Raw genomic sequence first — 250,787 nt, 5'->3', positions numbered from 1 at the left:
TAGGCGTGCACTGCTTCTAGGCGGCGTTCCCTCGACGCGATGCGAGCTCACAGCGTTGCTCGCACTGAAACACGCGCCACAATTACGCGCTGAAGTTTTTGCTACCTCCTCGTTGCTCGCCTTTTTACGAACGCGTTTGGCAAACGAACCTCGGAACGCGTTTACGTTCACTCCTCTAGGCTGGTCGGTTCCAGACTTCGGTTCAGCCACAGGCGACACCGGAACCTTAACTAGCTCAGCTAATGTTGGCCTATCGACGGGAGCATCAGCTGGGAGTGAAACGGGCATGACGAGCTCTTTAGACACCTTGTAGTTCCCTACAGTCACTACCTCGTCGCCACTCGCGCTTTCAGCGACAACCTCGGTACGCGAAGACCGAAGCGTGTTTCCGTTTTCCTTCCTCACTGCCAAAACTACACTACATCCAAGCTGCCCTGTCTCAACAGACGGCTCAGTTGCCCGCGAACTGCGCGCGTTCGGGTCGACAGCCGTTTTCAAGGGTTCCCGTGATCTAGCACACTTCGAACATGTCTATGAAACATCTCCGCTCAGCGTAGGGGCCTTACACACAGTGTACTTACGCTGCCCTCCGCCGTGAGTCTCCAGAAATGCCGCATCATCGCTTTCCGTCTGAGTTTCGCCATTCCTCACAGAGGTGGCGACCCTATCGTTACTCGAGCTCTTCGCAGCGAGCTCAGCTGGTTCTTTCCTCGGCAGTTTCTCAAAATGGTACCCCTTTTCCCTTAACAGCTGATCCGACCTGTTCGAGAATAGGCACTTGTACTCCGGAAGTAGTTGTGGGGATACTGCTGCGTGCGTCACAAGTTCACCAAACGGACCTCCGATTCTGACCTTAGCAATCGGCAGACGAACGTTTCGTGCACCCACGGCTGGCTTCACCCAAACACACTGCCCAGTTAGCTGGCCGGTTCAACGTACGAAGGGTGGACCATGTCGACCGTCGCCGCGGAGTCACGAAGAACTCGGCACGGTTTACCATTGACGACTAGCTCCCGTACGTACGGCTCTAGAAACTGTCTGCTGTCCTCACTCTGATCTAGTACGTGAAATACTAGTTTTCCTTTCTTACAACTGGCAGCAAAATGTCCCGTCTCGCCGCAGTTGTAACATGCAGCCTGTCGGCGCGCCTCGAAAGCTTTCTTTCTGCGCTGGTCCTCAGCGTCTGCTGCTCTCTCTTTGTTATCGTGGCCAGTTTCTCTATCCACGAGAACGACTTCGCTTGCCCCACCGTCTTCCCGGGGAGCTCTGCCTTTCGGCCCTGGCTTATCAGGCCTCGGCCTGAACTCTTTTTGGCCGTCTTTCGGGCCCTGCGCACCTCGACGTGCGACGAACTCGTCGGCTAGTTGAGCTGCCTGATCCACAGTTTTTACCCCTGGCCTATCTTGCACCCAGAGTCTCAGGTTCTCCGGTAGTCGGCGGTAAAACTGCTCAAGACCGAAGCACTCAACTACTTTGTCGTGCTCTCCGAAAGCTTCTGCCTCTTTGAGCCACTCTTCCATATTGGCCTTAAGCTTGTAGGCGAACTCCGAGTACGACTCGCCTCTAGCTTTCTCGGCTTCCCGGAACTTCTGGCGAAACGCCTCTGCTGACAGCCTGTACTTACGCAGGAGGCTCGACTTGACTTTTTGGTAGTCTTCCGCCTCCTCCTTTGGCAAGCGGGCCATCACGTCGGATGCCTCACCTGGCAAAAGCGTAAGCAGCTTTTGCGGCCATGAGTCTCGGCTAAACTGGGCCCTCTCACACGTACGCTCGAAGTTGACCAAAAAAAGACCGATGTCTTCTCCTACCTTGTAGGGTCGCATTAGGTCACACATTCGCAACGTAGGTCGGTCAGTCGCCGCAGACTGCACGCTGCTGCCACTCTGACGTCTAGTTCGAGACGCCTCGACGTCTAGACGCTTCATTTCTAGCTCATGCTGTCGCTTTCTTTCCTCCTGCTCGAGTAGGAGTCTCTCATGCTCTCGTCTCTTTTCCTCCTGTTGTTCCTGTTTCTGCCTCTCGAGCTCCTGTTCTCGCTTTTTTTCCTCGCGTTCCTGTTCACGCTTTCTTTTCTCGCGTTCCTGTTGGCGCTTTTTTTCCTCACGTTCCTCACGCTGGCGCTCAGCGTCTGCAGCCTGACGTTTAGCGGTCTCCCTGTCATTGATCAGCTCAATGCACTCGGACAGCTCGTCATCGTCAGCCCCAACAGCGAGTATAGCCTCTATCAGCTCTGGCTTTCTCAGCGCGTCCGTAACATCCAAGCGCAACTCTTTTGCAAGCTCCAACAACTGCGGTTTTTTCAATGCTTTCAAATTCATGGCCGGTCTAGAGTACTGCTTTCCCACTGTTCCAAAAAATGTTTTGCGCGAATAACCCACGCGACAAAACAGACGCCCTACCAGCTATCCTCAGAAGCCTGGTAAAACTTAGTGAAGAAAAGTCCCGCACTCACCCTTGACCGCCGTGAATTCTGCGAAGTCCGAAGCCGCCTTGACGTCCGTGGTGTTGGGTCTCCCACTGCTGGCTCCAGGTGTCATGAAGTTGTCATCCGACCGCTGCCAACCAGTTGTTGCGACCGTGAAGGACGACTGCAGCCGGGAAGACGTCCAGAGCTGATAAGCGAACGTAACTGTTTACTTCATAGCGAGAGGTGAGCCGAAGCCAAAAAAAAAAAACATACAATGCCCCGACGGGCGAAGTTACAATACAGGACAGGAGCAGAGCGACCGCATGGATTCGCTGCTCAGACAGGAATGAATATCAGCGTTTGTGCTGCTTCTTTTATACCCAAAAAACGCCCCCAAGAGTAACACGCCACGAAATCACAGACACACACACGCACAGTCTTTCCAAGATCGCGAGTCATCTTCGCCCCTTGTGGCGTCCGAGAGAGGGGGGAGAGTGTCCTTGAAAGGTGCCGGGGTCGCGCTATCAACTCTGATCGCGCTGATAGCGAAACGGCTAAGCCGGGAAGGTCAAGCAGGTGCCTGAAGGGTGTGGCGCTGGCAGCTGCCGGAAGCAAGTTGCAAAGCGAGGTGATTGACCCGGCATGTCGAGACACGAAAGTATGATTCACCAACACGTGGGCGCACATGGTCGATTCCCACGTGGTCGCTGATGCGGGAAAACACGTGTTGCTGGCCGATTCGTAACACTGCGTATTCCAGAAAGATCCTCTCCGGCGTTTCTAAGCAGCGGGTTCTGCTGTCAATGCAGTCCGTTTGTTTGAAGGTATTCCTCCCTCTCATGGTCATTTGGTTCTCGTTTTCATGTATGTGTAAGTCCGTCTTTTTTCCACGTGCTTGCCTTCAAGATTTTTGTTGTCGGTATCGGTGATTGTCGCAAAAGCATCCTTGTCTGTAGCAAGTGTATCCTTATGATCGTCATGCTTTTCATCTTTCGTTCGAGCGTTTGACGCTACCTCGCCGCTGGCTTCGACCTCATCATATAAATAGCCGAAACGATGTCCTAATCCTCAATGGATTCTTCATAAACGGTTGCGGAGCAGTTTCCGAAGATGTTGTTCTCGGTTGTCTTTTTGCCTTCTGGTCGGCACAAGATTCTCTTCCTGGGGTAGTTCTCGTTACCCGTCGCGGTAAGCGGAATGTGGTCTTTCACCGGCACCTTGGAGTTGTTGCAGGGCTCCATCAGAATTCCAAGGCTCACGTTATCTTGGTTCAAGGATGCGGTTGTCGTGATGTCCGAAAAGTGGGGATCCGGACAGTTTATCGAACGCCGTTTTATCGAACGCCGTTTGTTCGAAGCCGTTTTATCGAACGCCGTTTTATCGAATGCCCTTTTATCGACGGACGTTTTATCGAAAGTGTTTTTCCCGGCATTGTTGTGTAACAAAACTTGCAGTACATTTTTAGTTTCCTCTTCGCTATGTAATTTGCAAATCTTTCCACCGCGAGTCTATGTAACTGAATTTGTAGTCTTTTATTTCCTTCCTTTGTGATGCGCGAAATTTGTCTCCACAAATTTTGTTCTGTTCATTGCGCTGGTAATACTATACCATAAGGAATCCTCTTGTATCTCTATTTCACCCTCTGATCCGAAGCATATCACGGCATTGTGGCGTATGGACTAGGATGCCTCGATATCCTTCGTACTGTTTTGTACACGCCGCTTTTGTATCTAATCTAATGTAATTATTTCGCCGCGTATGTTCTACATAATTAAGGCACTTCTTGGTGCTTGTGAGTCCAATGTCAAAAACCTAACTGGAACGCTAGCAAAAGTCTCTCCTGATTTCTACATTCCTAATTATTAATGGGCACTGAGTTCAGTTACTAAGAGGTTTCCAAGCCATGTCCTACTGCTCTCGAAGCCTTGGTCAGAACTGACGAAAAAAAAGTTAGTTACAAAATTAGTCACTATACTACAGATTGGTTTGTTTTGATCTCTCCCCCCTCACCCCCCCCCCCCCCGTTACACCCAGCATGTATGAGGTTTTTAGCCGGAACTGTTTTACCTATTTATCAACATAAAAAACACCAACATGAAGGTAGTAAACACCAAAAATAAAGAAATCGTGGAGGTCTACTCAATACAGCGCCGTCGACCGATTACCTCGAAAGCAAAATGCGAAATTGAAAAAAAAAAGGGGGAACGAGCAAACAAAATCTGATATGCCCTGTGCGATTAGCTGAACAATGCACACAAAAAAAAATACGCTGTCTGGTCTGGCGTGTTCCTCCAAAGCCACCAAAGAACCTCAAGGTTGGTGAATTGTAGGAGCGGCGTGAGAGTGTTGACGCATAAGTAGGGAATTGTACGAAATCCTGTATATCTTGTTTGTTTGAGCATGATTAAGGAAAAGCGTAAATTGTGATTGGATGGGCGATCGTCCAGTTGTCCTAGGTTGCCCATGACGTACGACGACATGTCATGTCCATGGTCCATGGTTGTCCAGTTGTCCATGATGTATGATGACATGTCATACGTGACGAGTTCACCTATGGCGAGTTGGCTGTGACGGGTTCACTTGTGATGAGTTCTGCTAGACTACACCACCTCTGTTGGGGCCTCACTTTCACTGTCGAAACCCCCCTCCCTGTTCCATTCATATAGCCCTAGTCTTTCCCAAGTTCTGGGCACGATATTTCTCCAGATGCAAACAATGTGACCACATGGTAGAAGCGGGGGTCACCAGCAAACCCACGTGACTGGAAAAATTGGGGGAGGACAAGACTATGGATCACGTAACGATGAACCATGGCGCAAAGGATATACTTGGCAACACTAGTCTAAATACACCGATCTAAGGAATACTGCGCACGGGGTTAGGGTTGCTTCTATAGTGGCAGATTCTGTAATATAAACAAGGGGGACGTAGATGCTTAAGTGAAATCAATGAAGACTTAAAAGAACTGCTAATGAAACAAACGTAATCGAAAACACGTGAAAGACGCGTCAACAGTATAGGCAGGTTTTTGAATGTAATGCGCGGCAGAGACAATGTAGAATTAAGCTATCTGCAGATTAGGTTAGTGCTATAGCCAGTTAAACAAAATATACTCCGCAAATTACAACGAGAACCGCAAAACCACACTTTCGATAAAACGGACGTAGGGGGTTCGATAAAACGGCATTCGATAAAATGGCGTTCGATAAAACGGACATTTTTTCGATAAAACGGCGTTCGATAAAACGGCGTTCGATATACTGTCTGGGAACCCGAAAAGTGGTAGGAACCGTCCTCACACTTCGTTGTCTGGGCGGGGTAGGTGCGAGCGCCACCACATGTGGCTGCTGCTCTGCCAGACCTCTGGATTGCAACCGGGAGGGCGAAGAACGGTGCTCCTCACAGTCATCTTGGTTCAAGGATGCGGTTGTCGTGATGTCCGAAAAGTGGTAGGAACCGTCCTCACACTTCGTTGTCTGGGCGGGGTAGGTGCGAGCGCCACCACATGTGGCTGCTGCTCTGCCAGACCTCTGGATTGCAACCGGGAGGGCGAAGAACGGTGCTCCTCACAGTCATGTCGAGCTGGTGAGCCGTGCTTTAATGGCTCCGGAAGGACCTCGTCACCAACGCAGCTGTTGAACGACGGGGGACGCTGGCATTCTGAACAACAACAACAACAACAACTTAGCTGTCTGGCGTAGCTGTCTTACTGTGGGCTTGTTGAAAGACAGCAGCCGCCTTCGCGCCACCCTGCGGCTGGCACTGCGGCGTAGCTGTCTTACTGTGGGCTTGTTGAAAGACAGCAGCCGCCTTCGCGCCACCCTGCGGCTGGCACTGCGGCGTAGCTGTCTTACTGTGGGCTTGTTGAAAGACAGCAGCCGCCTTCGCGCCACCCTGCGGCTGGCACTGCGGCGTAGCTGTCTTACTGTGGGCTTGTTGAAAGACAGCAGCCGCCTTCGCGCCACCCTGCGGCTGGCACTGCGGCGTAGCTGTCTTACTGTGGGCTTGTTGAAAGACAGCAGCCGCCTTCGCGCCACCCTGCGGCTGGCACTGCGGCGTAGCTGTCTTACTGTGGGCTTGTTGAAATACAGCAGCCGCCTTCGCGCCACCCTGCGGCTGGCACTGCGGCGTAGCTGTCTTACTGTGGGCTTGTTGAAAGACAGCAGCCGCCTTCGCGCCACCCTGCGGCTGGCACTGCGGCGTAGCTGTCTTACTGTGGGCTTGTTGAAAGACAGCAGCCGCCTTCGCGCCACCCTGCGGCTGGCACTGCGGCGTAGCTGTCTTACTGTGGGCTTGTTGAAAGACAGCAGCCGCCTTCGCGCCACCCTGCGGCTGGCACTGCGGCGTAGCTGTCTTTCAACAAGCCCACAGTAAGACAGCAACCGCCTTCGCGCCACCCTGCGGCTGGCACTGCGGCGTAGCTGTCTTTCAACAAGCCCACAGTAAGACAGCAGCCGCCTTCGTGCCATCCTGCGGCTGGCACTGCGGCGTAGCTGTCTTACTGTGGGCTTGTTGAAAGACAGCAGCCGCCTTCGCGCCACCCTGCGGCTGGCACTGCGGCGTAGCTGTCTTTCAACAAGCCCACAGTAAGACAGCAGCCGCCTTCGTGCCATCCTGCGGCTGGCACTGCGGCGTAGCTGTCTTTCAACAAGCCCACAGTAAGACAGCAGCCGCCTTCGTGCCATCCTGCGGCTGGCACTGCGGCGTAGCTGTCTTACTGTGGGCTTGTTGAAAGACAGCAGCCGCCTTCGTGCCATCCTGCGGCTGGCACTGCGGCGTAGCTGTCTTACTGTGGGCTTGTTGAAAGACAGCAGCCGCCTTCGCGCCATCCTGCGGCTGGCACTGCGGCGTAGCTGTCTTACTGTGGGCTTGTTGAAAGACAGCAGCCGCCTTCGCGCCACCCTGCGGCTGGCACTGCGGCGTAGCTGTCTTACTGTGGGCTTGTTGAAAGACAGCAGCCGCCTTCGCGCCACCCTGCGGCTGGCACTGCGGCGTAGCTGTCTTACTGTGGGCTTGTTGAAAGACAGCAGCCGCCTTCGCGCCACCCTGCGGCTGGCACTGCGGCGTAGCTGTCTTTCAACAAGCCCACAGTAAGACAGCAACCGCCTTCGCGCCACCCTGCGGCTGGCACTGCGGCGTAGCTGTCTTTCAACAAGCCCACAGTAAGACAGCAGCCGCCTTCGCGCCATCCTGCGGCTGGCACTGCGGCGTAGCTGTCTTACTGTGGGCTTGTTGAAAGACAGCAGCCGCCTTCGCGCCACCCTGCGGCTGGCACTGCGGCGTAGCTGTCTTACTGTGGGCTTGTTGAAAGACAGCAGCCGCCTTCGCGCCACCCTGCGGCTGGCACTGCGGCGTAGCTGTCTTACTGTGGGCTTGTTGAAAGACAGCAGCCGCCTTCGCGCCACCCTGCGGCTGGCACTGCGGCGTAGCTGTCTTTCAACAAGCCCACAGTAAGACAGCAACCGCCTTCGCGCCACCCTGCGGCTGGCACTGCGGCGTAGCTGTCTTTCAACAAGCCCACAGTAAGACAGCAGCCGCCTTCGCGCCACCCTGCGGCTGGCACTGCGGCGTTGCTGTCTTACTGTGGGCTTGTTGAAAGACAGCAGCCGCCTTCGCGCCACCCTGCGGCTGGCACTGCGGTGTAGCTGTCTTACTGTGGGCTTGTTGAAAGACAGCAGCCGCCTTCGCGCCACCCTGCGGCTGGCACTGCGGCGTAGCTGTCTTTCAACAAGCCCACAGTAAGACAGCAGCCGCCTTCGCGCCACCCTGCGGCTGGCACTGCGGCGTAGCTGTCTTTCAACAAGCCCACAGTAAGACAGCAGCCGCCTTCGCGCCACCCTGCGGCTGGCACTGCGGCGTAGCTGTCTTACTGTGAGCTTGTTGAAAGACAGCAGCCGCCTTCGCGCCACCCTGCGGCTGGCACTGCGGCGTAGCTGTCTTACTGTGGGCTTGTTGAAAGACAGCAGCCGCCTTCGCGCCGCCCTGCGGCTGGCACTGCGGCGTGGCTGTCTTTCAACAAGCCCACAGTAAGACAGCAGCCGCCTTCGCGCCACCCTGCGGCTGGCACTGCGGCGTAGCGGTCTTACTGTGGGCTTGTTGAAAGACAGCAGCCGCCTTCGCGCCACCCTGCGGCTGGCACTGCGGCGTAGCTGTCTTACTGTGGGCTTGTTGAAAGACAGCAGCCGCCTTCGCGCCACCCTGCGGCTGGCACTGCGGCGTAGCTGTCTTACTGTGGGCTTGTTGAAAGACAGCAGCCGCCTTCGCGCCACCCTGCGGCTGGCACTGCGGCGTAGCTGTCTTACTGTGGGCTTGTTGAAAGACAGCAGCCGCCTTCGCGCCACCCTGCGGCTGGCACTGCGGCGTAGCTGTCTTTCAACAAGCCCACAGTAAGACAGCAGCCGCCTTCGCGCCACCCTGCGGCTGGCACTGCGGCGTAGCTGTCTTTCAACAAGCCCACAGTAAGACAGCAGCCGCCTTCGCGCCACCCTGCGGCTGGCACTGCGGCGTAGCTGCCTTTCAACAAGCCCACAGTAAGACAGCAGCCGCCTTTGCGCCACCCTGCGGCTGGCACTGCGGCGTAGCTGTCTTTCAACAAGCCCACAGTAAGACAGCAGCCGCCTTCGCGCCACCCTGCGGCTGGCACTGCGGCGTAGCTGCCTTTCAACAAGCCCACAGTAAGACAGCAGCCGCCTTCGCGCCACCCTGCGGCTGGCACTGCGGCGTAGCTGTCTTTCAACAAGCCCACAGTAAGACAGCTGCCGCCTTCGCGCCACCCTGCGGCTGGCACTGCGGCGTAGCTGTCTTACTGTGGGCTTGTTGAAAGACAGCTGCCGCCTTCGCGCCATCCTGCGGCTGGCACTGCGGCGTAGCTGTCTTTCAACAAGCCCACAGTAAGACAGCTGCCGCCTTCGCGCCATCCTGCGGCTGGCACTGCGGCGTAGCTGTCTTACTGTGGGCTTGTTGAAAGACAGCAGCCGCCTTCGCGCCATCCTGCGGCTGGCACTGCGGCGTAGCTGTCTTACTGTGGGCTTGTTGAAAGACAGCAGCCGCCTTCGCGCCATCCTGCGGCTGGCACTGCGGCGTAGCTGTCTTTCAACAAGCCCACAGTAAGACAGCAGCCGCCTTCGTGCCATCCTGCGGCTGGCACTGCGGCGTAGCTGTCTTTCAACAAGCCCACAGTAAGACAGCTGCCGCCTTCGTGCCATCCTGCGGCTGGCACTGCGGCGTACCCAAGCAGCATTGGCCGATAGCCAATCATTGGACGCCCCTTGGCTTCCCCATGGCTTCCCTTTGGCTTCCGATAGCTTGGCCAGACGCCGGCCTGTACGCAAAAGCCATTCGTGGACAACGAGCGCTATACGACCGGCCTTGAGGACACGCATTGGCCGGTGCGCAAAAAATCACACTGGACAGCCGATAGCTTGGCCAGACGCCGGCCTGTACGCAAAAGCCATTCGTGGACAACGAGCGCTATACGACCGGCCTTGAGGACACGCATTGGCCGGTGCGCAAAAAATCACACTGGACAGCGCGCTCATTCAGACGTAATTTTTGATCATAAAATTTTATGAAGAGCAGTAGCCTATATGTGACGCAGGTATTTATGAGTGCCTTTGCGCACGTCTTGGCATGTTCTTGTTAGTTGAATGACCACTCAAGTTCACTCAAAATATTACTGAAGTTTGCGTGTTTTTGAATTTCCTTTCACGCGCAGCGCACAACAAAAAAAAAGTAGTTCCAAATCATTTTCAAGCTTGTGTCAAGTAGCACATTTATATAAAAAGTATTGGCAGGTGTAAATGCCGACAGCCTTGCCTGTTGTTGCATATTGTTGCATGAAGTCTCACTGTAGAGCACTCGTGTGCGTTATTTTGCGTGTGTACATGCGCACCCGACGCGCAAGCAGCACCACTCGAGGGCAGCACTGCGGTCGTTGCCCGCGGCGGTTAGAGCGCGGTGAACAGGCCAAAACCGCCAAAACGCAGCAAAAAGTAGTTACCTAAAGAACCACAGCACCGTGCCACGATACAAAGCGTACTTAAACTAAAGTGCAGCTTATTCAAAACAGCGTGAGAGAGAGTGTTAAACGTTCAGTAGGAATTGGTCATTTGTGTGTCCTAACGCAACGACGCAACGGTGAACGTCGAACTACTTCAGCGTTGTGCCTTTGCGCGTTCTTTGAACCCGCGGCGGGGCCCGTGGACGGGCGCGTTGCACCGACGGCTCCGTCTCTTTTGTGGCATTGAAACTGCGGTACTACTCCTGTACGTGTCTGTGAGGTGCGTTTTGGTGTCGGTGGCTGTGTGAAGTATACCTGACTGGTGTAATAACATCGTTTGCCTGCTACGGCCGCCGCTGAAAACGTAAGTCGCCATTTCATTTTTTCGCGGTGCGGGAGTGCTCGCACTCGTTCCCGCCAAAACTTCAGCTGTCGTTTATAACTGGCGCTCGCGAGTGCTGCTTAGTGTTGTTGGTTCTTGCGAAGAAAAAAGTGGTCACATACATGTGCTTCCAATTGTGTGACGCCAGTTCTAGCTATCCTTTTTCCGGCTTTGTGTTTTCCGAACAAGCAGCCGTGCTCCCACTGCAGGTTCACGACGTTCAGCAAGCGTTGAAGCAAGACTCTTGTGCAATATAAGAGTTGCGGATGTATTAAGCTGGCTTAATTAAACTCTAGCTATTAATGAAGATTTCGTTTCATTATTTTCTTGAGCAACGTAAAGGTATTGTCGAGCGACAAAGTAATTACACTACCGCTGGGCTTCTCCGTCGGTTCCGTTCGCGTCTTGCGCGTCTGACGGGGCAGAAGTGAGCGAAGGCACAACAAAATTTCACGGAACCGCTGGCGTGTTGCTTTGTCTACTGGACTTTTTATATTACCTTGCGCGACTGCAATACGAGTGAAGCCCATTTTCGGTGAAATTCTGGACTGTTGTCTCAAGAACGAGCCAAGTAACTGCTCCCGTAAAACGCAGTATTGAAAAATGAAGTGCAGAACGTTTTATGTTTCATGGCGAGTGTTAACAAGCTAGAACTTTAGGCTGAATATTTTCACACGGACATGTGGTAAGGCATGTATAGGTGCTGTATTTAGTAATCAGCGTGAATTGACCATTATAGTGAACTATTTTTTTTTTATTACAGGCGCTACGACGCACAGGTGTTTCCCGTGGACAAGTGGCGGATGCAGCAGTGACAAGCTTTCCAAACTGGGCTATTCTACAATAGTGCTGTTCAACAACATATTGTGATCTTGGCACGTCGGCGAATTACCGGGAATGAGCGTCCTGTTTTCATTTACCTGAATGCTTCTGTTTTGTAGGCATCTCAAGCAGTTAAACGAATGATAATCGGTTCGCGCTTCATGAGCAGCGCTTTTTAAAATTTTTTCTCGACTGTTGTGTTTGTGTTCGTATTCTTGCCATTGTTAAGCCAGGTTTCTCGTATATTTGATGTGCATAATAAAAAAGCTACACAGAGAGACCCGGTGTGTTGTGTTGCTGAATTGTTTTTGGCAAGTCACGTATGTATAATTGCTTCGCAAAGTTGATGCAGTTCGCTTATTGTGCCTCGCGGTCCCATTTCTGTTTTATACATGCCATTGTACAGGAAATTATTTAACGAGTGCGCATTATTTATTTATTGCGCACTCGTTAAATAATTTCCTGTATAATGGCATGTATAAAGCAGAAATCGGGCCGCGAGGCAACTCATAAAATAAGCATTGGCCATAAGGACTGGCCACAAAGCCAAAAATGTGCATGAAAATAGCGTGGGGTCCACCCATTGGCATTATCGTGGCAAGATACTTTGCCAAGCGTTGTCCAATATTGGCCTTCCAGGGCTTGGCCAATTGTTGGCTTGTCACCTTTCCCAAACACCAGCCAATATTGGCGGCCGAGGTATTGCCAAGCTCGGACACATTGGTCACTGATGATTTGCCATGCTTGGGCTTGGCAATTTCTGCTGCTTGGGTAGCTGTCTTTCAACAAGCCCACAGTAAGACAGCTGCCGCCTTCGTGCCATCCTGTGGCTGGCACTGCGGCGTAGCTGTCTTTCAACAAGCCCACAGTAAGACAGCTGCCGCCTTCGTGCCATCCTGCGGCTGGCACTGCGGCGTAGCTGTCTTTCAACAAGCCCACAGTAAGACAGCTGCCGCCTTCGTGCCATCCTGCGGCTGGCACTGCGGCGTAGCTGTCTTTCAACAAGCCCACAGTAAGACAGCTGCCGCCTTCGTGCCATCCTGCGGCTGGCACTGCGGCGTAGCTGTCTTTCAACAAGCCCACAGTAAGACAGCTGCCGCCTTCGTGCCATCCTGCGGCTGGCACTGCGGCGTAGCTGTCTTTCAACAAGCCCACAGTAAGACAGCTGCCGCCTTCGTGCCATCCTGCGGCTGGCACTGCGGCGTAGCTGTCTTACTGTGGGCTTGTTGAAAGACAGCTGCCGCCTTCGCAGCTGTCATCCGCATGGTCATGCCAGCCATGCATGGTCATGCCAGCCGCAGTGCCATCCTGCGGCTGGCACTGCGCTTTTTTTTAATTTTTTCTCGACTATTGTGTTTCTGTTTGCTATCGTGTTCGTGTTCATATTCTCTCCACTGTTAAGCCAGGTTTCCCGTTGTAAATTTGATGTGCATAATAAAAAAAAACTACACAGAGGGACCCGGTGAGTTGTTTCTCAATTGTTTTGCAAGTCCCGTAATTGCTTCGCAAAGTTGATGCAGTTTGTTTATTGTGCCTCGCGGTCCGATTTCTGTTTTATAGATGCCATTTACAGGAAATTATTTAACGAGTGCGCTTTAAATAAATAAGTAACGTTAAATTAATTTATAATGGCATGTATAAAGCAGAAATCGAGCAGCGAGGCATCCCATAACATACGCATTGGACATAAAGACTGGCCACAAAGCCAAAAATGTGCATGAGAATTCACGGGGTGCACCCATAGGCATTATCATGGCAACATACTTTGCAAGCGTTGTCCAATATTGGCCTTGCAGAGGTTGGCCAATTCTTGGCTTGTCACCTTTCCCAAGCGCCAGCCAATAATGGCGGCCGAGGTATTGCCAAGCTCGGACACATTGGCCACTGATGACTTTGCTTGGGCTTGGCAATTTCTGCTGCTTGGGAACGTCTTGTACAAATTGAGGTTCATGTGTCTTCTAGTCATCTTAGTAAAGATGACTTATCAACATCTCACGGAGCTCAAGACGTCGGAGAACTTGCACAGGTTTCCTGTAGATATCTCTCTTAAGACATCTTTGAGACATAAAAAATAGACGCCTTATAGCTAACTCTCATAGCGCAAGATGTTTTAGACCTTGCAAGACCGTGGTAGACATCAATAAGACGTTTTGTGTTAAGTGGGCATGTTAGTCACAGCTTCTAAATTGCGGTGGTCTATGATCAAAAGCCAATTTTTGTGATGTCTGAAATAGTCAGTGTTCGCCATGAAGAAAAAAAAAGCAATGGATATAAGTGCACGCTTCCTGACCTTGAAGAAGTATTTCTAAACTTTTGGGCAAGCATTTTTCCACTTCATTTCTGTTCACTAATCTGAAATACCAACTCGTTCACTCGTTCACAGCATTGTCAATCGCAGCTTGAAATGCAGCGATCTACGGATAAAAGGGCAAACTGGCCAATCTCTGAAATGGTAAGTATTCGCCAATTGAGAAAAAAGCACCGCTGGTTGCTTCTTAATTGCCTTAAGGGAATATTCCTAATCTCCTTGGAAAATTGTTGTTTTTATCGCGTCATTTTTGTTTTGTAATCTGAAATACCCACTCACTTTGTGCTCATTCCTACTGGTGCACAGAGGGTAAGGTGGTAGTAGCTTTAGTGGATCATTCGACCTCCAACATATCTGCGCACGAGTGTCAGCTGCATATTTTGGGCACAATATTCTTCCAACTCATCTTCAAAGGCCAAGGGAAAGAGCAAACAGCTTTTTCAATACTCCAAAATATCCGTCGTCTTTTAACAGCAGAGCTGTTTAAGCTTGTAGCTCCACCGTCGAACGTTAGAAGAAAACTCACCTCGAGCGCACGCGAGCGTGATGCTCGAGGAGAGTCCGGCGTCGTCCAGGCTTTCCCGTCGGCTTGCGTCTCGTGGGAAGCCCCCGCCGTCGGCCATCTCGACCTTCAAGAACACTCTCCCCAAAGTTTGCGGCCTGATCTCTCGCGTGCTCTTCTCCTCGCCAGTTCACGAGCGTTTGCCGCCTGAAGTTGGGAGCACAGACGCCGAGTTAGCGAAGACGGTTGTCGCGGGTTCTAGCGCGTGCCCCACGCGGTCCACGTTGGGAGAGATGTAAAAGGCTGCGGACAAAACGATCCGTGTCAGCCAGTCATGGAGAACTTTCAGCGGCACTTTCGGAAATCCATGTGAGTTGTAACAGCAGGGTCTCCGAGGAAGGAAGAGGGGCCGCCAGCTCTGCTGTTTCTACAGCCTCGCACCACTAGAACAATTAAGCTGTTCGTTGACAGTATATAGGCAACTTAGGAGATCTATTAGTGATGTCACATGTGCGTGGGTATAATTCAAAATATCCCCCCCCCCCCCCCCCGTCCCGCCGGTGAAACCAGTCGCGCGCTGTCTCCCTCAGCATAGCCTCAGCGATGGTCGCCTGCCGCTAAAGTAGAGTGTACTAGAAGTTGCTAAAGCGTGCCGCAAACGGCCGGTGAACGACAAGAAAGACACAGTGTTTCGGTTTCGCTTTTAAGATGCACTAAACAGAACCTTTGGACTTAATTCTGAGAATTTTAACAGCTGCTTAATGCTGGTATAATGGTTACTTTTATTAAAAACTTCATGATTAATGACGTGAGGGGGTTTTGACGTGTGGCACAAGGGTAGGGCGCGCTTTTAAACCACACAGAACCCATCGTCATCGCCAACAGAAAAAAAGCATGGACGCGATGGGTAGACGCAGTTTTACTTTCGGAATCTGTACCCATGTTGTGCTTTCATTTCTCGCATACTACACGGAATGCTCCACGCACTGGGTCGTCACTGAGGATGGCAAAATACAACCGCAGGTGTGGGAAAGGTTTCCGTGCATTACACCTTAATGCTAGTTGTTCCGCCGGAAGCACGCTTTGGGGGTCACAACAGTGCATGCATGGTCCTTTTTGGAGCTGCGCTATTCATGAACCTTGTTTGTCTGACAGAGTTGTCAAAGCGGCGTAGGTGCTTCGTAGTCAGCTTGATTGATTATGCAGTGCAGCAGTGATGGCATTGAGGGAGCAGTCGTATCAGTCTGAGTTGATAGACGTAGAGCGTGGGCTGTCTCTCCCACGCGTGTGTGCTAGCGGCTACTGTGTTCCTCTTTAGAGAATCAAGCGTATCTTTTTGTGAGTGAAATGTATTGACGTCATATTTCATTACAAAGTGAAAATTTGCGTTTAACATTTGCAACCGTTTTTTCGTGCCTGGAATAAGACGCACACAGGAAGTGAAGCTAACCTCCAGTCCACGTATCGGCACAGAAGTTGATAACCCAAATGCGGCGAACTGTACACTGTTTTGATGATGTGTACACAAGGGTAGGTTTTACTCGAAAGGATTTTTAATAAATTTGGCGCCTGCTACTTTGCATTAATCGTCTGCTCGCGAAATGTACGTAGGAGCGGCGCTTCTAACTACGTTAAAGCAGGTGCGATTTGTAAAAACTAATAGATATAACAGATACTAGAGTGCGAGAAAAAATATTTGTTGAACTGATTGAAAGCACACTGAAGGGCGCTCCACCAAATTGTAACAAATTGTGCGGACTAGGAATTTTCTGAATGTGGGTTATGGCAACTTAATTGATCAGTTAAAAAGATGCATTACTTTAGGGGCAGTATAAAAGGAGTGTGGCTAAAATTTTCTGCGCCTAAATACGGTAATAGGAAAAGAAGTAACAAAACAGAAACATCTGGAACATAACTGCTTCCTCTCTGCAATATTTGACATGCCCCATTCAAGTTGTGTCTTGAGGTGCTTACCACAACGTACTTTCAGGAGCAGGCAAACTATCTGAAAATCTGGTTGGCCTGGAATTGTTTCCGAATCTAGCCCGGTCAAAAAAACTTGGCAAAAAGCAATTAAGGAAATATGAGTTGGCTGGTCACTATGCATGATTGACCCAAACTGAATACAGGAGCTTCACACCGGTGCAAGACCGAGTGCTCTGTAACAGGGTAAGTTAGTGTGAGACGATTAGTGAAGGCAGGGAAAACTGCTCTGTCGAGTGAAAAATGTGCTTCACATTGGACAGTGGAGCTCATCGTACCCCACAAGTGTAGCACGAAAGATGCACCGCTAACCTTTTTGAAATAACTTTTTCGCATGTTTAAGTGTTTTGTGAGAGTTATCACTGACTATATTATTCAGTTTTCGTCCTAGATTCAAATTATCCTTTTATCTGGTTCGTGTCATACTCTGTTTCACATACTTCGCTTAGAGCCAGAGAAGCTACAGTGGTCGTCGCCCAACATGATGAGATTGAATTCAGTGAAATCAGCCAGTAAAGACAGCAAATGCGCAAATTTTTTGTCCCTAGCCTGCACATATAAGAGGGAAGCAGACGGCACACCTTGGGAGGACTGTAACCTAACAAGGGACGCTTAGTGTGAAGAAGACGTGGATGGTGGTGAGGCAAGATAGGTTCTACTACCCACCTGACTCGTCCAATAGGAGTGACAGTAGCGTCTATCCTATGGCGGCACAAGACAAGTGCTGCTATAGGATAGATGCTACTGTCACTACCACTGCATGAGGCAGGTGTGCTTGTTTTATGTTGTCATCATCCATGTCTTCTTTGCGCTAAGCCTTCCTTGTCAGGATGAACCAACTAGCCTAACAACACGTCTTACTGGAGGGCTGCATTCTTCTGCACAGTGTTATTGGCAGCACCTCTTCATACCCTACAGCCTCTACAGTGCTGCATGGAATTGCTGAAGTAGCTCATAACTCAACCTGCAACATGGTCTTGACTTGCGTGCATGTTAGCAAGCCAGCACATTTCAGCTAGCATCGCCGCTTTCCATTAAATTTATTCTCTCCTTCCCCCCCCCCCACCCCCCTTCCCCCCCCCCCAGATCGACAGTGTGTTCTCCCTGCGGCGCCCTTATGACCTGCTCGGCCTCCTGGCACAAGAGGAGCGTGCTGTACAGGTGGAGGAGTTCAAGCAGCAGCTGCTGCAGCGCAAGCAAGAGATCGACTGGTGCGAGGACCAGGCCTCCGACGTGGAGCAGCGGCTCTACTCCACTGACAAGGACTGCCTTGTGGCGGGACAGCCCCTGACCGACTTTGACCTCTACGTCAGCACCGTGGTGCCCTTCGACCACAAGATACAGAGGTGGGGGGAATACCAGAGAAATGGCCACTGTCGCCTCTGCTTCTTATTTTTTTCCCCCCAACCTTTCCTTTGTACTTTTAAGTACGCTAATACCGAGGTGGGACACCGCAGGGTTGGCCACTGTTGCCTCTGCTGTTTCTTTTCGACCTTTCTTTTGTATTTTGAACATGGTAGCATTTGTAGGGGTAAGAGTTCTTGAGAGTTTGCGAATGTGTGGGTGTTTACGCATCCTTAAACGAGACGGCTGGTGCAGGGCGAAAGAGGTAGTATCTTTTGCCTGATACTTTTATCTGCTGCTAGTGCTTCACTATGCCTTTAAATACTGTTGCATCAAGCCGTATAACCAAGGCATGCCTGACTCATTTAAGGTGCTAGTCCTGTTGCCACATGTTTTTTCAGAGATTTTGGCCTTCTTGGATTATGCTATAATATTTAGCATGAAAATCCCGAAATCTGGCACTTTTGATTTCTTATAAGAAATGGTTTGTGATTACTGCAAGACAAGAAAAATCTGAATCTATCCAAAGGGTTCTAGAAAAAATTGTGATGATTGAGTATCAAAGTGTACACAAAAAGGGGGGAGTGGTGTTGGCACAAGTTCATCGTGATCTAAATTTTATTGAGAAGTTTTGCCCTTTCAATAGATCAATGCTGTGAAGTGTGAACGTCTTTTGCTGATGCCTCTCTAGCTCAGAACGTGAAGTTACACGCTAACAAGTGGCAAAGAAGGGACATAAGGGACATTTTCGTAACTTCATTTTCTTACTAAGAGTTAGAAACAGCCATTGTCATCTTATTGATTTGATTGATTGATTGTGGGGTTTAACGTGCTGACGCTACGCAGGCAGTGAATTGTGCCGTAGTGGGGGGCTCCGGATTAATTTTGACCACCTGGGGATCCTTAACATGCGCCGAAATCTTGAACGCACGTGCGTTTTCGCTTTTCGCCTCTGTCAGAAAAGTGGCCGCGGTGGCTTAGAGTTAAGCCCGCGTTCTTGGGCTCAGCAGCACAACGACATAGCCACTGAGCCATCGCGGCGGGTCCATTGTCATCTTGCAATGCAGTTTTTTATCTAAATGCTAGAAAACTGCATCTTAAGGAAATTGTATCCTCTTTGCCATGTGGCCAGTTGAAGTTGCATTTTATTTTTGCCTTTTTGTTTCACCCCGCAAGCCACTGGGAAAAGATAGACCAGCGAGCTGCCCGCGGAGACTTGCCGAAGCCCAATTGCTCCCGTGCCTTGGACTTGGACTTCAGCATGCACGCCTTTGAGCACCTGACGGTAAGTTGTGCACACTGCTCCATGCTCTGAACGTGCTAGTTTCCTTTCTGTGCATACATAAGGATGTCAATGTTGGCTCATTGAGGAAACTTGTCTGTCTGTCTGTAATGCCTGATATGCTACACTCTTGCTGTGTAGAAAAATGCCATAAAAAAAAAGGCACTGGTACGTTTATACTTCGTGAAAAGGATTTGTATTGCCCCTGACTTAAAGTTTTCTTGACAATGCACTGGAGTATAATAGTGAACCTGAGATTGCAAGGTATCGTTGTGTGGCACTTTGTATGGGCCTTTGGGTTGTATGGTATTATTTCATAAAAAGCCCAGGTTCCGGGAAAATGCTTTCCCAGAAATCAATTTGTATATCACAGTGAAGCCTACTTTAATGATGCTCAGTGTAAAGCATTCCGTAAGAATACATGCGGTCTTATGGAGGTATTTAGTAGAAGTGCCTAAGGCTTTCTTCCACTAAAATTGCTTCTAAATCTGTCTTCCCCGCAACGCGTTCGCGTATAGTAGCGAAGCCGACTTTAAACACTTTGTGTGTAGTTGCACGATGTATTTGTCATGGTGTAATTGTTGTCACAATTCTGGTTCACCGACAGAATCTAAAGTGCAAAGGCACCTTATTTAAAAAGCCACATATAGTCTGCCTCGTGTTGTCAATGGGAATGACAAGTAGAGATTGGCAGCAAAAGATGAGGGGAGCAGCAGTGTATGCTCACAGCAGATCCTCTGGTGCACTTTACTTAATCTTGCCGAACACCAAAGGAATGAATTTCGTGGCTGTTTTCCGATAGGAAATAAAACAACAGAGAAGGCTGCTACATGCTCCTCAAGATTAACTGCAGTGCAGTAACTTAATTGGCTGAGGAGTATTGCTAACACACTGGGAATCCTTTATGACAAATAAAGATTTGGAACCTGAGCGTTCCTGAGCAGTCTCTTTTTTTTTTTCACCTGTTTAAGTGTCGGATTATTCTCCACCTGGAGATGGTAATGACAGTGACGACGTCCTGTTTGCCATTGATGCTGGAAACCACATTGTCCTTTTTTTTATGGTAGTAATGAGCATGAACGTGGATTACTTACATTGGAATGTGTGATATTATGTTTTGCTTTTTCTGTTTACCAGAGATGACGACTCAGCCCCGCATTCTTTGCCGTAAGCTCTCCTTTTTTCACGCCAGTATCACTTACCATTACACTGACGCACTTCTTCATGCGATGCGAAACGTAGGCTGCTCGCTGTGAAGTGCTGCTTATAACAATTTCCTGGTGCTTGAAAGTTCAAAATAGCGTACAAAGACATGATGTGTTTCCAAGTGTGTAGTTTCTGTTGCAGGCCCACGAAGTTAAGGTCACAAGTAAGTATTGCTATGCTTTAATTACTGTGCGCAGGATGTGATATCTGGTTTGAGCATGCTGTTGAACGTGACATGGTTTTCTTTTTAAAGACGATAGTCTCTCTTGGGCTACTTAAACGCAGAAATTTTGGTCTGTCTATATGCCTGTCTGTCTGTCTATCTGTGACTCGATTCTGCCACCTGGCCAAAGCGAAACAAAAGCTGCGCAATAGTCTTATATACCCACAGCCAAATCTAAACTTCCAAGTCCGGTGTCCGTGTTCATACTTGTCAACATTGTTGAACAAAAACAAAACATTACGCAAATTTGAGGCAGAAAATCAATACATAAGTGATATTTGCAGCGTTCCTTTGTTAAAAAATTCACAGATGCTTGGTTTTTGCAATAGCAAATGAAATACTAGATCAACTGCTGAAAACCGTTGCCTGCTGTTGCCCGTGATCCTGGCGGCAGTTAAGAAATAAAACGGCAACAGCAACGAAAAATTCCACTAGATAGGTTCCACGTTCCTCTTGGAACGCTCGTGGAGTAGGGCAACATGGTTCTATAAATGTTGTAGTAGGGTGCCACGATTCACGCGCATCTCCGCTGTATGGCAGCGCTGGCATCCAGGCACCCGACTTGGAGCACTGGAAATCGGTAAATTTAAATTGACTTGAGCAAACCTCTAGCGTGTTCTCTTGGGAGGAACGAGACAGGAAAGGAACAGCATGACAGGTGAGCGGAAAAGAGAAGGGAGGCATTTACTTGCCAGGGGCGCCAGTCGACTATCGTCTTTCGTTGCCCTTTGCAACGAAAGGAGCAGATATGCGGCCAATTTTTTTGTTACGATGTTGACTCCTTTGGGGTGTTGTGTCATGCAGGGTGTTCGAGAGCGCAAGAACCTGACCATGACACCCGAGGCCGGGCTGCACCGTGCGGTGTCGGCAATCGAAGGCACCGAACAGTTTGGATACGAGGTGTACAAGGCAATGGCAAAGGTTAGCTGCTTGGGTCTCTGGTCATCTACGTGTATTTTGAAAGGGACTAAGGATATTTAATAAGTGAATAGCACAATAAAATGATGATTCTTCAATGAAATTAAGGGGGGACACTGCTCCTAAAACAGCTTCCTTTAATTTTCAAGTAAACTCTGTGAAACTGGTGTTTTGTGCTTTTTCCTGCTGATTTAAAATATGGCATTATTTTTTGAGTCCGTCAATTAGTTACCAAAATAAGTAGAGATAATTAGTCATTTTTGGAGGAACAATAGACAAAACAGTGTTGGTCATAGAACTGTAATATTCATATTTTTTAATACCATGAACCCTGGTGAGTGCAATAAGAGACTCAGTTTTTCAATGCACCGCTTGGAACAAATTTTACAGCTCGTTAAACTTTGGTGGCACCAGTGGCAAGTGACCATTTCGAGTGGCCGTTTCAAAAATAAAAGTTCAATGATCAGTAGAATTAGTTTCAAGCAGTGACTGATTAGTGGCACGCAGTGACAAACAGTGACTGATTAGTGACAAACAGTGACTGACTCCAAAAATGACTGATTATCTCTAATTATCTTGGGAACTAATTGACTGACTCAAAAATAATGGCATATTCGAAATCAGTGGGGAAAAAAGCAGCAAGACTGACAGTTTCGCAGAGTTTACTTGAAAATTAAAAGAAGTTGTTTCAGGGAGCCATGAAGAGAAAATACAACTTCGTTTAATTTGAACGAACTAGGATTCAGTATTAAATGCAGAGCATTTCTTTAACTCACATGTAGCGTCCGCAGTCCGTCCGCAACAGCCGTTCCAGGTGTGCCCTCTCCCCCACTCCTCCTCTCCCGCATCACGCTACCCTCTTTGCTCTCAACAGGTCCGCACCCCTCCCCCTACACTATATAAAAAAATAATACTTATCGGCGCCTGGTTTCGATCCCACGACCCTGTGGGCGGAACGCGAGGTACATGGTGCTCTTCCCACTGCGCCACAAAAGCGACACAAAATCAAAGGGTACGAACGCGCCTTATATCCTTGACTCATTCAAACTATGTCAAGAAGCTGCTGATACACAGCAGCAGTTGCATCGATCTCGTCTTCACCAGTTGCTGCAACGCACGACCACTGCTTAAAGACCCCTCAACAGTACACTTTAGCGACCACGAAGCCGTCGTTCTCAGCGTCCAATACAACGACAACAGCAACAAATAAATAAATAACGACTTACAACAACCTACTCCTTGCCTTCACTTCTTGTGTCACAAAAAAAAAAACATCCCTCCACGAGGGGGACTCGAGTCGCAAAATCACGAAAGTAATAATTAATATATGAAAAAAATAATAATAATTAATAGTAATAAGCAATAATAGTTAACACATTCACTACCAGCCCACCACCCCCCCCCCAAACACTAACGTTAACGCAATACACCCACCCCCTACGCGACGCATTTACTCGAGTCCCCCCTCGTGGGGAGATGGGCCCAATTTTTTCTCACTCAGCTCCATTACAGCCACAAAAGATGTTTTTTTAACGAAAAAAAAGTAAGAAGTATTTAAAAACTTTCAAATTTTGCGCCACAGTGACGTGTTATGAGCAAGAATGACGTCATACGGTCCAACAATAAAACATAGTTTTCAGTACGTTAACTGCACGTTAGCATTCAAGTGATGCGGTCAAATGGAACTAGAGGCCCCATTACAGACGTCCAGTCATGTGTCGTCGCGACAGGTCAGTTAGGCGGCCGCCAATCGCCCAAACAAGGTTCCGTGTCGTCATAGAAAAGTTGCGGGAAATTGGCTAGGGGGTGGTGACTGCTTCACATGTTTTCTTTCATATCTCGGTTATTTGTTCAAAGATTGCGATGATATTGGTATCATTGTTATCGGGACTAAGCCCTCTTTCTAACAAACCCAACTTGTATTTTGTCTCCATGGCTCCTTTCAAGACCAGTGTCCCCCCCTAAAACAGCTTCCTTTAATTTTAAGTAAACTCTGTGAAACTTGTCAGTCTTGCTGCTTTTTTTCCGACCGGTTTCAAATATGCCATTATTTTTTTAACTGGTCAATTAGTTCCCAAGATAAGTAGAGGTAGTTAGCCATTTTTTGGTCAAACAATGGACAAACCAGTGTTGGTCACAAAACTGTAATTTTTATATTTTCCAATACTATGAACCCTGGTAAGTGCAATAATTGAAAGAGTTTTTTATACATCGCCTAGAACTAATTTTACAGCTCGTTGAACTTTGGTGGCACCAGAGGCGAGGAACCATTTTGAGTGCCCATTTCAAACATTGAAGTTTAATGAGCTGTAAAATTAGTTCCAAGCGGTGCAGCAAAAAACTGCTTGTCCCCTACGTCCCTATGTCCCCCTGTCATGTGCAGCCTTAAGCAACTGCTGTTGCTGAAGCCTGTCAACTGCATAGCTATCCAGATTCCCAGGTGAAAATATGTGTTTTTGTGTAGCTGGATTATTGAACCAGAAATTTCTTCTGGTGAGAAATATTCTAGCTAGAAATAGGCAGAATTTCTAGCTAGAAATTCAGTTTCTAGTTCATCTCTAGCTGGATTGAGATTTACTTCCAGCTAGCATTTGTCAGTCCAGCTAGAAGAAAAAAAAAAAACCGCAAGCTGGAAATAATCGTCTCTAGCTAGACAGAAAATTTTTCTAGTTAGAAGCTGTCGATTCCAGCTAGAATCTAATAATCTAGTGTGAAATGAAGCTGGAAATCATGATTTCTTGCTAGAAATGCTCGTTCCATTTTCGTGCCAGTCAAGTAGTGTGTAGGTCGCTTTCAGTGTGAAACATTTTGAGCATGTGGGTGATGTGGTGAATGGCCCCCCTTGGCAGAACAACACCTCGTGGGTGATCTTCAACCTGGCCGCCTACTACTGGAGGGAGCAGGGTGACGCTGCCAGTGCCATCGAATGCGTGCGGAGGGCACTGCATTTCTCTCCGAGGTGGGCAAGACACTGTCATTTTGGCTCCCCCAGTTCGGGCATCCTGTTTTTGAAATCAGGCCTATTGTGATAAGCGGAGCGCAATTTTAAACGAGCTCCACGAGTGACTGTGAACAGTGTCTGCTGCCCCTGTCACACGGCAAATCTAATGTCATTCAAAGTGTTAATTAGCTGTGAATGACATTCTGTATGGCCGTGCGGGTCCACACGGCGAAACAGATGCCATTTGATAGTAAATAGCAGTGACAGTTAGCGGGCTCGCAAAACCGCAGAATTATATTTCAAATGTATCTAGAATGTTTTCATACACGTATTTTTTTAAAACATAATAAAGGATTATTTTTTAAGACTAACAATGAGAAAATCACCAGTTTAGGTGACATCAGTAAGCATCACAAGCTGAGACAAGTCTGCAAAAAATCTGTATTAGGGTAGCGTGCGTATTGGGGACGATATTTCATTTTTTTGTTAGTACGTTTTTGTCTTTTTTTATTTGAAAAACGACATGAAGTGGAAATATAAGTTTACACTAGTTTTTAGGAACAGTATTCTTTGTTCATTACTGAAGTTTCTTGTGTAGTGGCGTGCCAGTGCTGTCGAGGCTACTCATTTGGCTACTGAATGAGCTCCCGAACCTCAGTTAGTTGCTAAATGTCATTTTCCTCAAATGTCATTCGGTATTCTCAAGTAGCACCTAATTAATGACATTTAGAGCGAACGACGTTTGCTCTAAATGTCATTAGATCTGCCGCGTGACAGGGGTATGAGTGTCCTATTACCAAATTTGCAATGAATTGTTGTGTCGGTGCAGTTCTACCAAATCTTACTATGGCAGTAAGTACTACTTGCTTGATATTCACCAAACTGTTATCAGTCTTTAGTTTCGCTGTGCTTTTGCCAATCACTTTCTAGTGACATGCTCTTGTTCACAAAAATAAATAAACGAAGTTACCACAGTTTCAGTTGAAGTGGTTGGTTAAAGCAAGGTGATTCAAAAAGCACAAGCTGAATTTCACCGAAGTGTGTCATCAGCATGGCTTTTGTGGAGGCATAATTTTCAAGCACCAGGCCACAAATTGTGCAGTACGCATCCCATGTCACCGTGCCTAGCTTCCTAGCTGCCAAATCGATACCCGAGGGGATATTGAACGGGCTAGGCAAAATCAGCTTCAAAAACCAGCTCAATTTAAAGGGACCCTGCAGCACTTACCGCCAACTTGTCGGAATGTATTTTGGGGTAAAGTCTATTGTGCCAGCAATCTCCTCCTGCAAGAATTATGAAAATCCGTTCACCATCACCGAAACCACGCACAATGAGAAATCGCTCATAATTGTTCCCTCTAACTCGACCGCAGACAATGCGACGAAAGCTGCGAGCTCTCTCCCGTGGAGGGGGGGGATGGCTCGAGGCGCTCTCTCCGGCAGCCTTTGATATATCACAGGCCGGGAAGTTTTCTCCTTTTCTCCGCAATTGGGAGGGGTCTATTTCCAGTCTGGTGCCACGAAAAAAGCAGGCAGGGCTGCCTGCTCGCAAATGTGGGCTCAGCTTGGTAGGGTGTTTTTGCAGTAATAAACATTTGTTTTCGAGTGGTCTCGTTGAAAGGGGAGTATTGAGTTTGTCACTCAAACTCCACGCACACTCAAAACACAAAAGAAATGCCCAAACTGTGCATACAGGTTCAGGCACAGCCCCGACGATGGCGGTTTGCCTCAGGAAATGCGAGAAATACGCTGTGAAGTTGACCGGTGACAGCCAATGGGACAGTCGTAGCCCCAGTGACGTCGTTTAGGAAATGCTAGGGGTGCGTAATGAGGAAAATTGAAGAGAGCGCGGTTGGTTTTTCCACGTCTTTCACAGCGATTTGCGTGCTCACTGCTTCACGTGCACGTTTAATCTTTGGCTCACGTATTCCTGGCAGTGTTGAGCAGGTTTAAACGTCGAGCAGGTTTACTTGCACTGCTCAAAGAGTGTTGCAGGGTCCCTTTAAGTCTTGACTCTCCTCCGACTCGGTGAAACAAATATATACAACGTCATGCAGTTTTGTGCAGGTTTGACACGCCTTTGTCGTTTGTGGATGCCACGTCAGTGAAGTGGATGTCTGACAAATCGTAGCTCCCATGGCGTAAAGTGTAAAAGTCTGTAAGGTCCTTTGTAAGGGGATTTAACAGCATCCTACTCTGGGGACATTGTCAACTGAGGAGGTCTGTCCTAAGGCACAGAGCAGCTCTCTTGGAGACAGGGTGAGACTGGCCCCCTCTGTCCAGGGAGCACAAGGACGTGGCCCTGATCAGCCTGGGCAACGTGCTTCACCGGGCCCACCTGTCCGAGGAGGCTGCCATCGTGGTGCACGCGGCCGTGGACACCGCCCCGGACAATGCCATCTGCCACTTCACCCTGGGCAACGTCTACGCGGTGAGCAAAGGGAGCCACGTGTGCAGAGCATGGCTGTGTGGTTTGAGCCAGCTTCGACCGAGGGAACATGTTGTCTGCAACACCGAAAGGTGTCATTTCTTTCCTACTGAAGCTCCGTTAACTGCTTGGAGCATTGGGCAGCCATGTTTCGCTGAGGGGGTGATAGGCGCGCTTAAATGCGTCATTACAGATGGTGTGGGTGTTAGAAGCACTGCTTGAAATTGCTTGGAAATAATGCGTCATTACAGATGGTGTGGGTGTTAGAAGCACTGCTTGAAATTGCTTGGAAATAATTCCAAGTAATTTTTGCGAGTAATGCTCCCGCACCAAACGATGCTCCAATTTGGAAGCCGTGCATTGAAGATAAACTCTGCCTGAGGTGTTTTTTTTTTGTTGTTGTTACTCATTGTAGGATTTTTGGCATTTGGCAAAGCACCTACCAATGCTCCACGTCCCCACAGTTATAGACTTGAATGAAGCCAAGGCTGAAAAGTTGTTATTTATTATTTCAAGGTTGAGGAGAGAAAACATAAAAGAAGATTTTGTTGTAAGCTTGATGACCACAAAAAGGGGTAAAACACTCCAGGCTCAGCTTCACAGATTCACTGCCACACCTCCCCTTGTAACATATAATTTAGTTTAGTTGCCTGACACCATCTGAAACTTCTTCTTGTGCTTAGTGTCCCTTAGGTAGTAGTACTTCCAACTGGCTTGCAGTTCCCTCAATGGCTACACTTCTCTGTATTACCGTACAACCTGCCGGTTTCGTTGTCATCATCTGCCTGTCTACTTCCACTGCAGGGCAAAGGCCTCTCCCATAGATCTTCAATTATCCCGGTCCTGTGCTAACTGCGACCAATTAATCCCCTAACACTTCTTGGTCTCATCTGCCCACCTAACTTTCTGCCGCCCCCTGCCACGCTTGCCTTCTCTGGGGTTACACTCTGTTGCCCTTAATGACCAACAGTTATCTTGCCTTCGTATTACATACCCTGTCCACGCCCGTTTCTTCTTCTTAATTTCTACTAAGGTGTCCTTAACACGCGTTTGTTCCCTGACCCACTCCACTCTCTTCGTGTCCCTTAATGTTACACCTATCATTTTCCACTCCATTGCCCTCTGAGTCGTCCCCAATTTAAGTTGAACCCTTTTATTTAGCCTCCAAGTTTCTGCCTCGTAGGTGAGTACCGGTAAGATGCAGCTGTCATACACTTTCCGCTTCAGGGACAATGGGAGGCTGCCATCGTATTGCTCTGTGAATGATTAAGCATATGCCCTCTCTCCTCCTCTCTTCCCCTGGTCCCTGGCAACTTAATCAGGTGCTGGCGGACTACAACAAGAGCGTGGTGTGCTTTGAGAACACACTGAAGGTGCAGCCCGACTTCCAGAACGCCCGGCAGCGCCTGCACGCCGTCCACTGCCACAGCAAACTGGAGGCCGCACTGGAGGCTCAGCACAGGCAAGCACTGATGCATGGCGGGACATCCTCCCTACTCTATCTCTCTTTCGAGGCGTGACGGCGGTTTTGCTTATATCGACATCGTGCTAGGGATCACAAAGATACACCGTGCAGACTAAATACAGGTTTGTTTTATTCGAAAGATTTCGTGTTCTACAGTGCCCCCAGCGCTTGACCGGCCGGAAACGATGCCGTATTCATTAAGAAATTAATCAATTTAGGCTAAAATTTTGATTCTCCAGCTAAATCGTGTGTTTGCATGATGTCTGCCATGAAGTCGTAAATGCGCGTATTCAAGCCAACTTCCGCTGCGCCATTCGGCTCTGCAGCCTTGCTTGCTGTTAGTCCTTCAAGATGGCGCTACCGTACTCGGCCACGGACCGTTGTCCGGTGTTGCTTTGTTTTCAACCATATTTGCATCTGGCTTGTCTTTGTTATGTAGAAAGTAACCGTTTCGTGAAACATGGGGTATCCTCGACAAACAGGGTTACGTAAGACAATTTTGCTTACGCCAAGTGGCCAGTGTGGTGTAAGACAACTTCAAAGCAGCGGACTGCTGTGCAGCTAAAACAAGCACAGTGCGCCCAGTACCAGCAGCAGTTTGCATCGGTACTTCTATGCTTACGTGTATTTCCGTAGCTGTCATTGTTTACCCAACCATTCTTGCTGCTGTAAACTGAATATGCATTGCATTTAAGTGCAAATAGCTCATTCGGCCAGCTTATAAGCAGTGCCTATTTTGCGTTTGCGTTTTCCAGCCTCAGCCAATAGCACAGCTGCCACGTATGACACCATAGGTTCTGTTGCAAGAAATGAGCTGGTGGGTCGCATGGCCATTCCCTTTTTTCCTAATGATATAGCTTATTTCAGCGAAGTGTGCATTAAAAGTGGTGCCAGTATAATTCTAACGAGGCAGTCTTTCGAACGAACTAAACTTGTGTTTTCCCTGCATGGCCCCTCTAAGTCTGGTCTGTGTGATCTACCCAGGCTGCTGAAAGGATCAATGTCGGTGGGCTAGTGAAGGGAGAGAAGGCTAGCATTGTGATTGCTTATCAGTGAGCTCTGTGGCTATGTTGCACACAACTGCCACCGTGCCTTCATTTTCCCAGCTGTCGGACACAACGACGCAAGCAGTAGAACTTTCCGGCAGACCTGTAGCGTTACCTGCTTCTCTGGCAGTACTAGCCGCGATTCACAAGCTTGCCCATATTTGCTCCTGGAAAAACTGCTCATTACCTTTTGAGGTTTGATTTGAGATGTTCGTTTTGTCTTCTTTCAACTAAGAGCCCATTGAGTCCCTTTTGTTTTAGCAATTGTTTCCCAAACTGGCCCACTGCACCCCCTCCCCTTACCAGGGCTTCTCCTTTTGGTCTAGATGCTAGGACGTGGCAGGCTTATGCAATTACTCAGTGTCCTCACTTCTCCCCACAGTTGTGGTGCCACGTCTGGCTACACTGAGCTCGCCAGTGTATAAAACAAACGTATACAAAAAAACTTCTTCTGGGAACTCATTGAGATTTGCGACCCAGCTATGGGAAAGCTGAAAACAGCGGTGTTCTTGCAGGGGGCCATTCCAAAGTAACAGATGAAAGGGGACAGGCAGCCAGAACACCAGTTTGGTTCACACGAAAGATATTGCTTCGTTAGAATCATACTGACACCACTGTTAACATAAACTTCGCTCAAATAAGCTACGTAATTATGAAAAAAGGGAATGGCCGTGCGACCCACTAGCTCATTTCCCGCAACAGAACCTATGACATCATATGTGCCCAGCTGTGCGATTGGCTGAGGCAGGAAAAAAAAAACGCAAATTAGGCATGGCTTATAAGCTTGCTGAAGGAGCTATTTTCGCTTAAATGTAATGCATATTCACTTTATAGCAGCAAGAAAGGTAGGGTAAACAATGTAAGTTACAAAAGTACACGTAAACATAAAAGCCCCAGTGTGTACTGCTGTTGGTACTGCATGCACTATGCTTGTGATAGCTGCACAGCAGTCCGGTGCTTTGGGGTTGTCCCTGACAACACTGGCCCATTGGCGTAGGCGGCATTCTCTTACGTGACCCTGTTTGTTGAGCATACCCCATGTTTCACAAAACGATTTCTTCCAACCACAACAAATACAGTGTAGACCGCTTATAACGTATGTCGCGGGAGCCACAAAAATCCGCACTATAAGCGGTACCGCACTATAACCAAAACATGCGCGAATTCAACCACATCGCCTCTTATCTCTCAAGTCAACCTATATTTATCATCACTCAAACGCACAGCACTTAAAAACGAAGGCACGGTCTATATTTCGTATTTTTAACATCAGCAGCTGCTGCAGGGCAAAAGCGCAGTCTCACAAACGGCGAGCGCGGCTTTAACTTCCGTTGTGTTTTTTTTTGAGACCATGGCTGCGTTTTTAGCGTCTATGAGCAGATGTCGCAAGACGTCATAAGAACGCCAGCGGGTTTTTTTTTTTTTTTTTTTTTACCCCACTTTTTGTTCACGATGCCGAAGGCGGCTGCTTATCAGCGCAACGTACTGGTGGTGGAAATCTTCGGAAAGGGAAAGAGCGGTGGCTTATCTGCAACAACGTTCTAAAGCGTGAACCGCGTGGTAGATTTGGTATCGCGAAAACGTGCAGTGCACGCCAGCGCTGATACAACTGGCGTGGTGTGGGCGGCGCGGTAAAAGGCGGCAACATGGCGTCGGCACTGGCCGTGAAGCGGTGCAGGCAGTTCCAGTAAGTTCCAGCGACCGCGTCTAACCGCTCGCTGAAATGCCGCACGGGGCGCAAGCGAAGATGCTCATGCAAGAAAAGAGCTAATAATGTGGGCGAAAAGTGGAATATAAACTGCCATCTACGCTGCTTGTGAAAGCGCCCATCAAAAAATACCGCGGTGGTAAGCCTAAACATCTCTGGCGCGGCTAGCCGGCTCGGAGCGCTTCGAATCTCCCGCCATTAGGTACGCGTCTCCCCATTGGTGCAAGTCGTCAGGCTCCTCCCACTGCCACGCGAAGAAGCCACCGCGAGTGCGGAATCATCGACACGAGCACGAAAAAAACAAAACAAAAAAACTTGCGCGCAACGCCGATGTGCACGATTCGTGCACGAAAACGGGCCATGCGGTTCACGATTAATAAAATCAACTTGCCGCGCGCGGATGGGGAGACTGTCGCTATCTTCCGAGATGCATCAAGCAAGGTCAGTTGTGGTTACAGGTACGCACGAACTAAAGGGTGCCTATTTTTTTTCTTTGGGTGTCTACGTTAGAGGAGGGCAAGGGGTGTACGCTGCGTCAGATGGCCGATTTCATCCTTTCTTTTTTCTTTTGCTACCCTAAAACGACGCCTCAGCTGCGCCGGTCGATCAGCAGACCCGCCGAAAAACCGCACTATAAACGGTATTGTGCTTCGGCCAACCGCATCTTAAGCGGTATGCTTATGCATTGAGTTCTATGGGAGGCAAACCGGTGGTCGCAAAAACCCGCGTTATATCCGGTCCCGCACTATAAGCGGTTACGTTATAAATGGTCTACACTGTACAAGCTAGGTGCAGATACAGTCAGAAACAAATTTAAGCGAGGGTGGACAGTGTTCCTGCACAGTCGGATGGTGCCATCTAGGAAGACTGATGGTGAACAAGTTATTCGGCAGTCCACTGCAAGCTGATCAGCGCACTGACGTTTGCTTGAAAACCTGTCCTGGTTACACCATCGCAAGACATCACGAAACAGGTGATTTGGCGGGAGAACCAAAATTTTAACTTAAACTCATTAATTTCTCGGTGAACAAAGCATCGCTTGCTGCTGCCGGACAAGCGCTGGGGGCGCTATAAAACACCGAATCTTTCGAATAAAACAAACTTGTATTTGGTCTGCCTGGCCCCTTTAATGAGCTCCGGGACGAAATACTGTCCGACAAACCTTCACATGTTTTTGGAGGACGGACAAGCCCCTGTAGACCCCCACCCCCCCTCCACTGCAGCTCCCTGCAGCGCACCCTGGCCCAGCTGCGGGAATACCAGGAGCAGCGCGAGCGGTGGCTGTACCAGAACGCCAAGCTGCTGAGCGAGCAGGCGCCCCCCGAGATGCGCCTCGAGCAGCACCTCGAGTATGAGGAGCACAAGATCCGGCACAGCCACGACGGCAAGGGTAACGCCGCCAGACACCTTGTGCAGTTGCTGCTCTTAGAGGGGGGCCATGCAAGCCAAATGCAAGCTTGGTTCGCTAAAAACACAGTGATGCCCAGTCTCTCTGGCTGGCGGCTTCTATGGCGTGACAAAATGCAAGCTACGGAGCACTTCAAGTGACGGATTTCTTTCTCTTCCCTGGACATTTCATCCCAAATGTCCAGCACCATTTTGTTGCCAAAATACTGGTACAGTTATATTAGTGGGACCTTACTGATGCTTGCTTGTGTTGATTACTACTACTCTCAGGCCCATCCTTAAATTTCAGACTTCGTACATGTGAGCAGCTTTTTTTTTTTTCTTTTCTTTTCAATTTTCACCAAGGCAAACAACATTAATATCAAGCAGTTGATTTAGGCACACATTGTTTACAAGAGAAAACAGGATGTGCAGATAACATAACTATCACGATGAAGCAGCACACATTGTTAGGGAGTCTTGCGTGATTGCATTTGTACCCTTTCCACTTATCTCTTTTTTTTTTTCATGAACACATACATTGGCTGAAGTGAGAATTTGTTTTCATTGTGATGTCACACACCAAACTTCAGAGAATGAGCACCTCCCCAAGGATGAGTAGTGCCACATTCAGTGCAAAAAGCCATGAACACCTTTTCTTCCCTCCTTTCTGTCATCCGGATGAATATAATTCGGACGAAGACCCATTGCAACTATTCACGGCCTTTAGTGCCAGCACTTGAGAGCAGCTACAAATGAAAACATGCATGTTCGTTTTGCAATGACTGCATGTGGGGATTCGAGATAGAGGCCCCATGATAATTTCATTGCAGTTGGTGATAGGGCAGTCTTTTGGTACAGGGCTGTTGTAAAAACTGTGCGCATACGCTCTTCGTTTAGCGATACATTAGTTGATTGACATGTACTAGCTAATTATTGCAATAGGTTGGTTCAAAACTACTACTGCCCTAAAGCATGAAAGAGTCAAGTTCTGTGGCAATTAGGAGGATGAAAGGATGAAAGTGTGCGTGATAATGATCATTTCTATGGCTAGACTGTGTTGTTGTTAGGCGATGTCAAATGGCTGCAGAGTTACCGCATTTTTATTGTTCAACATTTCATTTTCTGGGAAGATGAGTGTGTGGGGGGAGGTGCAGCAGTGGTAATTACTAATTTGTATAACCAGACACCAGCTACTTAGTGGTTACTTTTTTTTTGTCACTGCTGGGGCTGTAAGAAAAGTCACCTAGCTTTAAAGTCTGCATGCACCTAGAAGGTATTGTTTGGCAAGGAGTTTTAGCTATAGGCAGCCATCTTGAAATAAAATTTAATATCTGCCCTGAAAAGAGTGACCCTGTGGAAGCTTCAAGCAGTAAGCGGAGCTGAAATGCTTCGCAACGCTGTATGGCCAGCTTATTTTGCTTGAAAGACTTCAAGCCTACACTGTGGAGTACGTAAACCGTCCCCCGTGAGAAGACAGGTAGAGACTCAAGGTTGGGACCGTTCCTGCCAAGGTCTCTCAAGGAGGAGGTCCCACAATCTGGGTCTCGTCTCCTTCCCGACCCGATGTGCAGGCCACGACTGCTTCCAGTTCGAGCAGAACGGGCACATGGTGCTGAGTTGCAACATGCGGCGGGACCCTTACCAGCTCAACAGCCTGCTTGACCTCAGCCTCAACGTGCAGTTCGTGCAGGCGGTCGAGTCGCGTGTCTCCCAGCTCAGCCAGAAGACGGGGGGGCGCCCCAACGCGGTCCCCTCCAAGTCCCCCTCCACTTCCCCTCCCTCTCCTGCACCTGTCGTGCCCGAAGAAGAGTGCCAGAACGTGTAGGCAGCACGGCAGCGGCCAACCAAAGATCCGGTCAGTGAGCCACTCCCCACCGGTCATCGGAATTCGTTGCCCATTCATTTTTTTTTTCCCTTTTTAGATGCGACGGCATCTCATTCACTTGCCTTGTCCCTCCATACGGCGTTGCCGTTGTCCGTCCACACCCCTCCCCCATTCTCCTCTCCGCGCGAGCTGCGCTCTCCGCCGCTCACCCCCTCTCCTCTCTGATAGCAAACACTCTCTCGCGAGGGGCATTGGATTGGATTCGATTGGATTGGCTTGGCTTGGATTAAAGTGGATTGTGTTGCGTCATAGCCGCGTAAGGGGGTTCACGGCACGTTTCACGCGATGGGAGAATCAACCTAACGGAAACAACAACGGAACCCCCTATGCGTCGCATCTACACAGGGGTTCCTGCGAGGGGAGGTGGGAGTAATTTTTGCTGAATCTGTTTCAAGAGCACCAGGCCAAATTTCCCATATTTTTTGAACAAATATCCATTATTTGGACTATGTACCTCCGATTTTGCCAAATATCCCCAATTTAGTCATTCTATGCACCTGTGCAGACCTCTCTTCCGATCTTTTGCTATAACATTGCCTCACCAAGTCTGTGCCCCCTACATCCCAGGGCAGAATGACCCTTTGCCAGTTGTCTTAGCCCTACCTCCCCCTGCAGAACTATTCACCCCCTTATCATCATCATAACTTTGCTGCGACTTCACCGCTCAGAAATGTGGAACCTGATGGTGTTGGTAAACATCAAGCGCAAACATTTTATTTCCAGATACAGCTCAACAGCACTGACAGCAATGATACCGATTTTATTGGGCTGTGGCTCACTGTATCCAACACAAGCTTCAGAAACGTGTGCGGAGAATAGTTGGGACAGTGAAATATTCTTAATTGCCAGTCTTTCATTCGGAAATAATATCGAATAGAGATTAGACTGTTCCGTAAATTATTTGAAGTAACATGTTCAGCTATCCCTAACAATCACAGCCAAAAACTTGCTTGCAGAATTTGTCATTTGCCCAGTAGTAGAAATTTGGCAATGGAAACGCGTTGTTGCTTGGGTTATTGTCACACGATTTCAATGTGAAATGCTTACTGCCACCTACTTTAAAATGTGCCAAGCTGCGTGTGTAATGCAGGCTTATGGTGCCACGGAGGCGATTATCATCCAACATGTTTGGTTTTTGTCTTGTTGCAGGTAACACCAAGGTGTCTGCAAGTCAAGAACAAATATTTAACACAAGCACCTTCGATGTGTTCACCCGCACCCACCTTCGCACAAGAAGTCTAGTCCCTCTCCGAATATTGCCACTCATTGAAGACAACTCGTTTGCTTTTGCAGAGACTATTAAGTAATAGTTATTCTTTTTTAATTTATCGTGTGAAGCCTACAGTGCAAAAGCTCAATTGATGACCAGGGGGAGATGGTCTGGAAGCATTACTTAAAACTTTGGCTTTCATCACACACAGCAGAAGTATACGCTCGCTTACGGCTATTTACTGTCAATGGCGTTTTTGTTTGTACATTGTGGCTTGGATGCGCACAGTGTTTCTGCCAATAAAAATACGCACAGTTTTGAGTCCCTATGGAGTCGCTAAGTGTGTGTTGCTTGCAACATTATTAACCCAGAATCTAGGTATGCCTAGTTAAAGAAATCCTGGAGAAATGCCGCTGCATCGGTGGTGGATCATCACCGATATTTTGAAAGATTCTCAAGGTCAATCATTTGTTTTTGTTGAGTTTGCCTCGTTGCCTTTAATGCTTAGGTCTTGTTCTGAGAGAATATATCCGGGTAAATGAAGTCTAGTTAGATGTGTTCTACTAACAGCTATGGAAACTCTGCTGCACTGACAGCTATGGAAACTTGTCAAGTGCTTCTAAGCCGATTCATTTACGTTGTGTTGGTTCCTATCAACAGTTTCCCCACCAGCACGAATGACGCAACACCTTGACATGGTTCGTTCAAAGAGAGAGGGATGTACGCATGCATTTGATTACCGTACTGTGTGGTCATGGAAACACTTTGGCAGTTTAAATTTTTGTTCTGTAGCAGGGAGCTTTGTGTCTTTTGTTTCCAGTAGTGACGCCATGGGAGCCTGGGAGCAGAGGCCCCACCCCTGCATCTCTCCGTCACATTTTACCGAGAATGAAAGGATTTCAACATGCAAATGCACTTCTCACACTTTGTACAAGAAATGGCTGTACCGATGAACTGCCAAGTGCATGAAAAATTTAACAGCAGTGCGATAACAAACGTCAACCTGCTCTTTTTAATGCGTAAAAATCCTTTGTCGAGTACCTCAGTTCTAATCGCGCACCCTTAAGCTATTGAATCGCTATAATAGCGTAAGCGTGAACGACACCGTTTCCACTTTTTCAACAACGAATGCGAGCACTGCAGCCTGCTTGAATCGGCCGTCCGTGCTGGCTTTGCAGGTTTATTTCGCCGCTCAATGATGTTCCTCAACATGCTAAACTGCACGCATACAATACTATGCCATGCAAGCTTTGCTGTGTGCATTGAATCGGTTACACAGAAAAATGGATTTGCGTTTCCAGCTTCACATTGTAGCCTGGCACACTGGGCATCGCCTGCACGCCTACTGCACTGCAGCTTGCTCACACTGAATATGCACGTAGGCTGCCCCTTTTCTCAACATTTTTTGACCTGAAAAAACCACTTGCAATTCAGGCGTTGCAAGCCATATCGTAGAACAAGAGGCAGGGTACCGCTAGCCACCAACGGCTGCGCCGCTCCGCATTTCACTGACAAGTGTTTTGCCACACGCAGCACTGTTTATTGAAGCAATGGTGGCGCCCTACAGTGGGCGCCTGGTCCTCATACATTTTGTAAACAAAATGTGTGAATCACAGAGGCACTAGCAAATTAACGCAACCAATATGATACATTTTTGCTGCAAGGTCTAGCAGTTTCTGATGCGGTAGAACATATACAGGGTGTTTTACCTAAATTTAGGCAGAGTTTAAAAATATGTCGATGCACTCTATGACGACACAACCAAAAGCATGGGGCTCGCTTTTGTATGTAGCTTCTCCCACTATTTTTTGTGTTTCGCTTAATATGATAATTACTCAACTCTAATTAGCCAGCTTTCGAACCAACGAAGCTAGGCAAGATATCCCAATTAAAAAGTTGCAGAGCGGTTTTCAAAACGTCTGAATAAACAGTTACTGTCTTTCTATCCATTATGTATTCGTGTTTTTCAGCTTATTGAAGATGCCCACGAAATACAAAAAAACACCACGCGGCGTGCCGGTTTGCGCGTCGTGATTGCAGTGCTCCCAAACGTTCCGCGCACAAACTGCCATTTGCGTGCTGCCGCTTAAAAAGGTGACAGGGCAGTAATGTAGGTGTTTGATGTGCCATTTACGCCAGCAATGTGCTTCTCTCGCAACAGATTGGCAATAGCATATCCATGCACATCCATTTTACAGCAGTAAGAATGGTGGGGTAAACAACAAAAGTTGCGAAAATACACGTAAACATAGAAGTACCGATGTGCACTGCTGTTGGCACTGGGCGCACTATGCTGTTTTAGCTGCACAGCAGTCCGGCACTTTGGAGTTGTCTTATACGACGCTGGCCGATTGGCGTAAGCAAGGTTGCCTTACGTGACCCTGTTTGTCGAGCATACCCCATGTTTCACGAAGCGATTACTTTCCACCGTAACAAAAACAAGCCAGGTGTAAATACGGTCAAAAACAAAGCAACGGCGGAGGGCTGGGTATGCTAGCGCCATCTGGGAGATTTGACGGCAGCAACGCTGCAGAGCCAAATGGCGCAGTGGAAGTTCGTTTGTATAAGCGCCGTTATGACTTCACTGCAGACGTCACCAAAACACACGATTTGGCGGCAGAATCAATATTTTAACCTAAATTGATTGATTTCTCAGTGAATGCGGCATCATTTGCTGTCGCTCAAGCACTGGGGACACTGTAAAACACGAAACCTTTCGATTAAAACAAACTTGCATTTTGTCTTCATGGCTCCTTTAAACAAAATACAAAAAAATAGTGGGAGAAACTACATACAAAAGTGAGCAAAATGCTCTTGGTTGCGTCGTCTTAGAGTGCATCGACATATTTTTAAACTCTGGCTAAAGTTAGGTGAAACACTGTGTATTGGTTCTAAATAGGCACGGAAAGTCAAAGGAAATTTGTAGGAACTATTTTGTTCTGTGTGCTGTTGCGCTGTGCTGAGAAAAGTTAAAAAGTGATTCGCTGTCTTTGGCTCCCCATTAGAGAGTACAGTTTAAAAAAAGCTGCCTCCCATGCCAAGCTATCTCTGCCTCCTGCTGTTCAAAAAATCATTTTTTTTATTTATTCCCATGCAGACACCCTCAACAATGCCACATGGTGTCACTATGCACTCAACAGCAGCAAGAATAAGAGTACAGAATAAGAAAAAACCTGTTCAATACAAATTACACTACTAATGTATATATGAGGTTAAAATCCAGGACAAAAAGACAACAGAGACATTTTGGAGCATTTGAAAAATAGTTTGCTCTTTCCCTAGGCCATTGAAGACGAGTTGGTAGAATACTGTGCCCAAAACACATAGCTGAGATTCACGAGTGGACATGTTTGTTGGTCAACTAAAGCTGCTACCACCTGTCCCTTTGTGAACTAAACCATCAACTCACAAAGAGGAACATAAAAGTAGGAATGAACAACAAGACGAGTTGGTATTTTGACAAGTGAAAAAAAAGAAATTGCACTAAAGTTTAGGAATTCTCCCTTTCAAGGTCAGGAAGCATGCCCACATCTTCATTGTTTTTTCTTTTTGGTGAACGCTGACCATTCAAGAGACTGATCAACTTGGCCTGTGACCCGTAGGTCACTGCAATTTAGGAGCTCCGACTAAATGCTGTGGATGAGTGATGTGCACGTTTGTTCCCAGCAAAATGAAATACAAACTACACTTTGTTTTCTGTGTTCCTCGCTCAAAAGCATGAGAATGTGCAATGCAAAATTTGTTCGCACTTTTAAGTAGACCGTACTCCGTGCCCAAAAGGTGAAACGCTACAAAAATGAAAGTCGTGATACTTGGGGGGGATAAATGTGATAGCTGCTCAAGTGATCTGCACAGCAGTTCCACATTGCCGTCTAGAAGCCTGCACCTTCTTAAAACCAGATAGCCTGGGGAAGCTCGCAACAAAGCTCATAGTGAATGACAACAAAGCCACTGCTTTTTGAGCAGCTTTGTCAAAGGAAGGCTCAAACCTACCGTATTTGCACGAATATAACGCAAATTTTTTCCCCGCGATTTGTGCCTCCAAAATGCCCCCCTGCGTTATATTCGGGCTTGCACGTGAGGCTGGTGGGCCTCACGACATCTTCGCATTACATCATGTTATAGTCGTAATATATATATTTTTTCATTTTTGAAAGGGCCAAAAGTGCCCCCCTCACTTTATATTCAAGGTCGTGCTATATACGTGCAAATACGGTAGTTTGCCTGTCACAAATCTTCAGCAGCCATATTCAACTTTGTCACACTGTTGCTACAAGTGCTGAGGACGCGCCGACACAGCACATTTTGCCTGGGATGCAAAAAGAAAGGGAGTGAAGGCACGAGGCCGCTATAGGACCTCCTCCCTAATGAGTAAAGTGTCAGTGGCAACTCACAATACCGCTGTTTTCAGACTGGCATTACCAAAGCTGAACATCTGGCCAAAATGTGCTTGAAACTAAGAAGTATTTAGCCGTCACCACTGCTATGCATATAACATGGCACACACAAAGGACATATGCGCACATCTCTGTGCAGATGTCCTCTTGTGTTTCAGTAGGAAAACAGTGAAAATTCCCTAAGGATTGTTCCCTTCTATGCTTTTGCTGTGACTGACTTGAGAATTGTGAATGGAGCCACTTTCACACCGGGCATCAAGGTCTGGCACAACCGAAATGCTTGCCGACATGGATAGAATGTAAGAATGTCACACCGGTAGAACTTAGTTCCCCAGGCAAGCAGAACGCCCGGGAGACAGGTCGAGCGAGCACACTGGGGTAACCCTAGGGCTAAGCGAGGTGATTCGAGTGGTTCTGCTGGATGTGCCGATGGAGTCCGTACTTGTTGGAAAACCTTCGCGGGCACACGGGGCACTGGACTCCGGGCTCCGCCGAGTGGCGCCGCATGTGCAGCTTGAGGTTCCCCTTCTGGCAGAATCCCCGGGAGCACACCTCGCACCGGAAGGGGCGTTCTCCCGTGTGCGTGCGCTGGTGCGCCACCAGGTTTGTACGGTGCTCAGTCCGGTACGGGCAGTACTGGCAGGCCAAGTTGCCGTGGTAGGTGCGGTACTGACGACGACGTTGATACTGGGAAGCCGGCTCCAGCTGGACGGGAAGAGGTCTGGTCGGTGGCGGCGCGGCCATGGCTGCACAAGAGGAGGACACAGGTGGTCTCTTAAATAAAGGAGCGACAATGACAATGGACAACTTTGTTCCGTTTGAAAGAACCAGCCTTCTGTGACTTGCTCAGAGTCATTCCCGTCATGAATAGTGTTTTGTAACAGAAAAAAGAAATGCAAGAAACATCAAATAACTTTGAAATTTTGTGCTACACTGACCTAATATGGGTATGCACGACATGATACAGGCCAGCACTGAATACATTTTTATGAATTGCCAAAAAACTGTTATGGGCAGGCAAGTGAGAAAGACCAAGGGTCGGGAAATTCTGCCGAAAGGGAAATGGATCGACGCTTTTTGCATACACTGAATACATCGCGTCAAGTACCAGAGGGAAACCAGACCTTTCGACTCACATGGGACAGAAAAAAATTTCTAATTTATCCACATGCCCAAGAAAATAAAGAGGTAATACATAAAAGACTTGAAATAACTTGAAACGTTGAATTATTTGAAGCCACAAATTAATCGAGGTTCGACAAATGAGATTTGACCGACCAGTGGGAAGAGATTTATTTTTACACCATGACCATGCTTGGATCAGCTTTCAGATGTCCTCCAGATATTTTGAGACAATGAGTGAAGCATGTAAAAGTGAGTAGTAGAAGTATGGAGCAGCCTTTGTGACAAAGTCTTGTATACTGCATGTGTCGTCGCTCATTTTTAATTTAAACTGGAGATTGCACGGCAACTATACATGTTAACTTGGGAACAGGGGCTATAAGTGCTGTTTCTACCATTTCGGACAAATTTTTCAAGCTACATCTGCACCAGTTTATACTAGAGTAAACTTGTTGGTTTTCTATTTACCGATAAAAGTGCAACTAACCAAGGCTCAGAAATGAACCCGCCAATACAATGCACACACTTTAATACACGGAATCATAGCTTACCCCCTGTGGAAAGTTAACCCACGCCCAATAGAAGGTTGCTATAATTTATGCTAAGGCTTTTAAAAATCCAGCGAAGAGAAAATCCAGTTATATTAGCACAGATAACAAAAGCCCCGACAATAAAGCGTGAGTCTTCTTCCTTTTTGTAAGACAGCTCTTCAATCCTAGCTGGTCATCATTGTAGAAGCTTGCTGTTTCTTTTGTGAATCCATAAGTTATTCATCAAACATGGCTAAGAGGCAGTATTAAACAAACAATTTGTACATTTCATTTTGATCTGCTCAGCACAAGCATTCTAAGCAGATTTTCAAAAACAAACTGCTAATAGCACTTTCTAGTGATTACAGCAACTCACAGATAACAATCAACCTTCGGCATGTACATGCAAAAAAAGCATGCAATGCTGAGACCAGTGCACACTGATCGTTCCCAAACAATTCTCAATGCTAGGAGGGGGTAGGCAGATATTACGTACAGAATGGCCATCGCACGGCTTAGCCCATTGCAGCACATTTATAAGGCTGGCTTCGGTGTTCCTGACTACTACTGTTTAACCATGAACTGTGGCTTATCTGGGTACTGCTGTAAGCATACACCTTATTCCTACTTTGGGTGATTATTTTTTCAGGCAGTAGAGACAGAAAATAACGGAGCTTTTTCCTACAAACTTGCATGCCATTCCAACACAACAAAGACAGCCCGGGGAAACTATCTTTAAACCGTTCAAACTCGCACAGTGAAAGCAGCATTTGAGACAGCCTGCAGTGTCACGGCAAAGGCCAAACAGTAGACTGGTACTACAACAAAACGCGCGACTATGCTTACAGAATCCAGTTAACGCACGCAAACAAGGATAAATTCTACAAGCAGATGCTGGGGCTTTTTTTGTTGTTGTTTTCCGCCTTGCGGGCGGTTATCCAGTTTTACTCCTTATCTGTAATCAACTCGTTCCGTTGTTGAGCTTATGCAACCAGCGAGAAGCTTAGGAATGATGAGGTGAAACCGAAAGTACTTCACAGGCCGCACAGCACCCATTCAAGAACAATTCACCGCGTGTAGCGAGAAAGTCGTCATCACCACGCACAAACCGTCAGCTGACAACCGGCACAACAGCTTTTCCGTACAAATAACACAGTCCCGCAAGACGAAAGCTGGATGTCGCAGGTAAAGACACTTCTGGCGAATATTCGTGGTTCAACCTGAAAACGCAAGAAAAGGTCATAACTGACAGACACCTGCTGCGCAGTCCAAAACAGAGAGAGGGAGTTAGGGGGGAAAAAAAAGTCGTTCGATGCAAACACGGTTCCACTCTAGCTACCGGTAACATTCACGGAACTGCATGACACATCACAAAACAGGGGTCAAACGGCACGACCCTTGGAGGAACGCGAGCTTGGACTAATTAAACTGTTCCAACTTCAGCATGAACGGCACAGCGGAGTTCGCATTTAGCCGAAACTGCGTTGACATGTGCACCTGTGTGCACCAGTGCACTACCGAGTGTAGGCTAGCCGGAAATTCCCGATACAAGTGACAACACAAGCTCCAAACAACATAAAAAGCTTGTTCGACATGGTGTTCGAGATTTCTTGAGCTAGTTACCGCGGTTAAAGCATCAACGCGCACAATAGCACGGAAGTTCTCGCCAGTTTCATACAATTAAAACCAACTAAGAACAGCCGTTCGCGATTGGCTCTGCCATTCGTCAGCAGCCAATCACGGAGGACTAGTTTCAATTTACGTCAAATTACCTAACCAATGACCTAACCTTACGCTATGCAAACTAACTAGATACTCCCAGATTGCTGTGCGCTTCAAAAATACTTAAGTACCTAGATTGTCTTCATGTCGGAAGTAATTTCAAAAAAGGTTAAAAGGCAACTTTTAAAATTTTGAATACAGGCTTACAAAACAGCGGCATCGTCATCGCGATAATTGTATTTTCTTTTTTTAAGTTTAAAAGCCAAAGATGGCGTTTTTTCCTCCATGCGTGAACCTCAGAAAAAAGCGTGGAAGCTCACAGCTCACAGCATGCATTTCACGTGTTACCGCTGTCTGCTGGCTCTCAATTAACAAAAGTGGCTTAAAGAACAGGGGCGCAAAACTCGAATGTGCTTGATGCTTGCCTCTCGACAGTGAACCGTCTGGGAATATGTTCAAATCCTGTTCTTCGTTTGTTATGATTGGCGCTGTTAGATGCGCACTTATTTCGTGACGTGTATCCTGGTCGTATGGTTCAAGCGTGGCACGTTGTTTGTAAAATAATTTAGTCCCATTCAGCGACTCATTTAATTTTCTTGTTTTTCAGGTTGCACCGGGTACCACGACGAGTAGCGAGATTTGCATAGCCGCTACATCCAGCCCATGCCCTTTTCGGACTATTTTGTGTTTTTTGTGGGGAAGTTGTCGGTAACTACATTTTCAAATGAAATTGCTTCTGCTGGTTGACAGCTGCCTGCTTGGTTGTGGAGGAGTTGGTGCTCAATTGTAAAAACTGCGCTGCTGCTGGTAAAGTTTTCAAGGCAGGATGGACGGAAGAGTTGGTCGAAAACGCGCACCTAAGCACTTAAACCAGTCGCGGCATTGCTTATAAACGCGCTGAACTTGAATTGCAGCAGTGAAGCCCGAACAAAATTCATTTAGCCTGCGCTTAAATTGAGTTGAAATATGCGGCAGGTAAATATGACTGTATGCCATTGGCAGTGGATTGAACACAACGTCTAAGTCCTTGAACATTTCAGTAGTCGCTGTAGCAAACTAAACAACTGAAGAAATTTGCAAAACGTGTGTCTGATTACGTTTTATGTTTCTTTGGCCTTGGTGTGCATATTAGACCAACTCGTAGGCGTGGCAAAACTATGAGGAAAGAAACTGAAGAGCAAAGGATGAAGGACAAGAAATGTTTTAGTTTTCTTGTTAAGCACAGCTTTTTCCCGGAAAGTTTATCGAATTGCCATAGCTGTCATACTAGTCACTTTACTGCTTTTCATGTCATCGAATTGCCATCGCTCTTATACCAGTCACTTACTCTATTGTTCCTCCAAGCCTTTGTGCAGTGGGGATCTAATGACCATCAATTCTACCGTCGTTCAAGTCTTCAGCAGTTGCTCAACCCTGAATAGTCTGTCAATGATCTGTTCAGTGGTCATTGAGATGGCCCATTGGTTCACGTGCCAATTTTTTTGTTTCATACACTCCTCCAAAATGCAGACAGAGTTGCATACAAAGCTACTTGTGAATAGCGTGAAGTTTTTCTCGGGCAGTTTTTTCAACGTATTGCCGTGCAGAAATGCTGTGCGCAAGTTTGTAAAAGTGACTTGCTGGAGAATGTCTGTCCCAGGGCCGTACCCAGAGGGGGGGTTTGGGGGTTCGAACCCCTCCCGAAATCTTTTCCAGGCAGCACGTAAACAATACTTACTGTTGCTTTAAGCCAAATTACCCCCTTCCCAAAATTCATAACACCCCCCGAAAAAAATTTCTGGGTACGGCCCTGGTCTGTCCCAAATCCAAATGGCTCTCCGTGTCTACGAACTGTATGGTGACCTTTGAATTTAGTGTTGTGCTACTGTTCTCTGATGTTGCATGCCTTCCGTGCCTGTTCCGGCGGCCTACTGTCGTTTATGAAGTACTGTAATGGCGAGCAACTTTGAGATTCAGGAGGAGAGAAGGAAGCATTAAGGGTATACACGTATTGTCTTGGAGGTGATGTTGATCCGCCACGTGTAACTTTACATTGACTGCCGCACCAGCAAGGAAAAGCTGAGTTATGGCGGCAGTGCTAATGGTCAGTTGAAATAAGCTCTTTTTAATTAAGGACAATTCCTGTGGTCTACTTCTGCGGTTTTGCCTTCAACACAAATTTTTTTTAGTCTCAATATTTGATATTCTTACGACAGCAGTGCGAAGCTTGTTCTGTTAGTGCATCCTTAGAAGGGTATGCACTTCTGAAAATATTAGTGAGATACAAGGTGGATGGAACATGAAAACTGTCCTGCTGGCATTGTTACTCGTTAATTGTGTAATTTTACAGTTCAGATTCTCCATCAAAATAACTGTTCAGAAGTCCAGTGTACTGGGAAAACTGTCTATCAGGGCTAAGGTAAATCTTTAAAAAGGTTTTATGCAATATCCTAACTCAAGACAAACTCCCCCTCACTATAAAAAAAAAATGGTTGGATGCTGGAAGAAAAAGCTTACAAACTGTTTCTAAAGATTGTTTACTAGATTGGTGATTTCGGGTGTTCTGAAGTTGTTGCAGCCAAAGCCAACCAATCGAAAGAATGCAGTCAGCATGGCTTTGCGGTGGAGGCCATAGGGAGGTCATCTTTTTGGGACACTTTTCTGTGCTCTGCTTGAAGTTTCAAAGCAAGCCTTACCCAATATTGGTCATGTCGCACGTGAAATATACCTCAACCTCATTTCCAAGTAAATCCTCATTTATTGAACCTCGATTACTCTGTTGCTTTAGGTCATTCAATCTGTCTGTGGTTATCAGAGGTATTGTATTGTCCCATCAATCGTTTTGATGGCATAAATTTTAATTTTTTGCCTGTCTAGTCTCTTGCTTTGAAAAAAAAAATGTGGCTGAAGTAGTGCGGATAAAATTAACGTGCCAGTGTTTAAAGTCATAGCTTGTCTTGCAGATAGATACCTGACCTCTCTTCCAAGCAGGTTACTTGATATAATGTGTATTCATCCTGAAATCTTCCAGCTACCCAATGCAGTTTATATTGTATGCTTATTGGTGTAGTGGTTGAGGTGATTTCCTATGCACAAGGCATTTGGTTCAATTCCAGTTCAGGTAGGCCATGTCATTAATGACAAGGATACGCAAAGATAAAAAATGGCATACTTAAGTTCTGGTAGGTTCCAAGAGCTGTTTCCCTCTACTTCATCTTGGTATAGTGCACTTTAGGTCTGCCGGTGGCGCCTTACTAAACAACTAGAAAGCAAACTTGGGTCGGCTCAATGGGCCAAAGAATGAATAATGATTGAAGTAACACTTACAGACAGGAAACGAGTTTTCTGGATCAGGGAACAAACTCGAGCAGATGCTATCGTAGTTCAAGTAAAGAAAAAGAAATGAACTTGGGCTGGCCATGTAGTGAGACGAACCGGCAACCAGTGGACAATTAGGGTAACAGAGTGGATACCAAGAGATGGGTCTGGAAGAAGGGGAAGGCCAATAACACGATGGAGGGATGAAGTTGGGAAATTTGGTGGCCAACAGTGGACTCGACCAGCACAGGACAAGCGCAGTTGGAAGTCTATGGGAGAGGCCTTCACCCTGCAGTGGGCCTGAGTAGGCTGCTGTTGATGATGATGACGATCATTTTCGGGGCCAACCATTTTAAAATGTGTCCCTATACTGTGCAGCAGTGACCGCCCCGCTGCCTGCTTCCGCTCCGGATCCCTCTGCCCCAGTGGTGCCGGTGTCGCCTCCGGTACAGCTGCAGCAGCCTCGGCGGCGCCGGGAGTACCGTAACCACTACGGCCGCCTGGCCTGCCAGTACTGCCCATACCGCACCGAGCACCGGTCCAACCTGGTGGCGCACCAGCGCACGCACACGGGCGAGCGCCCCTTCCGCTGCGAGGTCTGCTCCATGAGCTTCTGCCAGAAGGGGAACCTCAAGCTGCACATGCGGCGCCACACGGCGGAACCCGAAGTCCAGTGCCCTGTGTGCCCGCGGAGGTTTGCCCAGAAGTACGGACTGTACCGGCACATCCAGCAGAATCACCCTCATCACCCTCTCCGGCCTTAGGTCGACCCCAGTGTGCCCATTTCACCCGTCCCTGAGGCATTCTACTTGCCTGGGGAACTTGGTCTAAGTTCTGCCGATGTCATGTTCTTCCATTTCGTCTGCATCAGCGAATGTTTTGAGCTGCGCTTATCCTTGTAGACCCGGTGCACAAAGTGGCTCTGCTTGCTTTCCTCAAGCCAGTTAGAACAAAAAGCATGGAAGGGAACAATCTATGGAATTCCACCTAGTTCTCATACCGGCACTTGGGAACATGTGCATATCCAAGGGACATCAATGTCTCTGCAAGTGTCCTGTTGTATATATCACAGTCCGGTGAATCCTTGAGTGATAGCATTGGGGCCAGAAGTGAGCCTTGGGGAACACCACGTAAAAAACTGGTATTGCTCTTCACTGCTAGCGCTTTGACCATTTGCAGGAAAGACTTCTGTTACTTAAAGACTTCTGTTACTTTTATTAACACCTTTAAGTGTCCCAAAGGGAAACTTCTTATTTTCGTAGGCATGCGAGGGATTTGTGTGTGCGTGCCCTGACGCCTGCAGGGACATTATGAGATATCAGAAATGGCTTCTTAAAGTACATTGCAGGTGAATGCGGTTCCAGCCTACCTTCCGCAAAGCTGGTCAGAGAGCGGTGGCTTCATTATCTTTGACAGTTTGGTCATTAGCAGGTAAGAGTTTTGTTATCAGCTTATCTGTTAGGCCACTCAAAGAGGGAATCCAGAAGTTAGAACAAATGAATTCGTCTTTTGTAGAACTGAATTGCTCCCAAGTACCTTAATTTTCATCTTTTTGGCCTTTGGGTCCACAGAACTTTCTACTTAAGTATGAACAAATTTTACTATGCAACTTGCTATGACACGCAGTGTGTGGAGTAAATGCATTGCCGCTGTAGGTGCAGTGTTTCCAGGCCCACCTCTTTCACTGTTGTTTTGTTTGACCTATAAGCACAGCTCCCACATACCACAGCATGTTGGTTATTTTATTATTTAGGCTGATTGTACAAGGTTAAGGTCTCGCAGTGCAGTGCCATATTGTGAATAGCAGGGCAGCAGGCAGTCTTTGTGGCATAACATGTGCTGTATCTAAGCTCTCATGTGCCACATTTGTTACAATTTTAGCTGCCTTCATATACGCTTGCTAGTTTAAAAAAAAAAACACACAAAGGTTGTGCCATAGCTTTTTGCTCTTTTTTTTTTTTTGGTTGTTCAGCACCATGTGACTGCATCTGTTAAGTCCGTGTAACAGTCCATGCATGTGTACAAAGAGTCTTGGTGGTAGGGGTTACAGAGCAGCACCCAGTTTACCTATTAGATCGCCCCCGTTCATTTCTTTTTCTGAGTGTGATTCAATTGTTGTCAAATACCCGGTGAACTTCTTGACTAGGGGCTCAGCTGTTTTGTGAGAAAACTACTCGTACTTCTGCCAACAGCCGGAAAATGTGATAAAAGGAGCGTTTGCAAAAGGGGTAGCGGTGTCGGCTGAATACAAAAATGGTGAAAGTGAACCGGTGTCTCTCTGGGCGGCTAAGAAGGCCTTAATGAAATGGTTGATGTTTTTCCTGGCTGATATTGATTTTCTTGTTAAATTTCCTTCTTATTTTCTTTTTTTTTTTTTTTTGTGCAACTAGTGGCCGAAGTTTGTAAAAGCCTATTGCACACATTGAATTTTATTGGATAATGGGAAGGCTGCAAGAGCGAACTGATGGGGAAAAGTGCAGTGAACACAATTTTTTGAAGATTTCTTTTTTTCCCTCCCCCCCCCAAGTTGTGTTTTGGGGTGGAGGAAGGGGAGAAGTGTGCTTAGGAAGCTGTAATCAAAAACGGTCTAATGACGTTAACCTACTTTTTTTTACCAAGCCTTTGGTAATCCATTCTCATGTTTTAGTGGGATATGTTTAGGCCAAGTGTAGCGGGCACGCTGCCCGCAAACTAGGGATGCTTTCTGTGCCATGAACAAGTCTCACTTGTTGAACTGTTTTCCCACAAACTTGTAGACAGCCGTTTACCGGCACACCTAAGAGTGGTTTAGACAAGCAACAACTGAGCTTTTTTGTTGTTTTGGTTTTGTGCTGCTGTTATGGCTCCTAGGTGGCATAGTAGGTCCACAAAAAACAAGATTTCTGCTGCGAGATTGTATAATTAAAGTAAGTGCACTCACCCATCAGGCTGTCAACAAAGATATTCTTTAGCACCGTATTCTGAATGAGAGAGGTTTGCCCTGGATGAAAGAGCAAAAAACAAGGGAAAATTTGGAAGGTTTTGACTGTTCTTCCCCCCCCCCCTTCCCCCCCCCCCCCAAAAAAAAAAAAAGATCTAAAATGGTTGGTAATAATGGGCAGTGTTTACCTGGCACAACTTTCTGGGCTGTGTAATACAACATTTACAAGTTGCACTGTTGAACCTATTTTTGTGCAATACCTGAGCACCCTTTGTTGGTTTGCACATTTTGGTGTGAGCAAATTCCTCTACTTACATCAAAGCCCTTTCTAGCCTGTACTTGTTACTCACTGGTGGTGTGGAAAAAAAAAAAAGAAGAAAACATTGCGTATGGGGGTGGTGCACTTATCCAAGTTATCACATGTAGTTATTGCATGTAAAGCTCACGTGAGGCTTGGTTCTACAAGACCTCTAGCTTACAATGCTCTCTGCTTGTCCTGTTTACAGTGTTGTGCTGCTGTTGTATGCAAATGTGGAACATTTGTAGGATGCCCAAGCATCCAGTGCAGCTACTTGTAAGTGTCAGAAATATACAGTAAATGTCCCGAACGGTAGAAGTCTGTCTGCTGTGTGCTTGAAAACATATAGTTGAGCCCGAAGGCTGTTGTCGACATAACCTGGGGACTAGGGGATTTGGAATTTGGGCTGTAAGCATTTTTTGATTAGTTGCTACATTCATTTTTTTTGGTGACAAGATGGGAGACATGGACCAACGAGAGCAAGTGACATATTTTAATTAAAACTCAACCACGATTTCAAATGGTCGTAAAAATGTTCGCAGCAGAGTACTATATATGTCGAACAGCTGCTTGAATTGGCCGATTTGGCGAATAGGTCTATTACACAGGAGTTACGTTTACTGTAGTACTTTCCCTAGACTGTTCACATCTGCTGGAGTGCATACTTGCCTTCTGCCCTAGTTGTATGTCAACCTATTTTTTTTGTTGCAAACACACGTGTAGTCTTACAAAGATTTTTTTTTTTTAAGTTAGTTCCCATTGCCTTCAGTGAACTCGTCTTTTCTCATTTTTACTTTTTCTCTCGACTATTTCAGAACCTTCACTAGAAAGTAAATAAAACTCCCGCTCAAACGGGCTTTATTTTTCGAAGAGTATGGTACTAGGAGCTTCTTTGAAGGCGCTAAAACTTTCAAACCAACAATAGAATTCACCGCTCTTCAGCTGAGGGAAGCGTGTAAAGTCACCCTTCTCTAATTTGTGATTACCCAGGACATTAAGGACTAGACGTACGAAAGCAACCAGTAACAAATTTCTTGCATTACACGGCCCCTCTGTAACTTTGTCCTTGATCTTAGTGCTGCCATAGTTTGCAAGGTTGAAATGCGCAATAGTGGGGACAATTAGAGACTCTTTTTATGCGTAGAACATATTTCAAGCTTTTTAAGCAAAAATGAAACATTGTGAAGTCTTAGTTCTCTCGACTGTAATAAAATATGCTTGTGCACACTGAGGGCCACAGTCAGGAAAAGCCTGGACGGCTTTGGTGAGTAGGAAATGGTTTTTTTTTTATCTTTCTTAATTAAATTGTTGTTGAATGTGTATGTCAACGCTTCTGTCACCACCCTCTCACTTTCTGTCAGATGCGTACTTAGTATTGCTGCGGTCAGCAGTAGTAGCGGGCCTCATCTAAGAATGCAGCGTAGAGCAAAAGTAAGCATTGGGCTTTTTTTCTGTATTCCTTTCTTTTGTGTCTGTTGCGGTCAGTGAGGGACATTTTAAGTTGCTGGTGAATATTTAATTGGAATGACTCACTTTCATCTGCTAATATTTCACTAAGTAGGTCAAGCTGTAATGGCAGCTATTCTTTTTTCTCGAATCTGTAGGGTTTTGTTGAGGGACATTTTGATTTGCTATTAATTGCTTGGTCGTTTAACTTTTATCTTTCATTATTTCACACAAATGAATGAAGTGTTAGCTGCAGCTACTGCGTAGTTGAAAGCACCAAGCTAACACTAAACTTTTACACTTCTTGGTACAGATCTACTCCTTTGCACTGTTTTGCACCTGTTAGGTTTGTCTTGCACAAAATTTTTTGCAGCGAGCATATCATGTACCACGCACATCCAAAGGTTGCGAATTTCTGCCTAGTTGATTATTGATTTGGTAAACGGTCTGACCACGGTATGGCCTGCTAGGCCCGTTTTTGTGTGAATTTGTTGTGCTTGTGTTTGTGCTGTCTGTGCAAAGCTATGCACATGAACAGTTTTTCCGCAAGCAGAAATCACTCAGGCTCGTGCCAAAGGCAGGCACGCCAGTTAAGTGTCTGTCTTGCCGAGAGGGCCTTACAGCATTTGAAACCCTTGGCCGAGGTGCGAGATTATTGCTGTGGCGAAGGACTGTAGTTCCCTGCTGTGCTTCTGTTTTTTTTTTTTTTAAATTTTTTTTGCTCCTGGTTATGAGTTCAATTATGTCAGTGGGGTTTACGAGGTGCTTGCTGTAAAACATCACTTTTTTGACAGTAAATTTTGTTACTTGTGAACTAAAATAACGCCTGCAGGACATACTTTAAAGTTGTGTTGTAAAAAAGTAAAAACTGCAACGTGCAATGTCTGTAATGTAGTGAATGTAGTGTATATTGTTGTATAGAAGTGGACCCTTTCGGTAAATTCAGGTGCTTTTTTTTTTTTTCAATGCCAGAAAAATATGCAGCGCTTTAAAGGCACTAGGTTACGTTACCACATAGCAGCTGGCAGTTTTTACTGGAGGAATTAGGATGGTCAATACACTGCTGTGCAGTGGTGATATGTACACTTTAAATGGATAGACAGCCAATTTTTGTGCAGCAGCTCTCTATACCCAATGAAAAGACATCACTTAAAGCACCTTGAACTGAAACGGTTTTCGTTTTAGGGCCCTAGAATGTTTGAAAGTGGAATATTTAGATTTACCAGGCTTATTAAGGATGCTGTCAAAATGAATGCTGGCAACAAACAGTGCGCTGTGCAGCAACATACTGTTAACTGTATGTGAGATGAAAATAGCTGTTTAAAAACTTGTCCCCAGCTAAAATTATAACAAAGGCCAGTCTTTCCTACTCCATCCTGCACTACTTGAATTGCATTGAGACCGATTGAGCTGTTTGTATATGTATGGTAGTGTCATGTTTGGACACTACACGGCAACATCTTTCTGACTTAAGAAAAAATTATTTCCACCACTGTAATTACAAACTATTTGCTTGCAGTTACCCCACTACTATAACGCTGGCTTCCATATCAGCTAGAGGACATGCACTTTGTAGTTATAATTCGAACGGAAGTTTTGCTATGACTTTTGGAGTTGAAGTTTCTTGTGGTTGCCTTTTCATGTCCATTCTGTGGGATAAAAAGAGCCTGTGATGAATGAGTAAAAGGTCTGAGCAATCACTGGCACTCAGTGGAAAACCCTCGTGCATATTCGCAGCTCGGCCTTCGATGGACTCCACCCGCTTGTTCCCTTGCTGCCAGTGCAGAGATGTGTGCACAGGCGGTTTATCAGCAAGCAAAACATAATGTTGGCCCACCGCAGTAAGCAAAAGAGAGCTGGCACGCCAGTGAAGTGCCACCTCTGCCTAGTTTGGGTCGCACATTTGAAGCATCCAACCGGGAGTCCTTTGTCTCTGCTGTGAAAAGGTGCCGGGACCTTCTGCTGGGCTGCTGGTGCTTGCAAGTGACTACAAACCTGATTCTGAGGCTGTTCGCTCACTTGGAACAGATCTTGCTAGATGGAACAAAAGTTTGCAACTTACAGCCATATCGGCTCTGAAGCTTTTATCTACAGCATGTATGACTCCTTCCTCCCCTTTTCACCAGATACAACTCCAGGTCAGCTTAATGGATCACACCAGTTTGTAGCCTCTTTCAAGAAAATGACGTGGAGTTAAGGTGAGCCCTTGAGTGACTTGCCTATACTGGCCAAGGGTGTTACGCATATTGAGGAACATTTTAGTTTGGCATTCTTTTTTCGCATGCATAGTCACAGTAGCGGATGCATTAAGGGGGCCAGGCAGACAAAACACAAGTTTGGTTCATTTGAGAGATTACCTCGTTGGAATTATACTGACACCACTTTTAACATGCACTTCACTCAAATAAGCTATATAATTAGGAAAAAAGAGAATGGCCATGCGACCCACTAGCTCATTTCCCACAACAGATCCTATGATATCATACGTGCCCAGCTGTGCGATTGGCTGAGGCCGGCAAAAGCAAACGCAAATTAGGCAGGGCTTCCAAGCTTTCCAAACGAGCCATTTGCACTTTTAAATGCAGTGCATGTTCAGTTTACAGCAATAAGAATGGTGGGGTAAACAATGAAAGCTATTAAAATATACGTAGACATAGAAGTACCGATGCACACTGCTGTTGGTACTGGGATCACTATGCTTGTTGTAGCTGCACAGCACTCCCCCGCTTTGGAGTTGTCTTACATGACACTGGCCGGTTGGCGTAAGCGACGTTGTCTTACATAACCCTGTTTGTCGAGCATACCCCATGTTTCACAAAACGATTACTTTCTACAGTAGCAAAAACTGGCCAGGTGCAAATACGGTCAAAAACAAAGCAACGGGAAACAACGGTCCATGGACGAGTACGGTAGCGCCATCTGGGAGGACTGACGGCAAGCAAGGCTGCAGAGCCGAATGGCGCTGTGGAAGTTTGTTTGAATACGCGCACTTATGACTTCATTGCTGATGTCCTGGAAACACATGATTTGGTGAGGTAATCAAAATATAAACCTAAATTGATTTCTGAGTGAATACGACACCGTTTGCTGCCGGAGAAGCCCTGGGGGCACTATAACATGAAATGTTTCGACTAAAACACGTATTTTGCCTGTATGGCCTTTTTAAAGCCCAGCCTAATTTTGAGCTCACTTCTGCTCACTTGCGTTGGTGCCTGCCCACTGGGTGGCGTTGTTAACACCCACAGACCTCGTGTAAAGCTTGGTTGCTGCGGATGTTCATCCTGTCGCCTTGCACTGCTTGTGTTGATGCTGTTTTTGCAAGCAAGTATGCATTAGCAGTATGCAGGCAAGCAGAAATCACACAGGCCCGTGGAAAAGGCAGGCACCCCAGCGTCGTGTCCTGCTTGACAAGAGCGCCTTACATTGTTCAAAGCACTTGGTTGAGTTAACAGAACTTGTTGAGATAATGGTTCATTTCTGCAGGGAAAAAGATGGTGTGCTAAACAGATTGAGGCAAAGGTAGACACAAACGGCACATACATACATGGTGCCTGTCAATGTTGGTTGTGCCTACTTTTGTCCCCGTTCGTTTAGCACCCTGTTCTTTTTGCTTGGCCAAGCCATGCGCTCTCTGGTACATGCGAGAGGCCCCTTCCCGAAACCTTTGGTTTCGACGAGGTTGGGGATTGGGGGAATAGATGGGGACATGAATGCTGTACATCATCAAATGACGGTTACCGATAGCTGCTTTTCTATCTCAAGCTATCCACAGAGGTTACGCAACATGAGTGCGTGCTCTCGCCATGGTGATCGGCCGTTTTGTGTCTATGAAGAAAATTGAATAGAGCAAATGAAAGTGCCTCAAGTGGTTGCAATGGCAGCTCAGTGGCCAGAGTGGGCTATACTTACCCCTGTAGTCGGAACCTCTCCTCCGCTCGAGCCTCCAGTCGAGGCTATCCTCGAAAGTGATTTTCACGCGTAAAGGCATTGCGGTTTTCTCCAGTTAGTCGAGTCTAAGAAACACATGAAGGGGAGGAAAGACTGAGAATTTGGCCATCAGGAAGTTCATTGTGCATTAAAGGATAAAAATCCTGTTTTTCATCTGCGTGGCCACTTGACCAAGACTCCTGCCTAACCTGTGCTCTACAGGGCTTTGTGCCAAATTAACAGCAAACAAATTGGCACGTTTTGTGGAGCAGTGCATTCAGAAAATTCATTGCAGCGACATAGTGGTTTTGGAAGGGGGACTAAAAGCTACCCATGCATAAAGGGCTAGTTTCGACCATCGATGGTGAAAAGACCTTCAATTAATACTCAACTGCATTCACTCACGCTTTCTTGAGGCTGTCCAAAAGTTTATAAATTCCTTTTGAATTGCTGGTCATGAGAAGCAATTGAATTGCCATTGATTTTGATAAGCAGTAACATAAGAAGTCAAGCTCGCTGTGTTCCACTGTTATGAAGTAAATACAAAAGGCTAACCAAAACTAGACTAAATAACAAATTTTACATTCAGTTAGGCCAGGTGTAGTAAGTATAAATGGTTTTCAACTCTTAAACGGTGAAAATATCTGCGGGCTTGCGGGCACCTTTGGGAGATTGTGAAACTCCTGATTCTAAGATAAGGTTTCTCACACTTTGGGAGGTTTCTTTCCTTTGGACCTTGTGTTACCAAAGTGGCCCGTGATGAATGAGTAAAAGGTCTGAGCAATCGCTGGCACTCGGTGGGAAACCCTCCAGCATATTCACAGCATGACCATTTTACAGACTCCACTCGCTTGTCGCCTTGCTGCGAGTGCAGAGATGTGCGCGGAGGCAGTTTATCAGCAAGCAAAACATAATGTTGGCCTACTGCAGTAAACAAAAGAGAGCTGGCACGCCAGTGAAGTGCCACCTCTGCCTAGTTTGGGCCGCACATTTGAAGCATTCAACCGGGAGTCCTTTGTCATTGCTGTGAAAAGGTGCCGGGGCCTTCTGCTGGGCTGCTGGTGCTTGCGAGTGACTACAAACCTGATTCTGAGGCCGTTCGCTCACTTGGAACACATGTTGCAAAGTGGAGCAAAAGTCTGCAACTTCAAGCCATATTGGCTCTGAAGCTTTCATCTACTGCATGTGTGACTCCTTCCTTCCTCCTTTCATTAGATGCATGTGCAAATCAGCTTGATGGATCGCACCCGTTTGTAGCCTCTTTCAAGAAAATGACGTGGAGTTAAGGTGAGCCCTTGAGTGACTTGCCTATATTTGCCAAGGGTGTTACGCTTATTGAGGAACATTTTAATTTGCCATTCTTTTTTCACATACATAGTCACAGTAGCAGATGCATTAAGGGGGCCATGCAGACAAAACACAAGTTCGGTTCATTCGCTTGTTTGTCGTCTTCGTTCGTCCCTCGTCTCTTTTCGCGCTGTGTTGACAACGAAAGACAGCCTCATCAACATCACACTGACGCCACTTTTAACATGCACTTCGCTCAAATAAGCTACATATTACAAAAAAAAGGAATGGCCATGTGACCCACTAGCTCATTTCCTGCCACAGAACCTGTGATGTCATGTGCCCATCTGTGTGATTGGCTGAGACCGGCAAGAGCAAACGCAAATTAGGCACGGCTTATAAGCTTGCCGAACGAGCTATTCGCGCTTAAATGCAGCGCATATTCAGTTTACAGCAATAAGAATGGTGGGGTAAACAATGGAAGTTACGAAACTGCACGTAAACATAGAAGTAGCGATGCGCACTGCGGTTGGTACTGGGCGCACTAAGCTCGTTTTAGCTGTACAGCACTCCGCTGCTTTGGAGTTGTCTTACACGACACTGGCAGATTGGCGGAAACGACGTTGGCTTACGTGACCCTCTTTGTCGAGCATATACCACATTTCACGGAGCGATTACTTTCTACAGTAACAAAAACAAGCCAGGTGCAAATGCAGTCAAAAACAAAGCAACGGCGCACAGCGTTTCTGTGGATGAGTTTGGTAGCACCATCTGGGAGGACTGTCGACAACAATGTTGCAGAGTCGAATGATGCAGTGGAAATTCGTTTGAGTGCGCGCACATATGCCTTCATTGCTGATGTCCCGAAAACACACGATTTGGGGGGAGAATCAAAATTTAACCTAAATAATTTCTAAGTGAAGACGGCATCATTTGCTGCCGGAAAAGCTCTGGGGGCCCTATAAAACATGAGATCTTTCGAACAAAACAAACTTGTATTTTGTCTGCATGTCCCCTTTAAGCCCAGCCAAATGGTGAGCTCACTTCTGCCATTAGCGTTGCTGTCTGCCTAATGGGTGGTGGTTGTTGACACCCACACGCCTCGTGCAAAGCTTGGTTGCTGCGGAGGTTCGTCCTGTTGCCTTGCAATGCTTGTGTTGATGCTGTTTTTGCAATAATGTATGCACTAGCAGTATGCAGGCAAGCAGAAATCACAGAGGCCCCAGCCAAAGGCAGGCACACCAACGTTCGTGTCCTGCTTGACAAGAGGGCCTCACATTATTCAAAGCACTTGGTTGAGTTAACAGAACTTGTTGAGCTAAGGGTTCATTTCTGCAGGGAAAAAGATGGGGTGCTAAACAGATGGAGACAGAGGTAGACACAAACGATGCATACATACATACATGGTGTCTGTATTTGTTGGTTGTGTCAGTCTTTGTCCCTGTATGTTTTTACTTGGTCAAGCCATGAGCTCTCTGGTACATGCGAGAGGGCCCTCCCAAAACTTTTGGTTTCAACAAGGTTGGGGATTGGGGGAATAGATGGGGACATGAATGCTGTACATCATCAAATGACGGTTACCGATAGCTGCTTTTCTATCTCAAGCTATCCACAGATGTTAGGCAACATGAGTGCGGCTCTCGCCATGGTGATCGGCCGTTTTGCAATGTCTATGAAGGAAATTGAACAGAACAAATGAAAGTGTCCCAAGTGTTTGCAATGGCAGCCCAGTGCCCAGTGTGGGCTATACTTACCCCCTGTAGTCGGAACCTCTCCTCCAGTCGAGGATATCCTCGAAAGTGATTTTCACGCGTAAAGGCATTGCGGTTTTCTCCAGTTAGTCGAGTCTGAGAAACACGGGAGGAAAGACTGAGAGTACGGCCATCAGCAGGTCAACTGTGCTGCAAAGGAATAAAATCCTGTATTTCATCTGCGTGGCCACTTGACCAAGACTCCTGCCTAGCCTGTGCTCTACAGGGTTTTGTGCCAAATTAACCGCAAACGAACGGGCACGTTTTGTGGAGCAGTGCATTCAGAAAATTCATTGCAGGGACATAGTGGTTTTGGAAGGGGGACTGCAAACTACCTGTGCATAAAGGGCTAGTTTGGAACATCGATGGGGAAACTACCTTCAATTAGGAGTAAACTGCATTCACTGACACTTTCTTGAGGCTGTCCAAAAGTTAATAAATTCCTTTTGAATTGCTGGTCATGAAAAGCAATTGAATTGCCATTGATTTTGATAAGCAGTAACATAAGAAGTCAAGCTCGCTGTGTTCCACTTTGATGAAGTAAGTACAAGAGGCTAACCCTAACTAAACTAAATACCAAATTTTACATTCATTAAAGCAGTTGTAAGTATAAATGATTTTCAATTCTTAAAGGGGCCCTGAAAGGCATTTTGAGCACACTAAATGAAGTAATGCAATCGTTAGATTGGGTCGTCAAGGTCATCTGGGCCAAGTATTACTCTTTTACGCGCAGCGGAAAGCTCACACTTCCGTTGCAAAGTTTGTCGCTTTTTTCTCACCCTTTCCTTCGTGTTTTTGGACGCCGCCATCTTCACATGTCTACATCATCGATTCCCAGATGTTCGTCATGAGCTAGACATCCTGCTATTGGGCGGCTTTTTCACGCACTTCCGGCAAAGAGATGAGTCGTCTGCTTAGCGTCGGCTCGGCGGCTGATCTGCCAGCGGAGTGTCGGAGTGCTTGGGCATTTTACGACAAACGGAACAAGTGTAAACAAACGCTTAACCGATCGTATTGAATGCAACACGGCCATAACACGACATGGATATTCTCTTACCTGAGTGCGTTCCGTAAAGAAAGCGTTGAAGCCCCGTGGCACTTCTTTCGTGCAATCGCAGAGAACGCCCTGAGCCGAATGCCCGGGTTTGACGGATACATTTTATTCCACTTCAAAACAATCCAGAGATGTGTTTCGAACGAACACAACGTCACAACATGCGTTGCAAGTCTGAACCGCGATTGACAGACGATAGGTTGCCTCCTCCTGCCCGTCGTAAATTCGGCACTCACCTCGCGCGCGGTTTGCGGGGACGAACAGCGAGTCACTTAACCACTTAACTCTGGCGCGCAAGCCGAGATGGCTTTTAGCCACACACACTGCACATACCCCATGCGAGGTTGAGTCGTACGCCGCTCGAGAAAGATAATCCAAACCATGGGAAGCATTATCCACCCGCAGAAGCACAACGTCGCATTTCATCGCGAAACAAAGGCGTCCACAACACACACACCATCGCCTCCTGTAATGCCAAACGCATCTCGCACTTCCAAATGAGAGTGAGTAGTATGCCTGCAGTGCCCATATGCCGCGAGGTGGTGCCCCAAGCTGAACCGGGATCACGCAACCGTAACTGACTTCTAGAGCGGTTTGTGCCTTGTTGCCAGGGCAACCGATGTTTGATATTGTCAAAGAAATGGCGCTCGCTCCAGCGCTAAAAAGCTCGGAGCCGCGGCAGAGCATGTTTTGCCAACGTTGCCGCTCTCCACCACGCGTCGCCCCAAGCTGAACTGGCGTTTTGTGCACGGGTTCTGTATCGGTTTAAAATGTCTTTTTCACATGCCGCCGTCAGGAATTACCGCCGCCACAAAATAAGACCCGGCACCAGCGGGGCCACATCTGATACGGCGCTTTTTGGATAAACAGTGCGCTGTGCATCCAAGGGAGCGAGCGCACGATCCCCCCGTGCGGCTGCGAGTTTGCCGCCGATAAAAAGTCACGTGCCGCCGATAGCAAAGTTCTGCAGCAACGTGCACCGCGAAAGGGCAAGGCCAGGCTGCTGCACACATGCGGCCAGATTTTTCGTTCGCTTTTCCAGCCTTTAGCGTAGTGCGGGATTCATGGTGTCAACAAAGCTTGCCCGTAGCAGACGGCATGCAGTGTGAGCAGCGCAATAGCGGAAGTACGTCACCGCCGAGGAGCGCAGCATCATGGGAGGGAAGCCTCGCGCACCGTCAACAGCGGAGAGTACGTTGAAATGAGGAGGAAATGCGGCTCGGCGATAGTGCGCGGTTTTTGATTTACAATTTCTCAGCTAATACTCATCGCTTTAACAAAATTCTTGCAGGAGGAGATTGCTAATACATTGCTTTATTTGGTTACATGTACATCCGCGCATCGGCGGAAGGTATTTCAGGACCCCTTTAAATGGCGAAAATATCTGTGGGTTTACGGGTACCTCCAGGAGATTGTAAAACTCTCCATTCTACGGTGGGAAGTTTCTGTCTGTAGGTTCTTGTGTTACCAAAATGGCCCATGATGAATGAGTAAAAGGTCTGAGCAATCGCTGGCACTCGGTGGGAAACCCTCCAGCATATTCACAGCATGACCATTTTACAGACTCCACTCGCTTGTCACCTTGCCACTGGTGCAGAGATGTGCGCACAGGCGGTTTATCAGCAAGCAAAACATAATGTTGGCCCACTGCAGTAAACAAGAAGAGTTGGCACGCCAGTGAAGTGCCACCTCTGCCTAGTTTGGGTCGCACATTTGAAGCAAGCTATCGAGAGTCGTTTGTCACTGCTGTGAAAAGGTGCCGGGGCCTTCTGCTGGGCTGCTGGTGCTTGCGAATGACTACAAACCTGATTCTGAGGCTGTTCGCTCACTTGGAACAGATGTTGCTAGATGGAGCAAATGTTTGCAACTTTGAGCCATATTGGCTCTGAAGCATTTATCGACAGCATGTGTGACTCCTTCCTACCCTTTTCACCAGATACAACTCCAAGTCAGCTTAATGGATCACACCAGTTTGTAGCCTCTTTCAAGAAAATGAGGTGAACTTCAGGTGAGCCCTTGAGTTACTTGCCTATACTTGCCAGGGGTGCTACGCTTATTGAGGAACACTTTAATTTGCCATTCTTTTTTCGCATACACTGTCACAGTAGCGGATGCATTAAGGGGGCCATGCAGACAAAACACAAGTCTGGTTCATTCGAGAAATTACCTCGTTAGAATCATACTGACACCACTTTTAATGTACACTTCGCTCAAATAAACTATATAATTAGGAAAAAAAGGAACGGCCATGTGACCCACCCGCTCATTTCCCACAACAGTACCTATGATAACATATGTGCCAAACTGTGTGATTGGCTGAGGCCGCCAAAGCATACGCAAAGTAGGCACGGCTTATAAGCCTGCCGAGTGAGCTATTTGCACTTAAATGCAGTGCATATTCAGCTTACAGCAGTGAGAATGATAGGGTAAACAATGAAAGTTATGAAAATACACGTAAACATAATAGTACCGATGCGCACTGCTGTTGGTACTCGGTGCACTATGCTTGTTAAAGCTGCACAGAGCTCCCCCGCTTTGGAGTTGTCTTACACAACACCGGCTGATTGGCGTAAGCGACGTTGTCTTACGTGACCCTGTTTTTTGAGCACACCCCGTGTTTCACGAAACGGTTACTTTGTACAGTGGCAAAAACAAGCCAGGTGCAAATACGGTCAAAAACGAAGCAACGGCAGGCAACAGGCTGTGGATGAGTACAGTAGCGCCATCTGGGAGGACTGACGGCAAGCAAGGCTGCAGAGCCGAATGATGCAGTGGAAGTTAGTTTGAGTACGCGCACCTATGACTCCATTGCTGACATCCCGAAAACACACGATTTGGCGGGAGAATCAAAATTTTGACCTAAATTGATTAATTTCTCAGTGGATATTACACCTTTGCTGCCAGACAAGCTATGGGAGCACTATAAAACACGAAATCTTCCGAATAAAACAAACTTGTATTTTGTTCCGCATGCCCCCTTTAACCCTTTGAGGGTCGAATTTTTTCGCCAAATGCGACTCCCCAGGGTCGATTTTTGTTATTGCTGATTTAAATTCTTCGGATAATCTATTATGAGAAAAAATTATTTGTAATTTCTTTAGGGTGACCATAAAGTGAAAAAAAAATTGTTTGGGTTGTTATATACATGTGGTTTATTCATGAGTAACACTAGAAAAATTCTAAATAAAAACGAGAGAGTAACAAGCTGGCACCTTTTGAGTGAATCGAAATCAGATAGACATCAGTTTCGCGGGCACAAAAAGCGGGAAGCGCCCGGAGAACAATACCAAAACCAGCCACTGCACGCGCGCCCGGCCGGATGCGCAAGCGATAGACGAAGCACCGCTCGTATAAAATACAAAAAAAAAACAGGGAAAAGAGCCTCATCAGTTTCGTAGGCGCCCTTGGTCTGTGGCAGGCGCAAGAAGCGAGAAGTAAATCATAAATAAAATTAAAAGAATAAAATAATTCGACGTATTTCCGCAGTGTGGCAGCACATGCCAAGCAAGAGAAGTTGAAGAAAAAGGCGCACTTTTTGAACATACAAGTGATCACGTAGGTATACCTTATTGACCATTTTGAAGGTGTTTGCAGAAGACGTATATGCACGTACGTGACCCTGAAAGGGTTAAGCCCAGCCTAATTTTGAGCTCACTTCTGCTCATTTGCTTTTGGGTCTGTCGAGTGGGTGGCGTTGTTGACGCCCACACGCCTCATGTGAAACTTGGTTGCATCGGATGTTCATCCTGTCGCCTTGCAATGCTTGTGTTGATGCTGTTTTTGCGCAGATGTACGCATTAGCAGTATGCAGGCAAGCAGAAATCACACAGGCCCCAGCCAAAGGCAGGCACACCAACATTCGTGTCCTGCTTGACAAGAGGGCCTTACATCATCCAAAGCAGTTGGTTGAGTTAACAGAACTTGTTGAGCTAAGGGTTCATTTCTACAGGGAAAAAGATGGGGTGCTAAACAGATGGAGACAAAGGTAGGCACAAATGATACATACATACCGTATTTTCCAGTGTATAAGTCGCTTTTTTTTTTCTGAAATTTTCGTTGGTGCATCTTATCCCCCAGTACGACTTATGTATGGAATAAATTTTGTATGTTGCGGCCGTGCGTGGTCCACGCTCGAAAAGGTGGCTGTGTGCTGCGCACTCATTAAGACACACAGCTCTATGGTCTAAATGAATGAATTATTTGTTAGCGAGTCGAAGGAAGAAGGCTTCGATGGTTTTGCCTGAACACCGTCTGTAAGTACATGCCATCTGTGTGTATCAATAAACCATTTTTTGAGAAGTTAGTTCTGTCTAGACTTTGGACGGTAGATGCACGTGTCTAGCACTGCTTGCCGGGGGATGCGTTCAGAGGCGGCGGCTGCCGTAACCATGTACTTTCGCCGCACTTTCTAACGAACTGATCCTCTATGAGTTTATCTGATTAGCAAGTGCGTTTTGTACACCGGTGCGAAAATACTGTACATGGCACCTGTCAATGTTTGTTGTGCCGACCTTTGTCCCCATTCGTTTAGCGCCCTGTTCTTTTTGCTTGGCCAAGCCGTGAGCTCTGTGGTACATGCAAGAGGGCCCCTCCAGAAACTTCTGGTTTGAAGAAGGTTGGGGACTAGGGGAATAGATGGGGCCACGGATTCTGTGTGTCATCAAATGATGGTTACCGATAGCTATTTTTCTAATGCAAGCTGTCTATAGAGGTTACGCAAGTTCAGTGTCCGCTGTCGCCATGGTTATTAGCCGTTTTGCAATGTCTATAAAGCAAACTGGACAGGACAAATGGAAGTGTCCCAAGTGTTCGTGATGGCGGCCCAATAGCCAGTGTGAGCTATACTTACCCCATGTATTCTGAATCTCTCCTCCGCTCGAGTCTCCAGTCGAGGATATCCTTGTGATTTTTACGTGTAAAAGCATTGCGGTATCCTCCACTCGGTGGAGTCGAAGAAACACGTGAAATGGACGAAAGAGAGTGAATACGGCCATCACCCACCACGGTGGCTCAGTGGCTAAGGCATTGCGCTGCTGAGCCCAAGGTCGCGGGTTTGATTCTCGGCCGTAGTGGCCGCTTTTCTGATGGAGGTGAAAAGGGAAAACTCTGGTGTGTTCGAGATTTAGGTGCACGTTAAAGATCCCCAGGTGGTCCAAATTAATCCGGAGCCCGCAACTACGTCGCACCTCAGCCCGCAACTACGTCGTGTAGTGTTGGCGCGTTAAATCCCATAATCATCGAGAATACGGCCATCAGGAAGTCCATTGTGCAGCAAAGGATAAAAATCCTGCTTTTCATCTCTGTGGCCACTTGACCAAGACTCCTGCCTAGCCTGTGCTCTACAGGGTTTTGTGCCAAATTAACAGCAAGCAAACGGGCACGTTTTGTGGAGCAGTGCATACTGAAAATTAATTGCAGTGACATAGTGGTTTTGGAAGGGGAACTAAAAGCTACCCATGCATAAAGGGAACATTCCTTCAAGTAGGAGTAAACTGCATTCATAGTGGCACTTTCTTGAGACTGTCCAAAAGTTTATAAATTGCATTATAAATAGGTGGTCATCAGATGTACTAATTGCATTTTCATTGATTTTGATAAGCAGTAACATAAGAAATGCAGCTCACTTGTTCTCCTTTTATGAAGTAAACACAACAAGAGGCTAACTGAAACTAAACTAAAATGACAAATTTTACATTCATTAAAGCAGTTGTAAGTATAAATGGTTTTCAACTTTTAAATGGCGAAAACATCTGTGGGTTTACGGGTACCCCCAGGAGATTGTAAAACTCTCCATTCTAAGCTGGGAAGTTTCTTTCTGTAGGTCCTTGTGTTACCAAAGTGGCCCGTGATGAATTAGTAAAAGGTCTGAGCAATCGCTGGCACTCAGTGGGAAACCCTCCAGCATATTCGCAGCATGACCATTTTACAGACTCCACTCGCTTGTCGCCTTGCTGCCAGTGCAGAGATGTGCACGTGGGCAGTTTATCAGCAAGCAAAACATGAATGTTGGCCCACTGCAGTAAGCAAGAAGAGTTGGCACGCCAGTGAAGTGCCACCTCTGTAGAGTTTGGGTCGCACATTTGGAGCATCCAACCGGGAGTCCTTTGTCACTGCTGTGAAAAGGTGCCGGGACTTTCTGCTGGGCTGCTGGTGCTCTCGAATGACTACAAACCTGATTCTGAGGCTGGTCAGTCACCCGTAAAAAATATTGCAAAACGGAACAAAAGTTCGCTAATCAGAGCCAGTCTGGTTCATCGGTCTTTTCTAATGCATGTGTGGCCCCTTACTTCCTTCCCCTTTGAACAGTCCAACGGATCCATTTCTAGGTTGTTTTAATGGATCACATCGGTTTTTCCCCGTCTTCCAAGAACATGGCTGGTACTTGACGTAATCCCCGGAGTGATGTGCCGGTATTTCTTGCATTTGCACTTGTACTTGCACTTATACCATACTTGCACGTGTGCGTTGCAGTTGCTGAACTTTCGGCTTATGTTTCTACGACTGACAGCAGAAAAAAAATAAATCCAAGCCTACCTTAGTGCACACCCCTGCCCATTTCCATATCCGTTGTTAATGCCTGCTCACCTCACATAGAACTCGGTTGCTATGGATCAGCTTCCTTGGTCAGCTTCCAATGCTTGGGGTCTGGCTGTTTGCACAAAGACGTGCGCATGAACAGTTCATGCACGGGCAGAAATCGCGTGGTCCTGTGTCAGAGGCAGGCATGCCAGTGAAGGGTCTGCTTTACCGAGAGGGCCAAACATCGTTCCAAAACACTTGAAGACTGCTGTTATAGGGATATCTACGGGGGGGCAAAGGGGGCTGTGGCTCCTTGCAACATTGTTGGATTGATGGAGGAGGGGGAGCGGATGACGAGGCCACATAATCTGCCCGTCGTCAAATGACAATTACCAATACAGTGCAGACCGCTTATAGTGTATTTCGCGAAAGTTCGCACTATAAGCGTACCCCACTATAAACAAAACATGCGCGAATCTAGCTACATCGCTATCTAGCGCTTAAGTAATTCTTTTTTTATCACTCAAACGTGCAGCACTTAAAAAACGGGCACAATATTTTTTTCGTCTTTTTTTTTATTTTCCACATCAGCCGCTCTGCAGGGTCTTACAATCCAAACGCGTAGTCTTACAAATGGCGCACGCGGCTTATGTTTCTTTGTGTTTGTGTTTTGAGGGAGCATGGCTGCATTTCTTAGCATCTATGAACGATTGATTAACTGTGGGGTTTAATGCGCCGACGCAACGCAGGCGATGAGGCGCGCTGTAGTGGAGGGCTCCGGATTAATTTTGACCTTCTGGGGATCTTTAACGTGCACCGAAATCTCGTACACACGGGCGTTTTTGCTTTTCGCCTCCATCAGAAAAGCGGCCGCCGTGGCAGGTCGCATCTGTGAGCAGGTGCCACATGATGACGTAAAAAAAATGCAAGCGTGTTTTTTTGTTTGTTTGTTTGTTTGTTTTCACCCCTCTTTGCATTCGCAATGCCGACAACGGTTGTTTGTCAGCGTAATGTACAGGTAGTGTAAACCCCCCAACGTCGCGGCTCGCTACCTCCAAATGTTTGAAAAGGGGAAGGGCAGTTGTTTATCTGCGCAGCGGTCTAATAGAAACAATTTATCGCATGCAAGGGGAGTGAAGGTGGAGTTGTCTCGCTATCTTCCGGGGTGCGTCAAGCAAAGGCAGTTGTGATTATCACATGAGTGCAAATGAAACACACAAACTGAAGGGTGCTAATTTTTCCCTTTCGTATGTCGAAGTTAGAGCAGAGCGTGGAGTGCGCGCTGTGTGAAATGGCTGCTTCCGTCTTTTTTTTTATTTCTCGGAACTCTAAACCGATGCCCCAGATGCGCCGGTCAATCAGCGGACCCGCCAAAAAACCGCACTATAAACGGTATTGTGCTTCAGCCAACTGTGTATTAAGCAATATGCTTATGTGCTGAGTAGTGTGGGAGGCAAACCAGTGGTCACAAAAACCCGCGTTATATCTGATCCCGCACTATAAGCGGTTACGTTATAACTGGTCTATTTGAAGCATTTGAAGCAAACCGCACATTTGAAGCATTCAAACGGGAGTCCTTTGTCATTGCTGTGAAAAGGTGCCGGGACCTTCTGCTGGGCTGCTGGTACTCGCGAATGACTACAAACCTGATTCTGAGGCGCTCGTCACTCACTTGGAACAGATGTAGCAAAATGGAACAAAAGCCTGTAACTTTGAGCCACATTGGCTTTGAAGCTTTTGTTTACTGCATGTGTGACCCTTTCCTACCCCTTCCACCAGATGCATCTCCAAGCCAGCTTAATGGATCGCACCAGTTTGTAGCCTCTTCCAAGAAAATGATGTGGAGTTAAGGTGAGCCCTTGAGTGACTTGCCAGGGGTGTTACGCATATTGAGAAACACTTTAGTTTGGCATTCTTTTTAAGTGCGAATGCACTTTATAAGCGACCCCGAACCTTCCGCCGTCCGCATAGCAACAGCTGCGGGTGCGCGCGCTTTTCGTCTTCCTTAGCAACGGGGGGAGATGGGCGCGCGCTGCCTGGCCGCTGACATGGCACATACCCACGTGGGAGATTGGCCAGGAATAAGTGCGAATGCACTTCTTAAGCGAGCCTGAATCGTCGCGCTCACATAGCGCCTCCTCTCCCCCCTCGCCTACTCTCCTAAAGCCCCTTTACTACTCTCCAGCTCGCAACATTCTCTCTCGGCGCGCCAGCCAGGCCACTACACTATATAAAAAAAAAAACAGCATCCGGCGCCAGGTTTCGATCTGCGGACTTTGCGGCCGCAGCACGACGCTCTACCGACTAAGCCACGGACGCAACGTTGATATCAGTGTTAGTAACGCGCCTTATATCTTTAACACATTCAAACTACGTCGTCAGCGGCGTGCGTTGGCGACTCAGCGGCGTTATAGCGGCTTGATAACTGCGTGGTGTACACGTGATACTACAAACCCGCTAGTTCTGCATTCTCTCACGTGACTGCGCCTCCTCTCCCTTCACTCCGGTTGGCGCTTCGCAGCTGCGGTGCGCTGCGGTGCGGTGCGCTCCTCCTCTCGTACATACACGTTAATTCACCAAGATTTCCGCAGAGGGACAAATGAGGCGTGTTAAGCTGAACGTGATCACGAGGGGGTGTTAATGTAACTAACAGGCAAAATGCCACCAAACTTCAACAAACTCCCCCTCATAGCATCACCCCGTGCTTCGCACTTCCTCATACCCCCCTTCGGGGAAATGCGGGGGAATTTTTTTTGCATACATTGTCACAGTAGCAGATGCATTAAGGGGGCCATGCAGACAAAGCACAAGTTAGGTTCATTCGAAAGGTTGCCTCATTAGAATCATAGTAACACACCCGTTAACACATACTTCGCTCAGATCAGCTATATAATTAGGAAAAAAGGGGATGGCCATGCGACCCACTAGCTCATTTCCCGCAACAGAACCTGTGATGTCATACGTGGCAGCTGTGCGATTGGCTGAGGCTGGCAAAAGCAAACGCAAATTAGGCAGGGCTTGCAAGCTTGCCAAACAAGCCATTTGCACTTAAATGCAGTGCATATTCAGTTTACAGGAATAAGAATGTTGGGGGTAAACAATGACAGTTACGAAAATACACGTAAACAAATAAGTAGCGATGCGCACTGGTGTTGGAACTGGGCACACTATGCTTGTCTTAGCTTCACAGCACTCTGCCCCTTTGAAGTTGTCTTACACGTCACTGGCCAACCGGTCTGGTGTAAGCGATGTTTTCTTACTTGACCCAGTTTGTCGAGCATACCCCATGTTTCACGAAACGATTACTTTCTACATTAGCAAAAACAAGCCAGGTGAAATACGGTCAAAAACAAAGGAACGGTAGATGACAGCCCTCGGCTCAGTATCGCAGCGCCATCTGGGAGGACTAACAGCAAGCAAGGCTGCAGAGCTGAATGACGCAGGAAGTTTGCTTGAGTACGTGCAGATATGCAGATATGACTTCATTGCTGATGTCGCGAAAACACGCGATTTGGCGTGGGAATCAAAGTTTTGACCTAAATTGATGAGTTTCTGAGTGAATACGACACCCTTTTATAAAATATGAAATCTTTTGAATAAAATAAACTTGTACTTTGTCTGCATGGTCCCTTTAAGCCCAGCCTAATTTTGAGCTCACTTCTGCTTATTTGCGTTGGTGCCTGCCCAGTGGGTGGCGCTGTTGACATCCACACACCTCATATGAAACTTGGTTGCATTGGATGTTTGTCCTGTCGCCTTGAAATGCTTGTGTTGATGCTGTTTTTGCGCAGACGTATGCACTAGCAGTATGCAGGCAAGCAGAAATCACACAGGCCCATGCCAAAGGCAGGCACCCCAGCGTCGCGTCCTGCTTGACAAGAGGGCCTTACATTATCCAAAGCACTCGGCCAAGTTAACAGAACTTGTTGAGCTAATGGCTCATTTCTGCAGGGAAAAAGATTGGGTGCTAAACAGATGGATTGACAGAGGTAGACACAAACGACATATACATACCGTATTTCCCGGTATATAAGTCTAGTTTTTTTTAACTGAAATTTTAGTTGCTGGATTTTATCCACTGGCGAGACTTAATTCGGTGCGTGTGCGTAGCGGCCGCTCGTGGTCCGCGCTGCAAAAGGTGCCTTTCTGCTGCGTGACGTCGGTGCACGTTAAGAGACACAGCTTTATGTTCTAAATCATGGTTTCTCAAAGTGGGTTCTGCGGAATCTAGGCATTCCACAGGCCCCTCCTCTGGGTTCCGCGAGCCACTGATAAATTTTCCTTGGTTCTGCACTCACCAAGTAACAAAAATGGCGAACCCGAGGTGTGACTGATGTGACGGCCGAGTGTCAGTAAGCACATCTTGGTGCATAACAGAAAGGCGCGAGCTGCGCAATAAATCCTGCCAGCAGCTTGTAGCCAGCCAGACTCCGAAAACAGGCCGCGTGGTTAAACTATTACACTTGAATCTCGGCCTTATATTTTGCCCGTGCGCATTTATCCTGTTTGGAGATAGGTGCCGCTAGCGTACGCGCTCGCGTAAAGTTAACATTCACGTGCAATAAGTTCAAAAGCAAGCAAGCTTGCTTCCTTTTGAATTTATTGCACGCAAATGTAGCGTGAACGGAATGAAAAATGGCGAGAAGGGGGGGGGGGGGGGGGGGTTCCTTGGCACTTAATTAATGGAGCTTAGCAGGGTTCTCTGGGACACCAGCATGCTTGAGAACCCCTGGTCTGAATCAATGAATTATTTGTTAGCGAGTCGGAGGACGAAGTCTTTGATGGTTTTGCCTGAACGCCGTCTGTAAGTACATGCCATCTGTGTGTATCAATAAACCATTCTTGAGAAGTTAATTCTGTCTAGACTTTGGACGGTAGATGCGTGCACGTGTCTAGCACTGCTTACTGGGGGATGGCGTTCAGAGGCTGTGGCCGCCGCAACTGTGTACTTTCGCTGCACTTTCTAACAAACTGATCCTCTATGAGTTCACCTGATTAGCAAGTGTGTTTTGTACACCGGTGCGTCTTATACACTGGTGCTACTGATATACTTTTTTCTTTCAGAAAAACTGCTGTTTTGAGGGGGGTTGCGACTTATACAAAAGTGCTACTTATAGACCGGAAAATACGGTACATGGCACCTGTATATGCTCGTTGTGTCTACCGTTTAGCGCCCTGTTCTTTTCACTAGGCCAAGCCGTGAGCTCTCGGGTACATGTGAGAGGGCCCCTCGCATAACTTTTGTGTTGAAGAAGGTTGGGGAATAGGGGAATAGATGGGGCCACGGATTCTGTGTCATCAAATGACGGTTACCAATAGATATTTTTCTATCGCAAGCTATCCACAGAGGTTAGGCAACTTCAGTGTCTGCTCTCGCCATGGGGACCGGCCGTTTTGCAAGTCTATGAAGAAAATTGAACAGAACAAATGGAAGTGTCCCAAGTGGTTGCAGTGGCGGCCCAGTAGCCAGTGCGAGCTATACTTACCCCTTTATTCTCAGTCTCTTGTGAGCACGAGGTCGCGGGTTCGATTTCCGGCCATGGTGGCCGCTGTTATGATGGAGGTGAAAAGCAAAAACGCCCGTGTGTGTGAGGTTTCGGCGCACGTTAAAGATCCCCAGTTGGTTAAAATTGATCCGGAGCCCTGCACTACAGCACGCCTCGTTGCCTGCATTGCTTCGACTCGTTAAACCCTACAATCAGTCAGGTTAAGAACAGCGATTGCTCATGTAGCGTATCACTTTGCCGATGTGATGGACCTAGATGTCAACGAAACTTATATGAAAGCAATCTTGCCGACAGAGTCACGAGCTAACGCTGAGCTCTTACCATTCTGCAGTTCACTATTGATACACCTACTCGGAAAGAAAACAATCATTTATTGCGGCGGAAGAACTGCTTGAGTGTAGCCTGCTTCTTGGACCGCAACGCGTTGTTGGTGACTGCTTGCTCCACGGTATCTAAACAGTCGACAAGCACAAGACCGCTGCCCTCAATGGCACTGCAGTATCGCCGTAGCAGGGCTACGGCAGCGACGGCTTCGCTCATGCTCGGAAGCGGTACGGAGCCCTCGGCGTCTTCGACAGAGCGGAGGCAAGCATGGATACAAGTGAATAACGGCGAACCCAGCGAACCGTGCAAGTGCGCGCAGCGAGTAGCGCGAACTTGAAGTTTGGTGACACCGCAGCCCGCAGCACCCAATGTGGCGCTTTCAGCTCCAACGGCATGCATGCGTGGAGCTGGTCCACTCTGCCACGGCCGGTTTGGACGCGCCAGAGCTCGTGCGGGAGTCGCAAGCGACACCCGCGCCACCGCTGCGCTCTGATGTATTGCGGGAAAGCCTGCCGCATGCCTAAGGAGAGCGAAAAATCCCGCGCGGGAGAGTTCGATATATCCATTGTGAGCAAAATCGCGTTCGATATAGTAGTAAAAAGTTTTAAATGCATGTAATTTTTACCAGAATTATACAAGGGTTCGATGTAGGCAATCATTCGATATATCTGTGTTCGATATAAGAGGGCTTTACTCTGTTTGTCATCTCTGCAGTAGTTTGTAAGCCGATTGGAGTCTGAAAAAAAATCGCGAGGACGACTTGTGTCACATTGCCGTGCAGAGAAACATGCGGCTGCGGTCTGTCACTGTTGCTCTTAAAGTTGTGCCCAAAACCAGTGAAGCCTCTGAACGTGTGCTCGGTTGAAGTAGGGACACAGTAAGCAATGTTTGAGTGTGGAGGTAGCCATTGAAATGCTGAAAGATTTAAAAAAAAGTGTATTGTAAAAAGAGGCGGAAAAAAAGGGACTTTTATTACCAACTGCCACGGTGGCTCAGTGGCTAAGGCAATCTTGTGCTCCCAAGAGCGCAGGTTTGAACCAGTTGTGGCGATTGTTTTTGTTTATTAGACGCGTTTACATGAATGCAACAGTAGTGTATCGCATTGGTTCGTTGAATCGGGCGAATGCGACGCGTTTGCGTTTACATGCATGCACATTGAAGACTAGCACCGCCCTGTGTCATAGCTGGCAGTTGTGGGGTCGCATTTCCGCCGTTACCAGTTTCTACTAGCTGGCAAGTTACTTGTGTTCGTTAGGCGTCTATCGCGGCTGAAGCGAAACCTGCGGCTCGTTCCCCGATCCACCCTACCAACTACAGTGATCGCTGAGCTAAATGTGTACATTCCGCGCGTCGTTCTCAAGAAATGGATACAGCAGGCAATCCTGGAGCGTTTACTTGCCCTCAAAAATTGTCCGTGCACACGCCGGTCGCGCCTGCCTGCACGGCCCACAAAGCGGCTCGAACCGGCGCAGACCACGGTAGCAACACCTTGTCGCCACTCTTCCAAATCAACCTGATCGCGAAAAAGAACTTCCACGTGCGAGAAAGTAGATGCTAGTGTGGGGAAAAATTGTGCTAGGGATTTTTATCAACGCTGATTTTAAAAGCAGCGATCAGATATCTGCCGCGTAGCCTATGCTGACTGGCCGCGGAGATTTGAGACCCGGCACCACGGCACGTGGTTCAGCGAGCGGCTGAAAGGTGGCGCTACCTGCGCGGAAGAATCAAGACAGGCCCCAGCAGTTGTCTTGGTCACCGATCGCTCAAATGGCAATTATCGCGGAAAAAAAGTTCCACATACGCGAAGGGGGATGGTAGTGTAGTGAAAAGTTATCTAAGGGATGGTCATCCACAGTTGGACAGACAGTGGCAATCAAGTATTGACCACGATGCTAAGCCTAAAGTTCCCAACACCCGAGCCAAGCCGAGAAATGCGGTGTGACTGCCGCTACATGCGTTCGGGAAGTCGCATTAGCGTTCTCGATCTACTCTGGTTTAGCACATCGGATGCGACGCGGCGTACCCCAAGCGCATTGTCCTGCTTACATGCAATGCAATGCTGTATGGTAATGCGACAAATCCAATGCGATACGCTACTGTCGCATCCATGTAAACTCGCTTATTGAGGTGAAAAGCAGAATCCGCCTCTTTCACAACCCCACTGCGCATGCGCAATCCCCTAGCGGCCAAGTCCCTAAGCAGTCCGGTAGGGGCAGCAGACTACATTCCCCACAGCTCCCGCACAAGCGGGAAGGGGTCGTGGTTGTATTTACATCGTTTGATTTTTTGTGTGTGCTCATTGTGCGCGGAACAATGCCCACAACTTGTGCTGCGTTCCGCTTTAATTCGGAGTGTCGAAAAGGGAACGGTGTCGGCTTCTATCGCTTCCCGTCGGCCGCACGCGATCTGCTACAGCGGCTTGCGTCGCTCGCGTCGGCTCGGGTGATGGGAACGCATCCTGGCGGATATTTGATCGCCGCTATCTGTGCAACTGTGAATGACAATCCGCAACACAACTTTTCACTACACTATCATCCCCTTTCTCGCATGAGGAACTCTATTTAAGCTATAACTGCTGTTTGAGCGATCGGTGACCAAGACATCTGCGTAGCCTGTTTCGATGCTTCCGCGCAGGTATCGCCATCTCTGGGCTGCTCGGCGCACCGCGCGCTGCGGCGACCGGTCAGCGTAGGCTTGCATTGTGGCAGATGTCTGATCGCCACTTTTAAAATAAGCCCTGACAACAATCCCTAGCACAATTTTTCACCGCACTAACACCTACTTTCTCGCATGTGAAACTTCTTTTTAGCAATCAGATTGATTCAGAAGAGCAGCGACAAGCGCGGTTGCTACCGTGGTCTGCGCCGGTTCGAGCCGCTGAGTGTGCCGAGCTGGCAGGCGCGGCCGGCTTGTGCGCGGACTGTTTCCAAAGGCAGAAAACGCTTCACGATTGCTCGCTTTACCCATATCTTGCGAACAAACACGCAGAATCTACAAATTCAGCTCAGCGATCATCGTAGTTGACCATGGAGCAAAAGCAGTGGGCGGAGCAACGCCGACGACACATCTCATGCGCGCATCGGGCCGTCTCAAATTCACGCGTACTAGTCGGGGTGACAGTCGTAACGATCAGTCGCATGCGAATCGCGTGTACCAATCGTACATGTGTCCAGCGCTTAAAGGCATTTTGCGAACTGCCGGCCTTTGTTGAGCTGGCGATCGCACTTCATGCCAGACGACTCCAAGTACTGCTCGCTCTGCTACTCGGACGGCACACGGATCTGTCCGAGATTTCTCTGCCAGCCCTCATTCAGTGATAAGAAGCCGCCTGGTATTATGTGATGACCAGGGGCTGTCATCTTTAAGGCGTTATAACACCAACACAGAAGAAAAACTTCGGCTGCTCCTCGCCGTAATGTGGGATTGCCGTGCATACAACAAGAACGCAGCCGGAGGAAACGCCGGCAAACCCTACCGCCTCAACTTCCGCTAGGCACGCTAGGTGGCAGCACACCGCAATGAAAAAGGCGGATTGGCCGTGTGTCAATATTTCGGAGTGTGTTCCAGAGCTCCAGGTGGCTTAAACTAATCCATAGCCCTCCACTATGGCACATCCCATACATAGCCAGGGGGTAGCTCTGACTCCTAAGACCCTAAAATAAATAAATCTTTTATTACTAGAAGCCCTCACTTATAAAAGCATGTAAAAAAGGAGGAGGAAGGCATTGCAAAGTTGATTGTGATAAACTGTATTTAGAGTGTACCTAGACTTTTAGTTGCTTCTTTTTTTTCTGTTAAAAATGGAGTAGGGAACAACATGTGCAATATTTTGCTATTTTTATTGCAGAAATACAGCACTTCAAAATTGTCCATTCTAACAAAGGTGAGATTTTTGAAACCCTGTGATGTTTTCTTTTGTTCTTGTTTAGGTCCTTTCATTGCAAAATTAGCCCATGATGAATTAGTAAAAGGTCTGAGCAATCGCTGGCACTCAGTGGGAAACCCTCCAGCATATTCGCAGAATGACCGTTTTACAGACTCCGCGTGCTTGTTCCCTTGCTGCCAATGTAGAGATGTGCATGCGGGCAGTTTATCAGCAAGCAAAACATAATGTTGGCCCACTGAAGTAAACAAAAGAGAGCTGGCACGCCAGTGAAGTGCCACCTCTGCCTAGTTTGGGTCGCACATTTGAAGCATCCAACCGGGAGTCCTTTGTCACAGCTGTGAACAGGTGCCGGGACCTTCTGCTGGGCTGCTGGTGCTTGCGAATGACTACAAACCTGATTCTGAGGCCCTTCGCTCACTTGGAACAGATGTTGCAAAATGGAACAAAAGTCTCCAACTTCGAGCCACGTTGGCTCTGAAGCTTTTATCAACAGCTTGTGTGACTCCTTCCTTCCCATCTCACCAGATGCATCTCCGAGTCAGCTTAATGGATCCCACCAGTTTGTGGCCTCTTTCAAGAAAATGACTTGGAGTTAAGGTGAGCCCTCAAGTGACTTGCCTATACTTGCCAAGGTTGTTACACACATTGAGGAACGTCTAAATTTGCCATTCTTTTTTCGCATACATAGTCACAGTAGCAGATGCATTAAGGGGGCCATGCAGACAAAACATGTTTGGTTCATTAGAAAGATTGCCTCATTAGAATCATACCGACACCATTTTAACGTATACTTTGCTCAAACAAGCCATATAATTAGAAAAAAAGGAAATGGCCATGGGACCCACTAGCTCATTTCCCGCCACAGAACCTATAATGTCATGTGCCCAGCTGTGCGATTGGCTGAGGCCGCCAAAGCATACGCAAATTAGGCACGGCTTATAAGCCTGCCGAACGAGTTATTTGTGCTTAAATGCAGTGCATATTCAGCTTACAGCAGTGAGAATAATGGGGTAAACAATGAAAGTTACGAAAATACACATAAACACAGAAGTACTACACAGAAGTACTGATGCACACTGCTGTTGGTACTTGGCGCACTATGCTTGTTCAAGCTGCACAGCACTCCACCACTTTGGAGTTGTCCTACACGACACTGGCCGATTCGTGTAAGCGACGTTGTCTTACGTGACCCTGTTTGTTGAGCACACCCCATGTTTCATGAAATGATTACTTTCTAAAGTAGCAAAAACAAGCCAGGTGCAAATACGGTCAAAAACAAAGGAACGGCGAACAACGGTCTGTGGATGAGTACGGTAGCGCCATCTGGGAAGACTGACGGCAAGCAAGGCTGCAGAGCTGAATGACGCAGCAGAAGTTTGTTTGAGTACGTGCACATATGATTTCATTGCTGACGTCCCGAAAGCGCACAATTTGGTGGGGGTATCAATATTTTTACCTAAATTGATTAATTTCTGAGTGAATACGACATTCTTTTGCTACCAGGAAAGGTCTGGGGGCACTACAAAACACGAGATCTTTCTAATAAAACAAACCTGTATTTTGTCTGCATGTCCCCTTTAAAGGAGCCATGAAGAGAAAATGCAAGTTGGTTTTATTCGAAAGATTTCGTGTTTTATAGTGCCCCCAGCGCTTGTCCGGATACAAACGGTGCTTTATTCACTGAGAAATTAAACAATTTAGGTTAAAATTTTGATTTTCCCGCTCAATCGTGCGTTTTCGTGGTCCCAAGTGACATCACAGGAACCGACCGCTCTGCAGCCTAGAATACCTTCATTCACGCATCCGCCGTACAGGGTAGAGACACGTATACGCTGGCGCCGCCATTTTGGGTCGCTCGCTCGCCGCCGAAGCAAGTCATTGTGTCAAAACCGCGCTAAAATTATCGCCGCAACGCGGTTTACTGAAGAAGTTTGAATCATATTGTCTGTTTCGCGTTGCTAGGTCTCGTGGGAAACGAAAAGAATAACGCGTTAAGCCCGTTGGCCCAATTGCGGCGGCACGGGACCGTTCAAAGGTTGTCTCCACCCTGTACAGTGGTGTTGGTTTGTTCCCGCATTCCTTTACGTTCCGTAACCTAGATGGCACCACCATACCGTGGCAAGCGTTTGGTTTGTTTTTGCCCGCATTTAAACCTGGCTTGTTTTTGTTCTGGGAGAAAATATTCATTCCCTGAAACAGTGCTCGCTCGACAAATGGGGTCATGTAAGACACCGTTGCTTGCGTCAATCGGCCAGTGTCGTCTGAGACAACCCCAAGCCCCGTAGTGCTGTGCAGCTAAACCAAGGATGCTGTGCGCAGTACGAACAGCAGAACGCATCAGTACTTCTATGTTTACATGTGCTTTCGTAACTTCCACTGTTTGTCCCACGATTCTTATTGCTTTGTAAAGAATGTGCCCTAAATTTAAGCGCAAATCGCTCGTTCGTCTAGTTTGTAAGCTCTACCTAATTTGCGTCTGCTTCTGCCAGCCTCCGCCAATCGCAGAGCTTAGCTCATGTGACATCACAGGTTCTGTTGCGGGAAATGAGCTGGTGGGTCGCATGACCATTCCCGTTTTTCCTAATTATGTAGCTTATTTGAGCGAAGTTTACGTTAAAAGTAGTGTCAGTATGATTCTGACGAGACAATCTTTTGAATGAACCAAACTTGTGTTTTCTCTTCATGGCTCCTTTAAGCCCAGCCTAAGTTTGAGCTTACTTCTGCTCATTTGCGTTGGTGCCTGCCCAGTGGGTGGCGCTGTTGACACCCACACACCTCGTGTAAAACTTGGTTGCTACGGACGTTCATCCTGTCACCTTCCAATGCTTGTGTTGATGCTGTTTTTGCACAGATGTATGCACTAGCAGTATGCAGGCAAGCAGAAATCACACAGGCCCGTGCCAAAGGCAGGCACACCAACGTCGCGTCCTGCTTGACAAGGGGGCCTTACATTATCCAAAGCACTTGTCCGAGTTAACAGAACTTGTTGCCCTAATGGCTCCTTTCTGCAGGGAAAAAGATAGGGTGCTAAACAGATGGAGGCAAAGGTAGACACAAATGACACATACATACATGGCGCCTGTCAATGTTGGTTGTGCCTACCTTTGTCCCCGTTCGTTTAGCGCCCTGTTCTTTTTGCTCGGCCAAGCCGTGAGCTCTAAGGTACATGCAAGAGGGCACCTCCCGAAACTTTTGGGTTGGAGAAGGTTGGGGACTAGGGGAATAGTTGGGGCCACGGATTCTGTGTGTTTAGAAATGACGGTTATCGATAGGTACTTTTCTATTGCAAGCTATCCACACAGGTTATGCAACGTCGCTGTCTGCTCCCGTCATGGTGATCAGCCATTTTGCAATGTCTATGAGGAAAACTCAACAAGACTGGTGAAAGTGTCCCAAGTGGTTCCAAGTGCAGGGTTCGCACAGGTCCTTGAAAACCTTGAAAAACCCTTGAATTCAGATGTGTCAATTTCAAGGCCTGGAAAGTCCTGGAATTTTTAAATGGTCCTTGAAAATCCTCGATTTTTTTTGGAGAGAACCAATGGCCCTGTCTTCTCACAAGAATTTAAAGTATTTGTTGTGGATTTTAGGTGTTAACAAATGTAAAGATACACTGTAAAGAACAAGTTTCAGTGTATTGTGTGAAATTACAAGTTTGGTGGATTTAAATTACAAGTTTGGTGGATTTTCATTATTACGAGGCAACATTGGGAGCAGTCACTTCTCAATCCAATTCATGTCAGGATGCAATCCAGTGAAAGCCGGCTTCTGTTCTCTACTCTATCTTGCATCTTCCATCTAGTCTGTGGCCGCTCGCTCATTGCATGTGTGCTGTGCCTCATATGCTCCATCTGCGTTTGCTTTCTTTTACGTGCAAATGGTGGACGTGTACATAGTTCATCCTGCCTTGCAGCAATACCAATACTTGCTGATTTAATTTCAACTGATACTCTTGCTGACAAAGCAGCAGATGCAGGCAACATTAACTAAGTTTTGATATCAAACAGCCTCAGCAAACACAAAGGAAAAAGAAAAATCTCTAAATACCAACTATGAAATAAAAAATAACGCTGGGGGAGCATTCATGCACCCATTAGCGCCTATCTAAATGTGCACTAGTGTGCTTAGGTATTGCGCAAGAAAAAACTTTTGCATTGTGTTGAAAAAGTTATAAATAATCCCAGATAAAACATTAGATGGGGACCTTGAAAATGTGTTTTCTGGTCCTTGAAAGTCCTTGAAAACCCTTGAATTTTCACTTTTGAAGCCTGTACGAACCCTGCAAGTGGTCCCAAGTGTTCCGGTAGCCAGTGTGAGCTATACTTACCCCAGTATTTTAAATCTCTCGTCCCCTCAAGCCTCCAGTCGAGGAGATTCTTGACAGCGATTTTCACATGTAAAGGCATTGCGGTATCCTCGATGCGGTATGCGGAGGCTCGATTCCTGGCCGCCGCGGCCGCTTTTCTGATGGAGGCGAGAAGCAAAAACGCCCATGTGTACGCAATTTCGGCTCACGTTAACCCCAGGTGGTCAAGATTATTTTGGAGCCCTCCACTACGGCGCACCTCATTGCCTGAGTAGCGTCGGCGCGTTAAACTCCATAATCATCAAGAATACGGCCGTCAGCAGATCGATCGAGCAGGAAAGGCTAAAATCCTGTTTTTCATCTGTGTGGGGACCAACGACAGTTGGTGGACCGGGCACGCAGGACCGCAGCCGCCGCAGGGGCCCTGGTTGAGGGCTTCTCCCGCTTTCAAGCGCAAATCTTTTGAATAAATGTTTTTACCACCACCACCACCACCAAGATTCCTACCTAACCTGCGCTCTACAGGGTTTCGTGCCGAATTAACAACAAGCAAACGGGCACGTTTTGTGGAACAGTGCATCTGCAAAATTAATTGCAGTGATAGTGGTTTTGGGAGGGGGACTAAAAGCTACCTGTGCATAAAGGGCTAGTTTTGAACATTCCTTTAAGTAGGAGTAAACTGCATTCACAGTGGCGTTTTCTTGGCACTGCCCAAAAGTTTATAAATTACATTATGAATTGGTGGTCATCCGATGTAATTGCATTGCCATTCATTTTGATGAGCACTGACATGAAAAATCAAGCTCACTGTATTCCCCGTTTGTTAAAAGTAAACAGAACAATAGGCTAAACAAAACTAAGCTAAAATAAGAAATTTTGCATTCATTTAAAGCAGTTGTAGATATAAATGGTTTTCAACTCTTAGATGGTGAAAATACCTGCGAGCTTGCAGGTACCTCCAGGAAATTTCGAAAGTTCCCATTCTAAGGTTAGGTAGGTTTCTCACACTTTGGGAGTTTCTGTCTGTAGGTCCTTGTGTTATCGAAGTGGCCCGTGATGAATTAGTAAAAGGTCTGAGCAATCGCTGGCACTCAGTGGGAAACCCTCCAGCATATTCGCAGCATGACCATTTTTCAGACTCCACTCGCTTGTTGCCTTGCTGCCAGTGCAGAGATGTGCGCGGAGGCAGTTTATCAGCAAGCAAAACATGAATGTTGGCCCACTGCAGTAAACAAGAAGAGTTGGCACGCCAGTGAAGTGCCACCTCTGTAGAGTTTGGGTTGCACATTTGAAGCATTCAACTGGGAGTCCTTTGTCAAAGCTGTGAAAAGGTGCGGGGTCTTCTGCTGGGCTGCTAGGGTTTGCGAATGACTACAAACCTTATTCTGAGGCTAGTAGCTCACCCGTAAGAAGTATCGCAAAACGGTACAAAAGTTTGCTGATCAGAGACAATCTGGTTCATCGGTCTTTTCTAATGCATGTGTGACCCCTTTGTTCTTCCCCTTTGAACAGTCCAACAGATCCATCTCTAGGAGTTTTTAATGGGTCACATCGGCTTTTCCCCGTCTTCCAAGAACATGGCTGGTACTTGAGGTAACCCCCGAAGTGATCTGCCGGTATTCCTTGCATTTGCATTTGTACTTGCACTCATACTTATACTGCACTCATACTTGCACTTGTACGTTGCACTTGCTGAATTTTTTATTTATGTTGCTGCGAATGACAGCAGAAGAAACATAAATCCCAGCCTTACCTAGTGCACACCCCTGCTCATTTCCATATCCGTTGTTGATGCCTGCTCACCTCACATAGAACTCTGTTGCTATGGATCAGCTTCCTTGGTCAGCTTCCAATGCTTGTGTTCTTGCCGTGTGCACTAAGACGTGCGCACTAACGGTTGGTGCACGGGCAGAAATTACTCGGTCCTGTGCCAAAGGCAGCCATGCCAGTGAAGGGTCTGCTTTACCAAGAGGGCCAAACATCATTCCAAAACACTTGGCAAAGACATGCTGTCGTAGAGATATCTACGGGGGGTCAAAGGGGGCTGTGACTCCTTCCGACATTTTTGGGTTGGTGGAGGAGGGGGAGTGGACGACGAGGCCACATTATTTGCCCGTCGTCAAGTGACGATTACCAATTCAGTGTAGACCGCCTATAATGTATGTCGTGATAGCCGCAAAAACCTCCACGATACGCGGTACCGCACTATAAACAAATAAACGAATCTAGCCACTTCGCTACCAACCTCTCAAGTAATTCTTTGTTTGTGATCAATCAAATGCGCAGCACGTAAAAACAGGCACGGTCTTTAGTTCGACTTTTTTTTTTTTTTCCACATCAGCTGCTGCTGCAGGGTCTTACAAACTGCAAGTGCAGTCTTGCAAACGCTGCACGTGGCTTTATCTTCCTTTGTTTTGTGTTTTGAGGGAGCACGGCTTCATTTCTTAGCGTTAAGGATCGGGTGCTGCCGGACAGCGTGATAAGTATGCAAGTGGGAATTATCCCCAGTTAAGTATCCCCTGGGAATTATCCCCAGTTAAGTATCCCCTGGTGGTCTAAACTAATCCGTAGCCCTCCACTGTTGCACGTCCCATACATTCCCAAGGGTAGCTGCGGTGGCTCTTAGTCATAAAACCCTAAAATAAATAAAATCATTTATTACTAGACGCACTCACTTCGTAAAAGCATCTAAACAAAGGAAGAAGGCATTGCTAAATTAATTACAATTTAAAAAACTCTATTTAGAGTGCACTTAGACTTTTTGTTATTTTAGTTGTTTTTTCTGTTAAAAATGGAGCAGGGAGCGACATGCGATATTCTGCTATTTTTGCTGCAAGGGTACAGCACTATGAAATTGTCCATTCTAATGAAGGTAGGGTTTTCCAAACTCGGTGATGTTTCTTTTTGTTGTTGTTTAGTTCCTTTTGTTGTAAAGTTGGCCCGTGATGAATTAGTAAAAGGTCTGAGCAATCGCTGGCACTCAGTGGGAAACCCTCCAGCATATTCGCAGCATGACCGTTTCACAGACTCCACTCGCTTGTCGCCTTGCTGCCAGTGCAGAGATGTGCACGCGGGCAGTTTATCAGCAAGCAAAACATAATGTTGGCCCACTGCAGTAAGCAAGAAGAGTTGGCACGCCAGAGAAGTGCCACCTCTGCCTAGTTTGGGTCGAACATTTGAAGCATCCAACCAGGAGTCCTTTGTCTCTGCTGTGAAAAGGTGCCGGGACCTTCTGCTGGGCTGCTGGTGCTTGCGAATGACTACAATCTTGATTCTGAGGCTGGTCGTTCAGATTGTTGCGAAATTTTTGCAAAACCAAGAAAAGGCCGCAAATTAAAGCCACCTGATTCACATGTGTCTTCTGCCTTTGCTTCCCTTTTTAACAGATCCATCCCTTGGGTCGTTAAATGGATTGCACCAGATCGTGTCGTCTTCCTAGAACAAGGCGAAGACTAAAGGCAAGCCCTGGGGTGACATGACTATATTGCATGTCACCAAGTGTGATACACTTATTTGTATATTGTATTTCTTCCACATGCATAGCTGTAGTAGTAGAGGCATTTAGGCTTACCCTAAATTAGTTAATGCATCCTCTCCTTTGCACTGGCATCTTACCAGTGGCGTTGTTGCCACCTGCCCATCTTACTTAAAACTTGATCGTTAAGGGGGCACACTGGTCTTAAAAACTTTTTTTTTTGCTTTCCAACTAATTTTTGATGAAACTTCATGGACTTGCTCAGTTTTTTTAGCTGAGTTCAAATATCTAATTAGTTTTTATATGAGGATGTTAGTTTCCAAGTTAATTAAAAATCTCTCTTGATTGTTTTTGAGAACAATAGGGTAAAATCATTCAGCGAAAAATTACCAGCAAGTTGTGGAGAATGAAATGTGGGACGCAGTTTTTATGTTTTGCAATCACATACAAGTTTACATCAATTCTAACTTCTAGGCTTAAACTACACCTGCTAATCAATTAAAAATAATGCTAATTAAACAACTATTGAAACACAGAATGCAAAATCTGCTTCCCTTATTGGATGGTTTAAATATTCAGCTTCACAGCTGCACTACCTGCACTAGCTGTAGCTGCACTAGCTGCACTACCAGCTGGGATGTACCTCTCAAGAATTTCCTGTCACTGCGATACCACTTGTGGCGAAGAAGTGGAGAAAATTGGGAAAAATGTTATTTTTTTATTCAAATTGGGCCTCTATGGCTTTTTTAAGTACCTGGTACTGTCCCAAGTACAAAATTTTTGGCGGAAAAACTGTGAAAAATCAAGAGAAAAGTGATACCTAGAAAGATGCTTTTTTGGGCAATTTTTCGGTCCCAAAGACCCATGTGCCCCCATAACGGGCATAGCCTTGGTCAGCTTCCAATGCTTGTGGTAATGCTGTCTGCACAAAGGGGCATGCACGAACAGTTTGCGTGCAAGCAGAAATCACACAGGCCCGTGCCAAAGTCAGGCACACCAGCTAAGTGTCTGTCTTGCCGAGAGGGCCTTACATTGTTCAAAGCACTTGGACAAGGCACAAGGTTGCTGCTGGGACAAAGGGTTGTAAGGCATTGCTGTGCTGTTGGTTTTTGTGTCGGACTATAAGTGCCATTCTGAGGCTGGATCGTATTGAAGGAGAGGAGAATACATTTGGTGGAGGGGTGCTTTCTGAAAAGCACGCACTGTTTGATGGCTTGCGTTGCAATGGAGCAGTGTCAATATAAGGTTTGTTTTAATAGGCTTTGATACTAATGAATATTGAGCTGAGGCAACATTTTACCTTGGATGGCATTAAGTCTCTACTGAAGAACTGAGTCCTCAAGTCTTGTCACACCTCCCCTACCCTGCCGATCCGAGTGTAAGGTGTGTTGGTAGCTGATGGTTAATAAATTTGGGGACTTCATTCAAAGCTTCCACACTGGTCCCAAACGTCACGGGTTATTCATTGTGGTGCTTAAAGCCTGCAGTTTGTGTTGTAGTGTGTTGTGTTGAGTTGTTTGTTTTAGCAGCTATTCTTGAGCCCTCTGGGGAGCGAAAGGGAATGTGGTTGATGAAGATGGTAGCCAAAGATTTTTAGACGCAGTGTGCCCAGACAGCAGTTAGGAAATCCCGGTTGACATTTTTTCTATCTCCGAGCTTTAGCATTGTAAAGTCACATTTTAGGATTTTCAAAATTGTGCAGTTACTGCTGGTTAACATCATATGGAAACAGCCCGTAAGGAAAAAGCAGAAGGTCTGCAAATGATCTCTGGTACAGAGTGGAACATGCGTGAACCTTCCTGCTAATTCTGAAGTTCAATCCTGTGGGAAGGAGCAATTTTCTGAGCAAAGCCCTGGAATAATGACTTGTATTTTGCTCGATATGTGAGTGCAGGTTCTCGTGTGACTTGTTGACTCTTCAGCAGGCATGTTTTGCCACGCTTATTTTAGGAGGGAAATTCAAAAGCATATTTTCACACAGGCGCATGCTGCTCCATCGCTTGCGGCCTTTATGCAGAAAGGGGAAGTGCAGAGCGGGAAGCAAGGGGTTACAACTAAGTGGGCCCAGGGGAGAGAAGTTGAGGAGGTGGGGAAAGCGCTGTGTGAGGGCACATTCTTCACTGAGTGCCTCAAAAGACACCAGCGCTCTTGGGGAAATCCTAAACTGGGGAGGTATCTTGCATTGGAAAGAGCTGGTTCTAAAGACTGAAACTTTGTGGTCATGTTATGGGCCAAATCATCACTCATGACTCAAGCTCGTATCCTTGAAGAAGCATTGCTCTTTGAGGGTAGCATAGTTATTGAGTAGAATGGTCAGGTCCTACCCAACAGGTAGCACTGCTCTTATAATATAAATGAATGACCGTGGGGCTTTGCTAACAACTATGAGAACTAGCCACTTGTACGACGTGCCGATTACCGAAAAGCAAAATAAACTAGGATTTACGGCTGTTATTTCTTAAACTCAATCTCCGTATTCAATCCTTGAAATGAACCTGCGATGCTGCAGTCTCTGCATGCTCGCTAGTGGTTTCCACTTATAGCGGAATTTCCTTAGGGAAAGAATGTTCTAAAAGCATTCTGTCAAAAAAATGTGTCTGCTTCATGTTTCACTCCTTTTGCTATTTCATTTTGATTTCTTTCAGATTAGCTAGTAAAGTGTGTGTCCGAATCCATCCAAGCCTTGTGGCAGCTAGCTGACTGGTGGCCACTTCTGTAGGGGAAGCTTGCGAGGTTCGACAGAAGCTATCCTAGTGCAGTCACTTTATTGGAACTACGAAGGTAAACTTCAATCACATTTTTTTTATTGGGCACCTCATAGTAAAAAGGCTGCGGCTTATTACCAAGCTGTGGATATTGTGTGATCAAAAGGATTTCTCAAATTTAAATTTTCTGCCCGGTGGTTTTTGCTGATTTGGCTGACATTGTTTCATTGTTTCTGCAAGTTTAGTCCCCCGTTTAGTGCCTCTCAGTGCTTCCCTTTTTTTTGTTGATTATTGTAATTTTACTGCCCTGTATATTTTTGGCTGTTGTGTAAGAGCAGAGTGATTTAGATGACTGATATAAGTGTTAAGCTAGACATTTCTGTGGCTTGTGGTTCTTCAAACAGGACATTGAAATGAAACAACCAGTGTGCCGGGAAAAAGTGTGGGAAGGAACCTTTAGCCAAGACTCACATTGAAACAGTGCGATGCTCTTTGCTGTTGGGTCTAAATCTTCCAAGCATTATCGGAAGTTTGAGGGCCACTTTGGAGCGTATGTGGAAAAGCATTTCAAAAATTTATAGGGCCAAGCCAGGGTGACTTTTTTGATAAAGGAATGCTCCTTAATATGGACAGAAAGCTCCAGGGTGCTGATAGCTGCATTTTACCAGCACTAGAGGTGGTCTTTGAAACATTTGGGCAAAATGTATGCCAAATTTGGCTGATGACACAGAAGGATTTTCGCATAATATAGTAGCGTGCCGGGAGAATGGAGATATTGTTGCAACAAAGAAGGCTAAGAAGTGTTTATTATGCTGCTATAAGGCTGATAACAACTTGCTGTCTTCTCTAGGCAAGATGAACATGAATGAAGTCACAGCGCTCTTAGACATCCACATTGTGGGTAAAGTTTTCTGGGAAGACCTTGGAGCAACTGTGCCCAACTTATCCCCACTGTAACTTGTTAGCTTGTGCAAGGAGAAGTTAGACAGAAGATTAATATGAATTTGAAGGGGACTTCAGATACATTGTACTAGAGTTAACTGTCAAAAGAAAAAATGGCACTCGTGAATTTGCCACTGAGAAACTTGTGGTTGAATTTGAAGGATACGGCTGTTTTAAAAGCAGAAGTACATCATGGACCACTTTGTCTTTTGTACTTATGGACAAAGTGCAATCTCCTCAAAGTCGCCAGCCATCATTGCCTTCTGGCTGTTGTTGAAGGGTCCAAAAAATACTTTCTCTTAAAACGGCTCTTTCCAATTTTTAAGTAAGCCCTGTGAAACTTGCCAGTCTTGGGCTTTTTCCCCACTGATTTCAAATATGCCATTATTTTTCGGGTCAGTCAATTAGTTTCCAAGGTAATTAGAGATAATTAGACATTTGTGGATGAACTATAGACAAAACAGTGATCGTCATAAAACTGTAATCGTTGTAGTATTTTCGATACTATGAACCTTGGTGAATACAATAACAGAATTGGGTTTCTGATGCACTGCTTGGAACTAATTTTACAGCTCATTAAACTTTGGTGTTTGAAATGTGCATTCAAAATGGTTCCTTGGCACTGGTACCACCAAAATTTCATGAGCTGTAAAATTGGTTCCAAGCAGTGCATCAAAAACACAATTCTCTTATTGTATTGTATTCACCAGGGTTCATAGTATCGAAAATACTACAAAGATTACGGTTTTATGACTATCATGTCTAATTATCTCTAATTATCTTGGGAACTAATTGACTGACTCGAAAAAATAATGGCATATTTGAAACCAGTGGGAAAGAAGCATCAAGACTGGCAAGTTTTACAGAGCTTACTTAAACACTAAAATTAAGAGCAGTGTCCGCCCCTAATATCAATGATTCGTTCCAAACCCTCATTGGTGACATTAGTCCTGTCACGGGAAGCGGTAGCATGCCAGTGCCAGTGGATTACCACGATGGAAACATTTGCATCTGCCTGGACTTGGACCTAGTGTTCTTCTTAGCTGTTCAATGTTTTCAGGCTGCAAAAGTGCATAGTGCTGATGGAGAAAGGACTGTGTCAGTGATAAAAATTGCATGAAGAACGTTCTATTGTTCTCTATAGATCCCAGCTGTGTAATACCAGGTGTACTACACTTGCAAATTAGAATTAGGATGTGTGTGATGGATGGATTGCTCGCCGAAGTTGGGGATTGTGAGAGCAAGGAGAATGTGCAGGATCTGGATGCGACAAGCTCGCACTTGAATAGCATTGTAGCATCACTAAACAGCTGCAGAGCGACATTCATAGTCTGGACAAAAGAAAAAAAAAATCATTTCCACCGGGAAATTGTCACACATCGCTTGAGCTCTTGCCCGATTGGCTAGCTTGATTCGGGGACAAAAGCCATGACTCTGCTTCTGTGGAAGCTTTTGAATGAAATTGTGAGGCATTGTGAAAATGGCAGTGGTGATAAGTGTGTACAGACAAAAGCGTCTCAGTTTTTAGACACTTTTCTAAAATTAGAATCGTAGGGGGGCAAAGGGTACAAACTTCATCACCTGACTCCATACATTCACGTTCTTCGCCGTACAGTCGTGTACAGATGAAACACGAACACAAGAATGTGAACCAGCAGTCAAATAGCGCGGGGCTTAATTACAAAAGCAAAGTTGGGAAATGCGGCTTTCCAATATATTTTTTTTAAACTTTCACGGATGGCATTTTTCGATTTTGCGTGTTCTGGTTGATATTTTTGTGTTCGCATTCAATGTGTCCGTGGCTATATGTACATTCACCACGCTTCAAGTAAGCATGAACCATTCAGTTTCCCCAGTTCATTTTCAAGTCTGGGAATAGAGAAGAAAAATGACGTATTGATGTATTTGCAACGTTTCCGGTCAAACAAATGGAACTCTGCCGCCTATGCACTCAAGCTTGTTAAACGGTTGGAGGCAAATGAGCGTAATGGAAACAGCCATGTATGCACAGAGAATGATGTCGACTGTTGGTCTGGAGGAGGTGGGCAAGAAAACTGATCAAAGATTCCGGTAGGCAGATTACCGTAGGCAGATCCAGATTCCAGTAGGCAGAGCGAAGCTTGCGAACGCCAAACCCACCACCGAGTGTGGATTTTTCGAAAAGAATGCTGGTCAACTGCACATGAAACTAAGGGCAATGGGAATATCAACTGCAGTAAAAGCAGTGGACAAACTTCAGGCATGCTTACAAGGGAATAGAAACAGATGTTTTTATAATTTGAGCTTGCACTAAATCGGCAGTCTCAATGACTGCTCTCCAAGTGTTCTGGCTGTGCTTGCCGTTGGCTGTTAGTGTTTTGTTTCAATGGTTTGTCCCCACATTGTGTGGCAACTTTAACTTATCTTGATAAGATGGTGCGTCTTTTCCTGTACTTTCTTCTCTTTATGGTACCCAACAGAGTTTTGCTGCCTTTTTTTAATTTAAGTGGTTTGTGAACTTTCTTGGTTTTTGTTTGCATCATATAAGCTGTCATTGTTTGTACCAAACCTTTCTTGTTATTTGTATGGTGTTTATTTTGTGTTGTATTTTGTATTGCATTGTGCTGTACTGTATTTTGTGGTGTTTGTTAAGTGCTGTGGGGAAGCAACTAACACCTCTCAGTTGTGCAACTTAAATAAATTTGTAGCATTCACATCTGGCTTCTTGTGGGTAATTTAACTTCATCAGTTTTTTTTGGGCATAATAAATGAACGGAAGTCGATTCATTTGCAGAGAAGCTACTTCAGGAAATTTTCTGACTTTACTAAACAGCTGTACATTATTGTATGTGTTAAATCACAGATTATTCTGGATGTGATGAAAACAAAATGGGCAGTTTTTTTTTTTTTTTCTTTTAAACAAGCGTTGAATCTTCAAGGGGAATGTTAGGTTGCGAAGGCTTTTACCCCCTTTTGTCCTAAAGCTGTCACAGTTGTTACACCACTCGTAAGTGATTCCTGAAATTTACCGTGCAGTAAAAACCGCCAGAAAGAGCTTTCTAAAAAATTGGCCGCATATCTGCTCACTTCGGTGCAAATGTTGTCAAAAGACGGTACTCTTTTGCTGTCTCTACCACGTAAATGCCTGTCTTTCTTTCCCGCTCAGCATCTCTCACTCTTCACCTCTTGTTTCGCTCTTCCAATGATGAGCACCAGAAGATTTGGTAAAGCCATTTCAATTTTTGCGTGAACTTGGAACACCGCCACATGGTCCAGGCTTGTCACGTGCTCTGTTTGTATATTTGGCTCAGAATATTTTTTTATTTCTGTCGCAAATATCAAGCAAACATTTTCTTTTTCAATGAAAGAACACTGCCAGTTCAAGTTGTGTGTCGGTGTTTTGTCTAAAATTTTCTTAATGTTTTCTTTTTGCTGAATATGTTGGCAAGTATGAAGTGTGCTTCCAGATTTCGTAGTTTGGAAAAGTTTTGCCCATGTATAAACCTCCCATCCAAGTAGTCCTTTAATTATGGCCAGAGGCCATATGTTATGGCCAGGATGTTAATTATAACATCCTGGGGTAGCTCTTACGCCACCCATTTGTCTCCCCTCGTTACATTACAGAAACAAGCTATTCGCGTCATCAACTCTGCACCCCGTCGATCTTCTTCCTTTCCACTATTTCAACAACTTCGGGTTTTGCCTCTAGCTCAGATTTATCGGTACAGCCTCGGTATCTTATTTTTCAAAATTCTTAATCACAAACTCGTATTAGAGGTTTTCCCAGTTCGCATGATTACTAATACGAATAACACGCGTTTTTCGAGTCAAAACAATTTCTTGCTTCCTAAGATTCGAACTAATTATGGTAAGCATACAATACTGTTTTCAGCTATATCTTTTTGGAATTCTTTACCCAGCTATATTAAAACAAATTCTTTCTATAAGTTCAAAACTGTACTTAGGAACTACCTGCTTGACATTTAAATTTCTTGTGGTATATTAATGTTCCATTTTTATTGTATCTCGTTGTTTATATTTTGCTTGAAATCTACTACTTGTTATAACTGTATCTAAAGTTCTATTTAGTTTTATATTTTGTCTCTGAAAACATAGTTATGTATTGTTCAATAGTTCTGTATAGTTTTATAGTTTGGCTTTGTATATGTCGTTCTTTATGGTTCAATAGTTCTGTATACCTTTTTATTTTTTTTTAACGTCGCTCGTAATATTTTGTGTATCGTCATCGGAGGTCCCGCGTACGGCTTCGGTCTTGGGACCTCCGTCTGTATTACAACCCATATGTCAATATGTATACATCCCTGAATAAAAATTGAATTGAATTGAATTGAATTGAGGGCTGAATCAAGGGACTGACAGACATACAGACCAAACTTTTCGGGTGTAAGTTGCCCGAGAAATACTATCTTCTTAATAACGACAGCTCTGATGGCTTTCTGAACAATCTTTTATTTCAGTCTCCTTTGAAAAGAAGTTCGAAGCACGCAACGTGACCACTGTGTGCCCGCGTGTTGTACACCGTGGCAGATATCCGCAAGGGTTTCGAAATTCCCGCCGCACTCTGGGCTGGTCCTCAGACGGCCGTGATCTTGGGCCGTGGCCTGCCCGCCAGCCTCAGTATGTAGATGGCGCTGGCTATGCTGAACAGCTGCAGAAAGGGGAAGGGGGACGTCAGCTCAGAGTTTGATGGCATTTCTGGTCAAAAAGGGACTCGAGAGTTGAGGGTGAAAGTTCAACGCACCTGAATGAGAAGTAGGAAGAGGCAGACAAGGCCAACAGCAAGGCTCTTGCCCATCAGGAATCTCCTCATCGCTCGACCGCAGCCCTGTGTTGAGTACACGGCGGTTGTGCTGTTAGCTTAGCACGCAAAACTGCAAGGTTATCGCTACACCGTTTGCAACATTTTATTTTTTAAGTGCAGAGCACTTAAGGGGCTCGCCTTGTCATCGTAGCTCGCTCGCTGGACCCAAGTAGACCCACACGGTGTTCTGTCGTCGCGGCGTAACCCAGAGGCTTTGAAAGCCAAGCGGTTTATATAGTCATTAGCGTTCGAAACTCGTGAGCCGCTGGCGCTTTTCATACATCTCCCCGTTGTTTAGCGCGAAGAAAACTGCAGGTATATTTGAGGCAAAATATACCTAATTAATCAGCAGTGCCCATGTTCATTTAGTTAGGAACGCACATTGGGTTGGTTTTTACCATAGTAAGTGAAAAAAAGTGGCAGTGCGATGCCGGCCCGTGCGGGAGGAAAAGCAAGCACAAAAAGAACAGAACTCCCGCTGGCGCAGTTTCAGGCAGGGGACGCACAAGCACTGCGAAGGCGGGAAATTGGAATTGCGTTGGGTGGCAGCAGTGAGCAGATAACGGCACTACACCCCATTATGACGAATCACTGCTCTGCACTTCCGACAGCCTTCACATTAAGTGGAACGGCTTTAAATTTTTTTCTGTTGTTCGTTTAATTGCATTTTAAACAGTTTGTAATGCATTATCAAGTGAGAACCTCAAACTTCCATTTGGCCTCTTATAACAACACCGACTGCTTGCCACTGAGCTTTTCTTAGTGTAGCTGTGAACTCTGTGGGTGTGTGTAAGTACAAACTGCTGCTTGAAAATGACAGCAAGCTACTGTTTTCTCAAAAGGTCTTAATTTCATACGTAAATTTATTCTGCAAAATAACAAAAAAAGCCTTAAATATGATTTCTCCTCCTTTTAAAATTACGGTTGAAACACGTCACACGAGAAAGGCAGGCCGTGCTTAATCCTCTATTAAGTGGCTTTTGTAAACGCTATAAACTATCTTTTTGCTATTTGTTTGTTGTGCGGACACGTCTTCCGATTGCCGAGTTGGCTTACAAATATGCTAGAGCTCAATAATCTTCAGAGTCTTTCTGCGGGCCATCACTGGACATTTCACTTGTATTACGCATGCAACCTTCACGTTTAACTTTAGTTGCTGCTCTCTGTTTTTTGCGTGCTTGAATGTTTGTCGTTTCTCCGTCGCGCCACACACAAACGATGTTATGAGAATACCGACAGATCTGCCTAACGTTACCGCAACACATCCCCGTACTAACCTCCTGATACACTGATACAGTGTCCTTCACATCGTCGTAGTAGATGCAGCTCCCCATGTAGTCCATCTCCAACGTCTCGTAGTCCTTGGGCCCCACACCACCGCAACACTGGAGCTGCACACAATAGTTAAGGCGAAGGTTGCTGCTTGTAGGATCGCAAGTGCTTTCCACACCACCTGGGCTCCGTCTGCTCACCTTGAACTGAATGTTGTCCAGGAAAGATTCAACATCGACGAAAGCGCTTTTTGACTTTGTGACGAGCCTTCTGAATGCACCTGACAGGTAGTTGTCTACCTGTAAAAGGAGAATGAATCGACGCCAAAGTGAAAGCTGCTGGGGAGGCCTTTTCGTGTTGACAATTACAGAGTTACAGTTGATCCCGCATATATCGAACCTAGATATATCAAATTATTGCATATATCGAACAGTCCAAACATCGCCTTGGAAATCCTATGCAAAAGAAAATATTTTATATATCGAATTGTTGATATACTGAACTTTTTTGCGATCCCCTTAAAGTTTGGTATATCCGAGATCAGCTGTACAAGTCAGAGTTTCAGGTAACTGTTTGAATGCATTTCTTGGTAACACTGAATTTTAAAAATAGGGTACTGGATGAATTCCTGTCAAAGGGAATCATTTATTGGAATAAGTAGCCATGCAAATCCAAATCATAGTTAATAATTAGCGTTATTTTCGAGCCCTGCATGTTGGCCTGAAAACTAGAACACCTGTAAGACGCACCTGCTTCAGAAACTACTCGATTCTGTGTTGCTCCCAAACGGGCTAACGAAAGTAACAAGCTTGTCATTGTATTTGCGTGGTTGAATGCAGCTACGAGCTGGCAGGGTTTCAGGTAGGAGGGTTGATGGCAATTGCCATACTACGTATATGGCCCGGATATATTCTACATGTGACCCCGGATCCCAACCATGAGGCAGAGATAATTAGAAGGATAAGAATGGGGTGGAGTGCATTCAGCAGGCATTCTCAGATAATGAATGGCAGCCTCCCATTGTCCCGGGAGAAGAAAGTATGACAGCTGCATTTTACCGGTCCTCACTACGGGGCAGAAACGTGGAGGCTCACTAAGAGGGTTCAACTTAAATTGAGGACGACTCAGCAGGCAATGGAGCAGAAGATGATAGGTGTAACATTAAGGGACAAGAAGAGAGCGGAGTGGGTCAGGGAACAAACGCATGTTAAGGACATATTAGTACGTGGGCAGGGCATGTAATGCGAAGGCAAGATAACCGTTGGTCATTAAGAGTAACAGAGTGGATCCCTAGAGAAGGCAAGCGTGGCAGGGGGCGGCAGAAAGTTAGATGGGCAGATGAGACCAACAAGTTTGCGGGGATAAACTGGTCGCAGTTAGCACAGGACTGGGATAATTGGAGATCTATGGGAGAGCCTTTGCCCTGCAGTGGGCATAGATAGGCTGCTGCTGCTGATGATGATTATGATGATGATATATGCTTGAAATGGCTGGTGTAATCGCCAAACGTACCGCTTCCTGTTTGGCGTGCCTCCACACCAGGCCCATAATAGCCAGCTCGAGAAGAATGAAGAACAGCATGAAGGCTGTGTACTGGTGGAAAAGAAAACAGAACATGGGTTAGAATTCGGGTGGTTGGTGAAAAGAGAGCAGGTCAAGCACGTTATCTGGCAGAAATTATACTGTGTTATATGATTAGATTTTTGTTGGTAAAAGGCCAAGCAAGAAGCATTGTGTTAAGGGTGCAAGTGCTGGATAGTGATTCTTGAAAATTTATCTAGCACTGCTCTGAGGTCTCCTTCAAAAAATGACCTGAAAAATTTTAAATGTCCAAAAATGTATAATTTATTGGTAGTTTTATTTACTAAAAAGGGTCCCACTTATAAAATGAAGCTGCCCCGAATCCAGACTGAGTTTTGAAGTCGTGCACGCCGCAGCTTGAACCCGTGTCGACAGGGATTTATAACCCCCCCCCCCCCCCCCAACACCCCTTCCAGGGGGATGTCAACACCCCCCAAAAAGGATTCCACAACCACGAGCACCCCAAGAATTTATACACCCTCCCCCCCCCCCTTCTCCCCCCCTAAAAAAATTGAAATTCAATCGAAATCCTGGATAAACCCCTGCATGTCGAAATTATGAGTAGGGCAAGAATTTTCGTTGCCGCAAATTGCGTCTATTAGTTCAACCTGTAATTTGTGTGGCTATAATATGCATGTGCATATACTGGTGGAAATTTTGCTTTTACGTACTTGCACTGCTGGTTCACTGCACATTTGACATGAATGAACCTTTCAATAAAATTGAGAGATGTGCTGTATGCATGAAATTTGAATAGGATGGTATCCGTGATAGTTCCTCTACATTGCTGACGTAGGGAACAACGTACCCTTAGGGAGCTATGTAGAGCCATAGAGGAACATTATGCATGTAGGGGTTCTCTGATTTAACTCTCTAATTTTGGTTATGTTCAGAACAAAGAGGCCATCTAGTGTGGGTAAAGGGGATAGGAAGACTTCCCCCTTTCCCACTCTCCATTCTTTGCATCTGCCACTAGTTCAGAGAAAATCAGTAAATTACACCTGGTGAGCGTGGTGCCAGTCGGTGGCCAAAAAATATCCACCCACCACAATAACCTTTAAATTATTGTTGGTTGATTGAAACTGATGGCTTCATTAAGGTTGTTGGCTTATTTAACTGTTGTGATTTGTCATTTTATGATGCCTTGGAAGAGATTCCAGCTTTATCTATGCACGTACGTCTGCTGGGACGTTAAGGCCACAGTGGTATTACAGCTGATATGCTGTAAAACAAAGAGCCAGTCTTTTTTCTACTTCATGTTTCGTAGACCACTAGCAAATCTCCTTTAGGTGTCCTAATTCGCAGCTCTCCACTGCGGCGCGCCAAGCCTCAATTTAATGAAGTTACCTTCGTTTATACCAGAGTAAGTCTTATACCGTTAAAAAAATAACTGCACTTTATGCACCCAAATAAGGGTAGGAGGCTGCCTTTCCTGCACTCCTTTGCCGACGCTCTCACAAGCTTGTGTTTCTCGAATTAATATTCCATCCTTGTGCATGTTGAAAAGGCCGTCGACGGGTCGGGGCGTTCTTCCTCTCTGCTAATTTGTCAGTTTGTCATAACAGCATACGTGCGTGGCATTAATATACCGACCGCAAGGAGGAGCCGCTTGTTGACGAGGAAGGCGCCCCCGCAGCCGAGGAAGCCGACCAGGAGCAGGCAAGCCCCGACGAACAGCGTCGTCACGCTGGCCGTCCAGTAGTTGTCGAACACGGAGAAGTACTCGGCGATGCGCCGCACCTCCACGTCCGTCCGCAGCAGGCCGCCCAGCGACAGCAGCGCGATGCCGAACACCTGGGAAGAACGTCATTAGGCTTAGCGACAGCGCGGGAGCCGCATTTTCTGTAGACACTACTAACGGACGCCGAAAAATAACCGCCGAGTGGTAGCTGTCCATGAACATGGAAAACGCTTGGGAAGACGAAGATCTGTTTTGCAATCAGTGCCTTTTTGCTACCTTTTTTCCGCGCCGTGGGCTCGGGCTCGAGCCCGGGTTTTTTTTCGCTTCGTCCCCACGGGAGGTACTACAAACGTATGGGGCCCGTAAAAGCCGCGGGTCTGTCAGCCCGCTCTGGTTACAAACCCCTGCTCGCTCGCGCCGTGGGCTCGGGCTCGAGCGTGTTTTTTTTTTTTTTTTTTTCGCTTCGTCCCCACGGGAGGTACTACAAACGTATGGGGCCCGTAACGGCAGTCCGTAAAGGGGAGGGCTCGAGTCCAAGCCCGCGGCGCGAGCGCTCAGGGGTATAACCAGAGCGGGCTGACAAATCCGCGGCCTTTACGGGTGATACGAGCTAATCAACAGAGGGCAGTCCTGGTCTGGCAACCATGGTAGCCCCGCGAAAAAATGGCGGGAAAATTTGCGGGTACGCCAGCCGAAATGCTACCGATACTCCTCTGTGTAGTCGGAGGCAGTGGCGCAGTTCTAGACAGCCATAACAGGGGGAGCTGAATGCGGGATGGGGACTTCATTACCAAGAGAGCGAACGTTGTCCATTGCAAGCTTAACTGCGCCAAATCACAAGGCATACCTCTCCGCGGTCTAGGCGTTCGCTTCCCCGTCCCACAGGTATCCACAAGGCATACCTCTCCGCGGTCTAGGCGTTCGCTTCCCCGTCCCACAGGTATCCACCACTGCCTAGTGGGGCACCAGGCACACGCATTAGCACGTTGTTAAAACTCGTATAACGGACGTTTGCACACATGCACATCGCGACCAACTGATATCTCACAGAGTATGAAAATAAGCAGCTAAAGTACATTTGGAGAACAAGTTCATTGCCTTTATTCCTGTACTTTAACGTTATCTTATCGTCATGATACAACAGTTTTATCTTATTGACGCGTATGTTTTTTTTTTTGTTTTTTTTTTTGCGACAGATCTGGGCAGCGAGGGTTGTGGGTGCGATTGGACGGACTCAATGGGAAACGCTTTCGTCGTGTGGTAGACATCAGGACGGCGATGATGATGGTGAACATCAGCAGCCTGTCGATTATGAAGATGAATGTGACCGGCTCAGCTAGCCGCGTCACCCGCAGATGCCCAAGGGTGATATGCCTATTTTGCGTCGAAGGGCCGCCAAACACACCTGAGACCAGCAGCGCTTTCCTAGTGGCTGAAGACTTTTCTTCGTCCAAGCAGGGCTGCTTTCCTCAGAGCCGGAGACTTCGATCTCCGATCTATGCGGAATCGTTGAAACCGAAAGATGGCGATAATTGCGGCCGGGCCTCCTTTCGGTGCTGCTGCGTCTGGCCTCGTTCGCGAGAATCTGGCAACGGGGAGAGGTAGCGAGAGGCTTTCCGGCATTGCACATTTCACGGGGGAAATTTCCTTTTTCTTGTCCGTACATTGCGTTTCTTGTGGAGAAGGAACGCTACCAGGGGCTCGACGCGCAGACTGCGGAGTTTCGTCAGGACGAAGCCGCGGTGCCTCGCAAGCGACGTCGGACGCTGAACGGGTGGTGTTCCTTCCCTCGGTACCAGGGTGCGCGATCCCGGGCCTTCGTTGTACGAACTCCGCCCGGGTGATGACATGGCGCGAAGACAGAGCGTGCGAGGCTCGTTGTTTCCGCGGTGTGTCATGTAGCGGCAGAGCGGTCGCCTGCGTGGCGCCAGTATGTTCCAGGCAAAGACTCCAGTTGGAATTCGGACGACGGCAGTGGGCCTGGACTCGAGGGTGGCAGCTCGACCGACTCGGGTTCGAATGCCCTTCGAGAAGGTAATTCTTGGAGGCTTCCATCTGCTCTGTCCCTGCTGAAAAAAAGGAACTTGAGAGGACGGTGTTCACGACGTGCCATGGTGGAACGGTTGCATCAGCCTGAGCCGTCATTGGCGAAGTCGCATCTTACACGTGGGGCCACCAACAACGCATTTAAAGACAATAGTCTTTCTTGGGCTGCTTAAACCCAGAAATTGTGGTCTGTGTGTATGTCTGTCTGTGACTCGATTCAGCCACCCGGCCAAAGTAAAACAAGGCCTGCGCAATAGTCTTATATAGTCACAGCTAAATATACCCGTCTAAGTCCGGTCTAATGTTCATACTTGTCAACATTGTTGAAGAAGAACAATACGTTAAAGCAAATATAAGACAACAAATTAAGACAGAAGTGATATTTGCAGTGTTCCTTTAAGAATCATACATGCTTGATTTTTGCTAAATTAAATACTTCAACTGCAGAAAAAAATTCACCCCGCCGTCGCCTGCTGTCGCCCGCGCCACTATATATCTTCTGGCGCCATTTTAAGAAATCAACCGGCAACAGTTACGAAAGGTTCCACTAGATAGGTTCCACGTTCTGCTTGGAACGCACGTGGAGTAGGGCAACGTGGTTCTATCAACGTTGAAGTAGGGCACCACGATTCGCGCGCGTCTGCGCCGTACGGCAGCGTGGGCATCGCGACACCGTGTCTGGAGCAGTGGAACGCGGTAAATTTAACCTTTGGCGTCTTTACCTTGGGAGGAGCGCGACGTAAGAGGACCAACATGAGAGGTGAGCGGGAAAGTGAAGGGTGCATGGCATTTACTTGGCAGAAGTCGATAAAGTCTATCGTCTTTTGTCGACATTTGCAACGAAAGGAGCAGATACGCGGCCATTTTTTGCCCGTATTTCCGCGCCTGAAGTCGGCTGAACGGCTGCACCGACTCCCAGGTCTGTCTTGATGCTTGGGTGGCACTTCGGCCTCTTAACTCTGTACGACCGTGTCGCGCTGCTTGTGCGAGACTGCGGGACGTGTGAAGTGTGCGACCGACTGAATTGACAGGTCCTTCCAAAATGGCGCACCGTGCTTGCTCGTGGAGCATGCGGGGCTGGTCGTTTGCCGCAACGTACCCATTTTGGGCAAGGCAACTAAAACTTAGTCCGGAGTGACATTTTGCTTTTTTAAAAAAAAAAACTTGTACCCGGTTATGAGTTTGCATTTCGGACTTTGGCTCAAGTTGCATGGGAGAGGAGGAGGAATAAACTTTTATTAAACAGCAAGGTGCTGGTGTCAGGGGCACCCGCCCGGTGAGAGGAGTCCTCAGTCCAGGACCCCTTGGAGTCAACCGGCCTTCTTCGCTCTTTCGACCAACGTTTGCTGGTCGGATAGGTCAGAACTGGTCAGCATCTCCACCCACTGCTGAAAGGAGGGATTGGGGTTTGGTGTGAGAAAGCTTCGCGTTTTAACCTCCTTTCTCTGAAGAAACGGGCTTTGATTTGTGGTCCATTCTATTCAATTCAAGGCTTCGCTCCTACGAGGAAGATCCACCGAGAAGCCGCATCGCGCCATCGCACCGAGCTTTTGATTTGCGAGAAGCCATTGACGTGCGGGTGCATGAACTGGGGAAGACATAGAGCTTCTCACTATAGCTATGGGACGGTACTATGGGTCCGGGTGCACGGGGACAGCGTTGGCACCGATTATGATGATAATGACCTTCACAAAATGGCGGACGACACCCACGCGTTCACTCATTCATCGTTTTATTTGTTTTATATAGCGGGGAGTTTTTAGGGACTGCAAGACAACTGCTAATCCTGGTGGGCGGAGCTTCGCTTTCTAAAATGGTGAACTGCATGTGCAGGTCTGACCTCTCGCCAGGACTTGCCGGCTGGCCGCCTTCCTCGCGAATCACGTGGTTTGGACTAGTGCACTGTTGCTAGTCGTTCCATCTATTGCTTTTCAAATAAACATTAATTTTTTCTTTCCGTCCCGACTTTATTGCGTTCTCCCGTAATAGAAAAATTGGTTAACCCAAGCCTGCGTTATTGGGAGCTTGTTCTACAATTCCTTCCGAAGGTGCGAGCAGTTTTCAACGTACTGGCATTAAAGGACGCCAGCGATAAGCGTCCACTTTCGTTACACCAGGGGGAGCGTCCTGTACGGAGTCGAAACAAAGAGGCGCTCCCGACAGCATCAGCGCTGCCAACGTGGACGACGAAATTAATTCGCCTGAAAACGAGCTTCTGCTCCGCCACCGAAACATCCGGATCCAGGCGGGTTCCGCGCCGCCGGAACAAGAAGACAGTGGCCATCGTGGTCGTCGCTCCTTTCGGTGCTGCTGCGGCTGGCTTCGCCTGCATGAAGCTCGCTACCGAGGGAGCTGACGAGAAGCTTTGCGGCATTGCACATTTCGCGGGTGTTTCCGAGTGCTGTTCCGCTTTTCTTGTTCGCAGATAGCGTTCCTTGTGCGGCACGAGTGTCATGAGACTGGCCGTTCCCTGGCGCCAGACTTGCCCGGGTGTTGGTGACGTGGCCGACGCCGGCATTCCTCGTGGTGGTGACGTGAAACGAGATGCTCTGTCGACATCAGCGGGTCGTGTGAGCGCGTTGTTGCTGCCTTCACGCGGTACCAGGCGCGGAAGGTCCGATACTTGTGCAGTACCGGTTTCATCTAGGCAAGGACTCGCGTAGGAAGCTTCTCTTTTGTCCTCTCCGGCCTGTGTCCGCGGCACTGGTGCTAAACTTGAAGACGGCAGCTTGGCCGACTCGAGTCCGGAATGCTCCTCGATGAGAACTGTCTCCGTCGAGGAGAGGTGATTCTCCAGAACGGGCGAATCGGACGCCACTCGCTGGATTAAACCCATCAGCTCGGAATTCGCCGCTTGCACGATGGTGTCGCTGACGATGAATAGGTAGGGCCGGGTCTGGTTCCCTTTGGGCAGCGTTGCGTCCTCGAAGTGTGTGTGCAACCACTTGTCGCAGCTTCGCGTGCTAGGGTCCAGGCGGGTGGCAGGAGTGTGGAAGGCGTGCGTCCGACGCAGTTGGCAGACTGTTCCAAAATGGCGCACCCTGCTTGCTCGCGGAGCGCGTGCAGACCGTGCAGACCGTGCACTGGCCCGTTCTTCATTATCCTCTGCTTCCGAGTCTGAAGACACGTTGAACGACAGCTCAGCGCTTCCCTGGGTGAAGACACTGCAGAACGCCCGCCTTCCGACCTGAATGACATGCAGTCGGTGACTTCAGTTTCAGCCAGCTTCTTTGAGTCAATTTGTCCCGTGCTTGCCTAGCGTCACTAAATACAGGCTTTTTATTTAGTCACGCTATGCTTTCCCATGTTTGCTCGGTGCATGGGGGGGGGGGGGGGGGGAGGGGGGGGGGTGTGGCAACTGCGGACCGGCTTTTGTTAAATGGGGCCTACGGGGAGTTTCGCAACTGGTGCATAAACTCCGCGTGTGGACTAGGTCTAGAAACACGGGGACAGCGTTGGCACCGATGATGATTATAGTAATCTCACACAACACGTACGGCGGAAGCCGTTCACGCGTTCATTCATTCGACTTTTCTTTCTTTTTTTCAGTCTGCAGAGCGGCGCAATTGTTTCGGAATCGGGAAGATGTAATTTCAAATCGCGTGGGCCCGAATTTCCCTTTATAGAATGGTGTACTGCATGCGTTGGTTTAACCTCTCGTTAAGGCATGAAATGGGTCTTGAGCTAAGGTTGAGGACGTCGCCGACAAGCACCGGGCTTTGCGAAGCACGAGGTTTAGACACCTGAACTGCCGCATTAAGTTCTCGTGTATTGCTTCGTAAATGAACAGACACATTTTTCCCTCCCTACTTTCCTTTATTGCGTCTTTTTCGAGTCATTTAAGCGACAGATGACCCAATCCGTAAGAAATATCTAACTCTTTTTTCTAAATACCGAACAAAAATGTGAGCCATTCTTCACAACGTATTGACATCACAGGACGCCAGCGATAAACGTCCACTTCCATTTCGCGGGGAAGAGCGTGCCTTTGGGCGTCGAAGGAAGCAGGCGTCCTCCGCAGCAGCAGCGCTACCAAAGCGCAGGGCGGAATTCCTTCGATCAAACAGCAGCTCCTACCGCACAGCCACAGCCTTTGGAACCCGACAAGTTGGACGCAAGCGAAGCAAGAAAACGGTGGCCATCGTCGCCGCGGCTATTTTTTCTGCTGCTGCGACTGACTTCGCCTGCGTGAAGCTTGCAACCGGGAGATGTGGCGGGAAGCTTTGCTGCATTGAGCACTGCGCGGGTCTTCTGCGATGTTTCTCTCTTTTTGTACGCTTCTGGCGTTCCGTGTGGGGCACGTACGTTGCCAGGGGCTCGACGCGCAGTCTGCAGAGTTCCGACAGGACGCTTGGGCAGCTTCTGGAATCCTGAAGGTACGCTGAACGCTGAAGGGGCGTTGTTTCTTCCCTCGCTGCCCTCCGCTCCTACTGACGTCGGCACGAGCCTGGCCGTTCCCTGGCGCCAGCCCCGTGGTGACGTGACCGACGCGGGCATAGCTCGTGGCGGAGACCCGGGAGACGAGAAGGGCGATATCTTGTTGAGCTCAGAGGGCATCGCGAGCGCGGTGTTGCTGCCTCTGCGCGGTACTACCAGACGTGCAATGGCTGAGATCTGTGCAGAGCCGGTGCGTTCCAGGCAAGGGTTAGCTTCGGGAGCTACACTGCGCCTGTCCCCATCGGGCTGTGTCAACGGCAGTGGGCCTGGACTTGAAGGCGGCAGCTCGTCTGACTCTAGTCTCGAATGTTCCTGAATGAGGGTGTTTTTCAAGATTTCCATCTTCCCCGTCGCGAAGAGATTCTCGAGAACCGGTGAATCGGACGCCTCTCCGTGAAAGCGGCCCATTGGCTCGGACGTCGCCTGCCGGGTCTGTCTCGCTGCCTGGGTAGCACTGCGTCCTCGTAAGTGTCGGCCCGACCCTGTGTCGCTTCCTTTCTTGCCGGAGTACGAGACGGGTGGCAAGGGTGCGTCCGACGCGGTTGACAGCTTGCTCCAAAACGGCGCGCTCTGATCGCTCGTGGAGCGTGCGAAAGAGCGTGCACACGGACCCGCGCTTCGTTTTCCTCTGCTTCTGGGGCTCAACCATGTATTCCAACGCTTGATGTGAAGGCACTGCTGTACAAGAAAAACGTGGTAGTGCGGACTTCTTTCTTTTCTGTATTTTTTCTTCGAGGGTATGCATCCCGCCAGGAGGAAATAAATCTTGTTGTTGCTAGTCAGCGCTCTGTCCTGTCAATCTCTTGTCCCGTTTAAGCGCTGTTGTTCAATTGTGCACTGCTGTACACCCGCCCTCGACATGGACGTTAAGTGGACGTGGACAGCTTCTCTGCTTTCAATTTCAATCGGCTTCAGTTCATGAATTTCAATTAGGAACTTCAGCCAATCAATGTCTTCAGGGATATTTCAGTGATGATAATGATAGTGGCGTTATTTGCTCAAAAACTTGTGAAAAGGGGGGAGGGAAAATGGCAGTCTTTTAGGGGCTCCTTCCACCTCAGGTGGCGGCCTTAAAGGGACACTGAAGTGATATGTAAACATTGCGGGATTACTTGCGCAAATTGTAGTCCGGAGTCCCCAGGCCATGTTTCGACCACTCTAGGCGCGTTTACGCGATTTTATTTAGTAGAAAAACTAATTCGAAAACGCTTTCCTCCTCTCTTTACGCTCGCCCATTTTCTGTGGCGTTTTCGTGTGACGTCAGGAGGGGATGAGCTGGCAATTGGCTGCGCCACGGCTGCGCTACTGCACGGCTCCCCGGCCGACAGAGCCAGTCGGCCCAGCGTTTCGTCCGCCGGCCGCCGGCGGGTCGTCGCAATCAAGGAGGTTAAAAAAAACTGCTTGGTCGCAATTCGTTCGCTTAGTTGAAACGAAGCCAGGACACGTTTGTGAATGGAAGAATGTGCCTTTCTTTACTTGGTTTGTTTGTACACTGTATCTAGCTCCAAGTCAAGGTCGCTTCACACAAGCGCTGCACATGCGACGCGTCGCTGACTGGTACGCCAGTAGGAAAATATAAGGCCTCTTGAAGGCGGGACAAGAGTCAGCGAAGTCAATATAGGTACTAAGCAAATAAAATCAACTGATATTTTTACCGTACAGCGTAAAACTAGGGCGCGGGAAGCACGTTTTTGCGCTGGGCGAACAAGCACAGCGGTCAGCAGCACGACTACGCATCTGCGAACGCTTTTCCGTCTACGAAATGCAATTGCTAGACGTGAGCTACTGTGGAAACTCGGGCGACGCTTACTGCACGATCGCAGTACAACAAATAGTCACCTAAGCGGCTTGAAATGCCAAAACTAAATAAAAGTGTAAACCGGTTGTACAATATATACCCTATATTAGCAAGGCATTTGCGTCCCGCTCCGTGGCCTAGCGGTCTGAGGCTCTAGGAATACACTGCCAATGTTTTGCGAGTGACGAGTTCGAATCACCGCGGGTACGTGCTTTTTTTTTTTTTTTAAGTTAACTTTTTTGTTTTCCGCCGATGTTTTCTATATTGAGTTCACCTTTTTTTGGGCCGCAATGTGCATGGCTACACGAACTAGTTCACAAAACGCGCGCAGGCTGGCACTGGCGCGCTAGCGAGTTCTCGTTGGCGTGCTGTTGCCATAATTCACCGACTGCTTGCAGGCAGTGGGCACAGGCCAGAATGAACAGACCCTTGGCCTGGTGCGAACACGCTTTTTACGATACAGGCATGAGGGAGGCAAGCTCCAAATATGGGGGAAAAGCGCATGACATTTGGGCGTCTGCGGGTACGCGGAGGGCGTTCATGCACTGCGTAGGTCTCGGCTAGTGAATGCTACGTCTACAAGCCGTCCTGGGAGGCTTATCTTGTGCATTTTACAGGCGACAACATGGCAGAAGCGCGGTACGATGATTACTGAGATATTGAGAATGCCCATCCAACAAAGCCATTGGTTATGTTTTACAGAACCGAAACCGAAACTTGTGTGATTGCTAACCTTGGGCATCGTCCAATCACGGCGCCCCTCCTCTCAACGTCACAGCCTTAGTTGGTGCGGCCGCCGCAAACCGCGCATGGTAGTTTTTCTTCTTTCGCGCTTTGTAAAATAATTACCGATTTGTCAACCGTATAAACGATGAAAAGTGTGCTAATTTGAGCCAGTCTACGCAGTGCAAGCAAAAACGGGAGCTTGACAAATTCACTTCAGTGTCCCTTTAAGCCATATCGACAGTGTTGATTGCGGTAATCCCAGATGATCCCTAGACCAATAAAGGCCTTGGTGAGGAGCTTGTCGAGAAGGATATTTTGTATTGAGGCCGAATTTTCGGATTCGCAGTTCGTATAGATACTGTAGCAGGTAAATCCCTAATAGTACGTCATATGTCCACATTCTGGTTCAATTATTACTTCCATAATTCCCAGAGAGTTGCTCAAAACGTTCTAACAGCGGAGCTGTTGTACAAGCCGCAAGTTCGTCATTGCAGGAAAAAATACCAAGAAAATGCAGTGCTCGTGAGCGCGTATCTCCCGGCGACCGCCGAGACCCCGTCTCGCGTGGTGGCTTTAGCAAAAAATAAAAAACAAAAAAGACACTCTGCTTGGGAGAGGTCACCGCGGCCGCTGCATTCTCTGGAAGCCATTATGGATACTTGGAGACATGGCTACGAGTGTGTCAATCCTTCCCGAGACGACTTACAGATCCAGCCATCACTGCCTCGAGTCGATGACGAAGAGCTGATGGAAGTCTACGATGTTGAGGATGACCTTGCGTCCACCACTCGCCGCGAAGAATACGACGACCTATTCGATGCATATGGCGACGATTACTAGCACCGCAAGTATGCAAATAAACAATGACACTGAAACTTAAGTATGTGTCCATGGCAATTCCCACCTACAACAGCTTCGCTATTCAACTCTTGCTCATGAGTGCAAGCTTCCAAGCATTTTTTAAATGCAGAGCATTTCAGTAACTCACGATGTCACCCGCGTTGACGTCCGTAGTCCGCACCGTCGTTGTCCCTACTATATAAAAAAAATACTATCCGGCGCCCGGTTTCGATCCCTCGACCCTGCGGGCGGAACGCAATGTACATGGTGCTCTACCCACTGCGCCACAAAGCCGACACAGAATGGGACGCTACGAACGCGCCTTATATCGTTGACTCATTCAAATTACTGCTGACGAGCGCTCTCTCGTCAGCAGTTGCCACAAGTGCAACAATATTAACGTAACGCAAACTACTTAACGTCGTGCACCCCCGGAAATGCTCTGCATTTGATCGTGCCCCTCGCGAGGGGGATGTTTCACTGCGTCTTCTCTCGGTCGCGGGACCCGTGGCGCCATCTGGCAGAGGCGCAGCACAACTCGTAGCACTTTGAAAAGATGCGGCGCCAGCCAGCTGTGTGTGTGTTTTTAGCCTGCTTCCTTTCACTTGCAGCAATGAACACATTCGGAAGTCACTTTAAAAAGAAATCCACAAAAACAAGGCAGAAACGGAAGGCGGATAGGAGGAGGAGGATAAACATCTTTTTGAGCCAGTACGTCGTTGTTGGCTAATATTAGTTATTTTTACTTCACGACACCTTCAGTAAGTGGTTACTTAATCGAAGTTGCGCAATGTCATTTGCATGAGCTAGAATTTGTACCGTGAGTACACGCATCGCTTTACACACGGGTGCCGATGAAGTTCAATTCTCTCAAGGCACTCAAAAATGGGTCCAGAAAAACACCGCTTGTGTACCAGCAATACAACACCGCAATATGACCCCCCGCCATACTGAAGAGGAATAAACAGGAGAGAACCACATGCATTCTGGATCATTTTAAAATCGCCGTAGTTCAGTAGAAGGTAAAACACCGAGCAAATACATGAAGCCAATCAGGAATAACTTCGATTGACTCGCCCCATGTTCGCGCATGAGCTGAACGAGGCGAATCGATATTTAAGGCATCTTTTTTTGTTCCCTATATCCGTGCAGCTAGACCACTTTGTAGTTCGAGGCAGTGGCGCAGTTCTCGACTGGCACAAAAAGGGGGAGGAGCAGAAAACGGGAGGAACATTAATTTTGCGGAGGGGCCCATTGCAAGCTCAGCAGCAGCATTCTTGTTTATTTTTGAGGCCCAGTACCAGGCGTACGCTTTCCCCTGACGTCGGGATGCGCCCAATTTTATAGGTGCATTACACGCGCTCGCACGAACTCGTATAACAGCACGTTTATTAGCGCGAACGTATATATTCTCACCAGGCGGTAATCTCAGGAAACAAAACAGGCCGTGAAATTGCACTCGCGGAATGCAAGGGGGCTTGGTGGTAGGCTAAGTAGGTTTCTGGAGGGCTTTCTGCTGGAACGTTCCTATAAGGTATGGGTGGGAGAAGAGTTCTCTAGCCCTCGAGTGCTCGAGCGAAGTGTCCCCCAGGGCGCCGTCTTAAGCCCGATACTGTTCAACATCTTGATGGCTGACCTTCCCAGGATGCTTCGCAAGGTTCCGTGGCTAAGAACTACCATTTATGCCGATGACGTGACGCTCTGGACGACAAAATGTGATATCGCAACACAGCAACGAACAATCCAGCAAGGCATTGACGTCACAGTGAAATTTCTTCGAAATCGTGGTCTTGAACTTTCACCAGAAAAAACAACTTACATGGTATGTACACGTATGCGGAGACACCCGGACATCCAACTCCACCTTCATGGCCAAGCTGTGCACAGAGTTTTTAAAGCCCGCATTCTGGACCTCATAGTTGACGCCAACCTACGCAACCAAAGTCAAGTTAGCGCACTAAGAGATACTTGCCTACGACTTCTCGACATACTCAAACGGTGCGCAGGTTATGAGTGGGGTTGTTCTACCAAGACGCTCCTTCGCCTACACCAAGGTCTCATTCAATCTAGGATACTATACGTCCTACCGCACCTCTGCCCTACCAAGACCCAAGCTAATAAGCTCGAGGTTTTGAACAGGCGGGGCATAAAAATAGCCCTTGGCCTTCCAGCCCAGACTCCCAGCTTGCACCTCTACACGGAGGCTGGCATGAACACCCTTGCCGACCTCACCTCCGACAGGCATCTAGCACAGCAGCATCGCCTAGCTATGACACCAGCCGGACGTTGCATCATTAAGCAACATCTCTAACTGCAACCGCAAGGACCCAGAAGGCAGTTTCCGCAAGCACCGTGGACAGCAGATGTGCCCGCATGTGCTCCAATACCTGGACACCGCACCGGTCTTCATGGCTGGAGGGCCGAACAACGAAAACTGACCCGAGCATCCTTGGCACTTAAACGGCTAGACGAGGAGTATAACACCGCTCAGAATTTTCACCGACGGCTCAGTTGAACCAGTCACTGGGCGTGCGGGTGCTGCCTTCGTGTGTCCAGAATGCGATGAAAAGCGTAAGCTACACCTTTTCGACAACACGACACCTGAGATGGCCGAGCTGATAGCCATTCAGAAAGCTGTCCGGTGGCTAGAAACGCAAGAACGTTTCAAAGAATCGGTGATTCTTACAGACGCGATCAATGTCCTACGCCGTCTAAAACGACCAGATGAAACCTCCGAGGTCGTCTTAAATATCCGGCAACGCGTCAGCACGCTGCGGACCCGCGGACGTGTTGTGACCTTTTTCTGGATACCGGCTCACGCGGGAATCTCAGGCAATGGCAAGGCTCACGCACTTGCGCAACAAGCCGCAAGGGACACATCAACTGGGAAAAGCGGCATCACCCGGGCTTACTCCGTCTCTTCTGAGCATGAACATTCTCCTGAGCTTCCTTCGGTCATAGTGCCATCACCTGCATCTCAGGATGAACAGACGGATGAGAACTGTGAAAACACAGCGGAGGAACCTTCACCTACTTCGAGCTCGGAATTTTACACCCGCCGCAAGGTGGAAAGGAAGTTGCAACTACGAGCGTCTCTAGGAGTGAAGCGTCCAGTCATACCTCAGCATTGGCCCCGGAAATGGCACACGATCGTTCACAGGATTAGAACTGGATCGGCAAGAACCCCACACTTTCGCGCCACAAGATTCGGCAGCCTAGATGACCCCGATTGTTCGCGGTGCTCAGCCAATAATGACATTGCACACATCCTGTGGGACTGTCCTCGTTTTGCCGACTGTCGCGAACAAGCCTTCAAAACCGTAGGATTGGCAATCCCAGCGAGCCTTAATGATTGGCTTTATCCAGGCAGTTCCAATCAGAGCGAAGAACGGCGCCTGCTCGTCGCTCTACGAAACTTCGTCGAGGCCTCTGGTCTTCACCATTTCCTTTAATTCCACACCCAATTTGATGTACCATAGGATGTATCCTACTTTTTCCCCAACTCCCATTACCTAAGCCCTCTCCCCTAGACACCAAAATTCGCTAAAGCGTAACATGGCGTCTTTGTATCCCTTGTACATAAAATAAGTGCGCGTGACCACCACCTCGCGGAATGAGTTCAGTTGTTCTATTGTGTTTATTTCTCTACTTTGGCGATCAGCAATCGTCATCATACAACGGTGTCGTTTCATTTTAGCATACCGCAACAATTTGCGCGTATTTGTTTCTTCTTGTGGCACATACGGGCGGGAGCCGAGGGGAAACGCTTTTGCCCTGTAGTGGGGACCAGAAAGCTGGTGATGGTGATGGCAAACACCAGGAGCTAGCCTGCCCGTGATGATTATGAAGGTTCCGTGCTCTTGAGCATCCGACGCTGCCGGCTCACACCCAGTCGCACGAGGCAGAGCAGGCTGTTGGGCATCCAAGCAAAGAGGCGCTCCCGCGGCAGCAGCAGCGCTACCAACGTAGACGACGAAATTCCTTTGCATGAAAATCAGCTCCTGCTCCACAGCCGGAGCGTCCGGTCCGTGGAGTGTTGCGCGCCGCCGAAGCAAGAAGACGGTAGTCATAGGGGTTGTGGCTCCTTTCTGTGCTTGCAACCGGGGAAGCCGATGCGCAGCTTTCCTCCACTGCACATTGCGCGGGTCCTTTGGAATGTTTCCCCTTTCTCGTCCGGGTCTTGCGTTCCTTGTGTGGAAGTAACGTTACAGGGGCTGGACGCGCAGGCTGTGGAGTTTCGGCAGGACGCTTCGGCGGCTCCTGGAACTCTGAGGCGGCGTCGGAAGCTGGACGGGCAGCGTTTCATCCCTTGGTGTCCACTCCTACCGACTTCAGCACCAGCCTGGCTGTTCCCTCGCTCCAGCCCAGCGCGTTTGGTTGTGACTTGGCCGACGCTGATGTTGCTCGTGGTGACGACCCGAGTGACGAGGAACACGACGTCATGGTGGTCTCACCACGGTGTGCGATCGCGTTGTTGCTGCCTCCGCGCGGTACCAGGTGCGGAAGGGTTGAGACCTGCGCAGTGCCGGCGTGTTCAAGGCAAGGACTCGCGTCCCCACCGGATGGTGTCCGAGGCAGTGGGCCTGGGCCGTGGGGCGCCAGCGTGACTGACTCGGGTCCGGAATACTCCTCGAAGAGGGGACTGATAGTGAGTTCCACCTCTCTTCCCGTCGAGAAAGGGCGCCTGTCGAGAACGGGCGAAGCCGAAGTGTCTCGGTGTAACCGGCCCATAGGCTCGGAAGTCGCCTCTCGCACGATGGTCTTGCTGACGTCCTATCGGGAGAGCTGGGTCTGTGTCGCTGCTAGGGTACGATTAAGAGTTGGTGCTCCCGGCTGTCGCTGCCTTGCTTGGCGGGGTACAAGATGAGTGCCAGGAGTGTGGAATGTGTTGATGATGATGATGTCCTCGAAGATTCCGGAGAGAGAGAGATGAAACTTTATTAGGCAGCTCAAGTCCGAGCCGCGGAGTTATCAGTCCACGGAGGAAGGGGGTGTTCCACGGTCCTCCGACGGTGGTGGGCTTGGCGGAGGTGCACAAAGAGTTTCAATGTGGGCAGCCAAGAGGGACCACAGGGCTGCCCGTAGGTTTTCAGGGGGAGCGGCCCAGCTAGACCACGAGTAGGGAATATCAGGGGGGAAGGGGTTGGTCGAAAGAAATGTGGAAGACGAGGTCGCCCGTACACAGCGCCAATATGTATGTTCATTGTCCGGATAGCCACCGCATACCTGACAGTGCGGACGGCCTGGTGACTTTTGTATGTAGTGGAGGAACAGATCACAGAGGAGGGTCAACGTCTGCGCCTGTCTAATATATGTAGCGTGTCTCCGTGACATAAATTTAGATGGGGAGGGAAGTACCATTCTTGCTTTGCGGAGGTTGCCGAGATGTTCGCGGCGCCTTTTATGGTGCATTGCTCTATCCTCTTTTGGATTGTATTCCTCAGGCCACGGCTGAGGGCTGCCCGGGAAATGAGCGTCGCGGGCCAGAGCGTGAGCTCGTTCATTACCCTCTATGCCTTGGTGGCCAGGGATCCATTCGAGGAAAACGTGTCCGACCGAGGAAAACGTGTGCGTCCGACGCAGCTAACAGCTCGTTCCAAATTACTGTTGTTGTTCTTCCACGTCTTATGGCGCATACCCACGCGGGGGATTGGTTAGGAATCGGGTATGAATTGGGCTAATCGCCTGCTCACAACTTAAAAGTAGATACCTATCCATTTGCATCCAGTAACAGCGCGTGATTAAAAGAAAGAATTGGTTAAAAATTGAAAGTTGCGGTTGAATTTGAGGAAACGTACCCGTAAAATTAAAGCTAACAGGCCAGACGCATGAGTGGGCTGCACCCACCCCTCTGTGAAAATATCTTAGAGATGTGGACCTTAGTGACAGTGGTACGGGCATGGAGATAAGAAGTCTAATTCGTTGTAATGGCCTGGCAAGGTGGCGTTGTCTGATCATTGGAAAACCACGGCAATGTAATTGGCGGTGAGCGCGAACACAGGCGGCGCTGCGAAGCGCGCCTCCGTGACGTCAGCTTAGGGATTCTCGCATTTGTCGTCTGCTTCACTCAGGATCGCTCTCCCTGCTGTTTCTTTGCGCTCGGTCAACGTCTGATGCTTGTCCGCACCAGAATTGGCGTGTGGGTAACTTTTTATCATAATAATAGGCTTAAAATCGCATACACTAGCTCATGGTGTCAATTAAAGTATAGTTTTGGATACCGCTACGGGAGAAACATTGCCGGCGCCACCCCATTCCTTGCGAAACCGGTCCTGTGCGGAGCGCGAAGAGTCGGAGCTAGGCGTCAGCTTCTCATGTAAGCATTCGAACAAAAGGAACAGTCAGCTGCTAATAACCGACAACAGCGAAAATGGAAGACCAAAACAAATTCTAGCCCTTCAGGGCTGTCGGCTTTGGCAGAAGGCATCACGATTCCCGGTAATCATATGTAAGGAAAAACAGTTTTTGCAACTTTGCCGAACGCTCGAACGCGTTTTGTCACATCACTTTACGTTGTCAAGGCATGAAAGTTTGCCGACATGCACTATAGGCTGCAAAAACTGTAGGTTGAGTTCCAAATAACCCGGTGTGTATATACGCGCGTGCTGATTCTACACTAGGCATCTAACCAGTATGGAGGTTTATTGAGCAAAACGAGTCACGTCTTCGTTAAATTTATAGTAACACATATATGTTTGTTAAGACGTGGAGGGATATTTCGGAACATTTTGCACAGCCATATCTTCCCGATATTCGGATATGCGTTATAGGAAAACTGCACTCAAGAGGAGGAGGAGGAGTAAGGGGAGGAGGGGAAAACTTTGTTTAACAATTAAATCGGTCTGGTTAGTGGGCCGGGTCCTCAGTCCAGGACAAGAGAGTAAAAGTAATTTTCTTCAAATCATAGAACGCCATCCCGAGTAGAATAGGATTTGTTCTTCGCGCCTGGAAGGTTTGAAAAGCAATAAAGAGCTACTTGGAATTCTTCGGTTTCGAGTCTTGTAATATATGCAGGTATACTATTTATTACGTTAGTTAGTGAGTTTATCATGCCTTCAACACCGTAATCATGTCATCATTGTTCGAATTGAGAGACAGTTCGTTATGATAACGATATAATTACGATAGAAATTCGGAGCACAACAGCCGCCTTCGAGTACTGTGGACGACGTTGTTTAGGGCGCGATCGCGGTGGCGTAGCACAAACCTTCTCATTGTATTTGCATGTGAATAAACAAAGCACGCTGCGGATATGCACCTTCTTGCACGCAGCCGTAATGAAAGCCAATTTGTGAAGAAGGGAATGTATGCCATACAAAATGAAGGAAATATCTACACGACCTTTGTGAGGCTCCCAAACATCCCGAAACCTCCTAATAAGAAGTTGGTGACGGCGCAGAAAAATTAATGCGTTGGGCAGAAAAAAAAGCAAGAAACATTATTCCGATACAAGACAACAACGAAAGAAACAGAAGAAAGCCGCTTTATTTCCTGCTGTGCGATGAGCGTGTAGAGGCCGCTGCTTGGTACGTAGTATTAAACTGTTGAGTCTTCATAGGAGCATCTCAAAAATACTGCAGGGAAGCCTACGCATTTTGAATACTTATCGAGAAGCTCTGATCGCTGATCCTCGCGAATAAGCAAGAAAGGACGAGTTACACACGATCTTCTGACCGATACTCTGAAGAAAGTTGTTCTCTATCTCTTCGTGTGTTGCAAACTTGTGGGGGATACAGCTTCAAATTATTCAGATGCGTCAGAAGCTGAAAAATAACTGAGTCGCTAGAAATACGCTTTTTAACGCACTACAGCAACGAAGCGGGCGATTTCTAGCCCAGGCACTGTTGCCCCTCACAAGCGGAGTGTAGCAGACGACAGCGGCGCGAATCCCTAAGCCGACGTCAGAGCCAGGGGGCGCCACTCAAAGATCTCACCGCCAATAGGAAGCGCTCTAGTGTCTCATGTTTACCGCAAATAGCACATAGGGCGGAGGAGGCGAGAGCAGACCTGTTCAGCTGGGGAACCCTACATCTGAAGTTGGTTAATGGGATCTCGCGTTGCAAAATGGCGCACCGCGTGCTTGCTCGTGCAGGATGCAAAGAGCCTGCGCACCAGTTCGCGCTTCGTCTACCTCTGTTTTTATGGCTGAAACCACATGCTCGAACGACACACAGCTTCCCCACGGGAAGCAACTGCAGAACACCTGCCCTCGACATGAACGTAATGCCGTCGTGGACATTATAGTTCCAATCAGTTTACAATTTGAACCGGTTTCACAGAGAAAAAACGATATTGGAGAATTTGAGACAATCTCTTCAGCGATATTTCAGTGATGGTGATAATATCATTACTTAGTTCAAAAGGGGGAAGGAATATGTGGGAATTTTCCGGTATTCCTCCCCCTCGTATTTCAATTAAGCATTTCAGACAATGTCTTCAGCGATGTGCTCCTGCTAATGGCTACCAAGCTGAACGAGCTTCTAATGATGTACAGAACGTGCGCGGCCGCAAAAGTCAACAGAAACCAGAACACCAACAACAGAAGGTCCAACTAGGGTTTCGCCTTTTACTCTTACGAACTTCTATGTGGATCCACCTCATTTTCTGTTTAAAGTGTTCTGTAGCTGATAGCATACATTTGCACTCTTGCAACAACTAAATATGTTAGCTTATCACTCACGTTCGTGCAGACACGGCATTACATTTCTCACATTGCGTCGGCAGATTTTGCTAGGGTACTCGCTGAAGAATGCTTACGCATAAAAAAGTGCTCGCATGAACCGGCACGTGTTTCATTATGATATACTTCTGGGTCATGTCACGGTCGATCTGGACGCGTTGGAGCGCAGAGCTCGCGAGAAAGTCCAGACCGGCCGTGGTCTTGCAGACTAGGCTGAACGACGGCTGGACAGGTGGCGCTGCAGAACACCCCGCTCGAACATCTCAACTGCCAGGAACAACTGCAATAACTTTTAGAGTTTGAACCACTTTTCAATCAGTTAAGCATTTCAGTCAGTTTATTCCGTAATATTTTAGTCCATTACCGCATACGCACATTTGCAGTCACGGGCAACACCAAAATATTAACCACAGCATGCAAAATTGAAAAAAAAAAAAACTTTTCGTGTAGGCAAAATAACTAGCCTGTCTACGCCCACTGCTAAGCAATCCCCAATTATCCCGGTCCTGTATTACACATGCAGCAGCAGCATACCCTTCTCTGATACTGCTGTTCCCAAATTAAGTCACAGCGCTAGTGTCTGTGCCTTCTTCTCTCGCTGTCCTCGTTTAAAGCGCTGTTTCACAGTTTAATTATGAACCAACTAGCCCAAACCCAAACTTCAGTTAAACTTTTCGCCTCTAATGGTAGATTCCGCATGGTCATCATCATCATCAGCCTATCTACAGCCACTGCCAGGCAAAGGCCTCTCCCATAAATCTCCAATTATGCCGGTGCTGTGCTAAGTGCGACCAATTTATCCCCGCAAACTTCTTGATCTCATCTGCCCATCTAACCTTCTGCCGCCCCCTGCCACGCTTGCCTTCTCTAGGGGTACACTCTGTTGCCCTTAATGACTGGCGGTTATCTTGCCTTCGCATTGCATGCCCGGCCTTCGCCCATTTCTGTGGAACAATCTGCTACACCCGCACGTGTAGCGTAGTGAAGAGAATAAAGCTCTCCCGCCCCGAGCCTCGCGCCATGCCCTTGATGTCATGCGCGTGGTGCCGGGCAAGGATTCTTAGCCACTCTTCTTGTACACAGGCGAAATAAGAGCCTATTGCAAAATCCCGCATAGCCTTTTCTTACAAATTCCTGCATAGTGCACACTTTTATTCTACAAATTCCTGTATTTGTTGTGCAATTATTCTGATCAACAATTTTTTTTTCTCCAAAATTTAGTCTCCTAAATCGGGCACATTAGCCCCAATATATCTCCCGATCCTGGCCAATCCCCCAAGTGGGTATGCGCCACACAAAAAAAGGAACAACAACAACAACAGCAACTTCCAACATGCACCATCCGCGTGGCAGCCCTGCTGACAGGCGCCCGAGGCACCCTCGCGGGGAGACGAGCGAGCCGTGGTACAACAATTTCGCCAACAACAGGGGTGAATCGCTGCTCGAATCTTCGGTCTCCTGGCTGCCTCACAGCGAGTTCTTCCGAATCACCAGCGCGCTGGAGCAGCCACCCGCGGCGGATACGGAGACGATGCTAGCAAATAGTGAAAGGGCCCGTGCCGCCGTGCGAGGGGCATCCATAGCGCAGCAGCACATACCATCAGAGCAGCAGCACAGACCATCGCGTATGAGGCAGTTTTCAGACTACACCCTGAGCAACGAGTTGCTGTCCGCATCGACAGCAACTCGTTCTGCACGGCAAAGAAGCAGAAGCGAGGGGACGCTCGCAGAAAAAGCAACGACGACACGAGCGGAGGCGACAGCTTTCACCAGGGCGACACGGACGAGAAGCGGCATGACACCAAGTCCATACCATCGCTTCGCCTGAGGCGGTCAACCTGGAACCGTGCCGCGGTGAGCCGGTCCAGAAAGGCGGCTCCGTCGGAGTCCAAGCAGTAACCTTCCTTGAAAGGGGAGGATGTGGGACAATCTGCTACACCCGCACGTGTAGCCTAGTGAAGAGAATGTAGTTTTGTTGTTGTTGTCGTCCTTTATTTATTGAGGGAAGGCCATGCGGCCAAAGTAGGGGTAGGGGAAGGAGGGGAAAGGGAGGAGTAGCCCAGTTAAAGAGATTCGTCCATGAAGACCGCACAGGGTTTCCCTTCAGACCGCGGAGGCCAGGCTAAGGTTAAGATCTACCAATATGGGATTTTTCACGACCGGAGTAGGCCCCGGTCTACACTAATCTTGACAGACCACTCTCTACGCCGAACAGCCCAAGGGCTCTGATAAAATTTGGTTCTTCAAATGGAGGGTCATTGAGGCATTGGGAGGCATAGCATCGGTGAGGATAGGTCGGTACAGTGAAAACGCAGACCAGCGCCAGATTAAGTGGTCAAGGGTGGCGAATACGGTCATCTGGCAGTGGGGACAGTAAAGAGGTGGAGTAAATCCATTGGGTAAATCCAGTTGGGTAAATCCATTTTCTAGTGATCTGATGTACGTGTGAGAGCTGCGTTGGCCCTAGCTTTGTTGACGAATACTTCCGCAGAGCGAGGCGTCGGGGGAGCCAGAGCCAGGTAGCCAGGAGGGGTAACGGAAGAAAGACGGCACTTCCGTGCCTGGCGTGCGTGATCAAGTTGAAGGCGAGGGCAGGGGGAGGAAGGCGACGCGTTGTCAACCAGGGGAGGTGTACTATCAAGACGCTCCCGTGCTGCATCATGTGCAGCCTGGTTGCCCCCATCCGCATCCGTGTGACCCGGCACCCATGCCAAACAGGTAGTGATCCCATTACGCGCCAGAATGGCGGTCATGTGTTGGATTCGGTGCACTGTTGGATGATCGGTGAAGGGCTTGCGCAGCTCTTGGAGTGCTTGGTGAGAGTCTGTGAGAATGCGGATGCGTGGAGGTGGCGGATTTGCAATAGTGAAGGCCAAATGATCCAGTGCACTAAGGATGCTCTGGAGTTCCGCTTCCAGGGAGGACGAGTTAAAAGCGTCACGTGTGAGGGAGCCGTCCAGGTCCGGTCGAGCTGGGCAGCGTCAGGCCAGACCCATATGGGAAGGGGAGAGGATAGCATCCGTAAAAATATCGACCTCGTCCGGCAATTTCGCTGCGAGGACGCGCTGAAGGGCCTTTTCACGAGCAGTACGACGGGAACGCGGAGTTCGTTGGTGAGCAACTGTAACAGACGGGCTTAACCAAGGGGGAGGGGGTGGCGAGGCCGATGGAAGTACTGGAGGTACACCTTCGTCCCACGCACAGAGTGCAGTCCCCTGTTGTGTTAGAGTTCGCCGAAGCCGGTGTTGTTGTACGGCTTCCGCAAGGAGTTCTTCCATCGGGGGGACCGGGGCTGCCCGTTCAAGAGCGTCAATGCGAGTATGCCTCGGAAGTCCGGTGATCGTACGAAGCATGCCCCGGTAAAGCACCGCTAAGTGCTTCTTGTGAACCCAAGAGAGGTCATAAGCCGGGGCGCAATAAGTCAGACGACCGACGGCTACTGCCCTTGAGAGCGTGAGACACGCCGATTGGTTAGCGCCGCCAAATAGAGAATAAAGCTGTCCCGCCCCGCGCCTCGCGCCATGCCCTTTGACGTCATGCGCGTGGTGCCGGGCAAGGATTCCTTCCAACAATTTCTTCTTCGTAATTTCTACTAATATGGCCTTAACACGCGTTTGTCCTCTGACCCACTCCGCTCTCTTCTTGTCCCTTAATGTTACGCCTATCATCTTCCGCTCTTCCGCTACATTGCTCGCTTAAGTTGAACCCTCTTTGTGAGCCTCCAAGTTTCTGCCCCGTAGGTCAGTACCGGTAAGATGCAGCTGTCATACACTTTCTTCTTCAGGGACAATGGTAGCCTGCCATCCATTATCTGGGAATGTCTGCCGAGTGCACTCCACCCCATTCTTATCCTTCTAATTATCTCTGCCTCGTGGTTGGGATCCGGGGTCAAAACTTAAGTAGATATATTCGCTTACCACTTCTACTGGCGGGCCACCTATCTTAAACCGCTGTGCTCTCCCGAGGCTATTGATCCTCGGGAGAGCGCAGCGTCATTATTTCGCGTAGGCGAAATAATGACGCGCTATTGGAAAATTTGGAAAGCCGGATTTCACAACATTGTTACTGTAATTAAAACACGCGTCAGTTTGACCTGCATGGAAAGAAATCACGCTATTTGCGTGGGCTGGTTCATATTTTTGTGTTCGCGTTTCATTTGTCCGTGACTCTACATAGATTGCCACAGTCATCGAAGTACATACACTCTAGCTTTCCCGCAAAAAAAAAAAATCGTTTCAGCCTCGCTCGAGACGTAAACTTGTACACTCTAAGAAAAAGGGTGGTCAAAAGAGAGTCCCCGGCGCCGCGACTACCTTTAACGCTTGGTGAGTCAAAAGGGAGTCACAGAACATAGTCATAATTTTGGCGACTCTTCTTTGACTCGGGTTGGTGCGCAACTTTGCGGGAGAGGGGAACAGATACGAGGAGCATAGAAAACAAAAAAAAAAGATGCCGCTCTGATTGGTCGCCGCAGATGTGACGTCAGGCGTTTCCCGCGCGCAGGCGAGCAGGCGCCGCGGAGTGGAAATTTTTGAACTGCCGGCGTGCTCCGCCGGGAGGGGCGTTCTTTGTGTTGTGGCCGTTAGGGTGGTTTTCGTAACTACGTGGTCTCGCTGGTCAGTGTCGCGACAATTTTACAGTGCTTTTGCCGTGCTCCACGTGAGGACAGCGTCCATGATATGGGAAGATATACGGACGGAGCTGCGGCAACACAGAAACTGCATCTGATAGAGGTAAGTGAAGTATTCACCGCGGCGAGAGATTTTCCCTCGTGAAAATACTTCGTGCACTCTGCGAATAACGCTCAATTGTGTAATATGCTGCTTGAATACTATGCGGACAGTCGTGGCAGAAGCGTCTAACCGCATGTCTGCGTGAGTGGCAAGTTTTTCGACGGCCTGAGTATGCGAACAGGGCAGCATGACCGTTGGCGCTAGCCGCCGCCGATGGCTCACCGCCGACGAAACGGCGACCTTGAACACGATGGCCGCTCCACGGTCTAGGCGCAGTGAAAGTTTGTTTTACTTCTTCTGGCGCTTTTATTTGACCCTGAACACGGAACGCTAAGTGCGCTTTGATGAATTTGGCTCAGGCTGACAGAGGGGCGAAATGTCAACATGAAAAGAAACGAGTAGGTGTTCGACAGCGGCTTATTTCGGCGCCGAGCAGCAGTCACTTCGTACAAATGCGGGACGCGTATGTATTGGTAGAATATAATTTTGCGCTAACAGTAATGAACAATTCAAATACGAACCGCGGAGCGCACGGCCGAAGATCCCGGTGCCGTCACCTGGCAGCGGCCGAGGAAAACGTACAGACATGCGTAGTTGAGATGTCGGGAGCGAGGCTGCGTGTCCCACTGCGATATGTTGCTTTCTGCTCGCTCGCATGTTTGCTTTGTCGCCATGCCGCCAGAGCTCTGACAACAATTGTTAGTGATCCGGCGCGAGATTGTATGGTATCTACGGCCACTGTGTGCTCGGCTCACAGGAGCGCCTGCTCCCCCTGTGTGCTGGCGTCACATTGCCGACATAGCTTTGCATGTAGGGTGCAGTAACTTGAGCAAATAACGATGGACACCTGGGTCGCGCCCAAACCATGCTCAGTACTGCCCGCTCCGCAGATTTTACTAGCACTAATGGGCCTGCCCTCCTCCCCTCCCCCAGCCCTCACTCTCACTATAATGTTTGTGAAGGTGAACTAGTGTTAAATAAGTTCCCTTTGATAACGGTTGAAGGTGTATCAACTGTTCCATTGCAGTGGCCATCAACCAAAGGAAACGCCGGGTACCTCGAGGAAGCTTGATTGATTGAAGGGTTTAACGCACCAACGCAACGCAGGCAATGAGGAACGCTGTAGTGGAGGGTTCCGGGTTAATTTTGACCATCTGGGGATCTTTAACGTGCGCCGAAATCCTGTATACTCGGACCTCGAGGAAGCTGGCGTAGCTTTGTGGTTAAATGGTACGGCGAGGCATAGTGAAATGCGGTTTTTATTTTTCGATGTCTGAATACCGCGTGGTAAGCTTACGGTGGCTGGTGCTAGAGGAATATAGGAGGTGCGCAGAACGCTTTTAATGCCACTCCAGCGCAGAGATGTGCTCGTTATGAGACCATTTCTATGTTTTGCTCGCAAGCCTGGTCTCGCCTGCTCCAGCAACGCGTGGATGTTTTGTTTTTTGTATAAACATGAAATTGCGCACCATCCTGCTGCAGCTTGCGCACCGTAAGCGTTTTGTTCATAGGCCGCCGGTCTAACGAAAGGTATATTAGCATTGTGTGGGCTTTGGAGTGAACTATTATTATGCGTTAGGGTGGCGCAGGAGCGTTTGCAAGGCCACATTCGGGAGCATAAGGCGGGGAATATCCTCCTTAACAAGCACACGTACGTGGAAATCAGGCACAAGGAAGCAGGCAAGGAAATTTGTGTGCACGCCATGTCCGGCTATACCTAAGTATACTGAGCGTTATCTTGCAGTAGATGACAATTCCTTTGTAGTACTATAGCTCCACACCGCTTTTGACTCTATTATTGTCTGCTTCACGGCGAATTAAAAATTCGGCCGCTTCGCGCTAGCTGAGCCGTCAAATAAACGTTTCTAGCGCTAGCCAGCACAGCTACACTTCGGAAAAAAAGTCTATAAAGCGCGAGCGGTACAAACTCAAAGAACGAAAAAAAAAAAAAAAACCTGGTGGACAGGCCACGATAATTTTAATCATGGGGGTGCGACAACTCGCCTTAGACGGCGCAGGTGCGTCACGATAGAGAGGGAGAGCGAGAAGGAGGGAAGGAGCCGCCAACTGCCGATGAGCGGCCGGGATAAATGTGCCGGCAGTATTTCTCTTTCGCCTTGAGGAAAAGCCAACTAGGTGGGGGGGGGGGGGGGGGGGGGCATTCCTGCGTCATTTGCCGTTCGATATAGCGGGTTTCGCTTGTATTTTCATACGATATAGACGTAATTTTTGCTATATGTTTCACTGCAATTATACTGTTACCGGAAGGAGTTCGACATACTGGATAAATCGATGCAAATGGTTTCCATCAGTTGGGTTCGGCTGTGCAACTTTAGTTTGTTCTCTTTACAGATGCAAAAGGTGTCAGCGCTGCTGTTTGGTTGCCCTATTTGGCGAAGGAAAGAGAGGATGACATCTTCACGATACTGGTGAGAACAGTGAGCTTAATTTGCGAATTAGATGGCAACATTAGCAAAGGGCTCTTGGCTTGAGTTGCCCTCGGCATTAAAAATATTAGGGTGTACCCAATCTTAAACTAAAAGAAATGATTACATGTAAGAGACAGCAGCTGGGAAAAAATTGTTGCTCTTTAAAAGGCTGGCTGACGTGTTTAGGCTTAACGTTCATGGTAGCGAAATAGCCCTGACCCTGTACTTTTTTTGCTTTCCTAAAGGTGAAGTGCACTCAAAATTTCGGTTTCTTGATAACCTCAATTTTGTAACTTACCATAAAGAGAAGCCTTAAGGGGAGCTCCAGACCCTGGGAAGGAACCAGTGTGTTTAAGATATCAGCCAGCAAAGTCAAGCTTTCGAAAGATCCACAGTGGGGTAGTTGCTAGTGTTTTTTAACATCTTGAAGTAGCACAGACTAGATACAGACATGTGAAGTCGAAAATGGACAAACAGCGCTTTGTAAATGGTTCGGCGCAACATGGTATTTACTGTGTAACTTGTCCTCATGTAATTTGTGAGTGCGTGACCTAAGCACCTATTCCAGGAAAAAAAATTTACTTCCACAATATGTGCCCTCCAAAAACGTTTTGCTGTGTTAGCTGTGTACACACACAGCCATGGCATAAAGCTGAACATAGCAAAAGTGCGAGAAGAATGCAAATGCAGTGGGTGAAGCAGGGCATTTTCTGAAGCAGGACATTTGCTAAATGGGTTATTCGTGAACAAAGAAGCAACGAATGTAGATGGAAGGGTCGGCGGTAGCTCAGCACTTTTTCGGTCTCTTCGGTTATTTTGATCTTATCACCAAGCGTTAGTGGCATTTGTGGCATTTGTTTGTTGTGCTCAGCCAGAAAAATAAAAATTGACCTTGTGGCTCTGAGCACCCTTCACCGATTGTGAACAAAAAAACAGGCACGAGCGGCTGCAGTCGCGATTGCTTGAGATAATGCCTTGAGCATACTGGGGTAGTAAAGAAACGAGTAGAAAAAGAGTAGTGCCTCAAAGAGACAAGCCGGGAGATAGCGCAATGTTAAAGGAAAGGCTGTGGCTAGCGTTCCGTCCGGACGGAACGATATACAAGTGCTAAAATTCCATCCAGACGGAGAGCGCTATCCTTCTGTCCAGACGGAATACAACTGAGAGCTTAGCGTTCCGTCCAGATGGAGCCGGCATACAATTTGTACAGTTCCGTCCAGGCGAAAGTAAAACCGGCTGAGTAGACGCGACCTCGAGTATTCATATTTGGTGTAGGGGTTGCGCCTCGGATAATGGCACGATCGTACCAGGTTGGATTACCCCCGGACATTTTTTTTTTGCGTGGTTGGGCCAGCGTTTTGTAACAGCTAACTTAGCGCCCAATTTACAATTGATGTGGTGAGAGCGGTCGGTCTTCACTTTGTACTCAACAGTACTCAACAGAGCCAAGGCCGGCGTAGCCATCGCTAGATACGCCCGATCTCCTGTAATTATTACCAGTGATTAATTAACAGTGATTCAGGCTAGTCAGTGAGTGGAAGCGGTTTGGCCGGTTGGTTAAAGATAAAAGACTGCTCTCAACGCGAGTTATGTTTCCTCTGGACAGAACTTTAGTGACAGTTGCCATTCCGTCTGGACTGAACGCGAAGAGAAAAGTGTCGAGTTCCGTCCAGACGGAAAGGGTCACTAAAGTTCCGTCCTAAGGAAACACAACCCGCGTTGAGAGCAGTCTTTTTTTTATCTTTAACCAACCGGCCAAACCGCTTCCGCTCACTGACTAGACAGAGTCACTGTTAATTATTACGCGAAGAGAAAAGTGTCGAGTTCCGTGCAGACGGTAAGGCAGCTGTCACTAAAGTTCCGTCCAGAGGAAACACAGCTCACGTTGAGAGCAGTCTTTTTTTTTTTCTTCTTACACAACAGGCCAAACCACTTCCGCTCACTGACTAGCCAGAATCAATGTTTATTATTAGTCATTATTAGTAATCACAGATGATCGTACTAACTCTATCTCAATCCGAACGGATCTCCAAGCCGCTACCCGCCACCCGCTTCACAATATTTCAGCGACAGCAGTCGGTATTGATTTTTACCCAACCGGCCAAACCGCTACCACTCACTGAGACTAGCCTGAGTCCCTAGCTGTTAATTAATCACTGGTAATAATTACAGGAGATCGAGCGTAACTAGCGATGGCTACGTCGGCCTTGGCTCTGTTGAGTACGAAATTTAAACCGACTTGGCGCAAAGTTAGCTGTTACAAGACGCTGGCACAACCATGCAAAAAAAAAAAAAAGCAGGATCCAGGAGAATCGAACCCGGCACGATTGCGCCATTATCCGAGGCGCAACCACTACACCCAATATGAATACTCAAGATGGCGTCTAATCAGCCGGTTTTGCTTTCGTCTGGACGGAACTGTACAAATTTCACGCCGGCTCCGTCTGGACGGAACGCTACGCTCTCAGTTGTATTACGTCTGGACGGAACGCTAGCCACAGCCTAAAGGAAAATGTGGCAAAAAAGCGGCCTGAAAGGTGGGAAGTATGCAGGTTTTTTAACCGCAATAGGGGTGTCAGGTTGCGAGTCGTGCATCACATGAAGCTAGCTGCGTGTACTTGTGCGTTATACAACCGGTGTATTTAATGCGTAGGTTCCAGGGGCAGGTTGCTGCGACCCCAATGATTAATCATATTAAGGGGGTCTTCGCATAACCGGAGGGTGTACTATAACTGAGCTTACCCTGTAACTTATCATCGCAGGTATTTTCTTTTTCAGTCCACGTGGCATAGTAAAGACAGTCAGAGTAATAATTTATACATATTGATGACTGTTCACATAAAGAACTTTTTTTACAGCAAATAATTTCAGCATTATTTGTCTTTTTTTTTTACAGGACCGAAATACTGCATCCTCGTACCCGACTCTGCTGTACACGGGGAGCAGCCCACTCGGGTCCGACTCAATTAAGATGGTGTGCGAACATGTATCCGTTAACGTCTTTGACTTCACGTCAGGAATCGCTCTTGTATGTGCCATGTACTGGGCATACAACCTGCAGTACGTGAAGTCTGCAAAGCAGACCTTTACAGTTTCGGAGGAACTGATGGTGGTGCAAACGGGCGCATGCTTGAGCATCTTAATGCCGGCGACAAAGGTAGTCACTACCTTGAGAGCTCGTGCAGGGAAAGCCAGGGAATAAATACATTGTCCAGCGACAGCAGATCAACTGGTGGGTATTGGAACATATAGCCTCCGAGTAAATTTCTGTGTTCCAAAATGAACAAAATATTCTCAGGAAAATTATAACAATCATCAATTCATAATTCTTTAACACCCTTTTTTAATGTTCATTTGCATTGCGTATGAGTGGTCAAAGTGGCCTTATTATAAAGCCGAACCTAGTTGTATGCATTAACGGCCGCGGCGGCCGCTTTTCTGATGGAGGCGAAAAGCAAAAACGCCCGTGTGTACGAAATTTCGGCGCACGATAAAGATCCCCAGGTAGTCAAAATTAACCCGGAGCCCTCCACTACGGTGCGCCTCATCGCCTGCGTTGCGTCGGCGCGTTAAACCCTACAATCATCATCATCATCAGCTGTATGCATTAAATAGGAATGTGTTCAAAGTTACAATTTTATTAAGCAATAACACTCTCCCGAACTCTGTTTTGCGTATTTTATTGTCCTGTTTTCAATTTGCGAGTTGTATTGTTCTAGAATTTTTTCACTTCAGTTGTCTAAAGTGACATTTTCAAATATTTGTTATAATGTGGTTTTAAAAAAATTTGTGTTTTCATATTCACTTGACATTTTGTTAAGTTGTGAGCCAGCAGCTGATGGCTGATCACTGTTGTATGGTTGTGTTTTGTATATGTGAGCTCAAGTGTTGCTTGACCCGTTGAATGTTACAATTTGTTATTTGAGACACGAATGTTGTCTAAGGTGATAAGTTTGAATCTTGTATTTTTCACGTTTCTTCTATTCATGTATATGTTGTCTAAGACAAACTCGTGATTTTTATTTCTTGTAACATTTTTTCTATAAATGTGGTTTTAAGAAAATTTGTGTTTTCATATTTACTTATCATTTTGTTAAGTTATTGAGCGAGCAGCTGGTGGCTGATCACTGTTGTAGGGTTGTGTTTTGTATATGTGAACTCAGTGTTGCTTGTCCCGTTCGATGTAACAAGTTTTTGTTATGTGAGACACAAATGTTGTCTAAGGTGATAATTTTGAATCTTGTATTTCTCACGTTTCTTATAGTCGACTATATGTTGTCTAAGACAAAAACTCGTCATTTTTATTTTGTATCAATTTTTTTTAGTCATTGAGCCAATGCATAATTTAAAATTTAAAACGGTTGTAGGCTTTATTTCAATAAAATAGTTGTGTTGGTACTTTGCATTGATGTTTCTTGCATGTATGCATGGCTGTCCTTATAGGGTCATAATAGTATCTGTATGGTATTTTTTACCCTATCGACTCTGAAGGGATTCTGTTTGCTCGAGTCGGAAAATAGTCGACTGGACTTTTTCTTTGCAGATTTTCAGTGTCGGTGACGGTGCTGCAGAGTCCTGCATGCCCTATCTCAGGGTTCACGGGATTCCCTTTCAGCAGGTCAGGGCGACTTGGCTGGGTTCATGTAGTAGCCAAAGTAGCCAAGCGGGCTCTCTGTAGCCAAACGGAGAGTCTGAGTGACTACTTTTACTAGTCGCAAAGTAGTCATGAAGACTCCCTTCGTTTGAAAATTAGGAGTCGAGGTGACTTCCCTTACAGAGTCCTGCATACGCTTTTTTGACTCGGTCTAACAGAGTCACAAGACTCTTTTCCAAACAGAGTCAGGACGACTCTCATTGCTGGGCCATAACGTAGTCAAGCAGACTCTTTTTGTTTACTATTTCGGAGTCACCGGAACTAATTATCGGGAGTCCTGCAGACTCACTTTTGACTCTTCGTCACGACTCCCTCCCTAAGAGTCCCAGGACTCTGTTTGAAAGAGAGTCTGGTGACCCTCCCCATAAGAGTCCAAAGGTAGTCAATTCTGTAGCAAGCCAATGACTCTGTAAAATGAGTCAATACTGACTACCATTTTTCTTAGAGTGTACATTAATATTCTTGCGGCCTGTCAGGGCCTAGAACATTTGGACAAACACTGTACCTTGTTCGCTTCGAGCTTGATTCCACAGTATTAACGCTATAGCGTTATAACGCTATAGCTGTATACAGCGAACATAGTCTGCCGCCTCACCATCTTCAAGCGCTGCAGCTAAGGCCTCGCTGGTGTGCGGAAGATCCATGGAAAAGCCACTGCGCGCCGATTAGGGGTAGAAATAAGGAGGGAAAAAAAGGTCTTCAACCCTGGACGCCACGTGGTGTTATTTTTTTCGAAGCTTTCGGGATGTCCCCCAAAGTTCCCACGTATTTCTTTTTAAGGTCACTCGACGGAGGGGACGAGGTTAGAGGCTTTTTAAATGAACAGGCTCACATTTTTTCCCTCCCAACTTTCTTTAATTGCGAGTCTTCCCGTCATCTTAAAAGCGGGTAATACACTGCGCATATTATTTCGAGCTCCTGCTCCGATTCCCTCCAAAAGTATCTGCCATGTTTTGCAACATATTGACATAAAACGACCCAAGTGACGAACGTCCACTTTGGATGTACGGCGGAGTGTCCTCTTGGACGTTCAAGCAGGCAGGCGCCCTCCACACAGCAGCGCTACGAACGCGGACGACGAAGTTCCTTCGCCCGAAATCCAGCTCCTGCTCCGAGCACCCGGTCTTACACTAATTCCACGCCGACTATAGGAACAAGAAGACGGTCGTTACAGTGGCCATTTTTTTGCTCTGCTGCGGCTGACTTCGCCTGCGTGAAGCTTGTAACCAGGAGAGGTGTGGCGGGAAGCTTTTCTGCATTGCACATAGCACGGTCCCTGCTCTCGCCCGGATCTTGCGCCTGTTCTGTGGCAGGAACGATAGCAGGGGCTCGACGCGCAGGCTGCGAACTTTTGGCAAGACACTTCCGCAGCATCTCGAATTCTGCAGGGACGCTGAACGCTGAAGGGGCGCTGTTTCCTCTGTCGTTGCCATCCGCTCCTACTGACGTCGGCACGGGTCTGGCCGTTCCCTGACGCCAACCACTCATGCGTGGTGACGTGGCCGACGCCGGCATTCCTCGTTGCGGAGACCCAGGGGACGAGGAATGCGACGTCGTGTTGAGCTCAGCTGCCTGTGCGGGCGTGTTGTTGCTCCCTCCGCCTGGTACCAGGCGCGGGAAGGCTGAAACCTGTGCCGCTCCGGTGCGTTCCAGGCAAATACTTGCGTTGGAAGCAGCGCCGCCCTTGTCCTCACCGGCTATTGTCCGTGGGAGTGTTCCTCCACTTGAGGACGCAAGCTTGGCCGACTCGGGTCGGGAATGTTTCTCCACGTTGGGCATCTTAGTGAATCCCATCTTTCTCCTCGTCGAAAAAGGCTGGCTCTCCAGAATGGGCGAATCCAACACCTCTCGCTGGAACCTGCCCACCTGCTTGGGGAAGTCGCTCTTGGACGGTGGTGTCACAGTCGCTGATGGCGAATCGGAGGGCCGCGGGTATGACTCGCAGCTCGAGTTGAACTGCGTCGCTTGCGAGGGTTCAGACGGGTGGCAAGAGTGTAGAAGGCGCGCGTTCGAAGCGGTTGACAGCTTGCTCCAAAATGGCGCACCGCGCTTGCTCGTGCAGGGTGCATACAGCGTGCGCGCCTAGCCGCACTTCGTTTTCCTCTGCTCCTGTGTCCTCACGAATTTCAACAAATGATTTAGCCCTGCCCAATCCCCCCATATCGGTAAGTTCCAAAACATTGAGGGCGTCATCATCATCATTAACAACAACAACTCGCCTCTTTCCTACTTGAGGGCACCAAAGCACGTTCCGTTTTCGACCTGATGCGGTGGCGGACAGTTTCGATCAGCCTTCAATTTCAACGGGCTTCGGTTAATAAATTTTAATAAAACATTTCAGCTAACCTCTTCAGCAACAATTCAGGGATGGGAATGATACCTTTATTTCGTGAAAAACTGGAAGTAAGGAGAAATGGGAGAGATAGAGAGAAAAAAACATTTTGAGTATTCTTCCTCGGCCTGGGGCCTGCAGCCCAAACAACATAACGCGGTTGATAGCGCTATTTCCGAAAGATCTCTGGGTCAGTAGAGGTGTTGGTGAGCAGCTTCTTGAGGAAGATGTCAGGCGTTAGAACTACATTTTCTTCACCCGCAGTTGGTCGCGATCCTGTAGCAGATAAATCGCTCACAGTACGCGGTGTACACATTTTAGTGCCATTATTACTTGTTTGGAATTCTGGGAACACGGTATTCTGAGACGGTTGGCGTTCCCTCGTCTCTAGCTGTTTGGGGCACCAAAGGTTCTCGCTGTAGTCACCGCACGGATTCGGACTTTCGGCAATAGGCTCAGTGTTTCAGAACGGGTTATACATGGTATTGGTTAATGCCGGCCTTTTCAAGCACTTCGGCTGCTGGAGCTCCGATGCAACGTCGGAGGCTAAACGGGTGGTGTTTCCAGGCTTGCCCTCAGTGTCCGCTCCTTCAGCCGGTGGACGGAACCTGCTCTTTCCATTGTACTAGCGCTGACTGCAAGGCGCCCCAGGCGGTACCACACTGGGAACGGGGGGTCGTCGGTGCAGCGGCTTGAATTTTGAGGAATGAAACGCCGTCTTGTTCTCCCCTGAGACCAGTCCGAGCATGCCGCTGCTGCCTTCGCAAAGTACCAGGGGAGAAAGCGGCGGACCGTCCACGGCGTTAGTTTTTTTCCACGCAGAAGCTCATATTGGGGAAAACTTTGCGCTTGTAGCCATAAGGTCGTGTCCATGGTTCTGATCCTGGGCTTGTGGGAGGTGCTCGTTCAGAATTAGGCTTCGGAATGGTCATTGAGGTGTGCCCTCTTGGCGGCTTTCAGGTTTTTCTTTGCAGACAGTAGCGCTCCACGAATGCCTTCCCTGTCCGAATCCTACGAAGGAGAACTGAGTAGGAGGCATTGTACACAGGTGTAGTGTAGGGCCGTCGTCACTGGGTAACGGAAAGCATCCATTCTGGTTTTCGAAACATCTGCTCGTACCCCTGCGCCGGTGACGACGCTCTTTTCCTGACTGCTCGGGTAGCGCCGGGGAGGCGTATAGGTGTCTAGGGCGACCGTATCGTGGGAGCCGTCTGCATATGCTGGAGACGGGATAACTGTTTGGACAGCAGAAAGCGGGCCTTACCAAGACCTCGAAACAAACACACGCTTGCAGACAATCACTTCAGAGTGACGCGGCTCGTAACGGAAGCTGTAGCCACCCACGTCTTCCACCAGAATCAGCTTCAGGGTAGAGTTCTTCTAGTTCACCCTGTTCAGGGTTCCAGCTTCTGACTGGAATACGTGTCCTACCAACGCACGCGGATGAATGAATGAATAAAGGTTTATTGAATAAACTGCCAGCCAGGCTATAGGCAGAATCAGTTCAGGGCACCTCTAACAATATTCGTGACGAAATCTGCCAGGCGGCGTTGGTCGTCAAGGGCGGGTAATTGGATTCCCTTCTGGAAATGGGTTGTACCCAAGCACGAGGTGGTCCTTGTAGAGGGCCCTAGAGCGGGAAGCGCAAGGAAGCCTGCGCCGGCTATAGCTGTTTCTGCAACCCGGAATTAGGGCCATGATACGCGCGCCGCAGATGCGGGGTGCGGCGCGCAGCTGCAGGAGCGAACTCATAGGCAGTCGTCTGTGACCTCGTTTTCTTGCAGCGGATATCGCTTTTGACCCGAGAAGCGCTATCAACCAAAGCTTACTGCGTCAGGGTAGAATAAACGCGGGGGATGGGGAAGGGGTCACAACAAACCGGCATAAACAAAGCATACGACCACTTTTACAGCGAAGCCGTCTTGAGTTATAGGTGCTGACAAAAATTGCGTGCGTCTATGCATAGACGCACGCAATAAGGGCAAATAAAATTCTCTCTCTCTCTCTCTCTCTCTCTCTCTCTCTCTCTCTCTCTCTCTCTCTCTCTCTCTCTCTCTCTCTTTCTCTCTCTCTCTCTCTCTCTCTCTCTCTCTCTCTCTCTCTCTCTCTCTCTCTCTCTCTCTCTCTCTCTCTCTCTCGTCGCATCGACAGGGAATAACGCGTTCTCGCTAGAGAGCTAGTGTAAATGCTCTGTGGCTCTCCATGTAATATAGACATTGTTAAGTTCCGGCCCCTCACTTGTTAAATAAAACCGCGCAGTAACTAGGTATCTTTCGCGGGGGTTAGCTTGTTTACCTGTATGGTGTTTGTTTTCACGCCAGCCTAGCCAACTTGGGCGTGAGGGGAGTAAGGAGAAACCGCGGAGGCTTCTTTGTTATTCGCCGCGCTTTTGTGTCCACCCGACGAGCGGGCCCGGAGACGACGCATACAAACGTGCCGGCCAAACGGTGTCAGCTTTCGAAGGAGGATTTCCTTGCGTTCGTTCGGGAAGTCGGCGGAGGGGGACCGTTGACATTTTAACGACCGCGATTACCGCCACGAGAATCCCCTAAGCGGGCGGGAGCTGAAGGTCTGTCCAGGGGTTAAACATTGGGTCAAACATAGGAAGAGGTCACCAGACGTTCTGCCTGTGACAGTTGCAATGCTCAAAGTCACTGGGCGAACTTTCCGTTCGTCGCGCGTCTGGACATGGCGACTCGACGGCTGGGATGCGTCAATGCGTAGGCGACTAGTCTTTGTTAGGCGCTCCACGTGTTAACAAAGGAAAGGTATCTTTGCGGCGTGGGGCACAATGATAGGCGGCATGGTATGGACAATACTTTAAAAGACAAGCCGTCCGACAACTGATGGCCGGCGAAAGGTTTGCTTTTAATTGGTTGATTTTTGTGTGTTATATTCGTGTTTTGCTGAACACCTCCAGGTCTCTGTAAGAGAGTGAGAGAGGTGGGCCACGTGACTATTTGGAACCCACCTAGCGTTGTTTGTCACGGTGGACAATCAGTGGCCTAGTGTGGTCTAATCTCGACGCGGGCCTTGCCCGACCTTTTGTATGCAGTCATGACCCTTGAGAGTTGTAAATACGTAGTGTAAATAAAGTGTACATATTGTACATTTTGAGTTTGCTTGGAGTAGACCGTCGTCGGTTATGTGCCGTCGGCCACCCAGCCAGCGAGTCATCGTTTCAGCATCTCATCGGATCATCGCTTCGATCATCGACATCGGCCGACCGATTCTCCTTGAATTTAACTGATAGATTGTATGAAAAAAAGAGAGTGAAATTGTCCGCTAAGAGGGCTTTATCATTATGCCTAGTTTCATTTGCTCGTCATAATTAGCTCACAGGGAAGTTGTAAACTTTACAGAATTCCCGTCTGCTGTCAATATACACATGACCATTTATTACAAGAACGGCTGAAACGCTGTTTGTTTTATTGAAACTATCCAGAGATAAATTGTATAAAAATTAATTTGTAAAGAATTCTAAAGAGGTAATGTAGAGCACTGCACGGGCCTGATTTTAAGGCCCGAGCCCGGCCCGAGCCCGCTTCGCGAAGCCCGAGCCCGACCCGGGCCCGTAACACCTAGCCCGAGCCCGGTCCGGACCCGGGCATTCATAAGTGACCCTGGCCCGAGCCCGGCCCGGGCCCGCCATCTCAAGCCCGGGCCCGGCCCGGCCCGGTAATTTATTTTTTGGCCTAGGGAGGGCCCGTGCGTGTGTGACCAGGCCCGGTCTTTGACGCTAAAGAAAGTTTGTTTATTATATTCCGGGCGATTAGACGGAGCATCTATACTCGGTGACAACTTAAAAACGGCACCGGAAGTTGCCGCTGTGCCTTATAACCGTAACCGGATGTTTCTCCGCGCGGCGCAAGTAGGGCGTTACTGGGAATATTTTGAACATGGCGTGAGCCGTTCCCGTGATTTTTTGGACTTAAAGGGACACTGAAGTGATATGTAAACATTGCGGGATTACTAGCGCAAATTGTAGTCCGGAGTCCCCAGGCCATGTTTCGACCACTCTAGGCGCGTTTACGCGATTTTATTTAGTAGAAAAACTAATTCGAAAATGCTGTCCTCCTCTCTTTACGCTCGCCCATTTTCTGTGGCGTTTTCGTGTGACGTCAGGAGGGGATGAGGTGGCAATTGGCTGGCTGCGCTACTGCACGGCTCCCCGGCCTTCAGACAGAGTCAGTCGGCCCAGCGTTTCGTCCGCCGGCCGCCGGCGGGTCGTCGCAATCAAGGAGGTTAAAAAAAATTGCTTGGTCGCAATTCGTTCGCTTAGTTGAAACGAAGCCAGGACGCGTTTGTGAATGGAAGAATGTGCCTTTCTTTACTTGGTTTGTTTGTACACTGTATCTAGCTCCAAGTCAAGGTCGCTTCACACAAGCGCTGCACATGCGACGCTTCGCTGACTGGTACGCCAGTAGGAAAATATAAGGCCTCTTGAAGGCGGGAGAAGAGTCAGCGAAGTTAATATAGGTACTAAATAAATAAAATCAACTGATATTTTTACCGTACGGCGTAAAACTAGGGCGCGGGAAGCACTTTTTTGCGCTGGGCGAACAAGAACAGCGGTCAGCAGCACGACTACGCATCTGCGAACGCTTTTCCGTCTACGAAATGCAATTGCTAGACGTGAGCTACTGTGGAAACTCGGGCGACGCTTACTGCACGAGCGCAGTACAACAAATAGTCACCTAAGCTGCTTGAAATGCCAAAACTAAATAAAAGTTTAAACCGGTTGTGCAATATATACCCTATATTAGGAAGCCCTGCGGATCCGGCTTCGTGGCCGAGTGGGCTGAGGCGTAATGTAGTTCACCAAGAATGTTTTGCAAGTCACAAGTTCGAATCACCGCGGGTACGTGCTTTTTTTTTTTTTTTTTTTGTAAGTTAACTTTTATGTTTTCCGCCGATGTTTTCTATATTGAGTTCACCTTTTTTTGGGCCGCAACGTTCATGTCTACACGAACTAGTTCACAAAACACGCGCAGGCTGGCACTGGCACGCTAGCGACTTCTCGTTGGCGTGCTGTTGCCATAAGCACCGACTGCTTGCAGGCAGTGGGCACAGGCCAGAATGAACAGACCCTTGGCCTGGTGCGAACACGCTTTTTACGATACAGGCATGAGGGAGGCAAGCTCCAAATATGGGGGAAAAGCGCATGACATTTGGGCGTCTGCGGGTACGCGGAGGGCGTTCATGCACTGCGTAGGTCTCGGCTAGTGAATGCTACGACTACAAGCCGTCCTGGGAGGCTTATCTTGTGCATTTTACAGCCGCCAACATGGCAGAAGCGCGGTACGATGATTACTGAGATATTGAGAATGCCCATCCAACAACGCCATTGGTTATGTTTTACAGAACCGAAACCGAAACCGAAACTTGTTTGATTGCTAACCTTGGGCATCGTCCAATCACGGCGCCCCTCCTCTCAACGTCACAGCCTTAGTTGGTGCGGCCGCCGCAAACCGCGCATGGTAGTTTTTCTTCTTTCGCGCTTTGTAACATAATTACCGATTTGTCAACCAGATAAACGATGAAAAGTGTGCTAATTTGAGCCAGTCTACGCAGTGCAAGCAAAAACGGGAGCTTGACAAATTCACTTCAGTGTCCCTTTAATATGCTTATAAACGACTCCAGTGACGACAAACAAACTGCGTGAGACAAGGCAGACGATATCACGCATTCATAGCAAACCCCTTTCAAAACGCGCGCGCACTGACGTCACGTGTCCGGCGCTTTGGCGGGGTGATACACTACATGAGGTGGTGCCGTTCTTGAGTTGTAACCGAGTATAGTCTGTACAAGCGCGTCATGAACTGAAACGCAAAAAATAAGGGTTTAAAAGTGCACATAGTTTAGCTTGCACCGTCTGCAGTTCACGCCACATCGGCGTAATAATAGCTCGTATTCTTACACGAGAGACCTCATCACCTTTGATGACCAGACTCTTGGCAACTTCACGTGGTTGTCTCGGCCACAAGTTGGTATTGCTGACATTTTTCGATCCGCATTTGAACCAACGAGTATGTACGCGCGTTGAAGTACTTCACATGCAGTGGTCGTTAAGCGGTGGTGTTTCTCTGGCATGCATGTTTGATTCCCGGCCACGGCAGCCGCATTTTGATTGGTGCGATATCTAAAACACACGTGTACATACATAGACATAGGTGCACAGCTCCAGAATGTCTGAATTAAGTCCTTCCCCTCTTGGGCATTCTTTGTAATCGTATCTTCGGTATGTTATACAATGAAATGGAAAATCTTGATGCTGTACAAGAAATGTCATTAAAATTGCAGTATAGTGACCATCAGACCTAGCAAAACACGTTTTTAAAATAATGCGTACAACTAACAGCAAGAACACCCGCCGCGGTGGCTCAGTGGCTAAGGCGTTGCGCTGCTGAGCTCAAGGTCGCGGGTTCGATTCCCGGCCGCGGCGGCCGCTTTTCTGATGGAGGCGAAAAGCAAAAACGCCCATGTGTACGAGATTTCGGCGCACGTTAAAGATCCCCAGGTGGTCAAAATTAATCCGGAGCCCTCCACTACGGCGCGCCTCATCGCCTGCGTTGCGTCGGCGCGTTAAACCCTACAATCAATCAAATCTAACAGCAAGAAGCGCGCAAAAATAAAGAATATTCATTTTGATGCTCTTTTCTACTCTTAACTTCGGACCTATTAAAGGCCGTGCCTATGAATTCAAGCCCGAGCCCGGCCCGGGCCCACGGCGTCGAGCCCGAGTCCGGCCCGGGCCCGCGGCATTGAGCCCGGGCCCGGCCCGGGCCCGCCAATAATCGACTTCGGGCGGCCCGGCCCGGCCCGCGGGCCGGGTCGGGCCCGCGGGCCGATCAACATAGTAAGTCACCGTGCGTAATATATATGTTAACCACCGATACCGCTTCCCTGACCATTCATCTTCACGGTAGCGGAAAGGCTCTAGCGTCGCGCTTAGGCTCACGTTCGATTCCGAAATAATGCAACCGGTGCAATCGGTAGTACAATCCTGCGCCCTCACGCGCAGAAATAGGACATCTTAGCCATCCTATTAGACAATATCTGCGTTACGCCCAGAACACACGTGCAGGCATTACCTTCTAACGGCCTAACGGCTATATAGCGTGGTGCACTTCAAATTTATTCAAGTCTGTGTGCCTGAATATTATCCCAGAGGAGGCGGGGGTCAACAAAAGCAGTCAAACGTTTGGAAGAAATGTTTTAACGAGCAAAAAAATAAACAACAAACGAACAAAAAGAACGGTCTCCGCAAGCACCGTTTTGGTATTGCATACCTGCCGTAATTAATTCGTTGATTTCGAATGCATACTTTACGCTTAACTAAAGTGCTTGTGCAAATGTTTCTGATGTAGAACAAATTGCTATAGCGGCAGCTCAATGCTTGTATTGCCTCGCTGTTTAGGAGGTCAGGCCGCGGCGAGGTGATGACGCTGGCACCAAAGCTGTCGCACAGCTGACTTGGCGCATCTCTCCGCTGGTGCTTGTCCTCATTCAACATCCACAAAATTCTTTCCTCCTAGCATGCAAATTTATTTTTTTTAGTGTATCCTCCAAGGCAGACACCCTTTTTTAAAACTGCACAGCGCGTATTTTCACGTTAGTTAATTTGTACTTGTCCTTCTTCTCAATTCTTTTTGAGGTCATTCATGACATCACTGCTATTTTTGTTTATTTCTACGATATCCGCCTGTGTTGACCACTCCAGATGAAACTTCCGCAGACACAGTCACTGCGATATTTGATCGGCAGAAAACGATCTTGCCTCCCCACTCATTCAACTATGCGTGACGACCCAGCCTACCCATCAAAACTGTCGTATGTATTGTGCAAGCGAGCTGCTCTGCACGACGTGAAATGTTTGAAAGCTTTTGTTGTTCGTCATTTCTATTTATTTTCACAGACAAGTTTAATTTCCAAATGTTTTACTGTGCTATTCTTTTTTTCTCTTTTCGCGATTGATTGATTGATTTGATTGATTGTGGGGTTTAACGCGCCGACGCAACGCAGGCGATGAGGCGCGCCGTAGTGGAGGGCTCCGGATTAATTTCGACCACCTGGGGATCTTTATCGTGCGCCGAAATCTCGTACACACGGGCGTTTTTGCTTTTCGCCTCCATCAGAAAAGCGGCCGCCGCGGCCGGGAATTGAACCCGCGACCTTCTCTTTTCGCGAACATTTGTTGAAACGTGTACGTTCCGCGTGACAGAATCATGCGACATTTTACTTTGGAGCAGAAGGGGATTCCCCTTGACCCGATCTGTCTTCGTGCCCAGCAGAAGTGACACCTATGAATACAGAAGGCTAGCACATTTAGCTGCAAGGGCATCGGTCAACGCCGGCGATAAAGCACTCATGAGGCCGGTTACAAAGAAGCTTTGTGCTTCCAGGCTCGCTGTCGGCGACGACGGCCTATACACACTTTTATGCCGTCAATCAACTCGTTTCTGGCCAGCTGCATTACAAAAGACATTGTGCGGTGCGACATTTAGCTCGTCTGTCTATCGGAAGAGAACAAAGTAACCCCCCCTCCTTTCTTTACAGGGTTAGCAGCACTGGAAACAAAGAGAAAAAAAAAGACGACCGAGGCTCGTTCTTTTTGTTACAGACAAATATATTTCGAATTGTACAGCATTCAGGGGCATGGTTCTGCTTGCACAGTTGTGTTTCTATAAGCTGGACGAGATGTTAAACAAGAACTTCGACCAGGGGGAAGCACCTCCTGACTCTTTTCAGCAAGCACCAAGAGGGTACACGTGGCGCCATCTAGTGGGAACCGCTGCTAATACGGGACAAAAAATAAACTTGCTGCGTAAAAGCGCTACTTGATAAATGCGGATATTATTTGCTATCATTGCGCTGTAGCAACTTCGAATTAAGTAATATTTCCAATGGAGAGATTTCGCTATTCTGACGGCTTACTGTAGGTGCAGTACTTATCTTAACGGATAACAGCACGCGTACAAAAAATAACAGGATAGGGGTGAGAAGTGTGGCAAATCATCTGTACAGCTGCACAGGCAGTCACAGTTTGTATTGATGCCTCCCACGCAGTCTTAGGCAGTAACTAGTTACAGTAACGCGTTACCAGTAACTGGTTACTTTTAGTAACTTGTAACTGTAACTAGGTCGTTTTAAGTTGAAAGAACTTGTAAGTGCAACACTGTTACTTTTCACACAGTGGAGGTACCGTTACAGTTACTTCTTTTTTATAGAAAAATTATCCAACAACAACACTGGTTAATCAAGACCGACGAACAGATCGCGCTTTCACCTTTTCGGACTTTCTTCTTTGCTATATTCTCTCTACGTTTCCTCTTTCAATAACACGGATCCCCTCGCAGTTTAGGAGAGGAGGTTGCTAAGAGGATTATCTTCCGTACAGACCACCGAGGTTGGAGGTCGGTCTTTATAATGGCCCTTGTAAAGAAAGACCACCCGCAGTGGGGCCCACCGAGAATGGCTAAGCAACCACCGGACGTCCGTCGGCCGTCCAGCGTACGTCCATTCCGGTTCTAGCGGATATCCACAGGACGTCCGTTGCCGAGCCGGCGGACGTACCATGTGCGTCCGTGGGACGTCCGGAATGAACACTTCCGCACGTCCGAAATTAGATGTATTTTAGATGTTCAGTAAACATTAGGGGGGGGGGGGGGGTAAAGAGAATTTATTATAACCCACATGTTCAGTAAACATTAGAATCACAAATGCTACAACGAATACTAACACCGCACAAAAACAACGGTTCTCAATTCTTACGAAAGCATGGAGCAGCCGAAGTCGCTCGGGCTCCGTGAGGCCGTGGTGCCGAGATGTAATACGTCTGAGGAGTCCTATGGTCTGTCGCGGTTATATAGTGATGCCAAGTATACGTATGGAGGGGACGATAGGCACTCGTGTGTTGTCAATCCAGACGGTGATGGGGGGCGCAGTGGGTGGGCGTGGGCTGCGTGAGAGACGTTGTCGAATGCTTTGTGTACCACCTCCCATACTGCAGGCTCACCGTATCAGACAAAGCCAAATCGGACTGCCTTCTCCGCAAAGTCTATAGGGCTGCTCTTTTACTTCCACCAAATGCCCCTACCGACCGCCTCCTTCAGCTTGGTGTACATAACACCACGTCTGAACTCATCGAAGCCCACCGCACGGCCCAAATCCACCGACTGGCCCGCACCCACACTGGGCGTTCCATACTCGCTCGACTTTCCATCTCAACCCCTATCCTCCCCCCATCCTCCGTCCCCATCCCTAGAGAATTTCGCCAACTCATAAGAATTAAGCCACTACCTCGCAACTCTCACCCCACATTCCATGCGGCCAGACGTGCTGCGCGCGCAGCGAACCTGCAACGCCTGCACCCCCCCTCACCTCATACCATCTACGTAGACGCTGCTAGCTACCCCTCCCGATCTGCATTCTCCATAGTAGCGCTCTCCGAGGATAGCACACCTCAGGACTCCCTCACTGTCCTTACGAGTTCAGCCACAGCGGCGGAGGAGGCGGCCATATCCCTCGCCCTAGCCCAAGACCCCTGTCCAGACACCATCCTGTCAGATTCACAATCCGCAATCAGAAATTTCCAAGCTGGCCGGATATCCAAAATTGCCCTCCAAATTCTACCCCGAAAATTCCCTCCTCACCCCGTGGTCTTGTTGTGGGTCCCCGCCCATACAGGAATAGGTGCCAACGAGGCGGCCAACCGAGAAGCTCGAGCTATGACCACCCGAGCAGGCCCTTCGTTGGAGACCAACCACGGCCTTCCTAGCTCCCGGGACATTCTCATCTCGTACAGGGAAATCACACAACATTATCGCCTCCTCCGCCGCCACTATCCCCCCCCGCACCCCAGCCTCACACAGGAGGAGGCCAGAACCTGGCGCCTCCTCCAAACGCACTCCTTCCCCTGCAGAGCCTCCCTCTCCCACTCACACCCTTCCCTGTTCCCCTCCTCACTCTGCCCACTCTGCGGCGCCCGGGACTCTCAACTACACTCTCTCTGTGACTGCCCGCGCTCCCCTTTTCCCCCTTTCCCCACACCCACCCACTGGGAGCAGGCCCTGCGGAGCTCGACCCTGGAGACCCAGCCCACCCTCGTCTCCAGGGCCCAACAGGTCGCGGAAACCCTTTGGGCCACCGCCACCTCCTCCCCCTGACCCTGCCGTAAAATAAAGTGGTTCTCTCTCTCTCTCAATTCTTATATATCCTTCCCCGAAGAGATTATCGTTGGAGTCAGTGAGGTGCTTCAAAAAAGTTTAAAAAAGTGAGGCCTAATTTTAGTGATATACAGATGAAGCATTCGATATACAGGTCAGAGTGTTGATGTACAAAATCTTTTTAATTGATAAGCAGAGTAGCCCTTCTTGTTTTGCTTTTATATTTAATTTATATCTTTTTAATTGATAAGCAGAGTAGCCCTTCTTGTTTTGCTTTTATATTTAATTTATACCATTTTTTGATGCTTCATGGTAACTTTCTACGTCCACGGGCGGATGCCCTTCGTACATACAGAAATGTATATCCTTTGTACATACGCTGCTGGATGTCGACTGTACGTCCGCAAGTGTACATCCAGTCATGGACGTACAGTGGATGTACAGTGGCCGTCCAAACATGGCATTGGATGTTCGGCTGTTTTTCAGACTTTCCACGGACGTCCGTGGTTGCTTGGGTTTGAGTGCGCCCCCTTTTAGGTTCCCTTCGTCCATGGTTTTACCACGTGCAATTTTGAGCGCCGGCATACCTTCGTATATTTCTATTAAATAGGCTCTTCCACTTGGTTTGTGATCTGTTAGCTTTGTACAGTAACGGAAAAGTAACGTCGTTACTTTTTCACAGTAACTGTAACGAGCTACTTTCAGAACCTCTGTAACAATTACTTTTTCGGCTTATAGGTAACTGCAACTGAAACACTTAGTTTTTAGCGGTCGCGTGCCCTCTCACACGTAACACCAAACATCTTTAAAATGTCTCGTGAGAGCTTCAACAACTTGAGCTGTCGAAGACTTCTATAAGAAACGCAATCTCTTTTTCCACAGCATGAAGGCATCCTAAAACCACCTAAAACGGCTTCGCCTCCACAAGACGTTTATGGTACTGTTAATAGACCTGACTACAACAAATAGGGCAGAAGATCTTAAAACCACCGTCTTTAAATGCCGTGTTTTTTCTTTGTTCTACGCAGGCTCTACTCAAAATATCCTGCGCATGATGTCTGGAAGATGCGGAAGACATATCTATATAGAGTGTATTTGTTATACCCCTGCCACACAGGAACTTTCAATCGCGATTGAGTCGATCTGGATCGATCTCGATCCGGATCGGGCCGCTGCTACACGGCAGTTTCAATCGCGATCGAGCTCGACCCCGCTCGAACTCAATCCTGGTTTCTCAAGCGCGATCGAGGCTTCCAAGCGCGATCGAACGAAAGCGGCGATACTCTCGTCCCCGCTCAGCAATGGCACAGAAGGTGACCACTTCAACTAACGCTGCAAATTGTGCTTGACCGAAATAAGCGTTCGGTAACATTTACATAGTTACTACGACCGCGCGAAGTTACCAGACGCTGACCGCAAGTACATTGTTAACGCCATCTGGCGTACACGAGCGCAACCGGTGCAACTTCTCAATCGCGATTGAAACGGGCCGTGTAGCAGCGCCAGTGCGTCGAGCGCGCTTGACAAGACGGTTATATACGACAGCCTATAAAACCCGCTGTATACATCATTTGTCACACGTCCTGGAGAAAATCTTTCTATGCGTTTGTGTATTGGTCGCCTAAATGTCCGTATGGCATCTTGGCCAGGAAATCTAGAAAACGCCGTAGTTAGCTAAGGAGCGGATCTATTGAGCATTTTCTTTCGTCAGTGAGACGCCTCGACAAGATATTTTCAAGACAGTCTATATGTATACAATGAGAACTATAAAGCACTCTAATGTACGCGTCTTGAAAGCTACGTACATTCCATGTGTTCTACTTAATATCTGTGTATGAAACTTTGGCCAAGACGTTTACAAGACGCGGTACACAAAAGTATAGACGATGTATCTCTTACTTTATCTGCGTCCGTGGGAGGTATCATCAAGAAGCTTACACTGCCCCTTATAAGCCAACTATACAAAGTCATAATCTGCACGTCTGGAATACGTTGTTTCCATGCTGCATATTCTTCGAATAAGGTGTCTTCGTGATGTCTTGACAAGAATATCTAAAGGACGTGTAGCTAGATTTGTATGAAACTTATCGGTTAACCATTTTATCTCTCACCAGTGGGACGTCTTGACAAGACGTTTACACGACAGTTTAAAAAGTCAACTATATGAAGTATTTCTCTGCTTGATCTTATATGGCTCTGAACGATACAAAAGAGGTAGTTGTTTACTTCAAGACATTTCATCTGCATGATTAAACCTAACGGCACCGAACAGTCGAGCATATTCCTACTTCACCAACACTGGGTAATCGAGCGGTGCCTGAGTGCACTAATCTGACTTGTTTAATTGATTGAGATCGGCAGTGCCCTTATTTTCGTTGTGATCAGAAGCGCTCATTCTTAACCGAGGGATAATGTCCTCATTTCTGCGCATTTTTGTTTTTATTTTTTCTCCAATGTTGGTAGCAATCCTCAGTATATATGCTTGAAACTTGGTAGGCAAGTGCATGTCAACACTTTATTCAACGGGGGTTATTCAGTCGTGTTATTTTCAAGCTCATGCAGATGATAAGTTAACTGCATCAGAACGGATGCTTGCAACCACGTTTTAGGAACTTTGGCATTACTGGCGGCAAGCTAACGTGGTTGAAGTTATTTGGTTCAATTAAATATTTTCAGATGCTACTCGAAAAGGTGACGATTCCCGCGCAAGAAAGAAGCCGCAACGTCTTGCGCGCGTCGTCGGTGCAAACCCACGCGGTCTGGTCTCGCTCGAGTCACACTGCTTTAACTGTATTTTAATTATTTCTACTGTCACCAATTGCCGACTACGGAGTCACAACACTTATCGGATTGCCGGCTTAGCCTAGCGCCATTATGACACGAGGCATGTCTTGTAATTACCCCTAAATTTACCGATATCCAATTCATCCAACTGTGCCGGGTGACGAAGTCGTTGCCATATTTCTAAAGTACCGTACGCACCCATTCCCTGTTCAGGCGAGCCACACTACTCACCCAGATGAGGACGCTGCTAATGAGCAGCCAGTAGCGAGCCACGAGGAGAGCCATCTTGGATGTGCACGTCTCGGCGGACCCGGCTCAGCGCTGACATGATGTCATTGCGACAACGGCCGCGGATTCCTCCGTGGTTCCGAGCACTGGACAGTACGCAACATCACCAGCAGCGCGTGCATAAAAATGGCGGTTTTGCGACCGCGCCTCAACAGCCACGGCTGTATACCTGCCCGCTGCCTTATCGCCCGCGACGCACCGTTGCTGCTTATTCTCGCCCGCAACCTCTTTTCTTTCTGCTATTTTACTCCCCGTCTGATATACTCTCGACCTATTATCTACCGGGGCGCATTACGTACAGGATAAAGCGCGCCGGGTTTGATGGAGCCGCGTTCGTCAGCAGTAGAGGAGGCATAGTTCTTCGAGCCGGACATGCCTCCTCCTGCACACGTAAGCGTAGGTGCATGCGCCTGTCGCGCTGATGGCTGCAGACACGCGGGGGCATAGCCGACAACGCCGATGTGTGCTGCTGAGTCGACGCATATTTTTTTCCCTCCTGTCACCGTCTTTACTTTTGCCTCGTACGTGCGCAAGTGAAATTCTCACTTGCCAACAGTCCATATTTTTACAGACCTGTCGTGAAAGGTACAATAGGGTTGTTCGTGTAACGTTTTGTCGGCTTCTTTTGAGAGGCTCGCGTTCGCGCCACAAACACGAGAGGATTCTGTTCTCCGATTGCTCTCGGCTTTGCGCTGTGACGCATCGGAATTGAAAGGAACTTCGTGGCGGGACGTTTGATATATCCGAGCTGTGACTTTCTACATGGGAGAGATGCCGGGCATGAAAACCTTTGTTCCGCTGGTCTCGCGAGAACAATACAGCGCGATGATTTCCCGGTGGATCAGTATACATTTTCTTGAAAAGGAAAGTAAAAAAAAAAAAAAAAACAGAAAAGAGTCCGCGAGTAAGGTTAAGTATATATAGAATTTCGGTAATTCGAAATTTATTGATTTAAACTCAAGTTCGCGAAAAGAGATCTTACGAATTTCCCGAATTAGCGGAAAAATTCGAATTCTCACGCAGCTGTCTGTAGTCTGAACGATTTCTTGAACATCTTGAAGTAGCGCACACGAGTCACGGACACAAGAAGAAAGTGGACAGTCCACAGCGCTGGACTCGCAACTGAAATTTTACTAGAACTGGCACAAAGTTGAATGCTAGCAAGTCGATAGTACTACCCATGTGGCTAAACATCATGCAGACCTCACAAACATCAATGTTTTTTTTTTTTTTTTTCGACACGTGCCAAGCACCAAACATGTACGTGAGAAGCGGAATGCGCTTAAAATAAAATTCAGTTTTAATAAAATTTCAGTTGCGACTCAGCAATATATGGTTTTGTGTACTTTCTTCTGGTGTCCGTGTCGAGTGTGTGCTACTTCAAGATGTTCAAGAATTACTGCCAACTAGCCCAGTTGTCAATTCTTCTTAACGATTTCTCCATTTAGGAAGCTACCGATTTAAGAAAATAAATCGTGCATCTTCAGTATGTCCTACTTCTCGAATAGCAAGAAGTTACAATAGAAATGCGCGAAGGTGCTCGGCAGGACACTCAAGACTTTACTTGCAATTTGCCTTCAAAAGATTCTTCCCGCCAGAGTTACGCCTCATGGCTTCCCGGTGTCTGGAACTCAGAAGATCCATCCTTTACTGCACTCGTATAGCAAGCACCTAGAGTAGCTTACGAAAACACTTAGCATGACACTCGAAAATAGCTTCAAAGAACTGTCATAAGCCGGAAAGCTGCACTTGATATGAAACACCAGATAATTCCAACTATATCATAGCGCCGTAATTTATAGCACAGTTATCCTTTACGAATGATACGAGTACAATATTTTTGTTCTACAAATGACTAAATCGGTGAGGTTGAAGCGTCGAATTCTGTTATAAAACTATGTGATTTGTATACGTATTGGCAGTCGTGCTAGTACTTATACTGAATTTTATGTTCGGTCGGCGGACACATTACTGCCGCCATAAAGTCCGCTGTAATCCCGCTGCCGGTAATTGCCGTTTCAGCCCATATCCCTGTCCGCTTGCCACGCTTGCGGAAACTAAATTCCCGTACTTGAGGCCAATTTTCGGCCATGTATACATCGATTAAGGTGCCCGTAGCCGGATTTTAGAAAAAATTGGGTAGCCTTAGAAAATTAGTGACGTTACACGAGCCACGAAAAGGACTATTAACATTTTAATTATACAGCTCTAGAAATTATTTTTGTTATTGTGCTCCACCTGCATTTTAGTGTCTCATGTCGTTGGTATAAGCTGGATTTGAGGCAGCTACGTAAGCAATATAAGCAATCTTGTTTCACCATAGGCAATTTATAAGCAATCTTGTTTCGATCGCAACGTCCTTCTGAGCGCCTCACTCAAAGTTTCGTTACGGTTCATCGCACCTGCAGGAAAACTTGTAGTTTGACTAATCAGTCTCGTATTCAGCGCTAAAAAAGCCTTGCCGAAGCGCGTGATGCCGAGCATGATGTAGACGCTGGTATATAAGTATTCTATTACAGCGAAAGTGTATATAATTCGCTCCTCGGAATTTCTACGTTTCGTATTCCGGCAGCAGACTGCGCATCGCGGCAAAGCCAACTTCAGCGCCTCTATATGTCCTACGGGTCGACGCCTTCGTCCTCGTCTTTTTAGCGCTCTTTTCTTTTCTTTTTTTTTAAATACAGAAATGAACCAGCTAGCTAAACAAGTTCTGCCAACTTTCTCTCACTGGGTGGAGGCCCTACGAACATCCTCCTGCTCACCAGTATAATAAATGTTTGTCTCTCTCTCTCTCACCAATTGCCTACGGCTCAGATATGTTAGTAAAAACCATAGTTGAGCTGGCCGCTAAGAGTCAGTGTTACGCCAGGTTTCATGTACTTGTCATGATTAGTTCACGGTGGAGTTGCACACCCACCATTCGCAATTCGTGTCCGTTCTCAATACACGGACTTTACTGGAGGAGCGGCTACAGGAAACTGCTGTAACTCGCGTGTTTTATCGGAACTATCCCGAAACAAATTATGTGACGCTGGACTGCTAAAACAACTTTATTTCAGCAGGTATCATGGATAACCATCAGTAACATGAAGCTACCGCTTCATTCCGGCTGCATGAAAAATTCGCATTGAAACGGGTAGACCCGCGATTGTCCAAGTTTCATTGAGCTAGTCCACTAGTAAGTCGAAACCAACAAACACTTTGGTTTGTACCTTGTACTGGTTCGGAGTATTGAGCCCGGTTAATACGCTCGCAAATATTCTAAAATCGCAATTCCAAGCGCGCCTCGTCGTTCATTTTGTAATACCATTTGTATTTCAGTAACTTCTATGTACAATCGTGTGAGCAGGACTTAGTGTCGATCACATCAAGGTACCTTTTTTACATCTGGAGCTTAACCACGCATATTAATGATTGCGGGCAGTGTACAAAATATCAGTTCTCATGGTCGGCATAAAGTCAGGCATTTTATGTGATAACTTCTTGCATGTTGGGTAACTGCGTCTTGGGAGCCTGGGTTTTGGGAATTCCTGCACTTTGCTGCGACGTAGCGTTAGATTTCGAGGGGCGTTCTAGGGAGGTTAAGAGAGGTTTCCTGGGGGAAGGTAATCCAGCTGAAGTTCTAGCCTTTGCGATTGGCACTGGGTTGATTGCTGGCTGCTCGCGGTGCCCTTGAGAGGCCTGCATCCAAGACATGATCTGTTTTTGCGTTGCTTCAAATTTTTGCTGAATGAAGCTTTACATTTGTTGTTGGAGCTTGCTAATGGCAACTGCCAGGACAACCTGGGCCTGCTCGACACACGTGGCCGTAGCCTGTCTTGCTGTTGTTTACAGCCGCGTTCAAGGCCGTTACCTGAGAATGTGACTTGAGGGGGGTTCCTGCGTTCTTTGCTAACGCTGGCGCCAGCTCTCTGGATTCAGCTTTAGCGCGATCTCGATTTTTTTTTTTTTTATGCGGACGAAATTTCGGATTTCCAGGCTCTGGTTGGGCAGGTGGGATCCAGCGAAATGTGACCTGGCAGGCTACGCAGAGTGGGGACTCTTCACGTTGCTTATCTTCCTCATGCATGCGACCACACAGTGACCACAAACAGCCCTTGAAGGGCAGAAATTGGCCATGTGACCGCGTGCGTGACATCGTAAGCATGCGCCAGGGGCCTAGGCCGATGCTCATACGCAGGGACAATTTCATATTTCCAAGGAAAGTCTCTTGGGGGCACGTGGAGGCATTTTCTTTCCCTGAGCATCCGCGGGCGATCCCCACCGAGGGGCGGAGACTAAAACCGGTCACATGAGCCAGCCCCGCGGGCCGGGAATGAAGACCGGATTTCTCCGTCGTGTGAATCCCGCTTGAGGAGAGCTGATCGGAACGGGGCCTGCATCGTGGCTGCATCGTGGCTGCCCAAGTCACATTTGCAGCTGCAGCCTGCGGGAACAAAATCACAAGACGGGTAGTTTATTCGCCCCAAAATACGTTATTATTTGTTTTTTATACCTTTCAACTCAATTTGAAACCAGCAGTGCGCAGCGTCAATGCTTATTGCGTTGCTTTTGTATTCTTCGTTTTTATAAACTACGGCCCAGATTCGCTCCATTAAATTGGCTCTTGTTCTTTGATCTATCGCACTGAAAAAAAAAAAAAAAAGGCCGGCAATTGCGCTTTTTTTGTAATGCGATTTATGAGCGCAGCTGTTGCGGTAATTTGACTTTACGACAGTGCGCGCGGTAAAAAAATAGACGTGCGCCTTTGTTCACTTTACCCCTCCTTTTCGTCGCGCGCTACTGGATGCTGGCGCCGGCAGCAGCGGCAGCCGAAGCCTCGTGCCGGGCTGCGCGTTTCACAGCAGCTTATACAGCAGCCGTCAGAGTTTGGTCCTAAACTGTGCCTTAAGGCCCAACCACATTATCCGCACCCTTCAGCCACTATCTCCCGCGCTTTCTTCGTCGCATTCTTTACGCAGCCGCCGCACTTTCATTCCTAATCGCTCGCTCATTACGCTGTGCTACGCCGACGCCACCGCCGGCGTCCCACTCGTATTGTTGCGGCGAACGATCTCTGACCGCAGCCACGTCGCAACAGTGCTCCGGTGGCCGCTAGATGATGCAATTCTTCAATTATAGGAATTGAAGAACAGCAGCTACGCTTCAGGCCAATTACATATAAAGTATGACGACTGTGTTGACACATTTGGTTGAAGCCAGTGTAAATAGTAACTCTGTCAGTATTTGTGATACTCGTTTTTATATGAAAAAATTCAGCATTATAACACTTTCCAGGTGTGGATGAAGTAGCAAGGAAGAACACCAGAGTTCAGAGAAGACGAAGTCTAGTGAACCTCACATTAGGAGGCGAGGCTGAGGTAAAAATCAGAGGATGCAACATGCTGAGTGGGTGACTTTCAGTCAAGCAGTTCAGGAGAGGTTGAAGTACGTTGTAGCTGAGATTGAAGCAAGGTCCAAGATCCGTGCAGTTGCGCGCGTTATTCCATGCATTCTGCGCGAATACTACCCTTTTCAATACTCTGTGCATGGTCCGGTGGATAACTGCCTTCTTTTATGTTTAAGTAATCTCTGTCCTTCCAATAAACTTTCAGCTGCTAGGTGCCACGTGTGTTGTACCCTCTTGGTGTGACCTGTTCCGTATGCGCTGATCATATCATGATTCATGGGCAGACCTGCCAAGCTAGTAACATGAAAATTCGGGACACCATAGCGGGCGGGAGGGGTGCTGGTGGTTATTAGATGCCACGCATCTCATTCACCCGCCTTGTCCCTCCATCCGGCGTCGTTGTTGTCGGCGTCCGCCCCTCCCCCATTCTCCTCGCCGCGCCAGCTTCGCTCTCCGCCGCTCACCCCCTCTCCTCTCCGATAGCGAACACTCTCTCGCGAGGGGCATTGGATTGGCTTGGATTGGGTTAAAGTGGATTGTGTTGCGTCATAGCCGCGGCAGACGCACTGGCGCCGGCGCATCCCCTCACCGTTATGCGCGCTATAAAACGCGGCACCTGCGCCGCTCCGCTCCATCGTTCCAGCGCCGTTCCTCCGCTGTCCAACGCTGCAACGTGAACCCCTATGCGTCGCATCTACACAGGGGTTCCCGTGGTAGTTTTTTTTTTTTTTTTTTTTAGTTGACATTTTGGAAATTACCGAGACTGGAGAGTGACATCAGAAAGTTTTAAGGGCATTTATTTTGAACTGCTTTGTTCTTGCATCATGAGAAAGACGGAAGCAAGTTGTGATATTTTTTTCTCACCTTCTTTCAATACGGTGGCGAGCACGTTTCAACATTCCGGCTGCACCAAGACGCGCTGTGTGTGTGGTACTGTGGTGCCTGGAAATACTTCGCAGCACTCTACGGTTTGATTACAAGGAACTAAAAGTATGGTGGCGAGTGCTCTTCCGCAGCACCGCAACTGTTGCAGCAGGGAAGACTGTGACGTAGGCGCGTGATTAAAAAAAAAAAAAAGACTGCTACTGGGGCAATCACTTTTCGGGAGATTCGAGGTAGCATTCGTACAATCGAGAGGCCTGGTTGAAATTCAGGAGAGTTAGCAGGTATGCATGGGTGAATGCTCTGATCTCATAATAGTGCATGTAACAGAATATGCATGCAGTTAGCAGAGTGCAGGTATAGATTGGCCGTTGCAGACAAAGATGGCAGTTTTTTCTTCCAGAGCTGTGTCCTCAACCTGAGTGAACAGCTAGAGTACAGACCACCCCACTTTCTTCCGAAAACTTATTTCATGCGTCCCACATTTTCGTATTTATCACTGCACCGGCTGCAATTTCTACTTGGCCAGCCCACTTGATGCTTACCACAGCTTCCATTCCGCACACAAGTAGCATGAAATTTGCGCAAGGATAACTGACTCTACAAAGAAAAACAGTGCAGCAAATTTAGCTTTTCACATCGTTTTATTGATGAGAACATCTGGTATAAAATATACAGTGTCATCCCGGTTTTTATAATTCGGAAGAAACCAACGCACTTGCTTGGCAACGTACAGCTGCAATTACAGGTTAGCTTTTCTCTACACGAACAAAGGTATGAAACAAAAGGTAGACATCTTTCTCTAGAAACTTAAGTAAACATAACAGACCACACAGGGGCTTTCACTCCAGTTGTCAAAGCTTTCTACAAAACTACATGTCCAACATCTTGCACTAGTCTTACAGACATGCAGTCAGTTTGGGACATGTTAACCTATGTTAACACCACAGTGCTGAACATTAGTCGATGAAAGCTCCACAACAGTTCAACAAAGCACACAACTCCTACCATGGCTGATATTGAAGCAAGTGCAGTAATAACAGGTCTCACGTGAAGCGTATAAAACAAGGCTGTTTTTGCGTAAATGTACATCTAAATAGACCTCTGTAGTAGGAAGCAGAATCCTGACTAGGTGCTTTAGTTAACCAAGTGCAGGGAAGTAGATACAGTGCTTTGGGGTAGCTAGCGTGGCTATGTACAAAACTGCTCGTAACTTGGTAGTCAGGAATGAACCCTGCTTGCTATAATAACAACACTGGCGTGTACTTTGCTTCCCGCCGTCCTCAGAATGGTACTTTGATGTGCAGGTCAAGAGGTAACTTCGGTTTTCGTACAATTTTCGCTGCCCGCTTTGATGACTAGGCACGACACTGTCTGCTCCGAATGACACAAGGCACAACTCTAGCGGCCGAACACAAAGCCGACGGAACACTATTGTCAGCAACACCTTTTAAGCTAAGCTCTAAGTCAGGTTATCAGGAGCAATCGGCTAGCTCCTCGACTCATTAATAAAAAAAATTGTTGGAGCTGCACTCTGAAGCCCTGTTGAGCTACAGCAATGTCACCTAGCTGGTTTTGTAAAAATGCTTCAAACTTATTAGTTAATGCTGCCAGCATGACGTATGAGTAAGGTACACACTTCTTGTCATTGTCGCATAGGTCTGACATTATATTAAGGCACTACAGCGTTCAAATTCAACCGTTTTTTTTTTTAACTAAAGCATCACATAACTCACTACCAGAGCAGTCAAAAGAGCCAACCAGTCAACACTGTGTGCTTGAATGTTGTGACCGATGGGAAACAAAAGTTTCAGCTTTGGACGGCCATTTCTTTCAGCAAGATCATCACGTTACTTGCAATGCGCAGTAGTTAATACTCTGAAATCAGTTAAGGCCACTATACAGGAGTGTAAAGACTAAAATGCTCTTATCAATGCAATGAGATGCACAATTTCCTTTCTTTCCTTTCCCTTTTTTTTTGTACTTTGGTCACAACGTTATTACGCAGTTGGTCCAAAGAGGCACTTGATAGGACGGTGAAGCACTCCGGGGGTAAAACCACACACACAAGCGGCCACAACAGCTTTGGCCAAGCGCACAACCACAGGGGCAGTGTTGTAACATGAATGCAAAATAAATGCAAAGTAACCGGAGATAAGCGGATGCCACAAAGGGCTCTCTATAGCTTGCAGTATAGGAATACCGCCAGGGAGATGGCAACCACCTGCAAAACAGTAGAGGAAAAGAGAAAAGAAAATTTTGCGGCAACTCCCAAGTTAGGAGCTGTCAGATAAATGTTCCAAGTCACTCTGCTGTACACGAAGCCCTTTCAATGTCGGCTTCACCACTATGCAGAGATGTATTGCTGCAAAGACACTATTTTAGATGCCCTTCATTAGATGCCTCAACAATGCCCCATGAATCCCTAGGGCATTACGGTCCGCTTTACCATTACAGTTGACTCACTTTAATGCGAAGTCCGTAGGGACCGTGAAACGCTTCGAAAGAGCCGAACTAAAAAAAAAAAGCGCAAGAACAGCACTGTTATCAGTTCGCAACACATCTCCCTAGCGATCCTTTTTGCCTCGTAGGCGATGTTCAGTCCTTTAAGGGGGGACGTGGCTTTCAAAATCAACTTTTTTATTTCTGTGTGGATTTTGATGAAAATTGGCACAGCAACTAGAAATGCTTCTGTTATAACACCATAAAAATTTCAATGTAATATTTTGATAACTTTTTCATTTATTAAATTTTCTTTCTGTTCCGCTTGTACCGAGCTTGAGCGACTTATAAAACATGATAGAAAACTTGTTCGGAGTGCTTTGCATTCCCAAATGAACGGACGAGGTCGTGACAGTTTTAGAATTTTTTTTTTACAACACAATGTTTTTTAGTTTTCATTTTTTTAGAGGTTAATGAGCAACAGGCATTTCGACTGCGAATGACTATTTGAATTAAAAAATCACAAAAAATAAATCTGGAAAACCAAGAGTGTCACGACCTGAACTGTTCATCGAGGAATGTAATGCAAGAAACGGAATCAAAATAGCCCCAGCGGTCACAAAGAAATCCCTGGTACAAGCGTCACAGGTGGCAAAAAAAACTGTTTTGAGAAAACGGCTTCCAAAGTTGCAACATAGGTTTCACTTATCAAAAGTTGTCACGGTTGTAGCCTTTCATGTCCTTTTGAACATGGGGCTTCTGGAAGGCCTTGCCTTGAAATTGGAGTGCCTTTTACAGCCTTTCTCTTTCCACAAAACATCATTTTCAGCTCCTCTGTGAACAGTACATAGCCCAGTTAGCAGACAAAACGGAGGGGGAGATGGCTTTCAATGGGCTTTCGATGCAAAGTAGGTTAGCTGGTTGGCAGTATCGCACTGGACAACTTCCCTTTGCAGTGTTGTCCCCATGGTAACAAGTGAAGCGTTTTTTTTACTTAAATTTGAAAATTTCTGGCTTCTTTTATGTTTTATTACTTTGCCTGGCGCAGCAATTCAGTACTCATAGGTGTTCATTGCCAAAAGTGTGCATACCATAAGGGTGCAAACGAACTACTTTGAAGCTTGGTATAATACTGTGCATAACTCCAAGTTTGATGGAAGGGGTTTTTTTTCACTACTTTTGACAGCATCCAACATTTCTCGCAGCACAGTCAGTATGCCCTAAGCCATGATTATATGCATTGGTGCCAATCATTTCCCTACAAAAATCACTGTTAAATACTGCGACAGTAAGGCAAATTTTTAATGCAGAGAACATATTTTTATTCCTATATTCCTAAATCAAACCTGTTTGCATGATTATTAGAAGCGCACGGGAAACGTTGCGCAAGAAAGGCGATATGGCTCGCGCGCATCGCAGCGCACGCTTACCGCGACATATCGTACTTTGATTATCCCTGATATGGCTTGTCAGGTCGCTTTTAAGATTATATCTAATGTCGCAGGCATTAATTACAACTACTGGCGTTCAATTGTAACCGGTTGCGCAGACATGTGATGCTGCAATGCGCGTCGGCTATGCCGTGCGCGCCGCATCGTTTGACGCGTCGACTGTTTCTTTCCCAAGGCTAGCGAGCCCACCGCAATCAAACCACAGCAATAACTAAGCGTGTAAACATCGCAAATCCGACTAAAAGTTCACTTCACGAACCGCTATCGCAAGCGCGCACACCGCGTCACCCTCCGGGGTCTGGCGACGGCAGAGTCACGCGCCCCACGAAGCGTTCGATGACCTCCGCCTTTCGAGCCACACAACTTCCCGTAATCTGGCTCGTGATCTCAGGCATTCCTATCGCGATAACGTCCGTGCTGAATACCACCGACTGAATAGAAACTTGGCCAAGCGAAGCACCGAAAATGAACTCAAACCGCACGCTACGCAGTTCTGGCGGCCGCCATCTTGCATTGCGCCGCGACACCCAATCAGGAGGGCCTTCTTGGCGCGGCCCGACCGGAGGACGAATAGCGCTTCAGCATCTATTTCTAGCTTCGTTTGTGCGTCATTTCTTTTCTGCTGTTCGTGCGTTTGTGAATGAACGAAGATAAAAGAGACGCGGGGAACCGGAAAGATGAACGCTCGGCCGATCTAACGATATCAAAATGGCCGCGCCCGATGGCACCGTTGCGGAGATACAGCGCTCCGAAAATCGCCGTTTTTTCGCCCTTTTGCGCTGATAGTTTGTCACCGCGCCTGGAAAAACTATTTTTTTATGCCACTTTGCGACGCTTTTCAGCGGAAAAACTTCGCAGACATACAGATTAGGAAACATAGAAGCCGAATATGTGGATTTCAAAAAAACAATGTTTTGGTCATTTTTCTGAAGCTGAAAGCCGCTTTTAAATCTGCACATCTGTCCAGGCAGCAGTTCAAAAACTCCAAAACTGCCTTTTTTGTCTTAATTTTTGTACCGCACTTTATCCTAGCTTCCCTCCCACACAGGCTGGAGGTGTGTTTCTAAGTTAGTGACCACTTGCACTTACATGCTGTAGTGCTTTGGGCCACTGCAGAGCATAGCACTTAGGCCTTGCTCTTATTCCAGACAATATGTTCAAAAGTAGCTAGGGCTTCCAACATTCCATGGCCAGTCATGACTTTTGCACATCAAGCTGCGAGCTAATGATATAGACACCATTAGAATGCTCTCTGTTTTTGTCTTGGGAAATAATTACATTAGCCTGTAGCTACCATTTTTGCTACACAAAGGGCATCACTAGGATCCATTTGGCTACGAAGAATGACTTAGGTTTCCGGATGCCACCTGAGGAGACCAGTCACGAAAGCCTTAAAATTTCTTGCTTATCACTCAGCAGTACAGTGCTGCCAAGCTTAACATGAACAAGTACTTTTACAAAGTTTTGTGCAACGTAACTATGCACACATACTTAATAATGACTTCATAACCATTTCTGGCTTACCCCTGGTGCGTCACGTGATAAGCATTGATTGATTAAGAGGCTTAACGCGACGACACTACACATGCGATGAGGAGCCACGTGAGAAGCACGGCTGAATTTCCCACTTCCCATTCTGTACCTGCCTGCAATGGTGAGTGGGTAAAATTCTCCTGTTCTTTTGGGACGAAACACAACTATGCCGTGCTTCACCGCTGCAATAATTGCTTTTAACAGCGGAGCCGTGTACGCTTTCTTCTGTCCATGCAGATCGTGAATCGGGAATCCCGCTTGGCGAAGTGGGGAGGGGGAAAATGCTAGGCCAAGAATAGTGAGGGGAAGGGGCGAGGAGGCAAGGAGCCGACAAGCAGGCGTGGGGAGTGCGCGCTTTAAGAAAAAGTGCTTCCCATGGTCAGATTCGATCCGGGGTCCCTTGCGTTATGAAACTGGCAATTGGGTTGTCATACCATTCGGGGTGCTCCGCATTTCCTTTGGGTTCGTAGCGTGAGCATCGGCTTTGGACTTTGGCTGAAGTGAAGTGGACTTTGGCTTCAGACTTTGGCAGTTTATATTTTGCACTTTGGGGGGGGGGGTGGATTGTGGACTTTGGTTTAACTCAGTTTGCACAGAGAAAGCTTCACTTTTTAACTGTCTTTCTCTTAACAAAAGGGCATACCTAAGGAAAGCCAAGTTAAAGCAAGTGAAAACCACCAGCTCCGTTGCTTCCTCAGTCTTTGCATCTCAATTGCAAAGGTGGCCAAATTTTGCTTTTACGGAAATTTACTAAAACTCTTTGAGGTCTACATAGCTTTAATTTGATTTGATTTATTTATTTGACTACGACAGCGTGCGGAATGTAATGCGTCGAAAGGAAAGAGCGTGGGTGAAAATCTCCTTTCTTCCAGATATTCTCAGTTTGCCATGCGCGCTTCTGGGACGGTGACCCCACCATTTCAACATCAGAATATGACGCTGTGGAACTCCCACCCCTTCCTCGGATGAGGAACTCTGAGAATGTGAATCCGAGCTCGGCTCGTATTCGGATTGCAGTCAAAGAACCATTGCTCCTTTATCCGCAGTCGAATGCCCCGCGTAGCCACCCATCCGAAAGCAAGTGCGTGCATGGAAGCACTTTCAGCAGCCCGCACAACACACAGAAATGAGCGAGTGAAAGCCCAGACTGAGTCATGTTTCGGTCTATTAGAGAGGCAACGACGCACTGGGCTAACCTGGTGCGCCGTAGCAGATGCAGGAACAGAATAAAATAAAAAAAAGCCTAGAAACTTGTTGCGGATGGCACAACAACCCTTGCATCCATAATCGCACGCGTGCCGCATGGTCACTCATCCCGACAGAGTACAGTGCACGGAGCAACCAAGCTCCCTGCAAAAAAGGGTGGGCGGGGTCTTTCTGTACTCTTCAATATATTGTCGAAGGAGAGCTAGCGAGTGAAAATACGAGCTACTAGAAAGGTTCGACAGATGGCGCGAACAGTCCAGGTATGTCCGCTTTGCGCTATGGCGCAAATTTTTGAATGCACAATGGAGAACGTACCGGTACATCAGTGACACTACGGAGGGGAAAGGTGAAAACGTACTGGTACGTCAGTGACAGTGAAAGAGTTAAAGCACACAAATGCCAGTGCACTTCAAGCTGTGTGATTCAGGCTGCTCAAGGCTCACTCAGCAGCGAGCTATGGCAGTTGGCTTTAGAAAAAAGCTTTGGTGCGCACGCACTCATGACTAATGTAAATACGCAGAAGCTGTGAAAAAAAAAAGATACCATTTTTTAAGGCGGGAAGAAACAAAAAAATGTCTGCAATTTTTTTCAGTGCTAACAATTCTATTTAAAAACCCGCAGGATGCATAGGAGAGTGTAACTCCCGTCTTTATTCTGAAGGAATAACCTGTCGAGCACGCTTGATTTTAGTTAAGTTCCACCCAAACAAGCTTTTCATTGATGTCTTTTTCAGTTCACGGAACTGAGCTTCTTATAAAGTTCATCCACCTTTTCTCTTATTCACGCGTTCTGAGCTGGGTCAGTAACCTAATGCCTCTGTCTAGATCTCCATTTCCCTTCCTGCTCAGAGTGCTTGCCGAGCACTTAAAATGCCAAGAGTTTCTAAAGGGCACCTGACCAAGCACAAAAGGTTTTTTTGTTCTCAATGAATTTATTGAATGTCTCATCGCATTTATTGAATGCCACAGCAACAACAGTCGCGGTCACCCCTTCATTAAAAATTTCAAATAGGATAAAAGTGAGATGTTAAAAAAAAGTCAGGATACAAAAATGTATTATAGGCAACTAGCTCGATAAAAAATGGCACAGAAGGTAACACTAAACTGATCAATAACTACTACTCAAGCACCTCTCATTTGAACTGCAATCAAGTATATTTTTCAATAAAATGATTGCAACTGTAATTGATTTTTGTTTTCAGTATTAAGAATGGCCTGGCAAGGGTAGGCAGCACTCCCCCTCCCAAGATATCACTGATCATCTTCAACGAGCCCCAATCATTACTGACTGATCTCCTCCTCCACCTCCCTTCTTCCCCTTCCCAAACTATGGCCATGCGGCCCTCCCCATCTCAATAAATGTTATTCAATCCAAATTGTTTTCACTGACATTTACAAGTCTCCCACACTGTACCAGTTTCTAGTTCGCTGTATTTCCCACCATTGTCCCGCATGCATCCAGATTTAAACATGCATGTACATACAGCCTACATTTCTTCACACGCGCACATAAATCTCACGTACAAAATGTGGTACGCGACACTAACAGCCTCTCTCCAAAACAGTCAGGCAAACCACACGCCCCGCTTCGTAGATCCAGAATCTATTTTTGTAAACTAGCAATGCAAAGCCACATTTTTTCTTTTCAATTCACTGGTCAAACTCTCAGAAACGTCACCCCAAGGAGCAAAAAAGTCCTCCTCAACCGAACTGCAACTACCGTATTTACTCGAATCTAGGCCGATACTTTTTTTTAAGTTGTTTACGAAAGCCTGGGGTCAGCTTACTTTTGAGGATGTGGTGTTCCTGTCACCGTTAGACACCCAACGCCACTTTATCCGCAGCAGAGAGGGTGGAATGTTTGTGACGGTGGAGATAATACAGGTGAAGGCGAGGGAGATCGTTTTTGGAGAACATTTTGGAGATCGTTTGGAGATCGTTTTGGAGAACATGGAGAGCGAGGGAGAACATTTGAAGCATCGCATGGACTCAGTTTAAGGCTAGGCAGGGGCTTGGTCGCTCGTTTTATAAAGCACTTCGAGTTCAGCATGCATTACATTCATCTTAAGCGCAGAAAAAAACAGCGCTTGTCCTTGTCTACTGTGTCCCTGTTTTTTTTTGCGCTTAAGATGAACGTTATGGAATACCAACTAGCCCGAACGCAAGCCCTTCGTCAGCTTGCAACGGCTGACGTCTGTGTGACAGAAGCTACCGCCAACTTCGAGGAGAAGCTAGAAGCATTCCAGCACTTTTCATCAAGAGGTGGCTGGAAAAGGGGTACAGACAGGACCAGATGGGCAAAGCCGATCAAACCCCGGTGTATTTTGACATGCCTGTGGCCTACACCGTGAATGAGAAGGGCGCGAGAGAAGTGGAAGTCAAAACTGCAGGCTACGAGAAGTAGCGCACCACCACGATGTGCTGCGAGACCGATGGGTGAAAGCTGCCACCGTACATAATTTTTAAGAGGAAGACCCTTTCAGCCAGGGACGTGTTCCCTAACACGTCGTCGTACGAGCCCACGAGAATGGGGGAATGAGTGGTGACTCGTTAAAGATTGGGTTATGACTTTTTGGCAGCACTGTGCCGGGGCTCTGCTGTTTAAGGACTCACTCCTGGTTCTCAACTCCTACTGTGGCCACTTGACAGTTGGCGTTCAGTCCGCGCTTTCGGAGGGCGGCACGGACATTGCGGTAATACCCGGCGGAATGATCAGCCAGCTACAACCACTTGACATCGCCATCAACGGCATATTAAGGACAGGCTGCGGAAGCATTGCAACAACTGTTTGACGTTGCAAGACCACCAACTCACACCGACCAAGTGCATCAAGCACGGTTCACTCTGACAAGTGATGAAATGGGTCGCCGCGGCAGGAGACAAAATTCCGGCCGACCTAATCGTGCAGGCCTTTCGTATGTGCAGGATCTTGAACGGATCTTGAACGAGCTGGACGGAAGTGAGGACAGTGTGCCATGGGAAGGGGACAGCGACAAAGAGGACTGTGATGTCGACAAAACGGACGACGACAACAAGCGAGCATTGAACATGATACGGTGAGAACTGCAAGCGTGATAAAGTGCACGTTCTAGTCCCAGTCCAGTGCCTTTTTTCATTCGGCTTACATTCGAGGTAAGCATTCTTTTTTTTCTGACCCTCTGAATTTCGCGGTTGGCCTACAATTGAGGCCGGCCTTTATTCGAGTAAATACGGCATACGCAAGAAAATTAGGGAACTGTCCCTCTTATCCTTGATATTTATATCACGCGTGTGATTTGTGCTCCTTCTACATCTCGAATTATCAAGTTTCCCCTCTTCCCTGTTCCGTCATCTCCATTGGTTAGTCAAGTGGTACACTTCTCCTCTGCCTGCCAAGGCCAGCCCAGCACCACTTTCTTACTCCCATTTTCCACTAGAATGCTTTTCACACAAATCTGGTCCCTAGCCCATGAGATTCATCTAATTTCCCTTGGTGCCTCCCTTCGATGGCTCTTCGAGATAACCCTTCTTTTCTTTCAATGTGCTAGGTAGAACCCCTTTAGCTGTAAGTTATTCTAAAGACAATGCTTCCTTGCCTTATGTCATCCCTAATAGGAAACTTATGACTTTCTTACAATGGGTTATTACAGCCTTACATTCTTTGCATATGTTTTAAGAAGTGGCTAATAAGGCAGTGTGCTCTACTGAGATCTCACCTGGGCCACCACAATGCCTAGCACCAGGAGACCAATCTTGAGGCTCTGCTGGCCAAGGAACACGGCAATGGCTTCGCCGCACCCCTGCAAGACATCTTCTGTCAGGCTACGGCAACGTAACCCCAAATGCCAGAGCTTCTACTTAAAACAGTGTCATTTCTTAAGTCAAGTGGTCACCTGTGATTATCCATGACTTCGTGTAGCGCCAAAAAAACAACAGAGGACACAGGGAGGCGACGCTACACGAAGTCATGGATTACCGCTACCTAGCACAAACCCAAACTCTAATGACCTGTGATTAATTTGGGACATTGTTTGCTAAGGAATAAAATGCCGTAAAAAGCAAGGCAATTACTAAGCAGTGAGAAAACAGGGCACAGTTTCCTAGTCATTTCCTTTGCTTTGTACTCATGTTGTTCTGCACTATGTCTCATTTCCTAGTAATGATCTGCAATGGTCTGCACTTGCAATAATCTGCATCTCAATGATCTGCACTGTCTCATCTACCTAGTAATATCACACTGAGCATAGCTTGGTTTGTTTGAAGAAATTCTTGTACAGTAACAGAAGTCGGTTTATTTTCGTACACATTTCTGAGGCAGTAATGCTATTCCGTTGCATCAGCGATGGCAGAGAATCCATTTTTCAAAGGCGACACAGCGCAAACGTGTACCGACTGACCTGACAAACGCATATGCAACTTGACCTAGCACACGAATTACAAGCTAGAAGCCAAACACTTACAGAGGCATTCATAAGCTTCCTTTTAAACAAAATGCAACTTTCGGAAAGCTTACATGCTTGATAGTATCTGAAATGTGCACTGCCCACGATAGATTAACGGTAAGAGTTTCCAACACAATTTTTTTTCCTAGTTACTGTATTATGCGGACTATAGGTCGACATTTTTTGCCGAAAAATTAGCCGAAAAGTCGCCCTTCGACCTATACGAAAGTCACTGGCATAATTCTCAAAACCAAGCCCATATAAACCGCAAAGGCACCATCGCTACCACCATCAATTGGGCATTTTGCCATCTTTGTTTTGCTGCTTCTCCCACTGTCAGTGAATGCACGCGTGCTATTTTCTTCTTGCTCAAAACGAGTTTAGGCGCTTGGTAAACAGCAGCAATTAAAAGAAAAGTTTGGGATCTTCCAAAGCCAACAACCCGTGTGCCTTGTGCCGGTTTGGTGTCACCAAAAGAGGTGTAGGCAAAGCTGGGTGCAATGCGCTGTAGCGACCCACATAACTATCACTATCACTTGCTTCACATTTCACGTTTGTACCTCTCAACATCCAAAGATAAAAAGGCCTGCACTAGGCCTGCTATATACAAAGAAACTTTTAAATCTTACATATCATATGAATACTGCCGGCACAACTGTATGACGGTAAATAAAACTTATCTGTTCCAGCCGACTTCGAAGTACAGCACCTTGTGAACAGCCAGCCACTTTTTAAGTAATGGACCAGTTATTTTATGCGTATAAACCGATTTTAGCCGTTTCGGCCCTGGTGGTGCCGATTGACGCCATCACCTAAAAGTTCCTCTAGCGCATAGAGAACGAAACCAGAGCTGCTAGTTTTCTGGGGAATTGTTCTCCAATGATGCCTGTTGCGATAGATATCACTGTTGTTTCATTTTAGTAGAGCTGGACGCTACAAAGAAAAAGCAGCTCTGGTGAAGACGAAATTACGACACTGAGGGTGAAAAAAGATGGCGGTCTAAGTTTTATTCCCAAGCTTGTAAATCTCTAAATACGTGCACTACAAAGATTGTTTTAGATGCAACGCATCTCATGCTCGCCCCTCTGTCCTTCCTGCGTCTGTCCGGCGTTGTCCGCACAGCAGCACCTCTCCTCCTCTCCCTCTCTCCGATAGCGAACACTCTCTCCCAAACAGCTGCGGGTTGGCGCAGCGCGCTCTCACTCCGTTGCTAGGTGCCGGTGGGCGGCGCTGCGCATGTGCAGTACTCTCTCTCTCCGTGCTCTCCTCTCCTTCGGGCGCTGTCCGCCCACCTCCCCTTCGCGTGAGAATCCCTGCTATAAGCGTAATCAATACGATGGAAAACGCCAATGGAACCCCCCATGAGATGCGTTGCATCACACCAGGGTTCCCGCGAGGGGAGGTCGGCGTAATTTTTTGTTTGCAGGTTCATGCAGTCATAAGGTTTAGGAAAACATTCAAAAGTGATCTCTGCTCAACACAAAATGTTTAATTGCCAAATGTCCTAATTAATTGCCGCACTAATAAATCTGTTATATTTTCACATCCAGCTCTATTTTTTGTTTGTGGGCTTATGGGACGCTAAAATTTAGGAAGACACACAGAAAACATTATTTTGCTTGAAATTAAAAATCAGGGCTAAAAGCATTAAAATAAATTTCCACCCATACTAAGGTGCCCTAAATGCAATACTAGCATCGATATGTTTTGCAAGGCTGCAGCGAAAAGAAAAAGTTTCTCTGTGTGGCCTCTTTTGTGGAACAGCACCACAGACGAGTTTAAACAACCACTGGCCATTTTATTTTTTTCCACCACACTCCAAAAACCAATGTATGGTGAGGGTTGCTCCACTTTGCCTCCACTAGACATATGTACGTTTTTTACAGCACGAAAGGGAACCAACAAACTTGCATGCGTTACGCCACTTCCGCAACTACTATCCTCTTACCACATTGTGACGCACTGGAGCCGTCCCTTTCTTCTCTGTGTAACAGCTGTACGGAATCTCCAGGCCATTGTTGGGGTAGTCGTCCGGGCCCTTTGCCCCACAGCAGAAGAGCTGAGGCACAAGAACAAAAAATTAAAGCCGCTCCACGTAATGTGAAAGCTGTCGGAAGTGCAGAGCAGTGATTCGCCATAATGGGCTGTAGCGCCGCTAACCGCTCGCTGCTACCACCAAATGCCATTAAAATTTCCCGCCTTCGCAGTGCTCGCGCACCCCACCCCCTGCCTGAAACTGCGCCAGCGGGAGTTCTGTTCTTTTTGTAATTGCTTTTCCTCCCGCACGTGCCGGCGCTGCGCTGCCACTTTTTTTTTCGCTTATTATCGTAAAAACCAACCCAACGAGCGTTCCTAACTAAATGAACGCGGGTGCTGCCGGTTAACTACGTATATTTTGCCTCAAATGTACCTGCAGTTTTCTTTGCGCTAGACAATAGGGAGATGTGTGACAAGCGCCAGCGGTTCACGAGTTTCGAACGTTTATGACTATACAAACCGCTTCGCTCTCGAAGCCTCTGGGTTACGCCGCAACGACAGCTGCGACGACGGAACGCCGTGTGGCTCTACTTGGGTCCAGTGAGCGAGTTATGATGACAAGGCGAGCCCGTAAAGTGCTCTGTACTTAGAACTTTGCCTAAAAACCAGAACCTGCCGCGGTGGCTCAGTGGCCAAGGAGTTGTGCTGCTCAGTACGAGGTCGTGGATTCGAGATTTTGGTGCGCGTTAAAGATCCCCAGGTGGTCAAAATTAATCCGGAGCCCTTCACTACGGCATGCCTCACCGCCTGCTTGCGTCGGCGCGTTAAACCCTACAATCAATCAATCAAAATCAATCAGCATAAAAACCAGCAAAACGCCACCCCGTAACGTGGAGCTTGAAATTAGGCTGCTATGCATTGGTTCTCCAAAGAACCCGACATTAGCATTTTTGGAGCCCTGTTTGCTTCAGAGTTTTGCTTCAAAATCAAAAAAATTTCAAGGAAATTTGTTTCCAGGAAAAATTTATTCAGCTGTTTGGAGTTTTGCATCAATCCACGACAGCTGGGATTACAAGTAGGGACAGCTTGTTTGCGCAATGTGATCGAAATAGCTCCGCAAGATTTCGCGCAGCGATAATTTTCAGCTAACGCAAAACTCCCCACAATAAGTTCGCTTACTGCATGCCCCGTCGATGAAACGCTGAAATGCTATAAACACTGTCTAATGATTTTACGAAAGTAAAGTCTACAATGCGTAAGCTCTGTTTTGAGTGTTTTCAGCTGATTTACGACCACTTTTTAATGAGAACGGTGCCTTCAAAAGTGTTGCTCTTCTCACACCATCCTCTCTGCCCATTTATTTGCTCATGCCAATCTTAATGACACATTGGCAAATCCACAAGGCTAAGTTTAGTGGATTGCACAGAGCACGAACACACAAAACGTTGACAGTAAGTGTAGAATAGGTAAAAATGAAAATTCGGAGTGCTCAGATAGATAGTTAGAAAACACATCGCAAGCCACTGTGATGTTACTGCAGTAGATGGTGTGGTGACTGCAAACAGCACAAGGTGTTCTGTCACCTGCCACCCTTTACGGATAAACTAGAGCCATAAATTTACACTAAATAGCTTATCAATGGATTAAATGGGCTATGCAGCCACAAGCAAGACTTAGCTTAATTCACTTCAAAGTCCTTTGATATAAATTTTGCGGCTTGTCGAGGGCATCCATTGAGACGAGCAATACTTACAGAACCATGCACACATCTGCATTTTAAAATAAACAAAAACCAAAGTGGGGAACCAAACAGAAAACAAATAGCAAATGAGAAAGCAAATCTGCAAATCAAAACTGAACGAAAGCTCCGAACACTGCTGGATACACTGAAAGTAAAGTGCCTAAACAAGCTCCACCAATCCCGTTACACCATTCACAATTTATGACGACGCAAATCATAGAGTGGCAAAATTCACAGAGCAGCGGGCGATGTTACTTTTTCATTCCTTCGGCCCTAACTGCTTTGTTGAACGACTGCTGCTGCGAGTGGTACACTCATTTACGCGGCATTGTAATCCACTGATACCGGCCAATTTCTTTTGGGAATCTAGTGTCCCTACAGGGTCCCTAAAAAAAAGGAAAATAAAGAACAAAGGAGCAACTTACACCGTGTTGCAAATCATGCAGAAAGTTGGGCAACCCGCTCTTCTTTGCTTCTATAAGGGTGGACAGCGTCGAGGTAAGGGTGTTTTCCAGCTGCGTTAAAAAAAGGCATTCTTATTATTCTCTCCTACGATGATCAATCAAACTTGTGCGTTCTCTGCGGCCTAAGTGACAGCCGGGCTGGCACAGAGTGACAAAGGTGCTGTGCAGAGCACTCGAGAGAGCGAGAAAAAATGCACGCGCACACAAAGGGAGAAAGAAAGTTTGCAATCAGGCACTGACCTCAGCACTGTTGGCGTACTTCCAGACCAGCCCCATCGCAACTGTCTCCACGATCACAAAGCCGGCCATGATAATGATGAACTGCGGAGAGAGGCAGAAAGAAGGCGCTATGTGTGTGATGTATCTACTGCACGCAAGTGCAGCTTAGGCTGCGTCAGATCGGCTTTTGCCTTTTAGAAATGGATAGCATTAAGCCGCTAATTTGACACCTGCGGCTCGCGTCTCACAAAAGTAACGCCAAATGTCATTTCGGGAGCATGTAAGTAGTAGTGTCAAGCATGTGCAAAAACATTAGGCGACGACTTGGCAGGCCTGTGATGTGGCTAAGTTAGCACACTGTTCCGGTTGGGTAAACAAAAGGTTACAGCCATTTGCTGTGCACCTTGTTGCTGCGTTTCTTTGACTACATTAATTTTATTGCATTTCATGTACAAATAATGTTGCCACAAATAGCTTCTTTTTTAAAGCACCATTAAAAATGCCTATTTTTCAACATAGCATTTGTTCTGGAGTAATAAAAAAAAATTACGAGGACACCTAAGCACTCCTTATGATGTAGCGAATGCATTAGCATTCAAGTGTCGAATTGAAATACTGGTATGATGGGTGCAGCCACAGTGCCCCAGATCTCTGGCAATAAGCTGCGTTGCTGGCTGAAGGATCAGCGCAAGTGTGAAGCTTGGTATGTCACGTGCTGCAATCACATGCCTCCTCATTCATCCTTTTCCCTTTTTTCTTTTCTCCAGCACTATGACTAAGCTTTAGTCAATCGTCCCAGCAGGCCTATATCTAAGCTCAATGTCGCGCAGCTGTAACATGGAAAAACGACGTGCAAAGCAATTTCAAACTCATTGTACGCAAAGCTGTGGCTACTGGTTGACGACTTTAAAGCTCAAAGTGCAACAAAAGGCCAGCACATTAAGTCAGCACATGCCTCCGTTTGCAATTACAATCGCAGTTTTCAGAGAATAATATGGTGGTGCTACTGTTGCTCACCAAGCTACGTGAACACTCTGAGCAAACATACTTTGGTATTTGCCTAATTGTTACTACTTATGTAGGCATGGGCACACGTCTCCAACACATGGTTACAAGTCCAAGGCCACAATGCATTCACTAGGTCCACTCTATCAAGCAATAGCAAAATTTTGAGGCGCAAAAGCAGCATGTGTTCTTTACTGATGTCGGTGCCATCGCAACGCAGCTGATAAAGCGGCAGGCCACTTAACACTCACACCAGCAAACTCATCTATCTCGTTTGAGGTTTCAAACCTTCTCTGTTGCGCACAGCCGCTGTGTGAGCAGTGTGTGTGATGTACGCTTCAAGCTTAAATATTAGCAACAAGTCTCAACTACCATGGCAACCGTGTCATCTGCTTTACTTGGCAATGAAAGTAGAGATTCTGAACGAAATAAAAAAGGGAAGCATATTGTGGACTAGTAACAATGCCGTTCTTGTGCTTTTTTGCTTAAAATTGGAAGTTTGGTTAACTCGAAGTGCTTTGTGGTCCCTATGGACTTGAGATTAATGGCAGTCAATATATATATTTTGTGCCTTGTGGACACCCAAAGTCACCCACGATGAGCAAGAGCCAGCCCACATAACAATGCTGTTCTTGTGCTTTTCGCTTAATTGGAAGTTTGGTTAATTCGAAGTGCTTTGTGGTCCCTGTGGACTTGAGAGTAATGGCAGTCAATATATATATTTTGCACCTTGCCGGCTCCCAGAGTCACCCACCATGAGCAAGAGCCAGTCCAAATAGCAATGCCGTTCTTGTGCTTTTTGCTTAATTAGAAGTTCGGTTAATTCGAAGTGCTTTGTGGTTCCTATGGGCTTGGGATTAATGGCAGTCAATATATATATTTTGCGCCTTGCCGGCTCCCAGAGTCACCCACCATGAGCAAGAGCCAGCCCACTCCGAAGCAGGCGCCGCAGCATCCACAGATGCCAAACAGCAGCACCGTGACACCTGCCACCAGAACAAACGTGGCAGCGGTCGGGTAGTTTGAGAATTTGCCCAAGTGGTCGTTGACATCGTGCAGGTTGGGGTTGTTGAGCACAATGGCGGCCACCACAATCGCAGCCACTCCCAGCAGCTGCAAGGCGACAGAACAACAATTGTTAATAATGCGGCAGATGTGTGAGCAATAAACCACCTGCGCACTTTGCCACGCGTACTGCGGGTGTGGTTGAAGCTTCTGTTTGCGATGTCTACATTTCTGCGATAATAAAGATGGAAACATGGGACTTGTAGGACAGCAGATTAAATGTAAGGTTGATAATTTTAACTGTGTATACATGACCCACATACGTACACAGTAGCAGACAAAAGCCAAAAAAGAGGAAGACATTAAACTGAAATTGAAAATTTTGAGGTTATAAGTAACAGAGGGGAGAGAGCGATACGAGTCTTGTTTGAAGATATGAAGTGAATGCCTGCATTTGATAATTAGGAATGAGCCATACGCCACAAGCTGGGGGAAATCAAAAAACTTGGCGACCAGCTGGTGTGACCAACTGGTTCATAGCTAAATTACCCACCTGGGACCAACCATAAACCAGTTAGCCCCAGCTACCGCGTTCTCTTGGGGATTTTAGTGAGTTTCACACGATACGTCTTTGTCGGTGCTTCACTTTTTGCTGACAATACGTGCGAAGTAGTTGACATCTACTTACGGTCAGACGGAACACACCCATAGCCGACGCACGATATGCGGCGGCATTGGCCCTGAGCTTATATAATCACCGTAATACAGCGCGTGCAGAGCTCGGCAACCTGCTGTGGCCATGGGGAAAATCCGGGCGGCCTTGCTTGGCAATACTACGGCCACAAGACAACGGCCGAACGACTCTATTTCTGGCGGACGTTACGGAACGTAACCTCGTTGATGTGAGATACGAACAAAGTGATATACTTACCGAGATCGTAAAATTGAGGGTGCAGAGGACGCCTTTGATGAGGCCCAATCCACAGCCCATCCTCGTTCCGGACGGGCCCGTCTCACGTCACTTCAGATATCTCTCGAGGTTCACGTTGCGTCAAGATCGGCTTCTCGACATGACAGCAGCGACGCACACCACCGCTCGCATCCAGCAGACGAGCCACGGCACATACCACTTGCCCGCGGTCGGATCTGATCGTGACCTCCGTGGAAAATTGTTGTAGCCGAGTACTTCCTCAATCGCGCGGCCGGGCGCCACGCTTCGGTAGTTCACTCCGCAACTGCTGCCGCCGCCGCCGCGCGTCGGAGCTTGCCCAGCGCACGCTGCGACTGCGAGCCGACAACTGCGCGCGGACTGTGAGCTCAGACAATCAGGAACCCGCGTTACGGCGCTCCGTCGTGCCTTCTGCCGCGACTCCCAGGAACGGAGCGAACAGCTGTAGTCGTCGTCGCCAGGCGCGGCAAGCCATAGTGTGTGACCTCACCGAAGGCTCGGTGCTCGCTCGCCCTCCGCTCCCGCCTCCTCGCTGGAAATCGAGAGGGCGGCCAACTTATCCTGTCTACTGTGACGGCGCTTCGTCGGCTGTGTAGGACATCGCTCGCTGGCGGAAGATCGGCGGTGCGGCACGGAACGATGTCAACTCTCGCAGCGGGGAGCGCACGACCGGGGCCCCGTTCGCGAACTCCCAAACGAAACCAGCGGCCTCGCGGATTTCACAAAACAGCGGGGAAGAACGCGGATTAGATTAGCTTAGCGACCTACGTGAAGCAGTGCACGCGTGCTGTTTGCAGTGTCAAAACGGTGCCACCGAAGAGCGTCACATTTTTGCGGAGGAATGCGTGCCAGCTACCTGCGACGGTCTTGTTTACATTGGACCCGCGGCCTGGACTCACGATCACTTTGCCTTTTAGTCGCACGATGGCGCCACTTGCTCAGGCCCGTGTCGGCCCTGTCGCGTAATCGTGTCGCGTAATCGTCCGCTTACAACGATGTGAACGGAGATGAGAACCCTGAAATTAGGGGGCTTAGAAGTTAGGTGCCCAGTTAATATTACACAGTCGCAGCGAAATAAATCAGGACATAGAGTGCACCAAGTTCACGCAGCAACGCAGGGATGCGCTTAGAGCCTACCCCAGAAAATAAGTTTGTACAGGGGGCATGCTTGCCGTGACCTGAAAGTGGTACAACGTAACGCGGGGAGACGGCGTTCGTCTATTGACTGTTAAGATGACAAGCCCAGAAAGCCATGGTTTGTCAAAATTTCACTATAGAGAAATCCGGAGTAACACGGGTCTGGGTGAGCAGCTTCTTCGGGCGGAGCATTTTGGCGCGAACCAAGGGCGTACGCTGTAAATGCGCGTTTCCACCCACCCCCTCCATCAACCCTTCCACTACCTTGGTTTAGATTGGGATTCTTGGTGCTCCTCCGTGAAAACGGTTAGAAACATCGATAAATCAGCGTGATGTGAAGAATTTACAACCTGCTGAACCTTCAAGAATCTTCGCGGTATGATGCAGTCCGCAACAAATACATGTTCCCAATTTCAATGCAAAGGGCATAAGGCCACCAATGCTTTAAGAAAGTGGTTCTGAAAAGTGGGTTCGCGGATCTTCGGAGGGTCCGCGAGCCCCTCGTCCGCATAATTTTTTTTTTTTTTTTTGCCCTTCCGTGTCTTGTCCGGCTGCAACAGATTCCCAGTTCCGCAGTAATCCGCACCACACGGTTACGGTTACCCCTTTCCCTGTTTCCCAAACCGGTCAAGGAGGCTTTTGCAAAAAGCCCCATAGTTGGCATAGCTGGATGGGCAAATATAACGGTCCTCTTTTAAGTTGTTCAATTATTTTGTGGGCTCCGGGGCAGTACTTGCGAGAGAGCCACAGTCACGGTTCTTCTGAGCGCTCTAAGTGTGCCACTTCAGGAACTTCTTCCCAACACACACCGATTCTGGTTGCATTTGAAGCTGACGTAAACTGTTATGCACGCGAACGCGTGGAGCTGGAAATTAATAGACTGGGCTACAGGCAAATATAACGCGACGAAGGCAAAGTTTGTCAATAGGAGAGGCAATTTCGTTTGAACCGCATAAATGTCTGCCCTTCTCCTTGGGATGCTTGTAGAACTTGTTGCAGTTTTTTACAACGCATTCATGTGAGCGTGTGTTTTCGCAGGCGTGCACACTCTAAAAGCAAGTACATAAACAGGCCGCCGGTGTGCAATTATGTTTGCATGTGGATATATGCTCCGCATTGATGACGAACTGTCGGAAACGAAGTTATTTGGCGCTTTTGTCGTTCAAAGGGACCTGTTTCAGGCTCCAGATGAGTTAATTTATTTTAACAACGCATTCCTCTACATGTTAGAGAGAACATCACTGTCGCCCCGGTACCAAGAAACATGCACCCGCTCCACAACAAAGCACGACGCAAGGCCAGAGTTCAAGCTCTTCGAACTGCATACGGGAAACGGCCTGACGTTAGGTACGCAGACGCATCACTTTACACCAGTCGATCAGCCCACGCCATCAGCATAGTAATAATCAGGGACTGGAGCTAGCTTCTGCTTCTATACTTACCAAGCACATCGACACCGCCGGAGAAGCAGCTATTGCCCTTGCAGCTACCACTGGCAAAGAACATGTCACCATCATATCAGACTCCCAGACAGCCTTTCAAAACTTCCAAATTGGACGCCTTTCATCAACAGCAGCAAAAATTCTATCGGGCCACTCTGATTTACCCGAAAGGTTTATCATATGGACACCGGCTCATTCATCACTGGAAGGGAATGAGGCGGCTCATGCCGCAGCCCGATGTCATACACACCGGGCTTCTCCTTCTGGGATGTCAGCCAGGCCTTCCATAAGCCCAACACGAGAAATATTCCCCAGAAAATACAGTGACATCCTGGCCCACTATCCCTTGGGACGAAGAACCTTTCCGCCTCCACATCCCAACATGTCTCACGAAGACACGGTCATCTACAGACAGTTACAAACTAACACGTTACTACACTCAATGCATCCGACATTGTACACATACACTTGTAAATTCTGCATAGAGCCATGCACTCTCTACCACATGGTAGGGGAGTGCCGCCCCACCCCATCCCTTGCCCCAAATCCCAATCCCTCATTTGAGCAGTGGGAGGGTCGGTTGACCAGCCCCAACCCTGATCACCAACAACATCTGGTGGACCGGGCGAGACAGGCTGCCAAGACCCAGGACTTCCAGGACTAAGAAGGTCCCCCACCTGGCGGTCAACCCAACACCATTGACTGCTCAATTAAATGTTTATTCCTCCTCCTCCTCCGTGTCCCCCTTCCGCTGCCAGGGGTCCCCCATCGCTTCCGCCGGTACAAAAGGGGTCCCTGGCACATCCATGGCTGAGAACCGCTGATTTAAATAAAACATATAGGCAAAGTACGAATTTCATTTGGCCAAAATTTCGCTTGAACTAACTCTTTCTCTGGTCCCCTGGAGGCAGTTCAATCGAGCTTCGCTGTATCACGCTGTAAAGCGTTCAACCCGCCATTATAATAACTCGTATAATATACCACCCCGGGAAGAGATCCGGGAAATGTATTGGAAATACAGCCAAACCCGCTTGTAATGAACTATAAAGTGCCGCGAAAAGTGGTCGTTATATCAGTAGTTCGTTGTATATGAACTCACCCTTTAAAATGCGCGCAAATTAGCGAACATGTCGGAGAACCCCTTCGGTGACAAGCTAAGCCTTTTCGTTTCATGAAGGCACGCCCGCTGCTTCTTTACGAGCGGACTATACTGTGTTTGCGTCGAACCTGCCTCTACCGGCACAATTCCTGCGAAGAAATTCTTTCGGACGTCTTCAAGATCTCCACTCGCCGTAATGGCCGGGTTCAATAGCTATCAGCCGCGTCAGGCTGAGCGTACCAGGAGCTACGTCGCTTCAGCCGGAGAAGAGCGAAGTTTGAAAGTTTGAATGTCATCACGATTCGTTACCAGCAACTACGCGGACGAAGTGTCGTTGAACCGATCTCTAGAGGGCAGCTAAGTAACCATCATCGCTTGTTGCAGCGCGCGATGCCGCGTTCGCGTCGACTCGGACGGCGTGAAGATCGACACTGGCGATAGCAACGCTTGAGCGGCAGTTGGCGCGGAGTGGGGTATATAATTTTCATTTATAGCACCTTGCATATGCTTAAGATTCTAAATTGTCCACACCTAATTACCTTTACCACGGCGTACAATTTAGGGCTGCTAATTACCACATAAAATAAAGCAAATTTAACGACATCTAAAGAAAAAACAATAACCGCAGGACAAAATAAGTGTATTTTTTACAATGAATACATGAAGTGGGATGTACGCCGAAATCTCTCTTGAAACAACTTCAAAGCCTAAAAGAACTTACATACACGAAAAAAAAAAAAAAGCCTTCAGGTGCATTGCTTCACTTCAAATTGATAGCTGCTTGCTTATTCCCCGTTGCAGAACTTCTAATGGCCTTTTCCAAGTCCTCTAAGTTATTGACATGCTTTTCTTGCAGCTGCAGCCCACTCGGGAATACAAGCTCCTTCAGAGCAGCGGTATACTCATTCGCCGCTGCAGAGCCTATAGGCGCTGGCGGAGGAATGTCGTCATCACTATCCTCATTTGAGGATGGCGCCTCAGGACAGGCTTCTGCTTGCACTTCACGGACGATTGCGCTGTCAAGTTCTTCAGCCCCCCACACAGCATCATCCGCAGCAACAGAGTTGTCGAGGTCGTCTGCGTCACTCACGAGTCAAGCCTCACTGGCTGCCTTCCATGCTAGCCGTGCATCCTCTCAGGCGTCGCGAATGACAACGCCCTCGACTGATGCTGGGGAAGCCAATGGACTGACAAAGCCAGCCTTTTAAAAACAGTTTTACATTGTTTCACTTGTCACACCCGTGAACAAGCGGTGAACGCAGTGAACGTGTCGGAAGTGTTCGTTGTAGAGGTAGGGCGCTTTGAAAAACGTTCGGTATATCTGGACGCGGTTTCAATGGGTAGTATAGGGACCGGGCGGCCGTTGAATGGCACTACCGTCGCTTCCTCTATATAACTCCTGCAGGGAGCTTCTAGAGCTCCTAGAACTTTACGTCGCTCCACGAAATTCTCCTACTGCCATTTTGGCACTGGACCTAAAAGGCGCATTTGACCATGTGAAGCACACCGCCATCTTGCTTCGACTCAACTCCCTTGGCTGTGGCGCAAGAACCTACCAGTACGTCCGAGACTTCCTCACCAACAGACAAGCCATCCTCAAGGTCGGGAACCACGCCACTGATCTTTTATCTGTGGGTGGGCGCGGCACACCTCAGGGGGCAGTCCTATCCCCCCTGCTGTTTAACATCGCCCTGCTCGGCCTTCCTTCGCTCCTAAACGACATACCGGGTATCCGGCACGGCCTGTATGCGGACGACATTACCATCTGGTCGTCCACTGGATCGATAGGGGAGATTGAGAACCGTTTGCAAATGGCGGCGGACGTAGTGAACCGCTACGCCCAATCGTGCGGTATTAGTTGTGCCCCCCAGAAGTCTGAACTGCTACTGGTCTCCCGCCGAAAAAACCAACCCCCTGGATCTCCGACGATCAACATCCACATGGATGGCCATACCATCACCCCCTCTCAACACATCAAGATCTCCTTAACATTTCAAGCAGACCGCACATCTTCCATTCTAATCAACAAGTTGAAACACCACAGAACAAGTAACCCACATGATCAGACGCATTGCCTCCAAAACGCGAGGTATGGAGAGGCGGACACGCTTCGACTAGTCCAAGCGTTCATCATATCCCGGATCACCTACTCTATACCGTATGCTCTTCTGTCCGCGACAGAACTCAAGAAAGTAGACACGATAACCCGGAAAGCCTACAAGCAAGCCATCGGACTCCCAGCAAGCACCCCCACAGACCGACTTCTCAAGCTTGGCATCCATAACACCGCAGAAGAATTAATTGAGGCCCACCTCTCAGGCCAAAGAGTGTGACTGGGAGCCACAGAAGCGGGCAGAGCCATTCTCTCCCGCCTGGAACTTTCAGTCCCACTTCAACATTCACCTCCTGCCCTAAGAAGCATCCCACACACAATCCGTCAATACCTCATTGTTCCCCCTCTACCGCGCAACATGCACCCTGTGCACCACACGGCGAAACGAGAGGCCAGAGAGAGAGCCATTGCGAGGCAATACGGAAACGAATCCGACGCTGCCTACACGGATGCTGCCACACACCCCGGGATTCAGGCCACGACCGCTGTTGTAGTCATGAAGAAACAACACCACACCAGTCTCACTATACCACACCACAACCCACTGCAAGCGGAGGAAGAGGCCATCTCCCTCGCCGTGAGTCAAACCACAGCTACTGTCATCATCAACGACTCGCAGCAGGCGTGCCGAAATTTCACCAACGGAAGAATTCACCGCACAACCCTCAAGATTCTTGCACAACGCCCCCCAAACCGTTCCATCAAGATAATCTGGGCCCCCGCTCATTTCGACGTTCCGGGCAACGAGACCGCCCATCTCCTGGCTCGAGAGCTATCCAGCCGAGCCGCTGTTGCCGGAAGTGAGCCTGAGCGCATGCACCCGATGGTCACGTACCAAGAAATCACACAACACTACCGACTAGAGCGACAGCATTACCCCCTAACGCACAAACAACTCCCTAGAGAGCTGGAGCGACTTCTCCGTGTCCTTCAAACGAACACTTTCCCCCACCCCACTAGAAGTCACATTTTGGCTCCTACCGGTTTCCCCCCGCAGTGCCGCTTCTGCGAGGCCGCCGGGACACTCTATCATATTGTAGGAGGCTGCGAACAAGCCCCGCTTCCCCGCCCCAATCCCTATCCCACCCATGAGCTTTGGGAGAGAGCCTTGGCCAGCTCCACCCCCAAGGATCAGCGTCAGCTGGCCGAGAGCGCTGTGAACGCGGCCCGAGCTCAAGGTGTCCTGGACTAGGGAAGCCACCCTGAAGACTCAATTTTAGATGCAGAGCATGTGATTCACTCCTCGCCTTGTCCCTCCGGCGTCGTCGTCGTTGTCGTCGTCGTCGTCGGCGGCGTTGTTCACCCCTCCCCCATTCTCCTCGCCGCGCCAGCTGCGCTCTCCGCCGCTCACCCCCTCTCCTCTCCGATAGCGAACACTCTCTCGCGAGGGGCATTGGATTAGATTCGATTGAATTGGATTGGATTGGATTAGATTGGCTTGGATTGGATCTGGATTGGATTGGATTAAAGTGGATTGTGTTGTATTGTGTTGCGTCATAGCCGCGGCAGACGCGCTGGGGCCGGCGCATGTGCAGTACTCTCTCTTCCGCGGTTTCCTCTCCTTCGGGCGCGCTGCGCATATAACCGGTGTGCCGTTCTCCGGCGAAGCAACATCCACGCTTGGCCCACACACCTAGAGTCCACGCCGCTTTACAAGTACGCCAACGTCGTCATCGACTGGGACCGGCTTACGCAGTCCCCTCAACGTTATGCGCGCTATAAAACGCGGTCCCTTCGCCGCTCCGCCTATGCGTCGCATCTACACAGGGGTTCCCGCGAGGGGAGGTGGGAGTTTTTATTTAGTTTTTCTCAATAAAGAAAGTTTATTCTCTCTCCAGCCAACAGCGCCGCCCTTGGCGCATCGCTCGTCAGTGGAATGCCGGTGGCGGTCAGCGCAGCGTAGTTTTGCATGGCTTTCTGTCGTTCTGCTGCGGTGCGGTTTCCAAAGCGTAGATAATCACAAGAGGTCGGTATGTCTTGAAAGCAGAGGCAAAGTTTACGAGGCATGCCATGTGTGTGATTTATGCCGATACTCAGTAACTGCATGATTTGAATAAAAACCAGCAGAAAACACAGTACACCCGCCGCGGTGGCTCAGTGGCTAAGGCGTTGCGCTACTGAGCACGGTCGCGGGTTCGATTTCCGGCCGCGGCGGTCGCTTTTCTGATGGAGGCGAAAAACAAAAATGCCCGTGTGTACGAGATTTCGGCGCACGTTAAAGATCCCCAGGTGGTCAAAATTAATCCGGAGCCCTCCACTACGGCGCGCCTCATCGCCTGCGTTGCGTCGGCGCGTTAAACCCTACAAACAAACAAACAGCAAACACAGGACACAGAAGAAAACGACGGGAGCTTGTCCCGTAGTTTTCTTCTGTGTCCTGTGTTTTCTGCTGGTTTTTATTCCAATCAAACATGTACCAACTAGCCCAGTCCAGCGCCTTGGTATCAGTAACTGCAAATAGCAGACGACGCTCAATGCGCCAAGCTGGAAGTCGGGAAGAGCAAGTCCGTTCATCCGTGCAAATTTTTCATGCCTGCATGAAGTTTGGTGTATCGAGGAATATATTTCAGCTAAATTTTCCTACAAAGCCGGTGTGCGCAGCCGATTCACGAATGCTGCGGCGCTGGCCTTTGGCAGTTGATGACGAAAAGGCGTCGTGCCCAAGCGAAAGACAAAGTTCGGGGGTCCTTCTAAGATTTACCCCAAAACAAAAATTTGGATAGACGACGCTCCGTGACTTAATAACTACGATAGAAACGTGTATAATTTCACGGAAATACGTTTACTACAGCCATCGGGAATCGTTTACAGAATAAATACCACGTGATAGTATAACGTCATTGCTTGTCGTGGAAAAGCATTGCTTTATAAGACCTGCAATGATTGCTGCGTAGTTGGTTACCTAATGGTTTTTCAAAAAAAAAAAAAAAGAAACAATACCTGCGTGGCTGAAGTACAAGAGACAGGAGGGGGACAAGAACCTGCCCTTAGTTTTTCAACTGAATGCTGCGGTCGAGTTTTACAAGCTGCCACCTACCTTTAAAAAATCATGCCCTCCTCCGTCTAACGACGATGATGGTTTATCGCAAAGCTTTCTCGTGTGGGTTTCCTTGGTTGCCTTGTGGATTTGAACTTTGACTAGTTGAGCTTTGAATTTGACCAGCACGCAGTTTTGTCTTTTGATCGCAGGGTCTTTGACTTTGACCCTTTCCTATTCTATTTCTCTCGGAGAATACTTCGCGTCCAACCATCGCCGTGCTCAGACGTAGGACTGGATGATTTTGCTGTTTAATCTTGCGCTTCCATGACCCTTCCAAATCCTAACTGCTTCCAGCGTGTCGGAAATGCGTCTGTGCTGGAGGCACTCCTATTTGAGGCAACTAGTGGCGCGTTTTTGGTTTCTTCGCACGGCATTACACGTTTTTTAGGTACTTGGCCAAAAAGAAAATATGAAGCAAAAAAAGAAAAAAAATTACGCCCACCTCCCCCTCGCGGGAACTGGTGTGATGCGACGCTGAGGGGGGTTCAAGCGCAAGCGGAGTGCAACCATCGACCGAAAGGCCGCCGGAGAGCGGCACACCGGTTATATGCGCAGCGCGCCCGAAGGAGAGGAGACCGCGGAAGAGAGAGTACTGCCACGGCCGCTGGATGAGAGCGCACGCAAGGTCAGTGCGCCTTTCATCCAGCGGCCGTGGTACTGCACATGCGCCAGCGCCAGCGCGTCTGCCGCGGCTATGACGCAACACAATCCAACACAATCCACTTTAATCCAATCCAATCCAATCAAATCCTAGCCAAGCCAAGCCAAGCCATTCGAATCCAATCCAATGCCCTTCTCGACAGAGGGGCATCGGAGAGGAGAGGGGGTGAGCGGCCGAGAGCGCAGCTCGCGCGGCGAGGAGAATGGGGGAGGGGCGGACGACAACAACGCCGACGACGCTGCGTGAACAAGGCGAGTAAATGAGATGCAGTCGCATCTAAAACACGGGCTGAAGTTAACACTGCTACATCTTCTCACTATCGGTGCCAGCCACGCAGGTGGTAAAATGGGGAGGGACGGGGGTATGGTTTGTAGCTTGGGCTGTTTGGGGGTTGAATAACTTTGGCTCCTGAAAAAATGACCGCTACAAACGTGGGAGTTCCGCTTTAGCCCTCAGGCTCCCGTGCTGCCACTCAAGAAAACCGAAGGCACAAAGCTCACGGTTACGGAAAGAAAGTGTAAACTGCCGCGACCGTTTCCACGGCCACACGGTAATCGATCTCGTACGTTAGTGCCTTTCTCTTCAAAGCACACGTATCGAGGTATCCCGTACCGTTAAGGCTGGCGTGGAAACCGCAGTCATTGAAACCAATGAAGATTATTCAAATATGAAGATTATTCCAATGAAGATTATTCAAATAATAGTTTTATTCCCTACTCAGATAGCGCGGAGCCAGGCGCAGAGCGCTGCAAAAAACGCTCATGTCAATGTAGCCCGTTCCCAACCTTAGAGGTGTCCAATAAGTTTAAGTAGTCGTTAGTAGATTTAAGAAGAAATGAATAAGAATAATTGTGGTTTTAGTCGCACTAAGATCAGGTGGAGGTAAGCTTAGATTGCTGCAAAAAGCGCTCATGTCATTGTACCCCATACGGGGCCATACCCAACTTTAGCAACTTTAGAAGCGTCCGACAAGTTTAAGTAGCCGGTATTGCATCCAAGAACCCAAAACATGTGTCCGGACTTCGTTTCACCGCCCATATCCGCTCGCAACACCATCAAAACATTCAAAATTCCGAAGCAAACACGGCACAAACAACGGAAGGCTGCGTAGTCCAACGCACCAGCTCATTCCACTAACCAGGGGAGCGCCGAGGGGTGGCGCCACTCGTCCAGCTGCTCGGTCCCTTTAGGAAAGTCGTAAGTGCACCGAAACATGGTCGTTATAACAGATAGATCGTTATATTTGGGATCGACTGTACGAGCCTTTATCACATTCGAATGTTACTATAGCAATATCAACGTTAACGCCTTGCATCAAAATGAAATGTTGCGACAGGAGGTCCAATCAGAAATGACAAGCGGTTTGGTTGCGCCTCCAACGGAATATAACGCGAAAGCAGCCTATACGAGTTTAAATACACCGGATGTAGGCTCATCTGTGGGAAGCACTTTGTAAGCTTCGCCGCAGGCACGCAGATTTTTTTATTGATTAAATTTGTTTAATTGATTGATTGATTTGATTGATTGATTGTGGGGTTTAACGCGCCGACGCAACGCAGGCGATGAGGCGCGCCGTAGTGGAGGGCTCCGGATTAATTTAGACCACCTGGGGATCTTTAACGTGCGCCGAAATCTCGTACACACGGGCGTTTTTGCTTTTTGCCTCCATCAGAAAAGCGGCCGCCGCGGCCGGGAATCGAACCCGCGACCTCGTGCTCAGCAGCGCAACGCCTTAGCCACTGAGCCACCGCGGCGGGTTAAGTTTGTTTAATGACGGAAATGATTGCTTTTATTAGCCGCTTTATACGGCGTTGTCCAACACACCTATGTGGTTATATGTGCAACTATCAGGGAGTCGCAGAGGACGTCAGCGCTATCCGTTTCCATTTGTGTTATTCCGTTCTTCGTAGACATATATACTGGTCACCACTTTTGTTAACCAGAATTGTCTTGTGAAGTGGAAAGTTGTTATCCTTTCTGCTGAAGATAGATAGATAGATAGATAGATAGATAGATAGATAGATAGATAGATAGATAGAGAGAGAGAGAGAGAGAGAGAGAGAGAGAGAGAGAGAGAGAGAGAGAGAGAGAGAGAGAGAGAGAGAGAGAGAGAGAGAGAGAGAGAGAGAGAGAGAGAGAGTTCAGCGCTTACAATGGGGGCCCAGATTTTTCCGCGAAGAGCCATGTTTTCAAGAAACTATATGGCACGCATAATAAGGTCGGCGAACCAAATATGGGCGAGAATTATTGTACAGCCAAACAACTCCGTGCGTCAGGCACGCTTTAGAGAAGTGCGTTTTGAACACGGTCAATAAACTCGCCCCAGTATACCCAAGGGCAACGAGAAAATCCTTGGCGCCATACAAGCTAACACATACCCACAATAGCGAGTTTTAGCTGACCGTTTTTCACGGTCCGCTCCACTCCGATATCAAGCGGGAGCGCCATTGCGCATGCGTGGCGCGGTTGTCCGCGAACGGCATTGGCTCCGGTTGCGCTGAGCCGGCCACCGATACCGGAGCGGACCGACGAAAACAGTCAGCTAAAACTCTCCATTATAAGCGATGCCAGTACACAGCCCCCACCTTGTATCCCCTGTTTGCCGGTTTAGCAGGTGAGTCCGAGACACATTTCCATATAATGGGTGGCTGTACACACAGCCCACGTGACGTTCCAAATCCCTTCTGCACTAACAAGCTTCGAAAGAGTGCCTATAGCCAAGGCACTCGCTCCTCCTTCGACTTTAGCGCAAGTTGATGGAGAGGGCAGAAGGAGCGAAGGAGGAGGCCACCCTATAGACTCTTTCTTAGATGTCTATAAATACGCTTAGTTTTTCTCCTTCTGGTACGCCGGGCATAGCAGATAAATGCCAGTACCGGCCCATGGGACCAACCAGCTGTTGTCTTATGAGCCGTATGCAGGACCAGGCGGATCGCGACACGTGCCTCTCAATTTTTGCGCTTGTACGGTGCAACGAGCCTTTCCATGCGTCCTATAACTCCCGGTGAGAGCAGCCTGGCTTGATTTTTAACTAATCCGCCAAAGCGCTAGCACTGACTGACTAGTAAGAGTCACTGCTGAGTATTATGCCTGCTTTGCGGGGCTTTAACTCTGGCTAGTCAGTGAGCGGTAGTGGTTTGACCTGTTGTGTAAAAATTAAAAATCAAAAACACACCGCTCTCACCGGAAGTTGTGAAGCGACGGAGACCGTGGAGCACCTCTGCAGGCTAGCCGCTCCAAATACACCAGCATGTGCGTCGATGGCCGGCACTGACATTCACAGACTATGTCGCACGCATCTTTAGAATCCCCGTCTTGGTACCGTCCGACGTACCTTTAGCTTCTGGGGTCTCGGTACGTCGAGTGTACTGTTGGGAATCAGCGCGAAGTGCTTCGCCGTTCCGCTGTGCACGCGAGCTACCCCAGCTATACGACGAAGTTTTGAGCATTGCAGAGAAGTTCTGTGTGTTGCGGCGAAGACATTCACATCAGACTTCGTGGCGGCGCCTCGCCGTCGTGGCCGCTTGCGGCCTATCGGTCATCCGGTGCCAACGGTGCCCAGTCAAATGCGTGCCTCTACAAGCTCTCAAAGTGCGACCCGTTATCGCCTCAAAGCCGTTGCTCGAGACTTCAGGATTCGTATTCATCATCGGAACGGAGGCAAGCCGCACGGCACCACGCTACAGTCAAACCCGTTTATAGCGAACTGCAATATGCACCGCGATTAGTTCGATATATCCAATAGTTCGATATAGCCGAACCCGCCTATAACGAGCTGATTGTTACGAGTTCGCAATCCGCGGAAGCCCACCCGCCTCCCCCCCCCCCCCCTCCCTCACAAACTCCGCCATCCGCGTATGCAGAAACGAACACAGTACAGTAGCCATTACCATACCAAAATAATTCATTTATTGCAAGTAATAAAGCTACTTTCCGCCTTAACTGCCCAGGTTACAAAAAAAAAAGCGGTGATTTTTGTTTTCACTTTCGTTTCGGTGGCTTCAACTAGCATAACATTCCCTACACGAAACATTGTTTGCAGCAGTTCGAGTCCGCATCCTCAAAAATCTAAGAAGCATTGGCGGAGCACATCGACTGCCGAAAGCGCTTCATTATAAGCGTCGGACGGATTTCACTCGTGACATCATCGGGAACGCTGGCGAGCTCTTCCCATAGTTCACCGATGCTGCTGTCTTGGTCCGGACTCGCTGACAGGGCGGGTTCCGCCGCGAGTCCCGCGCGTCGCAAACAGTTACGGAAAGTATTGGGCGTCACGTCGCTCCGTGCGAGGCGTAATGTATCAGTCGCGGCTCTTGCTTCGTGGTCGCGGCCAATCCACATCTCAATCGCCGCTCCGAGATCATGCATTTCGACGGCCATTCTAGGCGCCCAGAGTTCGATATATCGGATGTGAACTTCGTTATAAGGAATATGTTTCCCATGTATTTCCGTAACTGAATTATTTTTGTTCGATATATACCATAATTCGCTCTATCCGGGTTCGTTATAGCCGGGTTTGACTGTACCTCGCCGAGACGGGGCCATATACTCGTACGCCCTGGTACACAAAGTTATCAAAACTATGAATTGGAAACGTAAATGTCGTAGAATAGTGCATGCCACGTGACAACTGAACGTGATGCACGTGAGTAGAAGGGGTGCACAGCAGCCGCGCGGAACCCTGATTCTAGGGAAGCGTGGCGTGTTCCAGTCTCCTTGCTGACGTAATTAGCGCCGTAAGACAAAGGAAGGAAAGCGAAGAAAGAGACACAAATAAGCCGGGGCAGAAAACAAGCCGGTTGAAGTAATTAGGGCCAAAAGAGAAAAAAATAAACAAAATGGAAAGCGATGCAAATGCGATGTTGCAGCAAAGAAGTTTTTAAAGGGACCCGGCAACAATTTTGATGAACGCTTTCACCCTTTTCTTCGCGTCTGGAAGCACTGCGAAATCTACAGTTATCGCCAGCACGGATCGTCACTGCGTCATTTGCTCGTCCCACCAGATACGCCTCCCATTTCTGCTTTGTCCCGTGGCTTTTTTTTTTGTTTTGTTTTAAAGTTGCTATCGAAAAGCGTTCATTGCTGCAACTGAAGGAAAACCGGCCAACAGCCTCTGCATGGCCTTAATGACGTAATTCGAGCGGTCGAAGAACGTTAAGACCTGGAAAAAGTGAAAAATCTTTTGAGCGAGTTCCCGAGTTATCTCTGATGGGCACAGAGCAGTCATTTTTGGCTGAGGTACTTTGCGACCCCCTAATATAAGGTACTGCGGGTGTTAGGCGACTACGTTCTGCAAGCATTTAAGATTAAAAAAAAAAGACAAAAAAAGTGTTGCAGGATCCCTTTAATAAGTATCGCCAGGCTTTCGCCTTCAAGGCATGGAAGCAGACTTAATTAACTGCCCTTCCTCCTTCCGCCCCGAGAATTTTTTTGCTTCGTAGAGCCTTTAAATTTACGAGTATTCAATACACGTCACAGTGCATCCCATTCTGAAGTTTTTCTGGTCATTCAAGCGTGAAATGTAGCTGTCGATAGCTTAATAGTCCAGTTGAACCTCGATATTATGGCATATGTGGCCAGCATAACCTCGTCAATAATTGCGATGTTGTATTCGACGGCCTCGTGAATTCGAATGGCCATCTACGTCAGGGACTCACGTCGCTGGAAGAGAAAAGAGTGCTTGTCCCTCCAGGTAACCCCTTCGTTGATTCAATGAGCACGAGCGTGTTCTTCTAAGAACAATCAAAGTATATTTATTGTTCGTCATATTGACTTTTCAAGATAATACAAAAGATATTTGGAACAAGAAGTCAATCACTTCCGCAAGTTCACCCGCTCTTGATCCACGATGATGGTTTGCCGGTTACAAAAAAATCCAAGTAAACTAAGAACGTGTATTGAGCGGGTAAATGTGAATGAGTTTATGAAGGCTAACAAAACACAAAGTCTTGCGCTGCTTCTTGTTTACATTTTGCGGAGACAATGAGACACACTAAATGAATAAAAATACAAATGCGTACATTTAAAAACACTGAAGTGACGTCTCGGCACATCTCATCTTTTCGGGTTGCTGAGCAGTAAATGGTGCTCTTTATAATGGGGATGACCACACGTAAGTGGGATGCTAACGTACTTCTCTGTGTCGGTAAAATTCCAAAAGCTTTCAAAAAGTCCACATGTCTAGCCATAACACGGAATAAGAAAGAGCAACGCTAACACTGACACTTGGGATGTACCCGTAAGCAATGCTTTTGTAAGTGAGGGTGAGTGTGTATTGCGTCATTCATTCAGGGCAATTAAAACAGCGGAAGGTATAAAAACTGTATGCCTCTGAACTTTACCGTTGTTGTTAGGCGGACATCAACCGCTACTCATAGCCGCATACGGCATTGTTGTTCTCGTTCATATGCCGTCGGAAAAGGGCGTGAAGTGTTAAAGAAAACTACTTAACCTTCTTTTCTTAGCGAAGCTTAGCGAAGTGTTTTGCTTCGTTGCCATTTTCTTGCGTGTGACACAAAAATGCCGCGAGAGAAGTGTTACTGGGGACAATGGAAAAGTGTTGTTGACAAATGGCAGTGATATATGGTTTAGACATGAGCGTTTAGGCTGCCGACGCATTTTTGCGGCTTTTTTTGATTCCTTGAATGAGCAGACAGGAGCACACCATAGCGACAATCTGAAAAGATAAAACAGAGCAGTACACGTGAGATTTTAACGCGATGGCACGACAAACTCGCTTAAACGTTTATGCACACTTTTCCAAATGCCGTCGGCCACTCACTCACTCACTCACTCACTCACTCACTCACTCACTCACTCACTCACTCACTCACTCACTCACTCACTCACTCACTCACTCACTCACTCACTCACTCACTCACTCACTCACTCACTCACTCACTCACTCACTCACTCACTCACTCACTCACTCGCTCGCTCACTCACACGCTCGCTCGCTCGCTCACTCACTCACTCACTCACTCACTCACTCACTCACTCACTCACTCACTCACTCACTCACTCACTCACTCACTCACTAACTCCATTTGAATGGCAATGAAACTTGCACACTTAATTAGGCGCACTGCCTTAGTGGGAGATTGCTCGAACAAGCCACTGCGCATGGGCGCTAAAGCGCTCATTCGTAGTATAGGGATAGTATGTTGCTGTAATAGTCTATCAGCATACCGAACAGTGCCCTAAATTTTTCTCCGCCTTCTAGCTTCGTAGCAGATGGATGGGAGTTCATGGTTTCCTGGTATGGGGCACCACCACTCCCAATTCCGCTTTTGTTTTGCTTATTGCATCACGGTACAGGTTAGTTTCAAGGAAGACTGAGCGATGGCACTGTGTCCGCGAAGTGTCTACTTCCGAATGTCGGAGTTGTCAACGAAAAAGAGTAGTTAATGACACTAGCGTACGCGGGAGGGGGGGGGGGGGGGGGAGCGAGGTGGCCGCACTTCTCCCCGAAATTTTTGCGACGGGGGATGATTTACGAGGATTGATCAACCACGAGCCAATTTTATCTGGTTTTGAGTTTGTTTGTTTTGTCGTTTTTCTTATTATTTAATAATTTTGTTTGTTTGTTGTAATATAATTTGGTAATTGTGGTTTGTTATAATTTTCTCTATTTCTTAAGTGCCCCTCCACCCCCACTTCCTCCTCCCACCCCTCCCGAAGCAAAATTCTGCGTGCGCCACTGGTAAATAAATATGTGCTCGGAATTAATGTTGATGCGCCTGTCGTGCCAGGTATGCGTAAAAATGTAAAAATAAACTTGTATTTTTACATCAGACACATCTGCTTGCACTATCACCTGCTTGTACTAATCACAATAGTCTCTGAGTGAGTACACGTGCCAGTATACTACTTCTGTTACTACTACTACTACTACTACAACTACTACTACTACTACTACTACTACTACTACTACTACTACTACTACTACTACTACTACTACAACAACAACAATCACTACTACTACTACTACTACAACTACAACAACTACTACTATTACTACTACTACACTACTACTACTACTACAACTACTGCTACAACGACAACAACAACAACTACTACTACTACTACTACTACTACTACTACAACTACTACTATTACTACTACTACACTACTACTACTACTACTACAACTACTGCTACAACGACAACAACAACAACTACTACTACTACTACTACTACTACTACTAGTACTACTACTACTACTACTACTATTACTGCTACTACACTACTACTACTACTACTACAACTACTGCTACAACGACAACAACAACAACAACTACTACTACTACTACTACTACTACTACTACTACTAGTACTACTATTACTGCTACTACTACCACTAGTATACTAGACGTCCGTGCGCGTCGCATATACGTACCTCGACGAAAAGGCTGAACAAGTTGACCAACCCGATGCCCAGGCCATTGCGCAAGACGTAATCTTTCAGTGCCTTGGAGCAGCCCTGCACGCACACAGCAAGCAACGGTTAGAGGGAGCAGTAAGTGCGAGCGGTAATGGAAGTATAAAGCATAAATTTAGTTATTCGTTCAACTCATTTTTATATTATTCTGTCCAAATACGGAACATTTCCAGTACGAATACAACAGAATTTTTGTATTCAAGTCGTAGTAGATCTGGGAATTTCGATATTGGACACGTTCGATTATTCGGTGTTCACCGAATGTCCGGCCGTGGCACAAATAATCGAGTTTGTCACAACTGATGAACGTGCTGCAACCACAAAAACCTCCGCGTCCGACAAGTCGAATGCCAGAGTCGAAAAGTTGCACGTAGGTGAACGGGGAACTACAAACACACGTTGCAGTTTCCTTCTTTTTACAGCGAAGCTGTCTGTGGCTGACAGACACAGACAGCTCCCGAATATATCTACTTAGGCCAAGCTGTGACCCGGATCCCAACCATGAGGTAGAGATAAGTCGAACGATAAGAATGGGGTGGAGTGCATTCGGCAGGCATTTTCAGATAGTGAATGGCGGCCTATAGCCATTGTCCCTGAAGAAGAAAGTGTATAACAGCTGCATCTTACCGGTACTCACGTACGGGGCAGAAACGTGGAGGCTCACTAAGAGGGTTCAACTTAAATTGAGAACGACTCAGCGGGCAATGGAGCGGAAAATGATAAGTGTAACATTAAGGGACAAGAAGAGAGCGGAGTGGGTCAGGGAGCAAACGCGTGTTAAGGACATATTAGTAGAAATTAAGAAGAAGAAACGGACGTGGGCAGGGCATGTAATGCGAAGGCAAGGTAACCATTGGTCATTAACGGTAACAGAGTGGATCCCTAGAGAAGGCAAGCGTTGCAGGGGGCGGCAGAAAGTTAGATGGGGAGATGAGATCAAGAAGTTTGCGGGGATAAATTGGTCACAGTTGGCACAGGACAGGGATAATTGGAGATCTGTGGGAGAGGCCTTAGCCCTGCAGTGAGCGTAGATAGGCTGGCGATAATGATTTAATAGAATGCTTTGTTGGGCGAGTTGGTTCATGGCTTCAAAAAAATGAAAAAGAGCGCAAAAGACGATGACAGAGCCCTTTTTAATTATTTTGGTGATGATGATGATGATCAGTGGCTAGGGTGCGGGATTCATGCTCACGACGTTGCGCGGAAAAAGGCGACGGGGAAAGACAGTTAATAAAGACCAAGCTTTCACCGATAAGGTCCCAGGGCTTTCAGATTTTGATACACGATGGCTTGTATTTCCCATTAAAAAAAGGGAAGGAAGCTCACACTAACGCGAAAGACTCGAAGGCAGCAAAGCTGCACGCAAACTTCACGACCATCACGAATGTTTAAGTCCACGACTGCTGCCGACTTGTTTCTTCTTCGCTGCGGCAACAACCTTTACTCCATTATTGTTGCTATAAGTGTGGACTTATTTAATTGTTTTTGGAAGCGATAATCATTGGCCATCACCTCGGAGAAGCGTACGCTATGACGTGTCTTTCTCGTTCCGAGCAAGTGTTGCCACGATTACAGCGGACGTTGGGGCTTTTTTTTTTGCCAATCTTGGCCAATCTCTCTATGTGCGTATTCTTGGATTGACAAACATGCGCAGGGGACGCTGGGCGGTCGGCGCGAGGCCCACGCTCACGTGCGCGTGCTCGGCAATTTTCCTGGTATTTTTAACTGTGGACACGAAAAATTACGATTTGCTAAACAACTTCGCCGTTAAAAATGACTTCTCAGCAATGCATTTGTCTTTAAAAGTGATACCGAGAATTAGAAGATGGTGTAAGCTTCGTCTTTGTAAGTTGGTTTTCCCGCACATTTTTTCGTCGTTCAGTGAAGCCTACTCGTAAACAAAAACGTTGCCATCCCTTCCAAACGACCCGCCGCGGTGGCTCAGTGGCTAAGGCGTTGTGCTGCTGAGCACGAGGTCGCCCGTTAGATTCCCGGCCGCGGCGGCCGCTTTTCTGATGGAGGCGAAAAGCAATAACGCCCGTGTGTGCGAGATTTTGGTGCACGTTAAAGATCCCCAGGTGGTCAAAATTATTCCGGAGCCCTCGATCCACTACGGCGTGCCTCATCGCCTGCGTTGCGTCGGCGCGTTAAACCCTACAATCAATCAATCCCTTACAAACGAAAGTTGAGAGAAGAGCGAAATTTTTCCAACATAAAACTGCACCAAAACTGCATCAAAACGTTCGACAAATGTGCATCCAGCCTTCGTTGAAGCATTCAAAGACCCAAATCTTAAAGGAAGAACGAACGCGTGCGACGATTTTTCTCTCACTGAGTAAGCGCGTCTTCGAACGATTTAAATGTATGTCGATACGTGGTTTATGAGGTAAAGGTGTACTACTGCACTTCTTATTCATGATCGATGCGTGTATGTCTTATCTAGAACCGTTACTTTTTCGCGATTTTCAGGTAACCGTTTTGACGCAATGAAGTTTCACGAACGCGCAGTGGGTGAGAAATCTTCTCAGAGCTTTTCTGTCGACCAACCGGTCCGCGGGGAAATGAATCAGCTGTTTTCCCTGAACGTCATCGGTATCCCAGAAAAATTCTGCAGAAATTCAGAGAATTATCTACTAATGCGTAGCATTCGAATGCCGCTTGTCTTGAGTGTGAGTTTTTTTACAGCCGAATTTTCTGTTTTTTTTTTTCAAAATCCTGTCCGACTACTTATTTCCATTTACGCTATCATAACGACTAAAGGCGAATCATATTCGCGAAATATGCATTATTGTGGAAATGCCGTGCGTTATACGCTTTGCCATTTTCCGCATTTTTTAATGTTTTTTTTGGTTATGTATGTTTTTACAATCTAACCCCGCACGCTAGAACACGAGCCGCGTGATCTTGCAGCGATAGTTTGTACTGGCCAGCAGCTTTATCACAGCGAATAAAGCTGCTTGTTCCCCTTCTTGGACGAAATCGTCGGCTATCGCACGTCCCTACTGCCGTCGTCTTTTTCGGCTCAGGAGACTCGCCGAAAACCATCGCATCCTACGCCTTTGTTTTCGTTCAGTCACCAGCATTTCCCGATGGCTGTAGGCGCGAACTGTAAAATGATATTTGAATATTTCACTGCGTGAAGGAACTATTTGTGATATTATTTTTTATTTACTATTCAACTTGCGTGCGAAGATTGAAACAAGAACCTCGCTTTAACTCATTAAAAGGACTCGACAATACTTCAAATAAACGGTTTCACTCTTTCCTTCGCGTCTGTAAGTATTGTGAAAGCTATTGGCGGTGAGATCTTTGAGTGGCGCCCCCTGGCTCTGACGTCGGCTTAGGGATTCGCGCCGCTGTCGTCTGCTACGCTCCGCTTGTGAGGTGCAACAGTGCCTGGGCTAGAAATCGCCCGCTTCGTTGATGTAGTGCGTTAAAAAGCGTATTTCTAGCGACTCAGTTATTTTGCCAGCTTCTGACGCATCTGAATAATTTGAAGCTGTATCCCCCACAAGTTTGCACGAAGAGATAGAAAACAACTTTCTTCAGAGTATCGGTCAGAAGATCGCGTGTAACTCGTCCTTTCTTGCTTATTCGCGAGGATCAGCGATCAGAGCTTCTCGATAAGTATTCAAAATGCGTAGGCTTCCCTGCAGTATTTTTGAGATGCTCCTATGAAGACTCAACAGTCTAATACTACGTACCAAGCAGCGGCCTCTACACGCTCATCGCACAGCAGGAAATAAAGCGGCTTTCTTCTCTTTCTTTCGTTGTTGTCTTGTATCGGATTAATGTTTCTTTCTTTTATTTTTCTGCCCAACGCATTAATTTTTCGGCGCCGTCACCAACTTCTTATTAGGAGGTTTCGGGATGTTTGGAGCCTCACAAAGGTCGTGTGGATATTTCCTTCATTTTGTATGGCATACATTCCCTTCAAAAATTGGCTTTCATTACGGCTGCGTGCAAGAAGGTGCATATCCGCAGCGTGCTTTGTTTAATCACATGCAAATACAATGAGAAGGTTTGTGCTACGCCACCGCGATCGCGCCCTAAACAACGTGGTCCACAGTACTCGAAGGCGGCTTTTCTGCTCCGAATTTCAATCGTAATTATATCGTTATCATAACGAACTGACTCTCAACTCGAACAATGACGACATAATTACGGTGTTCAAGGCATGATATACTCGCTAACTAACGTAATAAATAGTATACCTGCATATATTACAAGACTCGAAACCGACGAAGAATTCCAAGTAGCTCTTTATTGCTTTTCAACCCTTCCAGGCGCGAAGAACAAATCCTATTCTACTCGGGATGGCGTTCTATGATTTGAAGAAAATTACTTTTACTCTCTTGTCCTGGACTGAGGACCCGGCCCACTAACCAGATCGATTTAATTGTTAAACAAAGTTTCCCTCCTCCCCTTACTCCTCCTCCTTCTCTTGAGTGCAGTTTTCCTATATCGGATATCCGAATATCGGGAAGATATGGCTGTGCAAAATGTTCCGAAATATCCCTCCAGGTCTTAACAAACATATATGTGTTGCTATAAATTTAACGAAGACGTGACTCGTTGTGCTCAATAAACCTCCATACTGGTTAGATGCCTGGTATAGAATCAGCACGCGCGTATATACACACTGGGTTATTTGGAACTCAACCTACAGTTTTTGCAGACTATAGTGCATGTCGGCAAACTTTCATGCCTTGAAAACGTACAGTGATGTGACAAAACGCGTTCGAGCGTTCGGCAAGGTTGCAAAAACTGTATTACCTTACATATGATTACCGGGAATCGTGAAGCCTTCTGCCAAAGCCGACAGCCCTGAAGGCCTAGAATGTGTTTTGGTCTTCCATTTTCGCTGTTGTCGGTTATTAGCAGCTGACTGTTCCTTTTGTTTGAATGCTTACATGAGAAGCTGTCGCCTAGCTCCGATTCTCCGCGCTCCGCACAGGACCGGCTTCGCAAGGAATGGGGTGGCGCCGGCAATGTTTCTCCCGTAGCGGTATCCAAAACTATACTTTAAATGACACCATCAGCTAGTGTATGCGATTTTAAGCCTATTATTATGATAAAAAATTACCCACACGCCAATTCTGGTGCGGACAAGCATCAGACGTTGACCGAGCTCAAAGAAACAGCCGGGAGAGCGATCCTGAGTGAAGCAGACGACAAATGCGAGAATCCCTAAGCTGACGTCACGGAGGCGCGCTTCGCAGCGCCGCCTGTGTTCGCGCTCACCGCCAATAGTTATCGCCAGCACGAAGCGGCACTGGGTGGTTTGTACGTAGCAGGTAACCCGCCTTCCGGTTCTGCTTTGCTTTTATGGCTTTTTATTTCTAAACTGGCCATTTAAAGCATTCATTGCTGCATCCGGAAGGAAGCCTTCCAATATCCGCTACTCCGCTGTAATGGCGCAATTCGAGCGCTTGAAGAACGCCAAGACCCGGAAAGACAGAGAACTCTTCCGAGCAAGTGTCAGAGTTACCTGATGGGCATAGAGCAGTAATTTTTTGGCTGAGGTACTTTGTGACCCCTATTCATACAACTTGATGTGTTTGTTGACAACGTTCTGAAAGTATGTTTAGGATTTAGAAAAGAAAGTTAAGAAAAGTGTTGCAGGGGTCCCCTTAAAATTGAAGAAGCAGAAACGGCTCCTGAATCATCGATGGAGATGTTAATTATAATGTCCCAGAAATATTACAGCAAACAGGCGCTAAGCTTTGCGTAGGAGACAAGAATGATGGATGTTAAATCACAATCACTTTCAGTTTTACTTGTGAACTCTAATGTGGCATTTTAGAGAGTGTTGTCACGCTTCTGGCCTTCATTTTCAGACGGTTTTACGTTCATTTTAGCGAATGTAGCGAAAATAGTGTGCGTGCTCCCTATGCGTGCGCATGTGCGACATCTGGTTGACTCGAGTTACGAGTATTGGGTAACAGATCAAGTATTTATTTATTTATTTATTTATTTATTTATTTATTTATTTATTTATTTATTTATTTATTTATTTATTTATTTATTTATTTATTTATTTATTTATTTATTTATTTATTTATTTATTTATTTATTTATTTATTTAATACATACTGCAGACCATTATTTGGTCCCAGCCGGAGGGCAGGATACAATGCAAAGAACAATACCTTAATACATACAAAACTAACAATGCACAGTTACTCGATACAGGAAAGATGTGATTCGGTTACCTGGTTCCAGCCTACACTAGTGCGCAGGAAAAACGGAAACTTGAATGTGCCTGTTCTCGCAAAGTACGGAGTTGGTGCGTTTTCCTGCTGATGTCTTGTGGGTCTTGTCATTAAGGTGACAAGTAGTCGGGTTGGATCAAGGGAAAGTTTGTGATCACATAAAAGAGACTCAGGAAATCAAGGCTGCGTTCTTCGTTCCACAAGGAAACAAATATTAGGTCGGAAGGGGAGTCTCGATCACGAAAGTACGGAGTGTTTACCGTTTGGTAGAGGACCGGCCGCTGGTTGTCCCTGTTGTCGTAGCAGCTTTGAGGGATGTCCAGGCTGCTGTCGATGTAATCCTGGGTGCCCCGGCCTCCGCAACACCGGAGCTGCGCGTAATTAACAATTTCAGGCCACTTTTTAACGGCGAAAATGTTGAGCAAATCGCTCGTGTATGGTGTCCGCAGATAAAAATACCAAGAAAATGCCGAGCACCAGTGCACGCGTGCCACAAACGCACGTTGGTCAAACTAGGCATACCAACTTTGGGTGATTGGCCATCATTGGCCACAAAAAAACTCTACCTTTCGCCGTATCATGGCAACACTTGCACGGATCGAGAAAAACACGCCATAGCATACGGCCCTCGTTCGTTCGCCCTCTTGTCGTCGTGCGCATGCGGTCTGTACCGTAGAAGAGCCGTGACTTGAATGTCGAAGCTGCTGATCACTGACTCCACATCGCCCGGCCGCGGATAGTTCGCACGGCAGAGGTAGAGGCCGCGCTTCGAGAGGCTCGGTGTGCAAAGCATCCGCTAGAGAGACGATAAGTCGCGCGTGGCCTACAAAAACGTCGACCAAAAGGACGAGCTGACCTGACTCTGGCCTTTCTCAACATAAGGTCATTGAAATTCCATGCCGCCGACGTCCACCACGACACCACAACGATACCAAAACTCAACTTTGTGTCCGTCAATGAACACCTACAACAGCTTCGCCATTCAGGTGTTGCGCGTGAGTAACAGCTTCCCTGATTCTTTTGAACGCATGTTGTTGTTCACTGGCAAATGGCTATGCCACTAAAATAAGGCATACGTATCGTTCCCTTCATTAGCGATAATAATTAATCTCTTATTTCGAATTCCTTGCGCTCAATTAATAAAAACCGCTGCCGTTCAGTTCTAACGGCCAATACGTTGGTATTGCTTCTAAGATATAGTAGCACAAACAGCGATTGAAACTCAGAAATGGCTTCGATAACGTTAACGGTGAACTTTCACAACACGCCTCATCATTAATTGAAGTATGCAGTTACCCTAACAAGCCACGTCGTTACCTTAACAAGCACCACATCCCAACACTACCGTTGCTTGGTGACTAAAAATAAAGCAACACTACAGCTCCATTGTTCTCACAACGTTGTGTTCACGAAATCACCGCCTGTGTTTTATATTTATACTCTGGTGTACCATGATGAGCGCTCGTGACTTCGCTTTTATTTTTTCTCGTTACCCTCGTTACAGCTCAAGCCATATCATCGTTGGTGTCACCGTTGCAACAGCAACACTTTAGGTCACATCGGAAAAGCGATCTGTGCTTACGTTGGCCTGGACGTTGTACACCATGGCCACGTCCTGCTCCTGCTGCCACGAGTCCTTGTCCTTGCGGCCACCTGTGATGATGTCCTTAAACTGATTGTTTATGCTCTCCTCCATCTGCGGGGAAAGAGTAACGGCACCACTCACCGAAGGAACAGAAATCAGCGAAAAAGGACGCAAAACACGAGGAGAGACGAGACAACACAACGCTGGTGTTGTCCTTCGTTCCTTCGATATGTACCAACTGGTCCAGCAAGCTGCACTTCTACCACTCACCGACGGCATCCGGTCTCCAGGACAGTCCCTTGCGAATGTCCTTGCGAATGGAGTGTTACGACCTTTCTTACCCACTACGGGCCTTCGTATTAGATGCGGCATTCCGTTTCAAAGAGCGACGCATTCGATTTCCGATCGCGGTGTAGCGCGGAGGCGAGCTACATGGAGGCGAGCTGCACAATAACACCCGCGTTCACGATGCCCGTCGTGAATCGAGAATAATCTTGGGTGTAAGATTTTTCAAGAAATTTTCTTATTAATGCCATTACAGTTGAGCCTCGTTATAGCTAACACTGGTACAGCGAATTATCGGCTATAGCGAACCAAATACAAACTTTGGTTGGCCACTCTTTATTTCAATGACCCTTATTCTTTTATAACGAAACTGAAATCGTGAGAGCAGCGCGCTGTATCGGATATGACGAAGAAATATTTGACCAGGAGTCTTAAAAGCTACTCGAAAACCCCGTCCTCCGAAACTGCAGAAGTATGAAGGCCTTTTTGCTAGTGGACACTGTGGAAAACTTCATCTCGCTAAGTGCTGTGAGTAGCCACCAGACGAAGATCACATCCTTCATCAAATAAATAAGGACGCAGACCTGTTTTGTCAAGTGAACCATGCTTTGTTGCAATTTCCCGCACTATGATATTCTGGTTCATTGAGCTGAAAATGCAAGAAGGAGAAATGTAAGGCTTACCTTGTTTATAGTGGGTTCGAAGCCTCAAGAATGCATTTTTGTATCAAGTATTTTTGCGCGAGCCAGATCGTCGATTTGTTAGAGCCGATTTTTACCTCTACTGTTAAAACGAATATCGGTTATAACGAACTAATTTGCTCTCCCGATACTACTCCGTTATAACGAGGTTCGACTGTATATAACCTTTTTCCTATTCATAGCTGCCTTAAAGGAGCCATGAAGAGAAAATACAACTTCGTTTAATTTGAAAGTAGGATTCAGTATCTCACTCAGCTCCATTACAGCCACAAAAGATGTTTTTTAACAAAAAAAAAGTAAGAAGTATTTATAAACTTTCAAATTTTGCGCCACAGTGACGTGTTATGAGCAAGAATGACGTCATACGGGCCAACAATAAAACATAATTTTCAGTGCGTTAACTGCACGTTAGCATTCAAGTGATGCGGTCAAATGGAATTAGAGGCCCCATTACAGACGTCCAGTCATGTGTCGTCGCGACAGGTCAGTTAGGCGGCCGCCGATCGCACAAACAAGGTTCCGTGACGTCATAGAAAAGTTGCGGGAAATTTGCTAGGGGGTCGCGACTGCTTCACACGTTTTCTTTAATATCTCCGTTATTTGTTCGAAGACTGCGATGATATTGGTACCATCGTTATCGGGACTAAGCCGTCTTTTTAATAAACCCAACGTGTATTTTGTCTTCATGGCTCCTTTAAGCCTGGTAGTATATCTTTTCAAGGAGCACGAGTCTCTCACGTTTGGCGTTATGTAACTGCACCGGCGGAGCCGAGTTCGCTTCGGGCGCAGTCTAGAAGCGACCTTCGTCGTTCGCCACGGCTGTTCTGGAGCGCGCGTACCCTTCGGCACACTCAAGGAGGCGAGGTCTGCTGCTTGCGTACGTACCTGGGAGCTGTTCACGTACGCGAAGGCCAGGGCCATGATCGCAATCTCGAACACCACGACCAGCAGCAGGATGACGAAATACTGCGTATAAAAGAAAAGAAAAAGAATGTGCTAGTTGGGTTGGGGGTGGAGGAAGGTGTAGGCCGTGCGTTAGCCTCGTGTTTCCCGTCCTTAAACGGAAGTAAGTTCTCAGTGATACCGACGGAAACTTGCGTGCCTCTCCGTCTTCGGTTTGACTGAATGCGTTAATGGCGCGCAAATAGGAAGGGAAAAATAACGTTTATCGGTGCAGTACTTGACAGGCCTGCAGGTGTTCTCGACAGAAGCAACGCGTAGCTTCAATTTTGATGCGATCTCAGAGAAAAAGGCGACCTGTTGCGGGTGTTCAAATCTCATTTCCTGGAGGAGAAACAAGTCAGTGTAGATGTGGGTGAGAGGTTACAATGAAGAAGAATGGCGGCGGAATGACCATTTCATCCGTAATAAATCATAAATACAGTTTTTCCCCTTTAACGAAGGCGCTGTAATTGTGACAACAGATTCGTGATTGGAGCGATTGCGATAAAAAAAGCGGCGGTTGCGATAGAAATGTTTCATTTCCCCTAATAAAAAATGTATATTGGCGGCACCCAGTCGAAAATGACGACAAGAAAAGTTTCTGTAGTTTTGTCGTATTTTCGCGTGTCGTACTGTCGTCTTGTCGTATATTCTTGACGTGTCGGGTTTCTGATGTTCTGTGGTGTGTCGTATTCCTGTCCTCATTTGAATATTCCGTCGTGCCGAATTTCGTGGTCCTGAGGTTCCATCAGCAGTTGCACATGGTTTGAATATTATTGCCTATCGTGAATAGTAGCCTAAATGGCAGTTCCCATGTGACTACAGGAATGTTTGTCGCTGAAAAAAATAACTCTGTCGTTACGACAGAAATGTGTGCCGTAACAACAGATGGCTTTGTCGTAACAACAGGACTTCTGTTGTCACAACAAAGTTTTTTGACGTACGACAGGAATTCCTGCTAGGTTTTTGCGGTATTCCTGTTGTGATTTATGCATAAGCGGGATGGATAAGAAATTTGTACAGATGCGTAAGACCTCAAGAGTCCATGCACTATTTAGCCCACAGCGCCACTACGGAGGGTATAGCCTGTTCTTGTTTTGTCCGTGCCAAAAAAAAAAAAAAACGGACCCCGACGGAAGGGGTTCCGAACTCCCAAAACCCGCTTATGCGGAAGAGAGGCAGAGTTTGGTCGAGGAGTGACTTTTTACGGAATCCGTTCCGTCGGGGTCCGTTTTTTTTTCGGCACGGAGAGAGAGAACGACAGGCTTACTTCGCACGAAACAAAGTTGAGATGCAGGAATTTCGTGACGCAGTACGTGTGTCCCCACACCTTTCGGCCCTGTTTTTTTTTTTAAATCAAGCAAAAGAATGTTTTGATGTCTTTTTGAAGTTTTAGAGCGCAGTAAGGCCACAAACAAAAAAATAGAGCTGGTAATGAAAGTATTAACTAATTTATTAATGACGCAATTAATTAGGGCACCTGACAATAAAGATTTTGTGTTGAGCAGAAACGCCTTTTCTGCATGTTTTCCAAAATTTTATCACCACATGAGCCTACAAGCAAAAAATGAGCTCCGTAATGCAAGCATTTATAGATATCCAAGTTTAGGAATAAAACTAATACCTCCGTTTTTGTTATCCTCAATGTCGTTTTTTTTTTTCACCTCAGCTTCTCCTTCTTTGTAGCGTCCAGCTAGCTCTAAAACACAATAACAAAGATGTCTATCACAATAGGCATAATTGGAGAACAATTCCCCAGTGAACTAGCAGTTTTGGTTTTGTTCTCTATGCGCTAATGGAACATTTATGTGGTGGCGTCAATTTACACCACCAGGGCCCAAAGGGGTAGGAGATTTTTTGCCCTGGATCCCGGCACACATCACGCTTAGCGATAAAAAGAAAGAAACGTTTTTACTTGACCAAAAAAAAGGAAAGGAAATTGTTCCACATTTTATCAGGAGACATGAGGTCTCCTTGAACCTCCTTTCAAATACGCTCCGTTTTATTGGCGTATACGATTGAACGTGCTACGAAGCAGGACGGCGTGTTTCTTTCAACAGACCCTAAGCAGCAGTATCTGTCGCCAAAGCAATGCCTCAAGAAAAAAAAAAACACGAAATATCATTCTAGACTCTAACTGGCGTCGCAAACCCTGGGAAAGCATTCTTGAACTAAACGGCCCAGCACAGCTTGCCGTACAAATACCGATAGCGCCGGTATCTCCCTGCGGTTAAAAAAAATAGACAAGTGTAGACTTAACTCGCTGAGGCGAAATGAACTGACTACTTAGCGTCCAGATAAAGGCCCACCGGGCATTCCCTCCGGATAACATCGATAATAGGCTGGCCAGTGTAAAGGGGTCAAGGATAGCTAAAGGAGCTCAACTATGACCCTCGACTCTGAGCTAAGCACGGTGAAGTGATGTCGACGCATGAGCCAGTATCTTACTCAACCAAGCTTTTTTCGTCTATATTTCATACAACCCACTTCTCGGATGCTAATGGCTGGCCTCCGGTTTCACTAGGAGCGTTGCACACCTCATAGAGTTTTTTTATTTTATTTATTTGCACAATACTGCAGGCCCAGTGAAGGGCACAAGCAGGAGGGACATAACTACAAACGATGTACTATGAACAACAACAGTTTCTCAGCAAATATACTATGGCCCACATGATAGGTCTCGTCGATTTGTCAGTGCAATATAGTTGTGAGCAGAATTCGTGGGCAGGCCAGGAGCGCTCTCGCAATAGAAATTCAATGGGCGAAAAAATACCAAGCTGCTCTGAAACAGTTCTGAGCAGTACAAAATGACAAACGGAGGATACCTAATGCTTACAACGTCTGCTTGCCGCGCCGCAGGCTACGCAAAAGAGAACGCACAGAAATAAAAGGAAGCAGAGCCAGGTGCGACACGCGTATCACGAACGCCCACCGGCGCTGCGTTGGGCGCATTTTGGGGGCTATTTCTGGCAACTCTTATGTCACGCCGCAACAGCAGGCCCTGTCTTGTGCAGCGAGCCCGCGGCGTGCACTTTCGAACCCCGATAGCGAGCGGCCATCGCCGCCGAGCAACGGAGGGAGGGGCGTCGTCTCTCTCGGCGACCGTCGCAGAATTTTATCTCCTTTCCTGAAGGCACAGGAGTACGAATGCTTTGTATTGATAGGGACGTACATGCGTCGTATTTGGCTCTTGTGTTTGGAGGTGCCCTAGTGAAACTTTCCGTATAACGGAATGGCGGGTAGAGTGCAAGCTTGGGCGTGTTGGTAATTCCTTTTGGAAAAAGGCTTCACAGCATGGGAGACGAGGACGACGAAGAACACAGGACAAGCGCTTGTCCTGTGTTCTTCGTCGTCCTCGTCTCCCGCGCGCTATGAAACCTTTTTCCAAAAGGAATTGCTGGAATACGGACTTGGTGGTATTACGCCCTCACCCATACAAAAATATTGCATGGTCGGCTATAGAAAATCGTTTTTATGGTCGGCTTTAGCTATTTGGCCCAATAATCTTTAGACGTTTCTACGGGTGTCTTCAGAGAATCGTATCGCCATTTCTATGGGTGTGTTTAGCTTCTTTCATTGCCGGTTCTGTGGTTGTCTTTAGATATTCGTTTCGAAATTCCTATGGGTGTCTTTAGCTTCTTCTATAGCCGGTTCTATTGTTGTCTTTACCGATTCGTATCGCCATTCTTATGGGTGTCTTTAGCGTCTTCTATAGCCAGTTCTGTGGTTGTCTTTAGATATTCGTATCGACATTTCTATTGGTGTTTTTAGCTTCTTCTATAGCCGGTTCTATGGTTGTCTTAGCTATTCGTATCGACATTTCTATGGATGTCTTTAGCTTCTTCTATATCCGGTTCTATGGCTTTTTAGGTCTTCTTTTGATACCGCTAAGGTTATAAAAGAGGCTAAAGACACCCAGAGCAATGTCCATAAGAATGGCTAAAGACAGCCATAGAAACGTCTAAAAATATTTGGGCCAAATAGGTAGATACAACCATAAGAAGCGTTTTTAATTGTCGAGCATACGATATTTTTGCATGGGCTACACCCAGAAGAGAATCACCACTACTTGAAACACAGCGACAGCAGCAGCCGCTGAGAAATTATGAACACGCGGCCATGCCGGCATATAGCCTTGTGAATCTCCTGTGGAACTTAGGTTGTGCGCCTATCTGCATTCTGTTATATATGCTGACTGAGCACTTCACCGATATAGGGGCAGTGCAAGGTTGCAATTGCAAACACGTCGCCAGTTTTCATTCACAAAAGGCTTAAAGACAAGCAAACAAGGAAAGCCAAACCAAGGGGTTTATTAATCCCATTCATTCCATAAACGGCTACTATCTACGCTACTTCGCCGCCAGTACCCGCCGCGGTGGCTCAGTGGCTAAGGCGTTGCGCTGCTGAGCACGAGGTCGCGGGTTCGATTTCCGGCCGCGGCGGCCGCTTTTCTGATGGAGGCGAAAAGCAAAAACGCCCGTGTGTTCGAGATTTCGGCGCACGTTAAAGATCCCCAGGGGGTCAAAATTAATCCGGAGTCCTCCACTACGGCGCGCCTCATCGCCTGCGTTGCGTCGGCGCGTTAAACCCCACAATCAATCAATCACTTCGCCGCCAGTAAACAGTTGTTCACATACGCTGATCAAAACACACAGCACACGCATTTCAACACTTTGGCTCACGCTTACGGCATTCGCTCGACAGCCACACTACGCGGCACATTTTCCGCGAACGCCCACCGTGACACGTATACCTACAGGTGGTGGGTAGTCCACCGAAAAGAGAACACTCAGAAGTCGTTCATTTCACTCAGTACTCAATGCACAAGGTTGCAAGTATGGTGGCTAAAATGGAAATGCACTCTTAAATAAAAAATGAAGAGAGTCGCATATAATTCAATAATAAAAAACGTTTTCCAAGTTCGTTCAATTTTTTCCTTGTAAGTTTTCTCACTTCGCGAAAAAATAATTATCATTGTCTCATCACCGCGGCGAAATCTTCATTTCTGTGTACGTTGCAATTGCCATGTGGTGCAGGGTAGCTTGGAAACGTATTCTTGATCCCCAAAAAAGTCCTGCATTTCTCGCACAATACAGCCTCGACAGTTCGTAAGATCACTCCCCCTGGTGTTTTGCGTACGATGAAATTCCTGTAGTGGTATCGCAGGTATCCATTTTCGCATGACTTCAAGTTTATGTTGAATTAATCGTAACATTATCACCATAAACACCGAAATTTCCGACAGCTGCTTGGCGTACACCATCAACACGAACACATTGCAGTCGAGTCGTAAATTCCCAGCACCAGGCAACACGTGCCATGCCCGCGCACATGAGCAAGGAGACGAGATGTGGCTGACTGAGTACATCCTGGTATAAGCAGGTCCATCGCGCTAGCAAATAGTGCGGAGATACGTGCCCATCTTTAGACCTTTTTCTAACTTTTTTTCTGATAGTTACTTTATTTGGAAAATGCAACATCGCTTAACGTTTTGTTTTCTTCATCCGAAAAAACTATATCTACTCAGTATTCAGGAAAACTTGTCTGTCACTATCATTGCTGCGCGCACGAATACTAACACAGCACCGAACGCCTGACCTTTTCAAAGAAAACTTCCATTTCCACGGACGGGCTACAGCGTCGACGCGCGCTGCACCTACGCGGCCCCTCCCCGGCGCCGTGTCATTCGGTACCCATTGCCAAAACCAGTGTGCCAAACAAACAACCAAAAATAAAACAGGAAGCAGGGGTGTCCCCTCCACGACCTGCTAGGTGGTTGTGGTACCCTCTACCTTTTCAACGCTTCGCAGAATTAGCTTTCCGTGCCTCCTTCGGTCCAGCTTTAGCCGCTCTCCCCCTTTCTCAATGACTAATTTCAATGTGGGCTCCGCGGGAAAAGGAATGCGGTTGTTCGCAGATGACACCATATTTCTGACTGCGCCCGCACGTACCGGGGGCCACGAAAGTTCTTTCCAATTCGCTTCGACGTAGAGGGGGCCGTTTTCAGAGAAGCCCGCTTTTTTACTTGACCGCGGCAGCGAAGGGCCACAGAGGCAGAATTCTCCGAACTTATACCTCTTTCGGTCGACGTTCATTTGCAAGCTTTGCCAACGCACAGTATCCAAAGTTGCAACCTGAATTTGAGCGTTAATCTGTCTGTAGCTGCCTTTAATTGTACTTTTCCCGTATTGTTGGTATAATAAGTACCTAAAATTATTGAACAAAAACTTTCATATAACCGGCCGATGAACCTCATCATCGTTATTCAGTCTGTGTTGTAGATGTAGCAAGGTAAATCATGAGTCTATAATTACGTGTCATAAGTCATATTGAAACCAGCGGAATAGGATTTAATCGTTGCTCGAATTATACCTTTATAGGCTGTCACTTTTTTATTAGTGGCTGGAGACTTGGACCCTTATGTCACTATGTAGTTAGCTAAGGAAGCTTTTATGAATGCAGGCCTGTAAATTCTGTGCCAAACGATATCCTAATTCCAGCTAATTGTTGCCTAATTGCCACACGTCTAAAGGTTTACAGGTATATATTGCGCTCTGGCCCACCGCAGAAGCTTTTATGGGTGCCTCTTTTTAGCTTTAGGGCAGATTCTCTCCAATAGCTGGCAAAAGACAGCTGAATGATTTTGAGTCAGTAGAGTTATAGCTAAACAACGGCCTATATCCAGCCAAATTAGCTTTTATGGCTTTCTCTCTTTTGCTTTAGCACGAACTCTTTTCAATAGCTGAAAAAAAGGCAGCTGAATGGTTTCGAGTCTGTAGACTTAAAGCTAAACGATAGTCTATAGCCAGCCAAAGAGCTTTGTCGCGGCTGGTCTATAGAACTAAAGCCATACATTTTTCTTTAGCGGGTTACAGTAACCTGAATAGCTGTGACTCTATAGACTAAACACAATAGGATGTTCTATAGTCGTCTGAAGAGAATTGTATGGTTAACATTCTTTAGTGCAGGACGCACAAAAACTTCAATAGCTGGCTATAGCCTAACTTTATGAACTTTTATGGGTGCCCATAGGGACCCATAGGCGGCCATAGCTCACCATACATTTTTCCATAGACGCCCATAAGGCATTTTTGTATGGGCATGCATAACTGATGGAGATAATCTTTCCAAAAATAAAAGGTTCTCATGATTTCTCACATTACATCATTTGACAAAATTTTCATGCTTGTGTCTTAATTAAAATGGGAAATACGGCACCACACTTTTCTCGCATGTTTTCTGTATTATACCCCGTAAATACAAAATTCATACAGACAATGATTTGGCGTTTGTGGCAGTCTTACAGAGATAAAAACGGCGTCACCATTTTCGAACGCAATATCCTACTATGTTATCAGGTGTTCAGAAAACATATCGCTGTTTTTTATTCCGATGCTGTTTTGTAATGCTAGCGCGTAACAATTTTTAGCACTTTTTGCCTCGGCAAGGCTAGCCCGCTTGCCCACTAACCACAATTCGCTCACTCACTCGCTCAATCATTACCTCCCTCACTCACTCCCTCTCTCCCTCCCTTCCTCGCTCACTCACTCACTCACTCACTCACTCACTCACTCACTCACTCACTCACTCACTCACTCACTCACTCACTCCCTCACTCTCTCTCTCTCTCTTTCTCTCTCTCTCTAACTCCCTCACTCACTTCATTCTTCCCTCACTTACTCACCTCCGTCACTTCCTCCCTCAATCACTGTTTCATTTCCTTCTCCACTCACTCACTCACTCACTCACTCACTCACTCACTCACTCACTCACTCACTCACTCACTCCCTTCTTCCCTCACTTACTCACCTCCCGCACTTTCTCCCTCAATCACACCCTCACTCAGTCCCCTCTTCACTTACCTCCCTCACTCCCTCCTTCCCTTACTCCACTCACCTCCCTCAATCTTTCCCTCACTCAATAACCCACTCTTTCTCTCATTCCCTTACTCTCTGACACAGTCACTCACTTAGTCACTCACACGAAACACATAAAAACAGATTTGTTGTATTAGTAGGCTCCACCGCAATTACAGATGAGACAAAGCCAGCTTTACAGAAAAAAAGCTTTATACGGAACTTTTTTAAAGCCCGCTTCACTACATTAAACAATTGCATTACTAAGACATTCTTGCGGGGTATGTGAGCAGTCATATCCTATACTAGAATATCAAGGCTTTTACGACCCTTGGCTTTATTTTGATTTGAAGTGGCCGGAGACGCCGCAGAGATCCATATGAACCCTGTCGTCGCCGGAAGGACACTGAAGTCGACCTGAAAACGGCCCCACCCGTGGCAACAATAATTTTTTACCTGATCTGACCTGAAGGTTCGTTCGCAGCGATTGGAAATTTAAATGAGAGGTTCCTGGCTTGACTTTGTGGTTACGCGAAACTGAGGATGGAGAGTTCTTTCTCCCTGGCGACTAATTAAGTAAAGTAACGTTTGATTAACGATCGCGCATTCACACTGCGGCTTTAAGCTCCGAAGCTACGCCATGGCATGGAGAGAGATGCGTCGTATAGGGCAGTTCTGCGGCACAATTCAAACAAGCTGAAGCGCTTCAGCTAGGGCCAAAATCTCTACATACTGTCGTTTTCGTTTTTCACCTCCACCGCACAGAAATGACTCCCGCGGCCCGGATTAGAACCCACGTCCTTGTGCGCCGTGCCACGACGTCACTTATGATCGACGTTTAAACACGAGAATGGGAAATGCGAACATTGCTTTTACGAGTAGCCAGCATTATTTTTAATGTGCACAGCGTAGGTGTCTTTCTCATGCTATACCCCTGCCACACGGGCACTTTCAATCGCGATTGAGTCGATCCGGATCGAGCTCAATCCGGATCGGGCGCTGCTACACGGAAGTTTCAATCACGATCGAGCCCGATCCCGCTCGAACTCAATCCTGGTTTCCCAAGCGCGACAGGACGATAGCGGTGATACTCTCGTCCCCGCTGAGTAATGGCATAGAACATGGCAACTTCCACTAACGCATAAATTCTATTAAATAACTTTACCCAAATAAGCGTGCGGTAACATTTATATAGTTCCCTATAACTACGACCGCACAAAGTTACCAGATGCCGGCCTCGAAGTACATTTTTAGCGCCATCTGGCGTACGTGAGCGCAACCGGTGCAACTTCTCGATCGGTATCGAAACGTGCAGTGTATCAGCGGTGGCGCGTCGAGTGCGCTCGAAAAGTCAATCGCGCTTCGCTTCAATCCGGATTGAAAGTGCCTGTGTGACAGGGGTATTATTTAGTGTGCGGCGTAGTAAGCCTTTGGTGCTAACGTGTTTCAAGCGAAAGAATTCCGCGTTGCAAGTTGAGCTAAGGCAGTCGACGGTACGATCGCGAGTGTGGCCGCGTGCTTGACACTTACTCCGGTGAGCATGACGGAGGACTCCCTGAGCGAGCCGCAGCATCCCAGGAAGCCGACGACGAAGAGGAGGCATCCAAGGAAGAGCGCTGTGGCGGCTGCCTGCCGCACGCTCTGCAGGCTCGGCAGGGGCGCCTCGTCACCCTGGGAGCCGGCCAGGGCGATCGCCGACACGATCACGATGGCAAGGCCCAGGAGCTGCGCATGGTAGCACACGGACAACATTGCTTGCGCTTGCGTTGCCAACAAAACGAGCGCAAACATTGTTTCTATTGTCGCTAGGAAGTCTGTAGACAGTCCTGACGGTCTATTCACCACTAGCTTTTATCAACAACAAACGTTCAACTCAGCAAACGTCCAAGTTAATGTTAATAGTTATTACAAGGGATGGTCGGAGTTCCGCTTCAACTATTACACGCTGAAGAGTTGACCTTGTAGACTCGCTCTTTACAGCATGCGCCGATCCGTCGAAGCAATCCCCGCACTTTCTAGTACGACTCATGCTCGAAGAATACACAAACACGTAAACATTGAAATCAACGTCCAAAAATTTTTCTTCCTTAGCCAACTTAGCAAAAACTAAAAAAAATGCCTTAAAATCGCCTAGCCGGCTACCACTCCTCACAACTATAGTCATCACCATAACCATCATCATCATCACCATCATCAGCCTGACTACGCCCACTGCAGGGTAAAGGGGAACTCATACAGTACCCAGACGTTTTCTCCCTTTTACACCCCTACGAAAAAAGATGACACACAAAACCTCGTCAGCAATGCCTTCATTTGCATTTCATGCAGATGACAACATAATACAGGGCTTTCTGTATGTCGTCATGCGAACACAACGTTCAGTTCGGGAAGTTGTCTGATGATTTAACCAATTTTTTTCAGAAGCTCGGTGCAAAAAAATAAACAGAAAAAAAACATTATTTTCACCGATTTTTTCCTGTTTTTTTTCTAAACCTTAGTGTTTTCTTATTTCAAGCTACGACTCAGGGTCTCCTCGACGTATTTGTATGTGGAATTACGTCTGCCACGCATTCAGTCAAGACTCGGTGCATTTAAAATTCGAAAGTGATTCTTTGTCGAAGTCAAGTAAGGAGAGATAACCTTGGTTACTAGATCGCGCTTTCCACAACAGCCATATTCTCGTATACTTCGCGGGTTAAACCGAATTACTGGTGTCGCTATAGTCTGTGACCCCACTTTATCTTGTTTTCCAGCGGGAATTGCCAAATGAAGCAGCTTAACAGCGAACAAACCGCAATGACAATGATACAGTCGTTTCACCCACTGCTTAGAGTCTTCGCGTTACAAGTACTTCGTTCGCAAAGAGTAATTCGAGAGCACTGCCTTCCTGCCACATGTGACATCTCCATACGGGACTTGACCCTCTTCTATCGTTTTGCAAGAATCTACTTATCTATTCAACGTACCTGATCAGTTAAACAAACAAAAAAAAACCCCGCAAAGTGTTAGGTAACTAACTGTTCACAACAAACTCCAACATGTCAGCTATAGACCTAAGAAAAAACCTCAATTGTATTTTGTATTCTGTCACCTTGACTCATTAAAAAAATCCTGCATCCTTGTCTGCCCGAACAAAACACGGCCCAAAGAGCGGCCGGGTGATGCCAAGTGTGTCACACCTACAACGCTGTGCTTGCTTGTAGTTCCTGCGACGTGTGCTTACGCGGACCGAAGCTTTGTGTGATTGTTTATTAGGCTTAGCCCGACGTTAGGCTTAGTAACGATGCGGGGCACAGAGCGTTCTTATCCCCTCGGATCGGTCGTTGTTTGTTTACGGCCTTCACAATTAACGAGCAACCGAATGACACAAGGTTTGGCAGAGTCCGCATTGACGGCTACGAGCCTGTCTTCCCGTATCACCTATTGTCTCTATAGATCTGCAACCTATGTGGCACATCGCACGGTCTGTTTATGGGTTGTTTTTATTTGTAGCAGGCATCTCGCCTTATCCCAGGCTGTCTTTGCAGACAGACGAAGTGACGTGTAGGCCGCCGCGAATAGTTCGTTTGCGTCAGCCTCGCATTAAATCCTTTGAGACATATCTTCTACGCACGGGCCAGACAGCCCTCGCCGGCGTGCATTTGCACGGCGGATCGCATAAAGTGACCTGTTAACCAACGCCGCATTGTCTGTACTGTGCAGTACTTTTTTTTAGTTCGGGAAAAGCTGCTCCGGCAGGCCGTTCCCTGCACGTTTCCTTTCCGAATTGTTATGACTGGTTCCCGCTCGTGCACTGTATACGCCCCAACGCGCCGCGGCGTGCCGCCGCTGCTGCTTTACGGCCACTTTCCCCGTAGTTTTATGACGAGCGATAGCCGAGCAATGGACGCACGTCTAGGAAGCACTATCACGGTTGACGAGCTACCTTATTGTTGTTGTTACAAAAATGAAAACGCGGTTATGCAACCATTTAGGACCAGGATTCATTACTGGGCTAGCAATTAAATATCCCTGCTTCTGTATCTGTATCTTGTTGTCTATGCATTTTGATGTATGTATGTATGTATGTATATATGTATGTATGTATGTATGTATGTATGTATGTATGTATGTATGTATGTATGTATGTATGTATGTATGTATGTATGTATGTATGTATGTATGTATGTATGTATGTATGTAGTGAATCAGAATGGGAAAATGAGGGGCTGGTTGAATTAAGACAGAAATAATGGTTGACAGTCAAGAATGCCTCGGAAAGCAAAGGGGAGAGTGCGGTAGGTCATTGAAACAGATGAAGGGGTTTAAGAGACAGAAAGAAAGTGGAGGAAAAATTCCCGCCGTGTGTGATCCGAACCCACGACCTCCAGAGTACGCGTCTGGTGCTATGACCACTACGCTACCGGCGGGGCTGTTTCTCCTCCACTTTCTCGGGTATTTATGTTAAGGTATTCGTTTCCTACGCTCGGGGGTGGTAGCAAGCCACTCGGACTACTCGGGGTGAAGGGGACCTTCTTTTTAACCCCCGGGCCGTGACTCGAGCGTCTACGACATGTCGCGCATGTCGAGTGTCTACGGCTATTATTGCTATTGCTATTACTGCTACTACTATTCTAAAACAAGCTATCTTACTTTAGCCTGAGAGCGAGCACAAGCAAGGATTCTATGAGGCAAGGTACACAAACAAGGTTTACCCGATTTTACAATGTCGGGTTTTACGAATTTTTCAATTAATAAACGTATAAATGTAAATTGCTCGAGCTGTTTTGTATAGCCCTAATTCTTTCCCAATTTTTTTGAAGTTTTCCAGTTAACAATATAATTTACGGCTGTCTGTGTCTTGTTAAATAGTGGTCCAACTAAATGTCTTATAACCTTTAGCGGTTACCAATTCTACTTGCTCATAGCCTACCTTTCTTCGAAGTTTTGGTGTTTAGAGAAATTCAGCTTGATTAACTTACACCTTCAATATGACGCCGGAAATGAATTTAACACAAAAACTCCGAAGCTAGTAGTCATTACGAGTGCACGGCATGAGGACCCCTGACATTACCACGAATTATGGATGCAACCTGCGCTGGGTCCATTCCCGAAACATTTGCTCGAGGTAGATTACCTCATCAAGTTTCAATAAGCAGCTTCGCCAGAAGCCAATTCAAATCAATGAATACGAAAATACCACAGAGTAAAGTCTTTTTCAGGCGTGTGATCACCGCATTGTGAACAGTGTGTTGTTTGTATTCAGTTTTCTTTCTATTGTGTCATATCTTATCACATGGTGGCGACACTTAAGCATACACGTGATCTAGCAGCGCGTTGTGATTATCGCACATCCGTTGTCTCCGATGCGTAATCTACCGGCATTGTTTGAAATGTATTTGCTCTTGCGCTTGGTGCATTGTGCATACGTTATTTTTTTTTGTGCTGATTACTTAATTCTGACCCTTTTCGCTTTCTCACGACGAAAGATAAACATAAAGCAGCCCTGCTGACTTTTTTCGGAATAAGGACCATGCCCAGTCTTAACCATTTGCCTTTGCCGCGGCTTTTCGCGCTTGTGCACTAAAAACGAATGAAACAAACAGGAATGATAGCACCCTATTTGGGCCTCTAATATGGCCTGCAATCAATAAAGCGTTCCGCAGTTCTACAATTATAATTTGACTTCTGTTCAATGCAAAATACCCTAAATTTTCCATAAACATAAGAATTTCCCTCTCTGAGTCGCGTTTATATTTTTTTCTCCGCTGCAATTAATGGGATGTCCGAATTTAAATGCGCCCCATTCGCCAGAACAAAACTCTCCAGAAGTTACCACGGTGCTTTGCATGGTTACAGGTCAAAGATGCTAGGCTGGAGTTCGTTAACCTCCCCGCAGAGTAATTATTGCAAGTGAGTAAGATCTGCGGCTCTGTCGAGTGGGCGAGCTTGTGCACGAAGTCTGCCCCCCCTGCGCAAACCGAGTGGCAAATCAGCGCGGTGATGCAGTCGAAAGTGAGGTCGTAAGGGCATAGCTTGCCCTGTGTTCTTTTTTCGTCCAATTGCCCCGTGCGCTAAGTAATAATGTTTCACAACCGTAAGCATATACACTATGTGGATTGCCTGAACCCATAGGTAAGGCTCGGAATGCTCGTTGTGTGTACGCATCCTTTAGGCCGCAAATAAAAAGAAATCCCGCGCCACTTTAAGCAGTAAAATTGATTTCGTGTTCTTAATATGCAGTCGTAATATTGACGTATCGTCATATTCAATGTGTTAGTTTTCCCATTCAGTGACATATGCGCGCGATAACACGTTCACGCGTGTTCTAAATTCTCCTCGCGCAGGAGAAACAACTCACTGGGAAGGGATAACACCATCGCTGATGAGGGGAAACAAAAGTGGGAGGAAGCTCTTCCGCGTGTGCATGCAGTTTTGCACGAGTAGGTTGGATATTTCGGCCTGTGCCATTACGACTATCCCAACTGAGGAGATTGTGCACGGTAAGCCTTGTCCGGCGGTTTGCGTGGTGTTCGGCTATACGTAATATTGCCACGAAATATCTTCGGCCCGAAGCGAAGGGCTTCTCTTTACTTCTGGTGTGGACGGAAATTGCACAAATGCCTTCTTCCGTGCAGCTTTAAGAGACGTCAAAACGACGCAAATTGGGCAAAATAGAAAGACTACATAAAAAAAGTTTCAATATTTCTAAAATGGAAGACTTAACGCCATCTTGGTAGCTAATAAAGCAAATAAAAGAGGAACTTGAAATAAAGAGAACGTATACTGCACAGTTGAACGCAACGCACGCTTTAACGGTTTCATGGAGGAAATATTTGTTCCAAAAAATAATGGAGCGAGCGGAACGCAACGTGCTTCACCGATGGGCGCAGATATGGAACGGACGGAGAATAAATTTCGGCATCGGAGCTGCTCAGGGAAGCCATCAATCATGAGGCACGTTTTCTCCTTTTCTTCTTTAGCGTTGTTTTTTTCGGTCCTTGCATGGCCCTGTGTGCTGCGTTGTTTACGGCGAGAAACAACCTGCCGGTGTTTATTTCAATAACGCCGTCGTATCGCTCTCGGTCTTGCGAAAGAGGCGTGTGGCCTCACTTACATTCGCTTTTTTATTGTTCGTGTTACCTCTGCACCGTATTTAAATCAAACGTGGCAGCGGTATGCATCAGATTTGAGCTTTAGGCTGTTAACGTCACCGCTCCCACTGACCCCATTCAGGAAATTTAGACCGAGAAAAGATTTTATGGGCATTTCGAAAACACAGATTTCAATCATTCCCGTGACGATATTACGATGACATTTGTCGGAAAAAAAAAAAAAAACAGGGGGCCATCAGGGTGTTGCATGTAAAAGAGGAGGAGAAAAGCGAAAGGAAAGGCCGAGAGGTTATCCTGGCTTAGAGCCCGGATTGCTACTCGGCACTGGGGAAGGGGTGTTCAGGGAATAAAAGAGAGGGCAGGCGAAAAATAGGGGATGGGAGCGGGATTGCGCATACACTTCAGTCCCTTTGCGGGCACTACAGTCTTTCGTCCAAGCGTGTGTCCTTCATGAAACGCAAAAGGGCTTCTGTTGCCTTCCGCAAAGTTGATTGTAGGGGTTGTTGTCGTTGTCCTTTAATAGTCTCTAGTTTGAACGGTTGATTCTCCAATCGGCTGAGCTCGGCTGCCAAAACGCTTCTTTCCGATGAATACTAGGGGCGACAACAAAGCACATGTTCGATTGTCTCTTCAATTTCGCAGGCGTCGCAGTGGGCACTACTGGCCATCCCGTTCAGGAAGGAGTAGGCTTTCGTGAAAGTAGGCTTTCCCAACCACAGCCTACAAAGTAAAGTAGACTGTGATCGAGACAGCCCACACGGAAGACGACACTGGAGTAGAGGGTCCTGGTTGTGGAGGCGCGGATGCACAAAGTCCGGTGTATTCCACTGAGTAATGGAGGTCCTGCGCGCGAACTGACGAAGCAGCCTAGCGGCATCAGTCCTTGAAAGCGGAAGGAAGATGGTCCTTTCACAGTCATGGCCTGGCCGGGCAGCGGCATCAGCCACAACATTGCCAGTTATTCAACAGTGGCTTGGCAGCCACTTAAATAATATGTTATGCCCCCTTTATGACGGCCTGGTGAAATAATTTTCGGATTTCTGTCACATGTTGGTGGAAAGGACTACAGCGCAAGGCCGCTCGGAAACTTTGCAGGGCGCCTTTAGAGTCGGTAAAAATGGACCATTTTTTGGGAGCAGCTGCCATAATGTATTTGCGAGCTTCACGGATGGCTGCAAGTTAAGTAGCCGTCGAGTTCGGGGCATTTTGCATGTGAAAAGACATCTATTAAAGCGATGTTAAAAAGCAATAGTAAACTGAAAAATAAAATTAAAAAAAAAGAACGTTTGGAAGACGCCACATTCGTTGTGATGAAAATCGCCATAAAGAACAAAATGACAGTAAAAAAAGTTACATATGATATAGCTGTGCCAACCACGTAGTGTCGTATGCGATCCAGGAATGTATGCGAAAGCAGCATGCATTTATCAGATCGAACTTTTCAGTTTTGTCGTAGAGTTTCAGCTCTATAAAACTGTTTATATTGTGATTTTAATATATTTTGTAAATTATTTTCAGTTAGAAAGGAGCTATATTATTTGCATTATGCATATTTTTGTTTTATGATTTTTATTCTTTATTTTTTAGTGCGTGCGTGCGTGTGTGTGTGTGGGGGGTCTCCTTACTGTGGGTAAGGCGGAACTGGGTCTGTGACTCTATGCGCGCGCATTAAAGGTCAGGCGGACTAGATAAATCTGTACGCAGTGGCTAAATAGCGCATGCGTGAGTAAACACCGAAAACAAGGAATTATAGACATGAGCTGGCCGTATGTGAGGCGTGTCATGCCTCGAACCAAATCTAGGTCAACCAATGGTTGGTCCGAAGAACTTTCATTCAGTATCATTCACTTGGCGTTTCTTTTTAAACCCCTTGCTAGGAGTTGGCCAGTGTCCCTTCTGACCTGGCGGCTGCCGGAGCTTGACTGATGATCGCCCGTAGAGCTTACTGGTCTGGGCTGAGCATTAGAGCCGTCCAGGTGTCTGTTGTGCGCGTGCCATCTGATATCTGCGGGCACGTCTATATCATCTGGACCATGCTGGCAAGGCTTTCACAACGTTTACATTAGGCACAAATTTTCCTCAGTAGAGTTTACCTATGATAAAGAGTTTAATTAGAAGTACCGGTTATGGGTAGGTCCCAACGTGTAATTTGTTCAAGATTGACTCTTCCTTTTTGCTTAGGGTGCGTTAAAAGGAACCATGCTCAATACGAGCCCCATCATCTATTGTGTAAACTACGGACAATTCACAAACGAACAAGTTAGTATTCAAAACAAAAATAAATGTGTTTCCCTATAAATGCGTTACCCAAACCTTTCTTATTTTCTTGGGGGAAGGAAACTAAAAAACGGACGCCCTTTCGCAGCTTTGTTTTAGGAGAGAAGGGACAAGAATATGCTGGCACCCACCGCTAATGTTTCCCCAACATTGCTCGTGCGTTGCCCGTTAATATATATATATATATATATATATATATATATATATATATATATATATATATATATATATATATATATATGTTTATATATATATATTTCCCGGTTAGTCATATCGGTGCACCCATCGCCATTATCATCTAAATGATCATCATTGTCCCCTCGCTTCGATTGCGGACAAAGGTCTGGGCTCGGTGACTGAATAAAGAAACGCTGTCTCTCAGTATATATATATATATATATATATATATATATATTGTGAGACACCCTGACCACAACTCTGTGCTCTTCAACACGTTACGGACATTTCCTCGTAATCGGTACATTATCATCAGTGCTAGCTGTCATGGCCTCGGCATCATCATCACCTGTACATAATCATCAGCAGCACTTAATTGGGTTTTTCGTCTGAGTGTCCGAATAAACCGGCTTTCCATCGTCTCTCAAGTGGTGGAGGGTGCCTTTCGATCTCACAGTCTACCTCTGCAGCGCCACTCCTGGAGCTCCGTTCGGGCCGCCGTCTGACTCAGGAGACCATGCCCATGACGCTCGATCCAGCCAGCTCCACGGCTACGCCTCCCCCGCGATGTTTTAGCAGCCGCCAGCGAGATCCGCGCGACTTCGCTGGCCTTCGTGGGGATGATGTAGAAGAGTGGTTGGAGAACTTCGAGAGAGTCAGCGCATATAACGGGTGGGACGACAAGCTAAAACGGCTGACTGTCGGCTTTTCCCTCACCGAGGTCGCGAAGACGTGGTACCTCAATAACGCGGGACGCCTACCCGATTGGACGACCTTCACAACCGAGATCCGCAAGATTTTTGGGACATCCGCAGCTCGCTCTGAGGACGCGAAAAAGAAACTGGAAGCGCGCGTGCAACACCCGTGCGAAAGCTACACCTCTTATATCGAAGATGTTCTCGCACTGTGCCGGAAGGTCAATAAGGATATGTCTGAGTCGGACCGCGTACGCCAGATACTGAAAGGTATTAACCAGTTCGCTTTCACTGCGCTCGCCCTTCAGAACCCAAGAACCGTCTCGGATGTCACCACTACTTGCCAACGTCTTGACGATCTGCAGTCGATCCGCATTCAGCAGGATACATCGGCCACGCGCTTAGGCGACGAAGACCTTCGCTCTGGAACGGCTGCTGAAGTCGCTGACTTCATACTGCACAACATTATTTTGCGCCATGGCGCGCCACGCGTCTTCCTCAGCGATCGCGGCAGGGCTTTTCTGTCCGCTGTAGTCGAAGAGCTTCTGCGTTCCTCCAAGATCGTGCACAAGACAACGTCCAGCTACCATCCCCAGACGAATGGATTAACAGAGAGATTCCATCGAACCCTCGCGGACATGCTCTCGATGTACATCAGCCCTGATCATCGCAACTGGAATACCATCCTGCCATTTATGACTTTTGCGTACAATACTGCAACGCAAAAAAACGACTGGATACTCACCATTCTTCCTAGTCTTTGGCCGCTCTCCCTCTATTACCTTCGAGTCAACTATCTTCTAGGCTCCTGTCCCCTCTGAAATGTCATCTCGGGAGCAGTACGTTTCACGGCTCGCCCACTGCCGGGAACTCGCGCGAAGTCGAACCGAAAGTCAACAACAAGAACGCAAAGCTCGCTACGACGTCGCACATCGCTCTGTTCAATTTCGGCCAGGTGATGAAGTATTGTTATGGACCCCTGTTCGTGTACCCGGTCTGTGCGAGAAATTCCTTCATCGCTTTCTTGGTCCATACAAAATCACAGAACAGACTTCGCCAGTTAATTACCGTGTGACGCCAGTAGAACAGTCGTCAGATCGGCGCCGCCGTGGTACTGAAGTCGTACACGTATCTCGCCTCAAGCCGTTCAACCGCAGGACAGAACAATAAGTCGCGGCCAGGCGGCCGCTTCCCTGACCACGACTCTGTGCTCTTCAACACGTTACGGACATTTCCTCGTAATCGGTACATTATGATCAGTGCTAGCTGTCATGGCCTCGGCATCATCATCACCTGTACATAATCATCAGCAGCACTTAATTGGGTATTTCGTCCGAGTGTCCGAATAAACCGGTCACGCTTTCCATCGTCTCTCAAGATATATATATATATATATATATATATATATATATATATATATATATATATATATATATATATATATATATATATATATATAAACAATGACGGAACGCCGAAACGCCTACCCGTAGCTGGATTGTCTCAAAATATCGTTAGTATTCAATTATGTGGCTCTATCTGGTTATTAACAACGAAAAAAATTAAAACATGCACTCCAGTTTCCACAGTTATTATTTCGTCCATATTCTTTTGTGTCGGACGAGCTTGAAAGAGTGCTGCAGAATGCTCGCGCCGAATTTCTCCGCTAACGCATGAAAATAATCGGATCGCTGAATAGGACAGCATAATACGAGCGCTGCTCCCGCACAAACTTTTTGTCGGCAACAGAAATTTCAATTATCCTGCCCGGAGCTCTCGAATTTTCCGCCGGCGTTGAAGAGCTATCCTCTTTGAAAGCCGTTGTCGCGAGTGTGATTAGAATCGCTGGGCCGCGCTTTGTCCTCATGCAATTAGGTCCTGCCTGGAACAAAGCTAATGGATTTTATAACAATACTTCCGCACAGTTATAATAACAGTTATAATAACTCGCGATATTAAACACGTCTGGGACGACTTCGTACGCTTCTATATATGTGAATGCCTGCGGGCGTTTTCGTGCGGTGTGCGTTGTATCACAACGTTGATGCAACGGTTCTGACAGAAAACTGGCGTATGCTAGTGTAGTGGTTCTTATTTTTTTAGTTGACCCGTATACCCATGTACTGCGCATTGCCCATTCCAGTTTTAATCTTCTCGGTAGGTTCCCCCCTCCATTTCTTTTTCTTTGCCCCGAGTTTCCTCCTTAGCATTTCTTTTTTTTTTGTCTGCCTTTCTTTGTCCATCGGATAAGGCTGAAAGCACTCGCAAGAGTCACGGTGTAATTTGATTATCCTTACTCTAAAGGTAGCTTCATACATTTGTGCATGCTCTCCAATGGCGTTTTTGTACTTCTGTACCTCTGTTTTTCTTGCTTCTTCGTCGTGCACAATGTGGCTTCATGTGATTTTTTTTCCTTGTAACGTTTTCTGGTCCACACACAGTCAACTTTTTTCCAATTTCGTCCCAACTTGCTGCGGAAAATTCTTAATCTCACGCATGCACAATTTCCATAGTTGATGGTTCTCTAGTCGGCATTGCGCCAGATCTCGAGAAATATTGTGCGCAGCGCTCCTTTTCTTGTTAACGATCTGAAAAGGTAAAATAGAAGCTAAATAGGAATAACGAACGCTTTTCTACGCACGCGAGTAAAAAAAAACATTTATAATGACGTTTCGGCTTAGGGACCGTCCTTCCTCAGGTGTATGTACCTCGGATGACAGCCTTGAGATATAGACACACGTGATTTTATTAAGAAGGCACCTACGGCTCTTACGCTAATAAGTACCCTGAGGAATTTAGTCCACCTGTCTATTAAGAGGCACATCGGCCAGGTATGCGCAGAGCAACATCGAAACATTTCAATAAGCGATTAGTAAATTTATTTGCCTGAGCCGCGTTTTTACTTTTCGAGCTCCTGCATGTGGCAGATACGGGGCACGATCCGCTGAGGAGAGCAGAGTAGAATACGCGTATACGCGTTACCCACTTTTTTCCGGGCAACGTCCAGGTCGTAAACATCAGTATTTCCCTCAATTTTTGCTGCTCTGTGCTTTCACCGACGGCTACCAATACCGGAGACCGCGCCCTTCGGCCTACGCCTATCTCGCCTGCACGCATTGCGCACACGTCGCTTTCTGATGCGGGATAAAAGTCGACACGTAAGCGAGGTTGTTGCGTACGCCAAGAGTAGAACTAGCGGAAAATCCATAAATATCCCACGTAATGAAACCATTAATGCGTGGACACGAAGGATGTATACTAAGTACTAATTGCTTCGGGAAGACATCCGCGATCGCGGTGTGAAGAGCCTCAGGAAAAGATAAATCATAGGCGCCCACGCGATGAATCCTGCTCTTCGTGCATGACAGAGCTTGACTGTTCGATTTCGGGAAATGTTGAAATGGAGGCGTTTTGCGTGAAACGGGCAGCGGATTCTTTCTGGATCAGAGCTAATTTGGTCTCGTAACGCTGCCGTGGGATCAATTGCGCGAAATGGAACTGTGTCTGTGCTTTTAAGAACTGTCAGAAAGCGGCCCCAAAGCGAAACAATCCAAAATTTACACAGAGTTTCTCTTTAAAGGCTGTCGGCTGATATCGACCATGTTTGTTGATTAAAACCGGTTGACTACCGACATAAGGTAATCAGTGCAGTATATTTGTTGTAAAAGGGTTGTTCAAAGCGACATTATAACCCCCCCCCCCCTCCATACAAATAACTTAACTATACAGCGCAACAGGAATATGGAGCTTGCGAGAAACGGCGCCCCCTGACTATAGACATAAGCTAATCAGTGCAGCATATCTGCCAGAAAAAGGTTGTGCAGAGCGCGGTTTGCGCGGTACATGCAAACAAGTGTACAACGCAGTAGGAATGCGGAACGTGCAAGAAAACGGCCGCCCGGATGGGCGTGCCTGGAAAGACGCACCCATACTAGGAGGTTGACGACGAAGAGGCTGTACTTGAGACAGGAGAACCCGCAGGAGTTCCCTCCGTCGATACTTTTCCCCTTGGCGGCCTGCATCGGTCTTGTTCTCGACGGTGGCTGGGTCACTTGAGGTGGAGGGGGCGGCCTGGGGTCGACCGATCCGCCGTCGCCGCCGCCGTTGTTCCGTTCGGCCACTTTGTCGGCCATGTCTGAAGCTCCTCTTCTCTCGCCCCCTGACGTGCCTTGCAGAGGCGACGCTCGTGCGTGCGCGTGCTTCGCGAGCCGTTGTAGAGGGCTTATCGCAGACAGCGCCCCGTACGCTTATCGCGCTGCCGTGTAGGCCGGAGAACTTTGGTCCTGTGCGCCTTCCTTGCTGCTTCTATTGTCCTGTGTTTTGCCCCCATGGACACGCTAGGCTTTCTAGCATTTATGTTTTACTTTTCCAGTTTGCGGAGGTTGGGCGATATGTGTAGCCGTTGAGTCCATCCTTCCCGTCCTTCCTTATGTGGAGAAGGCGAAACATGCGCCGTATCGTACCGTGGGAGCTTGTCGCGATGGATTGTCACAGCTCTCAAACAATGCTGATCATAAAGGAGCAAAAAAAAAAAAAAAAAGCGTAAAACGCGAAAAATGGAAGAAAACTTATTAGCTTTAGTTTGCATCAGAAGCAAGCTGTCGCGCTCGCAACAATTGCAAGGCGTTGGGGAGTTTTGCCCTCATTTCTCCTCCTCTACCAGATAATAAACTTCACTGCCCTTTCTACAAAGGTAAACCTTCCTGTCAGCGTATGCAGTAGACCCGATGACATCAGTCCTTTTCTTCTAACTTCATCGCTCCACTTATTCTGAGTGTGATAACGTTTAGAGAGTGTCCAAATCGTGTTCTCCGCAGAAACCATACCTGAGCACGTCGTCAACGGTTACACGCGCTACCGTGTGTATGACTACGTGAAAAAACCTCGGCAATGCAAAAAAAAAAAAAAAAAATTCCAGCGCTTCAGACACGTGGCAGAAGTATGCAATTTTTCGCTTCGGTGTTCCAAGTGCGGTGACAGTCATGATCGTGCGACCTGTTCTACTGACGAGCTAAAATGCCCTAACTGCAGCAAAACGCACGTATCCACATTTAATCTCTCCTCCGTCCGCCGCGATCAGAAGGTGATGCAAACCATGTTGACTACAAGTCAGCAAAATCCACCCTGCTAGAGCGGCGTCACACTGGCCGCAAGGAAGACTCGAAAAAGCCAGAACAGACACTTGCGCGTGTTATACCCATTAACGTCGAAGAGGACTCCCCGGCTCTACCGTTCCTGCGGCGTGAGCCGCAGCTGCAGCAGACTGGATATGGCTAGACATATATGAAAGATTACTCCACACTGGCTAGTCATTTAACTGACGCTCTTAGAAAGACGGAGCCAGTGAAGGTGGAATGTGACGCAAAGAAGGAGGACGCTTTTCAAACGCTTAAACGAGCCTTGAGCGAGGAGCCAGTTGTAATGGCCCCATACTTTTCAAAGGGTTTCGGGATTTAGTGCGGTGCGAGCGATAGTGGCATGGGAGCTGTACTATGCCAAGAGGATGCGAACGGCCGGGAACGACCAGTTTTGTACTTAAGCCGCAAGCTAACTTGCAGGGAACGGGTTTACAGTACATCATAAAGAGAATGTGGCTGCGTCGTGTGGGTAGTGCAGAAGTTTGCGTGCTATGTAGCTGGTAACGCTAACGCAGACGCACTAAGTCGTGCGTTCTAAGTAGGGCTGCCTCCGTCCACCCCGTGTTTTTCGTTTCGTCTCTTCGTGAACAGCTTTTAGATTAGCAGGTATATGGGAGCGAAATTATTGCCCTCATTTGCTGCCTCAGTTGATTATTTTCGCACCGCGTGATTTCAAGTAATTAACCGTAGTTATGATCACTTCATATCGTGTGTTATCTTTGACACATAGTTTGAGTTCCTATTTTAGTTTAGCGTCCCACATGGGTCTCTTGGTGTAGAGGGTCCAAATTTGGAATAGACACTTAGCTAGGAGAGTTTTTCACGTTTTTTGGAGTCTCGTGTTCTAACGGAGGACAGAGGTTGCTTGCTTGCGCTGGGTGTTAGCTGTTGTCGGTCGGTTTTTTGCAAGCTCCTGGATGGGGAGCGACCGGTGCTGAGAAACGAGACCGGAAGAGCCGGGCGAAGCTGGTCGAGACACCTCGGCAGCACGGCGATGTACCTGTGACCCGGACATGGCAAGTGGTAGCTATTCGTGAAAGGAGCGTGGTGGCACCGCCCTTTTCCTAGGAGCACTGGAGGTGAACCTGGATGAGCCTGGCGAACGAGCGCACCCACCATCCGAGCCACGTGGAGGCAGCTCGTCTTCATGGCGCATTGTCTGGTGGCGGGGGTGCTGTTGTGCACGAGCGGCCGGCCCAAATGCGTTGCACGGGGCGACGCGCCGACAGCGAAGCCGATTCACGCCTCGTCCAAACCAGACCGAACCGCCCGCGGCGGGCAGGCTGAAACCAGCTGAAACATGCAGCGCCGCAGAGTCGCCTCATCCTTGCGTCGCGGCGGCTCGACCGAATCATGCATCGGGTGGATGATCGGGAACTGACATGCTGCGACTCGCCTGGAGCCAATCTCATGGAGACGGCGTGGGCGTTTCCCTATCGTGGCGGCTCGGCTGACTCAACCGCTTGGTTACCATGCGTTGGATTTCAAAACATAATCGAGCAGCCGGCACACCTGTGGGCCATCTTCACGGACTCTCGGGCTGCACTGCAATGTCTGGCGTCTTTCCCCAAAGATCAGCTTGAGCTTGATGTACAAGCTTTGCATCTTCAAGCTCTGCAAGCGCACCATCAAATAGCACTCCAGTGGCTCCCTGCCCATTGCAGGATAACTGGAGATGTGAAGGCGGACGCTGCAGCATCCATGGTGCATAACCAACGTGGACCACAAATACCGGTACCATTTTCTCGGAAAGATGCTCCAGCACTTGCATTCAGTGTGGAATAGAGCGTGCAGCGATCGATTTTAGCAGACGCACCCCGTCATTACGTGCCCCTCTACTCTATCGACCCGCATTGTAATTTTATCATGCCACCTGGAATATCCAAGCGTGGTGAAGCATTACTCCACCGTATCCGGATGAATGTCGCGTACACGCACTGTTGCAAAATCAACCAGTCCGCTTCGCCACTGTGCCCATAGTGGGATGCGCTGCGCGTGAAGATCTGAAACACCTGATCTGTGACTACGCGCGATTGAGTACGCAAAGAGTGCCTCTCGCAGTGTCTCTGGGCCGGACGCTCTCCGTAGGACTACAATTGGGGGAGGTATTAGGTCCCTGGAATTCTTTCAAACGTGCATCTCGTGCTACAAAAGCTTTATTGGCCTACTTAAAAGACACAAGTCTTGATCAGACTTTGTAAATAGTCAAATCAAGTGTGTTCCTCTTCATCGTTATAATCATCATTGTCACCGCATTCATCTGGCGTAGCAAGCCAGGCATGCTTAGCTCGGTTGACATCGCCATTCTCATTAGGATAGGATAGGAGTAACTTTATTAAATGCCGGCAACCGATGGTTTAAAGCGTCGTGACGTTGGCCAAGCGTCGACCCGGGGTTATGCCCTACTCTGCAATGCCCCAGTTCGGCATTGTCCTGGCGGGTATGTCCTATAGATAGCTTCATTTGGGAACCTGGCACAGTACCACATGATGTGCCATTGGTCCACCGGACCCACTGCACAAACACTGCACATGCACAACACTCTGATAGAGTTCTGGGTGAAGCACGTGTAGAACTGCCGGAGCGGGGAGTGACCCGGTCTGTAGCTGCCTTAGGATGACTGCCTCCTCCCGACTGCAGGTGCCGGGTGGGGAGGCGGCATTGTCCGTCGAGCTAGGCGATAAGACTTAATCACTTCGCCATAACTGGCCATTCGGTCCTTGGTTTCGAACCACCACACGGAACGGTCACTCTCGGGGGAGCGGAAGGTAAGCGCTCGCGCCGCCGAATGGGTCGTCTCGTTGTGGTTCGGTGAGGATGCACACTCGCACGCGTGAGCCGGGATCCTATTGATACGGATGGTGGTGCCTCGATCTTGGAGCTTGAGCTTGCCGATGATGGCGGCCGCCGGTGCGCACACTTGCCCCTTTGCAAAGTTGCGCACGGCGTTCCTCGAGTCGCTGAGCGCGGTGCGACACTCGGTCTCGGAGATCGCCAGAGCGATGGCAACCTCCTCGGCGTCTGTGGCGTGAGTGCCCCGCACGCTCGCTGCCGTTGTCTTGGTGCCGGTAGCCGCCGCAACGACCACTGCCACAAAGCCTTCCCGTTCGTTTTCCGATGCGTCTACGTATCGGGCGTGGGGGTCTTGGGCGTGTTGCTCGGGGAGGGCGTTGGCCCGCGCCTGCGGCCTTTCTTGGTTGTACTCAGGGTGCATGTTTTTCGGGATGGGGTCCACGTGGATGTGGGCCCGCGCCTCCTCGCTGATCTCGCACGGTTGCCGGCTGGGAGCTCGCGGGTTGTAACCTAGGGACACCAGGATACTGCGGCCCGTCTTGGTGGTAGAGAGGCGCTCCATTTGCGCGGTGAGCTGAGATATTTCCTCTAGTGCGTTATGGACACCGAGCTGCAGGAGCCGAGCCGTACTTGTGGTCTCCGTTAAGCCCAGCGCCATCTTGTAAGCCCGTCTGATCAGCGTGTTGATCTTGGTCCTGTCGGTGACGTGTCAGTTGAGGTAGGGTGAAACGTATGCGATGTGACTGATCACGAACGACTGGACGGGGCACACGAGACTGTTTTCATGCATGCCCGCCCGTCGCGTCGAGACTCGGTGTATGAGCCGGATTGCTTCCATTGCCTTGGTGGTAAGCTTGTTAATGGACTCATCGTTGCGGCAGCTCTTGTTTAGCATGAGGCCCAGGACCCTGATCTTGGAAACTTCGGGAATGCGTTGCCCTGATGCAGTCACGATCTTGATGTGATCGCACTCCCGAGGGGGAGCGCGTTTCCGTCCCGGTCGTAGCGGTGTGAGGACGAACAGCTCGGATTTGGCGGGCGAGCACTGTAGACCGGTGCCTTCAAGGTGCTGCTCGATGGTGGTAACCGCCGCTTGCAGCTGTTGCTCGATGCTGGCATCGGTGCCACCGGCACACGATCTACCATTCTCATTAAAGATTGTTTTGTTTCTCTCTCACAAGAAATGCTCAGTAGTTAATAACTTGGTGGGGCGGGATAACATTCTGTAATTACTAACTACTGCTTAAGTATACAGTGCATTGCGAAGATACGAACGACAACAAATAAAGGAGGTATGGAAAAACTGGCGAGCTGCCCCTACCGTGACATAGTCGGTTGGCCGAGCACACGGCTTGTCGTGATCTCCCAATGGTCGAGCCACAAGCTCCTCTCGCGCTTTTGTTTTGTGGAGAAATCGTGGTGCTGGATGCCTTCGAGCCCAGCCGCAACGGGCAATGTTTCCACTGATGTGGTGTGTCCGGTGGATTCTGATGAGTCATTTGGAGCATGACTTGGAAGCTTCCTTTTGCGTTGGTATACGCGCTTTATAGTGGTCAGGAGCAACATCCTGAGCGTTTCTCTCGTGCCGTACTGAGTTCAGTATAGTTTATGAACTGTTTCTTTGAACACTGGTGAACTTTGTGTGACTTGATTTGTAGTAGCTTGTTGGCCACACCAAAAATTTTGTGCAGTGTGTAGAATGAGCATGTTACATGCAAACTGATTGGATAATTTTCTGTTCTTAGGGCAGCGCTGTTATCACTAGTCGCTGCGCCCTGATATGTGGGTTATAATAAATTCTCTTTACATCCCAATCCGGGGGTAAGGTCCTGTTTCTACCCCATCTATCAGACCGAGAAGAACAACCCAAGGCGCAGTCCGAAGTCGCTAGAAACCGTCAGCTATTTATGCCTCATTCAAAACCAAAGGAATGAGCGTTCAGCATGCTGTAGGGTGTCTTCTATTGATCTGATTGTCTGGCATCATCATGTCCAAACCAGAAGGTAGCTGTTACGTTGAAGTAGTTATGTCAATTTACAAGGTAGCTAAAATCTTGCACCCCCCTCCGTCTAACGACGACGCGGACTGAATGCGCAGCTTTCTCGTGATGTATCCTTTGGTTGGTCTATCCCACACTGCGAGTATCTGGCATACTCTGGAGGTACGTACCACTTTTCTAGAATACCCACAGCAAACCTCGGGTGTGCACTCCGTAGGCCTACCGTTTGGGTCGGGGGTGTACAGTGCGAATCGGTACCTGCTATAATGGTGCACTAAGTAGTGAAAACGTAGATATTGAACGTGCTTTTGTTTGAACACTATAGGACCTTGTTTTCTCGAACCCCAATTGAACTGGCAAAGTTTGAAAGTGAATTTGTGTCACTTCTGCCGAAAATTGATGATGAAGCAGTCACTTATCCCCTATCACCGTCGAGGAAGTTGAGGAAGCTATTGACCACTTAAACCTGGGAAAGTCACCAGGCCCAGATGGCCTGAGTGCTGTTTTTATAATGCCTTAAACATGACATATCCCCTGTGTTAACTGCTGTGTTCGAAGAAGCTTCTATGTTAAAAATGCTCCCACCGTCGTTTTCGGCTTCCCACACGAGTTTAATTCCCAAAACAGAAGATATGGTCAAACTCCGTCAAGTCACATCGTACCGGCCCATAAGCTTAACAAACGTTGATTATAAAATACTAATGAAAATATTGGCTAGAAGGTTGCACACTGTATTTAGCATCTTAGCAGGGCCGCATCAAACAGGTAGTATTAAAGGCAGGTCAATTTTTACGAAATACACATGGCGCGGAGTGTACTTGAGATTTGCGACGTGACGCACACAGGCGTCGCAATGCTGCAGGTAGACCTAGAAAAGGCGTTTGATCGTGTGCCCCACAATGGACTCATGGCGGTTTTGAAACATGGTATCATCGGGTCAGTCATTCTAGAGGGTGTGCGCATGGCGTACAGCAACTGTACAACTAGGCTGATTGTTAACAAAGTGGTTGGAAAGTGTCTAGAAGTGCAGAGATCCGTGAGGCAGGGGTGTCCTCTTTCTCCTCTCCTCTTTTGCATATATATTGAATCATTATGTTTAAGCATAAAAAAAACGACACTGTCAAGGAATTTAAACTTAAAACAGCTGACATTAAAGTTTTAGCATACGCGGACGGTATCGCTATCTTCTGCGTAGATCAACAAAGCATTGCTAGGGTCATTAGTACAGTTAAATGGTTTTGTTATGTTAGTGGATGTGCTATAAACTGGGACAAGTGCCTGGGCATGTGGCACCAAGCCACTACTATCCAAAACCCAAATTCTGGTAAAATTCTTTTATGATGTAGTGAATGCGGAAGCATGCGGGATTAATTGCCGAATGCTTCCTACCATTATCATCATCATTCTTTCCCCTTTCGTCGTTCTGATCTTTTCTGTTATAAAACTCGGCACGTGTCCGCTTTCACATCGCCAAGAAAAGAGGGCACTTTGCGGGAAAGTGCACCGCTTTGTTAGCACTCTTTCAGCATGCTCCAAATTTGCATGTAGGCCTGCGAAAGCGCCTCTAACACACGTTTCTAAGTCGTAGCCACAATACATTCTCTCTAGACCCACCTTTAGTCAGATAAGGTAGCTGAACTGTGGCGGTGGCACGCTGGGGATGCGGGTTCGTCTTGCGTTCCTGGATTCTCTGGTTCGACTATCATCCCGGCCAAAACATGCCCAATCTTTTTTTCTAACATTTTACCTTACTTGGTTTTCAGGAGCTTGACTGGGAAATTCAGTATCCATCCGAGCATTCTTTCCCCACTATTTTGTTGAGCCATCAGCCATTTTATCTGCCATCTTTTTGCCACGATGCCGAATTTTCGACCTTATGGATTGGCTACTGCTTTCGTATTTTCGTATTATGAACGGGACGAAAGCGGCAGGAATTTGTTCGGCAACCGAAACGTCAGAAATGTCGCACAGTGAAAAAAAAAAGAAAAAAAAAATCACCAAATCCATGCAGCTAAAACACAAGACATTTTAGCACCGAAAGTGGTGAAATCATCGCATGCGGCGTTTGCTCCCGTAATAACACGTATTATTGTGCATCGTATTACCGCCGAATAGCAACAATGGCCGTGGCGACGCATGCTACTTGAGCGCTCCTACCTTTCGCGTTCAACTTGCATGAGTCGGAGGATACCGCAAACTTAAAAGTTTGGTTACACTTAGAAAACTTCGTATCAGATCACAAGTATGGCTATGTGAAATGACCGTCACCGGTGAAAAAATTGCAGTAACTGATACATATTTCTAAAGATCAAAGTTGGACGAAGGGCTGAGTCTTTGCAGACGGCCCCCAGCTGAAATACATGAAAGACGACAAAGCGTATTGGTTGTGGCAAGCTGCTTTAATTATCACGCCTTTTGACAAGTGACGTCTCTATCTTGTACGGACGCCCATGCACATTGATTCAATCACCGATGTGGGTAAGACAGCTACAACACTGTAAGGCACATTGGAGGCTGACATCGATGAAGCACAAATGTAAGGTTGCTCAAGGGTCTGTGGACACACACATGAAACAACACTGAAACATTACGCGCAATTGTTATGTACTCCACAATACTACTGCACCGAAGAGCACAAACATGTACCACAAAACAACATTTTCACCACAGAACGACTGTAATCGACAGAAATGACTAAGTGCAGCTTCCTGTATTGGCATTTGACAAAAATCATATCATTGTGTCGACAAAACTTAGCTGTAACAACTGTGAACTTTACCATACACCGACATTCTTGATTTAAAAATACTCAAGTAGCATTTTGTATGATAAAAGCAGAGTTACGAAATAGAAGCATGAATATTGATTAAGCTGCATGACGTTTTTTTTACTAATAGTAAAGATGTAGACACTGCCGATAACGCTTCTGGTAAATTGTCTTGAGTCTTATTCCCGCGTTAATTTACTGAAAGTTTTAAACGCAACTAACACTAAAAGTTTCCGGGCGAATTAAAACTGCAACATTCGTCGCGCTTGGGACACTTGGGAACTTGATTAACTAATTACTAGCATATGCCGTGTACTCCACATGGCCTGAAGTTTGTAAAAGTAGTTGTGTGTCTCGCTCTCTATTTTGCCCATTTTGTAGCGTGGTAGTATGATGCAAATACAACTGAAATATCATGGGATGCCATGTTACGGGACTTGGTTTTAATGAGAGCATCAGTGCGTTAGCGCGTTGCCTTTGAAATTCTCAGTGGCTAAAAAACCACATTTGCTAGCAGTACGTATGCATTGAACCAAAACAGAAAGTAGATTTTTGTGGTTGAAAGTTCGCGCAAGTATTACCAAGAAAACATTGACAGATGCGAGAAGGGTGCCATAAGCGGGGTGAAGAAAGGCTCTTGTACTGCTCAGAGTAAAGTGTGCACAGCACTGAACTTGTACGCTTGAAGTTATTAATTAAAACCAATCGTACTGTCGTCAAATTTAGCCTTGCTTGCACGCCCTGCTTGCCCCGCCGTACACAGCGCCGGCTGCAAGGCGTAAAGGATTGCGCTGCGACGCAAATAACCCGAGTTCGACTCCCTACGGCGTCAAGGATAAATTTGTAGTGGGAGGGAAGTACAACGACACAAATGGATGTGTGCGAGATTTCGTCGCACGGTAGAAATTTCCCGTAATATGAATTAACCTGTAGCTTTCCCCTCTCGTACCCTAGAGGTAGCTTCAGCGCGTTTACCTGAAACTGTTTACTGAGAAGCAAAAGTCAACATTAGCCATAAAACAAACAAGAACAAAAAGTTTGAGGCATCAGCGTCAAACCGCATTGCATGCGATTGTGACGCCACAACAATTCCCAAGGAAGGTGCAAACGAAACTCATTCTTCTTCCAAGCTTAATAAAAACGTCGCAGCTCCTTGATTCCACGCAAGCAGCAAAATACAGGGTTGTATACCGCAGCTGTAAATAGGTGTTCACAAAGGCTCTTTACGCGGCCCATTAAGCTTTAAGATGAACTTTTGTGTGAATAATGACATGCACAATAAGGGCGTCTGTTTTGGCACGGAATGAATCTTCTCTTTTCTCCGATCGGCTGCTGACAGCGCGCCACATTTTAGCATGTTCGCCGACAAATGGCAACAAGCGTGAAGACTTTCACATTTTATAAATTTCCAGGAACTACTCGTTAACTCCCACTCCTTCATTACTGCATAATTTCGTCACAGCAAAACGAACAGATGCACATCACACTCCACATTTGAGTCCATCTCGAATGTTTTTGCGAAGGCTGCCGACTTTTAAAAGGCCTTTGTTTACACAGCTTTATTGGCCTTCGCCACAGTCTGAAGATAGTGATAGTGGGTTCAATGTCCCGGAGAACTCCCTTTGTTTAAGCAGGCCGTTTTGCTTTGTTTATCAAACGGTTGAGTGGAAGCACTAGAAATGTTGACAGCTGTAAGCAATCTACAGTGGAAATAGTGGTGGCGTAAGCCTAGAGAGGTGTGATAATGATATTTAAACGCAGACTTGAATTATATGGTGCACTAAATATTGCACACCATTTTTGTCGGTCAGGAGCTAGTTTCTATGTTCAAATCTTTTGGAGGCGGACACCGGAGTGAAAAAACGTTTTTGATCATATAATAACACTCTCGACAGCTAAAGTATTGCTTTCATAGCCTCGCCCGCGCTACATTTATAAATCCTAAAGAAACTAGAAGAGGAAAAATAAAATAAGTAGCTAGGTTTTCGTATGTGATTCTGTGCACTCAAATTTTACATGCTGTGCTCACAACGAATGGGCAGCTACCCTTGCTAGAGTGTTGCCGATGGATATACTCTAGGAAATCCCCGTAGGGCTTCTTCTCCATAATGCGTCAAAATGAACAATAGCAGTGGCCTAGTGTGCGAATTCGGCGAATGACGAAGCTCAAAATATGACTTGCCTTCAAAATATGCATGTGCGCAGGGACAACACGCAAGGAGTGGAAGGCATTTTGCATGGCGCAATGTCCTGCAGCCGACGCCCCTTTTCACTCGAATTGAATGCTCGACCCGGAATTCGTGGAATTTGCGCACTAGGCCTCTTCGACTGGTCGTTCTGGAGCATTGTGGTGAAGACGCCCTACAGGGACTTCTTAGAGTGTAAAGTACAAGAATGAGATACCCTGTATACTTGCTGACACTAGCGCATTGGTCCTAATTCAAGTGATCGCCTATTTCTGAAAAAAAAAGAGCCTAGAGCATAGCAGAGCTGCACATAAATACGCTATGAGGCAAACGAAACAAACTTTTCTAAATGACACTAGTTCGGGCTGAAGTATGCAGGGTAGCTGAACATTGCGTACGAATAATCACATCTGAAGAAATCCGGCGTGACACAGCTTTTAGCGCTGTGCGCCCATTAGGTCAACTATTTAGTTATATTGACCTACAGCAGGATCATTCTTTACTGTACTGAGGCAACTTTCACCACCTTTTTAGCCTGCCGAAAAAGTACACTGTGCTCGAACGCATTTTTATAGCTGTTTCATTAGAACAGCATTCAGGAGCTGTGACCTAAAACTCCTACCTGAAGTACCTATGCACGCAGAATAACAGATAAGAACTGCATTAATACGAAGCATGTGTTTTATGAAAGCACTTTATAGACGAAACTAAACTTTGTAATTATTGAAAGGTGAAAGTATTTAAGGAATCATGTTTGTTTAAGTAGCTTATGCGATTTGCGGCTTCGGTTTGCTCTGCACCCGAAAAGTAACTATATACTCAACGCTGTGCCCTCATCACCGCTACAGCACTGCTGCGGGTGAGCCGTCGATTCTTAAGTCTACTTTCAGTAGGCACACGCATTCTTCGAAAATGACGGTGATTGGCATAGGAGCTGATATAGCCAGAAAACCTATTAGTTTTAAACAGTAAATCAAACGGAACTGCGGGAGCGCAATACCTGAGTTCAGCAGCAGCACGTGCAACAGCTCCTGGTATCGGCATTTCAGAGGAATTGTGATACATATGTTCCCGACCGAGAGCACGCCCACCAACATTTGGCAGTGCAGAAAATTTGGTTAAAGGCCGACAGAAAGGGCGTATAAGCTGCAGCGACCCGAGCGGCACCTCGACAGCCATTTTTTATGACCGCCGGGTTATAGATGGTATTAACTGAAAAGACTAGCAGTCGATTTCTTCACTTGGCAACACTGGAAACGGCCACGGACGGGGCGGGGCTTGTGCCGCTGCGTCCACATGCCGCAGAAAAAAAAACACCAGAGTGGGTCGTCTGCTCCGGGGGTGTCAACAGAGATGTTATTAATCGCACTCACATTGGAGTCGACGCATTACTTTGCGTTCGGTGGGGTAGAGTGTGGCACGTCCAACACACACCATGTTATTAGCATGGACAAGTACCGCCATCCCGCGGATCCCGACGTAACCAGTGAATGCAGCTTATACATTGCCATGATAACCATTATAAAGACGGGGATTGTGGCAATACGCCTATTTATAGTAAATCGTATCTGTACGAGAACGAGCGGCAGCAAACATCAAGGCGGATCTTGAGGCGCTGTTTACTAAGGGATTAGCCTGCCTGCATGCCCTCTAAGGCCACTTCACCACAATGCAGTCGGGTGGCAAATACATGCTGCCAACGAAGAAAATTCGCAGAATGACAGCAACGTTCATACAATTTCGTAAAAAATGTGATCTGCGCTGTTGCAGAGCTCGATGCAGAACGTCATTATTGTATTGCGTGATGCAACAGCGCAAACAGAACTTTTGAGTTAAATCGACTGCTCTCGACATACCATTTGCCATTTTTTTGTTGGCTGCATAGATTTGTCAATCGAGTGTATTGTGACGAAGCTGAACTACGGGATTGTCTTAGAGTTCATGGAGGGCAGCAGATATTGAAAACCGATGTCCTGCGGGAGATATTTGTGGTGGTGTCAATATTCTTGCGAAGCAATGGCAGTGGTGACATTTGTAATTGTACAAAAACAATGACCGTATACTTTTGCCCTGGTTTCAGAAGTATCTGAGGTAGTCCTGAAGCTTTCATTTCGGAGGAATCAGTCTGAATGAGAAATAGTTCAAGGCTGGCCTACCGTGTGACTTCTGCTATACTCAATACTGCTACTAGGTGCAAAATACATCCAAGTATTGCAGAGATAGCTACAAGAGTCATGGACCGAGATATTCCTAGTGTTTGTTACGGTATAAGATAGAAAGAAAAGGGGCCTGTTATGAAAGATAAGAGATGCACCTTGCTAAAAGCAATTGACGGAATACAGTAAGATTTCTTTTAAAAGCTGTCATTGGATAATTACTAACGCACATGAACCAATACTTCAAAACCAAGCGAGTTACAAAATGCACCTCACCTTCTGACACCACAAACCGTGTACATGATTGCAATAAACAATGGGTCGAACTCCGTATCTCAACAGTAGATGAATATACACCGTTGTGCACGGTGAAGCAATGTTGAAATTCTTTACAGAGCGCTTTGCGATGCAGTTAATAATTATGCAGAAGTAGAAAAAGGACAGGCTAATTATAAACAGGAGTAACGTAATTCATTTTCAAAAAATCAAATGGTCAAGAAAGTACTGTGTTCACAACCTTTTTTGAAGTAATATTAGTAGTTCTTTGAGCAAGCCACTGTACACTTTATTATTATATGTCATACTACAAAAATAAAAAGCGAGCTTTTTTAAATATAATAACATAAATAAAAAGGTTGACTCAAGAAAGTATTGCTGCTGCGTGCTGCACTATCTGAACAAATCGATAGAATAAAGAAGAGGACATACAGCCTAGTTTTGATAAATTCAAAAGCAAGTTTCCTTCAGGTTGTTGCATTTCCTCCGGTGTAACAACACACATTCTTGCATACAGTCACTGTCACGTGCATTTTTATTAATATCTATACTTGCCGTCAACCTTCCGTATGCAACGTACCATTGCGTACACAATTCTACCTGAAACTGCCAAATTACTGAGAGTTCTGCTGACCGCACAAGTTTGTAAAAAATATTCAAGTTTCAATGTTCAGGTCCAACACAACTTTCGGTAAGTGTGTCCAAAGTCACTTAAGAACACTGTCTTTCACATAATCTTGTTGACAATGCCTAATGATTTAAGGACTACCGATGTCCTCCTATAATGCTTCAAAACAGTCTAATGCCCTTAATTAAATCAAAAACAGAAACCCGCTGTTTGTCACTCAATCTGGAAATATTTGAGCATGAAACGCCGCCATAGTGATTACGCATGGTCACTTCACTTTGCAAAATAAACTTGCAGTGCAACTGAACATACCGTATTATTCTGAAGATCCGAAATGCTGCCAATTGGTCATTACTGCACTGTTCTCAGACGTTCCATTATACTTTGAAAGCGCAGGCTAGTGCAGAAAGCGATTCCTTTGGTAGTTATAAGAGGTTTAAGATCTCCATATTCACGAAGTAACGGTGTTTAAACAGGTAAATTATGTACAGTGAGGGAAGATACCTTTTTCCATAATCGGTGGTGTCAACGGATTGCACAGGAAAAGTACATTTGCTACACACACACACACGATTGTGTTGTGCAAACGACAACAGGACCGTCGGCCGCTAGAGCAATATAGTGTGTTTGGTTGCCTGTTATTTGTAGAGTAGAGGTGTAGAGCTTAAAGCAAGCGTGATGCAATACGCGCTCAATATTGTCCTTATTGAGTCTCCGAAAAAAAATTACATATTATAGATTTATTCATTTAAAGTTCGACAATGCACACACAAATACTTTAAGGGCCGTATTCTAAGTCCCTCCTCCACTCCATTTCTTCCCTCAACTCGGCTGAGGGGAGGATTCCGCAATGCTTATGCATGGGGAATCGATTTTAAGGACCTTCTCCACTGGAGGCTCGAGTGGAGGGAGGATTCAGAATACCAGGGTAAGACTCGGTGAAAGCAGATAAGATTGATTTCTCGCGAAAGTCAACCGGGTGACCTGATGGTTTCCACGATTGGCGTACCACAATAAACTGCGAGCATTATGATCTGCCGACGTTTGCACTTGCACAGCGTCAGCACACGGCCAAACACAAAGCTGCTTATAAGGGTAGCTGCGGTGGCATTAGGAACGGGCTCAATACGTGAAGTCAACGGGTTGAATTCCACAAAACATTAGTTACACTTGTACACACCAGCTTGCACAGAGAAAACATGTTAAAACATACGTAACAAAATGCAGAACATCACATGACATATGTAACAACAACACACATAACTGTTCGATATTACGCAGCTTTTAACTGTACCTTTCTTCAGAACGTTCCTTCTTAGTTCGACCCGAGAGCAAAGACATACCGGAGAGCGTGAGCGTCACTGCGGGCAGTGCTGCGCTAGTAACGTCTCGAAGACAAGCGCAGTGGAAACGCAGAATAGTACGTTCACGCTGCCATAAGCTTTGGGAGAGCAGACGTGTGAGCTGCCGCCACATTGTACTGTCAGAAGTAGGTCGTTGCAGCCAGCATGTGTATGTGCGAAAAATGGCGTACATGGACTGTTAAGCATGCTGAGTTATATCAAGCCGATCCGCAGAACTACGTGCTACTGTAATCCAACGCAGATTCGTAACTAGGTGCTGGGCGCACCCGCTGGCAGTGCAAAACAACGGCGACTCGCAAAGCTTCCGACAAGCCTGTGTATCTCGTTCCGATTAAGCTACAACGCTGCCCACATTCTTCGAAACTAAAGCTTATTTACACTAAAAAAAAAAAAAAACCCTGCAGTTTGGTGAGGCCTAGTCGTGTCACACTCGGTACAAGGCCTTGCTTTTTCCAGGTGTCCGCTGACTAACTACGAACGGGACCGGCGACTCGTAACAGGGGGCGCTCCGATTTGAAAATTTGAAAATGTCGCCCATCCACTGGGGGTGCGGCTCAGGTGGGCATCCGAGTAGCGGCTGCCAACCCCAGAAAGAGGGCCAACAAGACCAGCGACGCCGAGGTCCGACGGTCCGGTGCAGAATTGCAGTAGTCCGAGTCGCAGATGCATCGCACCGTGGTCCAGGCCCGGCTGGTCTCCGTCAGGCACCCCTTGTGTGGAGGGTTCGGCGGAGCACAGTTGCGCCTGACGTGCTCGAAGTCACCTGCGGGCAAGAAAATGACCCGGCTTTTTAACCATAGCCCTTCTCCCTCAATCGCTACGTTCTTCGATGTCATTAATGGCTGTTCAGTTCTGAGCCTTACCCGTTTACTTATGCGCCTTCTACGGCGTGCTTTTATCGACGGCTACGCGCATGGTTTTACTAACCGTTTTTAAAGGAAGCCACGCGACATTTTAAGTTGCTTTGCAGGTAAAGCGAATCCCGGTTGACAGCTTGAGTGGCAAATGAAACTCGTTCGGTTAGCGTAGTGATTTTGCTCTGGTGAATTCACGACACCTTTCTTTGAGCAGGAATGTGCAACTATGGTCGCTGCTTTCACCTAAATAACACTCTTACTGTATTCTCTAATTTATACTGAGCCCTTAATTAGCCTGCAGCCCCATATCCCGTTTTAAAGGGACTGTAAGAAAAAAATTACGCCATTCAATCCCGTTGTAAAAGCATTGCAGAAACGTTCCTATAGGGGTCAGAACAGTCCCGCGCATACATTCCGCATGAATGTAATGTCCTCAAATCATGGCTCGGCATGCTTTCTGCGTTCTCTTCGTGCCTGCTATCTGTATGTCTATGGGACACTAGCTAATGTTATTTCCTCTCGCTGTGCGCTATGATTACTTACAGGGTTGCCATGTCTTTACCAGCTGGTATTAAAGATTACTGAAGGCCACTTTGTGGAGCACTGCCTACATTTATGTTTGCATACACGCCGGGTCCTAGTCCTTTTTGGCACCACTGACGACATCATTCATGCTTGATTAGTTGACCTTTGTTGGTGGTTCATTGATAGGCTTAAATAGAGTGTACTGTGATGGTATATATCGTCCTTCTGCATATATCTTTCGGCCCTAGAAAATACCATTGGTTATTTGGTGTGAATTACCAAGAAAAAAGACCAGTAAAAAGTACTGCTTGCTCTCAACATTTGGGCACTTGATGACAGGACTGAATTTTATCGGCAAGTCGCGCATTCGTGTGCACAGAACAGAGAGCGCAATCAGCGTCATTCTTTTTTTGGATCCCTGAGCAGTTCTGAAGCAAATGAGTGCCGTTGGGTATACCAGCGGCGCCTACGTACTTTGGGAAACTTGTGCCCACCAAAATCTTCATTTCCACACCAAATTGCGCACCCAGCTCCGGCCAAATTAACGGACTAAGGAAAATTTAACTATCGCCGTGTAGCCTACGGGAATTGGTGACTAAGGAAACTTTAACTATCGCCGTGTAGCCTACGGGAATTGGAGTTAAGTCCAAAGGGGCCTACGTAAAGTTGCCCACGTCATCGGTGTAAATAAAGTGTACTCTCTCTTTCCTCCCTCATTTCGTTGGACGCAAAATCGACCAAATAACACATAGCTCAACGTTAGCCTCGTTCCTGTAGAGTACATAGCGAACCAGGAACCGCGGGCAGCATATAGTGAGCAGCGCGCTGCAAAACAAAACGCGGGAATATGCCAGTGAGGTGGTCCAGAAAAGGGTGGAACTGGTTTGTTCAGCCAGCATTCCTAGAGTGGACATATAACATACAAGCCTTTACTACGCTTTTTGTCATCTGGAGAGATGTTCCCGCCACCAAACACATCTCGCCCCTGCAAAAAATATTTTATTAAAGCAAAGCTTTACTACTTTCGTCGAGCGAGTTCGCCGCGGATGCGAAAATTCACCTTTTGACCTGAGACACACCTCCTGCGACACACCCCTCGAAGCGCATCGCGTGATTCGCAGGGCCCGCTTTCGGCGCTGCGCACAAGGTCCCGTTTTCAGTCGTTCTGCTCAACTGATCAGCTGAGCGGCGCGCGGTTGCGGGCGCTCAGCTGATCGGCAGCCGACCAATCCCTCCGCCTCCCACGCATGCGTCGCTGGGTCGTCTCGGGCAACCCGACTCATCTTGCGCCCGGCGAAGAACACCGTGTTCACCGCGAATGAAAGCGAGGCGGGCCTCATTCTGTGAGCGTTGCACCGCGGGACTGAACGGCGCTGATTTGTGGTTGGCAATACAGCTGTGGTCGGCAATAAAAGTTAACCAAGCGAAACCAAGACTCACACAGACTAAGCCAACCTTTTGATTTGCATATCCAAGGTTAGGTGAGCTAAGCAGCATCCATTTTTCCCCTTCACGTAATAAGAAGCGTGTGATTAAAGTTGTGCTTGTGAGCTGACGAAGGAGAAATGACAAGCAAAAATTCTGACTCTGCATCACTAATGCCAGGTGAAGAAAATAATGTATTCTTCTGCGAAAAATGCAAGATATGTCTTTGCTGTTGTTACGTATGCACATAAGCGCGAGTGTATCTAGTAACTACCCTATAGAACACACACGCGGTGATTAAAATTCCTGTTATTCTCGTAGGCAACATTTGGTCGGGACGAACCTCGAATAAAACAGCCAGCCCCGGCATGCAGTCAGAGTTACCTGGCACGAACAAGGAACAGACGCGCGCGCGGAATCACGCACACGCAGACTCTTGAATATCAGGAAAGATGGGCCTCGGTTACCGTTAAGGTCGTTCTGTGAGAAAAACTCGCATCCATGCTCGCAGTCATGGGCGAAGTTCTTCTCCCGGTCAAAGTTGGCGTGCGTGCAGTGGTCTGTGCGGTTGGCCTGGTTCCTCGGTGACCAGCTGCAGATGAAGCACTGGACAGCCTCACCTGCAGAGAGCAAGAAGAGAGCGCAAGGAAAAATAAAATAAAGGAGAACACTCAGGTCTTAATCATTCCTAAAAAGAATTTTAGGACACCCAGGCACTTCTTATGAGCTGTGAACGCACAAGCAGCATTAATGCCCACTTGTGGAAACAGAGATGTTCCTCGCAGGTGAAAGGAAGCGAAAGGGCGCCGCGAAAGCCCCCTGGATTGCTGGGGACTGCTGAGCCGCTGAGTGAGGGAGAGGGGAGCTAACGTCTGGCCGACGCATACCCGCTTCAACACTTCCCGCTGCGGTCTTTTGTTTGCGGCGGTAACACGTGTGAGAGTGCTGTGCCACTGAGATTAGCAGGACGACTGCTGAATCATCGGCACCCGCAAGCTTAAAGGCTCATTCCCACTGGCGATTTGCCTCGTCGCGGGATGGCGCGCGTCACGCCGTCACTTGCGCGTCACTTGCGATGAGCGATGGTGCGACTGCGTTCAGCGCAGCTGCTTCCCGACTTGTACGACCTCCTTGGTGCGTCAACCATTCGCAGTCAAAGAAAATTATGTTACATGAGCGCGACAAAAGCAGGTAGAAATCAAACTAAAACACATGCTACTAACCTGGAACAACGCTGAAAGCATTGCGGGTTGCGGGAGGAGCAGAAATAACAAACTCAAGAAGGCTCTTTTCAACATATTATTGCACGAAGTAATGCACACGCCGCTTGCTTTCACGCCACAACACCCGCATCACGGCCCACAAATTTCGCTTCTTTTCACAGGCGCAAAGTTCTGACGCCTCCGAAATCTACGCGTGTTTACCAGTCGTCGATAGAAGTACGAAGAGGCTGCAAGTCAACCTACCGTCTCGCTATCCACATATATACGATGATTACTTGCTTTTACAATCCCTACACGTTTCTCCACACTGAGTTCCACGCTATTCGTTGATTAGTGCACGCGTACGCTGAAGCCACTGGCCAAAGAACCGAAACGCACGGGAAGTTGCTTGCTGGCCCGACCCGGCTGGTACAGCGATAGCGGGCCAAGCGCTGGCCGAGCAAGTCCAGCGGCGGCGGCTCGCCCGCCCGCCGCCGTTTGCATTGCCGGATGTAAACAAACGTTTCGTTTCCGGCTACGTCGCCCTACTCCGCGGCCATGATTGGCTATCCGGTTTTGCGGGGCAATCCGGAGCAATCTGCTCCGCGGCCTCCGCCGTCGCAAAGCGACGAAAAGCGACGGCCGGGGGCCCAATTCTCCAAAACGACGGGCCGTCGCTTTGAAACGACGAGGTAGCGCCATTGAAATGTATGTGTTCTGGGGTTGGGGCCGTCGCTTTGAGGTGCTCAGCGGGAAGTAGGAGCTGCAAGAAAAGCACTGTCGCTTCGCATCCTTGCCACAGTGCTTTTCTTGCAGCTCCTACTTCCAGCTGAGCACCTCAAAGCGACGGTCCCAACCCCAGAACACATACATTTCAATGGCGCTACCCCGTCGTTTCAAAGCGACGCCCGTTTTTTAGAGAATTCGGCCCCGGCTCATCGCTTTGCGACGTCGCGTTTCGTCGCGCGACGAGGCGAATCGCGAGTGGGAATGTGCCTTTACGCAGCAACGTGAGCCTTTTCTTTGCTTTCTCGTATATTTCTGAGGCACACGTTACGCAGGCACGATGCGTTCTGTGCAAATCGCTTTTCAATGACTGTTTTTTTTTATCATCGATTTCTTCACGCTTGCGCATTAAAAAGTTCTTGTAGAGCCGCCACCATAATCATTAAGGACAACAACAATGAGAGAGAGAGAGAGAGAGAGAGAGAGAGAGAGAGAGAGAGAGAGAGAGAGAGAGAGAGAGAGAGAGAGAGAGGCTCTTTAATGTGAACTGGTGAGGTCAACCCTGCTAGGGACAAGGCTTGCTACACCAGATGGGGGGTGACTACGTTGATCAGTGGTGAATATTAGACATTAGGGTTACAGCAGGAAGAAGACAAACAAAAAAGGTTGAAAAAAAAGAAAGTAAAAACAAGAGAATGCTGCCAGCAGAGTCCTTACATAAAAATACAACTGAAAAGAGAATAATTTATGTAAACACTGGAACAAAATGAAAAGTAAGCGACGCGAAAAAAAAGAGTAACAACAACAACCCAAGAAAAATAAATAGATGAACGCCAGTGACACCAACACAAGCAATGTAAATAGATGAACGCCACAGTGCGAAAGAGTAGATATCGCGACACACTTGCTCTCTCTGTGATCTACAGAAATTTGTCTAGTTCAGTGTCTCGTAGGAACTGGAGTAGAACGTTTGTACAAACAATCAAATGAAATTCCGCCGCGTCGGAGTGTCAGTGATTTAAACAAGGTGGCAGTAAACCAAAACGGAACCCTGCAAAGGAACCAGCTCTAAAAAAACGATAAATTACACACGCGCCAAGTTCGCGCGAAATTCCTGCTTTGCGATGCTCCCAACGGAATCAATTTCGAGGGATCAATTGCTCTCGTTCTAGCTTGCTTATAACTAGTACTATCACCAGAGTGGCGTGAGTTTTGACAGAAAGCGGAGAAGAAGCATGACCGGATACTGTCAGTCATGGTTACAAAATACGAGCTACAGAGTGTAGTCAGTAGATGTGTAAATTGCTGAAGTATAGAGACCTGTAAGAACAGCTATTTACGAGCCAGGAACTCGTAAGGAGTTGGAGGAGGCTGCGGGCGTCAGTGAACATCTGGTGTGCTAACGGCCTAAACGAATTGCGGTTGCTTTCAAGAGAGCACGGCACCGATTCGATAGCGCAGTGGGCATGGCAACTGTAAATCTTCCACAGGTTTTTGTTTAATATTTTCTTAGGTCGTGGAGTGCTCTCCCTGTAATACCTGTGAAACTAAATCCCAGTGTTCCAGTTATCTTCTTAAGTTATCTTCTTAAGTCTTCTTTCTAAGTATACCCCAGTTATCTTTTCAAGTCAGTGGGAAGAAAGTTTAAACTCGGACACCGACACACACACACAAAAATGGTTTTCTGACTTGCATTTTGTGTGATTGTGCATTGCATCATTGCCGAAGAGAAGTTAATGGTTCGATACGAACACAAGGGCGATGCGGTCTTAACTGCATTGCCTGACCTGAATTCTTTATTCCATGCTAGCAAAAACTTGACCACTGCCTATCTCCCACCCAATGCTTTTTTTTTTTAAATTCTCGTCGGCTGTTCGCCACTCAAGATTGTACGTAAGCGACGTTTATAAATTAGCCAACGAAGGGATCAACCCGAGGCTGTCATCAGCTTTACTGTGGTGGTGCCTTGCGGATTCCTTCCTCTTCTTTAGCATCCGTTGGCTGAACACGCGCAGTAATTAGCCAGGATGACCAGGCTAACCAGGTTGAGCTTTCATGCTAACAACGCGGCAGCTGCACTTATTTTTGTACAGCCTTGCATGATATTTCTGTTCTTCTTATCATGAACCAGATGGGCCCAGCTGCTTCGTTGACGAGGTAACAGACTGTTGCCTATTGCTACAGCGCGAAGTTTAAGAGAAAAAATCTAAACATAAAACGACAACGTAAACTAACGCAATTCCCCTCATTACGTCTTTCCCGTCAGCTTGCACGCGTTCGCAAAACTTTCCCGTTAGTACTGTTCTTTCGCGCGGCAGGCTTAAACACGGATTACCAGCCCCCGTCTGCCTTCGTCCCGGCGCATCCGGCAGGCCCATAGCGACTGGCGCGGCGACTTTATGGCGAGCAGGCCGGTGAGTCCATCTTCGCGAATGGCCAGCCCTCCCCAACTCCAATGCCGCCGGATTGCGTCATCGGGGGCACCTGTTTTCCGTCACGCAACCTGACGGTGCGTCCGAGCTGACCTCACGCCGGGGATACATCAAACGTGGGTGTGCCCCGGCAGCGGCGTTTACAGCCTCCGGCCGGCTTTGGCAGGACGGGCCGCGGGCGACGCCCACCTCGCTGCTTGCACGCCGTCCACACGGACGTTTTATTCATTCAGTGCATAATTAATACGTAAGCCGACCACGTGCGCAGCTGGACGGCCTGGTGGCAGGAACGTCGTCCACCCCTCGTCCCAACGGGCCGCCAAATTGGTGCGAGCAAGAAACAGCTCGCTGAAGACATCTGGCGGATTTCAAAGATTTAAAAAGCGCGAAAGAAAAGGAAAGCAGAGGGGAAAAAAAGTTCGAGGTTGGTGACGAGGACGACGACTCGTTAGAAGACGATGACGCGTCTCTTGCTTACCAGTTGTGCGTGGGGTGAACACCAAATTGCAGTGCGCCGAAATCATTACTTTATGTGCAGGAACGACAACACAGGAAGAAAAGTAAGTGAGAGGGTGCTCAGGTATTACGATTAGTTTGCTGAAGTGGCGCTAACAACGTTTATGTCAAAGCAAATGTTCAAACTCTTCTGCACTTGTTGAATGAAAACTGCATTGGAGGCTTAGCAGCGCGAAAAAACGTATTTAAGAGTAATTCTACTTTACTAAGGCGGATGACCAGCGAAGCTGTTCAGAAAAAAAATCACGCACCGCTCCGTCTAACGACGACGATGATTGAACGTGAAGATTTCACGTGAGCGATTCCTTTGTTGTCGTCTGGGCTTCAACTTTGACCCTTACGCACTCGATTTCGAACAAAGAAAGCGGCGCACGATTTTTATGCTTAATTTAGAAAGTCCATGCACCACTCTCCAAATCCGGTCTGCTTCAGCGTGTTGCCTTTTGAAGATGTTAATCGGGTGCCATATGACGTTTTTGTTCTCCTAGGATTGTTTAGCTTGTGGAAGTGCCACCTGACTGATCGGCATGCGGAACCCCCTAGGCCGACCAAGTGCATTTTTCGGCAACAGGCGGCGTTGGTGCGGAGCGTGTATGCTGCGCCGAGTGATCCACCGGAGTGGCTACCTCTTTTGGATGCGTGCCTTTGCCTGCCTGAGTTTTAAAATGGTGCCGATCTTTGTTGGAGTGACGTCCTTAACGTTTGCTGTATATTAGTGCTTGTATTGTATGTTAATTGTCTTGTCTGAGTTTTTTTTCTAAACTTTTCATGCATTAAAGAAGAAGAACGGATGGCGCAACTGATGGTGAACGGATGGCGCAAGAAGAACGGATGGCGCAAAAAAAACGGATGGCGCAACTGGGAGGACGTCGGCTTCACAACGCGATGGACCCAGGTTCGATTCCGACAACGGGAAACGTTTTCTTCTTGGGGCGCTTCCAGAATCATCATCATCATCGTCAGATAAAGTTGGCTTTCCTGCAGTGCGTTTTTGACGCAGCACACGCCTTCAGTGAGACATAGAAACTTGGCTTTAATACACATCACACACATGGGTAGAGGATGTGCACGAACTTATGTTTCTCGTCATTGGGTAATGCCAGGGTCTAGGGCTTGGTGACTACTAAGTTAAAATTTGAAGCAGACAAATATAGGGGGTTCCATCTCCCTCCCGTAGAACCCCATATATTGGCAGCAGACGAGAGATCCACAATATTTGCAAGATCGCTATGAGATACCTGGCTATAAAAAAATCTGCAGAAATTCGGAGAAGGGTCTCTTAATGCGTAGCATTCATATGCCGCTTGTCTAGAGTTTCCGTTCTTTACCAAAAAATACGGCATGAGTGGCGAAACACTTTAAATTATTTTACCAAAGTTTCCTTTTGTTTCTTTTGGCCAATGATATAAATTTACGCCATTATAGCAATCAAGTGCCTTTACTTCGCTAATTATGTATTTTTGTCTGAAGAACCAAGCCGTACTGAAGAGTTGGTCCATTTACGCTATTTTATGCGTATTTCCAACCTTCTTTCGCGGACTTTTTTCGTTTACTCTTCGGTTTTTGGGGGGAGATGTACGGGATGCACTCCTTATTTGTTTGTCAGATTGTTTTTGTGAAAATTTTATATTTTCTATTTTTCTTATTTTTTGAGTTTCTCAAATACTGTTCGACCGATTATCTCCATTTACGCTATTATGACATCCACAGGTGTTACTGCCGCCAAATGCGCATTTCTATGGAAATGCAGGGCGTTACACGGTCCTGGCTGTGGGGGTACTCGGCAAAGAATGCTACCTACGCATTAAGGGGGACTCACCTGTCAACCTTCGTATGGGAGTTTCTACTTCCTGACTCACGCACGTAAAAAACCATCGGGCACCAATACCAAAAGCTTTACAAATACATATCAGCGTTCATAACGGCCTAGTTTGCGTATTTTGGAGATATGTCACTTCTGTATTGAAATAAAGAAATAAAACTATCGCTGATGATGCTGATGTTGATGCTTAGTGGCTTCCCCTTTGTAATAGGGTGGCGTTGCACAGCGGCCTTAGTCGCAACGCCACTGTACAATCACCTCGCCAAAAAATACAAACAAAATAAATAAGAAATATTATGTCAAAATAAAAAGAAGATACTTTTACGAAATTTTTGTGCTAGACTGACTTCTTTGTTTGCATGTCTTCCCAGATTGTTCTCTGCTCTTTTCCCACCAACATCCTAACCTTCTTTTACTAACCTCTACTGCTGTCCAGTTCACTTTTCCGCTAACCTTAAAGCCAAGGGTTTCCGGAAGCTGGATGGCTCCATCACTGAGGACTGGACGGATACTTTTGCACTCCGTTACAATATGTGGCATGGTTTCTGACTCATTTCCGCAGCCTGCGCATAGTTCTTCCTGTAGCGGCTCGCGGATAAGCGTATTTGTCCGCAAGCAACCCGCTCGGGCTTCAAAAAGCAATGCACTCCCTTTGGTATTATCGAATAATTTTTCCCTCGTGATCTCCTGCTTCCCGCTTGCTAGGCAGCTAGCGCCATCTAGTGAGAACCGGAGAAACGAAAATGCGTTTCTTGTTTACTCTTTATCTCAGTAATGAAGTGATAGATTTTTAAATGAAGCAAACAAGGCCGTTTGGAACATTTCTATGAATTTGTAAGAGCTTTCGTATCGGTACACGATGCCTTTTAACCACGTGGGTCAGGAATTCGTTACTGCCATAGAAATGCGATCAGGTGAGTTCCCGTTAAAAGTAAGAGAAATTAACCAAACTGACACGGTGACACGTCGAGTGTGTTGGGGGCGCGGGACACGTTGCCATGCTGACAAGTAGAAGCGCGGAGCACGAGCTGCCGCTTCCTGTACGGGTCTTGCGACTCTCGGCACCGTCCCTACGCGTTTTAAACAGAGCATGCAGCCAGTGGTGGTGGCAAAGATGTAGGATCGGAAATGCCGGCGACGAAGGTACGATACCGTTAAACCGCAGATGGAGCGACACGTCGCCGACGCCGCTTGATTTTTTTTATTATTATTATTATTCAAAGTTTGCCCTGCGGCATAACAGTGCACAATTCACAGGTACATGAACAAGTTTGCTTCTCGTATAAAGTCCGGAAGGTGCCGATGAAATGGTCCATGAACCCAACGCTGCAGGTCTGGAGGGCGGCCAGGGTGGAGGCCGGTTGCACGAAGGTGCCGTAATCGGATCTGATGCAGTCCGGGGCAGGTCCACAGAAAATGCTGCACATTCACATTCTGTACGGCGGAGTCGCAGAATGGGCAGGTAGAGTCGTATGGGCCGCGGTACTGCGATGGCCAAGAGGCAGTCAGAGACGGCGTAAGGGCCATCCCAACGCGAAACTTGACCGCTCAAACAAAGGGCTAAGCACGCGCGGCACGGTGTATACGTAGGACGTGCGAGAAACGTCGCTTTTCGAACTTCTGTAGCGGCAGCAAGGTGTGGGAATAGTGCCAGGCTTCGAGTTCGCGAGGTAGGGGGACGCGATGCGCTTGCACGTTTAAAGATCCACCGGTGAAGCTACAAATAATTTTTGAATTTATTTTTTGCCACCTTTTTGTTTTCTTCTCTCCTCCTGACACCCTTAGCCATCTCTGCCCATCTCTTTCCAAGAGTTGCGACGTCACAAAAATTACCAAAGCCTACCGCCTGGCTCGGAGGACCTTCCCACCTCCGGACCCGGGGTTGAGCCGGGCGGAGGCAGTGCTACTAAGACAGCTTCAAACCGGGTCCCTACCCACCCCGGCTCTGATGCACCGAATGTATCCGGAAGCATACCCTACTGCCATGTGCCAGCTCTGCTGCAGGGAGACTGCAGACCAGAAACACATCTTATGGAACTGTGTCACGAGCCCAATGGAAGCGAGGTCAAGAACCATCCCGCCACGGCTTGCAGAAGCCGCAAGGAGCTACACCTACGAAAATCAACACTGGGCCGTCCAGCAGGTCCTGCGGGCGCTCGCCAGGCATGAGACTCGCGAGTCGGCAACGGCGAGCTCACGTCTCGGATGAGTAGCCACCAGGACGACGCCGAGGCCCGCGTCGCGGCGCGTAAAAACGTCGTTCTGCCGGCCTAAATAAAGTTTAATCAATCCAATTGAGCTTCTAAGTAAACTACAACTGGACTACGAGGCGCTCCCTCCGTATGGGAGGGAAACGGGGTACCTTGAACGTGCTAGGAGATGTTGCAACACAGTCGTTATTAACTTTCGCCTGTGCAGGAAAAAGAAGTCTACTAGCATTATTAAATAATTACGCGCTACTTCCGCTGCTTGTCTTCTTTGTGTGTTTTTTCATGGCCAGACGTCGCGATGAGTAGCGAAATTGGGGCTGTCTTACGTCATTTTATTTAGCGCAAGGCCATGTTCGGGTATATGTGCGACTTAGGGTTTTGTTTAGTTATATCTGTTTTGTCCTTGGTTTCAGCTTATATGACATCGATTAACGCTCTTTTAACTGAAAAATGTACCACCTTCCCCAATTACGCGTTTTCGCGTAGGGGAACGACTTTACGTGGTTGATGCTTTTTTACGGTTTATTTCTCGTTTTATTTATTTTTATCGCTCTTTTCAGTTTCGCCCTGGTACCGCGAGAGCAATGTACAAGATATAATTCTTGATCTCGTAAATTAATTTTTAAATTTGTCTAATTTCTTATTTTGCCGTTTTCTGATTCTCCCACGAGTAATCTCAATTTATGCTGTTGTAAGTACTATATGTGTTAACTTTGCCAATTATGCACATTAGCGCAAATAAACATTAAGGCGTTACGTGGTTAGTGCTCTGAAGCTGCTTGGCGAACGGTGCTTACGCATTAAAGGCCTCGTTAGACCAGCGGTTACGGTTTGTTCCTGAGAAACCAGAAAAAAAAAAAAAACCGGGCAACATAATTTTGTTTTTTGTGACCTGGGCTCGGAAACACGTACCGTGATTGCCGCGACGAACAGATTCAGAGCTTCAGAGAATGTGCACACGGCGTACATTCGTTATAACAAAACCGTTGTAACAAAGCATTTGTTATAACAGAATATTGAGCTATCGCTATCGGCAAGCGAAGCGATGTCAATTTGGAATCAAGCGGTAATCAGCATTTCAGTGCGAGGAGCGACACGGCAAAAAAGGCAGTACCTAACCCTAGATGTGTAGTAGGCAATGAAAAACAGAACAAAACAAAAAACAGAGCTCCGCATAAGAGGTCGCGCATCTAGTAGCCCTAATATAGATGCTCTCGCGTCTATTTTTTCGCCATCCCTTAATACACCACCCCCACCCCTGCTCCCTCTAACGGTACATCCATAAATATCCATCGGCCAGCCCCACCTAATATCGGTCGAACAACCGCAGGGATGCCGTTGTTAAGCGGCCGTGTAAAACGCCACTCGAGCGACAGGCCGCGTGGCGATAAAGAACGCCCTTTTTACGACGGTTGTGGAGCTCGGGAAGCCCAAGAGCAGGGAGCGGCCAACCTTTCAGGCGAAACGTCACCAACGCGCCCCGGTGACAGATGACCCCGGGGCGTTCTGTACCAACGCGCTCCGGTCGACTCGTGCTTTCTTTTGCCCCGGGGTGTATATGTTGGTTTCATCCCGCGCCTCTATTTATTGCCTCTTCTGTTGTCGTCTGCTGGGTGTCCCTATAGACTTTAATCATGAGTTTCGTTTTCCTCTGCGTTTCCTCTCTCTTTTTTCTTTGCTAAGATAATCAATAAAAAAAAAAAACGCTTCTAGCATTCGCCTTGCCGTATGCCCAAGTGCTTTTCTTTTTGTGGAAAAACGTATTTTTTTCATCCCGTCTTCTTGTCTCGAAGGTTGGCCGCATTCTTTATTATCGTCTGCTAAGCGTCCTGGTATTATTGTTTCGTCTGCTGGGGCTTTGGTGTTGCGTCAGGTCCGACATGCGCCGCCTCTAACGCCATTCCCTAAACCCTCCGGGCCACAGGAGCATCTTTGTCATCGTTCCTTTCCTTTGTTTTAAATGGAGAGGCGCTCAAAGCCTGTTTGATCTCGGGGCTTTGAACCCCCGCCCTCTGGCCACTCAAGCAACGCAGTCTCTCCGTTCGTTCTTTCTTCTGCATCTTCGGCTCTTTACCGAGGCCTTCACGGCGGCGGAGGTCTCGCTTCGAGGGGCCTTTCGAATTCGGATTGCGCCAGGCATGTCGGATGGCGCCTCGCGCGCGTTCGACCCGCCCGCCGGGCGTGTTTTCCAGGACCTTCGTCTGTCGAAAGGAACGCGTCGCTGCACTTGAAACGAATGCGATTCGGAGTGGAGTGCGGAGGACAGCTGCCCGGGATGCCATTATCGAGTGCTGTTGACGTTTCGTTTCTCCCGATGTGACATTTCCCCGCACAATGGGAGTAACCGCCGCGGCGTGGTACTGACGCAGCAGATGGGGAGAGTATCAAGAAATCGATGTGAATCTTGAAAACAAATTAGCTGCAGAACTGTCTGTATTCTTGCCCGCTGAATTAGTTAGCAATAAAGTTTGGTTTGTGTCGTCTGAAAGGTCTGGACAGCGTTCCCAGAAGTCTTACGGATAATGGAGCAACTGAATCAGTTAGGGAAATAAAGTCTGAAGAAGTAAACTACACTTTTTCACCCGTCTACCTGAACAGAGCTATACGCATCCCCAGGAACGCCCTATTCGTGCTTCGGACAAGTATAATCTGCTGCAAGTCCTTGCTAGATTTCTTCTGTGATTTATCGAATGTTTATATACTCCAAGTTAATCTTGCATAATCATGATCGGATAAATGTTAAGTGCGGTGTTTTCTCTCTCTCTCTCTCTCTCTCTCTCTCTCTCTCTCTCTCTCTCTCTCTCTCTCTCTCTCTCTCTCTCTCTCTCTCTCTCTCTCTCTCTCCTTTCGTTGCAGCAGGAGCTCAGGTTGATTTTAAATTTGCAATACTGAATGCCTTGAAAGCTTAAGGGACTGCTTTATCTGTGCTCCGTTGTTGTTTAAGCCCACAACGATGGCCAGTAACAACGTTAATGGCGTGTTGAAAAATAGTGAAACCCGTTGTCTACGAAATGGTATTGGATATGTATATTATATTGTAGGGCATTATAATAATGGCTTGAAAGTAAAGCTCTTTCGGCATGGCCCAGAAATCTCGTAACCGATTCGCCCTCTCGCAATTCTTTTCTTTTTGGGCCTTGTACCTCTGACTTTATTCTAGAGGACTACTTCAATCCAATGAACAGAGAGTTTTCCTGCTGACGTGGCGCTGTAGCGTCTTGAAAAACAGCTGTGCTGCTCTAGCGGTTATTCGGTTATCTTTAGATTATTTCACCGTATGATATACAGCGCTAAAGTCAAATGACTCAAGCGTACAACCAACACAAACAAATAAGGCGTAAGAAATTTTGCCGCAGAGGATTGGCGTTTGCGTTGATCGTAATCTTAGATTAAATGGACACTATCACAACTAAATTCAGACCCAGCGAAAATACGCATCGGGGTGGCATAGACAGCGGCCCCAAGCGCCGCTAATTTAGAGCACGGCCGCTTGTGTACAGCTTTTCTGATGGAAGCCAAGGACAACAACAAAAGAAAAAAAACAAGACGTCGGTGCAAACCACGCTAGGCTCAGGTTCAATAAAAAAAATTAAACAAGAACAAGACAAAACCTGCGGTAGGAACTAATCTGAAGTAACTTACTGTGCATCGCGCACTTTGCATTCCGGGTTTAACTGCCGCGCACAAGACCTCAATTTAGGGAGATTGGATTTGGAATTTAAACCCGAAAATCCATTCTTCATGTTATGATTATCCGCCGTATTGTAATAAGTACGTACACATATTTTAAAAGAATACGCGCGATTTTAGATTAGTAGCTAAATTAATGGGAACTACCCAACAAGAAACCTCTTAATCACCCAGCTTCAACCACGTATACGTTACGTGTGTCGTCTCGATTTCAGGGTTGCGTATACCTCTGAGGCCGCACACGGACAAGTGGATGCATCATTTTTCCGTCCCCCCCCCCTCCCCCCCTCTCTTTGTTGTTTTCTGGCCCCGTCACTGGCATATGATTCACGAAGCCATAAACTACATCCTTGTGTACGTGGCCCTTTTTTGTTTCACACTTCGAGTTCACACAAGCCCACCCGCACGCCGCTGAAGCTTAACTCCTGCGGCAGCGCCGACGACACTTCAACGACCACAACTATCCCTCCCCTCGCTCGCAGTCCCCCGCAGTTCCCCATTTCCTAAACGAAAGCCCTCTGCAGGGAAGCCGTATCCACACACCCCTGCATCTCCCACTCCTTTTGTCGCGCCCTGTCAGCGCGAGATCCTTCTCCACCGCCGACATTACAGACTCCCTATATACAACCTCTCTGCGTTCGTGTATATATCCATTAGCGTATATATCTTACGTATATATCTATCTCTATATATACCCTACCGACCCGTGGGGGGCATTGGTGTCGCGGAACCGAAAGCGAGTGCTCTGAATATAGCTTTCCAGGCTGATTTATGACGAGACGAGGCGCTTATATCTCTTAACCCTGATGCCTGCTTTCGTCTTTTCTTTGCCCCGTTTTGGAGACGTAAAAGTTTTGCCGGCGCGAAGATGTAGAGCGACGGGAGCACATATGCGAAAGCGGCACACACGGGCGGCTGTTCTTTTTCATTTTCTTGCGGTTTTTGACTGCGTAGCGCCTTCCAGAGCGGGAATATGGAAATTAATGGCTTTCCATACGCCGCGGTAGATTACAAACTCGACGGGGAAGAGTAGACACGTGGAGGTTCGTGAAAAGAAAAAAAATATATGGTAAAAATGTTTAAATGTCTTTGGAGTAGTGAACCAAGAAGGCAGCACGAAAGAAAAGGATCAGTATGGAAGCCTTACTCTTGCAGACTATATGGACGCGCACTCGGGCGAGGTTCTCATAGATTTATCGCCTAGGAATATTGTTTTCTCGAGTATATACAAACTGCGGTTCGTGTAACACTTTGCGTCAGCAGTGTGTTTCTTATGCTTAACGGTGGAACCATACTCGCATTGCTGCAGAATAAAACAGAAATGAATGGATGGTTGAACGAATGATTATATTTATTCATACGGACAATGAATAATCTCCCAGTCGTTTTTCACAGTCATGTTTCTCTCGCGAGTAAAATCGTTAGTGTTTCATGAATATGCCCACACAGCTTTTTCCCTGTACATCAAGGTGATGTGATAACTGCTTCAAGAATTTAAAATTCTGCGGCTCGCTATTACATCCGCAAAGATTTTTCCCGCACATATTAATGCGAAGAAACAAAACGTCGATGGCATCTGGTCGGAGTAAAAGCGTCTGCTGATGACAGAACGGCAAACAACATTGCAACGCATTGTGATGTCATTGCTGTAGTTCCAGAGGCGGCCACAAAGGGCGCTGTTGCGTTTGTTTCAAAGCTTTTCCGAACAAACTGACGCGGTAAACTTGCGCTGAGCTGTGGAACAGAACGGGTGTAGATAGATCACCCAATGCAGCTGCAAAAAAAAAAAAAAAAAAAAAAACAACGGTGCTCACCTGTCGTTAACAGAAGAAGAAACGTCGAAAGGAAGAGAGCCACGGCCAGCGTCGACACCTGAGCCATTCTGGGAAAGGCGGCTGCTCACTGCGGCTTGCCAGGTACTGGGAAAAAGAGAGAGAGATACAGCTTAAAAGGGCACGGGGACAAAATAACGTCACAACGTGCGGACCTCAGTTTCAACTATAGGTGGACTTTCGGGGGCACTGCGGACACCGATAAAAAACTTTACCATCCCTTCCAAAAGAAAGAGAAGCGCGAAAGTTCTCTGACATCAAAACTGCGTCAAAGTGCGTCAAAAGCATCGCTAAAAGGGCACCCAACAACCTTCGCTGAAAGTGCGTCCAATCGACCTTCCCAGACCCCAATCGCAAACGAACAACGAAACCATGCGACGATTTTTCGCGCACTAAGGAAGCGCATCTACGAACTATCTAAATGTATGTCAATACGAGGTCTTTGAGATAAAGATCTACTATTGTACTCTTCCTTCATGATCGATGCCTGTATTGTCTTATCTCTAGAACCGTTCCTTTTCGCGATTTTCACGTAAATAGTTTTGACACAATGGGAGCCCAGCTTCACGCACGCGCCGTGTGTCGAGAGATCTTATCAGAGCTTTTCAGTCGACCAACCGGTCTACGGGGAAATGCACTAGTGTTCTGACCGAACGCCATCGGTCTCACAAGAAAGCTTTCCCTTAAAAACT

General features: G+C 47.4%; 6 protein-coding genes and 2 long non-coding RNA genes across 20 annotated transcripts in view; 3 read left to right on the top strand and 5 right to left on the bottom strand.

The window, feature by feature from the left end:
- The first annotated feature begins 15,285 nt into the window (after positions 1-15,285).
- On the top strand, positions 15,286-35,776 carry LOC144175055 (tetratricopeptide repeat protein 17). The gene is made up of 10 exons (XM_077704091.1): positions 15,286-15,443; positions 17,490-17,749; positions 18,924-19,032; positions 21,263-21,379; positions 24,226-24,335; positions 26,601-26,748; positions 28,068-28,207; positions 32,188-32,354; positions 33,925-34,208; positions 35,388-35,776. The coding sequence occupies exons 1-9, from the start codon at positions 15,315-15,317 to the stop codon at positions 34,176-34,178; spliced, it is 1,434 nt and encodes a 477-aa protein (XP_077560217.1). The 5' UTR covers positions 15,286-15,314; the 3' UTR covers positions 34,179-34,208; positions 35,388-35,776.
- Positions 35,777-36,966: 1,190 nt separating this feature from the next.
- LOC144175056 (uncharacterized) lies at positions 36,967-43,296 on the bottom strand. 8 transcript variants are annotated; one of them, XR_013323599.1, is made up of 2 exons: positions 42,894-43,296; positions 36,967-42,717 (listed from the first exon to the last, which is right to left on the bottom strand). XR_013323599.1 is itself a non-coding variant. In XM_077704093.1 (2 exons), the coding sequence occupies exon 2, from the start codon at positions 40,587-40,589 to the stop codon at positions 40,236-40,238; it is 354 nt and encodes a 117-aa protein (XP_077560219.1). In that variant the 5' UTR covers positions 40,590-40,591; positions 42,344-43,244; the 3' UTR covers positions 36,967-40,235. The 8 variants fall into 8 exon arrangements, 6 of the variants coding, with proteins under 6 accessions (XP_077560219.1, XP_077560220.1, XP_077560221.1 ...); XR_013323600.1 differs by having other exon boundaries at positions 43,121-43,296; XM_077704093.1 differs by having other exon boundaries at positions 36,967-40,591; positions 42,344-43,244.
- A 192-nt stretch (positions 43,297-43,488) lies between these two features.
- Positions 43,489-87,452, top strand: LOC144175054 (uncharacterized). Of its 6 annotated transcripts, XR_013323594.1 has the most exons (12): positions 43,489-51,165; positions 53,307-53,378; positions 56,323-56,394; positions 61,136-61,207; positions 67,498-67,569; positions 71,686-71,810; positions 75,397-75,432; positions 75,961-76,032; positions 81,251-81,331; positions 83,125-83,196; positions 85,859-85,994; positions 86,769-87,452. It is a non-coding gene; the product is annotated as an uncharacterized LOC144175054 (long non-coding RNA). The 6 variants fall into 6 exon arrangements; XR_013323593.1 differs by having other exon boundaries at positions 85,859-87,452; XR_013323595.1 differs by lacking the exon at positions 56,323-56,394 and having other exon boundaries at positions 85,859-87,452.
- Positions 87,453-91,289: 3,837 nt separating this feature from the next.
- Positions 91,290-143,248, bottom strand: LOC144175052 (23 kDa integral membrane protein-like). The gene is made up of 7 exons (XM_077704090.1): positions 143,054-143,248; positions 96,108-96,308; positions 94,446-94,526; positions 93,134-93,232; positions 92,939-93,052; positions 91,602-91,685; positions 91,290-91,508 (listed from the first exon to the last, which is right to left on the bottom strand). Exons 1-7 carry the CDS (start codon positions 143,105-143,107, stop codon positions 91,434-91,436), a joined length of 708 nt encoding a protein of 235 aa, XP_077560216.1. The 5' UTR covers positions 143,108-143,248; the 3' UTR covers positions 91,290-91,433.
- LOC144173404 (uncharacterized) lies at positions 119,289-125,409 on the top strand. Its single transcript, XR_013323255.1, has 3 exons — positions 119,289-119,455; positions 121,808-121,884; positions 124,781-125,409. It is a non-coding gene; the product is annotated as an uncharacterized LOC144173404 (long non-coding RNA).
- A 6,758-nt stretch (positions 143,249-150,006) lies between the features above and the next one.
- On the bottom strand, positions 150,007-168,683 carry LOC144175051 (23 kDa integral membrane protein-like). The gene is made up of 7 exons (XM_077704089.1): positions 167,776-168,683; positions 166,752-166,952; positions 164,856-164,936; positions 164,577-164,666; positions 162,382-162,492; positions 159,708-159,791; positions 150,007-151,605 (listed from the first exon to the last, which is right to left on the bottom strand). Exons 1-7 carry the CDS (start codon positions 167,833-167,835, stop codon positions 151,561-151,563), a joined length of 672 nt encoding a protein of 223 aa, XP_077560215.1. The 5' UTR covers positions 167,836-168,683; the 3' UTR covers positions 150,007-151,560.
- Positions 168,684-183,012: 14,329 nt separating this feature from the next.
- LOC144175050 (23 kDa integral membrane protein-like) lies at positions 183,013-217,808 on the bottom strand. The gene is made up of 7 exons (XM_077704088.1): positions 217,478-217,808; positions 204,839-205,033; positions 195,396-195,476; positions 193,522-193,635; positions 192,200-192,310; positions 185,683-185,766; positions 183,013-183,961 (listed from the first exon to the last, which is right to left on the bottom strand). Exons 1-7 carry the CDS (start codon positions 217,682-217,684, stop codon positions 183,887-183,889), a joined length of 867 nt encoding a protein of 288 aa, XP_077560214.1. The 5' UTR covers positions 217,685-217,808; the 3' UTR covers positions 183,013-183,886.
- Positions 217,809-225,861: 8,053 nt separating this feature from the next.
- LOC144175049 (uncharacterized) overlaps positions 225,862-250,787 on the bottom strand; it is a 98,751-nt gene continuing 73,825 nt past the window's right edge. Inside the window, exons 2-4 of the mRNA XM_077704087.1 lie at positions 250,078-250,182; positions 236,133-236,285; positions 225,862-233,621 (exon numbers count right to left, since the gene is read on the bottom strand). Coding sequence (XP_077560213.1) covers positions 233,413-233,621; positions 236,133-236,285; positions 250,078-250,144 — 429 coding nt within the window. The 5' untranslated portion in view covers positions 250,145-250,182 and the 3' untranslated portion in view covers positions 225,862-233,412. The remainder of the gene's footprint in view (positions 233,622-236,132; positions 236,286-250,077; positions 250,183-250,787) is intronic.

Source organism: Haemaphysalis longicornis, unplaced genomic scaffold (genome assembly GCF_048455015.1).
Source record: "Haemaphysalis longicornis isolate Haplotype H1 unplaced genomic scaffold, Haemaphysalis longicornis Haplotype H1 scaffold_3, whole genome shotgun sequence".
NCBI classification, from domain to species: Eukaryota; Metazoa; Arthropoda; class Arachnida; order Ixodida; family Ixodidae; genus Haemaphysalis; species Haemaphysalis longicornis.
The sequence above is the reverse complement of the archived record's forward strand: the minus strand, read 5'-3'. Positions and strand labels throughout refer to the sequence as shown.

Coding starts and splice junctions, on each gene's coding strand:
- LOC144175055 (XM_077704091.1), top strand. CDS start 15,315: ATGGACGCGATGGGTAGACGCAGTTTTACTTTCGGAATCTGTACCCAT. Junction 24,336..26,600: donor GCACTGCATTTCTCTCCGAG/GTGGGCAAGACA, acceptor CCCTCTGTCCAG/GGAGCACAAGGACGTGGCCC. Junction 26,749..28,067: donor CCCTGGGCAACGTCTACGCG/GTGAGCAAAGGG, acceptor CAACTTAATCAG/GTGCTGGCGGACTACAACAA.
- LOC144175056 (XM_077704093.1), bottom strand. CDS start 40,589: ATGGCCGCGCCGCCACCGACCAGACCTCTTCCCGTCCAGCTGGAGCCG.
- LOC144175052 (XM_077704090.1), bottom strand. CDS start 143,107: ATGGCTCTCCTCGTGGCTCGCTACTGGCTGCTCATTAGCAGCGTCCTC. Junction 93,053..93,133: donor TGGACAACATTCAGTTCAAG/GTGAGCAGACGG, acceptor TATTGTGTGCAG/CTCCAGTGTTGCGGTGGTGT. Junction 91,509..91,601: donor TCTTCCTACTTCTCATTCAG/GTGCGTTGAACT, acceptor CCCTTTCTGCAG/CTGTTCAGCATAGCCAGCGC.
- LOC144175051 (XM_077704089.1), bottom strand. CDS start 167,835: ATGGGCTGTGGATTGGGCCTCATCAAAGGCGTCCTCTGCACCCTCAAT. Junction 166,953..167,775: donor CCCTCAATTTTACGATCTCG/GTAAGTATATCA, acceptor GTCGCCTTGCAG/CTGCTGGGAGTGGCTGCGAT. Junction 162,493..164,576: donor TGCATGATTTGCAACACGGT/GTAAGTTGCTCC, acceptor CTTGTGCCTCAG/CTCTTCTGCTGTGGGGCAAA.
- LOC144175050 (XM_077704088.1), bottom strand. CDS start 217,684: ATGGCCGACAAAGTGGCCGAACGGAACAACGGCGGCGGCGACGGCGGA. Junction 195,477..204,838: donor CCTCCGTCATGCTCACCGGA/GTAAGTGTCAAG, acceptor TTTTATACGCAG/TATTTCGTCATCCTGCTGCT. Junction 193,636..195,395: donor CGTACGTGAACAGCTCCCAG/GTACGTACGCAA, acceptor CTTTCCCCGCAG/ATGGAGGAGAGCATAAACAA.